Below are 288358 nucleotides of genomic sequence, written 5' to 3' on the forward strand. Positions count from 1 at the left end.
GAGGGTGAGGGAGAAGCAGGCTCCCCACTGAGCAGGGAGCCAGACATGGGACCCCAGGATCACAACCTGAGCCAAAGGCAGATGCTTAACCAACTGAGCCACCCAGGTGCCCCTGCTGACCATCTTTTTATGTGTTTAGTTTCCTCCTACAAATCCAGTCTGGTAAATTAAAATGTAAGCTATGGATGCCTGGGTATCTCAGTGCATTAAGCATCTGACCCTTGATCTAAGCTCAGTTATCAATCTCAGGATTATGAGTTCAAGCCCCACGTTAGGCTGAATGCTGGTAGTAAAGACTACTATTATTTTATTTTTTTTTAAATTTTATTTATTCATTCATGAGAGACACAGAGGCAGAGACACACAGGCAGAGGGAGAAGCAGGCTCCATGCAGGGAGCCCAACGCAGGACTTGATCCTAAGTCTCCAGGATCAGGCCCCCGGCTGAAGGCGGCGCTAAACCGCTGAGCCACCCGGGCTGCCCATTAGTAGAGCCTACTTTAAAAGTAAAATAAAATGGGGATCCCTGAGTGGCTCAGTGGTTGAGCGTCTGCCTTTGGCTCAGAACATGATCCCGGTCCGGGATTGAGTCCCGCATAGGGCTCCCTGAGGGGAGCCTGCTTCTCCCTCTGCCTGTGTCTCTGCCTCTGTGTCTCTCATGAATAAATAAATAAAATCTTTTAAAAATTTTTTAAAAAAATAATAAAATAAAATGTTAGTTCGTGAGGGCAGGAATTCTGGTCTATGCTGTTCAATGCTCTACCAGCTATACCTAAAATGCTTGTAACTTGTAATATCACCTGTAACAATGCTTCACATAAGTAGATATCTAATATTTATTAAATGAATGAACTAACATTTGTTGAGTATTTACTATGTGTCAAGTGCCATTCTTTTTTTTTTTTTTAATTTTTTATTTATTTATGATAGGCACACAATGAGAGAGAGAGAGAGGCAGAGACACAGGCAGAGGGAGAAGCAGGCTCCATGCACCGGGAGCCCGACGTGGGATTCGATCCGGGGTCTCCAGGATCAGGCCCTGGGCCAAAGGCAGGCGCCAAACCACTGCGCCACCCAGGGATCCCTCAAGTGCCATTCTAAAAACATCATAGTATTTCAGTTTTTTTGTTGTTTTTGTTGCCATTTAATTGTTTTATCAATAATTTTTTAAAATTTATTCATGAGAGACACACACAGAGAGAGAGGGGCAGAGACACAGGCAGAGGGAGAAGCAGGCTCCATGCACCGGCAGCCCGACGTGGGACTCGACCCCGGTTCCCCAGGATCGCGCCCTGGGCCAAAGGGAGGCGCTAAACCGCTGCGCCACCCAGGGATCCCCCTTTTTTTTTTTTTAAAGAGAGTGCATGCAAGCACAGGTGGGGGGGGAGGAGGAGGGGGTAGAGGGAGAGAGAGAGAGAGAGAAAGAGAATTTCAGAAAGGCTCCACACCCAGCATGTAGCCTAACGCAGGCCTCCCTCTCAAGACCCCGAGATCATGACTTGAGCTGAAATCAAGAGTCAGATGTGTGTTTTTTTTTAAGATTTTATTTATTTATTCATGAGAGACACAGAGAGAGACATAGAGGGAGAAGCAGGCTCCCTGCAGGGAGCTGGATGTGGGACACTATCCTGGGATGGGGATCAGGCCCCGAGCCAAAGGCAGATGCTCAACCGCTGAGCCACCCAGGCATCCCAAGGGTCAGATGTTTAACCAATAAAGACATCCAGGTGCCCCACATTTACTCATTTTTTAAATTTTTTTTTTGTTTTCCTATTATTGAGTTTCGAGAGTTTTGTTGAATATGTGATTTGAAAATATTTTCCCCTATTGTTTGCATGCTCCTAGTATCTTTCACAAAGTAAAGGTTTTTCATTTTCATAAAGTCCAATTTAACAATCTTTCTTTTACAGGTTGTGCTTCTGATGTCAAGTCTAAGAAGCTCTCCCTAATTCCAAGTCAAGAACATATCTACTATAATTATATTTTAAAGTTTTATAATTTTACATTTTACATCTAGGACCCATTTTGAGTTTATTTCTGCATCAAGTATGAGATTGAGGGCAGCCTCGGTGGCCTAGCAGTTTGGCGCCGCCTTCGGCAGGGGGTGTGATCCTGGAGACTGAGGATGGAGTCCCACGTCGGGGCTCCCTGCGTGGAGCCTGCTTCTCTTCCTCTCCCTCTGCCTGTGTCTCTGCCTCTTTCTCTGTCTGTCATGAATAAATAAATAAAATCTTTAAAAAAAAAAAGCATGAGATTAAGATTAAAAAAAATTTTTTTTTTTAAATTTTGGGTAAGCTCCTCACCCATCATGGGGCTCAAACTCACAATCCGGAGATCAAGTCCCATGCTCTACCCACTGAGCCAGCCAAGCTCCTGAGCTCAAGATTTTTTTAGGTTTACTTTCCGTGTATGTGTATGGGACACTTTTGCATGTGGACGTTCAGTTGTTCTAATACCATACGTTAAAAAGACTAAACCATTTTCCACTGAATTACTTTTTTTTTTAATTTATTTATTTATTCATGTGAGACATAGAGAGAGAGAGAGTCAGAGACACAGGCAGAGGGAGAAGCAGGCTCCATGAAGAGAGCCCAATGCGGGACTCCATCCTGGCCTCCAGGATCACGTCCTGGGCCCTTTGCAGGCACCAAACCATGAGCCACCCAGGTATCCCCGTTGAATTACTTTTTACTTTTGTCAACAATCCACATTTTGTCAATCACTTGCTGAACATTCTATTCTGCTCCGTTGATCTAGGCCTTTATCCCTCCACCAATACCATACATTATTAGTTACTATTGCTTTATAGTAAGTCCTAAAATCAGACTGATTCCTCCCACCCTATCATTTTTTCAAAATTATTTTGTCTAATGTACTGCATAGGGAATATAGCCTATAATATTGTAAAACCTTTTTGACAAATGCTAACTAGATGTATCGTGGGATCATGTATAAAAATATCGAATCTCTATGATGTGCACCTGAAATGAACAGGATAGTACATGTCAATTACACTTCAATAAGAATAATTGTTTTGGTTATTCTAGTCCCTTTGCCTTTCCAAAATATTTTTTTATCTTTTTTTTTTAAGATTTTATTTATTTATTCATGAGAGACACACAGAGAGAGAGAGAGAGAGAGAGAGGCAGTGACACTCCATCCCGGGTCCCCAGGATCACACCCTGGGCTGAAGGCAGTGCTAAACCACTGAGCCACCTGGGCTGCCCTCCAAAATATTTTGTTTTATTTTTTAATTTTTTTTCCTCCAAAATATTTTAGAATCAGCTTGTCTACATCCACAGAAATTCCATTGGAATATTTATTGGAATTGCATTAAATTTATAGATTTACTTGGAGAAAAATGGGTGTTTAACTAAATCGAGTCTTCCAACCCATGAACACAGTGTGTCTCTCCGTTAATTTATGCTCTTTGATTTCTTTCCTCAGTGTTTATAGTTCCAGCAAACAGATCCTCCACAAGTTTTGTTAGATTTATACCTAAGCATTTCTCTTTGAAAAATTTCAAATGATATATACTTTTTAAATTTTGCTGTCCAAATTGTTTATTTTAATGTATAGAAATATACATTTTTTTTGTGAGTTGACCTTGTATACTGTGGTTGTGCTAAAGTTGTTTATTAAGTTAGGACCTTTTTTAGTAGGTCCTTGGGATTCTCTATAAAAAAATTATGTAACCTGCATAAAGGCACAGTATTCTTTCTAATTAATATGCATTTTATTTTCTTTCTTGCCTTATTGCACTGACTAGGATTTTCAGTGCTGTATTGAATGGGAATAATGAGAAAGGAGATCTTTGTTTTGTTCCAGATCTTAGGCAAAAGCATTTAGCCTTTCACCATTAAGCATCATGTTAGCTATAGGTATTTTTTAGAAAATTCCTATTTGTTTATAGGTTGCTGAGAGATTTTATCATGAATGAATGCTGGATGTTTTCAAGCACTTTTTCTGCAATGTTTGATAGGCTTTTGTCATTTTTCCATTTTAGTTTTTTAATATAGTGAATTATACTGATTGATTTCTTAATTTGGAAACTGCCACGCATTCCCAGGATAAATCCTACTTGGTCATGGACTATTATTCTTTTGATATATTACTGGATTTGATTTCCTAGTATTTTGATGAGGCTTTTTGTGTCCTGTTCATGAAGGACATTGGCCTGTACTTTTCTTGCCCTGTCTTGGTCTAGTTTTGGTATCAAGGCAATTCTAGTATCATAAAATAAGTTGGGAACTGTTCCCTTCTCTTCCATTTTTTGGAAGAGATCGCATAAAGTTGGTGCTATTTGTATTTTTTTTAATAAATTAATTTTTATTGGTGTTCAATTTACCAACATACAGAATAACACCCAGTGCTCATCCCATCAAGTGTCCCCCTCAGTGCCCGTCACGCATTCACCCCCACCCCCCGACTATTTGTATTTTAAAAGTTTGATAGAATTCACCAGTGAAAATATCTGGGCCTGAAGGAGTCTTTGTGTTTTTTGTTTGTTTGTTTTAAGGTTTTAACACATGGGTTCAATTTCTTTAATATATACATTACCTATTTCTTCTTGGGTGAGTTTTGAAAGTTTGAGGCTTTTAAAAAAAGATTATCACTATTATTTTTAAATATTTTATTTATTTATTCATGAGAGACACGGGGGGTGGGGGGTGGGCAGAGACACAGGCAGAGGAAGAAGCAGGCTCCATGCAGGGAGCCTGACATGGGACTCTATCCTGAGTTTCCAGGATCATGCTCTGGGCTGAAGGCGGCACTAAATCGCCGAGCCACCCTGGCTGCCCAGAGTTTATCAATTTAATTCATCTTTTCATAGAACCAGCTTTTGGTATCATTGATTTTCTCTATTTTTCTGTTTTCAATGCCATTATTTCTCATCTTCTTTTTAAAAGATCTTATTTAGTTATCCGAAAGAGAGAGAGAGAATGAGAGAGAAAGAGCACGAATAGGGGGGAGAGGGGGAAGCAGGTGCCCCAACAGGCTCCATCCCATGACCCTGGGATCACAACTGGAGCCAAAGGCAGACGCTTAAATGACTAAGTGGTCCAGGTGCCCCTTGATTTCTCATCTTTATGATTTCCTTTCCTTTCATTTACATTGTGTTTATTTTGCTCTTCTTAGTTTCTTTTCTTTCTTTTCTCTCTCTCTCTCTCTTTTTTAATATGGAACACTTCATGAATTTGCCTGTCATTCTTGCACAGGGGCCATACTAATCTTCTCTGTATTGTTCCAGCTTTAGCATATGTGCTGCTGAAGTGAACCCGCTCTTCTTAGTTTCTTAAAATGGAAGAGCAGTCTGTTGATTTGAGACCTTTCTTCTTTTCTAATATAGGCATTTTAAATTTATAAGCATTATAAACATTATATACATTCCCCTTTAGGCACTGCTTTAGCCTCATCCCACAAATTTTTATGTGTTGTGTTTTCGTTTTTGTTCAATGAAAAATTTTTTTAAATACCTTTCAGGACTCTCTCTTCGACCCATGGATTATTTAAATGTATGTTAATTTCCAAGATCCTAGAGATTTACCCATTATCTTCCTGCTGATTTCTAGTTCAATTTCATTATGGTCAGAGAACATGTATTAAATGATTTCAATTCTTTAAATTTGTTGAAGTTTGTTTTATCACCCAGGAAGTGTTCCGTCTTGGTAAAGATTCCATGTGTACTTGAAAAGAATGTGTATTCTGCTCTTATTAAATGGAATACTTTACAAAGGTCTATTAATTCCAGTTGTTTGATAGTGTAATTCAGCTCTTCTATATCCCTGCTGATTTTCTGTCTAGCTCTATCATTTATTAATGAAAGAAGAGTAGTGAAATCTCCAGTTACAATTGTGGATTTGTTGTATTTTTGCTTTCTGTGTCTTGAAGCCCAGTGGTTTGCTGCATATACGTTTAAGGCTATTATGTGTTCTTGACAAATTGACCCATTTATTGTTATGTAATGTTCCTCTTTATGCTTGTTAATTTTCCTTGCTTTAAAGCCTATTTTTTCTAATGTTAATTTAGCCATTCCAGCTTTTGCTTGCTTAGCTTTTGAATGATATATATCTTTTTATATTCTCTTATGTTCCTTATGATATTATATTTAAACTTGTTTTCTTGTAGACAGCCTATCTTTAGGTTTTTTTTTTTTTTAATCAAAAAGCAATTCTGGCAGTCCCTGTCTTTTAATCAATGTGTTTAGACTATTTGCATTTTATGTAATTTTTGGTATATTAGACTTGTATTTACCATTTTACTATTTGTTTTCTGATTTTTGTTCCTCTGCTTCCCCATTCTTATTTCTTTTTGATTATCTGATAGCTGATTAAATATGTATTAGGATTTCAGGTATGCTTTCTTGAATCCCTGAGGTTCTGTTCATTTTTTTTCTTTTTTTTTCTCTGTTGTTAAAATTGGATCATTTTTATCAATTTAAGTCCATAGACTCTTTACTCCATCATCTCTATTCTTCCCACCCAGTAAATATTTATTTTAGTTATTATGTTTTTCATTTAAGATTTTTCCATTCTTGTCTTTTTTTTTTTTTTTTTTTTTTTAAGTTTCTCTACCCTCCGTGTAGGACTCAAACCTACAATCCCCAGATCAAGAGTCACAGGCTTTACTGACTGAGCCAGCCAGGTGTCCCTTATTTCTTCTTTATATCTTTTATCTTTTTGCTGAGATGGCCTTTGTACCATCTATACCTCTTTGAGCAGTGCTTTTTAAAAGTCTTTGTCTCATTATCACAACATCCATGTCTCTGTAGAGTTGGTGTCGGTTGATTGTTTTTTCCCTTACCACTTGAAATTTTCCTGGTTCTTCGTATGCTGATTAACGTTGAATTATATCTGGGATTCTTTCTTTCTTTCTTTCTTGCTTTCTTTCTTGCTTTCTTTCTTTCTTTTAGATTTTTATTTATTTGTTTGACAGGGATCCCTGGGTGGCGCAGCGGTTTGGCGCCTGCCTTTGGCCCAGGGCGCAATCCTGGAGACCCAGGATAGAATCCCACATCGGGCTCCCGGTGCATGGAGCCTGCTTCTCCCTCTGCCTATGTCTCTGCCTCTCTCTCTCTCTCTCTCTCTCTCTCTCTCTCTCTGTATGTGTGTAACTATCATAAATAAATAAAAAAAATTATTTATTTGTTTGACAGAGAGAGAGAGAGAGAGAACACAAGCAGGGGGAGCAGCAGGCAAAGGGAAAAGAAGAAGCAAGCTCCCCGCTGAGCAGGGTAGGGCTCCATCCCAGGCCCTGCAACCATGACCTGAGCAGAAGGCAGGTGCTTAATTGACTGAGGGACCCAGGCACCCCTGGGATGTTTCTAAGACTAAAAACAGAGACCTCAAAAATTAGAATTTGTTAGTACACCTTTCAGGCTTAACTGAGTTCTGTAATATCATTACAGGCCAGTGGAATATAAAAGAGGATTAGGCATACTTTAAACACACACACACACACACACACACACATACACTACATATGTATGCAAGGTTTTATGTTGAACTCTTGCTTTTTAACAAATTAGTAAAAGTATGACTCTTTTTATTTTTTATTTATTTTTATTTTTTTATTTTTAGTATTGCTCTTTTTAGAGCAATAATTATTGTACTCATGTGCAAGGTAAAATGTTTTTTAAAATATTAAACTTTTTTGATAGCTGTGGCCTCCTGGGCCTCTTTCCACTATGCCCTCATTACCTGAGCTTCTCCTTCAGGAAACCCCAAACGTACATTTTATCTAGCAATTAAAGAGTTAATAAGTCTGGCCTAGTAGGGCTTCTAGGGTTGTGGCGGAAGACTATTCTGATTAGTTGAGGGCAATGCCTACCAATCATTAAATATTTGGAATATTACTTCCGCCAGTGCCTTATATTTGTACAGCATTTTATAGTTTATGAATGTTTACATATATCATCTTAAGTTAAGCCGCATGCTAACTCTGACATCAGTAGGAATTATTATTGCCCTGAGAAAACATCCTGATGATGAAATTAACACATGATTAGCATGGAAAATGGATTATTATTGGGGAACTCTAGGCTCAGGAGGGTTCTCATTTACCCAAATCACAAGGTTATAGGAGTCGGAGTCTAAACCTCTCCCAGCTCCAAGAAGAGTACCTGTCTTAAGTGTGGGTTTCGGGGAGGGAGAGTTCCCTCTGGGTTGGATACATCTGGGAAAGCAATTGTAGGAGGAAGGCGCGGAGCTTGATACTGAGAGATTGGTGGGATCTGGTAAGCAGAGATGAAGAGCAGGATATTTTACTCAGGGAGTATGTAAGGGGGCCCAAATGTAGTCAAATATCCCATTTCCACCATCCTTTGGAGACTCCTTCTCTGGAGGTACTAGAACTGAAATTCCTCAAGGTTGGATCACAGAAAGTATCTGGACCGAGCTCTCCTTCACATTGGTTGCTTTTCTCAATCTTGGATCCCTGTGGGTTCCTTCGAATATTCATGAGCCACTGAAAACAAATTGTACTTAGAGGGTCATGCATCTCCTTCACAGTCTGGTCCCTCCAGATAGAGTTTTTGATGAGAAAGAAGGTGAGGAATTTCTTAAACAGTATTCACAGCTCCTCAGCTGCTTTGCCAAGTCCACAAAAGCTTATCAGAGACGAAAATGTTGCTCTAAGTCGAAGTGTGGCAGTCATGGCCCTAAAGTCCTTTGGGGTGCCTGTGTCCTGTCCATAGTAATGATGGGAACAGTTTGTTCCTTTTAGCTCCTTGTAACAGTAGGGTTGCATTCAGGTTTTGTAGAGCCCTGCTCTTACACAAGTTGGGGCCTCTTTAAACACACACACAATTACAAATAAAAAATTAGATGCAGGACTTTGGAAAGAACTCTGTGAAGGTCTAGAAGCATTAACTTCATTAGTTTCATGGTGCATTTGACCCTTGAACAATGCAGGGGTTAGCTGAAAATCCACTTTTTAAAAAAAAATTTTTTATTTATTTATTCATGAGAGACACAGAGACAGAGGCAGAGACACAGGCAGAGGAAGAAGCAAGCTCCCTGCAGGGAACCTGATGTGGGACTTGATCCCAGGATCCCGGGATCATGACCTGAGCCAAAGGCAGATACTCAACCACTGAGCCACCCAGGTGCCCCGAAAACCCACTTTTGATTCCCCCCCAAAACTCAGCTACTAACAGCCTCCTGTCGACAGGAAGACTTACAATAAAACTGTCAATAACCCGTATTTTGTATATTAGATGCATTATATACTGTAACCTTACAATAAAGGAAGCTAGGGAAAAGAAAGTGTTAAGAAAATCATAAGGAAGAGAAAATACGTTGACAGGACTGTACTGGTAAAAAAATGCATGTGTTATGCGCAGACCTTCACAGTTCAAACCCTCGTTGTTCGAGGATCAACTGTATGCCTATCTGTGCTGAACAGTAGTAACAAATCTTACAAAAGGAGGAAAAATTATTCAATTGAATAGCACAGAAGTATTTTTCACTGTATATTCACATCTGCTTGACAGTAATTTTTAAAATCTGCTAAAAGAAAGAGAAATTATCCAATTGAGGGCCAATTAATTAATAGGAGTTGTTAAAAAAAATTAATAGGAGTTGTTTTGTTTTGTTTTGTTTTTGGATGGTACCTGTGCTCCCAGGCTGGTTTTTTTCTCCCCAGTACTTTATTTATTTATTTATTTATTTATTTATTTATTTATTTATTTATTTATTTTTTATTTATTTAACAGAGAAAGAGAGAGCGAGAGCACAACCAGGGGGAGTGGCAGGCTGAGGGAGAGAGACAGGCAGACTCCCCACTGAGCAAGGAGCCCAGTGTGGAGCTCGATTCCAGGACCCTGGGATCATGACCTAAGCTGACAACAGATGCTTAACTGACTGAGCCACCCAGGTGCCCCATTTTTAAATAGTTTTATTTAAATCTAATAGACATACATCAAACTGCTCATATCTGAAGCATACAATCTAAGTTTTGAAATATGCATATACCTGTGATACTGAGAGATTGGTGGGATCTCAAGATAGTCAATATATCCATCACCCGCAGAAGTTTCTTTCTGTCCCATATAATTCCATCATCCAGCCCCTCCTTATATTCCCTCCTCAACTCTGCCAATATATTATATATACTTTATATCTGCTTTATCCTTTTTCTCTCTCTTTTTATTTGTTTTTATTTTTAAAAAAGATTTTATTTATTTATTCATGAGAGACACACACACACAGAGAGAGGCAGAGACACAGGCAGAGGGAGAAGCAGGCTCCATGCAGGGAGCCCGATGTGGGACTCGATCCCGGGTCTCCAGGATCACACCCTGGGCCGAAGGCGGCGCTAAACTGCTAAGCCAATGGGGCTGCTCTCTCTCTCTCTCTTTAAAGACTTTACTTATCTATTCACAAGAGACCCAGACAGGCAGAGACACAGGCAGAGGGAGAAGCAGACTCCCTGCAGGTAGCCTGATGCAAGACTCGATCCCAGGACCCCAGGATCATGACCTGAGCCGAAGGCAGAAGCTCAACCACTGAGCCACCTAAGGGCCCCTCTTTTTTCTCCTTTTTTAATTAGGTCGGCTCCAGGTCCAGAGTGGAGCCCAATATGGAGGTTGAACTCACAACCCTGAAATCAAGACCTGAGCTGAGATCAAGAGTCAGACACTTAACCAACTGAGCCACCCAGGTTCCCCAATATGCTTTCTTAGTTGTTCAAAGCAGAATAAATTTGGCCTCTGTTATTTTATCTCACCCAGAGTAAATGACTCCAGGCATTTTTTAATGCAGAGAAAAATATTAATCCAAATATGAAGAAGTGAAGAGATGTTCCTTCAGGATAAGGATGGTTTTGAACAGAGAAATCTAAAGACTAATAATCTGAGAGATTAAGAGCAAAAGTAAAGAACACACCTTACTAGTATGTCCAGTCCAAAGGGGTCTTTGTCTGTAAACTCACAGATGCACTTTGGGATGTGGTCATCAGTGCAGAATCATGTAAAAAAGGGATGCCTGGGTGGCTCATTGGTTAAGTGCCTGCCTTTGGCTCAGGGAGTGATCCTGGAATCCTTTAAGGATTTCATGGTGCATTTGACCCTTGAACAATGCAGGGGTTAGCTGAAAATCCACTTTTCCATTATGGAAATGTTTGATAATATAGACGAGCAAAAAGATTTTTAAATTACCTATAATTCTACCAACTCCAAATAACTACTATTAACCTTTTATATAGGGTGTACACCAAACAGGATGCATAGTTGCCCGTAAGGGAGCTAAAATTTTAATGGAATAAATTGAAATAAACACAACTACAAGTAAGGAGGGGTAAGTGGATGGATTTACATTTTTAAAAGTATTTTATTTATTTATTTTGAGAGAGGGGTGGCAAGGGGCAGAGGCAAAGGGAGAGAGAGAATCTCAAGCAGACTCCACGCTGAGTGTAGAGCCTGTTGCAGAACTCGATCTCACAACCCTGAGATCACGACCTGAGCCGAAATCAAGAGTCCGATGTCAACTGACTGAGCCACCCAGGGGTCCCTGGAATTACATTTTTTGAGAGGCCAGGAAGATGTGTTCCTTGTGGCCCAGGGTGTGCAGCGTAAGTATGTTTTTTACAGATTTGGCCAAGCATGCCATCAGAAAATAGTTTTCCTCCCAGTTCTTGCAATCCTTATAGTAGGGATGAAGACTGGCCTTCTAGAATAGTGTTAAATGCCTTGAGAAGTCCCAGAACTAGCAACATCAGCATCGCCTGGGAACTTGTTAGAAATGTGGATTCTCGGGCCCATCCTAGAGCTACTGAATTACAAACTCTGGGGACTGACCCAGCAGTCTATGTTTTAATAAACCCTCCAAGTGATATTCTGATACACAACAAAGTTTAAGAACCACCAACTAAAGGCTGGGATTATATCCTGTTCATTGTTGTGGCCTCTGCCTCAGCATGTGGTGTCTAGAAGGTTGAAAAGAATTTGTTAAATCAGGAATACAAATACCCCTTAGACATGAATCAATTTTAAAAATTATTTTTATTATGATACATTTGTCATAGAAATACATAAAAGATATAATGAATACTTAGTCTATCCAGCACAATTTATAGCAAACTAAATCTTAACAGTTTGTCACATTTCCTTCAGATATTTTTTTCTAGAACAAAAACATTGCAGCTACAACTGAGTGCTTTTGGTGTATCCTCTTCCCAATCTCATCCTTCTTTCTCCTTCTGTAGAAATAACCAAGATCATGCCGTTGGCATTAATCATTCTCATACATGTTTTATGCTTTTACTACATATTCATGTATCTATAAACAATATATGGAATTGTTTTGCAGGTTTTTAAACTCTTTGCATGGTGTCATACTCCACATAGCCTGCAATTAGCTTTTTTGTATTGTTTTTAAGATTTATCATGGGGCAGCCACAAAGCCATGATTCATCATTGTAATTGCTGTATAATATTCCCTTATACGAATATATGATGATATGTGAAACTGATCTTCTATTAATGACATTTAAATGTATTCAGTTGATTTAGTTTCTCATTGTTAATAGTAATGCCACCACAAATATTCACACCCTCTAGTCCAACCAAACAGTGTTTATCTAAGGTTTAGCCCTGAGAATAGACTTCCTGAGATTTAGGAAGGTGAGCATTTCCAATCATAATAGATAAAATCATTGCTCCTCAAAGAGGTTGTACCAATTTCTCCACCTTTTTTCCAATGTTTGGTGTTGTCAGACTTTAGATTCTTGCCAATTTGGTGAGTATGAAACAGCATCTCATCCTTTTTCTAAATCTTTCAGTACCTTACATCCTAGGGTTGAGCATCTCTTTATATGCTAATATGCCATTTGGATTTGAGAGATATGAAGTTAACACATATTCCCATCAGTTTAAATCCCTGATATCATCTCCATGTCTGAAAAAGAGTTTTAATAGGGAGAAAGCCTGAGAGGGAGGAAAAAACGGAAAAAGCCCTGCAGAGATAGGAGTAGATGAAGTGAGGGGAAGCTAGACATACCATTCAACTTCCTCAAGGTCATTTCCAGGGACCTGGCCAATTGTCACATCAGTTCTATTTCAGTCCCCCAGAGTGGAGTCCTAAGTCCTGGGAGAGGTTGAGGTAGAGTGGATGGTGTAGTAAAATCTTCACTGAGGAAGGCTCTTTCTGGTTCTGAGGTTTTCAGTCTTTTTTGGTTCAGGACTAGTTAACCCACTGTTAATGAAAGATGTACATCCCTACTAAGATGTGGGAAATGGAAGGGGTGATTATCACAATAATTAGGGGATTGGCATTGGTGGACTGGGACTAGGAGTGCTATAATTGCTTCCATGTATGGGACAGTCCTACTCAACAAGGAATTTCCATGACCACTCCACACAACTTTCAACGGCCCTGCTAGACATTTATCTAGGTGAAAAACCTGTCCAGAATGGTCAAGTTTAGCACTTGACTGTTTTCCGTGTCATCGCAATGTGTTTTGTCCTGGGTTTAAATTGATTGTTCTGGGAATGTAAACCACTATTTAAACTGAGATAAGATTCTTTTTTTTTTTTAAGATTGATTGATTGATTGATTTTTAAAGCACCAGCAGTACAGTGGGGAGAGGGAGAGGGAGAGAATCCCCTGAGTATGGAGCCTGATGTGGAGCTTGATCCCATGACCCCGAGAACATGATCTGAGCCGAAACTAAGAGTCAGTGCTCAACTGACTGAGCCACACAGGTGTCCCTAAACTGAGAGAAGATTCTAATTTCATTTTGTTCAGAACTTTACCAAGATTTTCCCAAAAAAGTCTTCCACCTGACAGTACTGATCATGGTATTTAAGTCACCAAGACGAGAATTAACTGGTGTCAGCCTCTGATTGAAGTTATCACCTTCATGGTGATTCTACACATAGGTGCAAACATCTGACAACTTCATTATAGCTTTCCATTATAGTTAGGCCTACACCTTTGCCATAGTTTTATGGTAAACTACTCTTCTTTTATTTCTCCTTTATATTTGAGCCTTATAATTATTTTAAAATATTGTGTGTAGAATGATCATAGTACCTGTGAATTTCATTTTGGTATTTATTTTTTTTTCATTTTGGTATTTAAAAAGGACATTACAAAATGTTTTTTGAGAACCAGTGAGTTCATAGTTCCTTAGTAAGGAAATTTAGGCTAAGAGAGTGAAAAAAATAAATAAAAACCAAACCCTCAGTTAGCTTAAGATGACACAGTGGGTAATTGAGAGAAGACAGCTGTACAACCTTTGCTGACTGGCATCAAATCTAAACTCTTTGCATTAAGCCACTCTACCTTCCAAAGCCATGGCCTCAGTGCAAGTAACAGCAATCACAAAAGCTTATAGGTACCTGATACTTGCCAGACATGGTTCTTAAAGGTTTTACATTTACTAACTCTCTGACCCTCACAACAACTTGAGGTAGGTAACCTAAGGTAGGTACTATTCCTTATTATACAGGTGAGGAAGCCAAGGCACAGAGAGGTTAAGAGATATTCCCAAAGGCACACAGCTAATGTGTAGCACAGCTAAGATGATCGATTCCTGGCTACCTGGCTTTGCATCACTTTACTGTTTCTTTCTTTCTTTCTTTCTTTCTTTCTTTCTTTCTTTCTTTCTTTCTTTCTCTTTTTTTCTTTCTTGATTTTATTCATTTATTCATGAGAGGCACAGAGAGAGAGGCAGAGACACAGGCAGAAGGAGAAGCAGGCTCCATGCAAGGAGCCCAATGTGGGACTCGATCCCGGGACTCCGGGATCAAGACCTGAGCCAAAGGCAGATGCTCAACCTCTGAGCCACCCAGGCGTCCCTCACTGTATCATTTCAAAGACAGGGTCAGGAAGCCAGGCGAACTTAACTGAGGCATTCAGGCTGTAGAAATAGAGGGAAATGGACACACCCAAGCCAAACTGTTGCTCGAGTAATAGAATGTCCCCGGATGAGCTCTGAGTTATATATATGTGGATCTCCTGACACTATATGCAAACTACGTATCTATGTGTATATATTTGCACGTTATTTTAGTGAGCAAGTTCATGGTTCCCATTTGATTCTCAAAGCAGTTCCTGACCACAGAAGTTTGAACCACTTGTTATAGAGAAGTATCAGCAGGATTTAGTGAGGAGGAGAATCTGAACCCAACACTGGTGCACAGGGCACTGAGTGCTGGGATAGAAGCTCCCTTTGCTAGAACTTCTCCACTCTTGGGCATCTCCATCTAGGAGCAACCTCTCAATTTCTGTTCCCTGCAAAAGCAAACCCTGAGAAAGTCAACACACTGCACAAATAAGATCCTTTTTTTTTTAAGATTTTATTTATTTATTCAAGGTAGAGACACAGGCAGAGGGAGAGGGAGAGAAGTAGGATCCATGCAGGCAGCCTGATGCGGGACTCGATCCCGGGTCTCCAGGATCACACCCCAGGCCGAAGGCGGTGTTAAACCACTGGGCCACTGGGGCTGCCCAAATAAGGTCCTTTCTATGTATTCAGTTACATGCAAAAGATCAGAAGCCACTGATTTGTAAAGCAAAGGAGGAGAAAGAACCATGTTCTAAGAGCACAAGTGAGGTTGAAAGGGCCATTCAAGGTGTGCCTGGGTGGCTCAGTGGGTTAAACATCTGCCTTCAGCTCAGGTCATGATCTTAGGGTCCTGCGATTGAGCCACATCCCTGCTCATCAAGGAGCTTGCTTCTCCCTCTCCCTCTGCCTGCTGCTCCCTCATTCATGCTCTCTCTCTCTCTCTCTCTCTGTCAAACAAATAAATAAAATCTTGGGGGCAGGGGGGAAAGCCATTCTATACACATGTGGCTGTAAGCTTTTTCTGCCTCAACACATCAAGAAGACTTAGAAGAGGCACAAACCACCATGGGCCATGCCAGGATCTCATGTGCGAGTAACAGCTTCTGAGGGGGAGACTGTCAACGCTCCTCAATGTTCTGTAACCCCTGATCCCGCCCAGGTGACCTCCTCCAGCTTTGGTGGGAGTCCTTATACACACCAGCAGCTTCCTATCCCAAACACTTGCTCCTTTTCTGCCTCGAAGCTGTCTCTGGACCCAGGGCCCTATTAGTTCACGCCCCCAAGGATAGTGCTGAATCAGGTAGGGAGTTAGTGAATTAATGCTTCTGCTTTCCTGCCCTTGGTGGGACAAATCTGAGGTGTGTTTTACACAGTCTCTCAGACCGTCCCCAGTGGGATTGGGCCCCAGCTGCCCACAGCAGTAGGCCACTCCTCAATGCATCCTTTACTGACTTTTCTTACCTTGTGTCTCAATTCAATTTCCCAACCCCTCTTCCTGGAGCCAACTCTAAAATAAACTGTATCCAAATCTTTGTCTTAAGGTCTGCTTTTAGGGGAACCCGAGCTAAGATAGTCTCCCTTAAAGGTCAGGCATCAGCTAAGAATCATGGCTAAGTAAGCAAGGCTCCAGCCAGACCTTGAAGCCTATCTTGCCAGATGCACCATGGGCCTGGCATTGTTGGGGATGGGGTGCTCACAAGACCCTTGTAGGATGAATCTGAAGTGCTCTAAAACCAGGGGGGGGAAGCATTTGTTCAAATCCTTAAATGAGGGGTACCTGGGTGGCTCAGTGGTTGAGCATCTGCCTTTGGCTCAGGTTGTGATCCCAGGGTCCCAGGATCAAGTCCTGCATTGGGATCCCACAGGGAGCCTGCTTCTCCCTCTGCCTATGTCTCTGCCTCTCACTCTCTCTCTGTGTCTTTCAGGAATAAACAAATAAAATCTTTAAAAAAAAAATCCTTAGATAAGAAATTCTATCATAGAGGGCCTTATCACTACAAAGCTGTATATAAGGAGGCTTGTCCCAGGACAGACTTAAGGAAGACAATTTCAGAGAGCCAACTTAAAAACAGGCCTTAAAAGAACAGTCTCATGAAACCAGGGCCTCTGCAAAAGGTTGTGCCCTGGCTGAGGGGGCAAGGGGAGTTGAATTCCAGCTGGCATTCTGATCACCAAGCTATGTGCCCATGTAAAGAGCCTACTTTTTAAAATGTGTACAGAAGGGAGAGGTTATCTACACATGGCCCTGTGTGCATCCACCACAATCTCCTGGTTCACTCTAAAAAAAAAAAAAATCAGCTAGGTTTCATCTTCAGATCCAAACTATCATTGCTAGCAATATATTCTTTATAATGATATTCCACTGATCTAGAACAAAAGCAATCTGAAAGCCCCGGGCTGTTTGTTGTAATGGAATATTCCTCATGTGAAAAAGTAGGCATTACTGTTGTATTATTAATGGAGTTTATCCTTTTTCCACCAAGTTGACAGCTTTAGTATCGTGTTGGCACGATTTATTCTGCTAAATGATTAGAATACCTCTCTGTCACATTTCCATCTTCCTTTTCTAAATTGGAAATGCTTGTATTCTTGCTGCAAAGTCCGACATTTAATGAGATTTGAACTTGTTTGCTTTGTGTTGAATGGGATTAACCCCCCTGCCAGTGCCCACTCACCAGTCTTTGTGTTGGGGAGGCCCCAGTTATGGGGGCAAATGGATGGTTATTCTCAGCAATAAAAATGAGCAAATAACGTGAAAGCACCCATACCTCAAAAAGCAGAAGAGTGACCTCTGTTTGACCTTGAGGTCTGTGTGCTAAAATGTTCCCTAACAGACAAAACAGCTTTGAGCCAGAGAGAAAGAGAAAGATTGCTTACTTTCTGATTACTTTGTTTAAACCAACCTCCTCACTAGTTTATAATCCTTTACGGGAGCATATTAAGAAGGGGCAGTCTAAGGCCTGTTTAGAGCGGAGAAGAATCATGAAATAAACAATTAATATTTAGGAAAGGGGCCCAGAACCCTTTTTGTAGGCTTTTCCCTCTCCCCATTTAATGAATAATAGCCTTGAGCTGTGGTCACAGGCATCCCGTGTATTTATTTTGACTACTGCTGTCATATATTCGGTGGTTACGATCTTTGTGCTATTTTGGACAATCCAAAATTAGGGGAATTCATTGAAGTAAATAATGCCATGATTTCTGCTGGCGCAAGTTGTCTGTAGTATATACGAGTGTCGGTTCCAGTAACAGGGAAGCAAAGTCAGCATTCAATTTTATCCTGGCAAAGTGGTTTTGGAACTTTGGCCTTGGGTGATTTTAAAAAATCAGTCAGTATTCTTTCCCTCCCAGCCAAATACTCCATTACAGGGCTTTATAGCATATGGATGATGCTGCTCCTGCCCAAGGCTGATCTGCACTGTCTGGCTTCCAGGCTTCCGCTCAGGTCACTGCCTCCCACCACCCAAAAGAGTCCTTCCCATCCTCAAAGAGTTCAAATCCTAGTTCTTTCCCAGGTAAAGCTCCCAAGGTAGCTTTCCCAGGCTACCTTGACACCTTCTCTTCCTCCTCCAAATATTGACAACCCATTGCTTGGCCCTTCTCAATATACTACTAATTGTCTTTCAAGCCTATAGGTTGTTTTTTTAAAAGATTTTGTTTATTCATGAGAGACACAGAGAGAGAGAGAGGCAGAGACATAGGCAGAGTGAGAAGCAGGCTCCCTATGGGGAGCCTGATGCAGGACTCGATCCCAGGACCCTGAGATCACATTCTGAGCCAAAGAAAGACAGATCCTCAACCACTGAGACACCCAGGTGTTCCAAACCTCTAGGTTCTTATTTATCCAGGGAGATTTTAACATCCTAAAAGCAGAAGTTGTAACATGCCACCCCAATTCTATTCCACCCCACTTTTTAGTAACACATCCCCAGTTATTCAGAGTGGCAATAAAATCACAGAGAAACTACCCTCTCTGGCCAAGCATGGTCATGTCACTAAATTCTGATCAGCAAGATACAAGGAGAAATGTTTTCTGGAACTTATAGAAAGACTGCTAAAAAAGAAAAGGCTGGACCTTTTTGTCCTTTCCTCCTTCCTGCTGCCTGAAGTGAAGAGGGGGATGGCTAGCACTAAGAAAGCCTCCTTGGACCGTGAGGGAACCATCAGGATGGATGCCATGGCCAAGCATAATGGAGTTAAAAATAGAGATGATGTCCAGTGAATTCGTGAAGCCACTATTCCATCTCTGGCTTATCACTTCTAGACTTCTTTTCTGAGAAACAACAAACCTTTTATGTTTAAGCCACTGTGGTCCCATACAGTCGAATCCACTTCTCCAGTCCAGCTTCTTTTTTTTTTTTTTTTTTTTCCAGTCCAGCTTCTTAAGGGCAGATGGGCTTTTTAGTCATTGTATCATGAGCAGTGCCTGACACACAGTACATGATAAGCTATTTGTTAAAGCTGGAAAATATTTTCCTTCTGACCCATAACAGTTCTCATTCTCATTAGTAATAGAATTACCCTCTTTAAAATCATGCCTATTGATCTTAGGCTCCAATTTCAAAAGTTGATATTGTTTCCACTGCGTAAAATGTTTATCGTTGCAGATGAAGTCATTGTTTATTTAGGAAATAGAAGAGATCAGAAGAAAAAAATAAAGAAGGCCATTATTAGGTCACAAGTGGAATGAGGTAAGTTTACTGTATGACCCAGAGGAGCCCACATGAAAGGTATCTTGGGCAGGTTTAATTTCATCTGGTTAATTTTGCTCCATTGCAGGCAGAGGAGAAACAAGGCATTTTTATACCTGTATAATTCTCTGTAGCCACATCTTCTTTCACTAACTTGACCTTCTAATGCTGACCTCCCTGAGTCAGTATCTGTGACCTGTGATAGGAATCATAGTTATCGATCAATAGAAGTGCTCCTGTAGATTTTGAACCACAAAGATTTTGAACCATAAAATATAAGAAAAGGATTGTCAAATGTACCTGGGGATGTGTAAGTTGACCTTTGACAAATCATTTAGCTTTCCTTTGCAGCCCTTGGCCGTCTATAACATTGTCACATACATGTGTGCCAGTTCTCCTACATGAATGTGGCTGGGATTAATGAGGTCACCATTTCCAAATGTGTTTAAAGGTCCTTCCATGGAAAACACTTTGCAGGCAGAAAAAATGATTATTGATCCATTATCATTGATGACTGCCAACCTTGAATAAAATCTTATTTAGAAAGAAACACTCTTCCCTATGTCTTTCTCCTGAATGTAATAATTCTTAGGAGTAAATGGTGGAAGAATTGTGTTTCAAAACTGTATAGCTTATGTGGCAGATCATATGTTTTGTCATCTTAAGGCAAAACAAGTTTAAAGTCAACTTTACAATTTTTCTTTCCATTTGCCATTTCCGTGGTCAATACCAAAATTACATACCTTGAGAGTAAAACAACATGGGAAGCTTAACTTTTGTTTGTGCTCTTAAATTTTAAAAATGTAAAAACCCAGAATTAGAAAAGGACCCCGAAAGTATCTGATAGTTATTCCTCCTTCAGGTAGACGGACAGCCAAACTATCAAAAACAAATTTCAGCCGATCCCATTCATAGAGGTCTAGGAATCAGGAAATCCTTTGTTTTCCCAGAGAGTTTTGGTCAGGATTTTAAAGTTCTCTTTCATTTCTAGTCAGAATAGCTACATCTCCAGTCCCACAAGTGCCCCAGAAAAATAGTTTCCTAGAAGAAGGTCACCAGTGCATGGAATCTTTTATTACAAGCCCTATTACATATAGCAAAATAGAGGCATCTCTGACTTGCTATCATCTTTGATTGAACATAAATGGGCACATCTACACATGAGACACATAAAGAATTGAGTTACACAAAAATCAAATCAATAGGGATGCCTGTGTGGCTTAGCAGTTGGGCGTCTGCCTTTGGCCCAGGGCATGATCCTGGAGTCCCGGGATCGAGTCTCGAATCAGGCTCCCTGCATGGAGCCTGCTTCTCTCTCTGCCTATGTCTCTGCCTCTCTCTTTCTGTGTCTCTCATGAATAAATAAATAAAATACTTTAAAAAATCAAATCAATAGCTAAATGAACAAAGAACTACTAATGTCTTAAGTAGGGAGCCTTCTCTCCCTTAGCCAGACTATGAATTCTGTCCTGGAATTTCATTTATGGAGGGGAGTGACTCTTCTATAAAGTAAGGGAACATTTTTCCTAGAAAAATATTCCCCAAAAGAGAAAAGGATTAATGAGAAATTAGGTTAAGATCCAATTTATTTGAAACCCATATATAAAATTAGGTCATTCATTCTCTTTATACCCAAATAATTATATGCAAATAATTAATTATGACTCACGCACCTAGCTGTATATTACCACATACATCCTCCAAAGTGTGAGAAACTCCTGCTCAGTCCACACCTCGTGGCTCCCCCTTTTTCTGAACACCACTCTATTCTGGTGACTGCTAACAATCTCTGGCAGAGGTTAGGTCTTCCACTTTTCCTTCTAATTCTTTGTACCAAGCCTGAACACCAGCTCTTTCCTAATTTCTCCCAGCAGCACTGAGACTGAAATGCAACACTAATAAAACCTACTGAAGGTTGAGAGTAAGACAGGTTGAGAGTAGAGGCAGGGCGCACCATTCAAAATCAAATTAAAGGGGCAACTGGGTGGCTCAATCGGGTGAGCGTCTGACTCTTTGATTTTGGCTCAGGTCATGATCTCAGGGTCATGAGATCAAGCTTGGAATCGGGCTCCGTATTGGGTGTGGAGTCTGTTTAAGATTCTGTCTCTCTTGAGGCACCTGGGTGGTTCAGTGGGTTAAGCGTCTGCCTTCCACTCAGGTCATGATCCCGGGGTCCTGGGATGGAGCCCCATGTTGGGCTTCCTACCCAGTGGGGAAGATGCTTCTCCCTCTCCTTCTGCTTACTGCTCCCCTGGTTGTGCTCTCTTGCTATCAAATAAATAAATAATATCTTTAAAAAAAAAACGTTTTAAAAAATATTTTCTCCGTCTGCCCCTACCCCCACCCACTTGCCTTTTCTCTCTTTCTCTCTAAAAACAAACAAACAAACAAACAAACCAAAAAGAAGTTATAATTACTTTCTATGCCTAGATAACTTCCTGGCCATTCTCCCAGCCTGACCCTAAGCAGCTCGCCCTCTACCACAAAAGTGCTTCAAATCTTTCCTTTCTATGAAGAATATATTCTTCATAGAATAATGTTCCCATTATCAATCATGTTGTAAATAGGTTCATTTGCAGTTAGAATATAAAAATGTAAGGAGACTCTTAAATGAGAAAGGGAAAGGAAAATTTTATTTTCCTTTTGGGGGTTAGAGATCCGTTTTTCTAGGACTTAGAAATGTGGAAAGACTTGGAATGCTAGCCACTTTGATGCCAATAAGATGAAGACAACCAATAAATAAATTCAGAGCCAAGAGAAGTCCAAGGAAACAGAGCTAGAGATACTGGGTTGGATCAATTTTAAACTTACCTTACCTCTTGAATTTAGTTATGAGAGCCAAAACATTCCCTTACAATCCAAGTAAAATTGTATTAGGGTTATTTTTGTTATTGGGAAAAAGCACCCTGGTATACGTCCATGTTCCTAACTATACTTATACTGCCATTTCATGGTTTATCATAGATAATATCTATTTAATCTGTCATATGATAAATGAAAAAGTAGACTGTTTTTTAACACCTTCTTTATCTCCTCTTTCAGCCCCTCTATTGGTTACCTTTATAACTGTAAAGATCATCCTAACAACTTTATTTTTTTTGATCCATCAACTATCTTTTAATGTTCCTTATAAAATTAAGATATTAGCCTCAACTAGTCCACTCAGTAATTCTTTTTCTTTTTTAAGATTTTATTTATTTATTCGTGAGAGACACAGAGAGAGAGGCAAAGACACAGGCAGAGGGAGAAACAGGCTCCCTGCTGGGAGCCCGATGCAGGACTCGATCCCAGGACAAGCTGACAGCAGATGCTCAACCACTGAGCCACCCATGTGTCCCTACTCAGTAATTCTACACTTCACTTTGTACCTTCTGACATCCATACTCAACTTTTGCATTATCAAGGTTGATAATGTTTACACTATAACTAAATGGTCTAAGATTTATCTATAGATTGCTTATGAACAAAAAATCAGTGAAAACTCTTTGCTATTGGTAATGAATGCACCATGATGGCAGGGAAACACTGTTCAATAGTACCATCATCCGGTGCACCTGGGGGGCTCAGTCAGTTAAGCATCTGACTCTTTAGGCTCTGGCCATGATCTTAGGATCCTGAGATCAAGCCCCCTGTTGGGCTTCACACTCACCACGGAGCCTGCTTGAGATTCTCTCTCTCCCTCTCCCCACCCAAATAAATAAATAAATAAATAAATAAACAAACAAATAAATAAATAAATAAATAATTTTAAAAGATAGTTTCATGCTCCATCTACTCTCATTTTAACTCTATGAAAGTCCCTAAAAATTTGACTTGCTGTGTAGCTGAGATACACAGAGGTAGAATGGAGACAGAGACAGAGACACGGAGACAGAGAGAGGCAAACAGACAAGGCTGATGGGATTATAAGAAGCAAGAATATATAAAAAAAAAAAAGAAAAAAAAAGAAAAAAGAAGCAAGAATATGGTCCTATTGGGAGTTACATTTAACACCATAAATGAACAAAGTTTTATCATAGCATGAATACTGGTGAGCATAAAATACTTGTATAAGTCAAAACACTTGTATACATAAAAATGCATATATACATCATTCACACATACCTGGGTAGAATGAGAGAGAGCAAAGAAAAACAAAAATAAAAACTTCTACATTATTATGACCGGAAATATTGCTCACTGCAGAACCAGTGATCATTAGAGTTACATTTCCTCTCTCATTGCTTTTTGTTTTTCCTAAAATTTTTATCTACTTTTTTTTATTCTGCACTATTTGTAAATTATATAAATAATGTAGGAAATTTTCCCACATCAATCACTGTTTATATTTTTTCCATAGTTATTTTTTCCAAAACTTTCTCTGTGCGTTTGCATATGTGTGTGCATGTGTAAAAAGTTCTATTTGCTGCTTTGTTTTACATAAATATTGTAACAATATTGTAATATTGTAAATGTTGTAACATAAATATTGTACATCTGGTTCTCTGACTTACTTTTTTCACTTACCAAATATCTTGGAGACCTTTCCACATCTAAAAAATATAGCTCAAGTTAATTATTTTCTCTTAACACTCGCCTAAGTACTGGTACGGTTGTATCATGGTTCTGTTCATTTCGGTTTTGTTTTTCTAATTATGTTAGACCCAGTTGTACAGATAGATTGACGTGATTTGATTATTCACTTATAGCCAATTTGGGGTTTTATTCCTTTGCTTCCATTCTTCTCCCTTCACCATAGACATCTACTTTCAGATGTTTAATGTGTATCTTTCTAATCCACTTGCCATATTTTTCTTACATAATATACATCATTTTTAGTGAGTGTAGGCTTTTTTATAAAAATGGTATCATGCTATATGTCTCTACAACTTGCTTTTATCATGTAAATTATATTTAAGATTCATCCATGTTGATAAATGTTTGTTTATTCCTCTGAACTGCTGTATGGCAATCTATCATATGATTAGACCACATTTTATCTATCCATTCCCCCATGGCTGTCATTTAGGTTGTTTTTGACAATTTGCTATCATGAATAGTGATTCAATGAATATTATTGTACATATCTCCTTCTGTATAGGTACAATCCATAATTATTTAATCATATCACTGATGGATATTTAGTTTGTTATAAATTTTTATTATTACAGATCTCTTTTGTCATATATGCATTTAATCCTCTAGCAAATGTTGTGTAAGCAGCATTCTTACATAGAACTGTATGCATTTTAGAATTTTGATCACTAGATTATCTTCCAAAAGATTATATCAATTTAAATCCCCAACAACTGAACATAAGACATCAATTTTCTACACATTTGCCTGCACTTGATATAATCAATATGAAATTTTTCTCTATAACACAGTTAAGAAATAGGATCTCATTGTTAAGATTTGCATGTCTCCAGGGCTCAAGTGTGGCTCAGTAGATTACGTGCCTGCCTTCAGCTCAGGTCATGATCCTGGGGTCCTGGGATCAAGCCCTGAGCTGGCCTCCCTGCACAGTGGAAAAGGTGGGGAGAGAGAGAAGCAGACTCCCTGCAGGGACTCCGATGCAGGACTCGATCCCAGGACTCCAGGATCATGAACTGAGTTGAAGGCAGACGCTCAACCATTGAACAACGCAGGTGCCCCTCCTGTAAAGCTTTTTGTTTGAGTCTTTCTTGCTTTAGGGAATTTTCCCTATTTCATGTGTTGTATTTGCTTTCATAGTCCTATGATTGTGTATGTGCTTGACTTAGAATATCCTTCCCTGTCAGTAGTTATATATATATTTGTCTGTGTTTTCATCTAAGACTCTCATTGCTTATGGGTTTTATGTTTTTAAGCTTAGCCCTTTAATCCATTTGGGATTTAATTTGGGGAATGGTATATGGCAGGGATGTAGCTTTTTTCTCCCAATTATTCTAACACAATTGAATTTAAAATAACATAATATCATATACTACTAACCTCTCACGTATAGACAAATCTACTTCTATAGTCTCCATTCTGCCCATTAATCTCCATTAATCTCTTTATGTATTTCTATGCCAAAACCACACAATTTTAATCACTTTAGTATCGTTAAATATTTTTATATTTGATATGGCAAGTCCTAATGTCTGTTTCCAGGAGTATAGTAGACCAGATACCCTGAACAGCTTCTTGCAGCAAGACAAGTAAAAATTCTGAACAGAATAGATTTCTTTTCAATTTTAAAAATAAGTTAGCAAGGAAATTGCAAGAAGTTACATAGGCCGAATGAGTGAAAGGCGAAATCCAAGTGGAATGCCAGGTGCCTTATCATCCTCTTTTATGACCTTAATCAAGTTTCCATTTTGACATCCTCCCAAGGTCTACAGCATTGAAGTTCTTCCAAAGCAAGGAAAATGGATAGAAGACCCATGCACAAAGCTAACATACAAAAAGATGTGTTAGAGGGGCACCTGGGTGGCTCAGTGTTTGAGCGTCTGCCTTTGGCTCAAGTCAATGATCTCTGGATCCTGAAATCGAGCCCTATTTTGGGTTCCTTGCTCAGCTCAGAGTCGGCTTCTCCCTCTCCCCACCCTTCCCACACACACACCCCCGCCCCCACTCATGTACTCTCTTGCTATCTCAAATAAATGAAATCTTTTTCAAAAATGCTGAAATAGGGGGATCCCTGGGTGGCGCAGCGGTTTGGCGCCTGCCTTTGGCCCAGGGCGCGATCCTGGAGACCCGGGATCGAATCCCACGTCGGGCTCCCGGTGCATGGAGCCTGCTTCTCCTTCTGCCTATGTCTCTGCCTTGTCTCTGCCTCTCTCTCTGTATGACTATCATAAATAAATAAAAAAAATTTTTTTAAAAATGCTGAAATAAGAAATGAAACTAAGTTGCCGGCTATCACCACTGTTTTTTAATATTGTCTTGAAGATAGAAACAAATATAATTAGATATGAGAAAGTGAGGAATTTTCTATTTATTTATTTATTTATTTATTTATTTATTTATTTATTTATTTTGAGAGAGAGAGAAAGCGTTTGCCCAAGTGTGTGTGGGAGTGAGCACAGCAGGCTGGGGGGTATTCAGAGGGAGACAGAAAGAATCTTAAGCAGGTTCCCTGCCCAGCACAGAGCCGCATGTGGGGCTTCATCTCACAACCCTGAGATCATGACCTGAGCTGAAACCAAGAGTCAGAGGCTTAACTGACTAAGCCACCCAGGTGCCCCAAAAGTAAGGAATTTTATTTTATTTATTTCTTTTTACATATATTTTTAATTGGAGTTCAATTTGCCAACATATAGCATAACCCAGTGCTCATCCCATCAAGTACCCCCATCAGTGCCCGTCACACAGTCACCCCCACCCCCCGCCCACCTCCCTTTCCACAGGAATTTTAAAAGAAATGGCAAAAATGTCACTATTTTCAAATGATTTGATTTTATATTTAAGAAAATCAACTGAAAAATAGGAACACAAATAATAAAAGGATCCAGTAAAAGGCAGGGTATAAAATTAATATAAAGCAATGAATACCTTTCTTATGTAAAACAATACCAGTTAAAAAATACAATGGAAAAAAAGACCACATCTGCAATGGGAAGAACAACAAATGGATACACTACTTAAGAATAGACTTCATAGGAAATATGCACTCTGTTAGGAAAATTTTCAAACACCACTGTTGAACACTAAAACAGAACTGAATAATAGAGATATATGCCCTGTCCGTTAGTAGAAAAAGCCAGCATGGCAAAAAATGTGTCCTGAGCCAATTTATAAATTTAATCTTAATAAATAAGATTACCAGTGGATTTTCCCCCCAGGAAATGGATAAATTGGTTTTAAATTCATTCAAAAGTTATATAAACAGGGATAACCAGCAGGCACCCAGGTGGCTCAGTTGGAAGTGCATGCAACTCTTGCTCTCAGGGTTGTGAGTTCGAGCCCCAGGGGGGTAGAGATTACTTACCTAAATTAAAAACTTAAAAAAAAAAAGTGACCATAAACACTCTGGAAACGAAGATATGGTGTATTTATCCAACAGATATTAAAATATACCAAGATTTCCCTCAAATTAAAACAGTGTGATAAAAAAAATAAAACAGTGTGATAATGTTACATGACTAAACAGACTAAAGGTGGAAAATATAAAATACAGAAATAGAGCAAAATATACCTAAAGACTTAATTAATATATGAAAACATGGCAATTCAAATCAGAGTGACAAGAAAGAATTTTAAATAAATATTTTAAGTAAATAACTGGGTAGCCACCTGGAAAAAATAATGTTGAATCAAGACTCTCATATACCAGGAAAAAAGCAATTACCTTTAAAATCTTTTTTTTTTTTTTTTTTTTTTTTTTTTTTTTTTTTTTAAATTTTTATTTATTTATGATCGTCACACACGCACAGAGAGAGAGAGAGAGAGACATAGGCAGAGGGAGAGGGAGAAGCAAAGCAGGCTCCATGCACCGGGAGCCCAACGTGGGATTCGAGCCCGGGTCTCCAGGATCGCGCCCTGGGCCAAAGGCAGGCGCTAAACCGCTGCGCCACCCAGGGATCCCTACCTTTAAAATCTTAATATTAAAAAGGGCACCTAGCTGGCTCAATTGGAAAAATATCCGTCTCTGGATTTGGGGATGGTGAGTTTAAGCCTCACATTGAGTGTACTCTCAACTCACGTTGAGAGATACTGAAAAAAAAAAAAAAAAACCATAAACTAAAAAAGTCGTAATATTAAAAAATGAAACACAACTATCAGAAAATGTGAGTGAATTTATTTAGGAACTAACTATGACCTAAAATACAGAAGACAAAAATAAATAAATAAATAAATAAATAAATAAATAAATAAATAAATAAATAAATAAATAAATAAAATAAAATACAGAAGACACTTACAAAAAGCTTAGTGATTCTGACTACATAACAAAGTTTTTTAAGTTCATGGGAAAATATGCCAAAAGCAATGTTGAAAGACAAAGGACAAAGTGGGAAAATATATTTGCAACCTACGTCATAGCCAAAGAGGAAATTATCCAAATATGTAAGGAATAACAGTAAATCAATATTAAAAAGACCAATAAAGATCAGTACTTTTAAGGAAAGTTAACAAAGTACATGGAACAGAAAGTTCTCAGAAAAGGATAGACAGAGCAGCCCTGGTGGTGCAGCGGTTTAGCGCCGCCTACAGCTCAGGGCGTGATCCTGGAGACCCTGGATCGAGTCCCACGTCAGGCTCTTATCCTCCCTCTGCCTCTCTCTCTCTCTCTCTCTCTCTCTCTCTCTCTCTGTCTCTATGAATAAATAAAATCTTCAAAAAGAAAGAAAGAAAGAAAAGGATAGACATATGGCCCTAACGCATATTTTTTTAAAAAGTAAGCTTTCTTTAACTCGTAAGAGAAATTCAAATTGAAACTAAACCAAGGTAATTCTTAAATTATTTTTTTAAAAGAATTTACTTATGTATTCATGAGAGACACAGAGAGAGGCAGAGACACAGGCAGAGGGAGAAGCAGGCTCCACGCAGGAGCCCGATGCGGGACTTGATCCAGGGACCTCGGATCACGCCCTGAGCCGAAGGCAGACGCTCAGCTGCTGAACTACCCAGGCGTCCCAGTAATTCTTAAATTATGAAAAACCCAAAAATTGAGCCGCAGTTTCTGTTAGCAAGGCTGTGGCACAATAGATCCTTTTAGACGTTGGCACTAGTAAAAAACGGTACAACCTTAGTGGAAAACAATTGGCAATATTTCCCAAATTTAAAAGCATTTACCCTTTGACCTGGCATTTTCACTTCTGGAGATTTTATATGTTCCCCTACTCATTGACAAAATGATGTATGTATGGAGTAATTCATCACTGCATCATCGACTGCAATAGGAAAAGATCGGAAACAAATGCCCACCAATAAGGAACTGCTTATATAAACTATACCCTGTTCCCACAATGGAACACAATACAGCTGTTAAAAAAAAAGGAAGTTTTTTGTTGTACTGCTGTGAAAGAGCTATAAGATCTACTTTAAGTAACAAAAAGAAGGTATAGAATAGTAAGTTATAATTTTCTTCCTTTTTTTTGTAAGAAAGAGGGTATATATATCATATATATATATATACACACACACACACACTCTTATTTGTTTGTATCTGCATAAAGAATATTGGAAGTATTTAAGGGAAATTGATAAAAGTGCTCAACTGCAGAAAGGAGGGAGTGGAAGGTAGCATATCAGTAGGGAAGGGAGTGACTGGATTCAATGTTAGGATAAAGATGTTGATTACCTTTAGATTTTGTTAATTCGAGTCAGGACAGGTTTGTTTTTGTATGTCTCAGTAACGAACACACCAAAATCTCAGAAGTCTAACCACCAAGATTTTCTCTTTTCTCTTTTCTTTTCTTTTCTTTTCTTTTCTTTTCTTTTCTTTTCTTTTCTTTTCTTTTCTTTCTTTTCTTTCTCTTTTCTTTTTTCTTTTTTCTTTTTCTTTTTTCTTTTTTCTTTTCTTTTCTTTTCTTTCTTTCTTTCTTTCTTTTCTTTCTTTCTTTTCCTTCTTTCTTTCTTTTCCTTCTTTAATTTGACAGAACAGAGCAAGAGCCAGAGAGCATGAAGAGGGGTGGGGGGCAGGCAGAGGAAGAAGCAGGCTCCCCGCTGAGCAGGAAGCCAGATGAGGCCTCAATCCCAGGACCCTGGGATCATGACCCTGAGCTTAAGGCAGACACTTAACCAACCAAGCCTCCTAGGTGCCCCTAACCACCAAGATTTTCTTTCTTTCTCCTGCTAAATGTCTGTCATGGGCACACTGGGAACTCTATCCCATAGTTCTGGGATGAGCATAAGACCTAGTTTGCACCAATGAGATGTGACAAAATATCCTGGAGCATTTCTGACAAACATTTCCTCACTCTTGAGAGGAGTCAAACAGGAAGACATCACTTCTCTCACAGGTTTCCACAGGATGCCTAGTGGTATGGGAGCCATGTTGTTGCCTTGGGAGGGGCAAGCTTGAGAGACTACATGTCTGACCTCCTGGATATGGTAGAGCTAAAAACAGAACCTGGGTTCAGTAAGCCACTGAATTAGCTAACTCTGGAGACTTCTTACCTCAGGATTTCTTATTACATGAGACAATAACATTTATTTTATAAGTTTCCCAAATTAGGTTTTCTGTTAGTATTTGTAGATGGAAACATACTCATTTATAGGTTTCTTACTCATTTTTCTTATTTTATTGCATTGACTAGATCTCCCAGTGTAATGTTGTATAGTAGCATGAAAGCAGGCATCCCTGTCTTATTCCTGACTTAATAGGGTTACCTCTAAAATCATCTCTATTATGATAGCTGTAGATTTTTGGTAGGTCCTTTATTAAGATAAGAAATTTCCCTTCTACAGCTAGCTGCTTACAGGTCTTTTTATTTTTTATTTTTTTTATTTTTTACAGGTCTTTTTAAATCCTTAATAGATGTTAAATGTTATCAATTATTCTTCAGCATTTATTGATGTAATTAGATGCTTTATTCTGTGAATGTAGTGAATCATATGACTTTTTTTTTGAAGATTTTATTCATTTATTCATGAGAGACACAGAAAGAGAGATGCAGAGACATAGACAGTAAGAGAATCAGGCTCCATGCAGGGAGCCCGATGGCGGGACTTGATCCCTGAATTCCAGGATCACCCCTGAGCCAAAGGCAGGCGCTCAACCACTGAATCACCCAGCGATCCCAAACATTTTTTTTAAAGTAGGCTCTACATCTACTGTGTAGCCCAATGCAAGACCTGAGCTGATATTGAGAATTGGACACAACCTACTGAGCTACTCAGGCATCCTGTGAATTAGATAAACTTTCTAAGTTAAAATTAGAATCTTTTTTTTTTATGATAGTCACAGAGAGAGAGAGAGAGAGAGAGAGAGAGAGAGAGAGAGAGGCAGAGACACAGGCCGAGGGAGAAGCAGGCTCCATGCACCGGGAGCCCGACGTGGGATTCAATCCTGGGTCTCCAGGATCGTGCCCTGGGCCAAAGGCAGGCGCCAAACCGCTGCGCCACCCAAGGATCCCTAAAATTAGAATCATGGACATCTGTAATTAACCTCCTATTGTCATGATAGATCCCTTTGATACAGTGTTGTGTTTGCTCTGCTGAAATTTAAAAAGGATATTTGCATCTATGTTCCAAGTATAGTTGATTTTATTCAGTTTCAGCATCCATGGTTTGCTGGTCTTACAAAATGAATCTGAGAGCTTCCAACACTAGAATAATGTCTATAACATAGAAGTTATATTTTTTTGGAAAGTTTTGTAGTACTCAGCCATAAAACTTCTTAGGCTTATTTTTTTAACTTTATTAAAATGCAAGAAATAATATAAACCCCCCACTTACTAACTCAGAGCCAAAAATGATTGACAAGTAGCAATTATTATTTTGAAGGAAGTCTCTGACATAACATTCCACCTAAAAATATTTCAGCACATATCTCTAAAATATGAGAAGTCTTTTTAATCCTGCCCTCACCCTACCCACACTTTTCTTATTGCCTGAGAATTTATTTGTTGAAAGAACTGAGTCAATTGTTCTGTAGAACTTCATACAGTCTAGACTTTATAGATTATATCCTGTAGTGTTCTTTAATCTCTTCACTATCTCTTATTTCTTTCTCAATGAAAGCAGCCAATAAGAATTGTTCATTTGTTTTAATTATCACATACTCATTTACTTATATTTCAACTATTTTAATCTAGTGCATGTATTATTTTTAACAGTGCAAAACTGTCACATCTTTAGCCAGGAGGAGCCTCTTTCTGTTGGTTCCGAAGTGGTTTTGACACTCTCTCTAGTCCTCAGTTTTCTTACTTCTGAGAACAACTTGTTTTAGGCTCATCTTGTACATTTCCTGCCCCTGACCTGGAATCAGCCTTTTTTCAAGTGAACCTGATTCCTTTCAGTGGGAAACAATGTTTAGAGACGACTATTGAGGTACGAGGGATGCTCACTACTACTGGATGAATCTGTTTTCTAGACCTTCCTTGAATTTTTATTTGCTTTAAACATACTCATACAAAGTTTCTTTCCATTTATTTCTTCTTTGAATATGTTTTTCCATCATTTTGTTTTCAACATTCATAGGTGGCTTTATTTTACTGGTGTCTCTTCTAATGGCTAGATTTTTAAAAATCCAATATAATAATTCTCTTTTCACCACACTGCAGCCCAATCACATGCAATATGATATTGACGCAGCTGAGATCTCATCTTATTTTGCCTTTTCTACTTATTATGGATTTTTGTTGTTTCTTTTTACCTTTTGTAAGATTTATTGAATTTTCTTTGTCCTATTTTCCCCTTAAAATTTGGAACAGGTTGGGATGCCTGGGTGGCTCAGCGGTTGAGCATCTACCTTCGGCTCAGGGTGTGATCCCGGGATCTGGGATTGAGTCCTACATGGGGCTCTCTGTGAAGAGCCTGCTTCTCCCTCTACTTATATCTCTGCCAATCTCTTTCTCTGTCTCTCATGAATAAACAAATTTTAAAAAAATTTGGAACATGTATCTGCTATTTCTTCCAGTGATTACCCTGATTTATATGGACTTTACAATAAGTTTCACTAACTTCTTTAATAAGATACTGCTTAATATGTCTCTGTGGGATTGCATTTAAATTAAAAATTTTCCTAAGTAAGTACATTGTCTATTAATTATTTGTGGATGATAAATTTTCTGGGTCCTTGACTACCTACAAATGTATTTATTTTGCATTCATACCTGAATATTCTCTGAGTATAGAATTCTAGATTTGTAACCATTATCCTCTCAAAAAAATTTTTTTCCTCTCAAAAATTTGAAGGTATATTTCTATTGTCTTTTTGTTTTCAAAATGTTCTTATTGAAAATTCTGATACCGGTGTTTGTAGAAATGCTTTTAAGAATCTTTAAAGGCGGGATCCCTGGGTGGCTCAGCAGTTTAGCACCTGCCTCCGGCCCAGGGCGTGATCCTGGAGTCCCAGGATCCAGTCCCACATTGGGCTCCCTGCATGGAGCCTGCTTCTCCTTCTGCTTCTGCCTCTGTCTCTGCCTCTCTCTCTCTCTGTATGTCTCTCATGAATAAATAAATAAAATCTTAAAAAAAAAAAGGAAGAAGAATCTTTGGATGCTATCAGGGATTCTCCTTAATAAGCCTATTGCTTTAAAATTACACTCGACAAAAAAAAAATAAAATAATAAAATAAAACTTCATTCGACATATCTAGATGTAGTTATTTCTTTCTTTCTTCCTTCCTTCCTCTCTTTTTAAAAGATGTAGTTATTTCTCTTTTTTTTAATATTTATGAGAGAGAGAGAGAGAGCACGTGCGCGCTCGCGAATGTGAGGGGAGGGGCAGAGAGAGTGAGAAAGAGAATTCCAAGCAGACTCCACATTGAGTGCAGAGCCTGATTCCGGGCTCAGTCCCAGGACCCTGAGATCACAACCTGAGCCAAAACCAGGAGCCAGAGATGCTCAACTGACTGAGCCCCCCAGGCACCCCAAAGATGTAGTCATTTATTATTCATCCTACTCCATTCTCAACCTGAAGTATTGTGTCTTTATTCAACTCTGGAGATTTTTCTTTTATTATATTTTTAATTTTTCTTCCTTTTCATTTTATCTGCCTTTAATTAATTTATTTTTTAAATTTTTTTGTATATTTTTTATTGGAGTTTGATTTGCCAACATATAGTATAACACCCAATTCTCATCCCATCAAGTGCCCCCCTCAAGGCCTGTCACCCAGTCACCCCATCCCCCCACCCAACTCCCCTTCCACTACCCCTTGTTCATTTCCCAGAGTTAGGAGTCTCTCATGTTCTATCACCCTCACAGATATTTCGCACTCATTTTCTCTCCTTTTCCCTTTAATCCCTTTCACTACTTTTTATATTCCCGAATGAATGAAACTATATAATGTTTGTCCTTCTCCAATTGACTTACTTCACTCAGCATAATACTTTTCTTCTAGAACATGCATGGTTAGGTCTGGGAGGTACTGGCTCTACTGTCCATATTTCTAAACATTTCTTTCACACTTTCTGTCCTTTCATACTCACTCTGGGAGAATCCCTTGGCTGTTGTTTCTAGCTCACTAAACAGTTCTTCATCTATATTCATTCTGCTATTTCCCCTTCTGAATACTTTTTGTTTCCAAGATCTTGATTCTTGGTCCTTAGGTCCTTGGTATTCAGTCCTTTTTCATACTTCCTTTTTGTCTCATGGTTTCAATTACATTTCTTACACCTATGAAGATTTTTATTATATTTCCCTTAAAATCACCTGTGACTTCTATTAACTGTTTCTTAGGTATCCATCATGTGTTACATTTTGTGCTTCTCATTGATGATGTATTAGTAATATGTACTTCTGTGCACATCTTTCCCTTTACGATTCTCTGTTAATCCTGCCTGTGGGAGCTGCTTATTGAAACCCACTTCCAGTAACTGTTGGGTAGGAAAGTTGGGGTGGACCTTCTGAGTGTGGAGCTGCTGTCTCTCTCTGGGTAGCAGCAGCCCCCAAAGATGCTACCTTGCCTCTTATACCCAAAGGTTTCTTCTCACTATTCATGGGCAGACACCTCTGCTCACCACTATATGATGCAAAGTGGAAAGTGGTGAGAAACATAATTATCAGTCTCCTACCTAAGTGTACTGGATTGAGTAGTGTCCATCCCTCCCCCCACAAAAAATCGATGTGCATCTAGAACCTATGAATAAGACCTTATTTGAAAACAAGGCCCAAATGCAGATGTAGTCAAGCTAAAATTAGGCCATGTTGGATTAGGGTAAATAAATCCAAGATGACTGGCATTCTTAAAAGAAGAGGAAAATTTGGATGCAAAGACACAAACACCTGGTGAAGGCCATGTGAAGGCAGACACCAAGATTAGAAGGATGTACCTATAAGCTAAGGAATGGCAAAGATTGTCATCAACTTCCAGAAACTAAAAGAGGCAAAGTCCTCCCCCCAGGGCCTTCAGAGGGAGAATGACCCCACTGACACCTTAATTTCAGACTTGTAGCCTCCAAAACTGGGAAAGGGAAAAATTTTTAAAAATCTGTTGTTTAAAACCACCCAGTTTGTGGTAATGTGTTCCAGCAGCTCCAGGAAACGAATACACCTTGTACCCCTCCAATCATCCTCAGTCCCCTCTCCAACCCATTTTGCATCTTTCTAGTCTTCAACTATGAGATGGTCAGTTTCACAATGGAAGTCCTTTTCATTTCCTTTGTAGATGACCACCATCCCCTCCCTACCCACTTTAGCCAAAAGAAATTTACCATACAAAACAAGAAATTTACCCTGCAGTTGAAACTCATGTCTTCCTAGATATCAGGTCATAAAGATTTAACTCTTCACATCATAATTTACTCATTTGGAAAATAGGAATAATAATACCTTCTACCCTACAGAGTTATTACGAAGAGTAAAAAAAATAAGGTTGATACAAAGGGCTGTAAAAGTCAGGGCATTGTATTTTCCATTATGGTAAGTGCCACATAGAGAAGATTAGCGTGATGACACATATCAAAAGTAATATGTGTTATCTTGACACTTGAACTAATAACCTTAATTCTGTTAATATACCTCAAGAAAACAACAAACTACGGAACCATCTTTATGCTTGAAAAATGTTCATCATAGTAATCCTTATTAAGACTATACTTTCAGGGATCATCATAGTAGTCCTTATTAAAGCAAGACATTGGCGGTAATCCAAGACTCTTGCCCAGTCATATAGTATCTCATAAAATTCATAGCATTTAAAAAAACTATTTTGTATTTGTATTATTTTTATTTAGCAAGCACATATAGTGCTTAATATGTGCCAGGCACTGTTCTAAGAACTTCAAAAGTATTTTAAAATGTTACACTTAGGGATGCCTTGGTGGCTCTGTGATTGAGCGCCTGCCTTGGGCTCAGGGCCTGATCCCACATCTGGGATCGAGTCCTGCATCAGGCTCCCGGCCAGGCTCTTGCTTCTCCCTCTATGTCTCTGCCTTTGTTTCTCTGTGTCTCTCATGAATAAATAAATAAAAATCTTTAAATAAATAAATAAATAAATAAATAAATAAATAAATAAATAAATAAAATGTCACGCTTAGGGGTGCCTGGCTGGCTTAGTAAGTGGAGCATGCCACTCTTAATCTAGGGGTTGTGAATTCGAGCCCCACATTGGGTGTAGATATTGTTTTAAAAAGATTCTTAGGGGATCCCTGGGTGGAGCAGCGGTTTAGCGCCTGCCTTTGGCCCAGGGCGCGATCCTGGAGACCCGGGATCGAATCCCATATCGGGCTCCCGGTGCATGGAGCCTGCTTCTCCCTCTGCCTGTGTCTCTGCCTCTCTCTCTCTCTCTCTCTCTGTGACTATCATAAAATAAAAATAAAATTAAAAAAAAATAAAGATTCTTTAAAAATTCTTAAAAAGGGGCAGCCCCGGTGGCTCAGTGGTTTAGCGCAGCCTTCAGCCCAGGGCGTGATCCTGGAGATCCGGGATCGAGTCCCACGTCGGGCTCCCTGCATGGAGCCTGCTTCTCCCTCTGCCTGTATCTCTGTCTCTCTCTCTGTGGGTCACTCATGAATAAATAAATAAATAATCTTTAAAAAATTCTTAAAAAAATTTTTATGTATGTATGTACGTATTTAGAAAGAGAGAGAGAGATACAGAGTGCACACACACATGCACGGACAGGTACAAGGGGATGGGTAGAGGGAGAGTGAATGGGAAGTAGACTCTATGCTGAGTGGAGCCCAATGTGGGGACTTGATGCCATGAGCCTGAGATCATGACCTGAGCCAAAACCTAGAGTCAGATGCTCAACCAACTGAGCTACCCAGGTGCCCCCAAAATAAAATCTTTAAATAAATAAAATAAAATGTAACATTTATAAATATTAACTCATTGACATATTTTTAAAGCTTTTTGTAAGCTATTTTATATTTAATAAAATAGTATTAAAATTATGTGATAGATTGTTTTCATACAAGTTATTAATATCTATATTAAGACAAAAATTTAACTTCCTATTAATATGTGATGCATACTTTAAATAATTACATAATTACATTTTAATTATATTAAAAAGCATAGTTTGTGGTATACGTTTTGAAATGGAATTGCTTAATATGTTTAGGGACAAAATCTATATTTTGATAGAAAGAAGCTACATGCTATGGCATTAAGATGGGTAAAAATAGTTTTCATTGCCTAATGTTTAGAATTCTTGCATTTCAGCTTAAAAAATCAACTATTTTCTCTTTATAATTTTCATATTTTGTTCCCAAATGAAGAGATGAGGGAGACTTTAGACTCTCATTTGTAAAATACTTCTCTACAAACACATTTGGAAATGGAAGTCGAGTGCAGATAATCATTTTGCCTAATAAATGAATTACTCCTTCCCACTTTTATTTTATTTTGTTTTAGATTTTTTTTTTTAAGATTTTGTTTATTTACAAGAGACACAGAAAGAGAGCAAGAGACACAGGCAGAAGGAGAAGCAGGCTCCAGGCAAGGAGCCCAATGTGGGACTCAATCCCGGGAGTTCGGGATCGGGCCCTGAGCCAAAGGCAGATGCTCAACCGCTGAGCCACCAAGAGTCCCTTAGATTTTATTTTTAAGTAATCTCTATGCCCAGTGTGGGGCTCCAACTAATGACCCCAAGATCAAGAGTCCCACGCTCCACTGACTGAGCCAGCCGAGTGCCCCCTCACTTTTTAAAAAAAATTTTTAAAAGATTTTATTTATTTATTCATGAGAGACTCAGAGACACAAGCAGAGGGAGAAGCAGGCCCCACGCAGGGAGCCCCATGTGGGACTCGATCCCAAGAGTCCAGGATCACACCCTGAGCCAAAGGCAGACGCTTAACAGCTGAGCCACCCAGGTGTACCACCTCTCTCACTTTTAAAATAGACTTTAAAGTATCAGACATGGTTTGATGTTTAAATTCATGTTATTGGAACGATGAAATAAATACAACTTGCATAGCTGATGAGAACTATTTCAGGGAAAAAATTTCAGAATTGTAATTTTTTATTTCAGCAATATACACATAACATAAAATTTGCCATTAGTGGCATTTAGTACATTCATTGTGTTGTGCAACCACCACTGCTATCTAGGTTCAGAGTATTTTCATCACCTAAAAAAGGAAACCCCATTCCCATTAAGCAGTCACCCCCTTTTCTCCTCTCTCCCAGCCTTCAAAACCACTAATCTGCTTTCTGTTTTTATGCATTTGCTTATTCTGAATATCTCATAAAACAGAATCATACAGTATGTGGCCTCTTGCACTCAGGCCTCTTTCATTTAATATATTTTCTTTTTTTTAATTTTTTTTATTTATTTATGATAGTCACAGAGAGAGAGAGAGAGAGAGAGAGAGAGAGGCAGAGACACAGGCAGAGGGAGAAGCAGGCTCCATGCACCGGGAGCCCGATGTGGGATTCGATCCCGGGTCTCCAGGATCGCGCCCTGGGCCAAAGGCAGGCGCCAAACCACTGCGCCACCCAGGGATCCCACATTTAATATATTTTCAAGAGGCACTTGTTTCCTGGTATGTATCAATACAGAATTATAATTTTTTTTAAGATTTTATTTATTTATTCATGAGAGAGAGAGAGAGAGGCAGAGACACAGGCAGAGGGAGAAGCAGGTTCCATGCAGGGAGCCTGACGTGGGACTCGATCCCGGTTCTCCAGGATCAGGCCCTGGGCTGAAGGCGGTGCTAAACTGCTGAGCCACCCGGGCTGCCCCCAGAATTATAATTTTAATGCTTCCCATTAACTTACTAAGTTTTAATATAACAGTATTCCTTATTCATTCTGTTGTTAGTCTATAATCTATTCTGTGTGTAGATTAAATAATACAATAAGAATAAAGACAATTTACAACCACCCCATAGGTTTCTTAGGTATTAGGGTCCATGGTGTTCTACTGAGCAGGATAAGGTCTGCGGGACTGCTTCAGGATCTCCACTAACCCTGTCTGGGCAGTCTCCGTCCATATACACCCAGAGGCTCTTTTTTTTTTTTTTAAGATTTTATTTATTTATCTATTTGTTTGTTTGTTTGTTTTAGAGAGAGAAAGAGAGAAAAGGAGCGGGGGAAGGGCAGAGAGAGAGAGGCAGAAGTAGACTCCCTGCTGAGCAGTGGGCCGGATTCCGGGTCCATTCCAGGACCTGAGGATCTTGAGCTGAGCAGAAGGCAGATGCTTAACCAACTGAGCCACACAGGTGCCCACACCCAGAGGTTCTCTCACTACTCAGTGTTAAAGGGCAAATGTTTTTGAAAATTAATTGAACTACTTTTCCTTTTTGAAATCCAAACAAATGCCATTGGTATCTTTGAAAGGGAAATAATGTTCTACATTCTCTGGGATTCCCTGGAATAATGTTCATTGATCTTGCAGAGGATCACAGACACTTTATGGGACCCCTGTGAGGTGGAATGTTTTGCAACCATTAAACATGATGCTCATGAAGAAAATGTATTACATGAAAAACATTTATGATATAATGTCATGAGGGAAGCAGTGTACAAGTTTGTAGGTATGCTACAGAAGTGAGAAAATGTGTAAAATGATGTAAAATCACTTCTATAGAAAAGACAGGAAATATTCAAAATAATAATAACATGACAGATGGAGAAATTATATTTCTTCTTTCCAAAATTTCCTAAAGATCTGTAATGTGCTTATACTACCTTCATAATTTAAATAATCATACAAGAAGAAAGGGACTAATGAGCTCATGATGATTGTCCTTTAGCAACTTTCTATTTAAGTAAACCTTGATTCAGGTCATCATAAAAGGACACACAGGAGCACCTGGGTGGCTCAATGGTTGAGCATCTGCCTTGGGCTCAGGTCATGATCTTGGGGTCCTAGGATCAAGTCCGGCATCAAGCTCCCTTACAGGGGGCCTGCTTCTCCTTCTGCCTATGTCTCTGCCTCTGTCTGAGTCTCTCATGAATAAATAAATAAAATCTTAATAAATAAATAAATAAAAATAAAAAGACACGCAAAACCCCACATACTCTATAGATAAAATTTCTTTCTTTCTTTTTTTTTTTTTTGAGAGAGAGAGAGAGAAAGAGAGCACTGGAGCACTAGCTAGGGGCGGAGCAGAGGGAGGGGAGACTCTCAAGCAGGATCCTCACCCAGTGTGGAGCCTGATGCGGGGCTGGAATCTCATCACCCCGACATTGTGATCTGAGCTGAAACCAAGAGTCTGATGCTCATTGGACTGAGCCCCTCCAGATGCCTCCACAAGGACTGGTCTCTACTGTTTGCTTAGGGAAGATAACTGCCATGGGCTTGCCTTTTAGAGAACAGTTCCTTTTTGTAGGCCCTTTTTGTAGAAACTTCATTAATCTCCCTTGGATGGCCTTTAACTCGACCAAACTCTGCTTACTGTATGCTTCTTAACACAAAAGCACAGAGCCTTGGCTTTTGGTACCAGGCCACTTACTGTCGTGTGCTGGGAAGGACACCTGCATAGGTGTTAAGAGGCTGAGGTCAAGGCGTAGCTGTGTGTTCTCAGGCAAACTCCGGGTCTGAACTTTATCTTTCTGATCTGCCGAGGGGGATGGGAGTCCTAACTTCTGCGGAGCTATGCTCTATAGGAGAAGGAAATTCTCGGCTAGACAAATGATCTGTCATTTCACAGAAGTAGGGACACTCAAAAAGGGGTCTGACTCCTGCTATGGTAGAAACAGCTTGAGGAGCGCCTGGGTGGCTCAGTGGTTGAGAGTCTGCCTTTGACCCAGGGCGTGATCCTGGAGACTCGGAGTCCCGCATGGGGCTCCCTGCAAGGAGCTTGCTTCTGCTTCTGCCTATGTCTCTGCCTCTCTCTGAGTGTGTCTCTCATGAATAAGTAAATACAATCTTTTTTTTTTTTAAGAAAGAAGAAAGAAAGAAAGAAAGAAAGAAAGAAAGAAAGAAAGAAGAAAGAAAGAAAGAAAGAAAGAAAGAAAGAAAGAAAGAAAGAAAGAAAGAAAGAAAGAAACAGCTGGAGAGCAGGAAGAGAAAAAAGATCAAAAGCACACATTTGAAAATCAGCTTGGAGCTGGGGAGGGCACTGGAGGGTGAATCTCAGGAGACCTGAGTTCTAGTTCTTGCTCTGCTGTTGGCTAAGGGTATGATCCTGGGTTAGTCATTTCCCTTCTGCAGGCCCAGTTTCTTCCTCTGTGAAATGAGGTGACAGATCTAAGGCCCCTAGGGTTACAAATTCTACTAATATATGGTTCTATATTATAGGACCAACCGTGCTAGTGATGGCTCAGTTGGTTCTTATAGGGCCTCATGGTTGGGGATTCAAGGGATTTAGCACAATGTTGACTTTAATCTTTTCATTCATTCTAGGGTCATCTTTGAAATAAATCAGAAGAGAAAAATCCATAAAAGCATTCCCATTTAAACCAGTTTCTTGGGATCCCTGGGTGGCGCAGCGGTTTGGCGCCTGCCTTTGGCCCAGGGCGCGATCCTGGAGACCCGGGATCGAGTCCCACGTCGGGCTCCTGGTGCATGGAGCCTGCTTCTCCCTCTGCCTATGTCTCTGCCTCTCTCTCTCTCTCTCTCTCTGTGTGACTATCATAAATAAATAAAAATTTAAAAAAAAAAGATGAACTTCAAAAAAATAAAATAAAAAAAATAAAAAAATAAACCAGTTTCTTGGGGATCCATGGGTGGCTCAATGGTTTAGCGTCTGCCTCTGGCCCAGGGAGTGATCCTGGGGTCCCGGGATCGAATCCTACATCGGGTTCCCTGCATGGAGCCTGCTTCTGCTTCTGCCTGTGTCTCTGCCTCTGTCTCTCTCAGTCTGTGTCTCTCATGAATAAATAAATAAAATCTTAAAATAAAATTTAAACCAGTTTCTTGAGGTTGATATTTTAACAAACAATAAACTGATGAATCATGAGATGGCCTTGGAAGATATTAGACACTTAAATCTGCTCAACATTTTTCAGGAAATAGGCTGTAAATGGGGGAAGAAAAAATGTAAATGTGTTCAAAATGGGGAACTGTCTTAAATAAAAATAACTACATTTTACTTTTAAATTAAAAAAACTTCTGAAAGAGTACTTGGGATGGGTACAAACATAGTGTCAGGGATTTTCCTTTACATCCCACAGCCAACTCTCAATTTGCTAAACAGCATTTTGGGAAATGTGCATCATGAATGCAGACTGAAGAGAGGAGAATGTGGCAATGGGTGACTTCTCCAGCCCTTCCTCAGCTGCTTGCTTTTCCTGATGGCCACACTCTGTGCTAAAGCCAACCCTTCATCATTAGGAGAAGCTGGGGGTAAAAATGGGAGGGGGGCACAAAATTTATCTTCTAGCTCAGTATCCGGTTCTCCTCACTCAGTGGCAAGTCCCTCTCCAAAGGTGACTTACCCATCTGGAGTCTGTCATTCACCATTCCTTCCTCCCTGCCTGCCTCCCTCTCTCCTTCCCTCCCCACCTTCCCTCCCCACCTTCTTCCCCCTTCCTTCCTTTTATTCTTTCTTTCTTCCTTTTCATTCTTTCTTTCTTCCCTTTCCTTTCCTCCTTTCTCCCTCACTTCCTTTCTCTGTCTCTCTCTTCCTCCCTTTCTTTGCTCCTTCCTTTTTTTCCTTACTTTTTCTCTCCACACTTTTTATCAGGAAACATCTTTTTTTTTTTTAGGATTTATTTATTTATTTATTCATGAGAGACACACACAGAGAGAGTCAGAGACATAGGCAGAGGGAGAAGCAGGCTCCCTGCGGGAATCCTGATTGGAGTCTCGATCCCAAGACCCTGGGATCATGCCCTAAGTCGAAGGCAGACGCTCAACCACTGAGCCATCAGGTGCCTGGAGAAATCTTCCGAATATATTGTTCTGAGCTATAAGGGATTAAGAAGATCCTACAATAGGTTGTATCTTCCCAGGTTCGGTAAGCTTTTACAGGATTCAAAGGCTCAAACAAATGGAATACTCTTTCCAACAAGAATTATGGCTGCCAGCCTTGGTGAGGGAATATGGGGGTATGAAAGGAGGGGGTATTTGTAGGGTCTATCAGCCAGGATCAAGCTGCAAATAACGGAAACCAATTTGGCTAATTTAAATAACCCTTAAATAATGGAGTTAGATGCTTACAAAATTGTCTGAAGGCTATAGGAAGAGCTTCCAGGAATGACTCCCCAGAACACGATGGTAGCAGCAGCCCACAAAGGGAGCTGTTACTGTCAATAGTAGTAAGTTCAGGAATCCGGAAGCTCTAGGTCCACGTTGCTCATGTGTTAGAAGGTGGAGGAGGGACAGTCAAGTACCCTCCAGACTGAGAAGGCACTTTGAGATGGTAAAGTGAGGCAAGCCACTCTCTACCATTTACACAGAGTTTTATTCAGGCTAACTTGAATACCCTGTGGGACAGTGCAGGGGCTGGGCAGACAGACCATCCTGGTGCCACACAACCATTCTCCAGCCCCTTTGGGACCCTAACCTACAGGTTTTGTTTTTGTTTTTTTGAGATTTTATTTATTCATGAGAGACACACAGAGAGAGGCAGAGGTAGGCTCCCTATGGGGAGCCTGATGTGGGACTCCATCCTAGGACTCCAGGATCACGACAAGAGCCAAAGGCAGACACAACCAGTGAGCCATCCAGGTGCTCCCTTAACCCACAGGTTTTATGTAGCAAGGGGATCCTTAAGGATCCTTGGTGAGGTGAAAGTTAGTTACCTAAAATAGCACCAGTTATGCACCAGAGGATCTCTACTTGTCCTCTCCAGTGGGCCTCCTGCGTGTCAGTGATCTCCACTGGTTACCTACAGTGATTCCTTTTGTGTGCCGCTTTAGGGAAGATCAGAGCAAGCCTCTTCACATTCCAGTCAGGGCATGTGTCAAGCTCCAAGGGGCCTGGAACAGATGGCCTTGAGGAAGGTCATGGTGTGGGCATGAACATGACAGAGGCCAAAGATGAAGCCAGTGTCATCAGCTACTGGCTACTGCTACATCCTGACACCCACAGAGCTAAGAACCAGACTCTGACACTTCTGCCACTTTGACAGAAGTATCCAACTCCTCTCTACTTGCATGCAAGCCAGCAGAAATGACAAAAACCAACAAAAGCATGGCCTCCACCTCTTCCTGACTTTCAAATCCCAGGTGTGTTTCCATGATGGGCTTGGAACTCCAGTTGTCAAGGACTCTAGAAAATATGTAATCTAAAAAAAAAAAAAAAAGAAAGAAAATATGTAATATTTTACTTTTTATCTGGAGCATTTAGCAAGGCATATTACAAGGGAGTTGGAATGGAGCTGAGTGAGTGTATCTGTAATATTTGACATGAAAGTAGGGAGGGAGAAGAACTTTATTTTCCCCAAGGCCCCTGGAAGTTTACTCTCCTACACCAAGGCCAGCCATGAACATCACCATGTGTATAAGAAGCCATGCAGACATACGGGGAATATAAGAAATAGTGAAAGGGATTATAGGGGAAAGGAGAGAAAATGAGTGGGAAATATCAGAGAGGGAGACAGAACATGAGAGACTCCTAACTCTGGGAAATGAACAAGGGGTAGTGGAAGGGAAGGTGGGCAGGGGAGTTGGGGTGACTGGGTGATGGGCACTTGACAGGATGAGCACTGGTAATGTACTATATGTTGGCAAACCAAACTCCAATAAAAAATATACAAAAAAAGAAATTAAATAAATATTTTAAAAAGAAGAAAAAAAGAAGCCATGTAGAGCGTAAGGCCTTCTGGTAGGGGAGGACTCAGAGTTCAGAGCATAAATCACAACTGGCTACCTAGAGCTTACACGGTCTCATCTGAAAAATAGGAAGACACACTCAGATTGGCAGGCCAATACCATATATATAAGGTTAAAGATGTGTTCAATTCAGAGCATCTATTTGTTGTGAGCCTACTAGGTACCAAGAAATACTTCCATATTTCTTTTTCATTTAATCTTCATAACCCATGAATTCAGAATTCCAGAGATATGAGACATATTACATATATTAAAAAGTTATTGAATTTCCTGGAGGGGGCAAGGTGGTGGTAGAAACAGTACATGTAGAGGCAACTCATTTATCATTACTAGAGAAATGAGAGTTGAAAGCTAGGTAAAACCATTTAGAGAAGTTGTCAGATTTCCAAAACCAGAAATGTGTACGGAAATTTAAAGGTACATCTAACCCACATGACCTTGGACTTCTGAAGTTAATCCTAACTTTAAGTTAATGGTGTCGCAAAAGAAGTGTTAGGACCTTGGAGTTTCTGCCTGGCTGGGGTGCGCATGTGTGGTGAGGTGACAGGGAAGGATTCTGCTTCAAAAGACACGGAGGAGAAAGTTTTTCTTCTGTTGAAGAAGCAGAAAACCACTAGCCCACAGGCACAAGTCATAAAACACAGAGGGATCAGGTCAGAGCTCTCATATGAAAAGGAGTACCTGCTACAACCAGCAGCCAAAGACTCAAGCCGTATCGTGGGTAGAACAACTATAGGAAGGTATTTTTCAGAACCCTCTTGAGGAAATCAAAGGCTTTTTGATGAAAAAAAAAAAAGTAAATGTTCTCTGTTCATAGACAAAATATATATCAAAACTGGACAGAGATAGATTTTTGGTTTTAGGAGGCAGGTCTTTTTTAAAAAAAAATTTTAAAGGTTTTATTTATTTATTCATGAGAGACACAGAGAGACAGAGACATAGGAAGAAGGAGGAGAAGCAGGCTCCCTTCAGGGAGCCCCATGTGGGATTCATCCTGACCCTTGAGCCACCCAGGCCTTTCATTATTGAAGTATAGTTGATAAGAGGTAGATCTTGTCACAAAAAGGCACAAACTATGTTTTTCCTTATCCTTTAAAAATTTTTAAAAATTTCCTATATTGATAGTATCAATGTGTTATCTACCAAGTTTTTTTTTTAAGATTTTATTTATTTATTAATGAGAGACTCACAGACAGAAGCGGAGACATAGGCAGGGGGAGAAGCAGGCTCCCTGTGGGGATTCCAGGACCCCAGGATCAAGACCTGAGCCAAAGGCAGATGCTCAACCACAGAGCGACCCAGGTGCCCCTCTACTGAATTCTTTATCTGTATTTTGTGTCTATTACCTCATTTATAGGTATGTCTTATCATCATTCCCTTTTATACATAGAAGATGGAGGCTTAAAGAGTTTATCAAAGTCAGGCAGCCTGGGTGGCCCAGTGGTTTTGCACCGCTTTTGGCCCAGGGCATGATCCTGGAGACCCGGAATCGAGTCCCACATCGGGCTCCCTGCATGGAGCCTGCTTCTCCCTCTGCCTCTCTCTGTGTCTCTCATGAATAAATAAACAAAAAATCTTCTAAAAGAAAAAAAAGTATACCAGAGTCAAACAAAATATAAGCATGGACTCTGGGATTTATTTATTTTTAAAAATATTTTCTTTCTTTCTTTCTTTCTTTCTTTCTTTCTTTCTTTCTTTTTCTTTCTTCTACTTTTTAAAAATTATTTATTTGTTTCTTCATGAGAGACACAGAGAGAGATAGATGCAGAGACACAAGCAGAGGGAGAAGCAGGCTCCATGCAGGGAGCCCAATGTGGGACTTGATCCTGGGACTCTGGGATCACACCTTGAGCCAAAGGCAGATGCTCAGCCACTGAGCCACTCAGGCATCCTGGACTCTTGGATTTAAAGCCAGGTGTGACTCTAGATAACTGCTGACATCCTAGCATCATTAGAGTGATCTGAGCAAATATGGATGTGTGCTCAGTTCTATTATAAATATGTAGAAGATGCTAAATAAAATATATTTGAAATATTTATGTATGTAAATAAGTTGAAAAAAATGAAGGAAAATGTCCAAATACTAGGAATGAAGAGACCCATTAAAGGCAGAGGAGCCATCAGGTGAACTAATAATGTCCCAACAGCCCACAAGGATTTGGGTGTAGAGTTCAGGCCAGGGGTTAATGCCCATAAAGAGCAAGAGGAAGGTGACAAGCCATGATTGTACTCTCTGCTCAAAATCTAAGATCTTGGGGCGCCTGGGTGGCTCAGTTAAGCTTCTGACTTTTGACTTCAGCTCATGCCTTGATTTCAGGGTTATGAGTTCAAACAGAAAAAAAATCGAAGGTTTTAAAGAACTCTTCCTTCTGACATAGGGGTAGAAAAATTGCACGTGAGCCCTATAAATTTGCCAGGAGGCTTACCACTTGTCATAGTTCTTAGATGTGGAACAAACATGTCATCCATGAGAAATCTAAGCCCTAGGCCTATACCGAGTGCAGGAGTGGAGGTCTAAATTAAACTACCTGCATGGTGCAAATTCTGAGATGAAAATTTGACATAAAAATTGGCTTAGGTGGGGATCCCTGGGTGGGACCCAATTGCTAAGCCACCTTCTCCTCATGATGGCACCTAATCCCTACGTAATCCACACTTCTCCTAATACCCACTCAGCAACACCAACCAATCCAGAATTGATACGCTCTTCCCTTGGCATCCTCAGAATCCTTCAGTGGGACCTGAACCTTACAAAAGATACCCCCCTCCTCCCTCTTGTGGAGTGACATTTTCCATAGGTCCCCTGGAGTGCCCTCCTTTGCTGTATTGAGTCACTAACTGACGTAGTTAGATGACACACTTGCTCCTGGTGGTCTGTAGCTGATTAGACTTTATCAGTAGAGAGTTTGTATATCCAAGAAATGGAAAAATAGGCCCCTTCTCAAAAGTCAAAATAATAGAAAATCTGAAAGAAACTATAAATCATAAGCATATTTTAAATGATGAAAATAGTGGTAGGGATGTCTGGGTGGCTCAGTGGTTGGGTGTCTGTCTTCGGCTCAGGGCATGATCCTGGAGCCCTGGGATCAAGTCCCACATCGGGCTCCTGCATAGAGCCTGCTTCTCCCTCTGCCTATGTCTCTGCCTCTCTCTCTCTCTGTGTCTCTCATGAATAAATAAATAAAATCTTAAAAAAGAAAAGAAAAGAAAATAGTGGTAAAGATAGTGATCACTGTTCAAAGCACTTCACAGAATGTTAATGTCTCCTGTCTTCAAGAAATCCCTGTGAAATAAATACTACTACTTTCTCCATTTTACAAATGAGATATTAGGAAATTTACTCATGGTCACACAGCTATTAGGGTGTCAGAGCTGGGATCTGAACCCAAGCAGTCTAGTGCCAGAGCACATGCTATTCATCACTACAAATGGAAAGCAACAGGACACTATTAAATAAGAACAGGGAGGGAATCCCTGGGTGGCTCAGCAGATTGGCGCCTGTTTTCCGCCTGGGGGTTAATCCTGGAGTCCCGGGATCAAGTCCCACGTTGGGCTCCCTGCCTGGAGCCTGCTTCTCCCTCTGCCTGTGTCTCTACCTCTCTCTGTGTGTCTCTCATGAATAAATAAATACAATCTTTTTAAAAATAATAATAATAAATAAATAAGTAAGTTTAAATAAGAACAGGGAGATTTTTTTTTAATTTTTTCAGCTTTCAACTAGCGTCGTTCTTTTTTTTAAAAAATTTATTTATTTTTTATTGGAGTTCAATTTGCCAACATATAGCATAACACCCAGTGCTCATCCCGCCAAGTGCCCCCCTCAGTGCCCATCACCCAGTCACCCCAACTCCCTGCCCACCTCCCCCACCACTACCCCTTGTTCATTTCCCAGAGTTAGGTGTCTCTCATGTTTTGTCACCCTCTCTGATATTTTCACTCATTTTCTCTCCTTTCTCTTTATTCCCTTTCACTAATTTTTATATCCCCCAAATGAATACGACCATATAATGTTTGTCCTTTACCGATGGACTTATTTCACTCAGCATAATACCCTCGAGGTCCATCCACGTCGAAGCAAAAGGTGGGTATTTGTCATTTCTAATGGCTGAGTGATATTCCATTGTATACATAGACCACATCTAGAACAGGGAGATTTGAAGGAATAACTGAATCAACTTTCTAGAAGTACAAAATAGGGTCATTCATTCATTTACCAAATATTTATTGAGCCCATATTATATGGCAGACATGGACTCTGGGAATATTACAGTGAACAAAATAGACAAAAAGCTTCATTCTAACAGAGCTTACATTTTAGTGATGAAGACAGATAATAAATATAGCATATGAGGTAGGGATAAGCAGAAAAAAATAAAGTAGGGGTAAAGGGGATAAAAATATCAGGAAGGAGTGGGTGAAACTTTAGATAAGGTATCAAGGAAAGCCTCATTGAGCAAATGAGTTTTATTTAAGACCTGAGGAAGTGAGAGAGCAAACCATACAGATGTGTAAGGAAGAACTTTCCAAATAGAGGAAACAACCAGAGCAAAGGCCCTGCAGCGGGAATACGCCTGGTGTTTTTAAGTAACAGCAAAGAGCCCAGTGTAGGTGAGAGTGGAAAAAAGAGAGACGGAGAAGCAGTGGGAGGTGAGGCCAGGAAGTAACGGGGTTGGATCATGTAGGGACTTGCAGATCATAGTAAGGCCTTTGGTTTTACTTTGAGTGACAAGGGAGTCCTGCTGGGTTCTTGGCAGAAGGAAGTAAGGATCTGGCTAACATTTTGGCAGGATTACTCTGGCTGCCATGTTGAAAAGAAGCTGCAGACAGACCAGTCAAGAGGTTATTGCAATAATCCAGGCAAGAAATGACAGTGACTTGGACGAACAGAGGCAACTGTGTGAATTGTTGAAAAGTGGCCAAATTCTAGGGCACCTGACTGGCTCAGTCAGTTAATCAATCATCCAACCCTTGATTTCGGCTCAGGTCATAATCTCAGGGTTGTGTGATCAAGTCCTGTGTCAGGCTCTTTGCTCACCACAGAGTCTGACTGTCCCTCTCCCTCTGCTATACACCCCCATCCCTCTCTCTCTCTCTCTCTCAAATAAATAAATAAAATCTTTTTTTTTAAGTGGCCAAATTCTGGATCTATTTTTAGATAAATCAATAGGATTTATAGTATTTACAGTGTGAGACAAAGAGAGGAGACAAAGATGATTCAAGGAGTTCACCCTGAACACCTATAATAACAATTACCATTAATTGAGATAGAAAACAAACAAACAAAACAACCCTGCAGGATTTGGGAATGAAGATCAGGAGCTTAGATTCCAAACTTTCAAGTGCCTCATAGCCAGTTAGATACGGGTCAGGAGTTTAGGGGAGATATAAATTTGGAAGTTATTAGCATATCTGTGGTATTTGAAGTCACAAGACTGATGACTTCATCTGGAAAGTGGTTTCAATTGTGAAAAAGAGAAGAGGTTCAAGAACCGAGACCCAGGGACTTCATCATTTAGAAGTAGGGACAATGAAGAGGAACCAGCAAACAAGACTGAAACAGAGCAACCAGAAATACAGGAAGAAAACCAGATGAGTATGTGTCTTCAAAGCCAACTGAAGGAAGTTATTAAGGTATACAAGTCCATAGATGGGTTCAACAGCAGTTTAGACCCACATGAAGATAAAATTAGCAAATTCAAAGAGACAGAGATAGAAAGATGAAAAAAATTTAAAAGAGTGATTATAAGAAATGCAGGATAGAATGAAGACATTCAACATGTATATAGTGAATGTACCACAAAGAAAGAATAGAGAATGCGAAGAGTGATATTTCTTTTTTTTTTTAAGATTTTATTTAGGGTGCCTGGGTAGCTCAGTGGTTGTCTGCCTTTGGCTCAGGGCGTGATCCTGGAGTCCTAGGATTGAGTCCTGCATCGGGCTCCCCACAGGGAGCCTGCTTCTCCCTCTGCCTGTGTCTCTGCCTCTCTCTCTGTGTCTCTCATGAATAAGAGATATTTCAGGAAAATATCCAAGAATTTTCTATAATTAAATTTAGAGAGACATTAGTGTTGCAGGTTGGGTTCCTAGGGAAGTAGATTGAGTCAGACATTGGTGGCTTATTATGGAATACTTTTGGGATCAATACCATTGGAAGGAATGGAAGCAGGACCAAGTAGAGTGAGAAGGTGAGCCTTCATTGCAGTCTCAATAAAGACTTCACTCAACTTCATGGGAAGAATGACCAATTGTCCTGGATTGCCTGGGATCGGGAGATTTCCCAGGAGGCAAAATGGAGGGGTTTCAGAGACACGAATCCCTGGGAAACTTGGATGAATTGATCACCTTTCCATGGGAGCCGGGAATCTCAGATGGACCTTTAGAATTGTCCCATGTTGACACAAGAGGGCTGGCTCTTTACACCCCTGCACCAACCAATCATTAGATACAGGCCACACTCAGGAAAGGATGGGACATTGCGGGTAAAGCAACCCTATTCAGCTGAGGGCAATTCCTAGAGAGGGGTTGACATTGAGCATTGTCTGCCAGAGGTATCTCCCGTTTCTAGCATCTGGAGGATTAGGATTAGGTCCTTCAGCCCTGAAGAGGGATCCACCATGAATCTTTGGGCACCTGGGTGATAGCTCAGTCACTTGAGCATCCAACTCTCGTTTCAGCTCAGGTCATGATCTCATAGGACGCCAACACTGGACAGAGCATCTGGCTCCCTCCTCAGCGGGGAGTCTGCTTGAAGATTCTCTCCCTCTGCCCCTCCCCCTGCTCATGCACTCTCACTAGTGCTCACTCACGCTCTCCCAAATAAATGAATAAAATCATTAAAAAATTACATAATTTCCAAACCCATAGAAATAAAAAGGGGATCATAAGAAAAACTTTATTTTTTTTAGATCTTATTTATTTATTCATGAGAGATACACAGAAAGAAGCAGAGACATAGGCAGAGGGAGAAGCCCGCTCCCTGTGGGGACCCCGATGTGGGACTTGATCCTAGGACCCCAGGATCACGCCCTGAGCTAAAGCCAGATGCTCAACCACTGAGCCATCCAGGCGTCCCAGAAAAACTTTATTAATACAATAAAAACAGTTTAGATAAAGAAAAAGCTTGAAAAAGGAAAAGCACAAAAACAGGACAGAGATCTAAATCCAAATAGACTGCTAGTCCCAATCAATCAATCAATTTATTTATTTATCATTTTATTTTTCTTCACCAAATTTAAACAATTAAATCCAGTGTTAAAAGGCAAAAATTCTCAGACCAGGAAATAAAATCCAACCATTATGTTCCTTTTAAAGAAACAAACCTGAGGGGTGCCTGGGTGACTCAGTCCTTTACGCTGTCTGCCTTGGGCTCAGGTCATGATCTAGCATCCTGGGTTCAAGCCTTGCATTGGGCTCCCTGCTCAGCGGGGAGTCTGCTTCTCCCTTTCCCTCTGCTCCTCCCCTTCCTTCTGCTCTTCCCCTCCCTCTGCCCCTACCACTGCTCCTGCTTGTGCATATGCACTCTCTCAAATAAATAAATAAAATCTAAAAAAAAAGAGAGAGACAAATCTGAGACATAATGATATAAGAATTTTCAAAGGAAATAAATGGCAGTATTTACACAAGGCAAATACTAGGGGAAGGATATCTGGTGTGGCAATGCCAATATCAGGCAAAAAGCATTATTGGAAATTAATTACACTTCAGCTTCCAGCAAAGCTGGAGTAACAGGACTCAGAATTACCCTCTCACCTGAGACAACTGAAGAAGTGGGCAGACTAATTGAAAAGATGGATTTTCACACTTTAGACATCAGATGGCACAGAGAGTGATCCCTGAGAAGGGAAACAAATTTGGCAAGCTGCATGATTGTTCCAGTGTAGAGCCTGGAGAGTTCCCAGGACATAGCACAGACAGGGAGAATCCAGGCCAACCCGTGGTCTCCCTGAGTTGAAGAGATAAATCTGGGAGTCTGAGGCAGGGAGGCAAAGCTGCTATAGTTTGCAGGCACAGTACTGGACAGCAGAAAATTGCACACAGAGAAAGACCGGTTCCGGAGATCCTCACAGGATCCCCTTCAAGTCTTCGGCTGAGTGCTCATCAGCACATGATGGAGAGGAAGCTATTGAAAGCCAGAGAAGAAATGACCCAAAAGGAGCAGAGGAAATAATCCAGGAGATGACAAAGGGCTAAGAATTGTTGGGTTCCCATCAGACAAAATGGAAAGCCTTGTAATTCACAGAGCACTGAGTAATTAGGATACTGCCTCAGTAGTGGGGGAATATTAGCCCTAGACTAAAGACTACTGGAGTCTCAGTAAACAAAGGTTAAAAATAAAAAATTCTGGGGCACCTGGGTGGTGCAGTCGGTTAAACATCTGACTGTTGGTTTTGGCTCAGGTCATGGGAGGAGTCTGCTTGAGATCTCTCCCTTTCCCTCTGCCTCTGCTCCTCCCCCTGCTCTCTCTCTCAAATAAATAAATAAATCTTAAAAAAAATCCTTAAAATGATCATCTGTTTACTCATAATTTAACTTATGTCCTGAAACAAAGCTCAAGAACATTTACAGAAACACAAAACATCCAGCATCTCACAAGATAGAATATACATTGTCTGGAAACTAATCAAAACTTACCCAGCATGCAAAGAAGCAGGCAGCAGGAAGCTACGACCCATAAGGAGAAAAATCAATTAATAAACATATCATCCAGAAAAAGCACCGATGACAGAATTAGTAGATAAGGACACGAAGTTATTTTAACCATATTCCATTAAGTTCAAGAAGGTAGAGGAAAGATTGCACATGTTAAGCAGAGAGATGAGAGATATAAAAAAGATCCAAATTTGCGGTGCTTGGGTGGCTCATTTGGTTAAGTGTCTGCCTTTGGTTCAGGTCATGGGGATCGAACACTGCATCAGGCTCCTTGCTTAACCGGGAATCTGCTTCTCCCTCCACCGCTCCCCAGTTCATGCTCTCTCACTCACTCTCTCTCTCAAATAAATAAATAAAATCTTAAAAAAAAAAAAAAGACCCAAATTGAACCTCTAGAGATAAAACATCCTGGGATAAATTTCACTGGATGGTTGAACAGCAGATTGGCCACTGCAGGAGATAAAAGAGAATTCATTAGAAAGTTATAAAAATAAAACTTAAAAAAAAGAAAGTTATAAAAATCCTGAACAAGCATGCACCTAACAATGGAGTCTTGAAGTATATGAAACAAAAATGGACAGATCTAAAGGAGGATTTAATGACTTCATGACCATGGTGAGTTTTTTTTTTTAAGATTTTAATTATTTATTCATGAGAGACACAGAGAGAGAGAGGCAGAGACACAGGCAGAGGAAGAAGCAGGCTCCCTGTGGGGAGCCCAACCTGGGACTCGATTCCAGGACCCCAGGACCATGACCTGAACCAAAGGCAGACAATCAACCACTGAGCCACCCAGGCGTCTCCATGGTGAGAGATTTTAACATTGTTTTATCAAAATCTGATAAGTAGAAAGTCAAGGCTTTAAACTGAAACAGTCATAAAATATAAATAAAAAATATAAATTCAAAATAAAAGCTGACATTGCAGGTCCTATATCCTCATGGATTGAGACATTTGTCATCTACTGTGAGCTTCCTAAAGAGCAAAATTCAAGACTGATCCATCAGAGCCTAGCATGGGGCCTTACATTTTGGTTTATCAACAAATAAACATTTATTATTTTTTTATTTTAATTCTCAATAAAGTAGCGAAAACATTTGTAAGGCCATAGAGCATATAAATGCACAATTAACAGGCTTGCATTAATGGATGTATATAAAACTGCACCTAACAACAAACAGAGCATACATACCTTTTTTTTTAAGGTTTGTTTATTTAGGGGCACCTGGGTAGGTCAGTGGTTGAGCGTCTGCCTTTGGCTCAGGTCGTGATCCCAGGGTCCTGGGATCGAGTTCCGCATTGGACTCCCCGCAGGGAGCCTGCTTCTCCCTCTGTCTGTGTCCCTGCCTCTCTCTGTGTCTCTTATGAATAAATAAAATCTTTGAAACAAACAGACATTGATTGATTGATTGATTTTAGAGAGGGCGAAGGGGCAGAGGGAGAGAGAGAGAAACTTTAGCAGGCTCTGTGCTATAAGCATGGAGCCGAATGCGGGGCTCCATCTCACCCCCCCCAAGATCACGCCCTGAAATGAAACCAAGAGTCAGATGCTCAACCAAGTGTGCCACCAGGCGCCCCACATACATACTTTTTTCAAAACCATGTGAAACATCTGTGAAGGTCAACCATGGAGAAACCATTAGACAATAAAAAATGTGTTATCACACTGTTGCAGGAGAGTCAAACTGTAACTTGTTTTCTTTCCTTTTTTTTTTTTTAAGATTTTATTCGTTTATTTATGAGAGACACACAGAGAGAGAAGCAGAGAACCGCTGAGCCACCCAGGCATCCCACATAACTTGTTTTCTTGCTAAGTAAATAATGAATTCAAATACTTTCGATGGTTCTTGGAAATGTAGTTGTGAACACTTTTGTTTTCTGGGAAGTTGAGAAGGAAGCAATACTTCTCTCTCCCCTTTTCTTCACCCTAACAAGCTACTAACTATCACTTCATAATCCAAATACAGCAGATACTAAGAGGAAGCTTAAACTTCATGATCAGAGAATGTAAGAATTCAGATCAAGTCTCCATACTGATCTTCACCTCACTGATAAGAGGAATATAACAATAATATTAACTGTAATATTACACTGTATTAATGTAATAAAAACTATATTAACTGTATAATAAACTGACATTCAGCTCTCATTTCATATGTTGGTCCTATAAACTCCTCTATCAAGAAGCAAATTGCAGTGTCATTATAGTTAGCTATCTGGGTTGATTTTGCCTTATCTGATGATAGACAGGAGTCTGGTGTCCAAAGTAGTAAAAAAAAAAAAAAAAAGACATTAGTCTTATAGAATATTGCCTTTAAAAAAAACACCTTTGGGGTGTCTGGCTGGCTCAGTCAGTAGAGAGTGTGACTCTTGATCTCAGAGTCATGAGTTCAAGCCCAATATTGGGTGAGAGATTACTTAAAAAAATCCTAACAAAAAAAAAGTTTTAAAACGTCTTTATTGAGATATAATTCATACCATACAGTTCACCCTTTTAAAGTGTACAATTCAATGTTTGTAGTGTATCTACAGTTTGAAATCATCAAAGCAATCAATTTTAGAATATGCTCATTAGCCCCAAAACAAATTCAGTACCTATTAACATTTGCTTTTTATTGTTCTCAGCCCAAGCCAATCCCTAATCTACTCTCTACCTCTATAGATTTGCCTATTCTGGACATTTCGTGTAAGTAGGAACATACAATATGTGGTCTTTGTGACTGGCTTCTTTCATTTAACATGTTTTTTTTTTTAATTTATTTTTACTAAAAAATTTTTAAGTCATCTCCACACCCAGTGTGGGGTTCCAACTCACAACCCAAAGATCAAGACTCGCATGATCTACATACTGTGGCAGCCCAGGTGCCCTGACATAACATTTTCAAGGTTCATTCACGTTGTAGCATGTGTCAGTACTTTATTCCTTTTCATTGCCAAATAATACTCCAGTGATTAGATAATAACAGATATTATTTATTCATTCATCACTTGATGGACATCTGGGTTGTTTCTGGTTTTCAGCTATAATGAATAATGTTGCTATGAGCAATCAATCCTGTACAAGTTTTTATGGGGATGTACGTTTTCTTTTTTTTTGGGGGGGGATGTACATTTTCATTTCTCTTGAGTATATGGTAATGGAATTGCTGGGTCACATGCTAACTCTAAGAGGATGGCCAGATTACTTTCCAAAGCAGCTGCACCATTTTGCATTCCACCAACAGTGTATAAGGGTTTCAATTTCCCCACATATCTGTCAACACTTGCTATCATCTATCTGTGTAATTGTAGCCATCACGATGGGCATAGAGTGCCATTTCACTGGGGTCTGAATGTTGCTTTACTAAGACTTATTTTTGATTGGGTATTTCACAAGATAAAGAAATGTTTTGTTTTGTTTAAGATTTTATTTATTTATTCATGAGAGACAGACAGAGAGAGAGAGGCCGAGACACAGGCAGAGGAAGAAGCAGGCTCCATGCAGGGAGCCTGATGTGGGACTTGACCCCGGGTCTCCAGGATCACACCCTGGGCCGAAGGTGGCGCCAAACCCTTGAGCCACCCAGGGATCCCCAAGAAATGTTTGTTTTTTTTTAAGATTTTATTTATTTATTCACGAGAGACACACACAGAGAGGGACTGAGGCAGAGACACAGGCAGAGGGACAAGCAGGCTCCATACAGGGAGGCCGATGTGGGACTTGATCCTGGGTCTCCAGGATCAGGCCCTGGGCTGAAGGCGGAGTTAAACTGCTGAGCCACCAGGGCTGCCCCTAAAGAAATGTTTTTAATTACTTTGCTATAGTATGCATTGTTATTGACCTTGTTTATCCATAAAAATAATCAAGTTTGATACAGGAAAATGGAGAGTGTTCGGCTATGTATTGCTATATGTCAGGGGCTTAAAATAATAACCATTTTATGACTACAGACTCATGACTACTCTCATGAGTCTGTAGGTTGACGAGGGTCAGCTGGGTGATTTTTCTGCTCTTTGTGATGTCTGCTGTCTCTACAGTCACCTGGGGCTTGACTGCACAGGAATATCCAATATAGTTCATCACCATGTCTAGCATCATCTTGGAGATGGCTGGCAGGCTGGACCTAGCTGGAATACTTGGGCAGCAGGGACTCTTTCTCTCCACTTTATCTAAGGGCCTCTATCTCTCCCCCACCCCCGGCCCCTCTCTCTGCATACCCTTTCTAGCAGAGTAGAAAGGACTTCATACATGTTAGCACAGAGCTCCCAAAAGTCCAAAGTGGAAACTTTGAGACCTCCCTAAAGTTTAGGCCTAGAAATGGCACAGCATCACTTCCACAATACTGTATTGATTGAAGAGAATCTGGGCCAGTCTAGACTCCCAGGGATGAGTCCTGTGAGGTGCAGATCCCAGGGGACCACCTTTGTAGTCTAGCTACTGCAAAAAGAATAGCTTACTCAGTTATAATAATAACAGCAAGTGTTCTAATTTGTTATAGACTTTCAGTTTTTAAGGCATTTCTGGCATCTATCATTCAGGACCTTTTAGGAAGCAGGAAAGATCTTGGTTTAGCAAGAAACAATGGATATTCTAAGAAAACATCCTCCCCACCTTCCAGATTTCTTGTTCTCTCAAGTGTAAAGGAAATATAAAAAGGATCATACTGGGATGCTGGGGTGGCTTAGTCGGTCAAGTGTCTGTCTTTGGCACAGGTCACGATCTAGGGTCCTGGGATCCAGCCTCGCATTGGGCTCCCTGCTCAGTGGGGATTCTGCTTCTCCCTCTCCCTCTCCCTCTCCCTCTGCCTCTTTCCCTGCTTGTGCTCTCTCCCTCTCTCTCAAATAAGTAAATAAAGTCTTTTTTAAATAAAAAAGGATCATTCTTACAAAAGAAGCTAGAGAAAAAAAGACCCATATGACAGCTAAGAAAAATTTTGCTGTATATGGAAATTATCAACCATTTCCATTTTCAAAGCATATCTTCTGATGCTTTTGAAAGATTGCCTTGCCCCCCATTCTACATGTTAGATTATTTCTGGATGTGCATGCTTATATTTCCCAATGCAGTCCACTTCCCCCATGTGCCCCACTTTGAAGTAGAGGCTCCATGCTGCAGAATTTCAGATCCTAGTCCTAGACAACACACCTGAAGATGTTTTGCGTTTTACATTTGAAGGCACCTTGCCAGCATCCAATCCTAAGGTAAATCAGAGTTTACTACTTTAAAAGCATTCGTGAAAAAAATAAAAATAAAAAAAATAAATAAAAGCATTCATGAAGTCCAACAATGTTGCTGACTCCTGATGAAGTAGGAAGCTCCCATCCCCAGAAGGGTTTGTACAGAACTGGGTCACCTGCCACAGATGCTGCTGTTAGGATTTGGGGAAGTTGGAAAAACCCTAACAAATTTCAGATCTTATTGTTTTAAACCTGTTCAAAGTAGACAAAGCTTTGCCCACTAATGAAATGTTCCATTTCTGAAGTCAGATAGATTTGGATTTATTACCTGGATTCACCATTCACCAGCCATATGACTCACAGATGAGTCATTTAAACTCTGTTGGTCTGTTTTTTCATCTGCACAGTGGGGATAACAATATTACCTATATTTAAGGCATGGGTCCTGCTGCTGATCCAGAAGATATGCAGCTGCTCCAGGCTTGGACCAGGAGCCTTCACTTCCAAGGTCACAGACTTCTGAGAATCTAATGAGAGCTTTGGATCCTCTATATTCCCCCAACCTGTGTGCATATAATGAAAATGTGACTACAAGTTCATGGGATTCACAGACCCCCAGTTGCTCATTCATGGTTCTTCTAGGGAGTTCCAAGCCCTGGCTCTAGTTGAAACACAACAGCAAGAAGCCTACAAAGGAAAAGCAGAGACTCCCCCTCATGAAAACTGCAGCAGCTCCAGAGGCAAATATGCCCTGTGTTTTTTGAGAATCTCAGTCTATCTTTGATGTCTGGAAGTGCAATCTTCTTTTTTTTTTAAGATTTTATTTATTGGTTGATGATGGACACACAGAGATAGGCAGAGGGAGAAGCAGGCTCCCTGTGGGGAGCCTAATGGGGAACTGGATCCTAGGGCTCCGGGATCACGACCTGAGCCAAAGGCAGACACTCAACCGCTGAGCCACCCAGGTGCTCCTGGAAGTGCAATCTTCTGAGACTGAGCCAGCTCTACAGAAATTTTCCTTTAAGAAATACCTTGGGAGAAATAAAACTGAATAAGCAACACATGACCATCTTACCTTTGCCATTTTAGTCATCTTTCTATAATCTAAATAATTTTTTGAGAAGTTCTCTGAGAAAAAAACAATTCCCCCCTCCCCCCAGAATTTCCCCTGGATCTTCACTCTGTTCTCCCACAGAGACTAGAAAGTATGAATAGATTGAGAAGCTGAACTTGGAAGCCATGTCCGTCATTAAAAAGGAGGAGGGGAACTTTGCAAATTTTCAGTTTCTCACTCAAGTCCTGGCCTGAGTATTATCTAGAGGCTTACCAACCTATGAGCATTTATTTGATGGTACAGCAGCTGGAAACTGAGTGCTCACTGCATAAGCAGACCTAGTCTTATGGCAGATAGGGAGAAGTATCAGGTAACCCATTGCAGGACTAGTCTTCTAAGTCTATCATCTCCCAGGAGATGGCCAGTAGGGCCTCTGTGTGGAGGAAGAAACATCATGATATCTTCTGAGCATATTATTGTTATTAATGACTGACTTTTCTCACAAAAGAAATGGATAACATCTCTTATGTTTGAACAGTTTTTCAGTGCCTTACTTAGTTGTACACATCTCTACTTGTGTTGTTTTAAGCTACAGCTTGATTTTTAATAATTCATTAATGAATCTTGTTTAACCTCGCTTAATCTTCTTACCTAATTCTCCTTTACATTAAAGGATTAAAGACAGAAAAGGCGTAGCCAATTGATGACTCACTCCTCTTTCAGTGCTGATCCCCAAAGGCAGATAGACAAGAACCTATGTTCGGGGAATGAATGAAACACACAAGTCTAAACTGAAAAATAAATCATCTGAGTCTCACTCTATTTATTCTAACTTCCCCTTCCTTTCATGACACAAAATTAGTCTTACGGGGTTTGCAAGGGCTATTTCACTGCTGCACCTTCCACAGAATACTCTCTGATGAAGCTGACATTAGTAACTCACTGCCACAAAGTATTTGCTTTGAGCTGTTCTCTAATAGTGGGGATGGGCCACACTGAGTCATCTACACTCTCCCCCAGGCCCTTAAGAATCCAGGAGATTATTTACTTGACAATGGGCCAGGATTAGCAATGTAGGGACTGTGGCTCTGGAGTGGAGCTGGGGGGACAGGTAGGCCATGAATCTTCGGGTCCCAAGTTGTACTAGGCTGAAGAAGCTAGGAGGAGAGGCTGAGTCTCAGACTGGTTGGTTGGAGCCTGATGAAGTCAACTTACCCTATAGAACCCAGAAATGGTGTCCTGGTCACATTGACGGGGCTCCATGTTGACCTACTTTCTATTTCTGCCCAAGCTGGTGAGGTATACCCTGATGTGGTGGGGATCCAAGGAGGGTCCCCTGCTCTGGGGCCACTGGTGTTTTGTTCCTTCTAAATTAAACCTGAAAACCTTCCCGTTTCCTACCACATTCTTATAAGCAAGCATTAGTCTCATGTGTGGAAGAATAAAGTAGGAGCTTCCTATATGCCATGATTTAGGGGTGCTAGATAAAGTCCTGTTCCCTGAGAACATTCCTACAGGACATCTCCTTCAAGGTAAGGCACTGAAAGTGGCTGCTAAAAAGCAAATGAGGTTTGGGTCATCTAACAAATAAACCTATTCTCAGCCGTTAATGCCTTTCAAATCATTGATAAGATATGCCCGTTGGGACATTTGAACTCTGAAAATAACACTTTGGCCTGGTTACTTTTACTGCAGCCTGGAGCCCAGATTTTCAGATTCATATTCCTGCATATTTTTGCCAGTCATAATTCCAGCTACCACATTGAGATTTTGTGTAGAAAGTATGGAATCATGATACTAAACATAAAACAGTCCACGCTTTGCAGCCCATATTCTTGCACTAGTTCAAAGGCTGTGTTCTTCATGTTGTAAGAAGGCAAAAGCCAAACCAAGATTGGGGAAAATGTTTATATACTCTGACCTCCCAATGATACAAACAAGGGCAGGAAAGTGAGAGAGATTATAAAGAATGCAGAGTAGATTAGCAGTAAGGAAGTTCATGTCTTTATACAGGAGTCCCCCCTTCTCTGTGGGGGATACATTCCTAGACCCCCAGTGGATTCCTGAAACTGTGGATAGTACTGAACCCTATAGATACTGGGTTTCTTTTATACATACATACTTATGATAGTTTATAGATTCGGCACAGTAAGGGTTACCTGGGTGATTCAGTCTGCCTTTGGAGCAGGTCATAATCTCAGGGTCCTGGGACTAAGCCCTGCTCAGCAGGAAGCCTGCTTCTCCGTCTCCCTCTACCCCTTCTCCCACCAGGCGCAGCACTCTCTCTCTCTCTCTCTCTCTCTCTCTCTCGCTCTCGCTCTCGCTCTCAAATGAATAAAATCTTTTTTTTAGCGGATCCCTGGGTGGTTCAGTGGTTTGGCGCCTGCCTTCGGCCCAGGGCGTGATCCTGGAGTCCCGGGATCGAGTCCCATGTCAGGCTCCCGGCATGGAGCCTGCTTCTCCCTCTGCCGTGTCTCTGCCTCTCTCTGTCTCTGTCTCTCATGAATAAATAATAAAATAAAATCTTTAAAGAAATCTTTTTTAAAAAATTAGGCACAAATATAGAGAATAGGCACAGTAAGAGATTAACAACAAATAATAAAACAGGACAATTATAGCAGTGTACTATAATAAAAGTTACATGAATGTGTTCTCTCTCTCAAAATATCTTACTGTCCTGTACTCCCCTTTCTTCTTATGATGACTTGAGATGATAAAATGCCTACATATGAGATGAAATGAAGAGAGTGACATAGGTACATAAATACTGTGATGTAGCCTTAAGCTACCAAACGTCAGAAGGAGGATTACCTGCTTCCAGACCACTGTTGACCTCAAGTAATAGAAACCACGGAAATGGATGGGTAAGGTGGACTGTTGCACTTGTTCCCCTGGCAGGCTGGCTTTCTGAATCCACTTTTGCCTGAGCCAGTGGTTGGCAACCTGCTCTACAGAGTGCAGGTATATTCTGGTCTGTTCTCCCAGCCATATGATAAGCCAAACAGGATAGCCTCCATCCCAGCAGGAATGGAAGATGACATTTTAGAAGATAAGTTCAAAATAGGAGAGTATCACCAAGCCCATTTGACTTAACAACTAGAGCACATTCTCCAACCCACTTTTGTAATGAAGCCAACATTTTAATCTCCAAAATTATTTCTTAAAAAATAAAATGTAATTAATATCTAAAAATAATCCTAAAAATTTAAATAGAAGAAGAGATGTACGCTTCTGCTGTCATCTTGCATCTACAGTGACTTTTGCTTTGGTCTACCAGTTTTCGGGAGTGTACCTCCAGGGGCTCAGGGCTTGAGGCAAGAGTTCACCAGGCTATTTCTGACTCAGCCTTTACCGACAGCCTCACCCAGGCAATGAGATTACTCATGTTTGTTTGTGCACAGGCTGAGTCCACCACTTCTCCACACTCCCAAGAAAGAGCATCCTCTACACCTCCCAGAAGAGTAAATTCATTGGATCCTGACTGGTATCTACTACACAAATGTTTCTATGTTAGATACCTGGAAGGATCCTGAGGTTACAAAATAAAAGAAAATTCACAAATTCTTTGGATGATTTCATAAACAAGACTAAAATAAAGGTACACAGGGATCCCCGGGTGGCGCAGCGGTTTGGCGCCTGCCTTTGGCCCAGGGCGTGATCCTGGAGAGCCGGGATCAAATCCCACGTCAGGCTCCCAGTGCATGGAGCCTGCTTCTCCCTCTGCCTGTGTCTCTGCCTCTCTCTCTCTGTATGACTATCATAAATAAATTTAAACAAAAATTTTTTTTAATAAATAAAATAAAGGTACACGCAAGAGGTTGTGAACACACACGGGACAGGATTTTTAACTCTAGGGAGGGAAGGGCTTCAAAGAGCATATAAATATTTTATGTCTTTGAGTAATAGAATATCCAACTATATAGTCTAAGTAGTAAAGGTGTTTATCTTCTCATGTAACAAGAAATGCAGAGACCGGGAAGTGCAGGGTTCGTCTGGATGCCATTAAGAACCATGTCCCCCCCCCCCAAAAAAAGAACCAGGTTCCCAAAAAAACCCCAAAACAAACAAACAAACAAACAAACAAACAAAAAAACACTTTCCTTTTGTCCTGACCATGGAGTAAGAAGTCTTCACTTACTTTAAATCTTCTCCATTGTGGATTTAATACGAAAGTTCCATTCTCACAGTCATCATTTCTGATCCAGTTCTGGATTTCTCCTGTGACTAAAATACATTTCGTGGTTTGTTGTTATTTTGCTTATTATTATTTTAATTTTTATTATTTTAATAACACTCAGGCCAAATCCATTTCTTTTCTTTACACTACATGCCTGAAGAAACTTTCAGTTCTGCAGAGGTGACTGAATGCCCCGCTTATCTCAAGCATTGTTAAGTGCGCCTGCAACAATCATTTTGGAGTACCAAGATCATTTATTTCCTACTCTAATAAAAATGCCAAGCTAGTTCAACTTCAGTTGTCTTGTACATGTGTTAGGGAGAAAAAGCAAGGTTGCAGTTTATTAAAACTGCATTTGTTTGATTACACAGAGTAATACATGTACATTTTAGAAGCTATAGACAAGAAAGGAGGTTGTATAAGCCAAAAACGTGAAGAGGGATAAAGACCACTCCCTGGAGTTATGCAGTGCACATCCGATGAGACTGCATATGGCAACTTATTTCTGAACACAGCACATAAAGAAAAAATTCCGCATGGGTCTACTTACCAGCAACAATATTAATATTTTTCTGAGTTTCCTTCCAGTACTTTCTCTAGGTACATTGCGTTTTTAAATTATATTTAACATACATCTGCTTTATAACCTCCTTCACTTAACAATTAATTGTGAACTTTTAAGTATTTAAATATTCTTTTTTTCTCTTTCTTTTTTCCCAGTATTTAAATATTCTTAAAAATATCATTCTCAAAAAAAAAAATTTAAAAAATATATATATCATTCTCAGGGCAGCCTGGGTGGGTCAGCGGTTTAGTGCCGCCTGCAGCCCACGGTGTGATCCTGGAGATCCGGAATCGAGTCCCACATCGGGCTCCCTGCATGGAGCCTGCCTCTCCCTCTGCCTGTGTCTCTGCCTCTCTGTCTCTGTGCTTCTCAATAATAAATAAATAAAATCTTTTAAAAAAGATATAATTCTCAATTGTATCATATTTTATTATTTCATTTAACAAAAACACAGTTGACCCTTGAACAATTTGGGGCCCAATTCCCCTGTGTAGTTGAAAATTCTCATATAACTTTTGACTCCCCAAAAACTTAACTGCTAATAGCCTACTGTTGACAGAGAACCTTACTAATAATGTAAACAACATAGATTTTGTACGTTATGTGTATTCTTACAATAAAGTAAGCTAGAGAAAGAAAATGTTATTAAGAAACTCACACAAAAGAGAATACTTTTACAGTACAGTGCAGTATTTATCAAAACAAAAAATCGGGGCACGTGGGTGGTTCAGTGGTTGAGCATCTGCCTTCTGCTCAGGTCGTGATTCCAGGGATTGAGTTCCACATTGCAGGGAGCCTGCTTTTCCCTCTGCCTGTGTCTCTGCCTCTCTCTCTCTCTCTCTCTGTCTCATGAATGAATGGATAAAATCTTTTTTTTTAAATCTGTGTATAAGTGGACCCCTGCAGTTCAAACCCATATTGTTCAAGGGTTAACTGCATAGTATTTCCTTAAAATTTTTTGAAAGAGATAGAGCACAAGCAAGGTGGGGGAGGGGCAAAAGGAGAGAGAGAGAATCTTCAGCAGAATCTGCGCTGAGTGTGGAGCCCAATTCAGGGCTCAATCCCACAACCCTGAGATCATGACCCAAGCCAAAATCAAGAGTCAGACACTTAACAACTGAGCCACGAAGTTGCCCCTTTCTAGTATTTTCTACATGCCAATCACTATCCTAAACTCATTAAAAATACTAACTCATGTAATCCTGCACAGCTATCTTTGTTTGCCTCTTCAAACACCTCTACCCTCTTCCACCCTTCTCTGTGCCCGAAGAGGTGGACCTGCATAGACTATGTCAACGACTTTCTGTCCCCTCTCATTTCCTTGGGTTTGGCCCGTAACACATTGTGGTAGATTGGATTGTCATCCCCAACTCTACTCTCTCCCTTTCTCCCTATGTTAGCATTTGCCATGTGAATGTGCCTTCTAGTAGAGTATACAGAAAAGGAATATTTCTACTCCATTTATCTTAGGCTCAGCCATGTGACATGCTTTGACCAATGGAATAGTTGTAGGCTTGCAGTGATCAGAAGCCTGAAAAGGACTTGCCTGTCTGGTTTGGCCTTTTGAGTGCTGGCCCCAAAATAAAAGGCCCTCAAAGCTAACCAGAACCCAACCAATCCAGAGCCTGAAGCAGAGCTGCCCAGTCATTCTAGGAGTGAGAAAAACAAATGTTTGCAGTTGGTAACCACTGAGATTTAGAACTGTTTGTCTATAGCACTATTGCAGCAATGTCAGGCTATTCACAGGTGTCTCAGAAAGATCCTAGAGTTAGGTCAAGGTGTTTATGCAAGCTCAGTGGGCTTTCATCAAACAGCACAGCTCCTCCTCGGATTGACGACTTTCTCCCTCTTCCTTTCTTTCCCCCTTTTTCTCTCTCTCCACATTCCAATAGCCGCCCAACTACTTCCTATTATTCCCTACTGTACTAGCTCAAATCCCGCACTATGCTTGCTAATTGCCCTACACCCTGCCCCCACCTCTGTAAAGAGTCCCTTTGTTAAATTCTCCTCAAATTATCCAGTTTCAGTGTGTCATTGGTCTCCTCTATGGACTCTTAACTGATAAACACATTCATGAGACTATCCCATGAGGTAGGTACTATTGCAATCATCACTTCACTAATGACACTGGAACTTTACAAGGCCACACAGTGAGTAAGTGGCAGAGATTTGAAGCCAAGTGGATTCATGCGGACTTCACTCTGTGACTTCAGGTCTACCTAATGGGCTTATCATAGTTTATTTAACTAGCTCCCTATTGTCAGACATTCAGATGGTGTGTATATGTTTGCTATCAGGTTTTTTGTTTGTTTTTTCTGTTGTACATACTTCTGTTGTGAGCAATCGCTGCATAAATATTTGCTCATTTTCAGGATAAAGAACATTACTTTTTAAAGATTTATTTATTTATTTGAGAGAGAGAGAGAGGAAAAAAATACACAAGGAGGAGGAGAAGAGGGAGAGAGAGTATTAAGCAGACTCCACGCTGAGCACAGAGCCAGACCTGGGCTTGATCTCATGATACTGAGATCACGACCTGAGCCAAAACCAAGAGTCAAATGCTTAACTGACTGCCCCACTCAGGTGCCCCAGGGTTAAGAACATTTTATTTATTTATTTTTTAAGAGCACTTTTAAAAGTGAAATTGTTGAATTAAAGAACATAAATGTCTCTGTTCTCCAACCCTTTCTTCGTTTTTAAAATTGTTTCTTTTTGACTATAAAAATAACCAGATTTTTTTTTTACGATTTTATTTATTCATGAAAGACACAGAGAGAGAGAGGCAGAGACATAGGCAGAAGAAGAAGCAGGCTACCCCTAGGGAGCCTGATGTGGGACCCGATCCCTGAACCCCAGGATCAGGCCCCGAGCCGAAAGCAGAGTCCAACCACTGAGCCATCCAGGCATCCAAAAATAACAGATTTGATAAGCACAATTCAAGCACTGCAGAAGTGTGTATTGTAGGACATGAACAACTCTATAATTCCATGCTCTGAGAAAACCATCGCCCCAGGATTTGTTAAGTTCTCTTTAAGAACAATTAATAATAATTATTATTGTTTCTTTTTGGAAAACCAGCAAGTGTGTACTGTGGAAATGCAGAAAAGGAAAAGGAAAAAAATCATTTGTAATTCACAATTCATGCTGTATGTGTAAACAAATATAGGACCATATTGTGAATACAACCTAGTAACATGCATTTTTCACTTTGCAATACACATTGTTATGAATATTTATCATGTCATTGAATATTCTTCTACAATATCAGCTGCGTCTTACTTCTATAACTACCTTGTATTCTACTGAATAATATAATTCACTGTCATTTGTGCAACCGGTTCCCTAAAGTAGACATTTAAGTTGTTTCCCCCTTTTGGCTACAATAAATAAAATTCCCGTGGACAAAGTTATAAAGAGATATTTGCACATAGTTCTGATTATTCCTTTAAAAATATTTCTGGCTAAAGAATTGCTGGATCCAAATGAATGCACGTTGATAAGGCCTTTGATTTATAATACAACCAGCCCTACAGAGAGGCTGCCAATTTAGTCCCCACCAACAAAGGATATTATTGTTTAAAATTTTTTTGCCAGTATGATTAGGTAAAAAAAAGGAGGAGGAGGAGATCTTTTTGGTCTTTATTTACTTTCATTTGCTAACTAAGAAGATAGAACTTTTCCTAATTTTGTTGTCATTTGTACTTCTGTGGCAAATTATGTACTTTCCCGTTTTTCTTTTAGCATGTTTATTTTTTCCTTATGATTTGTAAGAATTCTCTTAAATTGTCATATATGTAGCAAAGGTTTTTTCCGCATTGTCATTTCTATTGTACTTTTTTAAAATGGATTTTTCATGCAGTCAAATTTAATGTTTTTACTTTTATGGTGTCTGCTTTTTGTGTTATATTTAGAAAGATTTTCTTCACCCCCAAATCACATAATCATTGATTCTTCATCTAATTCTCTCATAAATTTATTTTTTTATGTTACAGTTAGTAAGCCATCTGAAGTTTATTTTGGTATTTTAGGAGAGATAGGAGCCTAGCTTAAGTTGTGTTCAAATGATCAGCTTATTCTCTCAGCATCATTTACAAAGTAAACCATCATTCCCTAATTGATCTGAACCACCTTTATCATATGCCAAATTTTTGTATATTTCCTGGACTTTTAATTTTGTTTCATTGATTGGATAATTCTGTGCCAACACCTCACTGCTTAAAATACTAAGATTTATTATTATTATATTTTAAATTTTATTTTATTTTTAAATATTTAATTAATTTATTTATTTGAGAGAGAGCGCGCAAGCATGGGGAAGGAGCAAAGAGTAAGGGAGAAGAAGGGGGAAAGAATCTCCAGCGGACTCCTCACTGAGTGTGGACCCAATGTGGAGCTCCGTCTCACAACCCTGAGATTTTGACCAAACCAAAACTGAGAGTAGGGTGCTCAACCGACTGAGTCACCAGGCACTCCCTGAAATTTTAAGTTTAAACTGCATTCAATGTATTAAGTAGTTTTGAGAAAGCTATCTTTACAATATTGAATTGTTCCATTTGGAAGACAATATTCCATGTTCCACTTATATAGACCCTTTGGGAATCAAAGTACAATTTGTATTTTCTTTTCTTTTTTTTAAAGATTTTATTTATTTATTCATAGAGACACAGAGGGAGAGAGAGAGAGAGAGGCAGAGACACAGACAGAAAGAGAAGCAGGCTCCACGCAGGGAGTCCGACGCGGGACTCGATCCGGGGTCTCTAGGATCACACCCCTGGCTGCAGGCGGCGCTAAACCGCTGAGCCACCGGGGCTGCCCTCAATTTGTATTTTCTTCACAAAAATCTTTTGCAATTATTTTAAATGCTGGAAGATATGGGAAATTGAAGCTCTACTGTGGATACTTTCAAATTCCAGGGAGCCCTGATTAGGAATCAAAAGACCTGGGACACGTGAGTGGCTCAGTGGTTAAAGCATCCGCCTTTGGCTCAGGTTGTGATCTTGGAGTCCCAGGATCAAGTCCCACATAAGGCTCCCTGCCTGGAGCCTGCTTCTCCCTCAGCCTGTGTCTCTGCCCCTCTCTCTGTGTCTCTCATGAATAAATAAATAAAATCTTAAAAAAAAAAAAAAGAATCAAAAGACCTAAAAGAGGCTGGCTCAGTTAGTAAAGTATGTGACTTTTGATCTTGGAGTTGTAAATTCAAGCCCCACATTGAGTGTAGGGATTACTTAAAGTAAAATCCTGGGCAGTCCGGGTGGTTCAGCGGTTTAGCGCCGCCTTCAGCCCAGGGCGTGATCCTGGAGACCCCGGATCAAGTCCCATGTCAGGCTCCCTGCAGGGAGCCTACTTCTCCCTCTGCCTGTGTCTCTGCCTCTCTGTGTGTGTGTGTGTGTGTGTGTGTGTCTCATGAATAAATAAATAAAATCTTAAAAAAAAAAAAAGTAAAATCCTGAGGTACTAGGTTGGCTCAGTCAATAGAACATGCGACTCTTGATCTCAGAGTTGGGAGTTCAAGCCCCACCTTGGGTGTAGAGAGTACTTTTAATTAACTAGCTAATTAATTAAATAAAACAAAATCTTAAAGAAAAAAACCTTAAAAGATAGGTTTTAGCTATTCACTTAATACTTGGAAAAATTCACAAGACTTTATTCACCCTCAGTTTCCTCAACTGGACTAATAACCTCTACCTTTTCCTACTTTCAGAGTTGGTGTGAGGATCACACAAGTACAGCAGTAGAGAGAGCCATGTTAATACAAGGGTGATGTTTGGTCAATATATATCTAACAATGGTAATGTGCATAGGAGGGATTTTACCATATAAAACAATCTAACCAGTCAATAAATAATTACCCAGTAAAGTGCTCAACTATTTCGCCAGGGCTAAGTGGTTTCTTTCTGGACATGTTACCTTCAGTGCTAAAACCAGGAAAGTCCCAGCAGACCAGGATGCATTGGTCATCTTAGCTGGCAGGCATCCCCTTAGAACTCTGAGACGCTATTATTCCAGAGACAGAACAGGCCCTTGCTCACAAAGTGTTTCCAGTCTAGTGGTAGTGGAGATCTAGTGTTTGCCTATGACATGGTGAGGAAATGTGTACATACTCAATTGCTCCATGAGGACTAGTGGAGCAATAGGGCTTTCAAAGAGGGATGACTGGTTTGGGCTGGAGACTCTACTGGAGGTGCCTGAACTAGACATATGAACCAGAGCATATGTGTAGGATGGGACTCCAGATGCGGAGTGAACACAAGGTAAGAATCAGAGTGTTATTGCATGGAAGATATGATTGAGCATTCTGCCCCCAGCCTCACACAAGGGAGGTGCTCAATGAACACAAGTTTATTCGAGTTTGATGTACCTAAATACACAGAGCTGGGATATACATGGAGTGTTTGTCTGTTTAGGGTTGCACACCCTGAAGTTCACAAGACTGAACAACTGGAAATGCAGAGCACCACCTAAAAGGCTCTCTTATAAATGAAATAATGTGAAATTTATACAACCAATATGTTTCTCTATTTCCTTTCGCAGTGAGAGTTTTGATGCTAAATTTAGCGCCCACCACAACTTTAAGAACTAGTTCCCATTTACTCCTTCCACTTCCTTTAATCAGACATTGTTCCTTCATATCATTGATATATCATAGTTTGCATTGCTTAAAATAAAAAAACATTTCTGGGACTCCTGGGTGGTTCAATGGTTGAGTGTCTGCCTTCGACTCAAGTCGCGATCCTGGGACCCTGGGATTCAGTCCTCATGGGGCTCCCAGCAGGGAGCCTGCTTCTCCCTCTGCCTATGTCTCTGCCTCTCTCTCTCTCTCTGTATCTCTCACGAATAAATAAATAAAATCTTAAAAAAAAAAAAAGATGGGATCCCTGGGTGGTGCAGCTGTTTAGTGCCTGCCTTTGACCCAGGGCGCGATCCTGGAGACCCGGGATCGAGTCCCACGTCGGGCTCCCTGTGCATGGAGCCTGCTTCTCCCTCTGCCTATGTCTCTGCCTCTCTCTCTGTGTGTGTGTGACTATCATAAATAAAAATTTAAAAAAAAGAAAAATATTTCTACGGGCGGGGTGGGGGACACCTCATTGGCTCAGTCGCTGGAGCACATGACTCTTGATCTCAGGGTTGTAAGTTTGAGCCCCATGTTGGCTATAGAGAGAGATTACATTAAAAAAAAAAAAATCGGGATCCTTGGGTGGCGCAGCGGTTTGGCGCCTGCCTTTGGCCCAGGGCGCGATCCTGGAGACCCGGGATCGAGTCCCACGTCGGGCTCCCGGTGCATGGAGCCTGCTTCTTCCTCTGCCTGTGTCTCTGCCTCTCTCTCTCTCTCATTCTGTGTGACTATCATAAATAAATAAAAAAATTAAAAAAAAAAATCTTGGGCGGCGTTGGTGGCTCAGCGGTTTAGCGCCGCCTTCAACCTGGGGTGTGATCCTAGAGTCCGGGGATCGAGTCCCACATCGGGCTCCTGGCATGGAGCCTGCTTCTCTCTCTGTCTGTGTCTCTGCCTCTCTCTCTCTCTCTCTCTCTCTCTGTGTGTGTGTGTGTCTCACGAATAAATAAATAAAATCTTTAAAAATAAAATAAAAATAAATATTTAAAAAAGTACTACCTGAAAAACATGTTATGAAAAAATTTAGAATATAGAGAAAAAGGCGAAGAAAGTTAAAATTTCTGATATTCCCTTTAAATATAGCCACTGTTAATGTTTTAATGTTCTCTCCCCACCCTACGCGCCCACCAATGTATTCTTTCTGGATATTGAACTGAATATGTTTTCTTCTTTTTGTTGTTGTTTAAGATTATTTATTTGAGAGAGAGAGAGTGCACATTAGCAGAGGGAAGGGCAGAGAGAGAAGCAGAGTCCTCGCTGAGCAGGGAGCCTGAGGCCCATATGCAGTGGGCGGGGGGCCTGGCTCAGGTCTATCCCAGGACCCTGAGATCATGACCTGAGCCAAAGGCAAACACTTAACCAACTGAGTCACTTAGGCACCCCTGAATGTTTTCTAACTTGCTTTTTAAACTTAATACTTCATCAAGGTTTTTCCATTTCAATAAATTGCTTCTGTAGCAGCACTCTTTAGCTGTTACATATCATTTCACTTCATGGTGATACACTAATTTATTTAACTAGTCTCCTACAACAATAGGACCATTGAGATTTCTCTCGGCCTAGTTTTGTTCTGCATTCTGCAGTTGTCTGGTCATTTCCTTGAATCAAGTCCTAAAACTAAAATCACTGGGCTAAAATTTAGACTAAAATCAAAGTCTAAATGTATTTTATATAATATCATTTATAGATTAAAAGGCCAGTTCTTGGGACAAATTGCCGAGGTTCAAATCCTCTATTTTCCACCTCTGTGGTCATGAGTCTTTTCTTTCATCCTTCCAACCCTTGTTTTTCATCCGAAATTAAGACCACAATTGTACCCATTGCATAGGGCTGTTGTGAGGATTTAAGTGAGATGACGTATGGGAAGCACATAGCACAGTATCCGACACAAAATGAGCACTAAATATATTCTACAATTATTTTGCTAAAGGATATCCAGAAAGATAGTAGCAATTTTTACTGATACAAAAGTCATGGCCTTTGAGGGAGCTGATAGGATTTAACTCAAACAAAAGTTAAAAAGTATCAGGATGCCTGGGTTGCTCAGAGGTTGAGCATCTGCCTTGGGCTAAGGGCATGGTCCTGGAGTCTTGGGATCGAGTTCCACATCAGGCTGCGTCGAGGAGCCTGTGTCTTCCTCTGCCTATGTCTCTGTCTCTCTGTCTCTCATGAATAAATAAATAAAATCTTTAATAAATAAATGAATAAAATAAAAGTATCAGTATGTACTGGTTCTTTGCCCACCACAATGATACTGAGCAATGTCCCCACCAACGTCAGCCTATCCTTCCAAGAGTGTTTTAATCTAGTCCCCCTAGTGGCCACGAGACTGAATATTCAAGATAACTAACCCTGTTCTTTCAAGGTTAATTCACAAAGGGAAATAAAACAACTTCGAATTTTTTAAATTTTATTTTATCTATTTATTTTTAAAGATTTTATTTATTTATTTATGAGAGACACAGAGAGAGAGAGAGGCAGAGACACAGGCAGAGGGAAAAGCAGGCGCCCTGCAGGGAGCCCGACGTGGGACTCAATCCCTGGTCTCCAGGATCACACCCTGGGTTGAAGGTGGCGCTAAACCGCTGAGCCACCAGGGCTGCCCTCCACTTTTTTATTTTTAATAGAAAATTTGTAGTGGCCCAAGTAACACCTTCAAGATCATCTCAGGTCTCTGCCTTCAGAAAGTTGCTAGCCTACTTTCCCAGATAGCTGTAGTTTGTCCCTGGTGAAGAAGAATAAATCTGGCTAAAGCAGTGGTTCTCAATCTTTGCTAAGACTCAGTATCTTTTTTTTTTCTTTTTAAGATTTTATTCATTTATTCATGAGAGACACACACAGAGAGAGAGAGAGAGAGAGAGAGAGAGAGAGAGAGAGGGAGGCAGGGACACAGGCAGAAGGAGAAGCAGGCTCCACGCAGGGAGCCCAACGTGGGACTCGATCCCGGGAGTCCAGGATCATACCACCCTGGGCCTAAGGCAGGCGCTCAACTGCTGAGCCACCCAGGGATCCCCTAAACCTCAGTAGCCTGAAAAATAGAGATTCTCCAGAGATTCTGGTTTAATCAGACAGTAGTGTGGCTGAGTATCAGAATTTTAAAAGGCTGTCTAGGAAATTCTAATGTTCAGCTGAGGCTAGAGACGGTTGGCAAGAATGACCTCAAATTCCTCTTAACCTCTTTTCCATTTATTCTTCAACCAGACGGGCTATGGAGAAGTTGCTTCCTCTCTCACCAATGCCTCTCCTCATAGGAGAATTCCAAAGAGAATAAACAACAAGCATGAATAAACTCCTCTGGGTCTTACCTCCCATTGCCTCTACCCCGTTAGAAATAAAGTGTGAGCCACATAAGTAATTTAAATTTTTCTGGTTAGCCACATTTAACAAGGGAAAAAGAAACAGGTGAAATCATTTTAATAATTTTTAAAATTTAACCCAAACATATCCAAAACAATATCATTTCTTTCAAGATTTTATTTATTTGAGAGAGAGAGAAAGAGCACAAGCAAGGGGAGGAGCAGAGAGAGAGAGAAGCAGGCTCCCCTTAGAGCAGGGAACCCAATGCAGGGCTCAATCCCAGTACCCCGGGATCATGACTTGAGTGGAAGGCAGACACTTAACCAACTGAGCCACCAAGGTGTCCCCAAACTAAAATCATTTCAGTGTGTAATTAATATGCAACATTATTAATGAGCTCTTTTACTTTTTTTTTTACAGGAGGTCTTCGAAATCTGGTGATATTTTACACTCAAAGTATATATCAACTAGACAAGCCATTTGAAGTGTTCAAGAGCCATGCGTGGCTAATGGCTGCCATATTGGACAGCACAGGGCTAGGGATTAAATGCAAATGAAATAACTTGGTAGGGCTCAGGCTCCCTTAAAATGGAGATATTTGTAGTGCTGCTCCTTGACTTTGCCACAAGGATCAATGAAATGCCTATTACAGTGCTGGTGTTAGTGAACTCTCAGCAATGTGTAGTTTCTCCTGTGCTAAGGGGAAGAGACGCACAGGGTTAGGTGGTAGATGAAATAACTCCTCTTATCTCTCTAAAACAGGATTTTTTGGGGGGATGCCTGGGTGACTCAGATGGTTGACCATCTGTCTTCTGCTCAGGTCATGATCCCGGGGTCCTGGGATTGAGCCCCCTGCCCTGGGGCTCCCTGCTCAGCGGGGAGTCTGCTTCTCCCTCTCCCTCTGCTGCTCCTGCTTGTGCACTCACTCTCTTTGTCAAATAAATAAATAAAATCTTTAAAAACAAATAAAACAGGGTTATTTTCAATATGCTTAACCCATCTTCCCTTTTGCTAACCACAAAAAGCTCATGCTTTCCTTCTCTGATATTTTTTATTTCAAAATACAATTAAAAAATTCAATATCATGACTAAAAATAGAAGAAATAGCACAAAAATTGCTTTGCTGTCACTCTCCCTCCTCCAACCTAGAGGTATGTGCCTCCCTCCCCTTCCTATTGTAAATTCTGCTCTAAAACACCTTTCTCATTTCCAGGCTGCTGTATAAACTTCAGATGAGCCTTACGTTCATGTGAGGTTTTTAAGTTTAAAGTCATTTCTTTATCATTACAAAAATGTATGTTCCTTCAGTGAAAATCAGAAAATACAGAAAAACAGCACAAATTGGAACCACCAGATCTGCACCATCCACAGGATGAGCACACTAATACCTGGGGTTGATCCTTGGAGCAGCTGTTTCCAATCCTGGCTGTTCATTGGGATCACCTGAGCATTCTAAGCTACATGATGCCCATCCCCATCCCCAGAGACTGGGATTAAATTGGACTGGGTGCCACTTGGGCACCAGGATTTGTTTTTTAATGCACCTGACTGGCTCAGTTGGTGGAGCATGCAACTCTTGATCTTGGGGTTGTAAGCTCGAGTCCTACACTGGGTATAGAGATTAGTTTGAAAAGAAGATATTTTTTTTTTTAGATTTTATTTATTTATTTGAGAGAGAGAGGGAGCACTTGAGCGGGGGGGGGGGGCAGAGGCAGCAGCTTGACCCCAATGAACCCCCTAGGTGCCAAATTTCTCTTTAAAAAAAAAGATTTTATTTATTTATTCATGAGAGACACAGAGAGAGAGGCAGAGACATAGGCAGAGGGAGAAGCAGGCTCCCTGTGGGGAGTCTGATGTGGGATTTGATGCCAGGAACCCGAGATCACCACCCGAGCCAAAGACAGATGCTCAACTACTGAGCCACCCAGGTGCCCCTAAAAATAAAATCTTAAAAAAATAAAAAATAAATAAATGCTCCCCAGGTGAATTCTAATTAGCACCCAAGGTGAGAACCAGTGTTCTAGAGCTGTAAGTCTCAGGTTTCAATGCTCATGTCAATCATGGTGACCTCATCAAAATGTAGATTCTTTCTTTTTTTTTTTTTTTAAGAGTTTGTTTATTTATTCATGAGAGAAAGAGAGAGACAGAGGGACAGAGACATAGGCAGAGGGAGAAGCAGGCTCCCTCTGGGGAACCTGATGCGGGACTTAATCCCAGGACCCCGTGATTGTGTCCTGAGCCAAAGGCAGATGCTCAACCACTGAGCCACCTAGATGCCTCAAAATGCAGATTCTGATTGAATAGGTCTGGAGTGGGGCCCCAGATTCTAATTCCTATTAAAAGTGATGCTGTAGCAGTAGGTCTACCAACCATATTTTTAATATTCCAGACTCTTAGCCATGCCTAGATATCTAGATGTGCTTTCTTTCTTTTTTAAAGATTTTATTCATTTATTTGAGAGAGAAGGGAGAGAGAGAGAATGAAAGAGACCAGGAGCAGGGGGAGGGGCAGAGAGACAAGCAGGCTCCCCGCCCCAGCCAGGGAGCCCTACATGGGGCTCTATCCCAGGACCCAAGCCAAAGACAGATGCTCAACTGACTGAGCCACCCAGGAGCCCTTGATGTACTTTTTTCTCTAAAAATTCTTACCATAGTCCTGTTTTTTTAACCTGCGTTTTAAAGTTCAGTGGTTTATTATGACCTTTGCATTAAAAAAAAATGCACTTCTGCAAGATCATTCTAATTCATTACATGAGACTTCATTTTAAGGAGATACTACTGTAGGTCACTTAGTACAGTGCTTTTGGGAGTGTGGGTTGCAGCTGGTGTATCATATAGTCTGGAAAGTTCAATCCTTGCCTCTATTCTGATGATGTAGATCAGAGATACAGCTCTACAAACAATTCTTAATATATTATCCCTCTCTCCTTTTCCCTCTTCCCAGAGACCTTAAGAACCACTGATTTAACAATTTTGTATTTTAAGGGCACTCAATTTCTGACTTTTTCAGGCAAACATAGCAAAAAAAATTTTCTGGGGAAAAAAAGATCACATCAATCTCATGAAGTAAGTGTTATTATGGTCTCCGTTTTACAAATAAGTAAAATTTTCATGTGTAAAAATTTGCCCATGAGATTCTCTCACTTCGTTGGAGAATCCTCAAAATTCTGATTTAACCCTTTTGTACTTGTGGAAAGGACAACAGTGTTTTCTAGATAAAGCCAAGCTCAGAGCACTGGGCACACTCGCAGCCCTGCCAGATTCCCATGCTGAGGAGCAAGACAGACAGAGCCACATGTCTTCCATGGCCACTGGCAAAGGACCAAGGAAGCCAATGCAAGGCCAGCCAGTAAGTGGCCAAGCCAGCAGCCTACGAGGAGCTCTGCTATAAAAACCCCTGCTCATCAGACAGGAGGCAGTACCATGAGACATAGAGGCTGTAGAGGCCCAGAACCCTCAAAAAGTGGCAGCTGGGAGAGGACAGAAGCCATGAGGCAGAAAAAAGAAGAGGAGAGGTGAACTGACAGCAACAGAAGTATCAGAAGCAGAAGCAGAAGAGGGCTGTGTCATGCTGAGAAATAGGCGCTCTCCAGCCAAGGTCGGATCAAGTCACTGTCCTCTGAGCTCTGGGTCCTGGGCTCTGAACTGTGTTCCAGTGACACTCAGCTGGAAAGCCACTCTAGGTGCCTCCAGAGCCCTGATCCCCACAATTACTCTGGGGACTCTTCTTGATAATTGTGTGCCCTCCTGCCCAATAAGGGAAGGGAATTATTTAAGGTAAATAAAAAAAGACTTCATCAAAAAAAAAAAAAAAGACTTCATCACAAGCAAAAGAGTCTAACACATGCTCCCAGTTATTACATTTTGTGACCAAATAATTTAAAATCTGATTTTAATGGGAAGAGTGAAAACAGGTGATTCAATGAAGTGGAGACTGGGGGAATCCCTGGGGAAGCAAGAGAGAGGAAAGACATTGCAAAGAGGGAGGGGGAGATGGGAACAGACCTTTTTATTAGTAGTGAGTCTAGACTATTCCCGTAATGTTCAACTGTCTGGTCAGAAAGAGGACCCAACTGGTAGCCAGAGTCAGAGGAAAGGGAAGCTGAGCAGCACAGCATTGTCCAGAAGGTGCTCAGTGGTCAGTGTGATGACCAGAGCCAGCCAGATGGTGCAGGAAGCAGGTGACTCCCCCCAAGTGGCCTTTGCTCTGTTGATGGCCAATCAGAAGTAGTAACTAGATTTGCCTACCTGGAGTCCAGTCTTTCCATCTGGAACAAGAATAAAGATAACAGTGCACTTTCAGGAGACAGAACTCAGGCATCCCAAAAGTCCCCACCATTTCCCCTAAGACAAGAGATGTAGAAGCAGGAACAGGAGAGTCAAGGATCAGCAGCTTTCTGTGAGCAGCGGGCTTACTGGTTGATACAAGTCCCCAGCTACCACCTAACTCCCAGATAAGCCTAGATTTTACACGTGTCTCCCAAATATCTGTCCCTATTTAGTGACATAAGAATAATAACAATAGCGAGTATGTGGTAAGTCCTTAATGCGGGCCAGATACCATGTCATAAGCCTCAAACCCATTATCTCATTTCATTTTTACATCAGCCTTATGAAGTGGGTGCTAAGACCGTCCCCACATTACAGATAAGCTGATGCTCAGAGAGGCTCATTAATTTGACCGATATCATAGAACTAATTAGAGTAGAAATGGGATTTCCACAGTATCTGTCTGAATCCAGAGTCTGTTCTTGGTCACTTGAGTCATACTGACTCCAATCAATTGTAATATTAAAAGGTAGTATAGGGGGGCACTTGGGTAGCTCGGTGGTTGAGCATCTGCCTTTGGCTCAGGTCATGATCCCGGGGCTCTGGGATCCCCACAGAGAGCCTGTTTCTCTCTCTACCTATGTCTCTGCCTCTTTCTCTGTGTCTCTCATGAATAAATAATTAAAATCTTAAAATGAAAATTTTATAAAGGTAGTATAGAGATGATCTAAATTTAAAACTCCATTTACCATATGAAAACATGTTCAAAATATCCCCATTTCATAGAGTTGTGGACTTGGGAAATTACAAGGGTAATCCAGGCACCCATTTGGCAACCGATGGTGAAGTCAAGCACCTAGAGGCAGCAACTTTCACTTGTAAACATTGCCAGATGTTTCTCATTTATAATGTCCTGAATTCTTTCCAGAACTTTCCACCCCAGCATTTTTCCTGATGGTAGATAAACCCTGAAAAACCATTAGGTCTTGAATTAGATGAGGCAAATCAAGCTGGTACAGTGAACTCAACACCATCTTTCATCAGAAAAAGATATCAGCAAGTCCCTAAACCAACACAGGGCTTTTCTGTTTATCAGCAAGTGGCAACTCCAGACCTCCTTCCAGTGGTGCAGAGAGGGCCTCACGTATTTCCTCTGGGGAAGTCTCTACAAAGGTGACTAGGGAGACCACAGAATTATGGGGCCAAGTCTGAGAACTATGGAGAAAGGAGTGGTAGAAATTCCTTTTATTTTATCCTATTTTATCAGGCCTGCCGAAGAGAAACATGGTCTGTTGAACTAAATTCTTATCCAAACAATACAATTAACTTCCTCCTCCTCCTTTTCCTTTTCCTTCTCCTCCTTTTCCGGCTCCCTGAAGCTTCCAGAAAGTAAATTTTACATCTTTCATTCAATATCACTTATGTGCCTGCTGAGACTAGCGTGCGTCTGCTTAGAGATAGGCCTCACCCTACCAACTATGATTGGATTTGAAAGATGGTGAAGGGCCAATCTGTCCAAGTGCTGGACACTTATTTTTCAAATATACTTGCCAGTGCTGTGAAACTATTCAAAAGCATCAGAGAAAAAGCAAGCTTTCAGATCCTTTTTTACAAAAGTAGTGTTATATTGATAGCAAAACCTGAAAAACACAGCACCCAAAAGAAAACTACAAATTTCACTCTTGAATATGGATTTTAAAAATCTGAAAGAGCCAACATTAATTTCTGATAAAATCTTTCAATAAAAAAGAGGAATATCTTCTTAACATATGTATGCAGTCACACCAGAGCCAGCATCAGACTTTTTTTTTTTTAAGATTTTATTTATTTATTCATGAGAGACTCAGGCAGAGACACAGGCAGAGGGAGAAGCAGGCTCCCTGTGGAGGGGATTCGGTCCACAGGACCACAGGACCACTATCTGAGCCAAAGGCAGATGCTCAACCACTGAGCCACCCAGGTGCCCCAAGCCAGCATCATGCTTAATCGTGAAATACTAAAAGGACATCCAGTAAATCTAAGAAAAAGACAAAGATGCCCTCACCGCCGCTATTATAAATTTCATGTTGTAGTGGAGGTATAAGCCAATACAATTACAGAAGGGAAAGAAATAAGAAGTATAAAAATTAGTAAGGGAAAGAAAATGTTCATTATTTGCAGATTTATGATTGTACACCTTGAAACCTTAAAGGTAAGAAAATGCACTACAGTGTCTAAATGCAAAATAAATATACCAAAATGGGCAGCCCTCCTATCAGTAAATGACTCAGATCCGAGAAAATAGAAGTCCAAGGTGGTAGTGGGAAAGATAAGAATCAAACCAATTTGCACTGTAGAATCCCCCACAGGCTTGGGAATTGGTGGGACCCGTTCCCTTTGGAAATGAAGGAAGTATTAAAGCAAAGAGAACTGATTGAAATACTGTTTGGGAAGCAGTTAGAGCCCTTAAATGTCCTCCCAATGCCTGCCTCGCCATAGCAGAAGACTGGAGGTTTATACTCTGGAAAGGGAAAACCGGGGAGGTCTCTAGCTTGGAGAGCATTAGGCACACTTGAGGGCAAGGGTGCCAGAGAGAAAACCAGATTAAATGTAAGTACTAGTTGCTGAAACTTCTGCTTTCTTTCACCTCTGCTCCTAGAAGATAGCAACCTGGCTTTATTCTTTCCAGAAGGTTGGAAAATACTAACCTGGGGAATCCAACCAGCTCACAAGGAAAGACATAAAGCTATAGACAAGGGTCTTCCCCAGTGAAACCATCCAGCCAGAACATGCTACAAATCCTTCCCTACACCTGCAAAGCTTCCAATCAGCTTAAATAGGAGCAGATGACCAAAGATCGCCAGGCATCTGAGGAAAACTAACATGCAGCATGGAAACCAAATGTGCAAACAGAAAAAGGAAGTCAGAGGAAATGGATTATGAAATTATGTAAGGAGAGAAACATGAAAACAAGGACAATAAAAACCATTATTAATATCCTTAGAAAATAAGAAGCTATTGTGACATTGCATCCACCAAATAAGAATAGAATGCTCTAAAAAATAGAAAAAGAAGAGCTTTGGGAATTTTTTTAAAGATTTTATTTGAGACAGAATGCATATCCGTGAGCAAGGGGTAAGGGGGACAGAGGGACAAGCAGACTTCCCACTGAGTGGGGAACCCCATGCAGGCCTGAATCCCAGGACTCCGATCCCAGAGATCATGCCCTGAGCCGAAGGCAGATGTTTAACCAACTGAGCCACCCAGGCACCCCAGAGCTTTTGGAATTTAAAGACGTGCTATCAGAGATTTGTTTTTAATTTACAGAAGCTTTGGAAGATGGTATGGAGGGCAGCCTGGGTGGCTCAGCGGTTTAGCGCTGCCTTCAGCCCAGGGTGTGATCCTGGAGACCCAGGATCAAGTCCCACATCGGGCTCCCTGCATGGAACCTGCTTCTCTCTCTGCCTCTCTGTGTCTCTCATGAATAAATAAATAAAATCTTTAAAAAAATTTTTCTAAATTAAAGAAAAAAAAGATGGTATGGAGAAAACCTCCAAGAGTGTAAAGCCCAAAGACAAAAGGAGATGGCAAATATGAGAGGAAATATAAGAAAGTCAGAACCCTCGTCCCAGAGGTCCAATACAGAACCACAGGATTCCAGAAAGAATAAACAGTGAACATAAAAGGGAGGGAATTATTGAAGAAATATTCCCAGAACTTATTGGAAAAATTTTCCAGACCTGGAGAGCATGAGTTTCCAAATTAAAAGTGTTCAACACGAAGAATTAAAATATATCTGTACTTACATATATCATTGTAAAGTTTCAGGCAATGAAGACAAACAAGCAAACAAAAAATCCTCCAAATTTCTAGTGAGGAAAACAAAAGACCCATATAAAAGATCAGGGAATAAAAATGGTTTCTGACTCCTACCACAGGAAGCTAGAAGGCAACAGAACAATGTTATCGAAATTCTAGAGTGGCTTTCAACTTAAGAGTTTTATGCTCCTAATACCATTACTCAAGTATGGAGTCAGATAGAGACATTTGTAGATGTGAAAAAATGTACCTCCAAAGCACTCTTCCTTATAAAGCAATTGAAGGATATGCTTCACCAAAACATGATAGTAAACCAAAAAAAAAAAAAAAAAAGAAAGGAAGACCTAATGTCCTCAAAACTGGAGTTCTATCACAGGAGACAGGCTGAGGGAATCCCCAGGACAAAGGACAAAAGGAAGCAAACATGCACCAGGCATACAGAACAAGTCCAGATGTTTTTCAGGAAGATAAAATTGATAAAATAGTAACTCTTGAGAAGAGATTTATAAACTAGTAAAGAATTTGAAGTGGAATTAATTATAAAAGCATTAAGAAAAACAACTAAACAAACGGGGAAAGAAACAATTTTCCAGGGAAAATGAAGACTGGAACGCCTAAGTGGCTCAGCAGTTGAGTTTCTGCCTTCGGCCCAGGGCATGATCCCGAAGTCCCAGGATCGAGTCCCACGTCGGGCTCCTTGCATGGAGCCTGCTTCTCCCTCTGCCTGTGTCTCTGCCTCTCTCTCTCTCTGTATCTTTCATGAATAAATAAATAAAATCTTTAAAAGAAGAAAAAGAGAAAATGCAGGCTGAATACTAAAACACATTGTAAGTCTACCTATTTGAAACAATTTGGGGCTGGTTCAGGAATACACAAACAATTATAATAAATTAAAGGGTTTAGGAAAAGTTCCACATACACATGATAATTTAAAATTTAACTTGGGGGGTGCCTGGATGCATCCCTCAGTTAAGTGTCTGCCTTCAGCTCAGGTCATGATCCCAGGGTCCTGGGATAAGGCATTGGGCTCCCTGCTCGGGGGGAGTCTGCTTGTCCCTTTACCTCTGTCTGTTCCTCTGTGTGTGTGTGTGTCTCATGAATAAATAAAATTTTTAAAAAATTTTTTAAAAACTTGGGCAGCCCTGGTGGCGCAGCGGTTTAGCGCCGCCTGCAGCCCAGGGCGTGATCCTGGAGACCCTGGATCGAGTCCCACATCAGGCTCCCTGCATGGAGCCTGTTTCTGCCTCTGCCGTGTCTCTGTGCCTATCTCTCTGTCTCTATGAATAAATAAATACAATCTTAAAAAAAAAAAAAAAGAAATGTATTTCCCTGATGGCAAGTGATGCAGAGCATTTTCTCATGTGCATTCCTTTAAAAAAATATAAAAAAAAAACTTGTAGGGTAAATACTGTTTGGACTAGCAATTCTACTTCTAGAAATTTATACTAAACGTATATTCTTATATGTTTACCAAATCATATATACAAGATTTGTCATGTTAGATCACTTCAGGATTGACTCCTGTGGTGTACTAGGATTCAAGATAAATTTCACAAGTGGCATAATGTGGATTAAAGAATAGACTTTAGGGATCCCTGGGTGGTGCAGCGGTTTGGCGCCTGCCTTTGGCCCAGGGCGTGATCCTAGAGACCCGGGATCGAATCCCACGTCGGGCTCCCGGTGCACGGAGCCTGCTTCTCCCTCTGCCTGTGTCTCTGCCTCTCTCTCTCTCTCTCTCTCTCTGTGACTATCATAAATAAATAAAATTTAAAAAAAAAAAGAATAGACTTTAGGGGCAGTTGGGTGGCTCAGTTGGTTGGGTGTCCAACTCTTGATTTTGACTCAGGTCATGATCTTAGAGTCATGAGATCCAGCCCTGTGTCAGGCTCCACACTCAGCAGGGAGTCTGCTGGAGATTCTCCCCCTGTCCTTCTCCATCTGCCCCTCCCCCTGCTCTCTCTCTCAAACAAAGAAACAAACAAATAATAACAAAATAGACTTTATTTATTTTTAAAGATTTTATTTATTTATTTATTCGTGAGAGACAGAGAGAGAGAGGCAGAGGGAGAAACAGGCTCCTTGCAGGGAGCCCGATGTGGGACTCCACCCCAGGTCTCCAGGATCACACCCTGGACTGAAAGTGGCGCTAAACCACTGAGCCACCTGAGCTGCCCAAGAATAGACTTTAATGAAGAAAGATTGGTGTCAACAAGAGAAGGCCCATGATCTCCATGAATCTATTTACCCCTGGAGAAATGTGCTAGGACCAGGCAGTCTACTGTATATGCGATGTGGGTTTGTGTTTCATGGGAGGGACCCCAATTCCTTGACAGAACCCCTTCTTTTAGGGCAAACATGAGAACCACCTTATCAATGAAGCACAAGCTTGAGTGTTGTGCTATCTAGATATGGTGCCAGCCAGTTTAGACACAAGGTGAGGCACATGAGGCACTTATTTCCGGCACAAAATTTCAGAAGCCACCCAAAACACAGTAATCAATATAATTTATATTTTAATGAAATTTTTAAAAATAAAAATCAATATAGAAGCCAGTATGAGTTGGCACAGCACTGTTACTGATTGTCTTTACTTAAAATATTGATATTTTGTTCATCATGGATTTTTTGCATTCATAGTGATTTTTAAAATATCACATTAAATATTATTTTTTCTTGATTACTGAGATTTGAGAGTCCTCTTAAATGTTGCATCCAAGCACTACAGTCTCAGCCCTTTTGCCATTGTTGATTGTGTTGTCTGGGAAAGCTAGCCCAGCAACCCCCTGTACCCCACACCTGGATGAGGGAGCTTCCCCAGTTCTGCTGGTGAGTTCAGGTACAGCCCTGCCCACTAGTAGTAGAGTGGAAGGAACCTCCAAGTTCTGACTGGCTCATTTTCTTTCTTTCTTTTTCTTTCTTTCTTTCTTTCTTTCTTTCTTTCTTTCTTTCTTTCTTTCTTTCTTCTTTCCTTCCTTCCTTCCTTCCTTCCTTTCTTTTTTAAGATTTTATTTATTTATTTGAGAGAATAAGAGAGCAGGAACCGGGTGAAGGGCAGAGGAAAAAGGAGAAGCAGACTCCTTACTGAGCAGGCAGCTGGAAATGGGTTTAGCACCACCTTCAGCCCAGGGTGTGATGCTGGAGACCCAGGATTGAGTCCATGTTGGGGTCCCTGCAGGGAGCCTGCTTCTCCCTATGCCTGTGTCTCTGCCTCTCTCTCTGTATCACTCATGAATAAATAAAATCTTTTTTTTTAAAGGAATTCCATTCATCTGTGAAAAAAAAGAAGCAAAACATAAAAGGTAATTAAAAGCAAGGTATAAAACAATTTATGTAGTACAGTAGTCCCCCATTAATCCTGGATTTCGCTTCCTGTAATTTCAGTTACCTGCCATAAAATCATTGTCTGGAAGAAAATAATCTTCTTTCTGACACATTGTCAGAAGGTCAATAGTAGCCTAATGCTATATCACAATGCCTACGTCACTCCCCTCACTTCCTCTCATCATGTAGGCATTTTATCATTTCATGTCATCACAGGAAGAAAAAGGTGAATATAGTACAATAAGATATTTTGAGAGAGACCACATTCACATCACTTTTATTACAATAAATTGTTATAGTTGTATAATTTTATTACTGTTGTTCATCTTTTATTGTGCCTAATTTATAAATTAAACTTTATCATAGGTATGCATGTACAGGAAAAAACAGTATATATAGGGTTTGTTGTTATTGTGGTTTTAGACATCCATTGGGAGTCATGGGACATATCCCCCATGGATAAGGGGGGACTACTGTATGTCATCAATTGAATTTCTAACACATGACATATAATATTCATAGCAATAATCACCATTATTGAAAATAGATAACCATTCAGTGCCTTATATGTGCCAGACTCATTTAATCTTCATTAACACCCTATGTAGTAGGTACTATCACTAGCCTCATTTTACATATAAGGAAACTCAGATCCAGAGAAACTAACGCTTCTAAAGTCACCCAGCTAACAATTGAAGGAATCAGATTTGGACACACACACAAATGTTTGTGTATATTCATGAACAGTTTATGGAAAGACCCAACCAAAACCCTTCATAGTGGTTATCTCCACGCAATGAGACTGAGAATCTAAGGTCTTATCGATTCTTTGAACTCTCTTTTTACAGTTAGGGTTGCCAGATAAAATACAGGACACCTACTTACTTTTAATTTCGGAGAAAGAGTAAATTGATCTTTAGTATAAGTACATCCTGTGCAAGATTTGGGACACGCTTGTACAAAAAAAGAAAATTATGGGCTGTTTCTCTGAAACTCGAATTTCACTGGATGTCCTCTGTTTGTATTTGCAAAATCTGACAACCTACTCCTAGTGAGCCTTCATTGGGCAAGATCAGAAATTTCCTTATTCCCGCCGCAGTGAAATACCAATTCTCCAACAATCTGATAACAATTCTGCCACAATCTGATAAGATAGGATTTCAACAGGTGGCATAATGCAGATATTGAAGTCACTCGTTTCAATGACAGCATAGTAATTAGGATGATTTAGAAACAACCGTGCCTGAAATTCTGTATTCCCTTGATTTTTTTTTTTTTTTTTTTTTTTTTTTACTGAAAGGGGATGAGTTGTCAACCACAAAAAACCTCAGGCGTCCTGTATGATACCGTGTGGCTCTATCTCTAACCCCAGAGGAATTCCCCCTGGAACCAGGCAGAGGCTTTTGTTCTTCCAGCGACCTGCCAATAAAAAAGACACATGTATTAATGGGAATTTGGGGCTCTAGAGAGCACATCTGGGTACAGTATCGAAATCTGTATAGGGTCTGAACCCCACAGCGCTTCGGAAGCCTTACAGACAGCTCTACGCGCCGCCCCTCCGCGGGGTGCACATCACAAGCCAGACGGGAGGTGCGTCTGCCGACCTGAGCAGGCGGGCTCCTCTCCGGGATTCCTGAGGGCGGGGGAGGACCTGGCTCCGAGCTTCCGGTCCCGAAGATGCCAAACCCCACGCTCCTTTGAATGTCTGCTACCAGCTGCTTATTGAATGTAAAACAACAAAGGGACACGCCGAGTACTTCTGGGTCCCAAGCTGTGCAACGGGAATCGGTCATGTTCAAACAAATGCAAGCTCCATTGTTCAAGAAGAGGAACCCCAGGGATAGGAAAGCCCAGCCCCGCGGAGGGTCGCGGCTCCCCCCGCGACTCCCAGCGGAGCGGCGGCGGCCAGCCCTGGGCAAGAGCGCCCCCTGCAGGCATCCCGCGTCATTGCCGAGGATGCGCGGTCGAATTCGGAACCCGGGCCGGGCGTGTGGATGCCTTGCTTCTAAAACTTCCTGGGGTCGCAGTCATCTGACTCATAGCTGGAGGGGTCGGGGAGGGGGGAGGTACTGCACTTCGAAAGGAGAATAAGGGGTCTTAGCAAATTGAGTCGTTTAAACGCAGTGCCAATGACATGACTCTGGACTCTAAAGATAAACTGCATATTCTCTCGTGTATTTAAAGCCCTGGGCTGTGGTGAATGTTGGCCATTGGGACACCGGGTGGCTCAGCGGTTGAGCACCTGCTTTCCGCTCAGGGAGTGATCCCGGAGCTTCCGGATGGGGTCCCTGCATGGAGTCTGCTTGTCCCTCTGCCTGTGTCTCTGCCTCTCTTTCTGTGTCTCTCATGAATAAATAAATAAAATCTTAAAAAAAAAAAAAAAAGAATGTTGACCATTGACTTTGCTTCATTTGACTGGCAAGTCTGAGAAAATTAAACTCTTGGTTCTTCATGTGGATGCCACCAAATCCTTGGTGAGGAATCTTTGTTCTGGCAAGATCAGGGAGGCAGGCAAGCGGACACACGAACAGAGTGATCTCAGAGAATGGACACTGCCTGGGCAAAGGCAAGGGTCCAACATATTTAATAAGCAACATGCTATTTTCAACAACCCTGTAAGGAGGTTGGTCTTCCCCTACCTACCACTGTTCCTAGAGATAACGCTCTGCCCATTGCTGAAAAGTAGATTATGTTTCACTGCTACTCAGCCTATCAAAGCCACAAGTGTGTTGTCACAACAATTGATGCTTAATTAAGTGAAATCAGCCATTATGGAATTAAGTCTTCAGGAATATGACAATCCTGATTTCCTTCCTTCTTTTCTTTCTTTCTTTGTTTCTTTCTTTTCTTTCTTTCTTTCTTTCTTTCTTTCTTTCTTTCTTTCTTTCTTTCTTTCTTTCTTTTGAGGGGGAGAAACAGAATTGGGCAGAAGTAGAGAGAGAATTCCAAGCAGGCTCCATGCCCAGCCCTGAGCCTGACTCGCGGTTCAATCTCACCACCCTGAGATCATGACCTGAGCTGAAACTAAGACTCAGACGCTTAACCGACTGAATCACCTGGGCACCCCAACAGTCCTAATTTCTTAGCATCTGATTTGGAAACACAATTTCACAACTTGTGTGATTCAAGAATGGGTTACAAGCTAAATATAAAACAACCCTTAGCATGTTCCCATCTCTCCCAAGCAGCAGGTAAGGAAAGACAAAGGAATTAATCCCTCATTTCATTGCTGAGGATATCCATTAGGTTAGGAACATGCATGAGGAGACCTCAATTCTATCATAAGCCAGTTACTCTCGTGCTAATTGTTCTCTACCATATTCTGCTTTGTTGGCAGTACCGAGGAATGACCTGATAATTACAAATAAGGTTTTTTAAAAGATTTTTTTATTTATTTGAGAGAGGGAGAGGATGAGTATGGAGAGGGGCAGAGGGAGAGGGACAAGCAGACTCCCCACTGAGTGCAGAGCCCAATGTGAGACTCCATTCCAGGACATTGAAATCATGACCTGAGCCAAAGTCAAATTCCTAACCAGTTGAGCCAACCAGGCACCCCCAAATAAGGAGTTTTAAACTTAGCTTTGATAAGGACATCTGTGTGGCTCAGTTGGTTAAGCGTCCAACTCTTGGTTTTGGCTTAGGTCCTGATCTCAGAATCATGAGATCTAGCTCCATCAAGCTCAGTGTGGAGTCTGCTTGAGATTCTCTGCCTCTTCCTTTGCCTCTCCCCCTGCTCATGCTCTCTCACTCTGTCTTCTCTCTGTCTCTCTAAAATAAATAAATAAAATTTTTCTAAAAATAAAAAATAAATAAACTTAGCTTTGATAAAGCACAAGTGAAGGATTGGGAAAAATAACAACTAAACGTATGAGTCTCAAGTAAAATTTCCTCTATCTTTTGGGTTTTACACAATGTGGGTGACCAATCACTTTACTGGGTAAAGTGGGACAGGAACTTATGATTTCACAATTCATCAGAAAGATTTTTTTAGTTTTTTAAAAGATTTTATTTATTTATTCATGACAGACATAGAGAGAAAGAGAGGCAGAGACACAGGCAGAAGGAGAAGCAGGCTCCATTCACAGGGAACCCAATGTGGGACTCCATCCCAGGTCTCCAGGATCACACCCCGGGCTGCAGGCAGCACTAAACCACTGGGCCATCGGGGCTGCCCTCATCAGAAAGATTAAAGTAAAAGTGAAAACTCCTTTCAACCAAATGGTGGGTACATTATGAACTTACTATCTTGGAATCAAACCATGAACAGGAGAAGGAGAGAAACCCAGGAAAGACTGAATATGATCATAAACACAAATTCAGCACTCTCATATCACATGAAGAGGTCTTTTTTTTTTTTTTATGATAGTCACACAGAGAGAGAGAGAGAGGCAAAGACACAGGCAGAGGGAGAAGCAGGCTCCATGCACCAGGAGCCCGATGTGGGATTCGATCCCGGGTCTCCAGGATCGCGCCCTGGGCCAAAGGCAGGCGCCAAACCGCTGCGCCACCCAGGGATCCCCACATGAAGAGGTCTTTGATTGAATTTTCCTTTTCTAGTATAGCTCCTCTGATCTTCTTATTTTCATTATGGTTCTTGTTGGTCAAAGACCAGCCCTTGATGTATGTGGGTTTATTCCTTCTACAACACAACCTCCAGCATGAGCTGGCTCCTCATCCATCAATTATGGATAAACCAAATACATAAGAATCTCCTAAGCCAGAATGGGATGTACATAGAGAACAGTTACATACTCTAATTAATAACGTTTAATTATTTGAGTGTTTGCAGATAGAAGACCATATGGGAGTAAGCTCAACTATGGAAGGATTAAACTATTGTACCCACTGGCAAAAATGAGTAATGGGTGGAAACAAAAGCCAACTGTAATTTGGTGTATATAGATCCAAGATCAGAGCATGATTTTTTTTAGTATAGTAGTACCTTTTTAACAATAAAAAATGAACACATTCATCCCTTCCAGTTTACAATGAGTTTGTTTAACTAATTTGGGAATCTGGACATTGTGTTCCTACAGTTTCTGGCAGTGGATGCCATATTGGATTACTCCATTAATAGTGGGGAAAGATAAAACCATTTTACCATCTAGGCAAAAGACTAAGTGTCTTATGTGAGAAATCAGGCTAGACTAAGGGGAAAGACCCAAAGATATTGACATCAGAGGTTCCCAGAAAAACCTCCCAGGCAGATCATCCAACAGCAAACTTCACAATTGATGCCTTACCCACATTTTCAGAGCATCTCATTAGTTGTTTAGTCTCTCACCCTTAAAAATGAGCCAATATCCATAGATTATAGCCTCTAATATCAAAAGTAGAGACCAAAACTAACAGAAAGAAAGGAACCTGGGTAAAACAAACTATATGGGAGAGAAGAAAACACCACACCACACATACCATAACTATCCTCAGAGACAATCTATTGAAATCATAAAATAAGAACAAGATGTTAAGGGTGCCTGGGTGGTTCAATTGGTTAAGTGTCTGACTCTTGATGTTGGCTCAGGTCTTGATCTCAGGGTCATGATCTCAGCATGAGATCAGGCCCCATGTCAGTCTCTGTGCTCAGTGGGAATCTTACTTCTCTCCTTCTCCCTCTCCCTCTGCCCCTAGCTCCACAAACAAACAAATAAATCTTTTTAAAAATAGTAAAATCTTCAGACCTTAAGAACATGAGTTTTCATATATTTTTTAAAGATTTTATTTAAAAAAATAAAGATTTTATTTATTTGAGAGAGAGCAAAAGAGAGCACAAGTGGGGGAGGGCAGAGGAAAAGAGAGAAACAGACTCCCCACTGAGCAGGGAGCCCAACCTCAGGACCCTGGGATCACGACCTGAGCAGAAAGCAGATGCTTAAATGACTGAGCCACCCAGGTGCCCCAAGTTTTCATATTGAAAGGGTTCACTCACTGCTCAGCACCAATGAATGGAAACTGATCCACATCAATCACTTCTTTGTGAAATTTCAGAACACCAAGCATAAAAAGATCACTTAGGCTTCCAGAGATAGAAAAACAGATCATAAATAATCAGTAATTAGAATGGCTCTAGATTTCTTCATAGAAATATTGGGAGAAAAAAAAGAAAGAAATATTGGGAGACAGAAGACAATTGGGAACAAGCATAAAAAGATCACTTAGGCTTCCAGAGATAGAAAAACAGATCATAAATAATCAGTAATTAGAATGGCTCTAGATTTCTTCATAGAAATATTGGGAGAAAAAAAAGAAAGAAATATTGGGAGACAGAAGACAATTGGGAACTGCCTTCAAAATTCTGGAGGAAAATTATTTCCAACCTAGAATTCTATACTCAGGCAAACTATGAATCAAGTGGGAGAGCAAAAGAAAAATAATTCCATAATTGCAAGCTCAGAAAAAAGCTTCTCAGGGTGCCTGGGTGGCTCAGTTGTTGAACATCTGCCTTCGGCTCAGGGTGTGGTTGCAGGGTCCTGGGATTGAGTCCCACATCAGGCTCCCTTCTCAGCAGGGAGTCTGATTCTCCCTCTCCCTTTGTTCTTCCCCCTTGCTTATGCACTCTCTCTCTCTCTCACACACAAATAAATAAAACCTTAAAAAAGAAAATAAAATATGAAATTACAAATACAAAATTAAGTATGAAAATGAATACTTATGTAGAATGAGAAAATAAATCATAATAAGCTATACATTTTTAAAAGCAGGAAAATACAGGGGCAGCCTGGGTGGCTCAGTGGTTTAGCGCTGCCTTCAGCCAGGGGCCTGATCCTGAAGACCCAGGATCGAGTCCCACATCAGGCTCCCTGCATGGAGCCTGCTTCTCTCTCTGCCTGTGCCTCTGCCTCTCTCTCTCTCTCTGTCTCTCATGAATAAATAAATTTTTAAAGATCTTTTAAAAAATAAAGCAGGAAAATACTACAAACACAAAATTCAGAAAAATAGAATATTTTTTTATGTGTTAACTGCTTGATCCATGTCTTTGTTTATCTATTTAGAGAAAGAGAGAGAGCCAGATTGAGCTAAGGAGGGTAGGTAGGGAGAGAGAGAAACATAAGCAGCCTCCACTCTCAGCTCAGAGCCCAACATGGGGCTTGATCTCACAACTCTGAGATCATGACTCATGCTGAAATCAAGAGTTGGATGCTTAAGTGACTGAACCACCCAGGTTCCGCTGATCCATGTCTTTTCTCTCCATATGTTTCAGCTGCATAATTTTCCTCCCCAAAATCTATTGTGAAAAATTTTAAACCTATAGAAAAGTACCAAGAATTTCATGATAAACACTATCTACCTACCACCCAAATTCTACACTTAACATTTTATTATACTTAATAAAACACCAGGGGTGCCTGGGTGGCTCAGTGGTTGAGTATCTGCCTTTGGCTTGGGTGGTTATCCCGGGGTTCTGGATCAAGTCTCCCATCCAGCTCCCTGCAGGGAACCTGCTTCTCCCTCTGCCTATGTCTCTGCCTCTCTCAGTGTCTTTCATGAATAAATAAATAAATCTTAAAAAAATAAAAATAGGGATCCCTGGGTGGCGCAGCGGTTTGGCGCCTGCCTTTGGCCCAGTGCGCGATCCTGGAGACCCGGGATTGAATCCCACATCGGGCTCCCGGTGCATGGAGCCTGCTTCTCCCTCTGCCTGTGTCTCTGCCTCTATCTCTCTCTCTGTGTGTGACTATCATAAATAAATAAAAATTTTAAAAAATTAAAAAAATAAATAAAAATAAAACACCAATCTGTCCATCTATCCATTCCTCAGAGTTTATATTATTATGCTGATAAAAATTAATTATAGTTGAGCCATATGTAAATTACAATGACTTTTCCTGCACAGCTTTTTGTTTCCCATGGAGTTAATACTTGTCTTGGTTTTTCATTTTTACAGTTTTCTCTGAACACATCAGAATGTTCAATTCCTAAGTCTCCACCAACTCACTAAATCTTTCCTTATAAATTTTATCTTGAAATCTCTCTTGGAGTTTTCTGACCTACTCCAAAATGAGCTGATTGCTCTGTAGGCTTAGAGCCAGCAGTGGATTGCTCGTGAAGCTAATGAAGCCTCAGCTTCAGGAGCCCTAGCCTCAGCTTCAGGAGCCCTACACACAATCATGTATTTGGTAAAATTTGCAAGGAAAGATATTTTTACTGCGATTGGTCAACTTCACTGTGTCTTTCCTATCCAACTTTCCCTTTGTCATATATGCAGTTTTGGGAACCAAGAGAAAGTAAGTTGAAGATCTATGCAATTTAGATTTAGTTGGATTTATTTATGTAGCTTACAGTCACATCTGTATAAAGTTAGCTTATTGTCAACCACTCCAGTAGGAATTGCTTCAGGAATATTCCTACCTCCTACTGTACTAACTCACCTAGGGCTATTACATGAGGGTACAGGGCCAGAGGTTCTAACAAGATGTACTATGATGCCTGGCAGCAGAAGTAGGTGAGTAGGAGCAGAGAAACAAGGTCTGAATGTAAGGAACCAGAAGCTAGTCTGTGGAAAACTTTTTCCATTAATCAGGTACAGGAAATTGCAAGTGATGGATTCAGTTCTTAGCAATTCAGTTTTCTCCTATCAGGAATACACTGCTGGATAATGCAACACATACAATTATAAATGCACCATACAGGTTTTTTGTTTTGTTTTGGTGCGAAACATTTACACAAAACTTAACAGAATTCTGCTTCAACCTATAGCAGAGCAATACTATGTGTATGGAAAGTTGTTTATTTTATACATCTCTACTATCAATAATAAAAACAAATTATGATTAACCATGCTCAAGAAAAGATTGAATTATCTCCCTATTCTCTCTAGAGAAAAATATCACAAAATCATTGTCATATAGCTATATTAGGAGGATAGAGAATAGGAAGGGTGTGTGTATGTGCTGGGGGCAGGGACTGAAGGAGAGTCAAATCCTCATCTTTCGTTACAGGAAGTGCATAAACGATACCTAAAATGGAAAAAAAAATCAAGAAGCAGTACAGGGAAGCTATTTTGAGATATGGAAGCAGCTAAAATAATTCAAAGTGATTGCCTCTGAGAAGGAGAAATGGGAGGAAAGAGACTAGGGACTGCTTTGGTTTTTTTCTTCTTCCTTTTTTTTTCCTTAACAAACTTTGTAGAACCTTTAATTCCTGAAATTTGCGCATGAGTAATTTTGAGAAAAATTAAATTTAAAAAACACTTACATCCTGTAATCGAGAAATTCCAGCTTTGAGAATGTATCTATCCCACAGATAGACTCACACATGGGCATCATGATATTTTTACAGTTATTGATTGCAGCATGGTCTGTAAGTACAAAAGATTGGAAATGATTTAAACATCATCAACAAGGGATCATTAAAATAAATAAAACATATCTATTGGAATGCTAGCTAGCCTATTTTTAAAAAGAAGGGACTCGATATACATGTGGAGAAATCTCCTAAATGAAAAGGAATAATACAGAAAATGTGCGTGTATGCTACCATTGGTATAGGAACAAGAAAATACTTGTACAGAAACTCTAGAAGGACACATCAAAAAATGGAAACAGTAGCTGTCTTCAGAAGAGAGAACCTGATAGCTAAATAGAAGGGGTAGGAGAATGATTTACTTTTCATTACAATACCCTTTCATACTTTTAAAATTGTAGGCCATGTGGTAATAGTATCTATTAAAAAATAAATTTTTAATTAGAAATTTTTTTTAATTAGAAAAATTTTAATATGAAATGGAAAAACCATATGGTTAATTAAAGGAGCCCAACAACAAAATAAATGTGCATTTGCTAATTAGTAATTGTATCAGTGAGGATTCTCCAGAGAAGTAGAACCAGTTTATAGATACAGAGAGAGAATAATTGTAAGGAATTGGCTCTCACTATCAAGAGCGCTGGCAAGTCTGGAAAATGTAGGGCAGGCCAGTAGGCTGGAAACTCAGATAAGATCTCTGTTATAGTTTGAAATAAATTCCTTCTTCTCCAGGAAACCTCAGTTTTTGTTCTTAAGGCCTTCAGTTGCCTGGATGGGGCCCACCTAGAGTATCAAGGGTAACCGTCTTTACTTAAAGTCTACTGGCTTGTTAATGTTAATCACATCTGCAAAATACCTTCACAGCCATATCCATACTAGCGTTTGACCAAACAACTGGGCACCATAGCTCAACCAAGTTAACACCTAAAATTAACCATCACAGTAACCATCGATAAAGGTCTAGTTGCAAAAAATAGAAACTGTGATGCAGGTTTTTTTTTTTTTTTTTTTTTTTAAGGAAGTAGATATTGATACAAGAAAGTAGATCCTCACAAGTTAATTAGGGTAGAGATGCAATTTTAGGATGAACATCTGGGAGAGTGATCCTGGAACTGCTAAATTTAAGAATATGCACCCGCACCCCCACCCCCACCCCAGCGGCAATCCAAGAATCTGGAAATTACTGCTACTGCCATAATAATGGCCTCATAATATTCTAGAAACTATAGACTGGATCCTGCTGCAGACAACTCAACATCTCCATGATCATGCTTGATAAGAGCCATGGAGACAGAAAGACAGCCTCCAACTCACTTTCAACTTTTTTTTTTTTTAAGATTTTATTTATTTATGAGAGACACAGAGAGAGAGAGGCAGAGACACAGGCAGAGGGAGAAGCAGGCTCCACGCAGGGAACCCAACATGGGACTCGATCCTGGGTCCCCAGGATCACATCCCGGGTGGAAGGCAGCACCAAACCACTGAGCCACCCGGGCTGCCCTCACTTTCAACTTCTAAATCTTATCGGAGCACATATAACTGATTTGTCTAAGAGCCCTGCTTGCAAAGGAAGGTGAGAAATGTAGTGTTTGGCTTACCACACTTTGCAGCACAGAAAAGCATACCCAGATGAAATTGGCTAGCAAGCCAATCCACGGCATTTGCTACAGTAACTAAACTTGTGAATGATGGGTTCTGAGAGGCCAGTAGAACAGTACCCTTCCTAGCAGCCTTACGCCTTTGTCCTTTTTGGGTTGGGTGTCACTGGTTTACTAATGTCGTTGCAAAGCCAGGCGGATACCAAACTCTTTCTTTCACTTTGCCTCATATAATAACTAAGTACAATTATTTATACACTTTAAAGAGTACATTGCACCTGTCAAGAAAAAAAATATTCATGATACTTGTTTAAAGATGGTAAAGAAGACTTAATTCAGTGGGGTTTTGTAGTTGAGGAGAAAGATCAGGCTCAGAATACAACAAGGAATAGAGATTTATAGCCAAGGAGCAGGATGGGGTCAGAGGGTGACGATCGTTAAGAGAAAACATCAAAGCTGAGAGGATTGCTAGACCAACTTAGCCAGATTCTTGCTGAAGGCAGGCTAGGGTGATAAAATATTAAGGATGAGGGATGAGGAATTTGATTAAATAGCAAAGTGATCAGACCAAAGGTGGGAGATTCTTGCCAAACTGACTCAGCATGATTCTTGCTAAACTAGAATAAGCGGGCCAAGGACAGATCCCAAGGCCCAGTTAAAAAGAGGACTCAGAAGAACCTGACTAGAGGTAGGTCAAGGACAGAGTCTTTGTCACACCCCTCCATACCCAATTAACAGAAATAATTAATTGGGTGGAATGTGCTAGCTGGACAATTCTGCCTCACGGTATGCCATGTGATAATCCTTCCCACATCTGGAAAAATGATCTTGATAAGCTGCCTTTAGGGAGCAGAAAACCACAAGTCTCCTAGTGTTCCATTCCTCAGAGATAACTTACATCAGTGACGATAGATATAGAAAAAATGAAATACTCTTCAAAACCTTAATTTGTCTATTCATATATTGTTTACTTTGTTATTGCCTGAGGACTCTACCTACCAGCTGCTTTATAACATGTTTTTAGAAACTAGAGGGGACCCACTCACAATACCACAAATGAGAAAAATAAGTTAAAATAGGCTGTCATCACTGCCAATTATCTCAGTATCAAAGAGGGAGCTGGATAACCTTGTTCCCAAGAGTGTGTGTGATCCTTCTAAGATAGAAAGATCTCAGTTCAATGTTTTGAAATATATCAAGGACAAAAGTTCTCAATATTTAACCCATGGCCTCTAAGAAGATCCAACTAATTATTTTAGGATCTGTCAAGGAAAACAGGAGACTGGATTATCTCCTATTATCTGTGAGTTTGGTTATTTGAATTATGAGAAATCTAATAAATTAATTTTCCTAGAAATGGGTACATGAGGGGGGCAAGATAGCATGGAAAGAATATGAGAGCTTTCAAGTTGGAGAGACCTAAGTTCAATTTTCAGCTCTGCTACTAATCTAAAATCAATTAGCTACTTTTGCATATAAAAACCACTTAAAAACTCAGTGGCTTAAAATAACAATCATTTGGTGCACAATTCTACAGGTCAGGAATTTAGGCCAGTTTTTCTGGTCTCCTTGGACTCCCTCACATGCTTGCAGCTACCCACAGGTCAGCAAGGTGACTCTGCTTCCAGGAGTTGGCTGGCTGTTAACCTGTGTACCTCTGTTCTCCTCCATGTGGTCTCTCATCCCAGAAGGCTAGACCAACCTTGCAGCCATGGAGAAAGCAGAGGTCCAAGAAAGAGGGTCGGAGTATGCAAGACCACCTCTAGAGATCTAGGCTTGGCATACTGGCATACTGTCATTTTCATTGCATTCTAGTTACTAAAGCAAGTCATGAGGCCAGCCCAGTTTCAAAGGATGGGAAAATAGGTGCAAAGATTGTGACAGAGTCACATTTTAGTGGAATTGGTTTTGGGGGACATTAATTAGGGCCATAACACTGCAATCAATCTGCCACAATGACTTTGAGTAAGTTATCTATATGAACCCCAGGTCCATCATGTCTTAAGTGAAAATAATAACGCATCTGAAAAGGTTTTACTAAATAGGAATAATATACCTGTTACTAATAACCACAGCATTTATTTACCTGAAAACTTTAAAAAATATATTGGGGGCGGGGCAAAGGGAGAGGGCAAGAGAGAATCCCAAGCAGGCCCCACACCCAGGGCAGAGCCCAATGCAGGGCTCGACCCCATAATCTTAAGATCATGACCTAAGCTGAAAATTAAGTCACATACCCAACCAACTGAGCCACCCAGGCGCCCCTATCTGAAAATGTTTTGCCATAAAGTCATAGCTTTTATATTATTCTTAATTCAAGTCTGTTTCAGCCTCAGGGCCTTTGCCCTTACTGCAAAGCATTCTTTGTCTAGAATGCTCTTGTCCCAGATATTATGTGACTAACTCTTCACTCAGGGCTAAACTCAATTCTTTCCCTACCTCACATATGGCTCCCTTACATGCCTATACTTATAAGAATTTGCCAATCTATATGAACAAGGAATTTATTAATTACACAAAACACCAAAAAAGCCAATGAGTCCATTAGTAAGGCTAAATACATTATGATGCATTCATATCACGGAATACTATGTAGCTATTAAAAATAACGGAGCATTATGGAATTAAGAAAATTAATGTGGAGAGGAGTCTGGGTGGCTCAGTCGGTTGAGCATCTGACTCTTGATTTTGGCTCAGGTAACCATCTCAGGATCTTGATATTGAGCCCCACATCAGGCTCTGTGCTCGGCACAAAGTCTGGTTTTCTCCTTCTCCCTCTCCCCTTGCCCCTCCCCTGCCTGCACATTTTCTCTCTATATATTAAATGAATGAATGAATGAATAAATAAATCTTTTTAAAAGATCAAAGTGGAGTTGTGGTTTACTCATTCATCTAGTAAAAATTTATTGGGCACCTACTATGTTCCAAACACTGTTCTAGGAACATGGACACATGCATAAAAACAGGGTCCCTGCTTCATTCAACTCACATTTTAGTTATCTGGAAAATATAATAAACTTTATCACCTAGGTAACCACCACTCCCAACACAAATATCTAGAAATGTTGGATAAAAATATAATAAATATGATCTTAAATGCATATTTTAAAGATTGGTGCCATTCTGATTCTGTTGTCTTTGCGTTTTTACTCTCTGGAAGTTGGTAGGATTCTCTCTGATCCTAATGTTCTAAAAGTTCTTGATGATTTGCCATGATGTTACTTTATTTATTTATTTATTTATTTATTTATTTATTTATTTATTTATTTAAAATAGTTTATTTTTGGGCAGCCCGGATGGCTCAGCGGTTTAGCGCCGCCTTCTGCCCAGGGCATGATCCTGGAGACCCAGGATGGAGTCCCACATCGGGCTCCCTGCATGAAGCTTGCTTCTCCCTCTGCCTGTGTCTCTGCCTCCCTCTCTCTCTCTGTGTTTCTTGTGAATAAATAAATAAAATATTTTTTAAAAATAGTTTATTTTCAGGGCACCTGGGTGGCTCAGTTGGTTAACCATCTGTCTTTGGCTCAGGTAATGATCCTCGGGTCCTGGCGGGTCTGCTTCTGCCTCTCCCTCTACTCTTTCTCTGCCCCATGCTTGTGCTCGCTTGCTCTCTCTTGTGTTCTCTCTTAAATAAATAAAAAAATCTTTTTAAAACTATCTTACTTTTAAGTAATCTCTACACCTGATGTGGAGTTTGAACTTACAACCCCAAGATCAAGAGTCACATGCTCTTCCAACCAAGCCAGCCAGGCACTCCAATATTGCTGTATTTAAAGCAATTGATCTAGGTAGTGGATGGGCTCCCTCAGTCTAGAATCTCATATATTTCACTTCTTGCAAGTTTTTTTAAAAAAAGATGTTATTTATTTATTTATTTATTTATTTGAGACACAGAGGGAGAGAGAGAGAGAGAGAGAGAGAGAGAGAGAGAGAGAGAGGCAGATACACAGGCAGAGGGAGAAGCAGGCTCCATGCAGGAAGCCCGATGTGGGACTCGATCACGGGTCTCCAGGATCACACCCTGGGCTGAAGGTGGTGCTAAACCACTGAGCCACCTGGGCTGCCCACTTCTTGCAAGTTTTCTTGAAAATTTTCCTTTATAATTTATACTCATCCATTTTTGTTGTCATTCTCTCTAGAACCTATTTTTCAGAGTTTTTACTCTGCATATTTTAAAGATTGGTGCCATTCTGATTCTGCTGCCTTTGTGTTTTCTCTTTCTGGAAGTTGTAGGATTCTCTCTTTGTTCCTGATGTTCTAAAAGTCTAGAACTATGAGAAAATAAATTTCCGTTTTTTAAGCCACTCAGTTGATGGTGTTCTGTTATAGCAGCCCAAGGAAACTAATACAGGGTTCCACCCCTCTGACAGATTTATTTTCTTTCTTTTCTTTCTTTCTTTCTTTCTTTCTTTCTTTCTTTCTTTCTTTCTTTCTTTCTTTCTCTTTCTTTCTTTCTTTCTTTTTTTTAAGATTTTGTTTATTTATTCATGAGAGACACAGAGAGAAGGCAAAGACACAGGCAGAGGGAGAAGCAGGCTCCTCGCAGGGAGCCCAATGTGGGACTTGATCCCAGAACTCCAGGATCACGCCCTGAGCTGAAGGCAGATTCTCAACCACTGAGCCACCCAGGCGTCCCTAGATTTTCGTTCTTTTCGGCTGGTCAGTTTCTCTGCAGAAGACTCTCTCAAACTCCTCCCCAGGAGTTACTAGCCAGCCACTGGTGTTCTCAGAGTCAAGTGTGGGGAAATGCACGGGAGTGAGCCTGTTTAGTGTATAGACTTTGAATTAACGCTCTAGTATTTAGTACTGTGTCTCTGTCCTTAGCTGTGCCTGGTGTTTCAGTCTAAAGACCTTAGATGCAGCCTGTCTAGAGGAAAAGCCTCCAGTCTTCTTCCAGGGTGGAAGATAGGGTGATCTAACTTCTTGCTCTATAGACTTTCAAACAATATTCTTGCTCTGAAGCACCATCTTCACCCACTCTCAGAGTAATATGATGCTTTAAATTTCTAAGACTTTCAGAGTTCTTTTCATAAATTCCCTTGATTCTGGGCTTCTCTGCTGCTAACTTAGGTTTCAGCATTTTCTGACTGCTAAGTTAGTTATTTCTCATCCATTTGAATCCCACCTTCCAAAATTTTGATGTTGTGATTCCCTAGTCTCTTCCCCACCCTCATGCTTCACGGTCATGAGATATTCAATATGCCCTGTTCAACTGGATGTTTTAAATACCCACATGGGAACATAAGACAACCTTGGATCCAAGAAACACAAATTGAAACTGTGATCCCTACATAAAGCCTCTCAAAGGAGAGTAACATTGGTGAAAAGATGGACTAGAAAAACATGTACTGACCTGCAGAGAGAACTGACAAGGAAACTTTTAAACTTGACTCTAAGTAGGAAAAAGTATTCTCCCTTAAAAATGGATAAACAGGGACAATGCCACACAATTGAATTTATATTATTAGGGAACCTCAAGCCAAGAAACTAACATAAAGACTGGTCCTACATATATGATACTCCCAGAGTACCTGGTCCTGACTTTACAATGCTTCTAGAATGCCTGACTTTGCAGAGGCAAATGGAAAACTGCTTTGAAGGTACATGCTCTTATCAGAGGCCTCTTAAATTTCCAACAGCTAATGTTAAATGAAGATGATCTCAAAACTCATAATTACAAAACAGAAAGGAAACATTCATTTAAATCATTAACACACACACACACACACACACAAAGATTAGATTCCCAAGATCTTCATACCTACAACAATCTAATGAACACTACTGAATATGCATTATGCATATTTAAAAGTATTAAAGATACAAAAAAGATTTAGAACCATACATAAGTAACAAGACATGAAAGAAAACAGGAATCTTTGAAATGAATTAAATATAATTTCTAGAAAGACAAAGGAAATCACTGAAAATAAAAACTCAGTAGATTTTTCATTATTAGAATTAGATCAGATTAATTAATTAATCAGATTAGACAGTTGAAGAGAGTTTGCACACTAGAAGATACGTGCAGAATATGGCACAGTTAAAAGTATAGAAGAATGAAAAAGATTAATAGAGGATAGAAAAGAAGTTTCAAACAGAAGTCCCAGAAGGAGAGAATAGAACTGATTGGTAATATTTGAAGAAATATTTGAAGGTATTATTTGGAGAAAAAATGGCTTTGAAGAATTTGTTGACCATAGTCTGCAACGTGAATGTCATTTTATACTAAACAATGTATACCATATAGACCATGTTCTCTGCCTATAATATGATACAATGAGAAAGCAATAACAAACGATAACAATGCCACACACATTTGAAAAATTTAAAATATAGTATATGGGCCAAAGAAGAAGTCATAACAAAATTACAACACATTTAGCAGTGAATGATAATGAAATCACTATATACCAAAGTTTGTGGAATGCAATCAAAGCAGTAGATAATGGAAATGTATTGCCTCAATAAATCTATGATTCTGGGGTGCATGGGTGGCTCAGTCGGTTAAGCGTCTGACCTCAGCTTGGGTCATGATCCCAAAGTCCTGGGATGGAGCCCCCACATCAGGCTCCCTGCTGAGTGGGAAGTCTGCTTCTCCCTCTCCCTGTCCCCTCCTCCCCCCACTGGTGCTCTCTCTCTGTCTCTCTTAAATAAATAAATCTTTTTTTTAAAAAATAAAATAAATCTATGATTCTAAAGTTGGTCCCCAGGCCAGCAAGATGACCCAGGAACTTGACAGAAATGTAGCTTTCTATCTCCACCCAAAATCTATTGAATTAGACATTTTGAAGTTGGGATCTAGAAATCTATATTTTATCAAGACCTCCAGGTGATTCTGATGCATGCTTAAGTTTGGAAACTGCTTAATGTTTGCTATTAAATGTATTAAATATTAATAACAAACATCTAACTCAAGAATTTAGAAAAAACATTAAAATTAATGTAAAAGTAATAGAAGGAAATAGTGTTAACAGCAGAAATTTTCTTTACAATCTGTTTTAATGGCTTTAATTCTATGTTAGGACCCTTAAAGAGGCGTTATCTTTGCTTCCGGGTTCTAACTATCCCAGTTTTCCTTCAGCTTGACTCTAACTAGGTAGGGTAACAGTACAAAGAAATTGGGCAGAGAAGAAAGTAAAACATAGAACATTTCAAGATCTCGCATTCTAGATATCTATGCAGATATATGCACACTTTTTTTCTAGATAGAATCATAAGGAAGTATTAAAAATTATTTGGGGGGAGGGGAGACTGGGGGTAAGTGGGGTAGTTTTCATTTTTCCTTTTAAAATATTTCTACATTCATGCCTGGTAGACTCTGTCAGTTGAGCATGTGACTCTTGATCTTGGAGTTGTGGGTTCAAGCTTACTTTAAAAATAAATAGATAAATGAAGAAAATATTCCTATTGGCCACCTGGGTGGCTCAATGGGTTAAGCGTCTGTCTTTGACTCAGGTCACGATCTTGGGGTCCTGAGATGGACCCCCAAGTCAGGCTCCCTGCTCAGCGAGGAACCTGCTTCTCCTTCTCCCTCTGCCCCTCCCCTCTATTACTGCACACTCTCATGCTTTCTTGTGCACACTCTCTTTCAAATAATAATAATAAAAAATCTTTTAAAAAATATGTTCCTATTAAGTTTGAATTTCTAATCCTATCTTTAAAGTGATAGCAAGCAGCCCTGGTAGCTCAGTGGTTTAGCACCACCTTCAGCCAAGGAAGGGCCTGATCCTGGGGAACCAGAATGGAGTCCCATGTCAGGCTCCCTGCATGGAGCCTGATTCTCCCTCCGCCTGTGTCTCTGCCTCTCTCTCTCTCTGTGTGTCTCTCATGAGTAAATAAATAAAATCTTTTTAAAAAAATAAAAGTGATAGCAAGACTAATTTGAACTATGAGATTATGGGTAATTTTTATTTCCTAATAAAAAAAGGAAAAACAAGACACTTAGTTAATATTATTTTTAGAACAATAGCCAAAACAAAAACACGTTCCAGGCCTGGATTGTGTCAGATCTTTTTTTTTTTTTTCCTAATTCACAATCTCCTTCTCAGAATAAATTAGCATGCTTGATAAAATGTGTAAGCAATTTTCTGATAAACTCTAAAGGAACTGAAGACTTGTTCTAAGAAACCCACTCACCCAATCGTCAATCAAGAGCCTAATTACCTCTAACCAAACATAATTTTCTTTTGTACCTTATCTATTTTTATAAAATGTCCCTGTCAAGAGTAAATCTTGACAGACTTGGCCTGGTAGGCTCCTTTTCCTTTGCAGCAACATTTATAATAAATTTTGATGAGTGGCCATAACTAAATTGCTTGGAAATGTGTTTTCTCCAACAGTATTTAGGTATGTTTTAAAACCTTAAAAAAATCTGGGTAATGGCCACCTCAGTTACAGTCCAAAAAAGGAGGGCATGATAAATGACAGGGCCATAGAACTATAGGAATAGAATGCAATTATTCTTCCATTGTTTCCTCGGTATCTGTCGGCCTACCCACAACAGGCTTTGGAAAGTACTTGATGTGTACCACGTGCCAGGCACCGTTCTAGTATCTGCGGATACAAACAGGAACAAAAGGCGCTGGGGGGAGTAAAACTACAGTTCCCACAATGTCTTGCGCTCCGGCTTCTTCCCAGGTGAGCGCTTCTTTCCGCTAGTCTCTTCCCAGGGTTCTCGCAGTACAGGAAAGCCCCGCCCGCGTATCTGCATCCGCCCTTCCCCGGTTAACTCCCACAATGCCTTCGCGGGACACCCTATAAGGGCCGCCACCGGCTTCGCGTCCGCGTCCAGGAGGACTACAGTTCCCAGGCTGCTCTGCTCCCTCCCTCGGGTGGTATCCCCCTTTCCCGGTGCCGGACGCGGTAGGCGCTACCCAAGAGTGCCAGGTCCTGGGCTCTCTGTGTCCTTCTCCGGGGCAGGGACGAGGGCAGGTCTTGACTCTCGGGCACCGGGCCCGGAGGGAGCGCCGGAGGCCGCGCTCTCCCCTGTCCGGCTTACCTCACACTCCTGTCCTCCTTGCCCACCCGCGGCCGCCTGGATAACTCCGGACTGACTGCCTGAGGCACGGGTGGCGGTCTCGGCGGCCGCGGCTGTGGCGAGGCCGCGGCCCTCGGGGCGGCGGTAGCAGCGTCAGCGCTGGGGAGGAGGAAGGAAGATGGCGTCGGAGCTGGAGCCCGAGGTGCAGGCCATCGACCGGAGTTTGCTGGAATGTTCGGCTGAGGAGACCGCGGGGGTAAGTACCAGGACCTGGGCAGGGACGTCCGGGGCTCGCAGGTCGCGCCCCCGGGGGAGGACCCGACCCCTGGAGATGTTGGAGCAGCCCGGCCCTGACGGGGTGACGACCTCCCCAGGCTCTCTGGCCTCGCCTTGCGGGAAACCCGGGGAGGCCACCGAGCGTGCCCCTCTCCTTCCGTCTTTATCTTCTAACAGTCCGCAGAGCCGCTCTGTGCGCCAGCCACCCTGGCGTTCCCTGTCGGCCTAGGAGAACCGACAGCTCTTCCATTATCCTCCCCCCCCCCCCCCCCCCCCGCACACTCACATTAAGTTCCCAGCACAAGGGCCTTTGCCCTTTTTGTCAGCTCTTGGAAGACGGGAAAGGGAGACACTACCTGGTTTGGGGGTATAATCGCCCTCCTTTTCACCTGCCTAATCCTTTTCCTCACATTAGCGGAGCATTTGCCCTCCCCACCGAAACAGGCTGCCCAGACCGGGTTCCTACTTTGTTTCTGGGCTCGACCTAAGGCACCAAAGGGTGCAAACGACGGTGTTCTTCTCCCTCTACCTATACCCCCGTTCAGTGCATTTCCCCACCGGTTTGGTCAGTCGACAGCGTTGATGAATGTGCCGAAAGTAGTGTCTGGGCATGTTTACTGAGTGTGAGAAAGCAGTAGTGGAGGCTGGGAGATTAAAACAACAACAACAACTTCTTCTAGGAGTTGGGGATAGGTGGATGGAAAGGAATTGTTAATACACTGAGCGGCTTTCAACGTACAGAGACTAATACGAGATTTGGTCACAGCAATAGTAGGAAGAGTTAAACCACAAACTTAAACCATTCAAGCCGAGTTTTGTAGTGAAAGTGTGTTATAAATATGCTCATGTAAGCAGCAGAGTTGTAAAATGATTACTTTAATAAATTCGATGGCACCTTTCCTCAAGGACACTGAACGCCATTAGAACAGATTTTCCACACACACACACACACAAAAAAAGATTGTCCAGAATGATTATGAATGGACTCAAACAACCTAGGCCTCACCTCTGAGGTCTCCTATTTAAAAACCTTAGTTTCTAGGGGGGGAGTGACCTTTGAAATCATGCCAACAATCTTAATGTTATGAACAAAATTTTAGGAGGGCCCTTTGGAGTTGTTGGTCCCTGAGGAGATTTTTGTGTGAATTGATGAGGACACTAAAGTCAGAGTGGAAGCAGTTGACAGGAGTAGACGTGAAAATTTTAATGTGTTGTTGAATGATGACTCTTGGATTTTTTTTTTTTTTTAACAAGCTTGTTTAGGTCTGTTTTCATTTACTTTCTACATAATATCGCAACAACCAGAGGATTTTCATCCCACATCTGCCTTTCATTTATCAAAGAGATTTGAAAAAAATAAAATAAATGAAAGTGTTACAAGTAGACGGTAAAATGATCAGAATGATAGCTATTCCCTGTCATTGTGTCAATATCCATATTGATATTTTAATCTGTTGTCTAACCTCAAAGCGGTGGTGTTGTTTTTACTCCCACTGAATTCTGTGTGTTGCTGTTGGGCCAGCGACACAGGCTGTGTGCTAAATTTTTCCAATTCTGAAACTACAACCTATTAAGTGATTGGAGTTTCTCCACCTTGTTGAAGTTCCTGTGGAAACTAGTTATAAACGGTGTTAGAGACCAATGCAATAATTCTTATGCAGTGAAATTCTCAGGCAGACGCAGTGGGAGAAATTAAGGGAAAAGCAATCAAAATGTACTGATTTGGGCTTAATTTGAGTTTGTGAAGATCACAATCTGAGCTATGTTTTACTTTTCTGTTTACTTTTAGATGGTTTTCTGAGAAAAGATGAAAAAACATTTAAAGACCAACAAAAGTCCTTAAAGAAGATGCAAACTAATATTAAAAATACAAGATTCTTCCAGCTATATAACCTGGCCTTGCTTGGGGGTTTATTGTCTGTATTTAGTTAAAACCACATAACACTTAAAACAATTCTTTCATCTTAGGCTATAGCACAGTGCTTTATCACAAATTAAAAAGGTTTTCTTGGTTGAAGAGTAAGTTTCAGAGTAAACAAAGCAGTTATTGTAGCCTTTAGACCTTCATTACTGGTAATTTAAAATTATTTAGTAAGCTTAGTGTCATTTTTCTCACACTTTATTTATACACTGCTTTTTAAATTTCTTTTATGAGGAGGAAGGACTTTTTGTCATCTTATGTATTCTAACAAGCATGCCTCACAAATAAAAGCATTTAAACACTCTCTTCGATAATTATAAGCTTATCAACTATCTTTAAGTGGCCCTTTTCTCTTTTTTTTGGTAGAATTGATTCCACAATATGAGTTTCGTAGCACTTCTCTGAGTCTATCTACATTTTTTGCTCCACGGATTTTATTATAATGTGTTCCAGGGGATGATTGTGATTTAAGAAGTACATATATTGTTTTTCCCCAAACATAAATACGTAGAGTTTTATGTCTATATTGGATATTTTTTGCTTTTAAATTTTGACAGTTTTATACATAATTCACATGTATAAATTCAGTTCGGTTGGTTTTTAACATATCCACATTTGGGCAAGCATCACCACAATTTTAGAACATTTTCATCACCCCAAAAAAGATCCTATACCTATCAGTAGTTACTTCCTGTTTTCCCCTAAACTCCCAAACTAAACTACTTACCTATTTTCTGTCTCCACTGATTTGCTTATTCTGGAAATTTCATATAAATGGAACCATAACAATATGTTGTCTTTTTGACTGGTTTCTTTCATTTAGCAGATGTTTCGAGGTTCATCCTTGTAGCATGTATCAATACCTCATTCCTTTTTATTGCCAAATGATTTTCCATTGTATGAATATACCATATATCATTTATCCGTTTGTCAGTTGATGGATATTTGCGTTTCCACTTTTTGGATATTACGAATCATGCTGCTGTGAACATTTGTGTCCATTTTTGTGAAGACATCTTCATTTCTCTTGGGCATATACTCAGGCATGAAATTGCTGGGTTCTGTGGTAATTTTATGTTTAATGTCTTGGGAAACTGCTAAACTGTTTTCCAGTGTGACTGCATCATTTTACATTTTCACCAACAGTATGTGAGGGTTCCAGTGAATTATTCCATATCTTTGCCAACACTATTATTGTCTTTTTTTTTCTTAAGATTTTATTTATTTATTCATGAAAGACATACAGAGAGAGGCAGAGACATAGGTAGAAGGAGAAGCAGGCTCCCCACAGGGAGCCCAATGCCGGAACTCTATCCCAGGACCCTGGAATCACGACCTGTGCCAAAGGCAGATGTTCAACCATTGAACCACCCAGGTGTCCTTGTCTTTTTGATTATAGCCATTCTATTGAGTGTGAATGGTATCTCATTGTAGTTTTTATTTGTATTTCCCTTGTGACTGTTAATACTGAATATCTTTTGTGAGTTTATTGGCTGTACATCTTTAGAAGTGTCAGTTCAGGTCTTTTGCCCATTTTTAAATTAGACTTTTATTATTGAGTTTCTATATTTTGATTTGTGAATGCTTTTACTTCATTTCTGGAACTCTTAATACGATTTGTTTAAAATTTTTCTTAATATTGTCTTAAAAACCTCCTTTCAGCACTAGTGATTATTGTTTTATAATTGACTTACACGTTGGTGATCTTTGTTTGAAAACAAAATCAAATGTGGTTAAAGGATACAATTTTAATTGAGTATAAAATAGTAATTAGATAGTGTAATAAAAGGCTAACCTCTAGGGATTCTTTCATTTTTATGTTTATTGTACTTGCTCTCTATCCCAAGGCTTAAATTTAGCATTCAAAAAAGGAAAGCTCCTGGAAACATTGTCATAACATGTTTACTTTAGTGGAATGAGTTGACAGTTTCTTTACTTCCTTATGGAGGACTTCTAATAAGATAGTGCTTATTACTTCGTTGTGCACATTGGTGTGACAGCCACAAGTGTCTGAAATAAGGACAGATTAACATGCAACCAAATTAGAAATCTCAATGGTTTTTCCTGTTGAAGAAATCATTACAGTTAGCTTATGTTACTGAGGATAGGAAAAGCCATTGCTTTTATTCTTTTGAGAAATACGTAAGCCATTTTTGTGAAAGGTAGCCAAAAAATGTTTTCCCCTTGCTCAATTTCTCTTCACAATTATTTTTTCTTTTAATCTATAGTGTTGCCAGTCACTAATTCAATATTTCTGGTATAGAGTTCTTATGTGAAGGTACTTTGCTTTGTATATTAAGTGTTTAATGAAGTTTAAATGCCTGTTGTGGATCCCAAATCTTTTGGGTGGTTTTAAATTTGAAGGAAATGTCTGCTTTTCTTGAACCAGATGTTTATATCTTCTTAATAATTTATAAAAATACATTACAAACAGTTTTTAGGATGAAATGCTTTTACTAATATGTAATATATTAGCAAATATTAGTAATATGTTATATTGTGTATAATGTTACATATAATAAATATTACAATAATAGAGTAAAATATATAGTAAACATATAAAATATGTTTAGTAAACATATAAAATATTTTATATAAGGTTGATTTTTTTTTTTTCTTAATCATAAGTTGATATTAGTTTCTGAATATTTTGGTTAAGGAATTTATGAATAGGGAGTGCCCTGCTGGCTCCTTTGATAGAGCATACAACACTTAATCTCAAGGTCGTGAGTTAAAAAAGCCCCATGTTAGACATGGAAACTTCTTTAATAAAAAAAAAAAAAAAAAGGAAAGAAAAAAATCTATGAACAGATTTGACCTATCAGTGTTGGAGCCACAAGAAGACACATAATTTCTTTTAGAAAGCATCACCTTTTATTCTCCCTGGATTAAAATCCTGCAAAAGTGGTTTTAAGAAAAATAAGAATTTAAGATATAAGAAAAACAAATATGGTTGTTAAACCTTTAAATGTTTTGTAAATTAACATTGCCTGAAGCATAACTTTCTGGGATTATAGGATTGAATTCTTTGAATATTTAAAGCTTAATATTTTTTTTAAATTTATTTATTTATGATAGTCACAGAGAGAGAGAGAGAGAGAGGCAGAGACACAGGCAGAGGGAGAAGCAGGCTCCATGCACCGGGAGCCCGATATGGGATTCGATCCCGGGTCTCCAGGACCGCGCCCTGAGCCAAAGGCAAGCGCCAAACCGCTGCGCCACCCAGGGATCCCTAAAGCTTAATATTTTTATCCAGAAATAAATTGCTTAGGATAATTTGTATCTTCATTCACATTTTGAAATAGAGTTTCTGAAAAGTGGGTGAAAAACTAAACATTTATCCTTAGATGTGCCCAAAAAGTATTTTTTTAGCTCAGAGAATTAGATTTTAGGTTGCTTTTTCGTTGATGACTCTGCCTTTATCTATTGAGTACTTTTTTTTTCTTTTTTTTTCTTTTTTTACTATTGACTACTTTTTAAAAAAATATATCCTTTTGTAATTGCAGAACTTAGTGTGTGCAATATTGATTTCAAGTCACTTCTCTAAAGAGATAATCCTTAATTCTGTGGGATTATCTCCTGCAAAGTGCTGTTGTTTTAAGAGTAATTTAGTTTCTTACTGGCATAAAGCAAACACAACTAAATTGGTAACATTTGAAAAAGATAGTTTCTCTTCACGGGTGAAAACTTTTTCATTGTGTTCCTAAGAAGCTTCAATTCTGTCCCTTAATTTACAAAGAAGATTTTTACATTTTTAGTACACATGAAAATGTGAGGTTGATTAGAAAGTTAATATATATATCACCTCAGGAATATTTAAATCTCTCTCTATATATAGTTATTTTTATTTTTTATTTTTACTTTATTATTATTTTTAAAGATTTTATTTATTTATTCATGAGAGACACAGAGAGAGGCAGAGACAGGCAGAGGGAGAAGCAGGCTCCATGCAAGGAGCCCAACGTGGGACTTGATCCTGGGCCTCCAGGATCACGCCCTGGGCCAGAGGCAGGCACCAAACCGCGGAGCCACCTAGGCGCCCCTATAGTTATTTTTAGAAGGAAGGAAGTAGGTGAAGATTGTACAAGTAAGAGTTAAAATGAAGACCTTATATGGTGTTAAATATTACTGGAACGTTAACTCTTTTAACCAGGATGTAATGTGATCTTCGGTTGTAATCCATAGGTAAACATTGAGCCTGTGAGTTAGCAGTTCCATTAACTGCATTTCTGTAGAAGTGAGTCCTTTCATGTATTCTGATTTAAAATATTTCCCTGGTTTAGAGCCAAAATAAGTTGCAATTACTCAAAGCAGTATGGTGGACAAATAAAGATACAGAATTGGCAGGGTTAAATGACAATACAGGGAAAAGGTTGAAGATAAAAGGGAAAAGGAAGGAGGTAGTTTGAAGGATGCTTTATCGAGGGCTTATTTGGTTTGGTTTTTAGAGACTGCAGGCCTGGATCTATTATCTCTCCTTTCATTAAAGCCACCTGGAGCATCTTTCTACACTATCAATGTTATATGACAGTAAGTAGTATAAATATATTTATAGTCATTTAGTTAACAGATTTTAATAAATGCCCACGAGGCTGGGTTCTGTTTTAGACCTAGAGGAAGTGGGAATGGGTGGTGGGAGTGAGGAATGGGCAGAGCGGGCATTTTAGAGAAAGTGAAACATACATGGGGTTCTGAAGAATGAGTAGAAAATAGCCCACAGAGCAGAGAGGAACACTACAGGCCACAAGGAGGAAAAATAGTATGACAGAGGCAAAGGGCCTTATCAGCCATGTCACGGGACTTGACTTGATCTTAAATACTAGGGGAAGCTGAATGACATGATCAGATTGACGTTTTGCAAGAATCACTCTGATAATGAGGTTAGAAAATGGACTGTACAAGGGCAAGACTAGCGGTGTGTGTGTGTGTGACTGATTAGGACATTTTTGCACTAATCTTGGTAAAACATAGGAGTGGGGGTTTTGGATCAGAGTAGGGGGGATGATGCCTGTGGAGATGGAGAGAAAGAAATGGATGGAGTCAACAGATTATTTAGGAAGCCTAATAGATAAGACATGACTAATTGGATGTTGGATTGAGGAAGAAGGAAGATTTTCAGGTTTTTCTGGTGTGGATACTTAGGTAGATGCTGGTATCTAAAATAGGGAAGTGGAGAGAATAGGTTTTTGAGGAGGGGTAGTGGAGATCATAAGTTCAGTTTTAGACCTATTGAACTGATGTTTAAATCAGGAGAAACTTTCTTGTATTTCTCTATACACTTAGCAATACTTGTGGCCACTGAATGTGTTTTTTTCCCATACGAAGCAATTCTCTAATCCCCTGCAGAGACACAAAGTGGGTGTCCTACAATTCAATTCTGACACTATACACCTGAAGTTGACATCAGATCCCAGATTAAGGGCTCAGTCCCATAAGACTGCCCTCCTGACTACTTCAGATGCCAGTAACAAGCAGTGATCTTCAGGTTACCTAGAACTTCTGTCTCACTTGGCTACGAATTGAGGGTTCCCATGACCCCCCTTTTGGGTTCAATAAATTGCTAGAATGGCTCACAGAACTCAGGGAAACTATTTACTAGATTATTGATTTATTGTAAGATGATACAATTCAGGCACAGCAGATGGAAGAGATGCATAGAGCAAGGTATGTGGGAAGAGATGCAGAGCTTCCATGCTGTGGGTGCACCAGTACTTCTGTGTTCAACATCCCAGTAGCTCTGTGTTCACCATCCCAGAAGTTCTTTGAACCCCAACATAGAAGTTTTTATGGAAGCTTAATTATGTAAGCATTCTTGAATAAATCATTGTCTGTTAATGATTAGCTCAACTTCCAGCCCCTCTCCCCTCCCTGAGGCTGGGGGTGGAGGCTATACCAACCTTCTTATCACATGGCTTGTTCCCCTGGCAACCAGGTCTCCATCCCTAGGGGCTTTCCAAAAGTCACCTCATTAACTTCAGCTCTAGCTCAGTTGAAAGGAGGTTAATTATCACAGGTAGTGGACATAAAAGTTTAGGACAGAAAAGTGGCTTTTGTTTGTTTTTGGGCTGGGAGAGCAGAAGGGAAAGGGCTTATAGACAGGTTGATTAGAGAAAGAAGGTGTAATTGATAGAACAAAGTATCTTGTAGACTCATATTCATAAGAGACTGGTGTATCATTAATCAATGAGAAGTCTAAGTGGCATATTGGCTGTCTGTATTCACTGCATACTCTTCCTATCAGCAAACTGACATGAGGATCCAGATCACAGTCAGTATATCATTTGAGCAAAACATTATTAGAAAGGAAGTCAGATGGGCCTAATGACTAGTGTCTTTTTTTTTTTTTTTTTTTTTTTTTTTTTTTAGATTTTATTTATTCATGAGAGAGAGAGAGAAGAAGGGACATAGGCAGAGGGAGAAGCAGGCTCCCTGTGGGGAGCCTGATGTGGCACTCCATCCCAGGACCCAGGGATTACAACCTGAGCCAAAGGCAGTGGCTCAACCACTGAGCCACCCAGGTGCCCCTGGCTAGTGTTTTATATGATGATTTGTTGTGGTCATTTTCCTATAACTCCCTACAGAAGGTTGCTTCAAGAGTCATTTTGAGGAGAGGGATCATTTTACTTGAAGTAAAGTAGAATTCTGAAATGCTTGCCATTTTAATAAAGTTCTAAATGATTTTTACCCTTTTTGGAAAGAAAACACAGTTTTGAGTGACATCAACAAAATATATGACACTTTTATCATTATATTTGTACCTAAAAGAATATATAGTAGTAGGTTTATTCAAATTAGCAGTTTAACATTGTTTAAACCTATTTTTTCTTTTTTCTTTTTTTAAAGAAATGGCTGCAAGCAACTGACCTCACTAGAGAAGTGTACCAGCATTTAGCCCACTATGTACCCAAAATCTACTGCAGGGGTCCCAACCCTTTTCCACAGAAGGAGGACATGCTGGCACAGCATGTTTTGTTGGGACCAATGGAATGGTACCTTTGTGGTGAAGATCCCGCATTTGGATTTCCAAAACTTGAACAAGCAAATAAACCTTCTCATCTTTGTGGTCGTGTTTTTAAAGTAGGAGAGCCTACATACTCTTGCAGGTAAAATATTGTCATTTTCTTTCTAAAGGGCTCTTGTTTTTACGTTTTTTCCCTAAAACCTTATGTTTTTGTTTTAAAATTAGAAAATACATCTATATTAAGAAAGTCTGCACAGTAAACACGTATGGTTTATTAAATAATCATGAAATAAATATTCATGTAATTATTTTCCAGGTCAAGAAATAGAACATCATCAGCATTCCAGAAAACCACTGTGTGCTTTCTTCCTTTCCTGTATTTAACTGCTGCCCTGACTTGTAATAGTCACTTCTTTACTTTTCTTGATAGTTTTCTAGTTATTCTTTTCAACATGGGACTTGAACTCCCGACACTGAGATCAAGACCTAAGCTTAGATCAAGAGTGGGACACTTAACCAACTGAACACCCAGATGCCCCTCTAGTTAGTGATTCTTATTAATGTCCACATTACCTTACATTTGGCCAGTGGGAGCCCTGTCACACTAGTGTCATCCTTTTTACATGCCTTCATTATTAGGGTGTTTTTTTTTTTTAATTTAATTTATTTATTCATGAGGGACAGGCAGAGGGAGAAGCAGGCTCCCCGCTGGGAGCCCTATGCAGGACTGTATCCTGGGACCCCAGGATCACACCCTGAGCAGACACTCAACCACTGAGCCACCCAGGTGTCTCACCTTCATTGGTTTTTGAGTGCTTCTTTGCTTTCTGGCACAAGATATCCATAGCTTACTTTGTACTTACTCTGAACCATAAGTAGAATCAGCCATTTCAACAAGGAGTTTTCATTTTAGGTAGGAATGATAGTTAGAAACCATTATCTGGTTGTTATATGTACTTAACTGCTATAGAATAACTTAACCTTTTTTATTTTTTTAAATGTTGAGAATTGAGTATACAAGGGCAGTAGATGGAGAGGAAACCTTTGAAACCATTTACTCCTCTATTTCACAGAACTAGTCATTGTCAACAGTTTCTTATGTATCCTTCCAGAAATTTTTTATGCATATCCAGGCCTATATATATGGCTATCTTACACATATATGCAAACATACATACAAAAGGGAGTATGTGTTACATATATTTTGGGCTAAATTTTCCTTCCTCTGTTTAACAGAATCTTGACTTCTGTCCATATCAGCTGATATAGCTAGGTAACATTCCATTGCGTGGATGTACTATTTATAGAGGCCTTATGTAACATTTCTTTTTCTTAACACTTTTTCCTATAAGATTTAAATTTATTAAGTTCAATTTTGGTTAAGGCCTATAAGTTTCTATGGTAATTTTTTTTATAAGCGTGGTTAGAATACCAGTAGAGATCTTTTTATATTTTGAAATATGGTTAGATGTAATTTTTGTCTTTATAAAAACTTCTTTGAGTTCTCTTATTGATGTTTGAAGCAACGGACAAAGAAACTGAGATCCACTTGTTCCAGTAATGTCTTTTGTAGCAAAAGTATCCATTTCCACCACATATATTTGAATATCATTTCTTTTAATCTTCAATCTGGAATATTTTCTCAGGGTTTTTGTTTTGTGTTTTTTGTGAGTTATTTATTTATTTTTTTTGCATGATCTTGATACTTTTTTAAATGTCCATTTGGGTTTGTCTGATCCACTTTATGATTGGAGTCAGGTTGCTTCTTTCACAGGAATATCACAGAAATAACATGTTCTCATTCTCATTTTACTCTATCAAGTAGCATATAATTTTTATTTGATAACTGATGATGTTAATTTAGATCATTTGATTAAGACTTCTCTACTGTGAAGTTACTCTTTTACCCTTTATAATCAGTAAGTTTTTGTGGAGAGATACTCTAAGCTCTTAATGTTTTTTTTTTTGTTGTTGTTGTTATTTATTTATGATAGTCACAGAGAGAGAAAGAGAGAGAGGCAGAGGCACAGGCATAGGGGGAAGCTCCATGCACCGGGAGCCCGATGTGGGATTCGATCCCGTGTCTCCAGGATCGCGCCCTGGGCCAAAGGCAGGCGCCAAACCGCTGCGCCACCCAGGGATCCCACTCTAAGCTCTTAAATATCCTATTTCTTATCAAACATTAATTTTATTCATTTATTTATTTCAGTATATATTCATGAAAGCCCAACATTATTCATGGAAGCCCAACATTCTTGTGTTCCAGTAGTTCTAGATTTAACTAATGGGAGGCCCTGTCTTCTTTGTTCTCATGTCCCCGTTATTCTTTGAACACTTCCTTGTTCTAACACAAGATATTTAGGGCACATCTTGGACTTTCTCCTCCCCCAGACCTGAAATCAGTCATTTCTCTAAGGAGCCTGGTTCCTTTTCAGTAGATATTAGTCTTAAGAAATAAAATACTAAGTGTTGCTATTGGTATGTCACCAATCCCCCAGGCCCTTGCAGTGGATCTGTATTTTATATATGTCTATAGCTACATACTGAAAGAAATATTGAAAACATGCATTTAGAGTAATCTCTCCAGTTCCAATTGAATGCCACAGGCTTCTCTCTTTTCTCCCTTTGCATATTTGTGATTTCCTTTCTCATGAATCTGATTCTCATTGTCCTAAAAATATTTATTTATTTGATCATTTCCTCATATACAACCATTCTTCATTGTTGCTGCCACTGCCACCCAGCTCCATGTGATTGCCCTCCTTACTCATTTGAGCTCCACACCCTATGCTGGGCGTGATAGCCTTCCCCCTCCACTTGTTAGGGCAGATCTAAGAGAAGTCTTTAAGATGTATGGTCACAGCCTTCATGTTGAATCAGCTGGGTATCTGCCTTGACCAGAACTCCAGAGACCTCTAGCACTGCTTGCTTGCTGGACTTCAGGTATCTCTGTGGCATTCTTCATTCCATAGCAGCCATTCTTTGACAAGTGTCACCCTCTGCATGTGCAGCCCAACCCTCAGCCAAGAACTCATCCATAGGTGACTACCACATAGACTGTCGTTTCGCAGTCTCCCCTGTCCTGCATATAATCCCTCTCTGGTTTCCTGCTCCAAGGCTTCTAGCTCTTTTACCTGCCCCAAATTTGATCTAGTCTCAGCTTAGTGAGACCTTCTTGCACTACTTAGATTCTAGCTCACTGTGCCACAGGTGGGAGTTTATTCCCTCGATCAGAGAGCCTTATGTATTCATCTAGTTTTATGGCTGTGTACAGTGGGAGGCTGGTTGAGTACCAGTTACTCTATTGTTTTTTTTATTTTTTTATTTTTATTTATTTATGATAGTCACAGAGAGAGAGAGAGAGAGAGGCAGAGACACAGGCAGAGGGAGAAGCAGGCTCCATGCACCGGGAGCCCGACGTGGGATTCAATCCTGGGTCTCCAGGATCGCGCCCTGGGCCAAAGGCAGGCGCCAAACCGCTGCGCCACCCAGGGATCCCCCAGTTACTCTATTGTAACCAGAAGTGGAAGCCCCAGTATTTATTTTAACAGAGAAAGTTGCTTATGTTTTTTTTTTTATCACGTTTTAGGTGTTACATTTAATGCCAAGTGCTTCATATGAAATCATATTTAATCCTTATACAAACTTCTGAGATAATATCCCCAAGGAGACTGTGGCTCAGAGTGGTTAAGTGACTTACCTGCAGCCATAAAAATTGAAACCAGGGCTCTCAGATTCTCAAATCCATGATACTTTCATTTTATCTTTATTGATCCTCATATATTGGTCTCCTATGAATTTTTCATTCAAATTCAGTAAAAAGAGAGGGAAAATAGGAAAAATGTTCTGCTTTTCTTGTGACTAAATCTGTCTAGTTCCTAAATTCTGAGAGATGTTCTTTATTGTTAAAATATTAGTGAATGAAATGAGGACAATGAACTAGATAGTTTTGCTTTTTAATGTTTTTAGAAAAAAAAAATCCACTGTCATTCCCACTGGTGCCTGAAACTCAAATCTGGGAACCATTACATGCCAGCATTCTGGGTTCCTAAGCAGAAAATCCTATTGCATTGTAATATGACTTCTGTACTACAAAGTACCTGCAAAGAATATTAGATAAAAATATTTGGACTGGAGAAAGCTTTTGGTATTGTGAACTTGGCCTGAATCCTTTTCTACCTCATTATCCCTAGTTTAGGCTAGTCTATAAGCCTTTCTTTCTTTCCTTTCTTTCTTTCATTTATTTATTCATGAGAGACACAGAGCGAGAGAGAGGCAGGCAGAGACACAGGCAGAGGGAGAAGCAGGCCCCACGCAGGGAGCCCAACGTGGGACTCGATCCCAGGTCCCCAGGATCACAACCCAGGCCAAAGGCAGCACTAAACTGCCGAGCCACCCGAGCTGCCCTATAAGCTGTTCTTTCCCTATTGCAGATGTTTGGCAATTAGGATAGCCTCATACATATTAGCTGCTCAGCAAATATTTATTGAGGAAATGTCTGTTACATTGTTCAAAGTACAGAGGACAGTTTTATTTATTTTATTTTTTAAAATATTTTATTTATTTATGATCGACAGAGAGAGAGAGGCAGAGACACAGGCAGAGGGAGAGGCAGGCTCCATGCCGGGAGCCCGACGTGGGACTCGATCCCAGGGCTCCAGGATCGCGCCCTGGGCCAAAGGCAGGCGCTAAACTGCTGAGCCACCCAGGGATCCCACAGAGGACAGTTTTAAAGATATTTTGCTGTTACTACTTTAATTGAATTCCTTGAATATTCCTATTTTTTTGCCCGTTTCCATACCTGTCTGGTGGCAACCTATTTATTGTAAGCCAGCTACTTTTGGAGATGTTATTCATGATTATGTACAGGATCCTTCTCATTCTAGATTTTTTTTTTAATTTTTTTTTTTTAAATTTATGATAGTCACAGAGAGAGAGAGGCAGAGACATAGGCAGAGGGAGAAGCAAGCTCCATGCACCAGGAGCCCGACGTGGGATTCGATCCTGGGTCTCCAGGATCGCGCCCTGGGCCAAAGGCAGGCGCCAAACCGCTGCGCCACCCAGGGATCCCTCATTCTAGATTTTACAACTTTGAATATTCACTCTTATACCTAGCCAATTAATTAATAGGACAGCTGGTACAATAGGTAGGTACACAGCACATTAATCTCTCTTAGGAATTTATTGCCACCCTATTTAATCTTTTAACTATAGGCACAGTATTCAGGAATTTTGTTAGTCCTAGAAATTCATATAGGTCTATGTGGGTCCATCCCAGAGAAGACGTTGGGTACAGGAGGTCTTGATTAAATTGACAGAGTTGTGGGATCTTCCATTACTAGAAGAAGTAAGAAGAATCTTATCTTCAAAGATGATTGTGGAATAGGCTTTTGGGAGTATGGACAAGTGGAGTGGGATGACAGGAGGTGGAATATATTTATTCCCTCAGTGAAAATGGTGCACTGAAAAGCTATTTGCCTGTATTGGAAGGTTAGGTGTGCATAAAGGATTTGTGGGTAAAACTGGGTCAGAGATGATCTTAGTAGATTTTTTTTCTGTAGTGCATGTGCTCAAGTTTGAACTTGGTATGTCAGCCCAGAGTTTCTCTGAGATATAAATTCATTTTACTACATTTTACTATGGTCCAAAGGTTTGGGTTAATCCATTGTCCCTGTTCTGGGTATTCTGTGTATTGAGAGGATGTATGTAATCAATGGAAAGGAATGCCTCTTATTGCGAGGAGGAAATTTTCACTTTGTTGACATCATCTAAAGAGAGCCACAAGGGTATATTAAGGATAGAGAACACAAAGAACAGCCTCAGGTGCCGCTTTTTAGAATTTAAAAAACTAACAGGCAAAACATGCATTTGGTTATATCTTTCAAAAGGTACAAAATTGTATGCCATGAAAAGGAACCTTCCTTCTCCATCCCTTAATTTCCCTGTTTCCTTATCCAGAAGTGACCACCATGAGTAGTTTCTGGTGTATTCTTCCAGATACCCTATGCATATCAAGCATTTCTATTTTATTCAGTAAATGGTAGCATATCACTTAAACTGTGTTTTTACCTTATTTAAAGTTTGTCCTTAAAATTGTTACATAACATTAGAGAGTATGCACCCACTTTGTCTTACTGTTTTTTTTTAAAGATTTTATTCATGAGATACACACAGAGAGGCGGAGATATAGGCAGAGGGAGAAGCAGGCTCCTTCTGGGGAACCTGATGCAGGACTCGATCCCAGAACCCCAAGATCATGACCTGAGCCAAAGGCAGATGCTCAACTCGTGAGCCGTCTGGGTGTCCCTGTCTTAGGTTTTAATGGCTGATTAGGATTCTACTGTAGGATATTCTGTCCTTTACTTACTAGCCTTCTATTAATAGACATTTAGGTTGTTTCTAATATTACAAATAATACCACACTGAATATCTTTGTGTGTCTTTGTGCACATGTAGAAGTAGATCCACAGGATACATTCCTGAAAGTAAAATTTCTGTGTCGAGTATGCATATATTTATTTCTCTGAGTGATCAGTAGTAAAAACTTATAAAAAGGAGGTGATGTGCTAGTTTGAGGAAAAGAGTCAGGGTTGGGGACAAACAACAGAAACTGCAATGAAGATGATGGGCGAGTTTTGAAAATCTTTTAGCCAGCCTTACAGAGAGAAGAACCCAGGAAGAACATGATAGTGTGTGGCAGCCAGAAAGAGGAGGCAGATTGTTCAGTTACTTGAACTGTAGAGGGAAGAAAGCAGTGTCTGGTGTCCTGCACATGAATAGCTAACTAGCCTGGGGTGAGAAAAATTTAATTTATAAAGGGTCCAGAAGGTCCTAAGTTTGGACTCCACTCCTAACAGATATTTCTTTTTTTAAAAAAATATTTTATTTTTTTATTCATGAGAGACACAGAGAAAGATATATAGGCAGAGGGAGAAGCAGGCTCCCTGCAGGAAGCCTGATGCTGGACTTGATCCCAGGACCCCAGGATCACAACCTGAGCTGAAGGCAGATGCTTAACCACTGAGCCACCCAGGCGCCTCTCCTAAGAGATATTTCTAAACTTTGCTGTTACCTGAAGTTGACCACAGTAGGTTAAAGGGTACTGTCCTTCGCAAGACTATCCAAAAATAGCTGCAAGTTTGGGGGTTCCCAGGGCTCCATCAGTTCTAATCAGCTGGCTGCAAATTTCAGGTGTAGATTACTGTATGTTACATAATTCACTAGAACAACGCCCAAAACTGAGAAAAATGCTGTATTTATGATTAAAGTTTTATCACAGCAATAGGAAACAAATTGGAATCAGCCAGAGATACATAGGAAGATTTCCAAGTGCAAAGCTTCTGTTGTCCTCAGGGACACGTTATCTTCCTGGCACATTAATGCATGACAATACACATATGGTATTGGCAACCAGGGACTCTCATCCAGGCTTTGGTGTCCAGAGTTTTTATTGAGGTTTCATTATGTAGGCATGACTAACTAAATCATTGCCTATGGGACTTAATATCCAGCTCCACTTCCTTCCCAGAGATAGGAGTAATATTACGTGGCTGAAAGCTTCAACCCTCCATGGTTTGTCTTTCTGTTATGGCCAGTCCCCACTCTGCCTCATTTATTAGCATAAACTATCATGTGAAGGGGGCAGCATGAATAACAGAGATACTCCTATCACACAGGAAATTGTAAGGATTTAGAGTTCCCTCCCAGGAACCCTGGGACAAAAGCCAGCCAGATTCTTTAATTACACAGTTGTTGAGAAAGTAAATGAGATTCTTTGTGTTTGCTTTCCACAGTTCTTAGCACATGGTAAACTCTTAGTAAATGTCCATGCTGGGGTCCTGGGGATGAATGTCTCCTGTTATTGCCATGTCTCATGTATTCCCATAAAACCCAGTGCCCTGGTAAAATGACATTGAGTCTATCATTTGGAAAGATGAAATATGGTTATTGAAATTCTAGGGGAGTTTCTAAACTAAATCCATCAAAGATTAAAGTGATTCATGTCTGTAGGATAGAGGTTTTCCTGAACTAGAAAAACTGATATTCAGGAGTCTTTTATGTGTGGTACTTAGGAAAGGAATTTGTGAAGGGAATTAAGTTAGTTTTTCCATAGACAGTTATTTGTTCATAGTTTCTAAACTTATATAGGTCACAAATTATCTTGTTAAAGCCTCTACTATGCCAGAAAAAGCTGTCCATTTTCAGGCAACAGGTTAGTATTTATATTTGTCTACATACTTATCAGGAAAAGTATAGTCAAATGTAACACTTGTTACTCCTTTCTAAATAGAGATGGTTGTTAGTAGGGGCAATAATCTTAACTTTGATCATATAACTATTTTACCATTTTATAACCGTTAAAAAAATAAAATATTAATAGGATATGAAATCATACTCTAATGTGGGATAAATTTTAACACTTCTCTTAGATGTAAAGAAATCATTCCATTGATTTCTGTGTATAGTTAAATTGAGGATTTTTTTTTAAAGATTTTATTTATTTATTCATGAGAGGCACAGAGAGAGAGGCAGAGACATAGGCAGAGGGAGAAGCGGGCTCCCTGCAGGGAGCCCCATGCAGGACTCAATCCCGGGATCATGACCTGAGCCAAAGGCAGCGGCTCAACCACTGAGCCACCCAGGCGCACCGAGAACTTTTTTTTAAGATGTGATTTATTTATTTAAAGAGAGAGAGCACAAGAAGGGGAAGCTACAGAGGGAAAGGGAAAACAGACTCCCCACTGAGCTGGGAGCCCAACGAGGGGCTCAATCCCAGGAACCTGTGATCATGACCTGAGCAGAAGGCAGATACTTAACCTACTGAGCCACCCAGGTACCCTGAGAACATTTTTTTTTTAATTAGAGTTTTATTTATTTAAGTAATTTCTACACCGAATGTAGGTGTAGCTCAAATTCATGAACCCGAGATCAAGTCACATGCTCTTCCATCCAAACCAGCCAGGCTCCCCAACAACATTTTTTTTTTAATAATTTAAAAGTTTACTGCATCAGTATTATAGATAACCAGAAGTTATGGTTGGGGAGTTATGCTATCAGGAATATTCTTAGCTTAGGTTTCCAGATAGTACTTTATGATGTTTTAGTATAAATTATTAAATGGTTTTGCTCAGGTGAAACTTTTTCTTTCTTTTTTCCTCAGGTGAAACTTTTTCTTAACTCTGATTCTGTTAGTCATGATAGATGAAGTTATGCTAAAAATAACAAACAACCCTATAGTCTTGAAGACTTTACCCAAAATATATTTATTACTCAGACCATGTGACCCATTTGGATAGGTGAGATCAGTGAGTGGAGGGTTCTACTCTGATTACTTTACACCATATTACATCTTCGCAAAATTAACAGTGCTTTTTAGGGTTCAGCACAGCAAGGGAAGAGTAGAGCTGAAAGGTCTTGCCCAACAAATAAATTGCACTAGCTCAGAATTATCAACTGTGCCCATATCCCTTTAGCCAGAACTAATCTGAAGGCCTCTGTTCAACTGCAAAACCGAGTAAGGAGGTGGGATTCTCCTGTATCTGGAAGAGATGCAAACTTACTCTCTGTGGATGAACATTAGAAGTCCCTTCAGTGATTTTTTTTTAGGGTTTTTGGGTTATTTTTCCTTCCTCACAGAGTGGTTAGGATAAAATGAGGTAATGTATAAATAAAGCACTTGGGGAAATATATATGTAAAAATTTTAAACCAAATGCTGAGAGTTTGGATGAGTTACTGAGCCATGAATAATATCTTAAGCAGAGGGGTAAACATAGTTTCATTTCTATTCTGTGTGGAAATATAAAGCTCTAATGTGGAAGAAAGAACTTATTTTCAGTAAGAATAGTTTGTTTCTTGGCTTTTAAAAATTTTTTGAAAACTTGATCTGTTTTTAGTTTATTTCTATTTTAAGACTGTCTTTTTGACATGAATTGAAATCAGTGCTGTATTAGTTTTTAAAATGTTGGTAACCTTTAATTATGTGCTACATGAATGAAATTATACTGTGTATATTGCAATTGTGACTTTTTTCCATTTAGCCATTTGTCTTAGAGATCTTTCCCTGTCAGTATATATAAATCTCATTCTTTTGCTTTATTTATTTATTTATTTATTTATTTATTTATTTATTTATTTATTTATTTATTTATTTTTAAGGATTTATTTATTTATTCATAAGAGACAGAGAGAGGCAGAGACATAGGCAGGAGGGAGAAGGCGACTTCTCCCAGGGAGCCCAATATAGGACTAAATTCCAGATCCCGGAATCACGCCCTGAGCCGAAGGCAGACACTCAACCGCTGAGCCACCCAGGTGTCTCAGTCTCATTCTTTTAACTTCTGTCTTTCCATAGTAAGTTTAGGCCATAATTTGATTGCTGTGTTAATGAACTTTGAAATGGGGAACTTCAAGGTTTTTTCCCATAATCAACTAAACACCCTGTACATGTTAGTACATGTCCTTTTACATACATCTCAACATTTTTCAAGATATATACTTCGAAGTAGAATTTCAATGCTATTTTCTGTCACTGAGCTTCAGTATGTTGGAAATTCCCTTGTCTACACTGTTCTCTTTGACCTAGGAAAATGACAGGGACTGAGCAGTTGTTATTTCCTTAGTTTGGATTCCTGTAGTTTTCTAAAATGAGTCTTGTGTTCTTGTTTTAGACATTTGTGGTCATTTTTATTTACTTTTTGCCAGTTTGTTGCAGGATTGAACATTGGAGTGCATTGGGTATAATATTAACTTTATATGTTATGCCTTTGTCTAGATGTTAGGAAAAGAACTATGACTAGATTATTATGGGCTGATCCTTTGAGGTAAGGAAACTCGGATATATAGCCAAAATTTTCCTTTTGGTGCCCAATTGAAATTTTTTAAGGGAAAATTTAAATATTTCAGAAGGCACAGATTTTAATTTTAATTTTAATTTTTGACATGGTTAAACTCCTATAAGTCACAGCCCTTCAAGATATGAACGTTTCCATCTGACTAGAAATTTCCCTCTGAGTAACTCTAGCTCCTTGGTAACTACTATTCTGATAATTTCACCTTAGATTATTTTTGCCTGTTCTAGAACTTAATAAAAATTAAATCATTCTTTTGTGTCTGCCTTCTTTTACTCAACATAATGTCTCTCATCTGTCCCTGTTGTTATGATTACTGGAAATTGGTTCCACTTTAATTGCTGAGTAGTAGGCCATTGTATGAATGTACTTAAAATTGCACTTAATCCATTGTCCTATTGATGAATATTTGAGTTGTTTCTGCTTTGAGGCTATCATGAGTAAAGTTTCTGTCATCTTTTTTTTTTTTTAAACAATTCTATCTTTTAATTGAAAATTCTCTTAAATTTAAAGGAAATAGTAATTTATTTCAAAAATCATAATCAGTTTTTTATTTTTATATTTTATTTTATTTATTTCTTTATTTTAAAAGGTTTTATTTATTCATGAGAGACACAGAGAGAGAAGCAGACATAGGCAGAGGGAGGAGAAGTAGGCTCCATGCAGGGAACCCGATGTGGGATTTGATTCTGGAACTCTGGGTCATGCCCTGAACCAAAGGCAGATACTAAACCACTGAGCCACCCGGCATCCCTATATATTATTTTATTTTTTAATTTTATTCATTTGAGAGAGAGAACACGAGCTAGAAGATAGAGACAGAGGGAGAGGGACAAGCAGGCTGAACTTAGAGTCCAACACAGCACAGGGCTCCATCCCAGGACACTGAGATCATGATCTCAGCCAAAGTCAGACACAGCTGACTGAGCCACCCAGGTACCCCTAAATCATGTTAGTTTATGCCAAAAGTATTTTAAATGCAACATAGTAAAGTACTAGGTGTTATTATTCTGTACCTAACCCTATTTCTATGTTTTTAATATACCAGATAACAAAATTTTGAACTATTAAAAATCTTCAGATTTTTATGATACATTTTAGGAATATTAAGATACCATTAAAATAGGTCTTTGATAGTAATCTAATACAGTAAGCATCTGATATAGTAGTTACTATTACCCTTTGCAGACAAGTCTTTTTCTTGACTTGTGTTTAATTTTTCATGGATAAATCCTTAGGAGTAGAATTACTGAATCAAAGGGCAGGTATATGTTGAACTTAAGAAACTACAGACTTTCTCCAAAATGGTTTTTTGTTCCCACCAGTAATGTATGAAATTTCCATTTGCTCCATATCTCACCAACATTTGATGTCAGTGTTTTTAATTTTAGCCATTCTGTGTAGTGGTATCTCATTATGCTTTTAATTCCCACTAATGATGTTGATGGAATTTTACATGTACTCATTGCTCATTTATCTAACTTCTGAAGTTTTTGTTCCAGTCTTTTGTCTATTTTTTTTTAATTTTTTATTTATTTACGATAGTCACAGAGAGACAGAGAGAGAGAGAGAGGCAGAGACACAGGCAGATGGAGAAGCAGGCTCCATGCACCGGGAGCCCGACGTGGGACTCGATCCTGGTCTCCAGGATCGAACCCCGGGCCAAAGGCAGGCGCTATAAACCGCTGCGCCACCCAGGGATCCCTATTTTTTTTTTTTTAAAGATTTTGTTTATTCATGAGAGACACACAGAGAGAGACAGAGACACAGGTAGAGGAAGAAGCAGTCTCCATGCAGGGAGCCCAACATGGGACTTGATCCAGGGTCTCCAGGATCACACCCTGGGCCGAAGGCAGGCACCAAACCGCTGAGCCACCGGGCTGCCCAACTTTTGTCTATTTTTTATTGGATTGTCTTTTTATTATTGAGTGTGGGGTTCTTTAGATATTCTGGGTACAAGTTCTTTGATAGACCTATTTTGTGAATATTTTCTCCCAGTCTGTGACTTGCCTATGTGACAAGGTTTTTTTTGTTTTGTTTTGTTTTTTAAGATTTTTATTTATTCGTGAGAGACAGACAGACAGAGAGGCAGAGACACAGGCAGAGAGAGAAGTAGGCTCCATGCAGGGAGCCCGACACGGGACTCGATCCCGGGTCTCCAGGATCAGGCCCTGGGCTGAAGGCAGCGCTAAACCGCTAAACCACCCTGGCTGCCCATGACAAGTTTTTAATTGTGGTGTCATTTTACCAGTTTTTTTCTTTTCTGAAGATTGTGTTTAAGAAATGTCTGCCTTCTCCCAGGTAGCAAAGATAGTCTCTATGTTTTCTTCTATAAACCTTGAAATGGTAGATTTTATGTGTGGGCTTATGATCTGTCTCAAACTAATTTTTTTTTTATGGCTCGAGGTGGGAGTTGACCCTTATTTATTTATTTACCTACTTAGTTATTTACAAGAGAGAGCACAAGTAGGGGTGGGGGCAGAGAGAAAGGGTCAAGCCGACTCCCTGCTCAGCAAGGAGCCCAGGACCCTAGATCATTACCTGAGCCAAGGGCAGACACCTAACCAACTGAGCCACCCAGGCATCCCGTGCTTCACTTACTTATATGTGAATATCTAGTTGTTCCAGCACCATTTTTTCCTTTCCCCATTGAATTGCTTTGGTGCCTTATCAAAAACCGTTTGACTGTATATAGGTGTGGGTCTATTTCAGAACACCCTAATCTACAGTCACCCTCTTTTATCCACAAGGGGTATCTTCCAAGACCTCCAACAGATGCCTGGAACCATGCATAGTCCCAAACTCTATATATACTATGTTTTTGGGTTTTTTTGGTTTTTTTTGCTATATATACATATCTATGATGAAGTTTAATTTATAATTAGGCACAGTAAGAGATTAACAGCAGTAACTAGTAATAAAACAGAAAAATGATAACAGTAACTGTGATAAAAGTATGTGAATGTGGTCTCTCTCTGAAAAACCTTATTGTACATATTCACCCTTTTTGTGATGATGTGAGGTGATAAAATGCCTATGTGATGAAATGAAGTGAGGTGAATGACATAAACATTGTGCTATAGCATTAGGCTATTGATCTTCTGACCAAATGTCAGAAAGATGATCATCTACTACCAGACTTCAGTTTACAACAGGTGACTGAAACTGCTGAAAGCGAAACCGTAGATAAGGGGGGACTACTGTATTCCATTCATTGAGATGGCTATTTAAGGCAATAACTACATTATCTTGCTTACTTGCTTTATAGTTAGTCTTGAACTGGTCAGAATATATCTTAAATTTTTGTTCCTTTAAATTTTCTTTTTTTTTAATTAATTAATTAATTAATTAATTAATTTATTTATTTATTTTTTATAAATTAATTTTTATTGGTGTTCAATTTACCAACATACAGAATAACACCCAGTGCTCATCCCGTCAAGTGTCCCCCTCAGTGCCCGTCACCCATTCACCCCCACCCCCCACCCTCCTCCCCCTCCACCACCCCTAGTTCATTTCCCAGAGTTAGAAGTCTTTATGTTCTGTCTCCCTTTCTGATATTTCTCACACATTTCTTCTCCCTTCCCTTATATTCCCTTTCGCTATTATTCATATTCCCCAAATGAATGAGAACATACACTGTTTGTCCTTCTCCGGTTACTGTGGCCAAGTTCAAAAAGGGTGTTGCCTGAGTTCTTCTCTGGGATTTTGATGGAATCTTGTCTCACATTTAGATCTTTCATCTATTTTGAGTTTATCTTTGTGTATGGTGCAAGAGAGTGGTCCAGTTTCATTCTTCTGCATGTGTATGTCCAATTTTCCCAGCACCATTTATTGAAGAGACTGTCTTTCTTCTAGTGGATCGTCTTTCCTCCTTTATCGTATATTAGTTGAGCATAAAGTTCAGGGTCCACTTCTGGGTTCTCTGTTCTGTTCCATTGATCTATATGTCTGTTTTTGTGCCAGTACCACACTGTCTTGATGAACACAGCTTTGTAGTACAACCTGAAATCTGGCATTGTGATGCCCCCAGATATGGTTTTCTTTTTTTAAAATTCCCCTGGCTGTTTGGGGTCTTTTCTGATTCCACACAAATCTTAAAATAATTTGTTCTAAGTCTCTGAAGAAAGTCCATGGTATTTTGATAGGGATTGCATTATACGTGTAAATTGCCCTGGGTAACATTGACATTTTCACAATATTAATTCTGCCAATCCATGAGCATGGAATATTTTTCCATCTCTTTGTGTCTTCCTCAATTTCTTTCAGAAGTGTTCTGTAGTTTTTAGGGTATATTTTGAGAACCATTTGAATGATAAATGGTTCTCCAACCTTTTATTTTCAGGTTGTAGGTGTCCTTCTGTCTAAAATGAGTCTCTTGTAGACAGCAAATAGATGGGTCCTGTTTTTTTATCCAGTCTGAAACTCTGCGCCTTTTGATGGGGTCATTAAGCCCATTCACGTTCAGAGTTACTTGAACTTCTTCTTAAAGGGGAGTTTTAAGAGTCCCCCTTAAAATTTCTTGCAGAGCTGGTTTGGAGGTCACATATTCTTTCAGTTCCTGCCTGTCTTGGAAGCTCTTTATCTCTCCTTCCATTTTGAATGAGAGCCTTGCTGGATAAAGTATTCTTGGTTGCATGTTCTTCTCATTTAGGACCCTGAATATATCCTGCCAGCCCTTTCTGGCCTGCCAGGTCTCTGTGGAGAGGTCTGCTGTTACCCTAATATTCCTCCCCATGAAAGTCAGGGACTTCTTGTCTCTTGCTGCTTTAAGGATCTTCTCTTTATCTTTGGAATTTGCAAGCTTCACTATTAGATGTCGAGGTGTTGAACGGTTTTTATTGATTTTAGGGGGGATCTCTCTATTTCCTGGATCTGAATGCCTGTTTCCCTTCCCAGATTGGGAAAGTTTTCAGCTAGGATTTGTTCAAATACATATTCTGGCCCTCTGTCCCTTTCGGCGCCCTCGGGAACCCCAATTAAACGTAGGTTTTTCTTCCTTAGAGTGTCATTAATTTCCCTTAATCTGTCTTCATGGTTCTTTAATTGTTTATCTCTTTTTTCCTCAGTTTCCCTCTTTGCCATTAACTTGTCTTCTATGTCACTCACTCGTTCTTCCACCTCTTAACCCTCGTCGTTAGGACTTCTAGTTTGGATTGCATCTCATTCAATTGATTTTTAATTTCTGCCTGATTGGATCTAAATTCTGCAGTCATGAAGTCTCGTGAGGCCTTAATGCTTTTTTCTAGAGCCACCAGTAGCTGTAGAATAGTGCTTCTGAATTGGCTTTCTGACATTGAAGTGTAATCCAGATTTTGTAACTCTGTGGGAGAGAGGGCTGTTTCTGATTCTTTCTTTTGAAGTGAGGTTTTCCTTCTAGTCATTTTGCTCAGTGCAGAGTGGCCAAAAACAAGTTGTATTGGAACACGGGGGAGTATCACTGGTCCGTCTAGCTGGTCTTCTGGGGGAGGGGCCTGCTGTGCTGATTTTCAGGTGTTAGCACTTGGGGGAGCTGCTCTGCCCCTGCCTGCTGCAGGGCTCAGCGGGGGTTGTTTACCCCCTCAGGCCCCAGGAGGAACAGCAGCAGTTGCTATGGCAACTCTGGAAGCCTGGATTCAGCCTCCGCAGGAACTACGGGGCTCGGGGCTCTCTGCTCTCCGTCCGCAGGGCCTGGAGGCTCCGGGGCGGGGCCGCTGATCTGCTCAGCTCGGGGCAGGAGCGTCCTCGCTGTCCTGGGCCCTCCCGGCCTCTGCCTGTCCCGGGGGAGGCCGGATCCTGGGCTGTGTCCCGGCGCCCTGTGCTCCGGGGCCTGCGCTGTTGGATTCGCGCTCCCGCCACGCAGCCCCCTCCCTGGAGCCGCTCCCGAGCCCCTCCGAGCTGCTCCGGTCGGTCCCGTCCCTCCGTGCGCGCTGCAGCCCTTAGGGAGCTCGGGGCACTCTCCTGCGCTCGCAGGTGCCTGTTAGTGTCCCCGGGAGCCCGAGGGCATCCCCGCCCTCCTGGGTCCTGCTCCAACTCCCTGCGAGCCCCTTTCCGCCCGCCCGGGAAGGTTGGTGCAGCTCCTGCTCCTCCGGGACGGGGCTCTCCTGTCCTGGGGACCCTCGCCCCGGCCTCAGCCCGGCTCCTCGCGGGGCCCCTCCCCCTCGGAGGACTTTGGTTTCTTTATTTCTTTTTTCCCGTCTTCCTACCTTGATAGAAGCGCGGACTCTTCTCACTGTAGCATTCCAGCTGGTCTCTCTTTACATCTCAGGCCGAATTCGTAAATTTTCAGGATGGTTTGAAGGTTATCTAGGTAATTTGGTGGGGACAGGTGATTTGGGGACCCTGCTCTTCCGCCATCTTGCCCCCCACCAATTTTCTTTTTTTTTTTTTTTTTTTTAAGATTTTATTTATTTATTCATGAGAATACACAGAGAGGAGAGAGAGAGGCAGAGACACAGGCAGAGGGAGAAGCAGGCTCCATGCAGGGAGCCGGACGTGGGACTCGATCCCAGGTCTCCAGGATCATGCCCTGGGCTGAAGGCGGCGCTAAACCCCTGAGCCACCCAGGCTGCCCTCCTTTAAATTTTCTTTGGTCTAGTTCAAGTCAGTTGCATTTTATGAATTTCAGAATTATAGAATGTCACTTGTTTTAAGAAATACTGCTGAGATTATGATTAGGATTATATTTTTGTTTTTTTTTAAGATTTTTATTTGAGCGAGGGAGAGGGAGAGGGAGAGAAACTGAGGCAGACTCTGTCCTGAGTGCAGAGCCTGATGCGGGGCTCAGTCCGATGACTGCAAGATCATGGCCTGAGCTGAAGCCAAGAGTTGAATGCTTTAACAACTGAGCCATCCAGGTACCCCTAGGATTGTGTTTAATCCGTAGATCAGTTGGGGAGAATTGATATTTTAATGATACTGGGTTTTCCAATCCATGAACATCATAATACTTTTCTAAGATCTTCTTTAATCTCTTTAGTGATGTCTAAAGGTTTTATGTAGGAATTGTGCATACCTTTGATTATGTTTATTCATAAGTATTTTATATTTTTTTCTTAGCTTTAGTTTTCATTTTTTTCTGTGAGTATAAAGAAATACAGTTGGTTTCTGATCTTGCATTTATGTCTTGTGACCTTGCTAAATTGGCTTAGTAGTTTTTGTTTTGTTTTTTTGTTATTTAGGATTTTTACATAATCAGGTCATTTCTGAATGGGGACAGTTTTACTTCTTCCTTTCCAACTTTTCATTTCTTTTTTGTATGTTACCGCGCTGGTGAAAATGGGACATCCTTGTCTTGTTCCCAGTCTTAGGGGAAAGTATCCAGTCTTAAACTATTAAGGTATAGTTCTCTCTTACATATCCTTGATCTCATTGAGGAAGTTCCCTTCTATTTCTAGTTTGCAGAATTTTAAAAAACATTATAAATGACTGTTGAATGTTGTCAACTGCTTTTATATTGCAGCTTTTGGGATTGTCATGGTTTTCCTTTTTTATTCCATTAGTGATTGCATTGATTGATTTTTCAAATGTTTTTCATTACTGAAATAAACCCAACTTGATTTATCATGTATTATAACTTTTACATATTACTGGATACAGTTTGCTAATATGTATTAAAGACTTGATTGTGTTCCATGCAATGTACCAGTATGTCATTTTCTTACAATATCTTTGGTTTTGATATCAGAGTTAGTGCTGGCCTTAAAAATGAATTAGGAAGTATTTTTTCTATATTTTCTGAAGAATCTATGCAAAATTGATAGGATTTCAATGTTTGATAGAATTTGGCAGTAAAACAAACTGTCAAGACATGGTGTTTTCTTTGAAGGAAGGTTTTGATAAATTTCTTTTTTAAAAAAAGATTTATTTGAAAGAGAGAGCGAGCAAGCGAGCATGAGCAGGGAAAAGGGGCAAAGGGAGAAGCAGACTCCCCGCTGAGTGGGGAGCCCAACATGGGGCTTGATCCCAGGACCCTTAGATCATGATCTGAGCGGAACACAACCATTTAATCCACGAGCTACCCAGTTGCCCCAACAAATTTTTCTCTTTCTTTCTTTCTTTCTTTCTTTCTTTCTTTCTTTCTTTCTTTCTTTCTTTCTTTCTTTCAGAGATTTTATTTATTTATTCTTGAGAGAGAGAGAGAGAGAGAGAGGCAGAGACACAGGCAGAGAGAGAAGCAGGCTCCATGCAGGGAGCCCGATGTGGGACTCGATCCCAGGACTCCAGGATCACGCCCTGGGCTGAAGGCAGATGCTCAACCACTGAGCCACCCAGGCATCCCCAAATTTCTTATTATAGTTATTCAGAACTGTATTTCATCTTGTTAAGAAATATGTTTCATTATAATAATGTCAAATTTGTTGATATAGAGTTGTGCATAATGTTTCTGTATGTTGTTGGTATCTGTGGTATCTATAGTGAGGTCCCCTCTTCCATTCCTGATATTAGTAATTTGTGTTTTCTGTCATTAATCAGTTTTATAAATCTTTCCAAAGAATCCATATTTGGCTTTGTTCATGTACTCTTTTATCTGTTTTGTTTCACTGATTTCTGCTTTTTTTTTTTTTAAAGATTTTATTTATTTATTCATGAGAGACACAGAGAGAGAGAGGCCAAGACATAGGCAAAGGGAGAGAAGAAGCAGGCTCCATGCAGGAAGCCCGATGTGGGACTCGATCCTGGGACTCTGGAATCATGCCCTGAGCCAAAGGCAGACGCTCAACTGCTGAGCCACCCAGGTGTCCCTGATTTCTGCTCTTATCATTATTCTTTCTGCTTACTTTAGATTTAATGTGCTTATATTTTATTCTATAATCTATCAGTTATCCAGGAGTATGCTGTTTAATTTCCAAATACTTGAGGCTTTCCTAGATATTGTATCTTATTTCTAACACAAATATTTTATAATATTTCAGTCTTGAAATTTATTAAGACTTGTTTTAGGGGCACCTGGGTGGCTCAGTGGTTGAGCCTCTGCCTTCAGCTCAGCTCGTGGATCGATTTCTTCTAGTTCTATCAGTTTACGTTTCAGTTATCTATAAGCTCTTTTATTAGCCACATATATAGATGTTTATAATCTCTATGACCTCCTGGTGTATTGACCCTTTTATTATTGTGAATTGTCAATGTCCTTTATTAATTCTGATAATATTCCTTGTCTCAGGTCTATTTTATCAGATGTTAATATTAAGCCATTCCTACCTATCATAACATATCCGTTATATGTATATTTTTTTACTTCATTCTGTGGCCCTAGAATTTGCAGTATGTGTTTTTTTTTTTAAAAGATTTTATTTATTTATTCATGATAGACTGAGAGAGAGAGAGAGGCAGGCTCCATGCAGGGATCCTGATGTGGGACTCAATCCTAGGACCCCGGGGTCACGCCCTGGGCCAAAGGCAGGCGCTTAAACCGCTGAGCCACCCAGGCTGCCCGCAGTATATGTTTACAATTAATCCAAGTTTACTTTGAGAAAGTTTTTCTTTCTCCTTCATTTTTGAAAGATCATTTTGTAGATAGAAAACTCTAAGTTGCCGGGTGGGGGGGTTGTTTGTTTGTTAGTTTGTGGGGTTTTTCCTTCAACATTTAAAGTATGCTACTCTGCTCTTCCTCTTGTTTGCATGGCTTCTGAGGAGAAATCCAGATATAATTCTTATCTTTGTTATTCTTGTAGGTAAGGTGTTTTTCTCTGGCTTCTTTATCTTTCATTTTCTGTAACCTGAAAATAATATGCCTAGGAATAGTCTTTTTGGCATTTATCTTACTTGATGTTCCCTGAGCTTTCGGGATCTGTAGTTTGGTGTCTGACATTAATTTAGGGAAATTCTCTGGTTGCCTGAGTGACTCAGTCAGTTAAGCATCTGCCTTCTACTCAGGTCATGATCCCGGGGTTTGGGGATTGAGCCCCATGTCAGGCTCTCTGCTCAATGGGAAGCCTGCTTCTCCCTCTCCCTCTGCCTATCAACCACTGTTTGTGCTCTCTCTGTGTGTCAAATAAATAAAATCTTAAAAAAACAACTAGGGAAATTATCAGTCTGTTCATTTCTCTCTTTTTTTCTGTTCTCTGGCATTCCTGTTACATATACATTATATCTTTTGTAGTTGTCTTACATTTCATGGATATTTTGTTCTGTTTTTCTTTCAGTCTTTTTTCTATTTGCTTTTCACATTGTTGAGATATCCTCAAGCTCAAGGATTCTTTGTTCAGCTATGTCCAGTCTGCTAATAAGCCCATCAAAGGCATTCTTCATTCTGTTACAATGTTTTGATCTCTAGCATTTCTTTTTGGTTCTTTCTTAAGATTTCCATCTCTGCTTACATTGCCCTTCTGTTCTTGCATGCTGTCTGCTATATCCATAAGGGACCCTAACATTAATCATGGTGGTTTTAAATTTCAGGTCTGATAATTCCATCATTTCTGACATACCTGCGTCTGATTGATGCTTGCTTTATTTCTTCAAACTGTATTTTTTGCCTTTAATATGTCTTACAGTTGTGTGTGGTTTTTTTGTTTTGTTTTTGGTAGCCAGGCATATAATATATCAGTTAGAAGGAACTCCATAGACTTTTAGTGATGTGATAGTAAGGTGTGGGAAAGGGGAAGCATTCTGTAGTCCTTTGATTTGATCTCAGTCTCCTAGTGAGCCTATGCCTCTGGACTCTGAACTTATGTGCTTTTCATTGACACCACTCTACCATCATCACCTGTCTTTATGTGGGACAAGATGGCTAGAGTGGGCTGGAAGTGGATATTTCTCTTTTCCAGGTCAGTTAGACTCTGATAAAATCCAGCAGGTTAAAAAAAATAGAAACAAAACAAAACAATCAGCAGGTTAGGCTCTGACTATAGTTTCTTCTGAGGGCAGACTTTTTAAGAACAGAATGCCCTTGCATATTTCAGAATGGTTCCTTTTTTTTTTTTCCCCACCCCTGGAAACATGAGAGGACTTTTCTCTGATGTTCATTGTAAGAACTTAGTAGAACTCCAGGAAAAAAAACTCACCAAAATGTTAGGTCCCTCTCTGTTTCCCCATGACTGGAGTTTTAATCTCTCAAACATTCACACTGAGCCTCCAGCAATTTGTCAGGTGTAATTCAGGTTTCTAACCTCAGCATGACTAGCTGTTTTATCCATTATGACTAGCTGTTTTATCAATTACTGAGAAAAGGGTATGAAAATATTCAGATGTAATTTTGGATTGATTTATTCTAGTTCTATCAGTTTATGTTTCAGTTATTATTAGCCACGTATATAGATGTTTATAATCTCTATGACCTCCTGGTGTATTGACCCTTTTATCATTGTGAATGTCACAAGGACATTGTCAATGTCCTTTATTAATTCTGATAATTAATTTATTAATTTTGGTTCCTGTAGAGGTTTGTGTTTGTGGGTTTCTGCTCTCTCAAGTTGTGTTTCTCTGTATTCATTTATTGGTCTCTATAATTTCGGGGATAGCAGTTTGTCCTGTGACCTTACTTCTTTTGTACATCTAAGATGGGTTAATGGTTTTTCAGTTTGTTTAACTTTTTATTTGTTAGGACAGTGTAGCAACCTCCAACCTTCTTACATGCTCACTGGAAACTGGAAGCTTTCCCTCATTTTTTAGGGGTGTTTTCCTGAATATAGAATTCTGGGTTGATACTTTCAAATGCTGAAAAGGGGAAAAAAAAGGAAAGAAAGATTTTGTTTCATTATCTTCTGACATTTGTTGTTTCTGATGATGTCTGCTTTTATTAGCATACCTATGTTGCTTTGTAACACAAGTGCTTCGTTTTCTCTAGCTGCCTTCAAGATTTTCACTTTATTGTTGGATTTCAGTAATGTGACTATGATATACCTAGTTGTATGTTCTTTGTTTTTATCCTTATGGGGTTCCTTGAGTTTGTTGAATTTTAAGTTGATGTCTTTAACGAAATTTGGGAAGTTTAGGTTCTTTTTTTTTTTTTAAAGATTTAATTTACTTATTCATGAGAGACAGAGAGAGAGAGAGGCAGAGAGAAAAGCAGGCTCCATGCAAGGAACCCAACATGGGACTTGATCCTGGATCCCCAGGATCAGGCCCTGGGCTGAAGGCGGCACTAAACCGCTGAGCTACCCGGGCTGCCCAGGTTATTACTTTTTAAAATATACTTTCTGCCTCATTTTTCCTACTCCTGGAACTCCAGTTACACAGTAGTATAATTGAGGGACTAGTTAGTCTCATATAGTAGTAGCACATAAATACAACTTATAAGTAAAATTATGAATATGTGTGTGTAATACAAATATATTTACATAGTGCATGCTCTAAACATTTTAATAAGGGATGTATGATCCACGAGAGTTTGGAGATGACTGCTTTCACTAAAGCTCTAAAATCTGAGGGATCTGTGTGTGCTTTCACCAAACCAGCATACTTTAATATGGCAGTTAAGTATTGGTCCTGTAACTGTACACATTTGTTTTTTCTGTTAAATGATGGGTTCTTAGAGAACAAGGATCTGGCTTTACTTTTCTTTATGATTATGTAAAGACTGGCTCTTAGGTTGATTTTTAGAAATCCAAAAATACTGTCTATGAGAGGCAAAGTAAAACTGAAAATCACTAAAAATAGGAATAGAACAGTGGAGAAAAAAATACCAGCCAAAAGTATGATACAAAAGAAAGCTGGTATAGCAGTTTTCATCTCTGGGAAATGGAATTTATCTAGAAAACAATAAGGGACACAAAAAGATAACCAAATTTAAAAATGGACAAAGGATTTGAATAGACATTCCCCAAACATTTTGGTTGATTATGTTTGTGCAGCCTTATAATAGTACAAACTGCCAAGTTTGGACACTTTTTTTTTTTACATTTTTTTTTTTAATTAATAAGCCATTGTATTTATTTATTTATTTATTTTTAACATAAGCCCAACACCCAATATGGGGCTTGAGCTCATGTCCTTGAGATCAAGAATCACAAGCTCTACTAACTGAGCCAGCCAGGTGCCCCTAGGGTGGACACTTTTAAAAAGATTAATTTTTATGTGTGAATTATATCTAAGTTTTTAAAAAGCAATCTGTATATTCGACATTAAAGGAAACCAGTTAATTCTTGAGACTCAGAGCCATACAGATGTTCTCCCACTATATTTAATAAAATAAGAAACAAGAAAAGGTAAGTTAAATAAATTTTATGTTTGGAAACTACCATTGCTAATGTTAAGTAAAAGAATATTACTGAAATCACTAAGGAAGTTTGTTTATTTATTTATTTATTTATTTTTAAGATTTATTTATTTATGATAGAGAAAGAGAGAGGCAGAGACACAGGAAGAGGGAGAAGCAGGCTCCATGCCGGGAGCCTGATGTGGGACTCGATCCTGGGTCTCCAGGAAGTTTAGAAACAGAATGAAATGATAAAATCATTGTGTGTTGAAATTTTGGGGACATCGCTAAAGGAATATTTAATAGGAAGTCTATACTTTTAAAACATCTGCCACGAAAAAAAAGAAAGGTTAAAAATAATTTCTGTGGTGGAAACAAATGAAAATAAATTAGTTCAAAATCTTTGGGGTGTAGAAAAGTGGTTATAAGAGGAAGTTTATAGCAATACAGGCCTACCTCATGAAGCAAGAAAAATCTCAAACAACCTAACTTTACATCTAAAGGAGCTGGAAAAAGAAGAAAAGAAAGTTGCCAAACCTAGCAAAAGGAGGAAAATAGCAAAAAGAGCAGAAATAAATGATATAGAAACGAAAAAAAAAAAAAAAAACAAAAACAAAAACAAAAAAAAACAAAAACAGAAAAGATCAATGAAAGGTTCTTTGAAAATATTAAAGATCAAAGGACATGGTTTTTTGAAAATATTTTTTAAAAATTGATAAATTTGTAGCAAGACTCATTTAAAAAGAGAGAGGAAAGCCCCAAATAAAGAAAATCACTAGTAAAAGAAATAACTACACAGAAATACAAACAGTTGTTACAGAATATATATTTTTAAAGATTTTATTTATTTATTCACAAGAGATACAGGGAGAGAGACACAGAGACACAAGGCAGAGGGAGAAGCAGGCTCCATGCAGGGAGCCTGATGTGGGACTCGATCCCAGGTCTCCAGGATCACGCTCTGGGCTGAAGGCAGTGCTAAACCGCTAAGCCACTGGGGCTGCCCAGTTGTTACAGAATATTATGAAAACCTTTATGCCAACAAATTGGACGACTTAGAAGGAATGGATAAATTCCTAGAAACATACAACCTACCAAAACTAAAACAGGAAGAAATAGAAAATCTGAACAGATTACCAGCAATGAAATTGAATCAGTGATTTAAAAACTCCCAACAAACAAAAGTCCAGGACCAGAAGGTTTCACAGGTGAATTCTACCACACATTTAAGGAAGAGTTAATGCCTGTTTTTCTCAAACTATTCCAAAAAATACAAGAGAAAGGAAAACTTCCAAATTCATTCTGTAAGGCTAGTTACCAAAACCAGATAAAGATACCACAAAACAAACAAACAAACAAACTACAGGCTATATATCTCAGGAATATATATGCAGAAATCCATGACAAAATATCAGCAAACCGAATCCAGCAATACATTTTAAAAAATCATACACCACTCTCAAGTGGGATTTATTCCCAGGATGCAAGGATGGTTTGATTGTCACAAAACAATCAAGATAATACGTCACATCAATAAAAGAAAGGATAAAAACCATATAATCATTTCTGTAGATGTAGCAAAAGCATTTGACAAAGTACAGCATCATTCATGATAAAGATCATCTACAGAGTGGGCCTAAAGGGAACGTATCACAGCATAGTAAAGGACTTATACAAAAAACACATAGCCAATGTCATACATCTGATGAAAAATTGAGAACTTTTCCCCTGAGGTCAGGACAAGACAAGGATGTCTACTCTTGGCACTTTAATTCAACATAGTACTGGAAATCCTAGCCATGGCAATTAGAAAACATAAATAAAGGCATCCAAACTAGTAAAATTCTCAGTTTGTAGGTGATCTAATACTATATATAGACAGCCCTAAAGACATCACCAAAAAGCTACTAGAATTGATGGAACAGATTCAGTATGGTCATAGGTTACAAAATCAATGAACAGAAATCTGTTGCATTCCTAATACTAATAATGAAACAGCAGAAAGTGGATTAAGAAAGCTATCCCATTTATAGTTGTACCAAAAAGAATAAAATACCTAGGAATAAACTTAACCAAAGATGTAAAAGACCTATACTCTGAAAACTTATACAACATTGATGAAAGAAATTCAAGACAATGGAAAGATAGTCCATGGAATGTGCATGGGTTGTAAGAATAAGTATTGTTAAATTATCTGTAGTATCCAAAGCATCTATAGTCTTAATGCAATTCCTACCAAATACAAACTGCATTTTTCACAGAACTAAAACAGTCCTAAAACCTGTATGGAACCACAAAAGACCTTGAATAGCCATAACAGTCTTGAAAAAGGAAAACCAAAAATGGAAATAGCAGCATTCCAGGTTACAAGTTATATTACAAAGTGGTGGTATTTTTTTTAATTTATTTATTTGAGAGAGGGAGAGATAACGTGTGCATGCATGAGCAGAAGGAGAGAAATCCTCAAGTAGACTACCCATTGAGTGTAGAACCCAGTGCAAGTCTTGATCCCAAGATTCTGAGATCAAGATCTGAGCTAAAAATCAAGAGTTGGACATTCAACTGACTCAGCCATCCAGGGGTCCCAAAGAGGTAGTAAATAAAACAGTATGGTACTAACATAGAAAGAGACACACAGATTAATGGAACAGAATAGAAAACCCAGAAATAAACCGACAATTTTATGGTCAATTAATCTTCAACAAAAGAGGAATGAATATACATGGGAAAAAGACAGTCTTTTCAACAAATGGTATCGGAAAAATCAGACAGCCACATGTGAAAGAATGAAAATAGACCACTTTCTTTCATCACACACAAAAATAAATTGAAAATAGATTAAACACCTACATTTGAGACCTGAAACCACAAAAATTCCTGAAGAGAGCACAGGCAGTAATCTCTGACATCAGCTGTGGCAGTATTTTTCTAGGTATGTCTCCTAAGGCAAGAGAAATAAAAGCAAAAATAAACTATTGGAATTTCATCAAAATAAGCTTCTGCACAACGAAGGAAACAATCCACAAAACTAAAAGGCAACCTACTGGTTGGGAGAACCTATTTGCAAATGACATATCTGATAAAGAGTTAGTATCCGAAATATATAAAGAACTCATGTAACTCAATACCCAAAAAATAAGTAATACAGCTTAAAAATGAGTAGAAGTCATGAACAGACTTTTCTCCAAAGAAGACATGTAGATGGCTGACAGAAGGATGCTCAACATCATTCATCAGGAAATTACAAATCAAAACTATAATAAGATACCATCTCACACCTGTGAGAATGGCTAAAATCAAAACAAGAAACAATCAAGTGTTGACAAGGATGTGGAGAAAAAGCAACTCTCATGGGCTGTTGGTAGGAATGCAAATTGGTGCAGCCACTATGGAAAACCGTATGGAGTTCCTCAAAACCTTAAGTAGAACTCCCCAATGATTCAGTAAATACACTATTGGGTATTTACTCCCCAAATAACAAAAACTCAAAGGATACATACACCCCTGAGTTTACTGCAGCATTATTCACAATAGCCAAATTATGGAAGCACCCCAGGTATTCATCAATAGATGAATGGGTAAAGAAGATGTGGTTTATTATACAGTGGAATATTCTGCCATAAAAATGAAATCCTGCTATTTGCAACAATGTGATTAAAGCTAGAGAGTATAATGCTACGACCAATAAGTCAGTCAAAGACAGATACCAGTGACACCTGGGTGGCTCAGTCAGTTAAGCATCTGCTTTCAGCTTAGGTCATCAAGTCCCACATCAGGCTCTGTGCTCAGTGGGGAGTCTGCTTCTCCCTCTGCCCCTCACCTCACTCATTGTGTCTCACTTTCTCTCTCTCAATAAAAAAAAAAAAAGATGCCTTATGATATACTCATGTAGAATTTAAGAAACAAAGCAAATGAGCAAGGAGAAAAGAGACAAGAAACAGACTCAACTATAGAGGAAAAATTATGGTTACCAGAGGGGAGGTTGGTGGGAGATGGGGGAAATAGGTAAGGATTAAAGAATACATTTATCACAATGAAAAAAATATTTTAAAATAGCTGTACATACATACATTTCCTGGTTTTGTCTGCTGAAAGGACCTAGAAACTGCAACTCCTGTAGCAGAGAGCACACCTAGTACCTAGATACTGGTTTCTAAATACCAGTGTCCAATAAAAGGAATCAGAACTTCATGGTGAAATGACTGACTGATTCCAGGGCTGGGACTGGAAAGCCCTGGACTACAAAGTAAGTTTCAAACATCTTGTGTTGCTCCCTTTCCCCAAGAAAAGGAAAGGGCATGTTGAAAGGGCACAGGAGCCAACTTGAAAGAGCTTCCAGTGGCCACAGTTGAAACAGTTTGAACAATAAAATAATGATTGGATTAAATTCTAACCCACAAAATAAAATAAATGTTCATGAGTCCACACTGATGTAAGTATTTGAATAAATGAGAGAGAAGGGATGCTTTCAGTAGTTTTCCCAACTGAAAAATTCCACTTAATAAATCAGACAGGAGGGGCAGCCCTGGTGGCTCAGTGGTTTAGCGCCACCTTTAGCCCAGGGCGTGATCCTGGAGACCCAGGATCAAGTCCCATGTCAAGCTCCCTGCATGGAGCCTGCTTCTCCCTCTGCCTGTGTCTCTGCCTCTCTATGTGTGTGTCTCATGAATAAATAAATAAAATCTTTAAAAATAAAAAATAAAATAAGTCAGACAGGAATGCAGGATATGGAAAGTTACCATTAGGCAAATAACACAGTGGTAACTGTAAACAAGATCCATCGGTAGATGCTAAAACTAGTAGATGACTGAGAAATAGGATATTTGAATAGTCTCAAATATTTCCCCGAATATATTTAATTATAAAAGGTACAAGAGCATATTTATAGTGTAGGAGTCTGGTAGAAACCATCTTAACAAAGTAAAATTATTGTCACCAGTACTCTGGCATATCTGATCAGCATCATGTTCCCTCTGTTATGATGTACTGAGGGCAGAGCATCACTTCTGTAGTATTCTTTCTTACCAAAAATGTATAACTCAGTCTAATCATGAACATGTCAAAAAAAAAAAAAACCAAATTGTGGGACCTCTACAAAATGAGTAACCAGTACTCTTCAAAAAGTTGTGGTCACAAAATTTAAGAAAAGACTGAGGAACTGTTAGAATTTGGAGGAGACTTTGGAGACGTGACGTCTAATGTAATCTGGGATCTTGCATACTGAAAGAGAAAAAGGAACCATAGTGGGAAAATTGACGACTTTTGAATAAGGGCTGTGGTTAATAAATTGTGCTGATATTAATTTCCTTGTATTATTGTTAACATGAAGAAAAGTTTGGTTAGGGTATAAAGGAACTCTACTATTTTTGCCCCTTTCCTAGGAGTAAAATTATTTCAAAGATAAAAAAATAAACAGGGTAAACATTCAGCCCAGTAGGTTAAATGAAGAACACTTGAGCACACTCAAAGGAGAAAGAAATTAAAAGATCAGAAAATAAAAGTAAAAAGCTGAGATATACTGACTCTCTGGAATTTTTTTGTAAGACTGAATAAGGAAAAGAACATGCAGATACATAAAATTCAAAATGAAAATTGAGAAACACACTGCATTCCTTTTGATGATACCATGTCTTGCAAAGCTAGGTCATCAGCATTGTTGTGATTGAAAAGTAGATATTTTGTGGAATAGGCAGTGAAGGTAGCAGTATCCAATTTGATTCTAAGTGTTAAAAAATGGTTAGGTGTTCAAAGGTCCTAAGTTGTTTGAGTCTATCTAATAAACAGAATAATTGTTTCTTTTAGTCTAGAGGTACCCTAAAAAAAAAAAAAAACAACTATGGAGATGCTAAAACTTTGGCAGCCTTTGAAATACGAGAATTATGAACAACTAAATGCTAAAAAAATTCACAAACTTAAGTGAAATGGATAAATTTATAGAAAAGTGCTAGGTAGCTTGAATACAGTATGGAAAACAGTACAGTACTGGAATGGTAATTAAAGATCTTCCCTTCCACAAATCCCATACCTGGATGACTATAGGTGAGTTCAACCAAATTTCAAAGGAAAATTAATTCCTCTTTTACACAATTTACTATAGAAAATGGAAAAAATTGGGATGCCTGGATGACTCAGTGATTGAGCATCTGCCTTTGGTTCAGATCGTGATCCCGGGGTCCTGGGATCGAGTCCTGCATCGGACTCCCCTTAGGGACCCTGATTCTCCCTCTGCCTCGGTCTCTGCCTCTCTCTGTGTGTCTCATGAATAAATAAAATCTTTAAAAAAAAAAAGAAACTGCTATAACTCTTTATGAGGCTAATATCTTTTTTTTTTTTTAAGATTTTATTTATTTATTCATAGAGACACAGAGAGACAGAGAGGTAGAGACACAGGTAGAGGGAGAAGCAGGCTCCATGCAGGGAGCCCAACCTGGGACACGATCCAGGGTCTCCAGGATCACGCTCCGGGCTGCAGGTGGCGCTAAACTGCTGCGCCACTGGGGCTGCCCTAATCTTGTTTTTAATCCCTGATAAATTTAAGAGATTCTAGAGCCATTTCTTTTATTAATAATAGGTGAAAGAATCCTAAATAAAATATTAGCTATCTGAATCCAAGGATATACTAAAAGTGATGCATCATAATCAAATGGAATTTAGTTGAGGAATCTAAATAGTTCATCTTTAAAACAATTATTAAAAATAAATAAATAGGATCCCCCTGGGTGGCACAGCGGTTTGGCTCCTGCCTTTGGCCCAGGGTGTGATCCTGGAGACCCGGGATCGAGTCCCACGTCAGGCTCCTGGTGCATGGAGCCTGCTTCTCCCTCTGCCTGTGTCTCTGCCTCTCTCTCTCTCTCTCTGTGACTATCATAAATAAAAAAAATAAAATTAAATAAATAAATAAAACAATTATTAATGTAATTCACCATTTTAATAGAGAAGAAAACTATGTTTTTCTGAGTTGATTCTGGAAAGCATTTTATAAATTTCAACAATTGTTTATGATATAAATTCTTAGCAGACTACTGAATATTTGGGTGTTAGATTTTTAAAAACTTTCTTATGGACATCTTCAAACATTAAAAATAGGGTGAAGGGTATAATAGATCTGACATGTACTCATTGTTCAGCTTCAGCAATTAGCAATATATAGCAACGCTTTTTTTAAGTTTTTTTAAAATATATATTTCTTAAGATTTTATTTATTTATTCATGAGAGACACACAGAGAGAGGCAGAGACACAGGCAGAGGGAGAGCAGGCTCCATGCAGGGAGCCTGACATGGGACTGGATCCTGGGACTCCAGGATCAGGCCCTGGGCCTAAGGCAGCCCTAAACCACTGAGCCATCCAGGCTGCCCTATGGCATTTCTTTTTATGTATACTCATACACATACACACTTTTTTTCTTGCCCTGCCAGATTACTTTTCTTAAGAGCGATAGCTGGGGGTGACAGAGGGGGAGAAGAGAAAATCTTAAGCAGGCTCCCTGCCCTCTACAGGTCCTAACACAAAGGGTCGGGGGCTCAATCTCATGATCCTGAGATCATGACCTCAACCAAAATCAAGAGTCTGATGCTTAGCCAAGTGAGCCACCCAAGTGCCCATCAGGTTATTTTAAAGCAAATTCCAGGGATCTCTGGGTGGCTCAGCAGTTTCGCGCCTGCCTTTGGCCCAGGGCGCGATCCTGGAGTCCCGGGATCGAGTCCTGCGTCGGGCTCCCGGCATGGAGTTGGCTTCTCCCTCTGCCTGTGTCTCTGCCTCTCTCTGTGTGTGTGTGTCTATCACAAATAAATAAAAATAAATCTTTAAAAAAAAATAAAGCAAATTCTAGGCAGTATGCCTTTTTACTCATAATACATCTTTTTTCCCCCTCTACAACCATTAACATCCTAAAAAAGTAACACTGATTCCTTAACATTATCTAATATCTAGCCTGAATGGAATTGTTCTGATTGACTCATACATGTGAATTCAAAGTCCACACATTGCATTTGGCTGTTATTCCTCATTCTTTTAATCTATAATCGCTCCTCTCCCTCTTTTTTTTTCTTTTCTTCTTTTTTCCATTTATATTGCTAAGAAACCAGATCATTTGTCCTGTGGAATTTTCCACAGTCTGGATTTGTTTACTGTGTCCCCATGGTGTTGCTTAACATGTTTCTCCCTGTGTTTCTTCTAAACAGGTAGTTAGGTATAATTGAATTATTACGTTTATACTTTATAAATATTGATGTGTAACTTCTTAATTCTTCATGTCAGGAAGCCCATGATGCTTCTCTGTTTTTTTTGTTTGTTAAGATGATCAGTGGGTTTAGGTACCATGCAGATGCAACCATTAAAAAAGGTCTTCATTAACCTTTTTATCCAGTGTTTTAGCAGTCACCGATGCTTGTTGATCATTATTTTATTAGGAGGTAGCAAAATATTCTAACCGATCATTTCTTTCTTTATTAGCTTGTCTTTTATAAAAGAAATACAGTCCCTCCTCAGTCCTTTGATTAGCTTGAGGTGCAGTTTATATAGGAAAGGCACGATATTATGCTTAATTTTTTTCTAGAAAAGCACTTTATCAGTAAACCTTTGAATATAATACTAATGGAGAACTTTTAGATATGTTTTTCTTTAATATCTAAAACAAGGTGGGGATGCCTACTCTTACTGCTGCTGTTTAATATATCTCTGGAGGTCCTTGTCAACAGTATAAGAAAGAAAAATAAAAAGGTGTAAATATGGTAAGGAAAGAGATAAAATTGTCATTACATGCAGACTATGTATTCATTTACCTGGGAAGAAAAATAATTCAACAAACTATTAGAACTGCTTTGGTTAATCAAAGATACTAAAAATCGGTGTTGTTTCTTTTCATCATCCTTAGGCAACTAGATAAGGATTTTTTTTAAATATGTATCATTTAAAATAAAATCTAGGGAGTACATCTTTATTAATCTAATCAAGAATATAAAGGATTCATATGAAGAAGACTTTATAACTTCAGTAGAAGACTTAAGGAATAATTATGGACATGATAATTTACTCTTATGACAATGTTCTTACTCCTGAAATTTATCAATAAATTCTAAGTAATCTCTGTCAAAATTTCAGCTGGATATTTTTTAGAGACTCTGTACACTTATCCTAAGTGATGTGTGGACGAATAAAGAAGAGTTTGTGAATAGCTAAGTCAACATTTTTTAAAAAGAGAATAAAAGGGAACTTAACCTGCCAGATATTAAGATATACTACAAAGCCATAGTAACATAGTGTGGTATGGTGTAAGAACAAATAGATCACTCACACATATTAGACAGCTTAGACCAGGGAGATTAAAGACCCATCTTTAATATTTTATAAAGATGATACCACAACCAATAGATAAAAGGTAGATCATTTAGTAGATGGTGTTGGAAAAAAATAGTTCAGTGTATGTTTGAGAAACAAAACTATATTCTACAATATTCTACATCATATACAACTATATTCTACTCCACCTAAATGTGGAAGATAAAACCAGAAGATTAATAGAAGAAAGTAAAGAATATTTTTGTGACCTGATTTTGGGGAAAGAACTTCTTAAAACCTTAAAATACAAACCAATTGCGTGTGTGTGTGTGTGTGTGTGAATTTAATTGCATCAAAATAGGCAGTTCTATTTAACAAAGGACCCCAAACACAAAATTAATATACAGGTGACAAATGGGAGACAATATTTGCAATGTTTAATATTGCAAAGTGATTATATCCGCTAGATTAAGATTGTGCAAATAAGATAAAGCAATCCTAGCAGGAAAATGGGCAATATATAGAAGAGGAAACCCAAAAGCAATAAGCATATGAAGAGTTGAATAAACATATTAGCAATCAGAGACATGCAAATTAAAATAATAAGATATCATTTCAAATATGTTAGCCTTGCACATATTAGAAAACTAGATAGGGGCGCCTGGGTGGCTCAGTGGTTGAGCATCTGCCTTAGCCTCAGGTTGTGATCCTGGGGTCCTGGCATTGAGTCCTGCATCAGGCTCCCTGTGGGAGTCTGCTTCTCCTTCTGCCTATATCTCTGACTCTCTGTCTCTCTCATGAATAAAAAAATAAAATCTTAAAAAAAAAATAGGTAAAACCAAATGCAATGAAAATGCTGAGCTATACAAACCCTCATAAACTGGTGGGTGATATGTAGCCACTCTGGACAGTAGCATGGCATTCAGATTGAGAAGTTGACATGTATATGACCCAACAATTCTGCTCTTCAGTTTATATGTCAAAGAAAGTCTCAGACACATCTGTAAGAGAACATTTACACAGTGTGTATTACAGCATTATATAGGTAGAAAGGCATTGGAGATAATTCAGGTGTCCAGTGCAGGGAGAAGAGAGAAAATATTTTGGATACATGCCATAGCATATTACATAGCGATTAGAAGCAAATCAGATGTATACATACAAAATGAATGGATTATGTTACAGAAGTGAAAAAGTAACAAAATGAAATATGTGACACAGTAAGATTTACATACATTAAAAATACATGCACTCAAAAACATTTTGTAAGAACATACCTAGATGGCATGCAGGAATAAGCACAGAAGAATAGTTGCTTATGAGGTTACAGTAACTAAGATAAGTGGAAATTTAAAGATTTTTGTAACTCACCGTTTCATTTCATGGAAGTATAGGAATTCTCTTGTTTAAGATATGATCTGTAAACGTATCTAATTGGCGTTATGATGAAAGTAAATGAAACAACTGAAATGAAAATGTGATTTCCGCAAATCTAGTATTAGATATACACATCCAGTGGTATGGGAAGCAGGTTCTTAAGCTGACTTCATTGCTCAAAGATCTGACAGATATTTGGGAATATTATTTCCTTTCTTCTCACACCAAGGCAGTTCACTGTTCTGGCTCTTCTTGGGTGTATTCCGAGTGAAATATTATGTTGTGAAATACACAGTTATTTTCTGACACTCTGATTTTTTTTTCTTTAACTTTACAGAGACTGTGCAGTTGATCCAACTTGTGTTTTGTGCATGGAGTGCTTTTTGGGAAGTATTCACAGAGACCATCGATATAGGGTTAGTAATGTCCAGATAATAACCATACCCACTATTAAATTTTATGTTAGATATATTTTCTGCCTTTTTTAAATTCCAGGATTTAACACTAAAATGGAGGATAGTGGTTTAAGAAATGTGTTATTTAAACACTTAAACATATGATACCAGCAGGGTAGGAATGAATCGTGAATCCAGACTTCTTGAACACATGGTTTAGGAAAGACCTCACAGATACCAGTTCCTGCATGTTGGTTTTCAACTAGTTTGTTACTTCCTTATGTTTATTATTTCAATAATTCTAGGTTTATGCAGAAGGTTATCAAAAATTAGAGGAAAAGGTGAGAGGTAAAACTGGGAGGGAGGTTCTGAAGGGAAGGACGTGGAAAAAAAGAGTAAGGAAAAGTGTCAGAATTATACATTTAAGAAATAACTCAGTTGGTCATCTTCTACAGAAGATTTGTCATTTCTTAATATTAAAGAAACATCTACATAGTTGGAGAGGGGTCAACCCCAGAATATGAGACCCACCAATTTTATTATTTTTCTACTGCTATAATGCAGTCAGTACTTTTCCAAGAATCAGGTATATTTACTTTTAAATCAAGGATACAAAGGTGGATTATTGCTAAGCCTGTCCTGGTTGGTTCCTCTACTGGAAATTGAAGATAAAGCCTTGAACATTCAAAAGTTAGGGAAATGTTAGTACCTGGAACTTTGCACCCTAATCTCAAATGAAATCATAGGGAAATTTCAATCTTATTAATTTAGGAGGCCTGTTGGCTCAGGACTTTCCTCCTGTTTGTTTTTCTTCATTCTACTAGAGTATTGATAATAATGAACTAAAACAGCTACAAAATTGGACCCCTTTGATTTTTGTATGTTCCCTTTATTTTCATAAATCAGTAAAAGAATCCCGGTTTCCTTTAAGCTGCTCTACCTGTCTTAGGTAACCATAAGAAGCACAAAAGTTGTAGGGTTATCATTTTCCAAATGGCTGCCTGCCCATGTTTGTTGACCTATATCCTTGCAGCCCTTGGGAATAACTGTCATTTGTAGGTTTACATTAGTTATATTTTGATATCTAACATACAAATAACTTTTGGGGAGCAGAGTATATAGGGTTCATTCTAAAATTTGCATCAAATACACACTGCTAAACACTCTTTCACAGTATTTTTTTTAAAGCAGAATTTCCAATAATTAAATAAGTTCTGTCTTGCCAGCTTCCTTGAGTCATTGCCATATCTTAATGTCTGAATAATTCATGAATCCTGCAGGTGGTGAAAACTTTTTCTTACCTGACAGTCTTACATTTATATTTCCTGAGCTTCTTTCCTTGTCAAAGAATGCTATTTAGGTGATGTTAGAAAAGAAAAACTATTTCTGTAGTTTCTGTGGTCACTTTCTCTAATGTAGATGTAGCACTCTCATTAGACTCTCCTGGGGGAAAGCAGCTATAGGAATCTTTATAACAAATCTGTTATATTACATTAGAGTGCTATAACCTGGTAGCATTGATATCAACATTATACCAAAACTCAGCAGGGAAACCCTAATGATTTTCCTAATAAGGAAGTCATATGTCATATAAGTGGACACATTTTACCTCTTTAAAATAACTGTAGTTTATTAGACATTACAAAGTAGCTTATTTCAAAATTGTTTAAATTAGCTTAGGCTTATTTAAGCTTTGAAACATTGAGAGGTTTGGCATTTATATAAGTTTACTCCTCCAAAGAAATTAAACACTTTAACAATGTTATTTCCTGAGCACTTGATATTCTTATTTATAATCTTATAGCCCTCAGTAAATACTTATTGACAAGATACTTTACAATTTTTTTTCAAGATGACAACATCAGGAGGTGGAGGTTTCTGTGACTGTGGTGATACTGAAGCTTGGAAAGAGGGTCCTTACTGTCAAAAACATGAACTTAACACTTCTGAAATTGAGGAAGAAGAGGTAAAGACATTTTCACAAAGTTGTTTTTAAGGAAATACTATTTTAACCATGAGTTTGAAATACTTTCAGATATAGGAATTAGGTTATGAGAAATGGATAAGCAAAATATTTGTCACTATTACCAGTGACCAAATCTGCTTTGAAAGCTTTTTTTGCATTTTATAGATGCCATACCATTGTTGGTAGTACTCACTTGAAATTCTGCAGGTTTAATTTAATTTGGATTTATTATTTGAAGTTTTAGTCCTCATTTATCTTTGAAGGGTTATTTTTACTATTTGTAGCAATTAGTTAACTTGGTTGGCTTTTGTGTATTTGTGTTGTGACTAAGATTTTGTGAGCTAGATACTTCTCTGAAAGTATACGGTAGCCAATCCTGATCACCATCTGGCATAGCAGTGTCATTGATATGTGATAGGACCAAGTATAAAGACAGTACAAATTCTAGTCACTCCAGCTGTAACTATGTGCTTTTTAAAATTGTTGATTTTGCATTTCTCTAAATGATATTTAAATGATGTAGTAGACTCAATAAATATGTAAATCTCTGCTACTATTTCTGACAGTTTGATGTTTAAGATCCTTATTTCAGATTTTATTTTTAAATGACAGAGAGGTAGGGGCATTCAAAGTACTTATGCATTGTTAGTAGGTCTAATATAGATTTGGGACAAGTGAACATTAATAGTACTTCCTGGTACACATAACCTTGCAGGTCTCAGATATTTGACCAAGACTTTATGGTATAGGACAGTTCTTTTAGACTGTGTTCCACTGTGTTTAGGACAGTTTAAAATTTTTGTGAAATGATTGAGTGCTATGGAAAACATATCTTGTGTTTCATTTGCTTTGTGTAAGTATTTTAGGATTTGCAGCAGATAAATGCCCAATAATTAGGGTTTCAGTTTTCTCCACTTCTATTGGAGGAGCTCTGTTCTTATCTCTTTTATATATTGTATTGGAGTTCCATTTGTAAAAATACAAAATAAGACAAGGATATACTTGACAAAAAGAGCTGTGTTTCTCTCTCTCTCTCTCTCACTCTCTCTCTCTAATAAATAAATTTTTAAGATCTTTAAAAAAAAAAAAAGGGCAGCCTGGGTAGCTCAACAGTTTAACACCGCCTTCAGCCCAGGGCCTGATCCTGGAGATCTGGGATCGAGTCCCACATCGGGCTCCCCGCATGGAGCCTGCTTCTCCCTCTGCCTGTGTCTCTGCCGCTCTCTCTCGCTCATTAATAAATAAATAAAAATCTTAAAAAAAAAAAAAAAGAGCTGTGTTTTTTAAAAAATTAAAAACTGGTGTAAAATGGTGGAAGAAAACATTTGCAAATCACATACGGTAGTACCACCTTATCCATGGAAGATATGTTCCAAGACCCCCTGTTGTTGCCTGAAATCATGGATGGTACCCAAGATTACTACATATACTGTTGTTTTTTTGTTTTTTTTTTACATGCATACTTATAAAATTTAATTTATAAATTAGACACAGCAAGAAATGAACAATAACTGGTAATAAAATAGGACAATTCTAACAACATATTATAATAAAATTTAGGTGAATGTGCACTCACTTATTTGTTCTCATATTGTACTGAGATGATAAAATACCTACTTTGATGAGATGAAGTGAGGTGAATGCCATAGGCATTGTGACATAATGTTAGGCTACTGTTGATCTTCTGACCATACATCAGAAGAAGGACTGTCAGCTTCCAGTCTGCAATTGCCCTGGATGTGACTGAAGCAGTGGATAAGGGGGGACTTAACCTAGGATCCAGAATATGTGTCTTACAACTCAACAACAATGCCACAAACAACGCTATTAAAAATGGTCAGAGGACTTGAATAGACATATCTCCAAAGAAGATATAATACAAAGACCAACAAACACATGAAAACATGTTCAGCAATATTGAAACAACTTTACACCCACTAAAATGGCTATAATCAGAAAGAAGGAATGTGTGTGTTGATGAGGATATAGAAAAATTGGAGCCCTTGTACATTGCTAAATGAGATGCAAAATGATTCAGTGCTATGGAACAATTTGACTATATCAACAAAAATTAAACGTAGAATTGCCATATGAGCCTGTATTTTCACTCTTAGGTATATACCCAAAAGATCTGAAAACAAGTAATCAAATAAGTATCAGCCATAATGGCTATCAGTGGATGAATAGATAAATGAATTGTGGTATATAGATACAATATAGTGTTACTCAGACATAAAAAGTAATGAAATACTGATACTTGGAACAACTTGGATGGACCTATAAATCATGCTAAGTAAAAGAAGCCAGACATAAAAAGATCACATTTTGTATAATTCCATTTATATAAAATACCCAGAATAGGTAAATCTGTAGGCAGAGCACATACTAGTGATTGCTAAGGGCGGGGGGAAGGGAGAATGGGGAGAAACTGCTTAATAGTTAAGGGGTTTTACTTTGAAATAATTGAAATGTTTTGGAATTGTATAGAGGTAATAGTGATACAACATTATGAATGTACCAGATACCACCAAGTAGTTTACTTTAAAATGGTTTAGTTTATGTTCTGTGAATTTCACCTCAATAAATTATTTGAAAAGAAAAACCTTAGGACTTTTGTTATCTTTTTATCTTTGTTTTAGAGTAGACTTAAGTAATTTTCTAAGAAAATTTGCTTGTAGTGATTCTGTTGACTTTATTCTTGTCCATTAGTGGGGTAGCTATCAAAGAGAGCGTGCTTGAGTTAATTTCCTGAATTTTAGAAAGAGGTTAGCAAGATCACCTGCCTGAGTGAAATTATATGGTCCTACCTGGAGAATGCATACTGCAACAGCTTGACAGAAAACAAAACCTCCAGACTGCCATATAATTTCCGTTTAAGAACTCAGTTAAGGGGGATCCCTGGGTGGCGCAGCGGTTTGGCGCCTGCCTTTGGCCCACGGCGCGATCCTGGAAACCCGGGATCGAATCCCACATCGGGCTCCCGGTGCATGGAGCCTGCTTCTCCCTCTGCCTGTGTCTCTGCCTCTCTCTCTCTCTCTCTCTCTGTGTGTGACTATCATAAATAAATAAAAATTAAAAAAAAAAAACTCAGTTAAGAGAAATGAAGTCCTCAAGGATAAGAATGTAAGAGAAGCTATTTTTAAAATAGCATTATGTTTAGCCTTCCCGGCCCCTACTCACTAAATTTGTACATATACCTAGGTTTTTTATATTTTATGCTTGAAATGGAAGAAAGTTGTATAATATTTGCAATGTCCTTTTTTTTAGAATTATTTTTATTGAATGTAATTTTTTTATTATACATCTGTCCTGCATCTTAAGAAAAAGTTGAGAAAAACTTCATAATGTAATTCTGTAGGGATAATGCTTAGCAGTTCCATAGGTCTTCTCAACTCTTGGCATTTAGGATGGGACTTTTTTTTTTTATTGTATAGGCCAGGAATCAGCAAACTATGGCCCCCTAGGGGCCAACTTGTTACTGGCACCACCATAAGCTAAAAATGGTTTTTATATTTTTAAATACTTGGAAAAAAATCAATAGGATGGTATCTATGGCATGTGAAAATGAAAGGAAATTCAAATTTTGGTGTCTATAAACAAAATTTTATTGTAACACAGCTATGCTTAGTTTTGTTACTGTCCAAAATTGCTTTTCCACTACAACAGCAAAATTGAATAGCTACAACAAAGCCCTATATAGTCTACAAAAACTAAAAGACTTAGTATCTGACTCTTCACAGAAAGAGTTGGATGACCCCAGGTATTTACTCTCAGAAGCATTGTGTTTATTATACCTACTTCCCACTCACTAAATGGTAATAGCATCTCCCATCATTGTGACAACAGTAAGTACCCAGCCAGTGTTTCCAAATAGGCCCTTTGGGCTGGAGTGTCCTCTTTCATAACCTTCCTAGGAACTCTAAGAAATTTTCTCTTAGGTCTCTGCGTTAGGAAATGTTACGTTTCTCTTGGTATGAGTCTGGTAACAAATTGTGTTTCCTTTTGTTGGAGCTTCTGGAAAACAGAGTCAAATGTTTAGAAACAGTGCCTGTCTTTAAAATAAACAGATATTATCTTGATTTCACTTTATTTTCCTACCTTTATTCTGGTTTTGCCCACTTTGTACATCTATTTTTAATACTCATTATATTGGATATATTCTTAAGTTGCTGTAAATCCATTTTGGAATGAAATTTAATTTAGTAACAAATGCACTGAATGAACAACCTCAGTGAAGGCTTTCTTTTAATCTGAAATTTTCATTTAATGCTGTTTTCATCTCGAATGCAGATTTTTGATCATTGATAGCTAAGTATTATGCTAAGTACTATATTTTGTTTACTTCATTTAATTCTCAGAACAGCCTTATAAGGTAAATACTGCTATTATGAATATTTTGTAGCTGCAGAAGCTTGAGTTTTAGAGAGATTAAAAAACTTCCCAAAGTGTCCTCTTTGCCCATAGTGTCTTAATGGTCCAGTAATGGAACTCTTTAACAGTACATTGCACTAATTTTATTTTTTTCTCCAAATTTTTATCTAACATACAGTGTAATATTAGCTTCAGGTGTAGATTTTAGTGATTCATCACTTACATACAACACCCATTACTCATCACAAAAAGTTCACCCCTTAATCCCTGTCACCTACTTATCCCATCCCCTCACCCACTTCCCCTCCAGTAACCCATCAGTTCTCCACTTAAGAGTCCATATCTTGGTTTGCCACTTTTCCCCCCTGTATTTCTTTGTTTCTTAAATGCTACAGATGAAGGCAGCCTGTGTGGCTCAGCAGTTTAGCACCACATTTGGCCCAGGACATGATCCTGGAGTCTTGGGATCAAATCCCATGTCGGGCTCCCTGCATGGAGCCTGCTTTTCCCTCTGCCTGTGTCTCTACCCTCTCTCTCTTTCTCTTCCCTCTCTTTCTCTGTTTCTCATGAATAAATAAAATCTTTTAAAAAAATTCCACAGATGAGTGAAATCATGTGGTATTTGTCTTTCTCTAACTTATTTCGCTTAGCATAATACTCTAGCTCCATTCACATTGTTGGAAACTGCAAGATTTCATTCTTTTTTATGGCTGAATAATATTCCATGGTGTGTGTGTGTGTATATACACATACATACACATCACATCTTCATCCATTCATCAGTCAGCAGTCAGTAGACATTTGGGCTTTTTACATAATTTGGCCATTGTTGATGATGCTACTACATTGCACTGATTTTTAAAATAATTTTCAGCAGTGGAATTTTTTTAAATAAAATTACAATTTTAAAACCCCAGTAATAAAACAGATAAAAGTGGTATTTTTAAATCCCAGCATAATTAGCATACAGTGTTATATTAGATTCAAGTGTGCGATAAACCATTTCAATCCTCACTCACTGCTCATCAGGATAAGTATACTCTTAATCCACTTCACCTGTTTCAACCATCCCCCCCCACCTCCCCTCTGGTGAACATCAGTTTGATTTCCTATATTTAAGTGTCTTTTTTTATCTTTTTCTTTGTTCATTTGTTTCTTAAATTCCACATGAGTAAAATCATATGGTATTTACTTTCTCTGACTTATTTCACATAACAGTATACCCTGTAGATTCATACATGTTGTTGCAAATTGCAAGATTTATTCTTTTTTATGGCTGAGTTTTATTTCATTGTGTATATATGCCACAGCTTCTTTATACATCTGTCAATGGACACTACAAGTGGCATTAATAAATTTATCTTTTATAAGTGGAAATGTGTATTAGTTACTTGCTAGACAGTCAACGTATAAGTGAGGTTTTGATGTCATTAGTTTCTAGTAATAAACTAGTTGGGCAGTATGGAGAAAGTCCTTATTTGCATATGACAATGATTAAATAGTGTAATACAATATATGCTTACATAAAAAAATTCAAACAAGTGTATCACATAAAAAACTAGTTATCCATAATTCCTACTGCCTTCTAACATAAACACACATAACTTTTTAGTAATATGCCATATAATATTCTAATTTGAAAGAAGAGTAACACACAGTTGACTGACAAAGGTTTGCAGTCTATAAATGTAATCAAAACTACAATTATTAATCATAATTGATAATACAATATAGGATGAGATGATCATTTATTTGCAAATTCTAACTGACGCTATCATAAGAGCACTTTGAGAAGTCTTTCTTAGCATTTAATTTACCATTGTACATATGAGTCGACTTGCACAGCCTAGCATCCTTTCACTGCAGAAATAATTTTTTAAAAGATTTTATTTATTTATCCATGAGAGAGAGAGAAATAGAGAAGAAATAATTTTTTTAAAGAGAGTACACATGTGAGCCAGTGAGGGGAGCACAGGGAAGAGAGTGAGAATCTTAAGCAGACTCCACAATGAGCATGAAGCCTGATGGGTGGGGAGGATGCAATCTCATGACCCTGAGATCATGACCTGAGCTGAAATCAAGAGTCAGATACTTAACTGACTATGCCACCCAGGGGTCCCCAGAAATAATTATTTCTAGTCAGTGACCATTTTTCAAGAAGTTAATATGTGTACAAAGACAGCAGAAGAATCTGTATTCCTAGCCCTGCCCCAAGCTAGGCCAATGTAGGCCAATAGCAAAATTACTAGTTGGTGATCCCCCAATATGTAATATTACACATTTTGGGGTGTATTTTTACATTACCATTTTAAAATAGATAATTTTATATTTTTAAACTGATGTGTAATTCAAACAGGAATTTTATAGAACAGAGTTTGAACACTACTGGCTTGAATTCTTAAGAATTGGCAGTTGTTTCTGTTTCAGGACCTGTTTCATTCTTAGAAGTTCTGCTTATTGTAATTCTGTCATTTTCTAAATGTCTTGTATTATGGGACGTAATTGTGAAAAGTGAATGTATAGCTAGATAATATCACCAAGGAAACTGAGTTTTGATTCTGATTTCTGTTTTGTAGCATGAGGTTCATATTAGATTCTTGTTTGAGAAATGAGTGTAATACTATCTAGCCATTAAGCTAAATAGTATGTTTAGATTTAAGATAAAGCATTAAGGTTAAAATTGTATAATACATTTTGTTTAAAAGGTGTAATAAACTTTGTGTGTGTGTATATATATATTTGTTTAAGATTTTATTTATTTATTCATGAGAGACAGAGAGAGAGAGAGGCAGAGACACAGGCAGAGGGAGAAGCAGGTTCCATGCAGGGAGCCCGATGTGGGACTAGATCCCGGAACTCCAGAATCACACCCTGAGATGAAGGCGGCGCTCAACTGCTGAGCCACCCAGGCATCCCAACTTAGTGTATATTTATAGTAATACTTTTTCACGTTAACCTAGATTTTTTGTGACTTACTCCCTGTTAAGTGTAAGGTACAAAGTTCCCTATTCCAAACATATACGACATGCCCTGAGTGATTCTTATGGCATCAAGGGGCAGTTTTCTGACCTTGCTGGTTTCTCCTTTTTAAAGTCCTGTAAATCAGGCTCTCCTTTATACCTATAAAACTAAATATTGCTTGTTTGTCCTTAGATAACATTCCTTTGTTTATTCTGGAAATTGGGGATTAGTAGGCTAGGAAGCCATAAAAATGGTTTGATGTTAGGTGTTAATGATCTTGGAATGCCAGTCTAAAATTTTAGATTTATGGGATGCCTGGGTGGCTCAGCGGTTTGGCGCCTGCCTTTGGCCCAGGGCTTGATCCTGGAGACCCGGGATCAGGTCCCGCATTGAGCTTCCTGCATGGAGTCTGCTTCTCTCTCTGCCTGTGTCTTTGCCTCTCTCTCTCTCTGTATCTCTCATGAATAAATGAATAAAATCTTTTTAAAAATTTAAAAATAAATAAAAATTTTAAATTTATTCATTAGGCATTGGGGTGCCATTGAATCTTTTCAGTTGATTCACTAATTGGGATCATTTTGAACAAAATGTTTTAGGAATCTTGATTTGGTAGGATATAATGTACAGGATCAAAATAAAGACAAGCCAAAGCTGGAAGATCAGTAAGCTGTTTACAGTAGTATCTTGAGGGGTAGAGGCAGAATAAGAAAGAGAATTCATGTGCATTTAAGATGGTTGCAATTTCTTTTTCTGTTCTTTCAGGATCCTCTTGTCCATTTATCAGAGGATGTGATAGCGAGAACCTACAACATTTTTGCTATTATGTTTCGATATGCAGTGGAGATACTAACCTGGGAAAAAGAAAGTGAATTGCCAGCAGATTTAGAGATAGTGTAAGTACAATCCATTTATTACACAAATCCTTGTGCTCGTATTTGCTCAAACTCTGTTTTAACCATTTTGGTCCTAATTCTTCAAATTAAGTTTAATACAGCTAGGATAGGACTTACCTTTTCTATCTTTTTAAATAGTTTTCAAGAATACTTATTTTATAGTTTTTAAATATGTGTGATAAACTTAGTACAGGTTTCTCTCTATTCATTGGTTAGTTTATTTAAGCCCTGTCCTTTAGGCACAGGCAGTTTTCTGTTCTTTGTGTGATAAACTTGGTAACTCATATTTTTACTATTTGCATTGAGATTATTGAGGACATGGCAAACTTGTAACCAAAGAACTGGATTCCGCCTTAACTGTGTTAAGGGCTCACTTTTCCATGTCATGTGCTTGCCTCAAGCAACCTTCTCTTTTACTTTTAAGTCTAACCAAGTTTGTTGGAATCCTGTTCATACTTAAAGTTGATTACACGTATTACACGTTGAAGTGAGGGTCTGAGGAAAATCAGTGGTTTCTTTTTTGCTTTTTCATGAGTACTCTAGATAATTAGGCATGGGTAAATGTTTTTTAATAAAGTGAGGTATTAACTATACTCTTTTGGAAATGTTGAAATAGTGCCTTATAAATTTATCTGCACGTACAGGCGTACATTGTAGGTATTGCAGGTTGGTTTCTAGACAACTGTAGAGTTAAAGCAAGTCAAATGAATTTTTTGGTTTCCCAGTACACACAAACGTTATGTTTACAACCACGCTGTAGCCTAATAACATTGTATATAAAAAACAAAGTACATACCTTAACTTAAAAATATTTTATTGCGGGATGCCTGGGTGGCTCAGTGGTTAAGTGCCCTCCTTTGGCCCAGGGCGTGATCCTGGAGTCCCAGGATCGAGTCCCACATCAGGCTCCCTGCATGGAGCCTGCTTCTCCCTCTGCCTGGGTCTCTGCCTCTCTCTCTCTGTATCTCTCATGAATAAGTAAATAAAATCTTTAAAATATATATATATATATATATATATATATATATATATATATATATATATATATATATATTATTGCTAGAAGATGCTAACCATCACCTGATATTTCAGTGAGTCATTATCTTTTTGCTGGTGGAGGGTCCTGCCTGGATGTTGTTGGCTGCTGATTGATCAGGGTGGTAGTGGCTGAGGATTGGGGTGGCTATGGCAGTTTCTTAAAATAAGACAACAGTAAAGTTTGCCACATCAGTTGATTCTTCCTTTCACTTGAACACTTAGAGGCCACTATAGAGTTATTAATTGGCCTACTTTCAGTATTGTGTCTCAGGGAATTTGGAGGCCCAGGGAAAGGGAGAGAGACAGGAAACAGTTGGTCAGTGGAGCAGTCAGAACATATACAACATTTACACCTAAATTTGCAATCTTAAATGGATGTGGTTCCTGGTGTTCCAAAACAATTACGAGAATAACATCAAAAGATCGTTGATCACGGATCATCAAATATAATTATGAAAAAGAAGTATTGCAAGAATTACCAAAATGTGATGCAGAGACATGACATGAGCAAATGCTGTTGGAAAGATGGCATTGAAGAGGCTTCCTTAACTCAGGGTAGCCACAACCTTCAATTTGTAAAAAAAAAAAAAAAAAAAAAAAAAAAACACAGTATTTATAAAGTGCCTATAGATGTGCCTATACTTCAAGTTGGGAACCATTGATCAAAAATCCAAATTTAGACCCTAGAGAATAGAAGAGTTTTATTTTTATCTTTTTGTTCCGTTCCACTATAGGTTCAAGGCCACCATTATAGAAGGGAAAGGAATGTAACTTGCTTCTCTTGTACTCTTTTCCTGTCTAGTAAATGGCATTCCATCTACCCAGAAACTTAAATCATTTATACTCATTTAGATTTCAAGTCCACGTGGTTCTCCATCAAATTATTCTACTTCAGTTCCTCTCCATTACTGTTATCCTAGTCCAAATTAATTGATTTCATCATTGACAATCTGGCCTCCCTAACTAAATTGCCGTATCTACTCTTGCCCCTTACAATTCATTCTCCACACCATAGCAAACTGAATTTTAAGGCAAATCTGATTGTATCTCCTATTTTAAATCATTGAATGCCCGTAGGATGGTAAAATCAAAAGTCTTTAAGATGTCTGCCTCTCTCTAGACCTTTTTCCCTGCGTACCAGTTCCTAGTTACTTAGCTTTGCCACCTCAGGGACTTCCTCTAGCCCAGGGTTGATCAGCTATTGGGTCCAGACTAATTCCTTGTTATAGGGACTGTCCAGTAGGTTGTACAATATTGTTTGTTTGTATTTATTTATATTTTAGTAATCTCTAATGTAAAAGCCAATGTGAGACTCGAGCACATGACCCCAAGATCAAGAGTCATGTGCTTTTCCAAATGAGCTAGCCCCAGCGGATTGTAGAATATTTAGCAGCATCCCTGGCACTTACCAGTGGCACTCCCACCAAAAAATGTTTCTAGACATTGCCAAATGGTCATCTATGGGAGACAGAGGAGAATTGCCTCCAGTTGAGAACCATTGATAGCCAATTCTGACTTTGAGTCTCAGATTACTTCTCTGGCAGTTCTTCTCTGAAGTCCCAGACCTGTTTTACCCTGCTGCGGCATTGTATTCTTCTTGATACAAGCCAGTTCATTTAGAATTATATGTCTAATATATATCTTCCCCATCAGATGGTAGTGTTATAGAGCATGGAGATCACAGATATATGCCCAATACCTAGCACATTCCCTAGAACTAGAAGCAAGTATGCTCTTAATCAGCCTGGAGCTAGAGAATATGCAATTAGATAATACATAATTAATGTTTTATCCTACAGAGAGAAGAGTGATACCTACTATTGCATGCTGTTTAATGATGAGGTGCATACTTATGAACAAGTTATTTATACCCTTCAGAAAGCTGTTAACTGTACACAAAAAGAAGCCATTGGCTTTGCAACTACAGTAGATCGAGATGTAAGTGATTTCATTATATTGATGTCACATAATAAATTTGAACCTTTTATTACAGATAAGTTATTCTGGGAAAATTGAATAGGCTTTTTTTTTTCCACTTGCATATTGACCCAAATACATTTTGGAATGTAATGTAAGCTGTTGTCAGATAGAAAGTTTAGCAGGAAATGTAGATACAGTTGCTCTCATTCTACTCAGTGATTAGAAATATTCAGTTATGAAGGTAGAAATTATAGCAACCTAGAAGAATAAATGTTATTTGTCTAAGGAAATATACTTATTAATGGCTTAAAAATGTTAGGATGATTTTGAAGGAAAATATTTTATTTTTTATCATTGAATAGAATGAATGTTTTAAATATTAAAATTGACCAGAGTTGTTATATGCTCAGATGTTTATTTGTTTACTGGGTGAAAAGTTATTAATACTGAATTTAATATTTTTACATGTTAATTTAAAATATCTTCATTTACCAGGGACGTAGGTCTGTTCGATATGGAGATTTCCAGTATTGTGAACAAGCAAAATCAGTAATTGTGGTAAGTAATTTAAAAACAAGCCTAAATTATTATTTTTTTATTAGTTTGAAACTAGTTGCATATTTTGGCATTTATGAACAGATTTTTTCTGCCTTCATGAATGTAAAGCCAGTATCAACAAAAATCATGTTTAATAATACGTTTCTTAAATATTATATTATTGCTCTATTTAGTTTGTTCAAGCTGTGTAAGATTAATATAGAAAATGAATGTTTCCATGAGATACAGATTTTCTGCTTTCCTGTTTCTCTATCAGAGACATCTTAGAAAATGTTTAATTTTTGTTTTGTTTTTGATAGGGTATCATGTTACTTTTTAGGAATTAAACTGGCCTTTGGCACCACAATTAGAATTCAAGGGAAGTTATTTCTTGGTAACTTATAGCAAGGTATGCTGCATATACTAATAGTATTTAGTGTATTATTTCTCTAAAAGAAAACTATCCCTCACATTTATATTTATTTTACAAAGTAAGAATTAATATAAATTATCCTATGTAAATGCACTTTATGTAAATGTGCTTTTTGTTAAATATTTTAAATATGCAGATAAAAATAGAGATAACAGCAAATGCCCATATGTTCACATTATATGTTTTCTTCATACTTCTTTTACATAACAAAATAGTATAGAAGAGACTGTATTATCCCTTCTTTATCCTATTCTCTTTTCTCCTATCCTAGAGATAACTACTTTTACTAATTCTTTTGTTCATTCTTGTGTGTGCCTTTATGTTTCCATTTATTAAATCTGTCAACATTATTTATATGGATTTGGAGGCCTCTAAACCTTAACAAGATCCATACTGGATATATTATACTGCAACTTTTCATTTCACTGTTGGTACCAGGTTTATGTGTGTTGATGTATATACCTGTGAAGTATTCCATTGATAACTTTACCATAATTTTTCCATTCTCCTGCTGATGGACAATTAGGATAATAATTTTTTTTTTTTGTCCTGCTGTGGACATTGTTTTGTCTCCTTGTTGCATAGATGCAAAAGTTTCTTTAGGGTATATACCAAGAAATGGAATTTATGAGTTGTCAGGATATGAGCATTTTCATCTTTACTAGATTTTGCTGAGTTAGTCTCCAAAATGGTGCCATTAACGTATACATGCCCACTAGTGGTGTATAGAGTTCCCATTCGTCAAAACTGTATGTTTTCAGATTTTTAAATTTTTGCCTGTTTCATGTGTTTAAATGGCATCTCATCAATTAAATTTGCATTGTCTTAATTTTGAGTATCTTTTTCATATTTGTTTATGTTTTCTGTGAATTTCCTATTCATACCCTTTACCGATTTTGGGGGGTTTTCTTTTTCTTACTCTTGTTAGCGGTTCTTTATGTAACCTGAATTGTAGTCTTTTGTTGCAAATATTGTTTCCCATAATATTTTTTTTTATGATTTGTATATTTTATGTCTTTTTTTATGTCTTATTTAAAAAAATATTTCTTTATATCTGGACATACTCAACTTAATAATGTACCAGAAACTATACTGTGGTTGAGTAAAAGAATATTTCCAATTTTAGGAAATGCAGACTGAAGTATTAAGGAATTAGGAGGAATGATGCATGGTGCATATAACTTACCCTCAGTGCTATTTTTTTTTAAGTGCATGTATATGTATCTGTGTGGAGAGAGAAAAATAAGTTGGAATGATAAAGCAGTTGGGATAAAAGGTTTGCAATAGATGAATCTGAGTAAAGGAGTATTTTTTTTCTTATATGGTTGCTTTATAACTTCTTATGTTTAGTATCATTTCAATTTTTCATTTTTTTTAAAAAGTAGTAATTTATAATCTTTTGTGGCATTTATGTATTCATAAAATAGAAAAGGAAGTCCAGAAATAGAAACAAGTTAGAAGGAAAATCTAGGAAATTATAGGTATATTCTAAGGGAGGAGGAGAGCTTCTTAACCAATACTAGAACCCAGGAGTTAAAAAAGAAATGTATTTTTTGGCTACATAAAAAGTTAGCATAGCAAAATATTTCATAAACAAAGCCAAGAGACAAATAGTAGATTTAGCAAAATTATTTCTAAAATAGAAATGGACATTTAATACTTATGATAAACAGAATCCTCATAGATTATCAAGTAGGGAACAAACAACTAAATAGAAAAATGGACATAGGATATGGAAAGGCAATCATCAGGAAAAAACTTAGGAATCAGGAAAAATCTACATGGTCAGTGTACATAAAGACTCACTCATTAGTAATCGGTAAAATGATAGGGAGATTTCATACTCATCAGGATGGAGAAATTAAAGTGATGAAATACCTTACTGGCAGTGATGCAGAAAATAGGAATACTTGTATAAAACTAAATTGCTACAGCATTTGGGGAAATAATTTAGTAGCATCTATTATTAAAGTTATACCTTTCCTAAGAATATATCCCATAGAAATGTAAGCACTAGCAAGCGTGTATACAAAGATGTTCAGTGCTGCTTTTTTTGTAGTCACAGAAGACGAAAACAAAGGGAATATGAGTGCCCTTCTCTAGAGGATGTTTGAATAAATCCACACCACAGAATATTATGAGTCATTAACCCAAAAAAATCGGTTAACGCAAAGATGCACAAGAGTATGTATAGTATCCCATTTTTGTAAATGAAATAAAAATCTTTATAAATGTATACATATATAATATATAGATAGAGAAAATATGCAAAGATGTACTGTGTTAATGTGGGTTATGGGAATGGGATGAAGTTGGGGGTAAAAAGATGATCCAAACAAAAAATGAGAAGGGGGAATAAAAATTAAAAATTGTGAAAGACTTAAGTAGACATTTCTTCAAAGAAGGTATATAAATTACCAATAAGCACATGAAAACATGTTCAATGTTACTAATTATTAGGAAAATGCAAATAAAAACCATGATGAGATACCACCTGATACCCACTTGGATGGCTATTATAAACAAAGGAAAACCATAACAGCATCACAAGTGTTGGCAAGGATATGGAGAAATTGCAACCCTTGTGCATACTGCTGGTGGGAATGTAAAATTATATAGCTACTATGGAAAACTGTAATGTAGTTCCTCTAAAAATTAAGAAGAATTACCATATGATCCAACAGTTTTTCTTGTGGCTATATAAATGCACAAAAGAATTGAAAACGGTCTCAGATATTTGTATACCTATATTCATAGCAGCATTATTATTCATAATAGACAAAGGACAGGAGCAACTCAAATGTTTATTGATGGGTGAATGGATAAATAAAATATATGTATATACAATAGAATATCATTCAGCCTTAAAAAGGAAGAAAATTTTAATGCATGCTACAGCGTAGATGAACCTTGAGGACATATGCTAAGAGAAATAAGCCAGTTACCAAAAAAAAAAAAAAAAAAAGATAAATACTACCTGATTCCATTTATATGATATCTATGGTGTTTAATGGGTATAGAGTTTGAGTTTTATGAGATGAAAAGAGTTCTGGAGATTGGTCACACTACAGTGTGGATGTACTTAACACTCCTGAACTGTACACTTAAAAATGGTTACATTGAAAATTATAGTTTATTATACAAAGGGTTTTTTTTTTTAGTATTGATAACATTTCTGTGCAGTGAAGCAAATTACTTAAATAAATGTTTGATTGCACTTAAAAAGTTAAAGACCTAAAACAAATGCAAGCATTTAAATAATTTCTAGTTGGTAGGGCAGATTTTCAAATATAGGACCAAAGATTCAAGTTACTCGTAAGCTATACCTTACTTTTTTTGTAAGATTCTTTCTAGCAAATTAGGATCTGAGTAAGGCAAGCCAAGTGGTATTTTTCTTATACATGAAAAAAAATTATCCTGTAATGATGAGAGTGTAGTTACATTAAGTAAAAATATTAGCTTTTTTATATAAGATAGCCTTTTTAAGATTGTTTTTTCATTCTGCCATTTCTTTTTAAGAGAAATACCAGTAGACAGACAAAGCCACTCAAAGTTCAAGTTATGCATTCGTCTATTGTCGCACATCAGAATTTTGGTTTGAAACTTTTATCTTGGCTGGGAAATGTTATTGGATATTCAGGTAGGTCCAAAAACTATTTTGGAAACAATATCAGGTGAAATAATTTCTTACTTTAATTTCACATTTTAAAATACCATCTCACAATATCTTTATTGTACAAACCCATGTTTCTAAAATTTTGATCCACAGGATTATTTTTTTAAAGATTTTATTTATTTATTCATGAAAGAGGCAGAGACGTAGGCAGAGGGAGAGGCAGGCTCCCCACGAGGAGCCTGGGATCGCAACCTGAGCCAAAGTGACTGAGCTACCCAGGTGCCCTGATCCACAAGATTTTTTATATGCATACAAAGGATTCTGTGTTCAAATAAATGCAGGAAATATTAGATTGAACAATGGCAAATGACTTTAATATGCTAGTGAAATATAAATATCACAGACTTAAATGTTTTTTTTAAAAAAAACAGCATTCTGGGGGCCCTGGGTGGCTCATTGGTTAAGCGTCTGCCTTTGGCTCAGGTCATGATCCCGGGTCCTGGAATCAAGCCCTGCATCAGGTTCCCTCCTCAGTGGAGAGCCTGCTTCTCCCTTTCCCTTGCCCTCCACCACTCATGCTTGCTCTGTCTCTCTAGTGCTCTCTTTTCTTTTTTCTGAAATGAATAAAATCTTTAAAAAAATAAAATGAAAATAAAACAGCATTCCATGGAACTCTGTTCCACTGAGCAAGCTGGAAAATACTACTGTAAATTAAACCTAAATGATTAGCAGTTTAAAAGGTACAACACTAATGTTGATACCTTTGTTTTGACTCCTCCAACTTTTGGTTACCAATAATTTGTAACTCTAAACTTGCAAATTTGAAGTTCTGGATTTGTATTTGGTATTTATGTTTTTCCATATTCCACAAATTAGATAATCTTTTTAATGTGGTAACGGAACAAAGAATCACATGGCTAATGCCAGAAATACAAGTGTGGTGTATAAAATATAACACTAAAGAGAAAATTAGGAATAGATTAAGCTATCTGTCATACTTTCTTTAGAAAGCAAGAGAGGTGGCTTGGATAAATGACATTCTGGTGTTTATTATAAAGAGAACTTCTGGGATCCCTGGGTGGCGCAGCGGTTTGGCGCCTGCCTTTGGCCCAGGGCGTGATCCTGGAGACCCTGGATCGAATCCCACATCAGGCTCCCGGTGCATGGAGCCTGCTTCTCCCTCCGCCTGTGTCTCTGCCTCTCTCTCTCTCTCTGTGACTATCATAAAAAAAAAAAAAAAAGAGAGAGAGAGAACTTCTAAAATATTTGTATTAAGAGAGCATTGCCACATTGTGAACGGACAATTGAAAAAAATGTGGAGTTTTGGAAATTTAGGAGACTGTGTTTGCTTGCTTTTTAAATGTCTCTCCAATTATTTTTCTTACCCTCCTATCTTTTTAGTTTTAGTGTTTTCCATTGGATATATCTTGTGCACCAAGTTCTCTTCTACAGTAGTAATGAATAGTATCCTGGAAGCAATTTTCTGCCAAAAATATTTTTGAGATATTTATCACTAATTATTTAAAGACCTTGTCTTGGGACGCCTGGGTGGCTTAGCAGTTGAGCGTCTGCCTTTGGCTCATGGTATGATCCCGGAGTCCCGGGATTGAGTCCCGCACCGGGCTCTTTGCATGGAGCCTGCTTCTCCTTCCTCTTCCTATGTCTCTGCCTCTCTCTCTGTGTCTCTCATTAATGAATAAATAAAATTAAAAAAAAAAAAACCTTGTCTCTTAATTAATACTTATATAAGTATTTCTCTTTAGCCTTGTAAACAATTCCTGTTTGGTGGCTTTTGTAGTTTTAAAATTGCTCTATTTTTGTCTGATTATTTTGCCTGCTTATAAAAGACTAAAAAGAGTGATTTTAGTTTTAACATATGAAATAAAAAGGTATTAAAGTTTTGGTTATGCTAATGCTTTTGTTAATATTTGAAGAACATTTTTTATGTTCAGCATTTAGAAGATGTAGGAATTTGTCTTCCAGGACATTTCACATAGTAGCCACACAGAGGTTTACAGGGAACGTTTGCTAAATGAGTGGGAACATTTTGCATAACACTGATAAATGGACTGGTCTGTATTATAGTATAGAGGCCATGCGTTCTTTTTTTTAAATGGTAGCACAGTTATTATGCCTGCCTTCAGTTATCATGGGATGTAACAATTTTATTATAATGTGGTTTATTTAGCATATGTACTTAAATTCTTTATAACATAAGAGGTCATTGCCTTTCTGATAGGCTTATATTTTGGTATTCTAGAATAAGTGTTAGTATATAATGCAAGATTTAGAATTTTTCTTTTTTGTGAAAATGTTAATAAAATAGTTAATATGTTTACTTTTTCTGAGTAAATTTGACCATTAGTAAACATGTAAAACTATAGATTTGTTGGAACATTTCTCTTAAAATGTCATTTTATTTTAATACTTGAAGTTCCTATTTCATGACTACTTTTCTTCCTGTTTTAAGATGGGCTTCGCCGAATTTTATGTCAAGTTGGTTTACAAGAAGGGCCAGATGGCGAAAACTCGTCTCTAGTGGATAGATTGATGCTTAATGATTCCAAATTGTGGAAAGGTAATCTTTTAACCACTTTTAGGTAATTGGAAAAGGCATTTTTCCCCCCATTTGGAGAGGTATTTAATAAATATAGTTTTTACAATTAGCTCATTAGTCTTATTCTTTGGAAAAAAAACAGATTTTAGAGTCCGTAACCCAAATTAAATAAGCTTCTTTTTTTTGTTGTTAGAAAACTTTTTTTAGAAAAACTAAATTTTTAAGGAGCAGATTGCAATTGTAGAGTTTTGCTCTTGAGACTTAAAATACAATTGAGAGTATAAAAACTTTGAAAATGTAATTTTTGGCTTGTTGATACATCCTTATTTTACATCTGCTCTGTTTGTAAAAGGTGCTAGGAGTGTGTATCATCAGTTGTTTATGAGCAGTCTACTTATGGATTTGAAATATAAGAAGTTGTTTGCTATTCGATTTGCAAAGGTAGGTAGTCTCTCAGTTTTATATTTTTTAACAAAATTTATATTTTTTAACAAAATAGGCTATATTCAGAATAAATATAATCCATTATTATATCCAGGCTTTATAATATTAGCAACTAATAGTTTTATGTCACTGTATTGATTTTAAATTCTAAGAAACTTCAATAGATGATCTTTTTATCTTTTATCAATAAAGTAAAATTCCAGCAGTAAGACTTTTCTTTTCGTCACCTGCCATAATAATACAGATATCCAGCTGTGAAATCTATATAATATGAAATGATAAATGAAGAATTTAAACCTGTGCCATTGTGAATTATGGTATTATTCCCATTAAAATTTGTATAAGGAAAAGATAGTCTTAGCTGAAGTGACATGTATATATGGATGTGATTTAAAAATCTTGGAATCTTGGTTATTGATATTGTTAAATTATGTTCTTCTCCCTTCTTGTAATATGTGTTTATTTTTTTTATTCACCTGAACTAGAAGTTCTTAATTAGGAAGCATATAAGGATCATATGGGGGGCTCTTTCAAAAACAAAAACAAAATATATATATATATATATATATATATTTTGTGTGTGTGTGTGTGTGTGTGTGTGTGTGTGTGTCCTGTTCTCAATGAAGCAGATGCACCAAGCATGTGCACCTTGAAAAAAACATCAAGTGATTCTGATATAAATAAAATAAATAAATAAATATTTCTGATAGAAATAAAAGTCCGGTTTCATCAGAGACCATGTAAAGCTGCTGTGGTTTAGCCCTATAAGAACATCCCAGGATTTTAGAAGCTGTTACTCCTATTTGAGCTCATAAATTGCCATGGTGCTCAAGAAAGTTGTATAGGAAATCAATATTCATACAAAATTTAATTGGTAGAAGTCATTTCAGTTACCATTCTCATAGCAGTGTTATGTTGTTGACTCCTCCAGCACTGACTTTTCATTATGATCCTTAAAACATTTGGTCATTATGGATTAGAGGTGAATCTCCCCCTTGTTGTTTAGAATTACCAGCAGTTGCAGAGAGATTTTATGGAGGATGATCACGAGCGAGCAGTGTCCGTGACTGCTCTGTCTGTCCAGTTCTTCACCGCACCTACTCTGGTGAGTAGTGCTTGCCTTTTCTTTGTAACTGATAGCTGGCACTCCTTGCCTTTTTTTGCCTTCTTAATAGAACTATGAGCGTTTGCAGAGTGATTATGTGACAGATGACCACGACAGAGAGTTTTCAATCGCAGACCTCTCGGTTCAGATATTCACGGTCCCTTCACTTGTAAGTACTAAAAGACTTAGAAGAACTTTCTTGTTTGTCATTGACAAAAATTAAAGTCTTAAAATAATAGAAAATGAAGATCTATATATTCCTGAATAGAATAATATTTTATTAACGGGTGTTGGGACTTGAGACACTTTTGACCATGCTAGAACATAGCCTTCAGTATGTAATCTAGAGACAAAAAAGTCATTTAAACTTAATCTGTATGTTCTAATACTACTTCCCTGAGGTTTTGAACTGGTGAGTTAAAAATTAAGCTGATTGGTTTAACAAATTTATCCATTAGAAACAGCATATTATATAGAATCTCACATTTTAGGAAGCTCCCCGCCCCACCACCCACCCAATAAGGGAAAGGGTAGCTAAGGCAATAGAATCACAATGATTATGGCTCATCTTGTACTAAGTTTTACTAGTTCCTCAGGGAGACATCACTATATTTTTGTGCTATTCAGTAATTAAAATGCATATTTAATTTATTATTTAACAAAAATGTATTGAGCATCTGTGATTTATTGGGCACAATTCTAAGCTTTGGGAATACAATGGTGAACAAAAACAAAAAAAAGATGCAGTCCTTGCCCTCATGGAACTTAAAATAATGAGAAAGACTCATAGAACTGGTTCATTAAAATTATAATGAAAACAATAATTTGGTTGTTTTGAGAGAGAATAGAGAGATCTGATCTTTTCCCAAAGTGCAGATAGAAATTCTGTGGGGGAAGGCACCTTTATGTGGGCATATGAAGGAAAGTTCATTTAAAGGGACCAGCACTTGAGAAGTGCTGAAATAAAGTTCTTATCCAGGAAACAAAGCTAGCACAGTTGAAGATCCTTGAACATGGAATAAAATGAGATCAGAAATGAAGGCAGGTGCCAAATTGTACAAATTTAAGAGTATTCTGAGGTTATTTTCCTACAAGGTACATTTTCCAGTTTTTTTGTTCATTTGTTTTTAACGAGTATTTTTCCCCAGGTTACCTTTATGTTCAAAGATATATTCTAGTACAGTTGAAGCTGTTTTTATCCACACTGAGGTATTATAGGCCTAGTGAAGGATTTTGATTTTTATCTGAAGAGGATGGGAAAACATTGAGTTTTAAGCGTCACTTACATCATCATGTTTGTGATTTTTAAAAGATCATGCTTTTTTTTTTTTTTAAAGACTTTATGTATTCATTCATGAGAGACACAGAGAGAGGCAGAGACACAGGCAGAGGTAGAAGCAGGCTCCACTCAGGGAGCCCAATGTGGGACTCCATCCTGGGACTCCAGGATTACTCCCTGGGCCGAAGGCAAGCACTAAACTGCTGAGCTACCCAGGCATCCCAAGATCATGCTGTTTGTAATTTGGAGAACAAATTGACAGGGGGCAAAAATGAGTGTGAAGAACCTAATTAGCTGATGCAACGATCCCTACAAGACATAAATTTTTTCAGAAAAGAAAGAAAGAGACTATACTGGCCAATTTAATTGAGTTCTCTGTTACTTCATACCAAAACCCAATAAAGCAATTTACAAAAAAATTACCATCTGATCTTTCTCACAGGTGAGCTTGCACAAATCAAATCAAGTAATATAGAAAAAGGGTAATCGGGGATCCCTGGGTGGCTCAGCAGTCTAGTGCCTGCCTTCGGCCCAGGGCGTAATCCTGGAGCCGCGGGATCAAGTCCCATATCAGGCTCCCTGCGTGGAGCCTGCTTCTCCCTCTGTCTGTGTCTCTGCCTCTCTCTCTCTGTGTGTCTCTCATGAAAAAATAAATAAATCTTAAAAAAGAAAAAAAAAAGAAAAAGGGTAGTACATCATAACCAAGTTATGAATAGTATAACATTTGAGGGGAAAAATCAGTTGGCATAACTTACCTTACTAATAGAAAAAAATTATATCAAATGCTTTTTCTGAATTAATGAATATTAGACACTCATTCATAATTTAAAACAAAAAAATACGTCATACCTGGGAATGAAAAAGAACTTTAATGTAATAGAGTACCTAAGAACAAAACAAAAAATAAAAATCTAAAGCAAACATTGTACTTAATACTGACCATTAAGAGCTTTTCCCCTGAGATCAGGAATGAGAAAGATTCCTGCTTTTATTCACCACATGATGACTGCCATACTTTCTGTAGTTTCTTGAGATAGATGTTTAAATTGTTGGCTTTCAGCCTTTTTTTCTGGTAAGTGCATTTAAGGTCTAATTTTCCAATTTTCCATCTAAGCATAATATTAGCTACACCTCACAATTTTACTATATCCTATTTTTATTATATAGTTCAAAAATGTACTGAGTTCCTTCATGATCTTTTCCTTGATCCATTTGTTCTTTTTTGTGATTACACTTCTTAGAAATATATTGCTAAATTTCAAAACACTTAGACATTTTCTAATTATTTTGTTATGTATTCTAGCTCAATTTCACTGGGGTCAGAGAAAATGCTGATATCAGTTCTTTGTTGAGTCTAGCTTCATGGCCCAGAATGTTTTCAGTTTGGTAAATGTCCCATGTGGACTTGAAAATAATATATGTTCTCTTACTATTGGGTGCAGTGTTTCTATATGTCCCTTAGGTCAAGTTTGTTTATTTTCTTTGTATAAGTCTTATGTACTTAACTAATTTCCTGTCTACTTGTTCCGTCAACTATTAAAGAATCTTAAGAGTCTCCCAATGTGATTGTTGGATTTGTCTTTCCCCTTTTAGTTCTGTTTTTATCTATCTGCTTTATATATCTTTATGTGATTAAGTACATACAAATATAGAATTATATTTCCTAGATTAATTAACCCTTTTATCATTTTAAGTTATCTTTTTTCATCTCAGATAATGCTTCTGACTTGAAGTAATAATTTATCTGATATTACAGCAACAACTCCTTTCTTTTGGTTAGTGTTTGCATAGTATTGTCTTTTCCATTGTTAACATTTTTTACTTTTTTTTTTTTTAAAGAGAGAGTGGGGAGTGGAGGGAGGGTTAGAGGGAGGAGTAGAGAATCTCAAGCAGACTCCACACTGAGCACAGAGCCCAACATGGGGCTCGATCTCACAATCCTGAGATCATGGCTTGAGCTGAAATCAACAGTTGGACACGTAACCAACTCCCAAGCCGGGAGCCACCCAAACACTCCACATTTTTACTTTTTTGTACAGTTATATTAAACTTATGTCACTTTTTTAAAGCATGTATTTACGTTTTGTTTACCCAATCTGATACTCCTGATGATGTAACCAAATTATTGCTCATTTAATATAATCACTAATATATTTGGCTTTATATTTGCCACATTATGATTTTTTTCTGTTTGAACCATCTATTTTGTTTCTTTTTCTCTTCCTTCTTACCTTCTCTTGGATTAAATAGTAATTCCTCCCTCCCCCTTACTAACTTGTTTATTTTATTTTATTTTTTAAGATTTTATTTATTTATTTATGAGCGACGAGGGGGTGGGGGGTGTGCGGCAGAGACACAGGCAGAGGGAGAAGCAGGCTCCATGCAGGGAGCACAACGTGGGACTAAACCACTGTGCCACCGGGGCTGCCCACTTGTTTATTTTATATTCACTTAATACTCTTGTAAAGGTGACTCTAAAGCATTTTACTCAAAGTGTCAGTAGTGACAGGATAAACAATATGTACTGCACTGAACCAACACATTGTTGCTCTCAGCAAAGCTCTTGCTATGAGGAAAAAATGTCAGCTTAATTAAACTGTTAAGAATTAATTGATTTATCTTTTTGTCACAACTAACAACAAGCTGTTTGCAGGCTGGCGTGCATCCGTGACATTGTAAGCAAACACCATGTTTCAGCCTCTGAAGAGTGGAAGTCTAGGCTTCCCCACTCAGCCTTTGCTGGTGTAGTTACTGTCTGAAAATTTCTGTCCTACTGGGTTACTTCTTTCCTGTGGCTGACAAAGCAGGCTTTTATTGGGACTTTTTTTTAAATTTTTTTTTTTTTTAAATTTATGATAGTCACATAGAGAGAGAGAGAGAGAGAGGCAGAGACACAGGCAGAGGGAGAAGTACGCTCCATGCACCGGGAGCCCGACGTGGGATTCGATCCCGGATCTCTAGGATCGCGCCCTGGGCCAAAGGCAGGCGCCAAACCGCTGTGCCACCCAGGGATCCCTTTATTGGGACTTTTTAAAAAATATGTGCTCGTTGGCATTTTTGGGTTACTAGCTTCTTAGAACTCTTGTCTTCTTGTGTTCTTTGTGGTCCGTAGCCAGTCTGCCTTCTTCTGGCCACCTTTCTGAATCTTTCGGTGTTGTTTTGCTTATAATGTCCAGAATTGTTAGGTGTACTTACTAGGAAAACTACACCTACTTTCACTTGATTTCTGAAGCAAAAATCCATTCTTTTTTAAGATGCCAGTTTTCTGGTGAAATTCTCCATTTTTCCTCAATTTTCTGAAAATGTAAATCTTAACTTTTTTAAAAAAAAAATTTTTTTATTTATTCACGAGAGACAGAGACATAGGCAGAGGGAGAAGCTGGCTCCCCACAGGAGGCCAATGCAGGACTCTGTCTCAGGATCACGACCTGAGGCAAAGGCAGAAGCTCAACCGCCTGAGCTACACAGGCGTCCCTCTTAACTATTTTAAAGTCATGGTCTTGGGGCACTTGGGTGGCTCAGTTGGTTGAGCTTCGGATTCTTGATTTCAACTCAAGTCATGATCTCAGTGTCGTGGGATAAGTCCCACCTCAGGCTCTGTGCTCAATGTGAAGTCTGCTTAGGATTCTCTCCCTCTGCCCTTCCCCGTCCCCCCGTTCATGCATGTGCTACCCCCTACCAAAACAGATATATAAATAAAATCTTAAGTAAAGTTATAGTCTGATAATGTCATTATCTAGATCATTTGTAGTTCTATTCCTATTTGATTTTTTATATATATATTTTGCCCTATGTAACTTTTAGTCATTTGAAATGCTTAACTTTTTTTTGACATTTGTCTTCAGTTTCAGCAATGTTGCTGTGATTTATGCAGGTTTGCCTTCCTTTATATTTATGCATAATGGAGTTGGGTAACGCCTGGGTGGCTCAGTGGTTGAGTGTCTGCTTTTGGCTCAGTGCGTGATCCCAGAGTCCTGAGATCAAGTCCCATATCAGGCTTCGTGCATGAAGCCTGCTTCTCTCCCTGCCTGTGTCTCTGCATCTCTCTGTGTGTCTCTCATGAATAAATAAATAAAATATTTTTTAAAAAAGATATTGGTGTTGGTAGATACTGTATCCCTAGGCTGATGGCTTTCTCAGTTTTGGAAGTTTTGGAGTCATTCTCTCCTCAAATATGGTTTCTGCCCTATTTCTTTTTTCTCATTGCCTTCTGATAGGATTTTTTTTTTATTAAAAATCTTAGACGCTGCATGATATCTTTCTCCTAAGAAAATTCTCCTTCATGTTAGGTAGCTGGAGTGAGGCCAGTCACCTTAGTCCAGTTAGAAATTGACATGACTTCAGGTTATTGGTTTTTGGGTTGTTGGGTTTTTTTTAGGTTTTATTTATTCATGAGAGACGCAGAGAGAAAGGCAGAGGAAGACACAGGCTCCCTTGTGGGGAGCCTGGTGCGGGACTCTATCCCAGGACTCCAGGATCATGACCTGAGCCAAAGACAGATGTTCAACCACTGAGCCACCCAGGTTGCCCCTGTTTTGTTTTTGTTTTTTGTTTGTTTTTTTCTTTTTTTTGTTTTGTTTTTTTGTTAGTTTTGTTTTTGTTTGTTTTTTTCTTAAGATTTATTTATTCATGAGAGACACACAGGGAGAGGGGCAAAGACATAGGCAGAGGGAGAACCAGGCTCCCCACAAGGAGCCCGATGGGGGACTTGATCCTGGATCTTGGGATCACACCCTGAGCCAAAGGCAGATGCTCAACCTCTGAGCCATCCAGGCATCCCAAGGTGCCCCTATTTTGGCAAGACTTTGTCTTCCGCGTCATCCTCACCCCTGTGACATTCCCAGTCAAGAGTCTAGGATGTTCACTAGAGTTCCTTTCCTCTCTAGGTTCCTGAACTTGTTTTGTTTCCTCTGTTTGCTGAAACTGCCACATCACTCCTTTGCTCTTCTAGTCTGTCTGCTCTTAGACTTCTGGCCTGCACAGCTTCAGAATTTTGTAGGTGTGTTATGGGAAAACTAGAAGAAATTTGGGCTCCATCTCCACCCTTCTGTTCTCAGTAGAATCCTGGCTGCCCCACTTCCCACACCAGCTAAAATCTCAGATTTCTCTCCCTATTAGCATCTTTTTCAGACTCCTTCCTGGGATCTTCAATCCGGTTTCTCCCTACTCCCAAAAATGTCAGATGCTGAAGGAAAAGTAGCTGCAGGATGTTGGCTTAGTGCCGTCTGCCATTCCCCTTCTCTATGCTTTTATCCCCTTGAATCCTTGTTGCCTCAGCAGCTCTCTAATGATTTCAAACTTTTTTTTCCTAATTGATCTTTTCTGGTTGTTCTTAGGGTAAATGTTGGTCAGTCTCAAGCTTAATCCATCATGACTGGAAGGAAGAGTACATGTATAGTTTCTTTGAAAAAGCAGCATTATTCATTAATCTGCCTAACCCTGCTTACCAGTCAATTGCCTGGATATTAGTTAAGTGTTCTTATCAGTGATAAAATCTCATATAATGGTCTTTTGGGTTAACTGAAAATCCAGTCTTCACTTACAAATAGCCTGATCAAGAACCAATACTAATAATTCAAGTGATTACAATATCTTGTTCTAATTTGTTTTTATTAAATGTGCCCTAATTTATAGTCAGCACTACCCTGTATGCCATCATGTTTAGTTTAACCTAAAGTATATGCACAGGCCATTATTTTTCAATAAAGTTTTTCAGAGAGGTGCTTGGGTGACTCAGTCAATTGGGCATCGAACTCTTGGTTTCTGCTCAGGTCCTGATCTCAGGATGGTGAGATGGAGCCCCATGTCAGGCTCTGTGCTCAGAGTGGAGTCTGCTTGGGATTCTCTCTCCCTCTGCCCCTGCCCCTCCTGCTGCTTGCTCGCTCACTCTCTCAAAATAAGTAAATAAAATCTTTATAAAAAATAAAGTTTTTCAGATTCTTGAGGGGGGGCCTATGGCCCATTTTGAATATATTGTTAGATATGTAATGAGCCTTGCAACACAAAATTGAATACAAATTACATAAGACAAATACAATTGTAATTAAGGTAAGTAGCAATAGTATATTTTAAAGCAAAGTGAATTATAGGCATTTAAAAGTCAAGCAGGGGCAGCCCGGGTGGCTCAGTGGTTTAAGCGCCGCCTTCAGCCCAGGGCATGATCCTGGAGTCCTGGGATCGGGTCCCACATCAGGCTCCCTGCATGGAGCTGCTTCTCCCTGAGCCTGTGTCTCTGCCTCTCTCTCTCTTTCTTTGTGTGTCTCTCATGAATGAATAAATAAAATCTTTTTAATAAATAAATAAATAAATGTCAAGCAGTTTTTTAGGATGAAAAGAAGTACTAGAACTGTATAATAATATTAGATACTTAGTGTTGAAGATTACCTTAATAGGTAGGTAACAATCTAGGCATAAGGTGATAAAGCCAAGCACTTAGAGTTTTTTGTCCTTCTTTTCTATTGTAACCTTGGAAAATATGCTTTCTTTAGTTTTCTTTTTAGAAGTAAAAATTCCTGAAAAACACCCCTGTTTTAATGAGACAGTACTAATGGATGTCTAATTGTTGTTGTTTTTTAAGTTGGCACCCATGACAATTAGAATCCAATCCAAAATTATATAGTGGATTTAACATTCATCTGAAACTGAAAATGCTAAATAAATGCCTTAGTTGGTGAGATTTACATTCCACCAATATTAAATTGTCTCTACCAAACTTCCTTCAACTATTGGTTATAAGTCTTGTAAAGCAGGCTCTACAGAACATTTTCCTTGGGTCAAATTGCGTTATACTCATTTAAGTTTCTCAAAATCAACAAATATGCAAACAAAAAGGAATATCCTCTTATCTTAACCTATCAATATCTCTTCCTCAAACTTATCCTTAGTCTTCACTGTGTAGGAGAATGAACAGAAGTTAATCCTGTTGACTTTGGGGATTCCTAGGGCCTATGTCCTGGCAATGTGATGATGACATTTGAGTTTTCAAAGGAATATTTAACTATGTAGATTTTCTCCTTATCCTATGACCTCAGAACTTAACTTTTACAATAGAACACAACTTTACTATATTGTTAGACTTCTGTCTTCTGAGCTTTTTTGCCCACCATTTCCCCCCCACACACACACACCTTTTTAAAAGATAGATGTATGTATGTATTTGAGAGAGAGAGTACATGTGAGCACTGGAAGCTGGTGTGAGGCAGAGAGAGGAAGAGAAGTATGGAGCCTGACATGGGGCTGGATCCCATGACCCTGATACAGTGACCTGAGCCAAAATGAAGAAGTTGGCTGCTCAACCGACTCACCCACCCAGGCACCCCTGTCCTACTTTTTGATGCAACTTTCTATACTGCTAGTTAATAAGAGACCTAGTTAAATAGTCCCCCAACACCAATAATACCCTTGAACCTAGCTGGCTAGGAAAAAAAAAAAAAAAAAAGAACCTAGCTGTCTAGAAAAGTAGGGGAAATACATGATCTTTTATAGCAGAGTGATAATGAAGTATTCAAATAATATTAGACCTTCTGACTATTATGGAGCAGAAAAGGAAATGCAAATTGGTATAAAATAATGTCCAACTTCATTCAAAGTATGATGCAAGTTAAAACCATCAGAATGGCAAAGATCAAAATGTTTAAAGTTGCATTGTGTTATTGAAAGCATGATGGGAAAGGCACATGCAGTAGATGGATATAGAAATTGGTAAGCTTCTTTGTGGAGACAATTTAATGATATTAGTAAAATTTATAATATGCGAACACTTTTACCTAGTAATTCCACTTCTAGAAAATTATTCTATAAATATCCTTGCAATCATACACAGCTAATATTTGTTGCAATATCTTTTGTAATAAATAGCATAAGACTGGAGAAAACTCAAATGTCACAACATATCACCAGTAAGGAAGTGCCTGCTAACTAAATAAAGTATGATAGAAAAACATACCTGGTGAATTATGAAGAATTGAGGAAATTTACATGAACCGATAATGGGATAATCTCCAAAATACATAAAGTGAAAACAACAGTGTAAATAATGTTTATAATATACTATCCTTTGAGGGCAAGAAATGGATATAATTAAATATATACATACTTTTATCTACTTAGTAACACTTAACCCATATATTATAATCGTATATACATGTGTATATATATATGTATGTGTTATACACACACATGCTATCTCTGGAAAAATATGCAAGAAAACTGCTAACAGAGATTGCCTTTGCAAGGGGGACTTTGGGAGCTAGAAGACTTTTTATGTGTGTTCTTTTTTTGCATCATTTATATGTATTTGCTTATTTAAAAATATATATCTATATGTAAAAACAAAAAAATAAATTTTAAAAGGAGATTAAGAGGAAATACAGTTTCATACTAAGTTCTACAGAATGAATCTATGATAGGAACCTCTGGATCCTAGAATAATTATACCATACCATTATATAGGTGTCTAAATGTCTCAGTTAAGAAAAATTTACAGCCTGGTTCAGACCCCCACCCTGAATTGTCTTTGAATAAATGAGTCTTGGATCTGTCTCCTAATATTCTGGCATCTTTCTCCCTGATATAATTGTTGCTTCATACACTTGGCAGTTGGAGTAAGTAATTGTTGTTTAAAAATACACAGTAATGGGATCCCTGGGTGGCGCAGCGGTTTGGCGCCTGCCTTTGGCCCAGGGCGCGATCCTGGAGACCTGGGATCGAATCTCACGTCAGGCTCCCGGTGCATGGAGCCTGCTTCTCCCTCTGCCTGTGTCTCTGCCTCTCTCTCTCTCTCTCTGTAACTATCATAAAAATAAAAAAAAAAAAAACCTGAAAAAAAAATACACAGTAATGCATTTATAATACTATATAGTTACATTGAAAAGGGTTTAAACTTCAAAGAGCTAACCAGTGTTGGTGACTTTTTTTTTTTTTTTAGCTTTCTAGTAAGTAGGTTTTGATTACCAATGTACTCTGATACACTTTGTTCTAGGCTCGGATGCTTATCACAGAAGAAAACCTGATGACCATCATCATTAAGACTTTTATGGATCATTTGAGACATCGAGATGCCCAGGGCAGATTTCAGTTTGAACGATATACTGCTTTACAAGCCTTCAAGTTTAGGAGAGTTCAGAGCCTTATTTTTGATCTCAAGTAAGCTTTTTTTTAATTGTCTCAGCCACTTGCATCTTGTAATATGTCAGTGTTTACCCATATGTTCATTGCTATTTTTATCTTGTTAGGTATGTGTTAATTAGCAAACCAACTGAATGGTCAGATGATCTGAGGCAGAAGTTCCTAGAAGGATTTGATGCCTTTTTGGAATTACTCAAATGTATGCAGGTATGTATAAATGGAACATTTTAATGAGGAGCACTTCCCTTTTATTTTTTTCTTCATTCATTAAACTTAACATCTTTCTATCTAGGTGTTTTTTTCATTTGGGGCACATTTCCAAAAGAATAATTTGGATGACTACAATTTGGAGCAAGAAGCTTGTCTTTAATTGGAAACTCTTAGATGTAGAACAATGACATCCAAGCAAAAGTTTTGGCGTCTATTGTTCTTTTGTATTTGGTTATTCTTTTGGTTACTAGTAACATTCTTTCTTTGAGGATTGCAAGTTTACTATATTTTAATATACTATATTTTAATATGCTTAAGTAAAAGTATTAATTTAATTATTAAGTGAAAAAGATATGGTAATAAAAGAAAAAATAATAATTATTAAGTGAAAGTATTATTAACTATGTTTAATTTTTATTTTTAATGTTTCCATAATTCTCTCCTTGATATAATATTTATATAATACAGTATAGAACTTGCTCCCCTCTGTTTAATTCTCTTTTTTGGAAACACCTAATACAGAAGAGAATCTAGAAACAGAAGCCAACTGGTAAAAAAAAAAAAAAAAAAAAAAAAAGCCAACTCGTATATTTAACCAGTTTAACTGTAAGAAGGTAGATGTCATCCCCAAATTTCTGAACTGTTCCATTGTAATTCTTGTAGTAGCTATCTGGCTTTCTTAAGCAAGAAATAAGCAAAAATCTACTTAATCATTTTTGGAAAATATTGTAGTTTCTATGTTGGGTGGTGGTTCATGGATATTTAATTTATTATAATACTTGTATGTTTTTCTATCTGTAGAAACTTTGGTCATTTTAAGTACTTGAGGTGTCCTCTATTTTCTGTAATCTAATCAGCTCTGACACACCAAGAGGGTAACTAGGCTGGCTTCTAAAACATAGTCTTATTTAAAATTATTTCAAGGGGAACCTGGGTGGCTCAGTGGTTGAGCGTCTGCCTTTGGCTCTGGTTGTGATCCCACAGTCCTAGTTTTGAGTTCCACTTTGGGCTCCCCATGGGGGGCCTGCTTCTTCCTCTGCCCATGTCTCTGTCTCTCTTAAAATCTTAAAAATAAATGAATAAATAAAATTATTTCAAAAATGTATATTCTTATAAAACCATTTTATTTTTTTGTTTTGCTTTTTTTCTGGTATTTTTTGTAGGGTTTTTTTTTTTTTGGTTCTTTTGCTTTCATTTAGTCTGTGAGAACTTTTAGTTGCAGATTAGGAATTAATACGAAAACTTTATTCCAGTAACATTTTAAAAGCCTAATTTCTTTTTTTTTTTTTTATTTACGATAACACACACTCACACACACACACACAGAGAGAGAGAGAGTCAGAGACACAGGCAGAGGGAGAAGCAGGCTCCATGCCAGGAGCCCGATGTGGGACTCGATCCCAGGCCTCCAGGATAGCTCCCTGGGCCAAAGGCAGGCCCCAAACCTCTGAGCCACCCAGGGATCCCCTAAAAGCCTAATTTCTTATAACAGTTTAGTCTGTAGATGATAGAGCTAAAAAATAATTAGAAGGATTGTTGCAGTGAAGTATACAAGATTGTTTAAAACATATACAAGATTGGGGAGGAGGGCGGGGGGTGGGGGTGAATGGGTGACGGGCACTGAGGGGGACACTTGACGGGATGAGCACTGGATGTTATTCTGTATGTTGGTAAATTGAGCACCAATAAAAATTAATTTATTAAAAAAACATATATAAGATTGCCTCAAAAATAATTCAAGATTATTGAATTCAAAATTAATTTAAGATTTTATGTGGTCACTTGAGAGAGAGTGTGTGAGCAGGGGGAGAGGCAAAGGGAGAGGAAGAAGCAGACTTCCCGCTGAGCCCAACACAGGGCTCAGTCCCAGGACCCTGGGATCATAACCTGAGCTAAAGGCAGACGCTTAACCGACTGAGCTACCCAGGTGCCCCTCCTTATTTATATTTTAGAGAATGTTAATATAAAAATGTAATTTAGAGAATTGGACTGCTTAGACTACTTGAAGCTGTTTGTTAAAAACTTTGTTTTTATAATCAATATTTTTTTTCTGTATTATTTCTTAAAATTCTATGTAAGAGGACAAATACAATTTTAATCCATTTAAAATCTTTTCTCTTCCTTTAAGGGAATGGATCCAATTACACGTCAAGTAGGACAGCATATTGAAATGGAACCAGAGTGGGAGGCAGCCTTCACACTACAAATGAAATTAACACATGTCATTTCAATGATGCAGGACTGGTGTGCTTTAGATGTGAGTTTCTTCTAGGGGTGGGGGTAGGAGATAAATGGATGAGGGGGAGTATTCTGAGGAGATTTGTAGAGGATAGTGGTGATACTTACCTTACGAAACAACGGATTTTCCTCTCTTACCTATAAATTCCATAAAAGTTAAAATTCTGAGGGCTTAAAAATTGGATAATAGAGGAAGAAGTAATCCACTCTCTTTCTTCTCTTATATTGCTATCTTCATTTTTTCCACAATCTCATCTAGATTTTGAGCATATAAAAAGAGTTTAGAAATTTATCCAAAAGTAAAAAAAGAAAGAAATTTATCCAGAAATAAAGCTTTACTATTATTTCATTTGTTCTCTGTCTTTATAAAGTCTAGATGAGAGCCTGTGTAAGTTAAGAGAAGACTTCTATGAGATATAAACTATAGATCAGTTAACTGATCAAAGAGTAGAGAATATTCCTGACTGAGAGACAACTACATCATGCTCTGTGATGAAAAAGAGCAGTGAGAAGGCTCAGGTTGGAGTACAGAGGTTGAAGGTAGAAAGGCAGACTGACTTTGCAGGACCTTGGAGGTCATGGAAAGAAGTTTGGGTTTTATTCTGATTTGGGATGCCACTAGCAGCTACCAAGCAGAAAAGGTGACATGATCCAGTTTACATATTTTTTTAAATTACTCTGTGTAAGAATAGATGGAGGAGAGCAAGGGTAGAAACAAGGGATTTAATAGGTGGTTGGCTTTCCTTTGAGTTACTGAAGATGATCAGTGGCCAGGTTTGAGAGAAATTTAGAAGATGAAATTGCCAGCTTGGTTATTGATTGGACAGTGGGAAATGAGAGAAAGGCGAGTATTGGAATAACTTCTAGACTTCCACAGCTATATGGAGATGTTCTTCCCTAAGACAGGGCACTGGAAGAGGGACCAAGTTGAGGGAAGGAAGATTGAGTTTGGTTTTGCCTATATTGATGTCTGAGGTACTTACTCATCGTTGAATTTGAGGTGCTTATTCAATATTGTAGAAATCCAAACTTTTGAGTAACTTACAGAAAATCCTCTTTTTTAGGAAAAAGTGTTAATTGAAGCTTACAAGAAATGCCTTGCTGTATTGATGCAGTGTCATGGTGGTTTCACCGATGGTGAACAACCAATCACATTAAGCATTTGTGGACATTCAGTGGAAACTATCAGATACTGTGTTTCCCAAGAAAAAGTTAGCATTCACCTCCCAGTTTCTCGCTTACTTGCAGGTAAAGCATTTCTCCCCAGAAAAGAACCCTGAAATTATTTTTTAAATTGTTGTTTGTGATTAATATTTCTTGAATACTTACTATACATTATACTGAGAGTTTTATAAGCATTAACTTCTTTAATTACCATATCAGCCTATAAGGTAGGTATTATTATTACATTTGCTTCCCAGATGGGAAGACTAAGATACAGAGGCGACTTCCTTAATGTCATGCAGTAAGAAAAAGTCAAAGTCTGCGTTGTTACGGTTCAAATCACCTTATCACTTAACTGATTGCTTATAAATTGAAACCATTCTAAATTTTTTTTCTCTCCCCTCTAAGCTGTTTTTTATTCATTTATTGATAACCTTTTTAAGCAGCAGGTCAAGAGTGAGTCCCAAATTGGAATGATCGTTTTTTAGTCATAAGTAGTTGATTTATAAGCCCTTTATATACATGGTAGAGTATTTGAAGCTGCCACCTTGCAGGAGCTAAAAACTTTGAATATGCACTTGTCCATCTCTATCTACAGATTCATTTCAGTGTAGCTTCCTTCTATATTTCTTGATTGCAGGAATTCTTACCCTGCTCACATACTACTGTTCCCTGTAGTTCCATTTTTAACTTTGAGAGTAGAACAGAGTTCTAAAGATAGTTATTTTTACTTATTGCAGAATTTGTAATTTATCTTAGGTATGTGGTTCAATAATGTGATGTGAAAGTGGTTGTGTACATATGTGTGTTAGAGATTGTGGAGAATTGATATCATTTCTTCTTTAAATGTTTGGTAAAATTCATCAGTGAAACCATATGGACTTGATCCTTTTTTTTTTTCCTGGAGGGTTAATTAATTATTGAATCAGTTTCTTTAATGGATATAGGTTAGTTCTAATTATCTGTTTCTCCTTGTAGGAGTTTTAGTAGTTCATGTTTTTTAAGAAATTGTTATATTTCATCTAAGTTATCAAATTTATGAACATAGAACTGTTCCTAGTATTCCTTTATTATTCTTTTATAATGTCCATGGGATAAGGACTTATAATCCCTTTCTTTTCTGAATGCATTTTTTTTTTCATTTTCCTGAGCATTGTCACATTTTTTTGGTGCTAGGGCCTAGCATTCCAACAGTCTTCTGGCAGTCATGGAGATTTAAGATAATTTAGACATCTAAATATTACTAATGCAACAAATAGGACAACAAAGAAGTACTTAAGTATGCAATTGTGATTGTGGGAAGAAATTCCTTATTTCTGTAACTTGTTCCGGCCCTGTTTTGTTTCTGTAAGTGCTGTGAGCACTGAACCTGTTGATACTTGATATGAGCAGGTGGCAAGCATGGTGTTGTGGGAAAGTATTCATCTGGAATGTAGGAATGTTGGTCCTGTTTACAACTCAGCTACTAATCTTTGCTGCCTTCAGAAATCTGGTTGTATGATGGAAGCCAATGCTGAAAGTTATCCACAAGGAAAACAGTCAGTACTCTGAGAATGTACTCATTTCTGCCTAAATCTGTATCACTCTCAGATCTTCTCAGTAGACATTTTTGAGCATTCTACTGACTATATTTGATAAAGCTTGACCTAAATGCTTATAATCTAATAGAAGAGCTTACTAAAGTAAACATACACAAAACAGTTCAAGAACAACTTGGAGTGTGTACTAATGGAGGTTAAGTGGCAGGTGTTGAGTGCAGGTCATTAGAATGAGACTCATGATGCGGGTCTTCGTGAGTATGAAAGCCGCAAGCCAGACTCGACCATATGGCCACATCTATTGACAAGATTGTAAAAAACATTCTCTGTGTAGACAACAACATAAATAGGACAATTAATTCTTAGTTAACTGAATTAACCAAGGTTGAGCTATTCAAGAGCCCTTTGCAGTTGGGAACTAGAGAGGCTTTGATTTTATGCTGGAAGTTCTGGGGAACTTAAATCTGAGGTCAGGATCAGCACAGACCACAAGTCTCTCTTCTTGCCAGAAGGATCTCTCCTACTATACTGTAAATGAGAACAAACTCCACAACCCAGTGAAATATGACCCGAAAGTGGGCATAGCATAAATTGCTTTGATAATTATATAACTGCTTTTGCTGTATTTGTATGTCTAACATTTACTTCTATAAAATGTCATCTATGTCTATTAGTACCTATAATTAGGATTCTAGCTCTAAGTGTACCTTTGATACAGAGGTTCATGAGAATCTCATTTTAAAAAGCTTCATTTATGATGCAATTTATTTTTTAATCTTAATTTGTAATGGGATAGGTTCCCAAAGAGAAAGAGTAGTTAGATACAAAGTTGAGTGAACACTTAGGACTTTTTTCTAAATGATCTGCAGTTGTAGAAATACTTTTTTGTTTGTTCTCCCATGCAGGTTTACATGTATTATTAAGCAAAAGTGAAGTGGCATATAAATTTCCAGAGCTCCTACCTCTAGTAAGTAATACTAACATTTAAAAGTAAATACCGGGATCCCTGGGTGGTGCAGCGGTTTGGCGCCTGCCTTTGGCCCAGGGCGCGATCCTGGAGACCCGTGATCGAATCCCACGTCGGGCTCCCGGTGCATGGAGCCTGCTTCTCCCTCTGCCTGTGTCTCTGCCTCTCTCTCTCTCTCTCTCTCTCTCTCTCTCTCTCTGTATGACTATCGTAAATAAAAAAATAAAAATTTAAAAAATAAAAATAAAAAAATAAAAGTAAATACCTATCTATTATGTTTCATAAACTTGAAATCACTTGAAAACAAACTTGATTAATCAGGATGCTCCAGCAAAACAGAACCAATTGAAGATTGTGTGCCCATGCATGTGCACATGGGTATGTAAATATGGAGAGAGAAAAAGAAAAAAACAAGATTTATTGTAAGGAATTGGCTTGTGCAGTTATGGGACCTAGCAAGTCTGAAATATACCTGCGTGGTAGTCTGACAGACTAACGACCTAAGGAAGAGTTAATGTTGTAGCCTGAGGTCCAAAGACCTTCTGGAAACAGAATTTCTTCATCCTTGCGGGGGACCTCAGTATTTCTTATAAGGCCTTGAACTAATTGGATGAAGTCCAACCACATTACAGAGGGTAATCTGCTTGACTTAGAGTCTACTAATTTAAATGCTAATCAGTCACTTCTACAAAATACTCGCACCAACATCTAGACTGGCATTAATCAAAAACTAGGTACCATGGCCTAGCCAAGTTGACGCATAAAATTAACCATCACGCAAACATACTTTAAGTAATTTTAACTATTGTTTTATACAAAGTTTCCATCCCTATCACCCTATCTTATTTATAATAAGAGTTGAGATTTTTGTGGATTTTTAAATTTATTATTATTATTTTTTTAATATATACAGAGTGAACTTAGCCCACCCATGTTGATAGAACACCCTCTTAGATGTCTTGTTTTATGTGCCCAAGTACATGCAGGAATGTGGAGGAGAAATGGCTTCTCTCTAGTAAACCAGGTAAGTATTTTTTAGTTTATGAAGAGTTTTCAATCCATCTATTCCTTTGGCATCTGTGAAGGTTGTACATAAGTCATTGAAAGTTGAGTGTATGTATATTAAAATTGTTTGAGAAGATAACTGTAATGTTAAACCAAAAAGTTTATTAGAACTTTTATTCATACTTTGCTAAGAAACAATAGAAATGAACGCAATTTTCTTGATTTTTAACTTCAGAGCATTTTTAGAACAGTTTTAGAACAACAAAACATAAGAAAAATCCAGATTTCATCTATTTAAATAAAATTGTGGTAAAAGATGAAAGTTCGTTAGAAACTGATGGTTACCAGAGGGGAAGAAGTCAGGGGGTGAGTAAGAAGGGTAAAGCAGAGTGAAAGGTACAAATTTCCAATTATGGAATAAATAAGTCACAAAGATAAAAGGCACAGCACAGGGAATATAGTCAATGGTATTGTGATAAAATTATATGGTAACAAATGGTGGCTACACTTGTGGTGAGCATAGCATAACATACAGACTTGCCCAATTACTATGTTGTACATCTGAAATTAATGTAACATTGTGTGTCAACTATACTTCAAAGAAAAGTTCTATTACTACAGCTCTGAAATTTTGGTTTTATTATCAAGGCTTGGTGCAGGGGTTTTTTTCCATTTTTCATAGCCATAAACCTTACAGGAAAGTAACTTTGTTAGGAAACACAGAAAGTTGGCTGCAAAATGTGAACCATAGAATGAACATTGAAATCTGGAAATTTCTAATTAATTAATCTCTTCTAAGACAGTATTAACTGTTAAGGAAACCACATTGTGTGTGTGTGTATGTACATGTGCATGCCCATGTGCACTTGCATTAAACTCATGTGCTCTTGGGGATTGGGGAGAGGAGAGAGCTGCACAAATAAAAACCTATTACCCAATATAATTTTTTTTTTAGATTTATTACTACCATAATGTGAAATGCAGACGTGAAATGTTTGACAAGGATATAGTAATGCTTCAGGTAATGAATTAAAAGCATTAAACTTACAGGTTGTAAGGAATGTTTTTTTTCTTGTCATTTCCACAGAACCCAGTCACTTATGATTACTCCCAAATCTGTAACACCAGCCTAGCCCTGTCTCCTGAGCTCCAATCATAAGACTAACAGGCTATAGAACATTTCCATATCAATTTCCTGGACAAATGTCAGATTTAACATACTCAAACTAACTCCTCTTATTTCCGCCATACCTTCCTCCTCCTATCTTGGATTTCCTACCTTGGTATATTGTTCAACAATCTTTAAAGTTGTTAGAGTCAGAAACCTGAAAGCCATCCTTTTTTAATTGTCCTTTGGTTAAAGATCCAAACCTCTTAAACTGATTTCCAAGGCTTATGAAACGTAACTATGTTAAAATTCCCTGAGATTCTTGTGTTCTTTCTTAAGTCTTAAATTCTGTACATTTATTTGTTTTGCTCCCTAGTTTGCCTACACTACCCCCTTCCTTTTCTGTTCACCTTGTAACTTGTTTTCCTGTATATCTTAGTATTTAGTGTCACTTTCTCTAGAAAGCCTTCCCCAACACACAAAAATGTAGCTAAGTATTCCATTTGGGAACACCCATAGCATGGAGCTCATCCCGATTACCATGGCATTCATAGCTCTGGATCACAGTTGCCTATTTACTTTTTATCCTCTCCGTTAAACCTTGGCAATTATATCTTAGTCCCTTTTTGTCTACTATGCATAGCACAAAGTCTTATCACATAGTAATTTTTCCATGTTATTGCTGAGTGGATTTAAAAATCATAGAAAAGGGGACACCTCAGTGGCTCAGTGCTTGAGCATCTACCTTTGGCTCGGGGTATGATCCTGGGGTCCTGGCATGGAGTACCATTTGGGGAGCCTACTTTCCATTTACTTGTGTCTCTGCCTCTCTCTGTGTGTCTCTCATGAATAAGTACATAAAATCTTTTAAATTAATTTATTTATTAAAATAAAAATCATAGAAAAGGTTATGAAATGTGAATTTCAAAAATGATTGGCTCAGGTCGTCTGGGTGGGTCAGTTGGTTAAGCGGCTTAGACTCAGGTCATGATCCCAGGGTCCTGGGAACAAGCCCCGCATCAGGCTCCCTGCTCAATGGGCAGCCTGCTTCTCCCTCTTTCTCTACCCCTCCTCCCAGCTTGTGTTCTCTTCCACAGTCTCTCTTTCAGAGTCCTTAAAAAATGATTGACCCAAAATAAACTTAAATCCAAGTTGATTTAGAATTTATACAAATGGAATTAAAGGAGAATTAAAACTAAACTAACATTTTAAAGCTGTTGTTTCAGTTAGTATAATCACCAAAAATTAGTTTGAGAGTTCTAGAGTTTAATATTATGTAAATAAAAAGAACTAGAAGCTTAATTGCCATAGTGCATTTCTTTTTTTTTTTCTTTTTTTTTTTTTTTGGCCATAGTGCATTTCTTTCAGAGTCCATACACTACTAGATAGTGACGAGAGCCTTGAGATAAAACTTCAGAACTGAATTCATGGGTTGCAGTTAATTCAGAGCATTAAAAAGAAAAAGAACATATAGTCCATGTTATTCTGATGCGTTAGGTTTAAAGGGTTTTTTGTTTTGTCTGTGTTTTGTTTTACCAGCATAGATTTTTGTTTACATTTATAGCTTCCACAGGTAGGCAATTGGCTAAGTGGGTTTTCATCTGTTATGGGGATTGGTGAATAAGTAAGCTATTTTCACTTATGCTCCCCAAAATGTCTTTCACTAATTGTTTAGTAGCCCCTTTGACCTCCCTCTTTTCCTTTATCTCAAACTTAAAAAAAAAAAAAAAAGACAGGTGTCTCCATGATGGATCCAAATCATTTCCTGATGATAATGCTCAGCCGCTTTGAACTTTATCAGATTTTCAGTACTCCAGACTATGGAAAAAGATTTAGCTCTGAGATTACCCATAAGGTAAGAGCATGTTTTATAAGACCACAATACATCATTGAAGAAATATCTTTCATTCTTTTTGGGTATGTTAATTATCTGAGATAATACAGTTTTTATATTTTTATCTCTGAACTTTCTCTCCCCAACCCCCCAACTTGTTACAGGATGTAGTTCAGCAAAACAATACTCTAATAGAAGAAATGCTATACCTCATTATAATGATTGTTGGTAAGTTTCGATTGTTTGCAACATTTATCAACTATATTGGCTTTTGTGATAACAAATAGTTCCGAATTTCTAAGCTATGTTTCTTTTGTTTGAGCAGTTCTTCAGTTTCAGGAAGATTAGAGCATTCATCCATCTCTTTCTCACTCCTGGTTACTGTAGCACTGAAAGTGATAGTGTTGTGGTGCTTTGGAACAAGAGAGCACAAATAACTGAAGCAGAATAATCTGAAAGACTCTTTGGGGAGAAAAAAGTAGGACAGAAGAGGTTAGCAAGTAAGAATAGGATATTTAGGAGCTATTTACTGTTACTTTGTATCTTAGGTATGTTTCTTTCTATAGTTTTGTGTTATAGAACTGTCATTTTGGCTTTAGATATGATAATAAGTTAATAGAGACTTGTGGCTAATAGATGCAGATTTCTTTTCTTATTGCCTATATCTTCAGTCCTGTCACCTCCATCTTTCCTATTCTTTTATCCTTACCTTCTCTACTTCCTCTGCTATTTTAGACTCTGTAGTCCATAGAACAGAGAATCCTGGCTACTCTCAGAAGGTGATACTAACAAAGGTCTCAGAAGGTGAGATCTTATTTAGCACTAGGTAGAAGGACAAAGGAAGGTTCTCCCTCCCTGCTACCATGTGGCAGATGGCTTAAAAGCAGTCTCCCAGTCTACTGGTACAGCCATTCACTATATCCAATCCCTTCCTGCCTCTGATCCCATTCTTTCAAAATAGGAACCGGAGTTCTCTCTCTGCTGCCCAAAGCCTGCTTTCACCCTAGCTTGTTATCAAACTAATTATTACTTTTCTGCTGCACAGAAAGAAAAATATATTGTGTTGAATGAATTAAAAGTATATGCTGCTTAAGTATTATGATTATGTTAAATGTATGTATATGTACTTCTGCCTCAATAGGAGAGAGATTTAGTCCTGGAGTTGGACAGGTAAATGCTACAGATGAAATTAAGCGAGAGATTATCCATCAATTAAGCATCAAACCTATGGCTCATAGTGAATTGGTGAAGTCTTTACCTGAAGATGTAAGTACTTGGATCTTACAAAAGATTTTATGGAAATTCCTCCCTACCTGTTAGGCTGTTATGTTTAGATTTACTTCTGTATACCTTTTCCACAGTGGTAAAGACTATAATTCTAGGACACATATAATTCCTAGTCACTCTTACTAGAAGTAATTAGAGGGGCACCTGGCTGGCTCAGTCAGTAGAGCATGTAACTCTTGATCTTGGCATCATGGGTTCGAGCTCCATGTTTGGCACAGAGGTTACTTTACTTTTTTTTTTTTTTTTAATACTAGGGGGAAAAAAAAAGAGAGTATTAGTGACCGGGAATAGTAGGCAGCATAGAAGTAGAATCTTTTACAATGAATTCTTAGAAGAGATAAGGATGCTGAATAAAGTAAACCTGATCTTAAGAACTGAAGTTATGTATCCAATAGACAGGGCTTGTTATAGAGTCCTTACTACAAAGTTACCACGGGTGAAGATAATACTTTATGACTTAATATATTGGAGAAGTAAGAAATACCTGCTCAGCTATGTTGAGGATACTAAAGTTTTTCAGAGCTTTTTCCTTCTGAAGCATCCCAAAACTCTGCTTAGGAAGCCATCTCTTTCATTTTAGTGAAAGTAAAATAATGTTCACATGAGCATTCAGAGGCTAATTGTAACTATTTCTTGTCCCAGGATCTCAGGTTCTTTGGCCAACTATTTTTCAGCAATGGGGCTTTCAGATAGATACCCAATACTTGTAGTTAGGAGAGATCTTATTTCCTTGGGCTTTTTAAAATGTTTTCCCAAATTTGAAACAAAGATTAAAACTTTCTTTTTTTTTTTTTTTAAGATTTTATTTATTTATTCATGAGAGACACACAGAGAGAGACAGGCAGAGAGACAGGCAGAGGGAGAAGCAGGCTCCATGCAGGGAGCCCGACACGGGACTCGATCCTGCGTCTCAAGGATCACGCCCTGGGCTAAAGGCAGCGCCAAACTGCTGAACCACCCGGGCTGCCCAAGATTAAAACTTTCAACCTTAATATTCATTCTTCTGGGATTTAAACCTCTATTTGTTGCATAGTAATACTTCCTTTAAGCTTTATGTTATGAAAAGTTTCAAATATCTATAGAAATAGAAAGCATAGTGTAACAGAATCTATCACCAGTTTCAGCCAGTCTTGTTTTATTTATACCCCAATCATAAATCCCTACGCCCCCACTGGGTTATTTTGTTAAGAATACTAGGTTTAGGGGACAGTTGGGATGGCTCAATGATTGAGCCATCTGCCTTTGGCTCAGGGCGTGATCCTAGAGTCCCCACATTGAGTTCCACATCAGGCTTTCTGCATGGAACCTGCTTCTCCTCCCTCTTCCTAAGTGTCTGCCTCTCTCTCCCTGTCTCTCATGAATAAATAAATAAAATCTTTAAAAAAACAAAAAAAGAATATCAGGTTTAGGGGCATCTGAGTGGCTTAGTTGGTTAAATGTCTGCCTATGGGTCAGGTCATGATCCCAGAGTTCTGGGATCAATCCCTGTGTCAGGCTCCCTGCCTAGCAGAGAGCCTGCCTCTCCCTCTCCCACCACTGCCCCCACCTCTCTCTCTCTGTCAAATAAATAAATAAAATCTTTAAAAAATATATATCCGGTTTACCGGCATATGATACATGGTCTTTATAACCCAACCAAAACCACAAAATAAGTTTACCATAGGGGAGGAAAAAAGAATCAAAACTTCCAAGGCCCTGCTTTTTTTTCTTAAAAGTACCTTAAAGGAAAATTTGTATTCTTTATTTACATTTTATTTTTTTTGTGCATATTGCTAGGGATGAGCCATTTTTAATGATCCTCAGATGACCAAACCAGACTTCAGAGCATTCTCTGTTCCTGCTTCTGACTTTACTCGCAATGTGACCATGTTCATTATAATTTCAAAGGAGAAAAAAGAAATCTTGTAAAAACAAAAACAGCAACAAAAAAAGGTCTTATTCCAAGCATTCCAGTAGTTTTTTTTTTTTGCATGTACTTAGCTATAATTTAAGTAGTTTTATGAGATAGTTTAAAAAGTCCAAGAAAAAGTTTCTTTTCTTTTCCTTTTTTGTATTTGAAGTTGCTAGGGGGCGGGGAGTTTGCCTGTTTGATGTATATGTGAAACAATGTTGTGCAACAATTAACTGGAATTTTATTTTGCTGAGTTGTTCTAACCAAAAAACAAAAAACCAGAATAACAGGCTTAGCATTTCATCTATAAATGGAATTGTATATGTATTAAAACAGTGGTTCTCAACCAGAGACAATTTTGCCTCCTAGGATATATTTGGCAGTGTCATAACTCAGGGCAGGGTTGTGTGGTGCTACTGGCATTGAGTGAGCAAAGGCCAGAGATACAGCTAAATATCCTGTAATACAATGCACAGGACAGATCCCCTACAACAAAGAATTATCTGATCCAGATGTCAGTAGTGCCAAGGTTGAGAAACTGGTCTTAAAAGGACTTTTAGAAAAACCTGCCTACCTATATGCCATGATAAAAGAACAATAATTAATAATTTCTTAATATCACTAAATATCTAGTCAGGATAAAAATTACTTAAAACTTTATAACACAGGAAATAAATCCTGAGCTGTTGATGAGGAAGCAATTACAGTTTTCTTGGACTTTATAGAATAAAGAGAGGGAGAGAGACTCTGAAGCAGGCTCCATGTCCAGCACAGAGCTCAACCCAGGTGCTCAGTCTCATAACCCTGAGATCAAGTCCTGAGCTGAAATCAAGAGTCAAATGCTTAACTGACTGAGCCACCCAGGCACCCCAAGAAGAATATAATTTAAAACAGCATTTTAAAGTATACCTTGTACAAAGTGATGGCAACTATATTTACCAAATATTTTTGACCAGAGAATTCTTTAATCAGCATTCCTATTAATATATTTTTATGAATGGGATATGATTTAGAAAATGCTGTTTTACTAAAAATATATAAGGAATCAGTGTAATTTTCATGAAATAGTATAAATATCTTATATAAATTTTGTTTAAACGTTATGTGTACTTTGTGTTGTTTTTAACTTAATTCCTTTTGAAAGCTGTCACTTTGAATCCATATGGTAGTAACTTGTTTCTAATTATAGAATCTGGGTGTTAGTTTACAAAATAATTTCCTTGGTTATATATTAATGATTATGTTTACTATGGAATTCTCACCTATAAAAATTGGGATAATAGTATACCTGCTTCATGGGTTGCTATCTAAGGCCTAAGGAGAGAAAAGTACAATGTTCAACGTGCTAGCAGACACTGTTAACATGAAATGCACTTACTTGTTTCTCATGCTGTTAGGAGAACAAGGAGACTGGCATGGAGAGCGTAATTGAAGCAGTTGCCCATTTCAAGTGAGTTTACTTCCTGTTCTTTCCTGTTCAATTTTTTTATATATATTAATTTTTCTTACTGTTTCCTTTAATGGAACTGAGAATGAAATTGTTACTTTCAGAGAGTGACAGACATTTTCAGATGCATAGTTCTGAACTACATTTCTCACTGTCGTTTCACTCTTCTGATCTAGCTCTGCACTCATCAACCTGAATTGGTTTATGAGAATTTTCATCGTGCTCAGAACTGGTGTTCCTAGCTGATAGTTTCAAATAATTGACATTAAACTGAGCAGATGGGGACGCCTGGGTGGCTCAGCGGTTGAGCGTCTGTCTTCGTCCCAGAGCGTGATCCTGGAGTCCCGGGATTGAGTCACACGTCGGGCTCCCTACATGGAGCCTGCTTCTCCCTCTTCCTGTGTCTCTGCCTCTCTCTGTGTGTCTCTCATGAATAAATAAATAAAATCTTTAAAAAATAAAAAATAAATAAACTGAGCAGGTGAAGGATGCCCAGGTGGCTCAGCAGTTGAGCACCTATCTTCGGCCCAGAGTGTGATCCTGGCGTCCCTGGGTTGAGTGCTGCAACAGGCTCGCTGCGTGGAATCTGCTTCTCACTCTGCCTGTGTCTCTGCCTCTCACTCGCTGTGTCTCTCATGAATAAATAAATAAAATATTTTTAAAAATAAAAATAAACTGAGCATATGACATAAGTCAATGCATTGAGCTTTCTTAAAACTGCTTTCTTTGTTTCCATCTGAATGTGCCTCCTAAATTATAAGGTGGCCTCTGAATAGTGCCTTCACTCTCTAGTGGTCAATAGGTAAACTAGTTTATCCCCTTGAGATTGTTGAGGCAATTCCTCAATCCTGCTTTTTCCTGCTCCCACTCCAACAGTAATGTCCTTATTTTGTTAATTATGAAGATACAAAGTGGATGTGTCAGATAAGATGATGCATGTAGAGCTTTGGATGTAGATTACCGAATTAACCCAGAAAATAGTACCACTTTACATTCATCAGCAGTGAGAGCTCTGCTTTTTTATTCTGTTATCTAAGACTGTCTCATAAATTAGGGTGTGATTTTAGTAATAATATTTTAAGGACTTTTTTTCCATAGAAAACCTGGATTAACAGGACGAGGCATGTATGAACTGAAAGCAGAGTGTGCCAAAGAGTTCAATTTGTATTTCTATCACTTTTCAAGGGCAGAGCAGTCCAAGGTAAATGGGAAAATTAAAAGTGTACTGGGGAAGAGCTGTGTGTGTTTGTTGATTTGTTTTTTTCCTAAACAACTTTTACTGCTTTTCAGATATTGAAAAAGAATACAATAAAAATATTGTAGGAAATTTGAAAAAAATATAAAAAGGTACAATGAAGAAAGCATAGATTACCTAAAATATTACCACCTAACATTTTGGGCCATCCCCTGCTGTTGCCATGTATGCTAAATACATATATAAGATCTGTATAATTATGTACATAACCGCACATATGATTGTATTTTATTGGCTTTTGAAGACAAATTGTCAACCTGTATAATAATCAGTTAAGCTCTTTTATGTTCATTTCAGAATTGCTACTACTTAACATTATGCTTTTCCATAGTAATTTAGGGAATTTTCCTCATAATTGTTAGGTAAATTTTGTCTTTTAGGAGTCCTTTTTTTTTTTTTTTTTAAGATTTACTTATTTATAATTTGAGAAAGAGGTAAATTGTACATGCATGTGGGAGGGCCAGAGGGAGAGAATCTCCAACAGACTCCCACTGAGCACAGAGCCTGACATGGGGGTTCAGTCTTATGATCCCTGAGGTCATGACCTGAGCTGAAATCAAGAGTCAGACACTTAACCCACTGAGCCCTCCCAGGCACCCCAGCAGTCTACTCTTAAAATATGTTTTCGTAAAGGATGTTAATTAAACTTAAACATGAAGCTTTGCTTAGTTTTAGATGTGTGCCATAGAGCTTAACCCTAGATAACATTTTGGTTTTGGTTTATACATGTTTCCCCTGCATATTAAGATAAGAAAGAACTTCTTTGGGGCTTGGTGGGGGTGGGTAGTGTGTAGGAAAGGAAAATAATCTTGATATGTCATTTGGGGCTTGGGGGGGCCAAGAAATAAGGGTAAATATCTTCTAAAATCAGAAAATTGTATGACAAAAATTAACTTAGTAGTTGTAGATATTAGGTTGTTGTGTATTACTAATTGCCTCTCCAATTTTATTAGGCAGAGGAAGCTCAACGGAAATTGAAAAGACAAAACAGGGAAGATACAGGTATTTTTAATCTTTCTAAAAATCTTTTGTCTTTTCTACTTGTTAAATGTTGTTTTCTATTGACTATAATGATTACCCTTGGTGAATTGGAAGATTTAAATGTATGCTTTCCGAGTGAACATTCAAAAGACTAATAAATATGCAAATACAGAAATAGACTGTACTGAGTCACCTCTGGCTTAGTGGTTTTTATCTCATATCCTAGGACATTTTTAGGGAAAAGAAAGGCTTTCCTCTGCACTGCACTACTATTTATGTAGTCTTTATGCATTTGACCTTGTGAAGGTAAAATATAGCTTTAAGATCCATGTTAATGATTATTCTTTGAGTGAAGACTATCAAAAGATGGGTTTTTAAAAACATGTTCTACAGAAGAAGCCAAATAATAACTTTATTTTCAGCACTTCCACCTCCAGTTTTGCCTCCTTTCTGCCCTCTATTTGCAAGTCTGGTAAACATTTTGCAGTCAGATGTGATGTTGTGCATCATGAGGACAGTACTGCAGTGGGCTGTAGAACATAACGGATATGCCTGGTCTGAGTCCATGCTCCAAAGGGTAGGTTTGAAAACATTTATTATTTATATTTTAGTGCTTTTTTAGTAAAAGCCAAAATATTCTTGTCAATAGCTATACAGAGACAAATTAGCACAAAACATAGTGTTATTTTAATTTGAAATATAGTAATATTGTTACTGCTTTTGTGTCTGACAATGAAAATGAGAGCCAGGCAGGTATTTTTTAATTATACCACTTAGTTGTGATTACCTTGGTCTTGTTGGCCACTCTTCTCTCATTGATTATTTGTGATATCTGTTTATGCAGTACTCTGATAATTGTGTAATGTGTTATCTTTAACATGTTTTTATTTAACCTCCTCAAAAAACCTGTGGGTTCATCAGTATCTATATTTTACAATTGAAGAAATTAAAACTCCAAAATTTATGGTCATGTAGCTAATAAGTGATAGAACCTTGTTTGTATTTTATTTTACAGCTTTGATGTAAGTCATTGTTGAATTGTTTACTTCATTGAACCCAACACCCATTTGGGTAGATACAACTTTTCCATTACATAGATGAAGAAGTCAAATTTCAGTAAGATTCAGTTAACTTGTTGGTGTTACTCAACTACTAAGTAACATAATAGTAATTATTCAGTTAATAGAATTTGCCTACTCTGTACCTGTTTCTGTGGTAGGTACTTTTGCATACAATATTTGCAATTCTTAAAACTCTACAGGGAAGGTGTTTTTTTTCCCCCATTTTAAAGATGATGAAATTAGGCTTATACAGATTCCCTGAAGGCACGTTAGGTTGAAAGCTATGAAGCCAGGATATAAATGAAAGCAAGCATTATTTCAGATCCATCCTCCAAAGCTATTTTTCTTTCCATTATTTCAGCAGACTCAATTGTCTCATTGGCTAGGATATGTGTATACTCACACACACCCCTCCCGTTTATAAACATATACTTAAAATGTAAAAGCATGGAGTTATATACTACTAGAGACCATCAGTATTATATGAGCAATAGATTTATGGGAAATGATGGAGAAGAAAGGAGTGAACAGCATTACCTTTTATGTACATTTATTTTATGTCCTTCAAGCTAACCTAGTTCATCCAAGTCTCTGACAGCCACAGTAGCTCTTTGTGTGGGGAAACATATAGACAACACATACATATCTCCTTCCAAAATTGGGGAGCAGGATAAGAGCAGTAAAGATGCAAATAAAATCGATGTAACTTTATATTTTCCTAGAAGTCTGGTAAGGGATTTTTTGTGAGATTTAAGAACTATAAAAATCTTCATAAATTATGTGGTATTAGAAATAAAAGTATGGGGATGCCTGGGTGGCTCAGCGGTTGAGCGCCTGCCTTTGGCTCAGGGCATCATCCCAGTCCAGTATCGAGTCCTGCATCGGGCTCCATGTGAGGAGCGCCTTCTCCCTCTGCCTATGTCTCTGCCTCTCTCTCCTTGTGTCTCTCATGAATAAATAAATAAAATCTTAAAAAAAAAAAAGAATGAAAGAAAGAAAGAAAGGAAGAATCTGAGATGATTAAGATTTTTAGTTCTTAGAGAAACTAGAGAATATTATAGACTAGATCATTACATGATGGATGCTTTCAGCTCTAATTATTTGGTCACTGATTCTTAGAAGATTTTTTTTAAAGACTGTAGTGTAGGGATGTCATAAAACTGAGAAGGACGTATTACATGAACTTACTCTAAGAATTTGCAGTTGAATTTTCTTCCTAGGTGACATGGAAATTTTTGTTTCCTTAATGAGAATTTTTTATTAGAAAACAAAATTTAGAGTTTGAATTTAATAAAAATTAGTACTTCAAATTATTTTATTGCATTTAGTCTTTAGTAGTTTGCTTTATCTTTTTTCAGTGGTGAATCCTTTTTTATTACCGCTTATAAAAATAGGTGCTTGGGCAGCCAGGGTTGCTCTATGGTTTAGCGCTACCTTCAGCCCAGGGCCTGATCCTGGAGACCCGGGATTGAGTCCCATGTCAGGCTTCCTGCATGGAGCCTACTTCTCCTTCTGCCTGTGTCTCTGCCTCTCATTCTCTCTGTGTCTCTCATGAATAAATAAGCAAAATCTTTTTTTACAAAAAGTGCTTGATTTTTGATTTACTAAAAGTTACAAAACATTTTATTCAAGGTGTTACATTTAATTGGAATGGCACTACAAGAAGAAAAACAGCATTTAGACAATGTCACAGAAGAGCATGTAGTAACATTTACCTTCACTCAGAAGATATCAAGTATGTATATACTTTTTACTAAACTAATTGAAGATACTACTGATTTTAAATATGTAATATAACCTCTTATTGCTCATATAGATTCTAAATAGATTATAGTAAATCCAGACTTCTGAGGTTATATGTACTCATCTGTGTGTTAAAGGTACTATATCATATCCTGATCCTGATGTATTTTCATAAAAATACTTAGGGACTGCACATACTTAAAATACATAAATTTTAATTCATAAACTGAAAGCATTAATGAGGAGTCCTTAGCTTGAAATCAGTATAGCACATCTATAGTTTACTATCAGGGTTTCATTTTTAAATTCTTGCTGTTATAAAGACATATTATTAAAAATAAGAAAATTAGCAATAGAGGATTAGATTATCATTTTATATATAAAGTAATGTGATTTTTTATTAGAAGGCCAGGAGACTTTTCTTTTAGCTTTTTATTAAAAATTTTAAACACAGGGATCCCTGGGTGGCGCAGTGGTTTAGCGCCTGCCTTTGGCCCAGGGCGCGATCCTGGAGACCCGGGATCGAATCCCACATCAGGCTCCTGGTGCATGGAGCCTGCTTCTCCCTCTGCCTATGTCTCTGCCTCTCTCTGTCTCTCTCTATCATAAATAAATAAAAATTAAAAAAAATTTAAAAAAAAAAATTTTAAACACAGGCAAATGTTGGTACAGGAAACATCCATACACCTACCACCTAGACTTAGTAGTTAGTATTTTGCTATATTTTCTTTAATAATTGCACACTTTTTTAAAGCATTTGTTTCACCCATCATATTTCATCTCTAAAGAAAAGCCTTTCCTCTCTTGATTTTCAGAATAAGCATTTGGTCTAATAGTTGCCTTCAGGGGTTACAACTATGAGGCTTCTTTGTTCACTTAGGATTGTTGTGCTTTGCTTTTTAGTATTACTCTTGGGTTTTCATTTACTCTATTTTTTATAGTCACATATGACCAAGGTTCCTTTAAAAAAAAAAAAAGATTCTTTTTGATACTCAAATTGCCAGTTTTGGTCAGTGGGAATCTGTTCAGTTGGCTTCCCTGCCCTTTTGACCCTAGCCCGTCAGTATTTGAGCACACCTTACTTTCTGGCACAAAAGATGCCCCAGACTCATCTTATACTTTCCCTGCCCCAGACCTGCAATCCACCATTTGCTCAGATATTTAAATGAATTTATACTAGGAGTTTCAGCAGGTGGTGTAATCGATAGTAATACCCATTATAGGTATTAAACTATAATTTCATCCACTCATCACTCTACAACATCAGATTCTCTTTCTCTTTGTCTCTTTCTTTCAACAATCATTTTCTCTAGCCATTCCTCATATTTCTCTTTAAACATTTTATATAATTAAAACCCTGTTTAGAGTCAAGTCCCTAAAATTAGCCACAGAACTTTAGATCTGAAAGAATATTAAAGATCACATAGTTCAATCTCTTGCCCTCTTAGGAATATTTTGCCCAAATGGCAGCACTTAAACCAAGAAAGTCAATAACTGGACATTTTTTACTATAAAACTAAATTAGCTAACATTTAGATTAAGTGTACTCTTGATGTGGACTTATATGTCTTTTCCTCAAATAAAGAAATAACTTACAGAAAAAGAAATGCATTTTATTTTAAATCTAGGTTTTATTAAAAGGCCAAAACAAGGGGCACCTGGGTGGCTCAGTTGGTTAAGCATCTGCCTTCAGCTCAGATCACGATCCCAGGGCCCTGAGATCTAGCCCCACGTGGAGCTCTCTGCTCAGCTGGGAGTCTGCTTCTCCCTCTCCCTCTGCCTGCTGCTCCCCCTGCTTGTGTTTGCTCTCTCTGTCAAATAAATTAATTAAAACCTTAAAAAAAAAAAAAAAAAAAGGCCAGGGTAGCCCGGGTGGTGCAGCCATTTAGTGCCGCCTGCAGCCCAGGGTGTGATCCTGGAGACCCCGGATCGAGTCCCACATCAAGCTCCCTGCATAGAGCCTGCTTCTCCCTCTGCCTGTATCTCTGCCTCTCTCTCTCTGCCTCATGAATAAATAAATAAAATCTTAAAAAAAAAAAAAAGGCCAAAATAAGTTGATGTATTTTTACACACACACCCTTGTAATCTAGTTCATTTCTTACACTTTTTAAAATCTCAGGTAGACCTTTTAGCTGGGTTTTTATTTAATTGCCAAAGGCTATGTTAAAATAATCACTTGGTGTAAGATGTCCATTTTGAATGATTAAAGCATTCTAGTTGTTAACTTGTTTTTAAGTACAGATACATCACATTCTTAAGAAGTATTGAAAATCTCTAAGAAGTAGAGCTGTAAATAAATGATGGGCAGATGATGTTATAAGCAACCTTATCTTCTTGTGCATAGTAATAAGCACTGTGAAATATTAGTTGTTATTGTGCCTTTTATTTTTTTTCTGCCTTAGAACCTGGTGAAGCACCAAACAACTCCCCTAGCATATTAGCTATGCTGGAAACACTACAGAATGCTCCCTACCTAGATGTCCACAAAGATATGATTAGATGGATATTAAAGGTACAATTTCTGGCATCACTTTGCTTTTCATGAGAAACATTCAGTGTTTGTTATCTTTAAATTTTGATAATATGTCATAGCTTCCAAATAACTGATACTTTTTGTCATAGACTTTTAATGCTATTAAGAAGATAAGAGAGAGTTCATCCACTAGTCCTGTGGCAGAGACTGAAGGAACCATAATGGAAGAGGTATAAAAAGCAAATGAGGTCCTACTGAAGGATTGTAGCAAGTTCACTATAAACAACTAAACTTATCTGTAATAAGTTGGTAGTTGATGTTATTTGCAAAAAAAAATGTGAATTCCAAACAATGTGCCACTTTTTATTGTAGCAATTTTTTTTTCCTGTGTCTATTCTTTTTTTTAAAACAGGCTAAAAAAATCTTTTCTCTTGTTTAGATAAGTAAGATTATTAAATAGTTTTTAAGTAGTAGTTACAATCAAGACAGTTCTGCTTTGGGGCAAAAATGTTAATTTGGCATCTAATGGTCTAATTAAATGAAGCATACTTTCAGAGTTCAAGAGACAAAGACAAAGCTGAGAGGAAGAGAAAAGCTGAGATTGCCAGACTGCGCAGAGAAAAGATCATGGCCCAGATGTCTGAGATGCAGCGGCACTTTATTGATGAGAACAAAGAACTCTTTCAGCAGACATTAGAACTAGATGCCTCTACTTCTGCTGTTCTTGATAATAGGTAAAAAAATAATTAACATTTTTTTATCTCTTGACCATTGATTCTCAAATGGGAAAGATGTTGGGTTTTATTCCTTCTAAGTCACTTTTAGTCTGAAAGTAATTTAGAAGGATTGGTAGGCGAATAGGAATTACCCATAGAATTTTAGTTTTTAGTATACGTTTATGAGTATATCTCCAACTATAGATAAGATACCATGTGTATGCTCAAAATGATGTGTCACACAGAACACCCTTGACATTCAAAGAATGAGTGCACAGGGGCGCCTGGGTGGCTCAGTTCGTTGAGCATCCAACTCTTTTTTTTTTTTTTTTTTTAAGATTTTATTTATTTATTCATGAGAGACACAGAGAGAGAGAGGCAAAGACACAGGCAGAGGGAGAAGCAGGCTCCACGCAGGGAGCCCGACACAGGACTTGATCCTGGGTCTCCAGGATCAGGCCCTGGGCTGAAGGCGGCACTAAACTGCTGAGCCACCGGGCTGCCCAGAGCATCCAACTCTTGATTTTGGCTCAGGTTATGATCTCAGGGTCGTGAGATCGAGCCCTGCGTCAGGAATCTCCTTGAGATTCTCTCCCTCTGTACCTCGCACACTCTCTCTCTCTCTCAAATAAATAAATCTTAAGAAAAAAAAAAGAATGAGTGTACTAGGCTCAGTTAACTGAGTGGCTTCTGTGTTGCATTTTGGATTGCTGTGAGGGTTATAGGAGATGGTTTCATATATATGAGTGACTTCTACCAGTTCAAATCATCAAAACCACACATGTTGAATATGTACATACCTAAAGTCTACTGCTTTATGATTAAATTGAAACTTCTTAGGCTCATTCATGAAACTTGTATTCTTTTATTGCAGCCCTATGGTTTCAAATATGACACTTAGAGCTTTGGGGCCAGCACAAACTCAGGTCCCTGAACAGAGACAGTTTGTTACCTGTATATTGTGTCAAGAGGAGCAAGAGGTGAAGGTGGAGAGCAAGGCAATGGTTCTGGCGGCATTTGTTCAAAGATCAACTGTATTATCAAAAAACAGGAGTAAATTCATTCAGGATCCAGGTAAGTCATAGCTAGATCCTCTCCTCCCTCTCAGTGACTGCCGCTCAGTGTGGCAAAGAAATTTTATTAAGCTAATAATAACTCCATAGGTGTGGTGGCATCTTAGGCAAAAATTTTCCAGTTGACAGATGTGGAAACACTCCAGAAGTTAAGTATCAGCCATGAATTACATAGCTGGTAAATAACAGATTTTCAAAAGATAGCTTTTCTTTGTGATACAGTGTTAGCATACTTGGTACTTAGCAGTCTTTCCCATTTTTCAGTACACTTGTAAAGTCCTAATAATTAGTTGCCACACTAAAACAATAATTTTGTCTACTGGATAAATCCAAAGTGGAATCTCTTGGGAACCGATCTTGGGAATCTCACTGGCAACCGAGTTGCCTATGAAAAACGGTCCTTGAACCAGATTCTGATGCAAAGTAGTGATAGTATCACTGATAGGGTTCCCCAGAAAGCAGACTCTTGAAGTAGAGATGCAGGACATTTATTTGGGAAAGCCTTGGAATCAACATCTGTGGAATGGAGAGGAAGGAAGCAGGTTTAGGCAAAGGGAGAAGTTGAGCTTTAATGCAATTCCTCAAAGGCTTCATCCCACCCCACTGGAACTCTGGGGCCAGATGGCCCTTCAAAGGTGTCCTTATTTGGAGCAAGGGGAATTGCGTCTTTAAATCCCAACACTGGGATCCCTGGGTGGCGCAGCGGTTTGGCGCCTGCCTTTGGCCCAGGGCGCGATCCTGGAGACCCGGGATCGAGTCCCACATCAGGCTCCCCGTGCATGGAGCCTGTTTCTCCCTCTGCCTATGTCTCTGCCTCTCTCTCTCTGTGTGACTATCATAAAAAAAAAAAAAAAAAAATCCCAACACTGATCAGTGACTGGTTGTTGGCCACCTCTGGAAAGAGGTGTGACTTTGAGCGAAGCAGGTGCCCCTTAAAGAGGAAGAACAGTTAAGTGGCCTTTTCCAACTGCTAAGGAGGGAATAAGTCATTCATTCCTCCAGGAGCATCTAAGCTGCAGACACTTTTATATCTCTACTCTTAGACTTGTTTATATGTCATATGCCTCAACAATTCCAGTAAACTTCTTGAGAGTGAGAACTGTGTCTTAGGAATTTCCAAAGCACTTATTTAGCAAGTGCCTTTTACATTGTAGAATTGAAAACCTGCTGGTAGGATAGCTTTTTCTTTGTAAGGAAAGTCTTCTTACAGTGTAGCTAGCACTCAAAAGATTGATCTGCTTCATCTTAAAAAATAATCATTTGAACTAAGCAATTTATAAATTTCATTGCACGCCAGAGATAAAGTTATCAATTTTATTTAATTAGTTATTTTGTGAAGAAAAAGCTTTTGCTCTAAGGTTTTCCAAATGCTTTCACAATTTATATCGGGAAAGATCTTTTTTTATCCTATGACATTTGTACTGTTCTAGTATATAAAGCAAATTAAAACTTGAATAATTCTTTATAGAATGTTATGGAATTTCTAAGACTGATTTATATAATTTATATAGAGAATTCCAAGAAGAAGCCAGGCACCCATCTTAAGTTTGTCTTCATGTTATCATTTCCTTTGAATATAAAAATTAGCATCAGAACAGAAGACTGTTTAAGTTACTCTTTTTCCCCATCTGGGCTGCTAGTCCTGGGCATTTGGCTTTGGCTCTGGTACAGTAGATTGTGACTATTCTTTGCATGAGTGTCTTAAGCAGAATCTCCTCTAGGGGGCGCCCCATTAATGCCAAAACAACTTTTTTGTTGCAGATCTTATGACCCAGCTATCCTAAAGTATTAAAGGCAGCCTCGGGGAAGAATCTCCCACTTAATAAGCTCAGGAATTTTGGAAGGAATGGTGCCCTCAAAGCGTGGAGGAGTAGAGATGTATAATACAGAATTCTAGTTTCAGTTAACAAATCAGGGATGTTTAATTTGCTCAGGGTGTTGAAAATTAGAGAGTCTTGCTTTCTCAGTAATCCAGGGTCTTGCATAAATTACTGGTATCTCAAAGGAATAAACTAGCATTTCATTTCAAGTTTACAAACACTATCAAGGATTTCACAATTTAAAGTTGTACCTTTATTATAGGAAGATTAAATGCTTGGTTTTTTGTTTTGTTTTGTTTTTTGTTTGTTTGTTTTGTAATGCAGAAAAATATGATCCATTATTCATGCACCCTGATCTGTCTTGCGGAACACACACTGGTAGCTGTGGGCACATTATGCATGCCCATTGTTGGCAAAGGTAATTTATATTCTTAATATTAGTCAAGAGAAGCTTTTCCGAAGGCTCAAAATTAACTTTTTAAGTAAAAGACATTTCATTCCAAAAAAAGAGAACTAGAGATGCTGAAGAAAAAAAACTGCATATCACTACCTAATAACAACTAAAATTGAGTTGCTTTGTCATACATGTGAAAGGAGTATCTTAGAAACTTCATAGTATGTCAGATATATCTTTAAATGTGGGGATCTGTATTAGCTAACAAACTGGATTAAGAAAAAGATTTTTTCGGTGGCATAAACCCTAGATGAGTAATGTCTTTCCAGGGTGTTCCTCTTGATTTGAAAGGTGTTAGTACTTGCCTTATTACTTCCTGAGATTGTCCTGGCTCCCCAACCTAAGATGGGATAACATCTAATTTGTTCTACTTTGGTGCTTTCTATTCTGCAAAACCAACGAATCAATGCTATTATCTTAGCACTGTGCTCATTCAGTGATCATGCACTTGCGCTAGGAAGTCGCCACCAGCCCTAGGGAAGTGACAAGGCAGCACTGAGACCAAGAAATGTGAAGATTTTAATTCTTGTGGAAACAAATTAGTTAAAACGTTGAAGCTTGTGGCTCTCATTGAGAAAAATTACCATTGTTTTTGATACCTCATGTTCTCTAATTGTAAAGGTATTTTGATTCCGTTCAAGCTAAAGAACAGCGAAGGCAACAGAGATTGCGCTTACATACCAGCTATGATGTGGAAAACGGAGAATTCCTTTGTCCCCTCTGTGAGTGCTTGAGTAATACTGTAATTCCTCTGCTGCTTCCTCCACGAAATATTTTTAACAGGTAAATTTGGGCTCATAAACCTTTGTATTTAAGCAGTAGTTTTCCTTTGAAAATAATGAAATGATAAACGAGAGGGGAGAGAATCACACTAGGTAACCGCATAATGTTTTCCAGATTCTTTTTTTTTGTAGTCATTTCTTTTGGTATTCCTGTGAAATATGACTTTAGTTTTTAGAAAGGAACGGGCCAAATTTAATAGTTTCTTGGTCACCCATAATATATTATAGAGGGTGTAAAATTCTCATGTATTTATGAAAACTATATCCTTTATTTCTAGGACTCTAAATCTCTTCCTCATACTTTGCAAGATATGCTTAGGAAATTGATGGGGGATGGAGGAGCTGTTTAAACTGAATTTATTGAATATTCTAACAAATGTAATTTTTTACACTCTACTGGTTGATAATACCTCAGAAGTTGGGCCAAAATATGAAAATCTGTTGACATTTTCAAAATGGAAAATTTTTACTTCATAATTTCTAGGATGTTTCTGGTTAATAGAAGTATTGCACATTCTCAGTTCAATATGAATTTGATACTCTCTTCTATTCAAAACTGGGTTTTATATCTCAGTTTAGAATTACACTGTCTACCTTACCTGCACAAATACTAATTTAAGTTTTGCGCATATTAAACATTATTAATTTCTGTGCTATTTGGATCCAACTCAAAGCAAAGTTCTTTTCAATTTTAGGAATTCAAACTATGATGTCTTAGTTTATGCTACCACAAAATCTTCTTAAAACATTAGTAGATTTGAGTATAAGCTCACACTTTTTAATCATAACAGAAAATCATGACTTACGTCTGCATTTGAATTGATAAATGAATCATTGTTAGATTAAGGGTTCCCTGCATATCAGAAGAAAATTATATTTGTTGTATTTCACGCATCACTTTAGTTGTTTTTTTTCCCCCCCGTGAAGGTCAATTACAACATAGTTCATGAAGAATACAGGCTTTTTTGGAGTCTGATATACCTGGGTTTGAATGCTAGATCTGTCCTTGATGGGGTTGTAATCAAGTTACATAGCTCTAAACCTCAGTTTCCTCATCTGTAAAATGGGGAAAATAATGTAACCTATTTCATAAGAGTATTTTGAAGATTAAACCTAATACTATAAAATGCTTTTACTAAGTGTCACATAATAAACACTCAGTAAATACTAGCAAATTCCAGTACTGTGAAAAAATGAAATTTTTGACAAATAATATTATTAGCATTATAGTGACAATATCTTTTCATTTCTATTGGCAAATATCTATTCTTATTTTTTTAAGGCACCGAATTTTCCCCTAGCTTTTTTTTTTTCTTTTTTTTTTTGGAGGTGTGTTTAAACTATTATGCCCATGAGCATAATAAAGCGCATAATTATAGAGTCTTTTTGTATCTTAAACTAAGCAACAGAATACTAAACAGTCTCTATAATCTTCTCTAGCAGGTTAAATATTTCAGACCAACCAAAACTGACTCAGTGGATTAGAACAATCTCTCAGCAAATAAAAGCATTACAGGTTCTTAGGAAAGAAGAAAGTACTCCTAGTAAGTTCTGATAAGTTCATTTTTCCCCTAAAATCTGAGATTGTTGGAAAATGTAGCTCCAGAAGAAATTAAGAATATTTTAATTTAAAAGTGAAACCTCTCATTTTAAAATTTGACTTATTCTAATTTTCTTTGTCTTAATGAACTAGTTTTGACTTACCACATTATTCCTTATTTCTTGAAAAACACACAAGCTCATGTGAAGTTTATAATAAATACTTCTCACTTATTCCCCCATTTTATTGAAGAGCTTCTGGGGGTGGGGGAATGTAACTGAGTGTTTCAGAGCCAGCTTTAGTTCTTGATGGGCTGACTTGCTTTATTGTTGGCATTACCAAAGACTTACCAAGTTTCATAAATATGTACTACATTTAACGACCTTGTGGGAAAGCAGTCTGAGTAAATTTTGTATCACTGGTTTTTATAAAAACAAAATAGCATACCTTCCTTACTTCCCCTAGCTGTGTTCTAGTGGCTATACTATTAGGAAAAGCATAGTTGACTGCAGAAGGTGCCTCGGTCAATCAGCAGTAGTATTTCTCATGCTTTGAATGTACCTTAGGCCACTTTTTATTAATGGTAATCTTTCCTGTCATTTTTTAATTTCTTTGACCTATATTTAGAATGAAATTTATGACTGAAATTTATAGAAATACTATAGACTGATGAATAATAATATAAAATGGTTATCTCTGTAGATACTGCTTCTTCAAAGAATTTAGAGAATATGGATGAATTGCAGTTCCCTGAAGGGTTTAGGCCTGATTTTCATCCTAAGTGAGTATATTATTTTATTTCTTTCGAATTTGTTCCACTTGAAAAATTTAGTGGTTAGAATATTATTTGTCAAACTAGGGAGCAAAACATTATGGTACATTGATCTTGAAATCTGAGGTTTAAGGATTAAATGTTGATACTTACTGCAGGTATATTGATAAAAACTGAAGAACCATGTGACATGCTTTCCTCTCACCAACCTCTCCTAGTCTACATTGCTGACTTCCTGCTCTACCCTTCATCTGGCTCTCCTCAGCAACAAATCAGTACATCTAAATCCAAACTGCTCAGCTCCCCCCAAGTCCTGTACTTTCCTTCTGACTTTCATATTTCTAGTGATGGCCCCACCAATGTCATAGTAACCCAGGATCAAAGCCAGAATATTTTCAGCCCTGTTTTATTATAAAGTACAGTATAGGTTCTATAGACAAACTACAACTGCTTGATTCAGTTCCCAGCAGCACTAGTTGCTAGCTATGTGATGCTTTTCAAATTGCTTGACCTCTCTGTACCTCAGTTTCCTCATCTGTAAAGTGAGTACTAATATCTACCTTACGTTGTGAAGATAAAGTGACATAATGCATGTAAAGCTACCAACTAGAAAAAACATCAGTCTTTTGCCTCCCACATTGCCTACCTCCATCCCCATCCCTAGTCCTATGATACTGTTTGTTCTGCCATTTACTTCTATATATCGAATTCAAATGCTTAGGTGACTGTCTTTTGATTTATTGTTTTTACACCATTACATTATCTTTCTGTTGACTATTTAAAATTCAACCCTTACCTCTATCTACCCTATCCACTGCTCTTCACGACTATCCAAGTAGAGTTATTTCACAATTTTTAATTAAACTGGTTAGCAATTTTTACATTTTAATGGTCTTTACTAATAGAAGCTATGTGTTATGATTTTATTTCCTTTCTTATATAACATTATCTTTCTGGTGGTTGATAATCACCTTATTTCTTTCGTGTACTTGGTTTTTATATGTATATATTACTTTTCTGTGCACACACCCGTGGTGTAATAGCTCTCTCAGATGTCTAGCAGTAACTTTTCTCAGTGCTCAGATACATCAGATGATCTTCTGTTCTGGAACCTGTGTCCTCCTGCCCTGATCAGGACAAGGTACCCTAAGACTTCCAAGCCTGGCCATGCCCTTCATATTTCCCTGCATCTCAAATCATGCTCTTTTCTTAATTTATTCCCTTGTTTTGCACAGGTGACCCTTCAGATTCCTAAGAAAGGATGCCTGGGTGTTAACTTTTCATGTCTGAAAATATAATTATTTATCCATATGCTTGGTTGATGGCTTGGGTATAGAATGGTAGGCTAGAAGTAATTTTTCACCTAGATTTTCAAAGTATTGTTCTCCAAATTCTAGCATCTATTGAGAAATTAATCCTATTCTGATTCCTGTTCCTTTATGACTATTACTTCCCTTTAATTCCCAGTGTTCTAAAATTTCTCTGTGATGTTCCTTGGTATATGAATCTTTTCCGCATCCATTTTACTACGTTTTCAGTTGACTTTTTGAAGATTCATATCCTTTAGTTAGGAGAATTGTTTTGTTTCTTAGACAGTCTTCTTTTGGTTTTTCTGTTCTTTGAGACGGTCCTACTGTTAGTTAGCTCACTGTTGGCCCTCTTAGGCTGATCCTCTAAATTTCTTGCAGGTTTGCTGGCTTCTGTACTGTTTTCCCTGTATTTTTTGTTTCTGCCTATTTGTTTAGGTTTATCTCTCTGATGTTTGATTCTTTCTTTAAATGTGTACTGGTCCTCAGGTGGCTGTTCCACAGTAAGTCATGAAAAAGCTCATTGATGCCTGGTAGGCAGGCTGGAGTTTGCTGACCTGTGAACTGATCAGGCACCTACTGCTCTTACTTGGGATCCCCAGATGCCTGTTTGTAAAATGGCTCCCCCCAAGGCTTCTTTGCTGGAGAGACTAACATCTTTGGCAGTGGGTATACATTGCCGGTGTTCTTAAAATGGAGATAGAGGTCAAGGATTGTTTTTAAGGTTCAGTATGTAGGCTTCCACCAAATACCTTATTTTCAGTCCTGGGTCTCACCCCTACCCACCAAAATAAAGTATAACTCCTCTTATTCAGGGACAGTTTGCATGTCTTTAATTCCCGCTTTGCACACTCTGTTTTTTAAATAGCGTAAGTAGTTCAATTCCAACATAGCAAATGGCTGTTAAGAAACTAAACCATTAGGGATGCCTGAGTGGCTCAGTGGTTGAGCATCTGCCTTCAGCTCAGGTCATGATCCTGGGGTCTTGGGATCAAGTCCCGCATCGGGCTCCCCATAGGGAGCCTTCTTCTCCCTCTGCCTGTGTGTCTCTGCCACTCTCTCTGTATGTCTTTCATGAATAAATAAATAAAAATCTTAAAAAAAAAAAAACTAAACCATTTAATTAACATGAACACATTGTTTTAAGCTAATTCCATACATGTTTACTTCAGGAACCCTTATTCTGAGAGCATAAAAGAAATGCTAACAACATTTGGAACTGCTACTTACAAGGTGGGACTAAAGGTTCATCCCAATGAGGAGGATCCCCGTGTGCCCATAATGTGTTGGGGTAGTTGTGCATACACCATCCAAAGCATAGGTAAGAGATTTATAGTTGTGTCTCTCGCTAAGTCACAAGCATGTGCTAACATGAATTATGTGTAGAAGCCTGTACTTAAATGAGATGTGTAAAGTGGCAAAAGTATAAAGAAATCAAGACTTTGAAGTAAGAAGTAAATATAGACACAATATTAGATTGATAGTTTACAAATAAAGCACAGCAAGAGAATTCATTTTGGTGGTGCTTATAACTTCTTGTTTCTTAAGAGGATGTGTTTTTAATTTTACTTTTCATCCACAGTTAATTCTTGTGAAATGACTTAAAAGATTTCAGAACCTGACAGTATTGTGCTTTCAAATGTACATAACATCAAACTCATCATCTTAACCATTTTTAATCTGCAGAAAGAATTTTAAGTGATGAAGATAAACCATTATTTGGTCCTTTGCCTTGCAGACTGGTAAGTTGTCAGTTTACTCAGTTCACAGAATGGTGAAATGGAAATTTAGTGGTTCTACTTTTTTTAATCTTAAAAACCTGAAATAGTTATTTAAGCATAGGTTCACTCCTTTCATAGTAAAGCCCATTTTCTGTAACAATAGTGAAGAAGTAATGTTTGTGGTTTAATTTTCCATGATTTTTTTTTAAATAGACTTCAGCTCTTTTCATCCAGAGATCTTGGTTAAACATGCAAAAAATGGAAAACTAAAAACCGTTCTCGTTCTTGAATTTTTAATGCTATAATTGGAAATATAAAAAGAACATACCTGGGGATCCCTGAGTGGCTCAGCGGCTTGGCGCTTGCCTTTGGCCCAGGGCATGATCCTGGGTGGGGTCCCAGGATCGGGTCCCACATCGGGCTCCCTGCATGGAGCCTGCTTCTCCCTCTGCTTATGTCTCTGCCTCTCTCTCTCTCTCTATTTCTCCTGAATAAATAAAATCTTAAAAAAAAAAATAGAAATACCTAAACCACTTTGGACTTGCTATATCTGGAAGTAGACTTGATATTAAAACTGTCCTGGGGATCCCTGGGTGGCCCAGCAGCTTAGCGCCTGCCTTCAGCCCAGGGCGTGATCCTGGAGTTCCCGGATCAAGTCCCACATCGGGCTCCCTGCGTGGAGCCTGCTTCTCCCTCTGCCTGTGTCTCTGCCTCTCTCTCTCTCTCTCTCTCTCTCTCTCTCTCTCTCTCTCTTTCTCTCATAAATAAATAAAATCTTTTAAAAAATAAATAAATAAAATAAAAAACTGTCCTGAATTGTATCTTTATAGTAAATCAGCAGAATGATAGTTCTTAACTATGAAGTATATGATATAATGTTATGACATATCAGCGTTGACTGTGATATTTTCTGCTACAATAAGTAAGAGTTGGTAATATGTTGATTATTAAAAAGGTAATCTAGTTATCCATCTAGTTGGTCAGCAGAGTTTGTTGAATTCCTCTCCTATATATTTGTCCTATCCTTTTCATTCATACTCCTACTTGTCTGGTTCAGCCTCACATCATTTCTTGACTAGAGTATTATAGCAGTCTCTATTCTGAATCTTTTTTCCTAATACAATATCAAAGAGTTCCTCCAAAAAGTAACAGTGACTATATCTCTTAAACTTTTTTTAAAGTTTGTTTGTTTGTTTGTTTGTTATTTATGTAAGTAATCTCTATACTCAGTGTGGAGCTTGAACTCACAACTCCAAGATCAAGAGTTGCATGCTCTTCTGAGCCAGCCAGGTGCCCCATCTCTTAAACTTCTTAACCTGTTTCTCCATTATCACCTCCTGCCAATCCCTGCATCCATGGTCTACGCTGGCAGAATCATTGCCAGTCCTCCCAGGCCTTCACCTCTGCTAAAGTGGCCCAAGCAGACTCTTCCTCTTTATGATGACTCTTCAAGCTTTGCTTTCCCGGAAAACCTCTGAGTCCTGTGAGTGGAATCCCTCTTGTGAGCTCCTTGAGTACAGGAAAAGTGGGGTTAGTTTTTATTTTAAGATCTTCAAAACCAAAGCTAACATATATTAGTCCTCAATATTTGGTGAACCAAATAGCATTACAGAAAATTTGGAAAATAGGGGATCCCTGGGTGGCTCAGCGGTTTAGCGCCTGCCTTTGGCCCAGGGTGTGATCCTGGAGACCCGGGATCAAGTCCCACATCAGACTCCTGCATGGAGCCTGCTTCTCCCTCTGCCTGTGTCTCTGCCTCTCTCTCTCTCTCTCTCTCATGAATGAATAAATAATATCTTTAAAAAAAAAAAAAAAGAAAATTTGTAAAATAGAGAATTAAGCAGGAAGAAAAAAAACTCTTGTTCGCCACCTGTTTTTTCCATTAGCGTGTTTAAACTTGATTACAGTTGGTATTTACATGTAGTTTTGTTCCTGTTATATTCTTCAGTTTACATCAAGATTTTTCTCATTGTTGTTACATAGTCCCCATAACGATTTTTGATGGCTGCAGACACCCTGATTTGTTACATTCATCTTCTTGCCCATAGTTTCCCCAATATTTGGAAGATTTCCCACATTTTAGAGTATCTCTTTAGAATAAAAATAAAGAAATACTGCATCACCTTAGTTGTTTATAATCTGTCTCAATGCATATATCCTTTTCCATAGAGAACCAGCAGCTTGGTTTCAAGGAGATGCCTTTGGTTTATTCTGCATACAATTAGATATTATTCATTCCGTGTTAGAGACATGTCATTACAGATGTGACAGATTCAGTTACATACCCCCTAGAAAGATCCTAGAGAGATCTCACGTGCATCCAGCTTTGCTTTGACTAGCTGTGCTTTGAACTAGGATTCCTAAAAGAAGAGAACAACAGTTGACCCTTGAACAACATACATGAATTTGAACTGAACAGGTTCACTTATACATGGTTTTTAATTTGTGTGTGTGTGTATAGTACCATAAATGTACTTTCTCTTCTTCATGATTTTGTTAGTATTTCCTTTTCTCCAGCTTCTTTTATTGTAAGAATACAATATATATAATACATGTAACATAAAAAAATGTGTTAGTCAACTATGTCATCAGTAACGCTTCTCATCAGCAATTAAGTTTTGGTGGGGGTGAAAGGTTATATTCAGATTTCCAACTGAATGTGACGGGAAGGGGCACAGCTCCCCCACCCCCTACATTGTTCAAGAATTAAATGTATAAAAAAAAAAAGAATTAAATGTACCTTATATGCTGACTTCTTTGTTCATTGCATCAATCTCTTTATTTCAGGATGACTGTCTTAGGTCATTAACAAGATTTGCTGCAGCACATTGGACAGTGGCATCACTTTCAGTGGTGCAAGGACACTTTTGTAAACTTTTTGCATGTGAGTATGAACACCTCTGTACCATATATGTTATGGTAATTTCTCATCTTCTGTAATTTTTTTTTAGTGGTGCAACTACTCTCCATTATGAAAAATATTTTGGTAATACTGTTTATGTACAGGTTCTAGCTTATAAATTCATATACATGTTATAAAAAGATAAATTTAAACTAGGTTATATGCATTTTAAAAATAATTTCATATTTATGTTTGCATATGAAATATGCTAATGTAATCTTTTAAACTATTTAGCATTGGTGCCAGATGACAACCATGGAGACCTTCCATGCATATTAGATATCGACATGTTTCATTTATTGGTGAGTATCTTGTGATTTGTGTTGTTTTTTAAGATTTTATTCATTTATTCATGAGAGACAGAGAAAGGCAGAGGGAGAAGCAGGCTCCCTGATGATCAGGGAAGCTGATACAGGGCTTGATCCCAGGACCCCAAGACCACGAGCTGAGCTGAAGGCAGACACTTAACCAACTGAGCCACCCAGGTGCCCCTATGCTGTGATTGGGGTTTAAAATCTTTTTATTTTATGACAACTGTATCTTAGACTTGGTGACCAGTGTAAAGGCAGACAGGAGGAGTTGTCATCCATTATTCTTACTACTTCTGAGTATAATTCTTTTCCCAGAAACCTCAAAAAAGAAAATGTTAAGGAATAAGTTGAGAGGCTTGACCTCTCTTATTTTGCTTTGTGACTGATGACTAAGATCAGTAATTTACCTGTTTGTTTTTTACCCATAAAGAAGTAGAAGTAACACTAGTAATATAAGGGCTGCTGTTGACTCAGAGTGCTCTGGGACAGGTAAACCCTATGGTCACATTACTTAGCAACAGACAGCCCTTTTCTGTGAATTAAGAAAAGGAATGTATTCTGAGCAGGTGCATCGGACAGGCAGGTGAGTCTTAGTGCCCAGACACAGCACTGGCTAAGCAGTGGGTGGCTGATTTTCAAACCCACCTTAGCTAGGTCACCTTTACACAGGACACTGAGTATACCACCACACATAGCAACCCCATTTGCTGTCCCCATAATCTTTGGGCATTGGATTCTGAACCTTTAAATTGGTTAGTCCCTGTCTCAAATGATTGTGTCAGAACTCAGTGGAAAAAGCAGTGTAAAGCGCTTAGAGCACTGCGTCCCCAGTAACTGTTAGCTATTATTACTGTTTCTATGACTGCTATAAAGATTGTGCCACCACTGGCACCATTGGACAGGCAGCAGGTGGCTCACAAGCAAGCTACCATTTATTGTGCACCTGACTGCTTTCACTTTCTTTATTAGTTAGCCCTTACATCCTTGCTACTGAGATATTAAAAACATATATATATTATGCTAGCTTACCAGCAGGAAAACTGAGGCTCAAAGGTGTGAACTTGTCTAAAAAGCTCATAAGAGGAGTGAAATTCAGGACACCTGGGTGGCTCAGCAGTTGAGTGTCTGCCTTCGAGTCAGGGTGTGATCCCGGGTTCCGGGATTGAGTCCCACATCTGGCTCCTGTAGAGAGCCTGTGTCTCTGCCTCTGTCTGTGTCTCTCATGAATAAATAAATAAAATCTTTAAAAAAAAAAATGAGCTAGAATTCATGTATTTTAACTAACAGTAAGGTATGTATTAGAAATCACTGGGCATATGAAAAAGTGCTTATGAAGACTCCATTAGTCCATAAGTCATTTCATGTAGCCAGTCCCAGTGGAATTTCTACATGTGCCTTGTAACAATATAGATTTCTGAAGGGGATGGGCTGAGCTCAGAAGGGGATCATGTTAAGAAATTGGAAATATCTTCAAGTTTGGAAGGAAAGGTGACCTGTCTGACCCTTGGCATTTGGTATCTAGGTGGGCTTGGTGCTTGCTTTCCCTGCATTGCAGTGTCAGGATTTTTCTGGGATCAGCCTTGGCACTGGAGATCTTCACATTTTCCATCTGGTTACTATGGCACACATCGTACAGATCTTACTTACCTCGTGTACAGGTAACTCTTTTTTCAGCTTCATGAAGGACAAAGTACTTGAGTTTTCTGTTTAAAAGAAAAGTAAAAGGAAGAGGTGCCTAGATGAGAAATGCGTAAATTATGATTAGGCTACTTCTTTTTTCTGTCGATCCTTATGTAGAAAGTTTTGAAACAAATTCCGTTCTATTAAAATCCCCTAGTGGGACACCTGGCTTGCTCAACAGTTGAGCGTCCACCTTCAGCTCAGGGTGTGATCCTGCAGTCCCAGGATCAAGTCCCACCTCAGGCTCCCTGCGTGGAGCCTGCTTCTCTGCCACTACCTCTGTGTGTGTGTGTGTCTCATGAATAAATAAAATCATAAATAAATAAATAAACAATAGCCTAGCTATGTGAATGTTTTTCCTTTTATTTTTATTTTGTAAGTTCAGTAATAGTCTAGTACCATAGAATGTATATTTAGCTGATTTTTTTTTTTTTTTTTTTTTTTTTTAGCTAATTTTATTCACAGGCTGCTTCCTGGCCTGCTGAAGCACATTTGCTTCCTCTCCTAAAGCCTCCTGGCTCCTTGTTAAGATGTAGATTGATACTATCTGAGCACTTGAGAGATTAAAGTTCTTTGTATTTTGTAGGAGTATTTTCAGATAATGTGCAAATATAGGAGTCCATTTGAGCACTTAAATGATATGGTTCTTAATCTACTTCATAGGCAAATGTGAAGTACTAATATTTCCATATCTTTCAGAAGAGAATGGCATGGATCAAGAAAATCCTGCTGGTGAAGAAGAATTAGCAGTTCTTGCTTTGTATAAAACACTTCACCAGTGTACAGGAAGGTAGGATCATGATCTTTACATCATCACAGTTCCCAAATATCAGTAAGTGATAGCATGAAAAAGGAATTCATTTGTTGAAAAAGGGAAATTGCTGCCTGTTGACATGTTTAAAAGAGATGAGGAAGTGATCCACAGAACTCCAGACATTTTAATATAATAACATGATTGGAAATCTCTGAGAAAGGAGTAATTTATAGAGCTTCCCACATGTATTTGGCCATGGAATCTTTCTTTTGCTCAGAGCATTTGGCAGTGACTAGTGGAAGTATAGAACTTACTTTGAAAAGTACCATTCTAAAATATATGTTGTCTCACGAGGAATTTTAAAATGCAAATTAAGTCAGCGTAATATATTTTTAAGGTAATATCCAGGACTAGCCAGAGTGCAGGGAAATTACTAGAATTCCACATATTGTTGGAGCCATTTGGATTTGGTACAGCAGTTTGTTTCACTTAGCTTTTTAACAGTGTATGTCAAGAACCATATTTATTCTTTGAGTCACTCATTTCTGAGAGTGCACACTGAAAAAATAATTAGACATACAAAAAAACCTATAGGCATAAAAAAGATGCACACTGTGATATTGTTTGTATTAGCAAAGAATTTAAAGCAATCACAGTGTTTGCTTACAAGGGAATAATTTGCTGAATATTATGATTGATGTATTCCAGAATATTATAGTTCTGATAAGAATTATGTTTTATGATGTTTTGAAAAACAAGTTAATTTTATATTTCATATGTTACAACTATAGCTATGTAAGACCTAAATGAGTGTGCAAATAGAAATAGCCAGAATAACAATGCTGATAAAAGTTTCTAGAATAGTGGATAGTGTTTTATTTTCCAAATTTTCTCTTTATATAGCTATATTACTTTTATAAATTTTAGTAAGAGCATTGGCAGCTATAGCACTATTTATACTTGACGTCCTGTAATGGGGCTGCCCGCTCCTTATATGCCTCTGTGCCACTGATTCCAAATAGCAGTTGTCCCTGTTTTCACACTGTGCTATAACTAGAATGACCTTTCCTCATTAGATTTCCCAATTATCATTTTTCTCTTTATAGTGCCTTGAAAGAAATACCATCTGGCTGGCATCTATGGAGGAATGTCAGAAATGGAATCATGCCTTTCCTTAAGTGTTGCGCTTTGTTTTTTCATTACTTAAATGGCGTTCCTTCTCCACCTGAACTTCAAGGTAATTTCTAGTTTTCTTCAAAATGTGGGAAATGTAGGTAGTCTTTCACTCCAGCAGTTTATAATTAAGGTAACTTACAAAAATAAAAATTTAAGGGGCACCTGGATGGCTCAGTCAGTTAAGCATCCAACTTTTGATTTCAACTCCGGTCATGACCTCAGTGTCATGAGATTGAACCCCAAGTCAGGATTCATGCTGGACGTGGAGCCTGTTTAAGATTCTCTCTCTTCCTCTCTGCCCCTCCCCACCCCACTCACGTATACTCTCTCAAAATAAAAACGAAAGAAAGAAAACTTACAAGGACACCTGGGTGGCTCAGTGGCTGAACGTCTACCTTAGGCTCAAGTCCCTGGGATCAAGTCCCTCATCAGGCTCCCTGCAGGGAGCCTGCTTCTCCCTCTGCCTATGTCTCTGCCTCCCTCTGTGTGTCTGTCATTATTAAATAAAATATTTTAAAAAAAAGAAATAGAATAAAAAAATAGAATATAGCTGATTGTGGTGATGTACACAATTATAGAATAAAAATGCATATTTATATATATGTGTGATTTTATTTGCGTCTCAGTAAGTGTACTATTTTTATTTACAAAAATCTAGTTTTGCTTTCAGAGTTAAAATATTCAATTATATGTTATCCATAAACTGGGTTCTTCAGATAATAAAAGAGGATAACTCACAATGTCAAGTGTTTTTTTTTTTTTTTTAATTTTTATTTATTTATGATAGTCACACACAGAGAGAGAGAGGCAGAGACACAGGCAGAAGGAGAAGCAGGCTCCATGCACCGGGAGCCTGACGTGGGATTCGATCCTGGGTCTCCAGGATCACGCCCCAGGCCAAAGGCAGGCGCCAAACCGCTGCGCCACCCAGGGATCCCTGTCAAGTGTTTTCTAACTTGAAATGTGTGACATTAATGTTCAGAATACCCATAATTGCACATATATGATTTTAATGAAGGAATTCATTTTGTGTTTTACAGTTCTCTGTGTTCTGTTTTGATTCATTTCATTAAAGTGTAGTATCAGTGGGGATCCCTGGGTGGCTCAGGGGTTTAACACCTGCCTTTGGCCCAGGACATAACACATAACACATAACACATAACCCCAGTGAAGTAGATCGGGTAAGTACATCATTTTGCAAATGGTCACACGGAGACACCAAGAAATTGTAACCAATTTGTTGTGGGAATTGCCTGGCTCTGCTCTCAATTGTACCATTTTCTGTGGTCCCCTTCCACATGTCCTTTTGTGAACTTGTAAATTCAGATTCTTTCATTATGCTTTTAAGCTCTGCTATTGCTTACTCTCCTGCAGGACCTACTCTTAGTTGTTATATGCATCACTCTTCTCTTCTCCATTTGCAGTTTCTGGAACAAGCCATTTTGAACATTTGTGTAACTACCTTTCCCTGCCAAACAACCTCATTTGCCTTTTTCAAGAAAATAATGAGATAACAAAATTACTGATTGAAAGGTAATGATTATACATTTTTCTTCCATTATATTGAATAGTTCTATGGAAACAAACTTAGATTTATCACATATTATGAAATTCTCAGATAGTGAGCCTAGCAGAATTCAATCTGTGTAACTCATCTCATAAGGATTAGGCCTTTTTAGTTAAGAGTTTACCTTTGTGGCATGGTTTTTGCCAAGCTAGTGAATAGCATAAGTAGATTTGCTTATAAGGAGAGTAGTGGTAGGAATGTTTATTTCCTCATATTAACTTACGTATTAAGGACTCTATTCCGTAAATTTTTGGAACTGAAAAACCTTGAGGGTCATCTAGTCTAATACCCTCACTTTATGTTTGAGAAAAGTGAAGTCTAGGGAAGGTTATTTGTCATTCATATCAAGTTAGTTAAGATTAAAACTTAGCTGTTCTACCCACAGAATGGGGGGAAATATTTACAAATCATGCATCTGATAAGGGATTAATATTCAGAATGTATGACCGTGTGAATATATGGCCAGAATTCTTACATCTCAACAAAAAAGCAACTACCCATTTAAAAAGGAGCAAAGGGGAAAAAAAATTTTAAAAATAAATAAATAAATAAATAAATAAATAAATAAATAAAATAAAATAAAAAATAAAAAGGAGCAAAGGACTTCTCCAAAGAAGATATACAATGGCCAATAAGCACATGAAAATGTGCTCAACATCACTAGTCAGTTATTAAGAAAATGCAAATAAGAACCACGGTGAGGTGCTACTTCACACCTATTAAGATAGCTGTAGTCAAAAAACAGACAATTGTGCTCGCTTCAGCAGCACGTATACAAAAGACAGACAATAATAACACGTTAGGATGTCAAGAAATTGAAATCTTGTTCATTGCTGGTAGGAATACAAAATAGGGCAGTTGCACTGGAAAATAGTATGGCAGTCCCTCAAAAAGTTAAACATAGAATTAATTATATGATCCAGCAATTCAACTTCTAGGTATATATTACAAAAAGAATTGAAATCAGGGGGCACCTCGGTGGCTCTGCGGGTGAGCATCTGCCTTCAGCTCAGGTCCTGACCCCAGGGTCCTGGGATTGAGTCCCACATCGGGCTCTCCATAGGGAGCCTGCTTCTCCTCTGCCTAGGTTTCTGCTTCTCTCTGTGTTTCTCTCATGAATAAATAAATAAAATCTTTAAAAAAAAAAAAACTGGAAGTAGGGACTTAAACTGATACTTGTACAGTCATGCATAGCATTATTCATAATAGCCAAAAGGTGGAGAAACAATACTTAGTATATACATAGAGTGACATACTATTCAACCTCAAAAAGGAAGAAAACTCTGACCCCTGCTACAACACGGATGAAGCAATTATTGTATGTTTCCGTTTACATGATGTATCTAGAGTAGTCAAATTCATAGAGACAGAAAATAAAATGGTGGTTGCCAGAGGCTGGGTCAGGGGAGGAATGAGTTAGTGTTTAACGAGTGCAGAATTTCATTTGGGAAAGTTGAAAAAGTTCTTGAAATGGATGATAGGGATGGTTGCCCAATAATGTGAATGTACTTAATGCCACAGAACCGTACACTTAAAAATGGCTAAAATGGTAAGCTTTACATTACGTATATTTTGCCGCAATAAAAAAAAATGTTTTTTTCATGAGTATTCTAGCTCCAAATAGTAAGAATTTGTCATTAATTTATACTGGTTTTTCTAGAGTGTCCAATTGAGTGGGATAATAGTGTATGCTTTTAGAAAACCACAGCTCATATTCTTCTGATTTAAAAGTTGTAGCAAAATATGTCTTCCTTCTTCTTTCTTTTGATGTAGTAAATAAGCCAAGAAGATTTGTTTTTCTCTTACTGAATAGAGAAATAGAGAGGAAAAAATTCTATTATAACCCTTCAAAAGTAAAGTTTTGATTTTGTTTCTCTTCCCCACCCGCCACCCCCATTACATTGAAGTTGGTGTCATAACATTGAAGTTAAAAGATATCTTGAAGGTGAAAGAGATGCTATAAGGTAAGTTAAAGATTATAAAGATTTGTTTGGGCAGGAGATAGAGAGGAAGCAGGATGTAAGTGTGCCATTCCTTTAAAAATGACCTTGCAGGGATCCCTGGGTGGCGCAGCGGTTTGGCGCCTGCCTTTGGCCCAGGGCGCGATCCTGGAGACCCGGGATCGAATCCCACGTCGGGCTCCCGGTGCATGGAGCCTGCTTCTCCCTCTGCCTATGTCTCTGCCTCTCTCTCTCTCTCTCTCTCTCTGTGTGTGACTATCATAAATAAATAAAAATTAAAAAAAAAAGATTTAAAAAATAAATAAAATAAGATAAAATAAAATAAAATAAAAATGACCTTGCAAATCTTCAGTGATTCCAAGAGGTAGAACATCTTGCCTTCATACTACTTTTTTCTCAGTCTAACGAGAGTTTCTAAAGAATAAGAATTATGAATATAAATACGGTGCATTATTCTTGGCAGAAGAAACAAATAACAAAAGTATTGTATTTTGGAATGTTTGCTTTTTTAAAAATTTGAATCCTTTTCCAGGTTTTTCTTAGCTCTGTTTTTTCCCTTTTATTATGGAAAATTTTAAACTATCCAAAAGTATAAAGAATCGTATAAGACTTGACATTCCTGTCACTCAACTTCAGTGATTATCAAATCATGGCTTTTTTTTCTTCATTCTTTTTGAGATTAGCTCTATTCTGATTTCTGTAGTAAACTGTGCTATCCTAGGTGATAACAGATGTATTTCATCTGTAAATCTCTCCTTGGTTCTACTGAATACATCATCCATAAAAATCAGAAGGTTAGAGGAGATTATCTGTTTCTTTGATTTTTGTATGCATCCTGTCCCAAATCTAGAAATGATAGCACTCTAATCTTATTAGGTTGAATATAACCAATTTCATATGGTTCAACTCTGCAGTTGGAAAACTCATGTGGAACAGTAGTTCTCTACCTGAGGTATACATCAGAATAATTTTGGAAACCTTTAAAAAATACTCAGGCATAGGGGTGCCTGACTGGCTTAGTCAGTAGAACATTGACCCTTAATGCTGGGGTCATGAGTTTGGGCCCCTCACTGGGTGTAGAGATTACTTAAAAACTAAAAAAAACTGAAAAAAAAAAAAAACCCTGTCCTTACCTACCAAATCTAATTTCTCTATCATTGGCATGTGTGTCTCCCCAAAATTCCCCTCAGGTGGACCTGGCTGGCTCAGTCAGTTAAGCATCCTACTCTTGATTTTGGCTCAGGTCATGATCTCAGGGTTGTGAGATCAAACATCTGTGTTGGACTCCCATGGGGTATGGAGCCTGCTTAGGGTTTTTTCTCTCCCACTCCCTATTTAGAAAAAAAAAAAAATCTGTCTCAGTCACTTCCCCTTGGCTGCCTGTCCCTGCCTCAGGGACAGGCCACATCCCACAGTCTATGCTGCGCATGTGTGAGCACTAGAACAGATCCTCACATACCAGATGAATTTGGATCTACATTTCTATATGAATTAACTTGTCACAGAATCAATATGGCCTGGTATCTCTAATTTAAAGAAAATCTGTCTGTTCTTCTACTGCCCTCTCTCTTCCCAAGTCATTTCTGCCTTAAAATCACCCTTAATAAAGCATATCTTTTTCTTTTTTTTTTTTTAACCATGACCCAAAAGGGGTTTTATTGCACAATTGGAAAACCCGTTTCATATCTTTTCTGTCTTATCCTGAGTTGTGTGGTTGGGCTCTCCATTACTCTGTTTTCCATAGAAGCCCAGGGAGGAATCTCCCCTTCTGCCCAGAGCTACCAGATTTTCCCTTAAATGGGAAAGATACTAAGTACTGTCTACTGTCTTGATAATGTATTCTGAGCTCTTCAAGTAAACATGTAAGCCCAAGGGCCCTCTGTTTTTTAAGAGTGCCTTGTTGGGGTGCCTATAGGACTCAGGGGGAGAGCATGGGACTCTTGATCTTGGGGTTGTGAGTTAAAGCCCCATTTTGGGCATAGAGCTTACCTTTAAAAATTAAAAAATAAGCATGCCTGGGTGGCTCAGTGGTTGAGCGCCTGCCTTCAGCCCGGGGCGTAATCTTGGAGTCCTGGGATCGAGTCTCTCGTTGGGCTCCCTGCATAAAGCCTGCTTCTCTCTCTCTGCCTATGTCTCTGCCTCTCTCTTGTGTCTCTCATGAATAAATAAAATCTTTTTTAAAAAATTAAAAAACAATAAGGAAATTCCATCCAAAAAAAAAGAGTGCTTTTTTAAATTTCTTTTGTGGCTTCTCGTAGCACTATGGTAATACCTAGTCACTCAGATTCAGTCCTCCTTTATTTGTTTAAACTAACAGTTACTTGTCATTGTTATGATTTCTAACTGGTTTTTATGTTTGATTGTTATGTGTTTTGTTTTAGCTATCCAAGAGAATCCAACAAATTAATAGACCTTCCAGAGGATTATAGCAGCCTCATTAATCAAGCATCTAATTTCTCGTAAGTTTTGATATTCAAGTGTTAAGCATTTCTTATCACTGGAAGCACTCACTGCTTTATACAGATTTTAAGGGATTTTATTATCATTCCATTTGGGGGGGGGGGCAGGGAATTATGATGTCAGTAGTGTTTTATACTGCCTGTCTTGTAATGACACCATTCCAGCATGCTTCAGCATAAGGTATGGGAAACGGGGTGATGGGTGACAAAGTTGATTCATTACAGGTTATCTAAATAGCACTTTAATAAGAACCCTTTAGTAATATTTGTATATGTTTGACATAGAAACAGCATAAGCAATAATCAGTAGTGTAAAAACTGAACATTTCCTTGGCAATTGAAGCTGCCTTGTGTACCTGCCTCTACTCTGGTGTGTCCTCTTCTTCCCTTGCAGAGACCCACTGTTCAACACAGAATATCAAGCTTCCTATGCATTTATAGGCTAGCAACAAATGCTTATATTACCAAGCAGCATATATTATTATTTTGTATGTTTTAAACTTAAAAATGGCATTCTCTACTATACGTATTCTACAGTTTCTTACATTCAGTACTATTTGTAAGATTTTTTTATGCATCCGATATACATAACCGTTAATTCATCAGTTTTCACTTTGTGTAGTATTTCATCATGAGAGCAGAATTTACATTTTTTTATCTTACTGATTTTATTTACCTCTTTTCCAAATGTTGATTAAATATTTCCAGTACATGTTGTTTGTGTGAGATGTTCCCAGTTTTAGAACCAAATTTGGCCCATAGGACACAGGAATCTTCAGCTCTGCTTGATATTACAGAACTTTTTCCAGGGTGGCTTTACCACTGTCAGCTCTTTAGCCATTCCTTTTTAGAGCAATGACTTGAGCTTTTTTTTTGTCCCATGGAGATGCCCCAAATCAGGTGGTGATAAGAGCAGAGCCCCCACTCTGTGCCTTGTGTGTGGAACTCTGCTGTGCTCCCAGAGCTACTGCTGTCAGACTGAACTGGAAGGGGAAGACGTGGGAGCCTGCACAGCTCACACCTACTCCTGTGGTTCTGGGGTGGGCATCTTCCTCAGGTAAGGCTCTGACGAGAGCTTTTTTCTTTGCATCTGCCGCTTTGCACCTGCTGTGGTAAATACATGTTGAGGGATGGCACAAGAAGCTACTATGTTACAAAGAATTTTGAGACTGCTGTTCTGTGTTTGTTCATTCAAGGAACATGGAAGCCTTGTCTCTTCATATCTCATATTTGGATCCTACTGTCTCTTTGCCTCTTCCATTGTCATTCTTCCCACCTCCATGACAGTTCAATTCTCCTTTCTTTGTGCCTCATCCTAATGTGAAACTTCCACTTGTCCTTGATTTTCTGCCCAAACCCAGTCAAAATTACTTCTTTTGCCATATCCTTATGGTTTGGGATCCATACATATCACTGCCTGATGTATATAACCTTGACACTTGAACAACATGAGTTGGAACTACATGCAAGTCCACTCATACACAGATTTTTTTCAATAAATACAGTTTAGTACTGCAAATGTATTTTCCTTTTGAGTTTCTTAATAACACTTTCTTTTCTCTAGCTTGCTTTATTGTAAATACAGTACATAATACATACAACATACGAAATGTGTGTTAATTGTCTATGTTACCAAGTAGAGCTTCCAGTCAACAGTGAGCTGTTAATAGTTGAGTTTTGAGGGAGTCCAAAGTTATATGCAGGTATTCAACTGCACAGGTAGGGGGGAGGGGTCCTCATGCCTAACTGCCTTGTTGTTCTAAGGTCAACTATGGTTGTATATATTGGACAACATACAGCAAATACTTAGTGACTACTGTGTACTGGGCTTTGAGAATGTAGTAGTCAACAAAACAGACAAAAATCTCTGCCTTTGTGGAACTCATTTTCTAGCATGGGAGATAAAAAATAATAAGGCTGATAATTTAGAAAGTGATACACTTGGAGGAGAAAAAATAAAGCAGGAAGAAGAATATGAAATGGCAGATGGGGAGTTGGATTTTAGTTAGGGAACCAAGAAGGTGCCTTTGAATAAACACTGAAAGAAGTAGGGAGAACACTCTAGGCAGGAAACAGCAATTATAAAATTGTTGGGGAATGTGCTTGCCGTGTTCAGGAAACAGTAATGAGTCTTGTGTTGCTGGAGTGGTGTATACAGGAGAGTCCTAGGGCCTGCTGTGTCCTGGTGACATTTCTGAGTGAGATGGAACTCAGTTCAGGGTTTGAAGGAGGGAGGTGACATGAATTTCAGCTCCCTTGAGGCATAAATTAGATCTGTATCTTAGGTAACTTAGTCCCCTGGTGCCTGACAATATCTTGTATATGACAGATTCTCTATAAATGTTGAGTTGAGCTGGATTATTAATACCCAAAAAAGGCCAGGCAAACCTCTCAAAGGGATCGGGAGACGTGTTTTTTAATAACCCTTTAAAGAAATAAAAATGTCTCTTGTCTGGCATATTTCAAAATTCTTTCAGTCATGTACAGTATTGCTTTGTGTTTCAAATCAACCTAATTCAGAATGTTTTTGTACATTCTTTTTAAATGAGTGGTTCGCACATAATAGTGGTTAAAGTATCAGTATCTATGTTTAAAAGTTAACTATCTCTCTTACACTTAATAGTTTTTTAAATGCCAGTATTACATGAGCCACTGATTCCTAGTCTAAAATATTCCTCTTCCTCACTATATTGATTTACAATGCAATCACTATTGGGTATAATACAATCATTTTAGTTATTTTTAAAATTTGGGCAGATGTGTTGATATTTCAAGTATCTCTGCTATAAAGGCTGTTTCTTCTAACACTGGGGTTGTTTATTTTTTATAAGACTTCAGTCCATTAGGAACTGAATCCAAACATTGGTTACTAATCTGTAATGTATAAATGGTCTCTCTACAGAGTGCGGGAATGTCAGGTGCTATTTTTAGCTGGCAAAACCAAAGGCTGTTTTTATTCTCCTCCTTACCTTGATGACTATGGGGAAACTGACCAGGGACTCAGGTAAGAGCCCATCCTAGGGCACTGGGTTGGCTGATCCTGGGCCTCCAGAGCCTTCAGTACACTGATCAGTCCTAGTGATCAGGGAGTCTGCTTGTCCCTCTGCCCCTCCCCCACTTGTACTCTCTCTCTTTTTCTTTTTCTCTCTAAAATAAATAAATAAGAATGTCATGAGGGCAATCAGGACAGATAAGGGAAATAATAAGAGAAAAGCAAGTTTTTTCCCATTTGTCACTCCAGAGAACCATTGAAGTAGCCTGTTGTGACTTATATGACTTTGTAAGAGTAGACCCAGTGTTGTTCAGAGGTTATAAAAGAGCAAATATTAATTGATAAGAGATGTGTTTGGGGCATCTGGCTGGCTCAGTCAGTAGAGCATAAAACTTTTGATCTCAGGGCATGCGTTTAAGCCCCACATTGAGCATAAAGCCTACTTGAAAAAAAGAGAGATGTGCTTATTTTATTATCAGAATCTGAGGGCAGCCCAGGTGGCTCAGCAGTTTAGCGCCACCTTCAGTCCAGGGCGTGATCCTGGAGACGTGGGGTCAAGTCCCATGTTGGGCTCCCTGCATGGAGCCTGCTTCTCCCTCTGCCTGTGTCTCTGACTCTCTCCCTCTCTCTCTGTGTCTCTCATGAATAAATAAATTAAATCTTAAAAAAAAAAATCTGAGGACAAAGATGTAGAACATACAGAGCAATACCACAGTATTTGAGGCTTAATCACTTCTACTCTGGTTGCTTCTATTATATCATGAGAAAAATGCTAACAACAGTTCCCTCAAGCACTATTAACTTCTTCTAGACCATCTCTTTGCCCAGAGGAGGTGAAAGTCTTAACCTAGGTAAAACCATCCAGCCTTGGGAAGCAGAAAATGAAGAACTGGAAACCAAGGCAAGATAAGTAGAAGGCTGCCCCAGGGGCTTGGCTACAAGGTTATGCACGTAATGCCACCTGGTGATGGTTCTTCCATTGCCCTGAGGAATGTGGGCTCTTAGGAGGAAGAGCCCTGGTTAGAGAGTAAGAGGATTGTGTGTGCTCTGAATCAGGAGCAAAGGCCACCAGCGTGAACTCATCAAAACTTCTTTGGTTAAATTAGACCCGGATGTTATTCACAATTGCCTGCTTTGCTTACTAGACTTTATGGCTAAAAAACAGCACCATGGGAAACATTTTTACCTCTGTAGTTCTCTTTCCATCTCCCCTGCCTCCTTCAGTCTTATATTTTACCAACAAAGTGAATAATGAATAGGTAGTTGTAGTCTCTCCACCCAGACCCGCCTGCTCAACCCTAGCCTCTCTTCCCTCACCGTAATCTGAGTAAGTGTAGCTCCTATACATTTTCCTCTTCTTTTCAGTACTTATTCCCTTCAGCTGCTCCTAGCCAGCCTTCAGAGCTAATGTGTTAATAGCCACAGTCTCATACCAAACAGGAATTTTGCAGAAGATCTTAAACCAGTAACTTGTAACTGTTCCTAAAAGTTGGGGTATAATAGATGAATAAAAAGAATGCATCCTGAATGACATGCGTCTTCCTTCTAGACGGGGAAATCCTTTACATTTGTGCAAAGAGCGATTTAAGAAGATTCAGAAGCTTTGGCACCAGCACAGTATCACGGAGGAAATTGGACATGCACAGGAAGCAAATCAGACACTGGTTGGCATCGACTGGCAACATTTATAGTTACTTCACTACCAAAAACATAAACTTGGATTTTTGTAACCCAGTTGGCTTTTCAGGAAAGAATAGGAAATAAATTCTACTGAATTTGGAAATAAATTCTATATTTAAGCTTTTCTTCCCAGTTTTGTTTTCATAGTTTCTGGCTCCAGGGACTGATGAAAATCATCTTCCATCAGTGGATTTTCTTGCACCGTTTGCTGTGTCCCTCAATATAACTGCTTGAGTTTTAGAATTCAGCAAGGAACTTCTCTTCCCAGGCTGGGCACAGCCCCTTTGTGGGCATCTAACCGCTTTGACTATTCCCAGTAGGCTGAGCCATGTTATGTTACTGATCACAAGGCACTCCAGGCCTGAAGCTGATTTGACAGCAGCAGGAAACAGTCTCTGTGGTCTATTGGGGTCACATTTCCTGGTCCCTTTCAGTGACTCTCAACACTGGGACTAGGTCGCTGTCCCCTCTGCTAACAGGACCCTACCTCTAAGAGCAAAGCAGTGGATTTTGAAAGTGGCTATCCCTGTCTCCATTGGCTATGAGCAGGTTGGGGCACATGTGCAGGAGGAGCCTGTGGGATGGATATCAAGCTTGCTTCATATGCTGGGTGGTTTTCAGGGCTATAAAAGTTGGATTTGTAGGGGAGGGGGGCAAGACTTTTGGCTTTGAGAGAAAAACTCACTTTAAAGGGCTTTTTGAAAACTTAGACTATCCTAATTTTTCAGACAATATATTCCCATTTCTAAGACTAAACCAAGAGATTGTATGCATCTAGAATCAAACTAGAAGAAAAAATGAGAATTCAGTGTTTTGAGGTTCCCCTACCCTTTCTAGCATTTCCTGGAATAGACGAATTACTGTTTACCTGCTGGCTCACTTAGTACATTCCTGGGACAGCTTTTGTGCCCAGGGTTTTTATTATTTTTAAGCATTATTGTTCTTACTAAGAGGTGCCTTCCTAGAATGATAGCCGCTTAGTAGAATAGCTTTTAACTGTTACATACCACATAGCCACTCTCATTTGATGTATGTGTGCTGAGAGCTTGAATACAGAGAGTACTTGCAGATTTAGTGGAGGAATAAATTCTGAGCCTCTCTAAGGTAGGGCTAAGGGACAAATGAATAATAAGAGACTCTTGGATTTTTTTAGCCAATGCAAGTAAACCTTTCACTCAATTTTCTTGAACTGCATCTGTAAGTTCTGTTCCATTCAGCTTTGTATACACTGCAGTAAACCCAGGAGGAAGGTCAGAAATCCAGACTTCAGGCTAAAATAAAGAGGGATACAGAAGCCACATCCACTGCTTCCTCTCTAAGGTAGTGTGTGACAGGACCCCCTCTTCTGAAACCCTTCTTGCTTGGGACTGGCTCACCATCTGAGAGGAGGACCAACAGGAAGAAAATCCAAATTAGAACACAGCATTCTTCCCCCTTTATCTGGCCTTTCTTCCATTCATAAGAACTGGGGCTGTGGATGGCATAATGATTTTAATGTTTATTTTGGTCTTTGTCGCATCCCCGTTCCTTTAGCATTTAAGCCCAGCTTCTTTTGGCTTTTCTCCATATGTTCCCCCAAGCTTGAATTTAAAATAGGACCAGGTTTCTCCCTCTGTAAATGAATTATAAACATTTCCACCAAATCATAACAATACTGTGGCTTTCAGGAATGACTTTACAGAAGTCCATTGTTAGCAGAGGGTGTCCCTGGATTTCATTCTCTGAAAATGACAGAGAGTCTGAGAGAAGATGAACTTACATGAAATAGCAACACACGCACCCTTTTATCTTCTAGTGTGTGCATAATTAAGCTAATTGTCATCCTTGCCAATGATTTATGATTTGTTCCGCATGTATTATCTTTATTGTAGAAATGTTTATATAACATGCTTTCCATATCAGGGAAAATCATATCTGTTTAATAAATTGGCTATAACTTTAATATCTGTGGACAACTTGTAAAATTTGGAATGTATCATATGTAAAAAGTTTAAAGCTATCCAAATAAATGCTTTAGGTGTTGACATTACTTTGGATCTGCCTACATTGTTTAAAATGCCATAAAAATGTCCCCCATGTCACCTTGCTACAAATAAAGTAGGACATCTGTATTAGCTTAAAAATTAAGATGCTTATATTATTAGTGTCAATTATGGCCATTAGCGAAACCATCCTGACCTTCCCAGAGAAAGCTGGATCATCATTTCATCTGATTAAGCTTCATATTCATTGGCTATGACAGCTCATGACCTTTCTGAACCATTTTGGACCTCAAATCACTGGGGAAAACAGCACTCGGAGTCTCTCCTAGCAACAAGACCTGTCTCCAAGTTTATAGTCTTCTTGATTGTTCTTCCCTGGTAATCTCCAGATCCTTGTTCTTACACACTCCCCAGATATTCTCTGCTTATGGGAGATGTGTAGGAAGGAAACTCTATCCTTTATTTGCAGGAGAGTCATTGCCTATAAGAGCTCTGCTGTGCTTTTCAAAAATCTTCTTAAAATGGAAGATGTAAGCTAAGAAAGCAAGGTTTCCATATGCTTTCCCTGTTTCCTGGCCTTTAATGCTGCTCCCACTTATTCCCTTCCCTGGTCCAAATGTCAGCAGTTCTAAGATTCATTAAGCCTTCTGACACTCTTTGTTCTGTCCTTACTCTTGCTTTTTATTTTTTTTTTACTTTTTTTTTTTTTTTTTTTACTCTTGCTTTTTAAAGTCAGGTTTATTAAGGGTTTATTTTTTCACATAGTAAGATTCACCCTTTTTAGTGGACAATTTTATGCATGTTAACAAATGCATAGAGTTGGTTCACAACCACTACAATCAAATAGAACAGTTCTATATCCCCACAAAGCTGCCTCATGCCCATTTGTGGTCATCATATTCCCCCATCCTGACCCCGGGGAACCATTAACCTTTCTGTCCCTTTGTTTTGACTCTTCCAGAATGTTATATAAATATATATCACATGTAGCCTTTTGAGCCTGGCTTCTCTCACTAAGAAGACTAATGCATTGGAGAGTCACCTGTGTTCTTTTTGGTTGCTGAGCCGCGTTCTATTGTGCAGGTGTTTATACAGTTATCAGGTGTGAAGGACACTTGGAAGGCTTTTGGTGATTATGATAAAAGTTAAAACATTAATGCACAGATTTTTGTGTGGACCTGTTTCTATTCCCCTTGGGTAAATAGCTAGGAGCTGTCCCTTTATCTTAACCGACTGTATACCATCTTTGTACAACATTCTCTAACTTTGCTGTTTATACTCTTCCTCTATTTGAGAGGACAAAGCATACCATCAGGAATCAAGGACTGGTGTTTCTTCTCTGCAGGCCAGTCTCCTGTCCACTGAAGACCAGGAAGGCCCTCTCTCCCTGATTTACATACTGCCACCCCCCACTGCCACATTCCTATTCCTAACACACTATGCTGCTGGCTGGCTGCACTGTCATCAGGAGCCATGTTCTTAATGTAGTAGCGGGTCAGAGGCCCTAATTGTCTTCTCCCTACCACCCCCCACCCCCACCCAGCTCCTGGCTAAGCTGCAAACCTGCTGGCCTAGCACTACAGGTGCCCGGACTAGGAGGGGCAGGGAAGCATGCGGGAGCAAGCACCTAATCCTATTAACCTGTATTGAGGTTACTTGGGGTTTATTTGCTGATGGCTCAGTCCTAGGCTTGAAAGTGTTGCAAAGCTATGGGTCCTTAAACTGAAACCACAGATTCTCGCATATTTGTCTTCAAAAATGTTCAAAATAAGCAGCTAGGACCTACTTCTTCAATGTGGAATGTTTTAAAAGTGTAAAAGGCCTAAGGTACTGCCTTTACCTCTTACCATACTCCAGGGCTAGGCCTGCCGGACTTGAAAACCTGGCTGAGTCCCTTGGGAGAAATGAATTTACACCGGTCCCAGGAAAGACTGAGGTTGGACACAAGGAAGACCTGGCACAGAGTCTTGCTGACAGCCACCTGAGAAGCCCTAATAAATGCAGCTCACCCTAAGTCTGCTCTGAACCAACCAGGGATATTCATTGTAGGATCAGTTTGCCCTTGGTCCTCCCAATAGCTCTCAGATTTACATCTGCCCTATAACCTGGCCCCATAGAGACTCCATTTCCCCATTTGGGAAAATATGTTTTGACTAGAACAGAAAAAAAAAGTTTGGAAGTTTTGCTTAAATCACTAAGATTCAACATATTAAAGTATTAAATGAGTTCAGCTCTGATCTAAACTAGCAAATGTTGAGATTATTTGGATGACCTCATAATCAGTGTTGCAGACGAGGTGGTGAGAGAGAGAGAGAGTGGTGACATCCATGCTGTTCAAACAGCTACCCTTACCAGTAGCCATGCTTCCTTTAAGGGTCGGGTTCAATTTGATTTTGATAAATACTTGCTAAAGTTGGGGATCCTGTAATAACATACTGTCGAATAGGCTAAGATAGGCACTTAACACAAGTAATTTTCACACAATATAATTTTTAATGTCTATGATACAGCTGTTAACAGCATAGTTACACGTGGCCTAGAGCAGCACTTTGATGATGGTTCTCAGTACTCCTGAGGGGAGAGAGTTACAGGACCCTCAGAGGTGGCTGACTCCCTCAGCATGTTCAATGTGGACCACTCTTTGGTCTCAAGAAGATTCAGAAGTCTAATTAAACCTGGGACCAGCGTTTGATAGTATCCAAATATCTTTGATCTGATCCTAACGCCTGGGAGAACTAGAGCCCCAGAACATGCCCCAGGCAGCACCGGAAATCTTAAATTTTCTCCCCACTGAACACATTAGAACAGCAATGAAGTCCTTCTCTCCTTCCCATAAAAGCTTCCCGTTTTTCGCTTTTCTGAGAGAAATTAAAAACTTCTCTTACTGTCACTAGCGCAGAAAGATGGACTGTCTCAAGGAATCTTCTTTAAATATGGAGGCATTCCAGAAATACTGCTTTGCAGGATGGGTAGCTAGGGAAAGAAACAGGAAGAAGCTCGCAGAGAATGTTTTGCCCTCCACTGTAGACAATTCATGTTGTCCGTGGGGGCTGTCATGGCCACCTGTATGGGTGTTCCTGGGCCCTCCAAGAGGTGAGGCCTAGTCTCCAAAGAGTGGACTCTTGTCTAATTGTTGCTCCTCTTCCAGTAAAAGGCAACCATCTAACCCAGTGCTTCCACAGATAAGCCAAGGGAGGTTACGTGGCACGTTAGGGGTGGGATGTTGCCAGAATATGCTAACAACCTGACTTCCTCAGCCCATAGCTCACTCCAGGCTAAGTGAGGGCATAAGAATGTGACACAGAAATAGCCTTTAACTATGTATTTGGTGAGGAAAATAATCCTGTCTTTAAGTTCCTTTGCCCCATCGTTGAAGAATTCCTCTTGTGAGCCCCCAGTGCTTTGGAGAATGCATTACTCTTAGAAAAGTATAACATCCCCCACCTTCCACAATTATACAAATAAAATGGCTGACCTGTCAATATTGGCATTTAAGAAAAACACGACAGCATGGCCAGTAAATTTTTTTAGACTTCTGTGCTTACGCAACAAGTGATGCTTTGAATATAGAATGAAGCAACTTGGAGCTTGTAATGGCAGACTCCTAAAAGGGGAACTGCCCTCAGGTGTGTCCAGTAGTAGGTGTAGTCCAGTCCCGGGTGGAACTGAATTCATGTGCTTTTAAGAGTGATCCACTAAGAGGCCCCCTGAGTCCACCATGAGGTGGGCCTGAATAGAGGCTCATTCATTTTTAAGTCAATCATTTAACAAATGTTTGCCAAATGCTTTTAGGAATCCTAAACTTTAAATCCCACCATCAAGAAGAGTTTGTAAGACGGCCGCCCTCCTTGGGAGATTCAGATTGGATGAGGGGGGTATCCACTTTCCTGGAGTCCACTACTTTTCAGTGTCCAGGAGGGGAGGGGGCCCTGGGGCCATCAGCCAGCCTCTGGGGCCTGGCCTGCGTCTGCACCCTCAGCTTCCACCTGGTTACTCTTGCCCAACTTTTTCAAGCTCTCCAGAAAGGCCTTCCAAGTCTCCGACACGCTCTTTTCCAGAAGCCAGCCCTCACTTTCACATTCAGGGTCTTCAGGGTTGGACACACCTTCCAGTGCTGTGTGTAGGTAGCGCAGGCCAATCGTGATGGTCACCTGGTGGGAAGAAGAGACTTAGAGCTGGTCTGGGAGAAGTAGCTGGAGGCTGGAGCTATTAGGAAGTAATAGTTGTAAGCCACCAGCCTCTTCATCCCTGGGGCCCTTCAAGTGTGGCAGGATCTGTTGAGTCTGGGTTGGTGAGGGCCTGCCTGGTGGCTTGGTGCTCAAGATAGCTGCCTCATCTCCAGCCCCATTCTCCTCTCTTTCTGGCCACCCTAAGCTTCTTTGGGTCCCATTCAGACTTTCTTCCCTCTAGTCTTTACCATTTCCTGTTTGCCTAGAATATGTTCCTCTCCACATTTACCTGTTAATTCAGCTTCAGCCTTCTTTGAGTGCTCCCTGCTGCTCATTCTCCCTCCCCTTCCTCTCAGATCTCGCTGTTCTGGGGGCATTAGTCCTACTCTCCTCTTCCTTGGGTCCCTGCCCCATTCCTAGCACAATCCTTAGCACATATTGGGTGTTGGGTAACCATTTGCTAGACAGAATTAAAGTCACCCCCTCCCTTCTCAACAAGCAATATCATCGTTTGTGGTTCCCTTCTACTTCTGTTGTTTTGATTAGTGTGGGGATGAGTGGGTGATTTGTTTGGATTTGTTCACCAGCAGTCACTGCATCAGGCTACGGTGCCAGAATGCCTGGGTTCAAACACCAGCCCTGGCACTTGGCCAGCCATGTGACTAAGAAACCTAAGTTTACTCATCTGGTTTACAAATTTTCAGATGGAGTGTCTCCTGCCTCATGTGCATGCTGTGACATGTCAGTATGTGTAGAGTGCAGTAAGGTGTACAGTAAGGATGAATAGATATGTCAACTGTAACTGGTTATTAGTGTGGTAAGTACTGTTTTCACTTTTCTAATGTATTGTGTTACTCACTTGTTTCTACACAGATTCATTGTTTACTCTCTCTTATACTTCTCCTTTGATAGTACAGCAAACTCCATGAGGTGGTGAGGCCTGCTAATGGAGAATGTCCACCCCCTGATCCATCTTGTTCACTCTGTCTCCCAGCCCCTAGAACAGCACCCAGTGATGATGGGACCTCAGTAAACATCTATTGAATCAATGCTCAAGGAGCATTTTATAATTATGGTTGCAGATGACATTAGTAACTAATAGTTTTAGGTTTTAGTTACTGTCTTTTGAAAGCTTAATAAAATTTTTTTAAGATTTTATTTCTTGGGATGCCTGGGTGGCTCAGTGGTTGGGCATCTGTCTTTGGCTCAGGGTGTGATTCCAGAGTTCCAGGATCAAGTCCCGCATCGGGATCCATGCATGGAGCTTGCTCATCCCTCTGCCTGTGTCTCTGCTTCTCTATCTGTGTGTCTCTCATGAATAAATAAAATCTTTTTTAAAAAAAACGGGGTGCATTTAAATCTTTAAAAAATAAGATTTTATTTATTTATTCATGAGAGACACAGAGAGGCAGAGACACAGGCAGATGGAGAAGCAAGCTCCTCAAGGGAGCCCTATACAGGACTTGACTCAATCCCAGAACCCCGGGATCATGCCCTGAGCCAAAGACAGATGCTCAACTGCTGAGCCACCCAAGCATTCCAATAAAATATTTTTATAGTGGAAAACCCCTTTTCTCCTCCAGGGACTCCTCATGGTATGCATGCTCCCACTCTGATCTTCTCCTTTCCTGAAGGCCTATTGATACATTATGAATTTTGCACTTGGTAATGTTCCTCCCCTTGGTTCTTGAGTTAGGTGTCACTTCCTAACTGGATTGTGGGGCCCAGGAGGGCAAGGCTCAGGCCAGGATCCTATCGTTAGTTCAGTTACCTTCATGCCCATCGCAGAGCTCTGCCAACCAAAGTCCTCAGCTAAAAACCAGGGGTATTTACTCCCTGTTCTCAGTGAGCCAGTCCTCATCTCATGCAGTCACTAGCTTCCTGAAGAGGTGAGCAAACTGAGATGTAGCCAGTGGAACCCCATTTTCCCACTGACTTCTGTCACCCTTTAGTCTTCTCTTCATGGGTTTTCACAACCTTCTGACTTTCTAGCAGTAAGCTTCTTGTCTGGCTCTCTACCCACTCATTCCCAAACCTCAAGGAGTCAATGACCAATAAGATGTCATTCATTTGCCTTGACATGAAAAGAAGCCCTCTCCCCCCAACCTGGCACCCCTACCCCCTGACTGTACATACAGTACCCCTAGTGTGATGTATTAGAAGTACTCATCTCAGCTGAGGGTACAGCTATGTGTGAACTTCCATAGCACTAAGAGAGCAACTTACTTAAAGGTCACTTTCAGTGAATCTTCTCTAATGGACAAACTTTCCCCACCCAATGTTTCTGGCTTTGTACTTCCCTTGCTCTTGTTCAGCACCCAGGACAGCGCCTAGCACTCCTTAGGTGACTAAGAACTAACTCTTCAATAAAGGAGTGAATGGCTACATCCCAAGCTCTGTACAGAGAGGAATTAAGGCTTAGAGGTAAGGTCACATGAACCCACAAATAATTAGAATAACAGATAAATTGCTACCAGAGTCTCCAAAGAAGCACAAATCCAAATAGCTCCCATTTCCTAAACACAATGTACATATTATCTCCTTTTGCCTCCTCTCCCAGGAATCCCAAAGCTAAGTGCTGTCAGCCCCATATAATAGGTTAAATAACTTCCCAATACCTCAGACTGAAAAAACAAAGGCACAGGGTGAACCTCTAAAACATGCAAAGTGAAAGAACCCAGACAGAAAAAGTCACATATTATAATGGCATTTATATAAAATGTCCAGAATTGGGATCCCTGGGTGGCGCAGTGGTTTGGCGCCTGCCTTTGGCCCAGGGCGCGATCCTGGAGACCAGGGATCGAATCCCACGTCGGGCTCCCGGTGCATGGAGCCTGCTTCTCCCTCTGCCTGTGTCTCTGCCTCTCTCTCTGTGACTATCATAAATAAACTAAAAAAAAAAAAATTAAAAAAATAAAAAAAAATAAAAAAATAAAAAATAAAATGTCCAGAATAGATAAATCCACAAGGACAGAGCACAGATTAATAGTTGCCAGGGACTGGGAAGAAAGAAGTCGGGAGTATGCTGCTTAACGGGTATGAGTTTCTCTTTGGGAGTGATAGAAATCTTTTAGAACTATGTAGATGTGGTGGTTGCACAATATTGTGAATATACTAACTGCCAATGAATTGCTCACCTTAAAATGGTTAGTTTTATGTTCTATGAATTTCACCTCGATAAATTATTTTTTGAGTGACAGGAACGAAATAAAAAATAGTGGAGGTGCTAGGGTTCAAACTTAGGCCTGTCTGACCCACAACTAAGCTGAGGACTGGTTTGGAGGAGAGAGACAGCACTCTCTTGTGCTTGTCTCAAGTCCCACCCATTCATTAAATCTAAAAGGGGGGGATCCCTGGGTGGCGCAGCGGTTTGGCGCCTGCCTTTGGCCCAGGGCACGATCCTGGAGACCCGGGATCGAATCCCACGTCGGGCTCCCGGTGCATGGAGCCTGCTTCTCCCTCTGCCTGTGTCTCTGCCTCTCTCTCTGTGTGTGTGTGTGTGTGACTATCATAAATAAATTTAAAAAAATTTAAAAAAAACGGTAAGAGATAATGTTTAAAAAAAAATCTAAAAGGGGCAGGTGAATCCCTCTTCCCTCCCCCCCACCTGGCCCAACCTACCTCAAAGAGCCAGACAAGTAGTGTGACAGCACCCATGGAGTTCATGAGGCTGCTGTAGTAGCTCAGCAGGGCAGCCCTGCAGCCATTCACCCACAAGTTGAGCTCCTCTGTCTGGTGGTCATAGCTGTAGTGCGCCGAATTGTTGGTGAGCTGGTACTGAATGCAGGGCCGTGGAGAACTGGGGTTGCAGCAGCTGAAGGGAACACCATCCACCAGGTATCGCCCATCCACATTGCTCTTGATGCGACTAAAGGAGAAAGATGGCTTGAGAGGGGCTCCTTGGATTCCTCACCAGGGGCCAGTTCCCCTCAACCCTTGCCTCTGAAAAGTGATAATATTCGTATATTCATTCATTCATTCATTCTTGGTAAATATTTGTTGTGCATTTACTATGTGCCAGCCACTGTTGTAGGAGCTGAAGATGGAGAAATGACCCTAGAGAACCAATGTCCCTGCCTTCCTAGAGCTTATATCCTTGTGGGCTGAGACAGATGATAAACCAAGAAGCAAGTCAGTAAGGAATATAGAAATTCATCCGGCCACCCTGTGTACTGCCAGGCCCTGGCATGCAATGATTTCTTGGAACCATGTCAGGCTGGTAGGAAAAGGAACAAGACAGGTGGTGACTGGGACAAGACTACCTAGCATTCATGACCAACAGCCTTTAACCCCCGGCCCCCTCTCCAACCTTCTGTCTCCCAATAATAAGTCACTAGAGATCAAAGCCCCCTCTGGCCAGACCAGTTCTATTCAGTAGATGTTTCCAGAAGTCCTGTTCTGGCCCAGGGCCTGTGTGGGGGCAGGGAATGAGACTGGAAACAGTTACCATCCTTGTCCTTAGCTTGCTGGCTGACCACAGTGAACTCTGCCCCTCGCCCGCTGGGATCTCCTTACTCACCTGAAGGATGCAGCCCACATTATTTTTGCACTTCCATATTTACTGACATATTTGGTTAGGGCACACCATACATTTATATGGGTTGAGAATTCAAAAGGGACAGACATCTTTACAGTGAAAGCTCTCCCCATCCTTATCAGGCATCTGGATATGTCCTACCTGACCTGAGTGAGGTTACCCCAGTGTCTTTATGTGCCAGAATTCATCAAGCTGCACACTTAAGTTTTGTGCACCTGAGTATATGCATGTTATCTTGAGTAAAAAGTTTTTTTAAGTTGCACATGAACAATGAATTACATCATAGCAGCATACTTTTACAATAGAAGAATGGAAAGCATGTAATTATTTAAAATATAAATTAGGGATCCCTGGGTGGCGCAGCGGTTTGGCGCCTGCCTTTGACCCAGGGCGCGATCCTGGAGACCCGGGATCGAATCCCACGTCGGGCTCCCGGTGCATGGAGCCTGCTTCTCCCTCTGCCTGTGTCTCTGCCTCTCTCTCTCTCTCTCTCTCTCTCTCTCTCTCTCTCTATCATAAATAAATAAAAAAAATTAAAAAAAAATAAATAAAATATAAATTATAATTCCACCTCTGGGTATTCAAAGAAAATGAGAACATTAACTCAAAGGGCACCTGGCTGGCTCAGTAAGTGAAGCATGCGACTCTTGATCTAGGGTTGTGAGTTCAAGCCCCTCATTGAGTGTAGAAATTATTTAAAAATAAAATCTTGGGGATCCCTGGGTGGCGCAGCGGTTTAGCGCCTGCCTTTGGCCCAGGGTGCGATCCTGGAGACCCGGGATCGAATCCCACGTCGGGCTCCCGGTGCATGGAGCCTGCTTCTCCCTCTGCCTATGTCTCTGCCTCTCTCTCTCTCTGTGTGTGTGTGACTATCGTAAATTAAAAAAATAAAAATAAAAATAAAATAAAATAAAATATTGAAAGAAGAAAACATTAAGTTGAAAAGATAAATACATCCCTGTGTTCTTTGCAGCATTATTTTTAAAAGCCAAAACATGGAAATAACTAAGTGTCCATCAGTGGGTGAATGGGTAAAGAAACTTTGATACACACACACAATGGAATATTTTTCAGCTATTAAAAAAAAAGAAATCTTATAATCTTTAAAAGAAATCTATATAAAAAAAGAAATCTTGCTATTTACAACAACATGGATGGACCTTGAGAACATTATTCTAAGTGAAATAATAAAGATAAAAACCATAGGATCTCACTTATATGTTGAATCTAAAAACAAGCCAAAAACCAGGTTTATAGGTACAGAGAAAGTTTGGTGGTTGCCAGAGGCAGGTATGAGAGGTGGACAAAAAAGGTGAAGGTGACCAAAGTACAAGTTCCCAGTTATAAATAAGTTCTGGGGATGTAATATACAGCATGGTGACTACCGTGAATAATGCTGTGTTGCCTATTCGAAAGCTGCCAAGAGAGTAAATCTTAAAGTTTCTTATGGCAAGAAAAAAAATTCTGTAACTATCAAGGTGATGGATGCTAACTAGATTTATTGTGGTGATCATTTTCCATTTTATGCAAATAGAAAATAACTTGTTGTATCCTGAAACTAATACAATGTTGCATGTCAACTATACCTCAATAACAAACAAATAACAGAAATTGTTTTCAACAATGTTGATTGAAATGGAATTTCAGGGATCCCTGGGTGGCACAGCGGTTTAGCGCCTGCCTTTGGCCCAGGGCGCGATCCTGGAGACCCGGGATCGAATCCCACGTCAGGCTCCCGGTGCATGGAGCCTGCTTCTCCCTCTGCCTATGTCTCTGCCTCTCTCTCTCTCTCTCTCTCTCTCTCTCTCTCTGTGTGTGTGTGTGTGTGTGTGACTATCATAAATAAATAAAAATTTAAAAAAAATAAAAAAATAAATGGAATTTCAGTGTTTCACTTCTAAATGTCCATGTTTAGTCTCCTACTCATTCTTGTCCCTTGGCCTCCAGGTCCCCCCAACTCTAGCCAACTGTCTATCGTTCTAAGCAACACATGACAAGCAAACAGAATCTGCAAACGTTCTTATTTTTTCTGTTTTTTATCCAATGGTAATGTACTGTCTTGAACCCTTCTTTTTTCCCTTAGCAATATCTTAGAGATTTTTTTTTTATGTCTACTAGTGAAAAGTGTTTTCCAGGGTTTTAATGAGCTGCATGGTATCACCATTGTATAGATGGTCAATGGGGTACTAGTCAGTTCCCTACTGATGGATATTTAGGGTTTTCCCAGTCTCCTAGGTATTGTGAATATATCTAGAAGGTCAATTCCTAGAGGAGGCATTTTAATTTCCATTTTTCTCATTATGAATGAAGTTGAGTATTTCTGATATGTCGAAGGGTCATTTGTGGTTCCTTTTCTGTGAACTGTCTGTTGATGAGTATGATTAAGACTTTAGGAATGTTCTGCACGATGTGGCCTCCTTAGTTCCAGAACAATCCTAGCCTGGGTTATGGTGACCATATTTCCATACGCCCTGCAGTCCCTGATCTCTACTTCCTGGGCAGGACCCTTGCCCAGAGAATGGGTGGTCTGGGTGTACAAGGGATTCAGGAGAGTGATAAGAGCAGAACCACCTGAACTTACTCCCAGTCCATTCCTCTGAACAAATTCCTTACCCTCTCTGGCCCTCAGCTTCCTCATCTGTAAAATGGAGTTGACATGAAGATCATATGAAGGGATGTGTGTAAAAAGTTGTAGAAGAGTGGCTGGTACCAGAAAGTGTGCAATAAGTGTGGATTCATGGCCAAGCCTGGATGGGGTGGCAGAGCAAGAGCCTTCACATGTGCTCTGTGTGCTCTCAGGGAACGGCTGTGACAATGGAACAGACCACTCAGCCCCACTGGGGAACAGTGACTGTGAGCAGGTGGCAGGATTTCTGCCAACTGTGAAGAAGAGGCTGTGAGAGCCTTCAGTTAGAACAGCAACCATGTCCGTGAGGGCAGAGCTCACCACTGGCCTGAGGCAGGCTCTATTAGACATTTGTCACTGACTGAAGTGGTTGCTAATGAAATTCTTGCTTGGGAACGCCTGGGTGGCTCAGCGGTTGAGCATCTGTCTACCTTCGGCCCAGGGCGTGATCCTGGAGTCCCAGGATCGAGTCCCATATCGGGCTCCCTGCATGGAGCCTGCTTCTCCTTCTGCCTGTGTCTCTGCCTCTCTCTGTGTGTCTCTCATGAATAAATAAAATCTTTTTTAAAAAATGCTTGCTTGAGCCAAACTGAGTGCACTGAGCACAGTGGGAACAGAAACCACTCTGCTCTCCCCCTGCAGCCCCTAACTCAGCACCCACTCAGCACCTGGGTGGTCCAAGACAAGAGGCTTGAAGCAGAAGGGCCATCAGTTTGGGGTTCCTGTCCCTCTCTTGAGAGGCCAGCAGTCCCTGCACAACTGAACAGACAATAGTCTCCAACTCCCATGACCAACCCTAGCATGCCTCATGAGGCTGGGGGTCTCTGAGTTCAAATACTGTCTGTCCCCTTCCTGACCTGCAGGCTGTCCCTTGAGCCCGCTCCTATTAGCACAACATCCCAGGTGGGCCATTAGCGATGTCCCATAAGAAGAGTGGGTATAGTAGAGGGAGCTAGCCTCTGAGACCCAAATCTGCATTTCTGATCTGTGGACCTTCATCCTCTGAGCCTGTGTGAGGTGGGGATTACCACCTCCCCATCTTGGGAGCTGTGGGAGCTGTAAATGAAGCAAGGTGCAGAATGCACCACCTAGGCAGAACCTTGCAATCCACCAGATTGTTCTACAGAGGAAGAAGTGTTGCCCAAGCAGGGCAGGGCCTCACCCAAAGCCAAACAGGAAGTGGAGAACCAGGCCAAGAGCAGTTGCCCACTCCTGCCCTCAGAGCTTCTTCAGAGTCTCTCAGGTCCTTCCTGTCTGTTGGCTTTTCTTCTTAAGTTTCCTGGGAAAGCATGCTCTCCTCCCTTGTTCCCTGTCCCAGAAACCCTTTCCTGTCCACCATTCTGTCTTCGTATGCACTCTCCAGGTGTCTTAAGCTGGGGTAAAGCCTACAGACCTGCCTCATACATAATACATGTGTATCTGAAGGGAAGGTGAGGCCTACAGTTGTGTGGGCTGTGGCCAGTATAGGCTCTGAGCTACCCTCACTCTGCAGGCTGGCCTTCTCGAGAGCCCTTATCTTCCCACCCCAGCTAGCTCACTCCTGCAAGTGGAGAAGTCACCTTTTGCTAGCCTCCTTAAGGCAAAGCTGTGTCTCCCCTCAGACTGGGGCTCCCTGAGGCAGGGCTGTGTCTCCCCTCAGACTGGGGCTCCCTGAGGCAGGGCTGTGTCTCCCCTCAGACTGGGGCTCCCTGAGGCAGGGCTGTGTCTCCCCTCAGACTGGGACTCCCTGAGGGCAGGGCTGTGTCTCCCCTCAGACTGGGGCTCCCTGAGGTCAGAGCTGTTTCTCCCTATTTGCCTTCCCTCACCACCTGCAGTACTTTATGTCCAATAACTACTCAAAAAAGAAGTCTTCGAGGACATACTAGTACTGCACTGCTATATACCAAGTGCTCTATGTGTATTAATTCCGTTTACTCTCCCACACCCCTATCATGTCATTTCTCAGATGAGAAAACGGAGTCTGACAGAGGTCAAGTGAATTGCCAAGGTTCCGCAAGTGTCACTCAGCTACCATTCCAGTTGGTGATTGACGACTCATTATCAGTTACACTCCTGCCTCTCCCATTCCCCTCCACTGTTCATTTCCATATGGCTCTCCTTGTTGATTTATTGATTTATCTCCTAAACTATGTTGGTTTTTTCAGAAAAACTCTGACAGGATGATTTTCCCAAGTCACATATGACTTGGCTATGAAAGAGTATGCTAGAAAACAGATCTTACCTTAATCAAGACCCTTACAAGCCCTGGTGAGCCCTGAGCAGAGCAAGATTTGTAGCCTGGGAAATACTCTGATATAAATAGCCAGCTCACCACCTAAGGAGCTCTCCTCGCCTGGCTTTGTCTTAAGAGGGTGAGTGGGGCCTTAATCTGTGGTTGGAACTAAGATAAGCACTAAGTAAACAAGGTGATGCTTCTAGAGGAGAGGGGGAGCTATTTCCAGAGGTATAGGACCCCAACAGACCCCAGGCTGGGGGCCCAGGGAAGTCCTAGCTTCCATCAAGCCTGGCCTGCCTCCCCCATGCTGTCCTGGGCCTTGTCCTCAGGAAGCTCCAGTCTCAGGAGGAGAAACCACACAGCCTTTAAGAAGCCCCAGTCTGAGTGGGGAGAGACTTCAGGGAGCCCCAGTCTGAGGGGAGAGACACAGCACTGCCTCAGGGAGCCCCAGACTGAGTGGGGAGATATAGGCCTGCCCTCAGGGAGCTCGTAGCCAAGATCTAGTCTTCTTGAGATATCTGTAAATTGTTCAGAAAGAATGAACAGAAGCATGTAGGTTCCCTGTGGGTTCCCTGCGTGGGATGGGAAGTGAGAGAGCTTGGTGCTAGCCTCTCTTTCAGGCTGAAGGCTCCAGGCCAAGCACTCCTGGCTAACAGTTCCTGGCGCCAAGGTGTCTCACAAGACACTAAAGTTCTGGTCATCATGAAAGCAGAGGGAAGCTTTAAAGGAATTGTTATAAGTTGGCTGAAGACTTCATGTCCTTCCTCATGTGATACATTAAGATACACACAGGGCACCCTAGGAGTGTTCTTGCCAAAACTAAACCCAAATCCAAGCACACTTCAGCCCTAACTACTGGCTTATGGGAAAATACAGGGGACAGAAAAACAAGTTAGATGACACCACTTGGCTGCAATTGCCCAATTGAGAATGTGAGGAATTCTTCAGGACAAATGACCCAGTTCCTTCAATACACACATGGCATGACAGTAACTGTTACAAAGTAAAAGAGACAAAAGCGATCAAAGAACCAAATGCAAAGTGTGGGCTTGGTTTGGATCCTGATTTGAACAAACTAACTGTAAAAGATAGTTTGAGACAATCCGAGAAAATTAAACAAACTAGATATTAGATGATTTTGTTGCTAGTTTTGTTGGGTATGATTACTATTGTGTTTATGTCAAACAAAAGGAAAAAGGCAAAAAACAAATCCTATGTACCTGTTAGAAATGCCTCCTAAAGAGACACCTGTGTGGCTCAGTGGTTGAGCATCTGCCTCTCACTCAGGTCATGATCCTGGGGTCCTAGGATTGAGTCCTACATCAGCCTCCCTGCAGGGAGCCTACCTCTCCCTCTGCCTATGTCTCTGCTTCTCTCTGTGTGTCTCTCATGAATAAATAAATAAAAATATTTTTTAAAAAAGAGAAAAAAGAAATGCCTCCTAAAGTATTTACAGGTAAAAGAAAATGATGCCTGGGATTTGCTTTAAGATACTCAGAGAGGATAATGTGTGTTTGGGAGGGTGGTATAGATGAAACAAGAGAGTGAAAATGTGGATATTTGTTGAAGCTAAGAGAGGTATACATGGAAAGTCATTATAACCTCTCTACTTATGTGAATACTTGAAATTTTCCATAACAAAAGTTGGAACTGCAATAGAATAAAAGAAGCACTGGTTGATGGGGCAGCCCAAGTGGCACAGCGGTTTAGTGCCACCTGCAGCCCAGGGTGTGATCCTGGAGACCCGGGATCGAGTCCCACGTCGGGCTCCCTGAGTGGAGCCTGCTTCTCCCTCTGCCTGTGTTTCTGCGCCTCTCTCTGTGTCTCTCATGAATGAATAAATAAAATCTTAAAAAAAAAACCACACTGGTTGAGAACTACAAATCTATGTCCCAATAACTTGCTCTGAAGAGTGTCACTGAAGGAGGCAGCATGTGTAGCCTCTGCTCCTCCCTCTGAAGGCCTCGTCCAGTTATAATGGAGCATGTTGGGCAGCCCGGGTGGCTCATTGGTTTAGTGCCACCCTCAGCCCAGGGCCTGATCCTGGAGACCCAGGATCCAGTCCTGCACTGGGCTTCCTGCATGGAGCCTGCTTCTCCCTCTGCCTGTGTCTCTGCCTCTGTGTGTGTGTGTGTGTGTGTGTGTGTGTCGTGAATAAATAAATAAAATACTTTTTAAAAAATGGAGCATGTCTCCTTGCCCCAGGAGCACCAGGCCAGAGCCAGTGAGAAGGTAAACACAGAAGGTAGAGCAGAGCCCAGCCTTGTTTGCCACAGGCTCAGGGAGCCTAGATGGCGCCTCTGGTGTCTGTGAGGCCACCTCTCAATTTTCTGAAGAACTGGAATCCAGTCATAATCCACAGAAGTTTCTCAAGCGTAGGTCATCTCTGCCCACACCTGCCAGGTGTGGATAACATGGCAGACAAGACGGAGAAAGACAAGATGAGAGAGGACAATGAGTTGCCACCCTCAAAGGGACCTGGATGATTCAAAGTTTCAGTCAGGGCAAGAATTCATTTACCACTGAAGCTGTACAAGGGGACTTTCACATCACTGGAAAGCTGGGCAGGAGAGTGGAAGGAGCACAATTACAACGAGACTCCATACAATGGGATATAATCTGTCCATGAAAAGGAAGGACATTATAACAAATGTGGCAACGTGCTTGAACTTGGAAAACATTATGCTAAGTCAAGGAAGCCAGGTCCCAAAGGACCAATATTATATGATTTCATCAAAATGAGATGTCCAGAAGAGGGAGGAATATAGAGACAGAGAGGAGACTCGTGGTTCCTTAGAGCCAGGCCATGGAGGCTAGGGAGTGAAAGCCAGAGAGTACAGGGTGTCCCTGACTCATGATGAAAATGTTCTAAAGTGGGCTATGGTATTGCCTGGGTAGCACACTCTGTGAACATGCCAAAAACCACTGAACTGTCCACTTTAAATGGGTGAGTTATAAGAAATGTGAGTTCTCTCAATAAGTCTGTTTCTTTAAAAGTTGACCCCCACTTCTTGCTAACCTGAAGCTCAGATCTCTCATCTATAAAATAGCAATAACAACACCTAAAAAAAATCACAACCCCCCAGGGAGGGATTTTGTGCAGAATAAATGTGGGACCTGGCAACACAGTGATGGGCTAGACTAGGGGAGGGGTGTGGCCAGCAGGCTGTGTGCTTGGGATGGCTGGGGTAGGGCGAGCAAGGAGATTCTAAGCTCTTATAAAAATCTTCAATTGATGGGGCTCCTGGGTAGCTCAGTCACCTAGCTTAGTCAGTTAGGTGTCTGCTTTTGGCTCTGTCTCATGAATAAATAAATAAAATCTTTTAAAAAATTGATTGATTAATTGATTTATGAGAAACATAAGAAAGGCAGAGACACAGGAAGAGGGAGAAGCAGGCTCCCTGTGGGGAGCCAATGTGGGACTCGATCCCAGGACCCTGGGATCACAAATTGAGAGGAAGGCAGATGCTCAACCACTGTGCCGCCCAGGTGTCCCGATAAGCGTAAAAAAAAAAAAAATTTCCATACTCCAACCAGCTCACTGCTCCTGGGATCACTCCCAGAGTCGTCACGGTCAAGGAGAACACTGAGACCCACTCCAGACTTTTGCTGGCTCCTGCGAACTTGGTGGTGAGGAAAAAGAGAAAAAGGTGAAGAATTCCTTTAAAAAAAATCTTGTTGGAAGATGATGCTGCTCCCTGGCCCTGCCCTCCTGCCCAGCCCCATCTGCTTCTTTCTGCTTCTGCTGCCTCTAGATCCTCGCCTTGAGGGTGCTACTGAGAAAAGCCCCAAAAAGTTAAATGCTTACCACTTCTCAGTACCTGGCCTCTCAAAAAAATAAATACACTTTAGACTGTTGAGAGGAGGATTTGCAGGGGCCAGCTTTGTCAGGTAAACTTAACAATCCTCCTAAGTAAAGCAGTCACAATAAGAAAAAATTTGAGCATCCGGAATGGGAGAAAGTGCCAGCCCACATTCTCGCATTCATCTCTCTGTTCCTTCTTTCCACCAGCAGATGAGGGCAAATCCAGCCCCACACTGAGAAACCTCCCCTCTCTCACAGGCGTTGTCCACTGGTCATTAACGTGAGAACGTGTGGGAAGCAGTGACACAGTGACAGTGACCCTATCAGGCTGTACCCTCGCCGGCACAGGAGTGTGACCTCACAGGAGGTTTGGGAAAGGAGAAAGGCATTTCAGTTCCACCACTGTGACTCGAGACCAGCTTTGCGGAAAGTTACAGCCAACAGATACATTGTCTACCTGGAAACTTAGCCTAAGAGAAGTAAGAGAGAGACAGAGATATAGAACAACTTGGAGAATTTCTCTATTCTGGGACAAAAGGAGATTTGGGAATAATTACAGAGAGATTTTGTAATTCCCTCCAGTGACCAACTCTGTGCAGAAGGCAATCAAGGAAAATGACAGGAAAAAGTGAAAGCCCTTTCTTATTTGCTCACAAAAGCTGTTTCAGCTTCTCCTCCTCTCCCACCCCTATCCCCAGGAATTCTGCTTGTCCCTCCTGCGGGCAACTTGTGTAAGTCATGCCACCTGTGCTGTCCCTGAAAGACCCGTCACCTAGGAAGGGCAAAGCGGTTTACTAGCCTCTCCTTGACTAGGGATTTGTAGCAGTAATCCCCACCCACAGAGAAAATAGAATCCCAAGCAGTGACCTTCAATCTGACTTCTCTTCCATCTGAGGTGCAGCTAAGCTAGCCATCTGGGGTTCATGGGTGTTGTCTGGGCTTCAGCCAGGCCCAGCTGCCAGCATGCCCAACACCCGCGTGCAAGTCCCCTTGGACTCACCAGCCTTACTCAGGACAACCCTGGGTGAACATCTGACTCCTGGATGAATAGCTGACCCCTTGCCTCAGCCAGGAAGTGGGTTGGAGAGGATGGAAAGAAGTGAGGATGAGCCACCGGCTCAGGAAAAGCTGTCCTTTCTCTGGAAAATGACCTGAAACCCACAATAGAGGGTCTTTTGAGAAGAGCAGCGTGCTGGAGTCAGCCACTGTTACCTCTACCTCTCGCTCACCAGTACCTCCCTACGTTGCACCTCAGGATTTTATTTTTCTTTCTTTTGTTTTTTTTTAAAGATTATTTATTTATTAAAGACAGAGAGGCAGAGACACAGGCAGAAGGAGAAGCAGGCTCCCTGCAGGGAGCCCAATGCGGGACTGGATCCCAGGTCTCCAGGATCACGCCCTGGGCTGAAGGCAGGTGCTCAACTGCTGGGCCACCCAGGGATCCCCCAGGATTTTATTTTTCTACAAACTGCAAATCCTTTAGAAACTTTATGGTGTCACACTATCTTGATTCAAGGAGAAAACACCAACAGGCATCTTAATGGGCACCTGCTGTATGCCAGGCTCTAGACAGAGCTAGGAGTGACCCCCAAGATTACCTATTCCAGTGCCTTCATTTAAAAGATGGGCAAGCAAGAGACCAGAGTGGCAAGTGACTTACCCGAGGTTACAAGCTGATATCCAACACAGCCAAAACTATAGCCTAGACCTCCTGACTGCCCTGTCCTCTGCTCTTTCCACCACCCCCAAGGACATACACCTTGAGAACGGTTGTTCGATGTCAGAAGGCTGGAAAACAAGGGAACTAACCAGGAAATTTAAGCTTCTGGGACCAAATGCAGAAACCTGGAGTGAATGAGACAAATAGCCAAATAACGTCTCAGTACTTGTGATCTCTGAATGGCCCATCCCTACCATATGAAGCAGGCACACCTTCCTTCCTGGGTCTTCCTCCTTGGAGACTCCTAACCAAGCAACTTATATAACTTGATACCTTCCTCCCAGACATTCCTTAGCCAGACATTAGGTGGAGCATATGATATCGCCATCTCTACAGGTCAAGAATATTAGCATATTAGCAATTAATTTTATATGGACCAGCTGAATCCAGCCACACACACACAGTATTAAGTTGTGGGCCTCTGACCCCAGGGCTGGAGACCACTCACTCTTTGACTTCTTTGGAGGAAAAGTCCAGGTAGCGATTGCTGATCCACTGAATCTCAAACCAATCTCGAAAGCCATTGTTACCACAGCATTTGAACTCAATCTGCAGCATGTCGATGGTCTTCTTCATGAAACACCTGCCCGGGGTATCTGTGTCTCGGTAGTACTTCATGCCGTTCTTGAGCCCGTGGGCCAGGGTGCTCTCCAGTGAGCCCCGCATCAGGAAGCAGCAGAGGGTCACCAGGAAGAGGGCAATGTTGAAGAGGACACAGACAGCCAGGTACGGCTTCAGCCAGGGCTTCCACTTGGCGTACTTGGCAGGGTCCAGGGCATCGTAGCAGATCTTGCCAGCCAGAGAGTTGAAGACACAGGACAGCACCCCCATCACTATCAAGGAGTTGGGCACAAAATGGCTCTCTGAATTATTCATCACATCGCTCCTCTTCCGCAGTTCGATCTTAAGGAATAGCCCTAGGCTGAAGATGATGATGCCAGCCAACACGGAGAGCCAGTTCATGAGCCAGAGCCCTTGGGCCAACTTCACCCGCTTCTTCTGGTCAAATGTGACTTTGAGCAGCGCCATTCTCGCCGAGCGCAGTGCAGGCAGCTTCCAGCACAGCTCCCACTCCTGACTGCAGTGAGCCCGGGGGCCTGAAAACTCAGGGCTCTGGGCACGGAGCAGATGGCCCACGCTGCAGGGAGCTGCCCTGGGAGCTGCCCATGTTGGGCCCCTTAGCCTGGGACCCCCGTTAACCTTGTAGCGGGAGCAGGGGCCTCAGAGTCGCAGCTCATGAAGGGGCCAGGTCTCTGCGATGTTTCTGCAGCTTCCTTCCCAGCCGAGCAGGCAGAGCCTGAACGCAGCAGATTAAAAGTGGGGTCCACAGGGCATCTCGCTAATCTCTTTAGCCAGGTTCATCCCATTAGAGAAAGCTGTGCCAGTTTCAGAACATGGCCAAGAGAAGCCTAAATGGACACACTGCAGCAGAGAGCTCTGGGTTCAGCTGGAAAAATGAGAGACAAAACGCAAGACTGACCAGGAGAATGGGCTCTGCCTAAGGTCTGGCTCAGGTCACATGTCTCCCCAGAGGCCCGTTTCCAGGCCAAACTCCTTCAAATTTAAAAATTTCTATGGGACAAAAAAAAAAACATTATTATCCAAGCTGAAAAAAGAAATGACAAATTGTGGGAAAACATTAACAACATGTAAAAAAAAGAAAAAAGAATCAGAAAGCATTTTTGAAAGCTCCCACAACCCCACAATCAAAAAGAAAGATCAACAATTGACTAGAAAAACAGTAAAAGGACAGCCCTGGTGGCCCAGTGGTTTAGTGCCTTCACCCTGGGGTGTGATCCTGGAGACCCGGGATCGAGTGAGTCCCATGTCGGGCTCCCTGCATGGAGCCTGCTTCTCCCTCTGCCTGTGTCTCTGCCTCTCTCTCTCTCTCTCTCTCTCTCTGTCTCTCATGAATAAAAAAATAAAATCTTAAAAAAAAAAAGAAAAAGAAAAACAGTAAAAGACAGGAACAGGTGATTTATAATAGGCAAACTTGGAAAGTCCAATCTGGAAAAGATGTTCAATCTCAGTAGAACACAGGGAAAGACAATTAAGATAATAATAAAAGATCAAATTGGATCCATCAGATTAAACATCTGTCAAAATTCTGTCACCAAACAGCATAAACAAAGATAGTAGATAAGGACTCTGTAAATTTTTTACATTTAAAATTAACAGATTTTTTTCTTTTTTTCTCTTAAGATTTATTTATTCATGAGAGACACAGAGACAGAGAGGCAGAGACAAAGGCAGAGGGAGAAGCAGGCTCCTACAGGGAGCCTGGTGCAGGACTTGATCCCAGGACCCCAGGGTCACGACCTGAGCCAGAAGCAGATGCTCAACTACTGAGCCACCCACGCGTCCCAGCAGATTTTATTTCTTAAAGCAGTTCTAGGTTTACAAAAAAAAAAAAAAAAAAAAAAGAGCAGAAAGTACAGTTTCCATATACTCCTTTCTCACAACCAGTTTTCCTCACAATTACCATCTTGTGTCTGTTGTGGCACATTTGTTACAACTGATGAACAAATATTGGTGGTATTATTATTATTATTATTATTTATTATAAACTAAAGCCCATAGTTTACATTAGAGTTCACTTGTGTTGTACCTTCTGTGGGCTTTGCCAAATGCACAATGTCATGCATTCACTATTATCAGGTCATACAGAATCATACAGGATACTTTCACTGCTCTTAACAATCCCTACGTTTCACCTATTGATTCCTCCTTCCCTCCCTGCCCAACCCCGGGGCAACCAAGCTCTACAGCTTTACCTTTTCCAGAATGTCATGTAATTGGAATCATAGTCTTTTCAGACTGGTTTATTTCCCTTAGGAATGTGCACTTGGTATTTCTCCACACCTTTTTGTGACTTGTAGCTCATTTCTATTTATTGCTAAATAATAATTCCATTAATATGGATGTACCATGGTTTATTTATCAATTCACTAATTAAATGGCATCGTGGTTGCTTCCAGTTTTTGGCAATTATAAATAAAGCTGCTATAAACACTTGTATGCAGGTTTTTGTGTGGATATAAGTTTTAAAATCATTTGGGTAAATATCTAGGAGCACAATTACTGAGTCATATGGTAAGACTATGTTTAGCTTTGTAAGAACTGCCAAATTATCTTCCTAAGTGGCTGTACCATTTTACATCCCCACAAGCAATGGAGGAGTTCCTGTTGCTCCACATACTCACCAGCACTTGGTTGTTAGCATTCTGGATTTTAGGCATCTTACTCTTGCTTTAATGTGCATTTCCTTGATGATGTATGATGTGGAGCATCTTTTCATATGTTTAAATGCCTTCTTTGGTGAGGTATCTGTCCAGTACTTTTGCCCACTTTTTAATTGGGTTTTTTGGGAGTTTTTAGACTGTAAATTTTGGGAAAGTAATTTATCTCCATTAACATTTAAAATGCACATTCCCAAGTGCCTGGGTGGCTCAGTCAGTTAAGCATCTGCCTTCGGCTCAGGTCATGACCCCAGGGTCCTGGGATAGAGTCTTGCATCAGGCTGCCTGCTGAGCAGGGAGTCTGCTTCTCCCTCTCCTTTTCCCTCTCCTCCTCCCCCTGCTTGTGCTCTCTCTCATGCTCTCTCTCTCTCAAGTAAATAAATAAAATCTTTAAAAATAAATAAAAAATAAAGTAAAATAAAATGCATATTCCCAATGATTCAGCAATGCCACTTCTCAAACAACCTGTGCATATAAGCACAAAGGGTTTAAGGAACAAACCAACTTTGTCCTCAAATTCATGTCCACCAAATACCAAAGAAGGCTTCATGCTGCCTGTGAGTTCAAGGCAGTCAGTGGGTCAGGTCTCCAACCTGGAACCTCGTTTCTTCCCTTATGCGCATTGGATCCACTAGATCCACCACTTGCATGTTCCTCTTTAAGATCTCCAAATCACTAAGTAGAATCAAAGGAGTATTTCTCCAGATAGAGGAGGTATGGAAACAAAGCAATGAGTTTTTTTCCCCCTAATGCAGTCACCTTAGAACAAAATACCTATTTCCTTGCTCCACCCAAGGTTGGACTCCAATTTGGGAGTGACCGAGGCCCAGTTCTAAGACATATAGGAAAAGCAACCTTCTTATTTTATTGTCACACCACATTTTTGGGTCAAAAACAACATTATCCAGAATAATCACTCTTTTAATAGCCAAGACTTGGCTTCTAAGCAGCTTTGGATCTTCAAAGGATTTCCACTCTTCACCATCAGAAGAAACATTGAAAAGAATGTGCTGCAGTTTCTGGAGTTTGGTTTAGTTTTCGTTTTTTCCCAAGAGAGAATGTTCAGACAACCGGAAGTGTGACCAGACTCAGACCTCATATGCCCAAAATCTGAAGACCAACCACCCTGAGATACAATGGGTGTGGATGAGAGTGAAGTTATCTCAGAGAACCTCTTTGGAACATGCAAGAGAAAATCAGAACGAAGGAGAGGACGAAAAAATTGATGTTGAAACCGGAAACAAAAATTTAAAAATAGCCCTACCAGAATAACCCAATTAGCCAAGGACTTCTTTCTCCTCAATTGACCAGTTGTACAGCGTGAGGAGGGGCAGCATTGAGTCCCGGGCAGGTCGGTGGATGCCCCCTGGTGGCCAGAAATGGAATGGCTTCAAGTGTTTGGAAAAGGGTAGATTTCCCCTCTCAGGATAGAATGGGCCATTGTCTAGAAAGGAAAAAGAGAAAGAACAGACATCAGGAATGTCCCTGGCCATACCTTTCAGGTAAGAAGTGAGGCAAAATATGGTGAGGATCAAGCAGAGAAGAGTAGACTGCAGAGGACAGAATAATGAATCTCTGCTGGAGGATGGGGGAAAGCTGGCTCCCTCCCCCATTAAACCAATGAAGGTGAGTCTAGATGCTATCAATCTAGGATAAAGATAATAAAATAGGAGACGCCTGGGTGACTCAGCAGTTGAGCATCTGCCTTTGGCTGGGGGTGTGATCCCCAAGTCTTGGGTTTGAGTCCCACACTGGGCTTCCTGCATGGATCCGGCTTCTTCCTCTGCCTGTGTCTCTGCCTCTCTCTCTGTGTCTATCATGAATAAATAAATAAAATCTTTTAAAAGACAGATAATAAAACAAGTTAATGGAATTAAGGGTGATTCATTTTTCTTCTTTAGAATACCTTTATTTTTTTTTAAGATTTTATTTATTTATTCATGAGAAGCACAGAGAGAGAAGCAGAGACACAGGCAGAGGGAGAAGTAGGCTCCATGCAGGGAGCCCGATGTGGGACTTGATCCCAGGACACTGGGATCATGATCTAAGCCAAAGGCGGACGTTCAACCACTGAGCCCACCCAGGTGCCCCTTTAGAATTCCTTTAATGCTATTGTAATAATGAGATGAAAATAACAAAAGTCTGCAATTTAAAAAATAAGAGATCATCTCTTGACCTCCCAACCAAGGAAGAATGAAGCACAGGTTAGTTCTTTGAATAATTAACTGACTTCTGTTTTCTTAACATCTCTCCTTTGATCGTCATCCTGACTTCCGTTTACCCTCTACTCTTTCTTTCTCCCTTTCTGCCTTCTTTCTTTCCTTCCTTTCACTTTCCTGTTAAATATATCATACATAGAGCAAAAGATAATATTTAAATGAACATCTATATCCTCTCCCCCACATAAGAAACAGAATGTCACCAATACCTGTGAAGCAACTTGGGTGCCCTTCCTTTATTCACAGAGGTAATCTGAATTTGGTATTTACCCTTCTCTTAATTTTCTTTAGTGTTACCACTTATACATGTATGGTTAAACAATATATCATTTAGTTTTGCTTGAACTTGACGTATAAGTATTCTTTTTTTTTTTTTGCCTTTGCTTTTTTCACCCCAACATTGCATTTAAAATTTCATACCTCCCGGGTGCCTGAGTGGTTCAGTTAGGTAAGTGTCTAACTCTTGGTTTCAGCTTAGGTCATAATCTCAGGGTCATGAGTTCAAGCCCTGCGTCAGGCACCACACTCTTTGGGCAGCTGCTTAAAGATTCTCTCCCTCTGCCCTTCCCCCCAGTCTTGCATGCACACTCTCTCTGAAGTAAATAAATAAATCTATAAAAAAATTTTCATACCTCCAGAAAGCCCACTTATCATAAATGTACAGCTTGATCAATCAGCATTAAATTTTTCATTTGAATGTCATAGACATTAATATACAGCTCTAAATTCGTTATTTTTTTATCTTTAAATATAATGTTTTTAAAGATTTTTTTCATTTAAGAGAGAAAGAGCATGAGCAAGGGTAGGAGCAGAGGCAAAGGGAGAAGCAAGTGGACTCCCAGCTGAGCAGTGAGCCCCACTTGGTGCTTGATCGCAGGACTCTGGGATCATGACTCATGCACATGTAACTGACAGCCACCCAGGCACCTCTAAATATAACTTTTAATACTTTATTTTTAAGTAATCTCTACACTCAACATGGGGCTCAAACCCACAACTCTGAGATCAAGAGTTTCAGGCTCCACTGACTGAGCCAGTCAGGTGCCCCTAAATATAATCTCTGATACAAAGACTACATATAGGGGATCCCTGGGTGGCACAGCGGTTTGGCGCCTGCCTTTGGCCCAGGGCGCGATCCTGGAGACCCGGTATCGAATCCCACATCGGGCTCCCGGTGCATGGAGCCTGCTTCTCCCTCTGCCTGTGTCTCTGCCTCTCTCTCTCTCTCTCTATCATAAATAAATAAATAAATTTTAAAAACAAAGACTACATATAGGATATACAAATTGTAATGATAAATTAAATACTCATCACCCAACTCAAATATCACAAGTAACTTGCATCTACATATAGGATTATTTTTCATGACATTCCCCTCTGCTATAGATTGATTTTGTCCCCTCAAAATTTGTATGTGGAAGCCCTAACTCCCAAAATGACTGTATGTGTTACCTATAGGGAGATAATTGGGTTAAATGCAGTAATTTTTTTAAAGATTTTTATTTATTCATTTGACAGAGAGAGAGAGAGCACAAGCAAGGGGAGGGAGAGGGAGAAGCAGGTTCCCTATGGAGCAGGGAACCAAATGAGGGGCTCCATCCCAGGGCCCTGGGATCATGACCTGAGCCGTAGACAGATGCTTAATCGATTAAGCAACCCAGGCACCCCAAGTCTTTTAAGATTTATGTATTAATTTGAGAGAGAAAAGAGCAGGAGGAGAGGGAAAGAGAATCCTCAAGGCAACTCCCATCAGATCATGGAGCAAGAGCCGGACACAGAGCCCAATCCCAGGACCCTGAGATCATGACCTGAGCCAAGATCAGGACCTGAGCCAAAAAATCAAGAGCCAGATGCTTAACCAACTGGGATCCCTCTTTTGATCTTGATCTTAACTTCTAAATGACTGACCATTAAGTATCATGGCTACTATTAGTTTTAGCAGACACCCTTAAAAAAAAAAGATTACTTATTTGAGAGAGAGAGAGAGAGAAAGTGTGGGGAGGGGCAAGGAGAGAGAGAATCCCAAGCAGACTCCCTGCTGAGCTCAGAGCCTGGGATTTGGGGCTTGATCACAAGACCCTGAGATCACAACCTGAGCTGAAATCATGAGTCAGATACTTAACTGACCAAGCCACCCAGGCACACCTGGTTTTAGCAGATAGCCTTAACAAGAAGTTCTCTTCCATTTCTACTTTGCCAAAAGTGTATTCTCATGAATAGATGCTGAATTTTGTAGAAGGCTGTTCTACCTCTTAGATAATCATATGAATTTTTCCCTTAAGCTCTTAATGTGATAATTTAATCAGTCCTTTTTCTAAAGTCAGTCTAGCCTTGCCCTCCTAGAATAAGCCCTAGTATATTATCATCTTATATACTTTTGGATTTTGTCTACTGGTATAATTTTATGATCTTCACAAATATATTTGAGTTAGATTAGCCTATCATTTTCCTTTCTCATAAAGTCCACGTCTGATTTGGGTATCAAGGTTATGCAGCCTCATACCGTGGAATGGGGCTAAATTCCTTTTTTCTCCATATTCCAGAAGAGTTTGTGCAAGAACAATATTATTTCTTCCTTACGTGTTTGGTAGAATTTTCTGTTAAAACCATTTGGGGGGGATCCCAGGGTGGCGCAGCGGTTTGGCGCCTGCCTTTGGCCCAGGGCGCGATCCTGGAGGCCCAGGATCGAATCCCACGTCGGGCTCCCAGTGCATGGAGCCTGCTTCTCCCTCTGCCTGTGTCTCTGCCTCTCTCTCTCTCTCTCTGTGACTATCATAAATAAAAAAAAAGAAAAAAAAAACCATTTGGGGCTGAACTTCTATTTGTGGGAAAGATTCAACTATGACTTCAATTATTTAATAGCTATGAAACTGTCTGGTTTTTCTGTTTCTTCTGTGGCAAACTGTATTTTTTTAGAAATGTATTCATTTCATCTATGTATTCAAATTTATTGGCAGTGAAGTCTTCACAATATCCCATTATTATCTTTCTAATATCTGCAGCATCAACAGTAAGGTCCCCTTTATTTCTTCCTTAGTTTATACTTGCCTTCTCTCTTCTTTTCTTGACAAATAAATCAGAGGTTGGTTTGTTTCATTAATCTTTTCAAAGAATCAGCTGGTGGGTTATTTTTTTCTTCAATCTCTATTGGGTTTATGTTGCCTTTGGCTTTTCTCTGTATTTCCTTTCTTCTCTTTCTGCTATTCTTTTTGTAACTTTCCTTAAAAGATTGATTGATTGATTGATTGATTGATTTGAGAGACAGAGAGAGCACAAGCAGGGTGGGGTGCAGAGGGAGAGGGACAAGCAGGCTCCTCACTGAGCAGGGAGCCTGATAAGGGACTCCATCCTCTGAGATCATGACCTAAGCCAAAATTGGATGCTTAACCCAGTGAGCACCCAAACACACCTCTTCTTTTTAACCTCTTAAGCTAGATGCTTAGTTCATTCGTATTTAGACTTTCTTCTTATATAAGCAATTCAAGGGCAAAAAAAAATGTTACTTTTATAGATAAAGCACAGAGACATAATAAATGATAAAGCACAGCACAGAAATAAATCTACAGTATATCTGTGGTCTTAAAATTATATGGACAGGGGATTATATATAGGTGATTGGAGGGGGGAAATGGCTAAAAAGTTTCCTTAAGGGGATGATGATAAAAGAAAAGTTGAGAAACACCACCCTAAGACAAGAATCTGAGAGAATATAGTTAATATGGAACTTCAAGTGACATCAATGAGGAGGGGAAGATTGTTAAAAAAAAAAATGAGGAGGGGAAGAAGTGATACATGAGAGAAGGCAGCCAATCGGGGGTATGCTCTCAGGCCAACTTCTACTGGGGAAATCAGAAGGGAAACACCTTCAGGTTATCCCGTCTGCACTGAGGGGGCCCAAGTATTTATTCACTAACTCCTGGCCATCTTTTATAGAGGGCTGCTCCCAGGGAGTAATGAACAGTCTTGGGATCCAGAACCCTCAAGCACCAACTATTAGCAATATCCTGCAATAGTCCATGGGGGCACAATAAAAAGTCCAAGAAATATGGATAATCAATGGTGCCCTGTTACACTATTGTTACTTAAAATATTAGAAAGTGCTATTAGGAGAAAAAAATTTTTTTTAAAGATTTTATTTATTTATTTATTTGCAAGAGACACAGAGAGAGAGAGGCAGAGACACAGGCAAAGGGAGGAGAAGCAGGCTCCGTGCAGGGAGCCCGGTGTGGGACTCAATCATGCCCTGAGTTGAAAGGCTGTCACTCAACCACTGAGCCACCCAGGCGTCCCAGGAGTAAATTTCTGATATGAATAATCACAAGCAGCTTTTTTTTTATAAAGCCCCCAGGGGGACATATCTGTCATGTAGGTGCTGCTGGACTGAACAAGTTAGTGTTCCTTGTTATCAGCTACAAGTCATCAGGCTGCCTTAAGTCTAACCCATCTTTCCCAGAGATGCAATGTTATAAATTGTGGGGTTTTTTAAAGATTTTATTTTAAGTAATCTCTGCACTCAATGTGGGATTCAAACTCATAACCTTGAGTTCATGAGTCACAGGCTCTACCGACTGAGCCAGCCAGGTGCCCCGTAAATTGTTTCTCCAAAACAGGAAACACATTTAATACCATAAAAACACCAAAATTGGAGATGAAGAGAAATGAAAACCAAGTAGGCTGCAAATACATAATAAACATAAACTAAATATGTATGTGGCCAAAAAGCTAAATTGTTACTGTTCTTGTGGGGGAAATTTTGTGCACAAGCTGGATTTGCTAAGGATTTTTTTTTTTTTATTTATGATAGTCACAGAGAGAGAGAGAGAGGCAGAGAGAGAAGCAGACTCCATGTACCGGAAGCCCGACGTGGGATTCGATCCCGGGTCTCCAGGATCGCACCCTGGGCCAAAGGCAGGCGCCAAACCGCTGCGCCACCCAGGAATCCCTGCTAAGGATTCTTAAACTACAGCTTCAATGGAATGTTCTTGGTAAATGTCCATTGCTCAACAATCTTAATGACTATTCAACATTCCTATCGTCTTTCTCAGACAATTCCATTATTGATGAGATGTACATGAATGCCCCCACCCCCGTTCATTTCCTCCTCAAAGATTACAGCTGACTTTTGTGGAAGTCTTTGGTACTTTTATATTAGCACTGAAGCTTCTCCTGTTCTTTTCATTTCTTTCCTTTTTTCTTTTTGTAAGAAAAAAGCCCCAATATGGGGCTTTAACTTACGACCCCAGAGATCAAGAGCCACATGCTCCACTAACTGAGCCAGCCAGGCACCCCACCCTGTTCTTTTCTTGTAGAGGTCATTCTGTGGTCTTTCTGAGAAGTGCTTCCTTTGATGCTTCATCTTTTCTTGAACATTTCCGAAGAGACAATGACTTTGTGGAAATAATTTCTTGACTTGGCGCCATACTGGATTCTCCATATCTAATTATGCTGACATGCATTCTGAAGTTGAATCACATGATGTTGGCTGAATTGGCCTACACTTCCCACTTTCTTCAAATTTTTCTTTCCCTCAAAACCCGTGCCTACCAGAGAATACAACTTGACCTCTGGGAGACTGGCTCATTCACTTTTCTTTTTTGCCCTATTATGTTAAAATATCATGCTTCCTTTTTCAAAGAAACTGAGGGAAATCCCAGGAGACTTCCCAAAGGAGATGATATTTGACTTGTATAAAATGTTGGCAAGTGTACGTGGACTCAAGTGTGGGCACTGCTTGAGAAAAGGCCAGAAAGTATGGCAGGTGTTTGTACTCAGTATCTTTCATTCATTCCTCCAAATCTATTCTTCATTTTTCTCCACCCTGCTCTGTGTCCTGGAAGATGATCGTTATAGACTGCACCAACAGATTTCCTCGCCCTGCAGTTTTCAGTTGGGCTCAGCTAATGGAAGGCACCAACAGAGGAAAGTGGCATCTTCTCATTCCCATAGTGGCCTCATCCCTTCACCAAAGGTCACAGCTCCTGTCAGGTAGCATCGTCTCTTTCTGGGTTCAGGTAACAGTTTTGTCCCTTCAGCTCTAGGCGTGCTAACAGGTATTGCACCATCTTTTACTGCTTTTCTTAAACTCTGCCCACAGCTTTGAAATAGTTCCTGTATTAAGCTCTCCACAAATTATCCATTTTGAGTGTGCCATCTGTTTCCTGCCAGGTGCCTGATTGATACAGTGTGTTTGATTAATGGGTATTAGTTCAGATGAGTTGGAGCATGAAGCGTGTGTGATGAAACAGCAAAACTTCATGTAGGAGCAGTAGGCTGAGAGTAGATGGTGAAGGGCCTCGTCTTCCAGGCCAGGGAGTGCAGCAGGCAAATGGGAACCTCAGAGGGGTTTAGGCCAGAGGTGACATGCTTTAAGAAAACTAATTTGGCAGCTGCATGCAGAAGGGTTTAGCAATCAGAGATGGGGAGACAAGTTAGGAGATGATTACAACTGCTGTTACAGGAAGATAACACTTTGTAATTATCAGATTGGCAAAATGCCAAAGATTTGAGAGCGCAGCACAGTGATAAGGATGTGGAGAAATGGCACTCTCAGACATTTCTAGTGAGGGCATAAATTGATAAACCTCTTTGGAAGGCAATTTGATAGTATCTATCAACATTGTAAATGAGCATAAGCTATTGACTCAGCCGTTAGATGCTCATCTGGGTACTTACCCTACAGATAATATTGCACATATGCTAAATAATTTATGTGTAAGACTATCCATTGTAGCATTTTTCTAATGGCTCAGTATTGATAACCGAAATGTCCATCAGAGACCAGTAAACAAGTATAGCACAGTCCATGGAATGGAATACTATGCAGCAGGTAAAGAGAATTAAATGACTATATGTACTCACATGGGAAGATCTCCATGGATGATGTTCATGAGAAAGGTAAGGTGCCTAGTAATTTACATAATATGCTTCTATTTGAGTGGGAAGATAAAAGGATATTTTGCTTGTGAGTTTGTAAATGCAAAAACCAGAAGAATAAAGGAAACAGGTTACAGGATAGTTGCTCCCTGAAAAGAACTGAATGGCTGAGATCAAAGGGAAAGGGAGATTTACTTTTTTTAAAAGATTTTATTCATTTAGGGCAGCCCTGGTGGCTCAGTGGTTTGACGCCGCCTTCAGCCCAGGGCCTGATCCTGGAGACCTGGGATCGAGTCCCATGTCGGGCTCCCTGCATGGAGCCTGCTCCTCCCTCTGCCTGTGTCTCTGCCTCTCTGTGTCTCTGATGAATAAATAAATAAAATATTAAAAAAAGATTTTATTCATTTATTCATGAGAGACACAGAGAGAGGCAGAGACATAAGCAGAGGGAGAAGCAGGCTCCATGCAGGGAGTCTGATGTGGGCCTCGATCCCGGAACCGCGGGATCAGCCCTGAGGTGAAGGCAGATGCTCAAACACTGAGTCACCCAGGTGTCCCTGAGATTTACTTTTTATTCTAATTTTTTGTACCTGTGCATAAATTATCTACGCTTAAAAAAAATCCATTGCACTGCCATCTTAGACTCAAACCTCTACCTTGATATCAATTCTTTTTTTAAAAAAAGATTTTATTTATTTATTCATGAGACACACAGAGAGGCAAAGACACAGGCAGAGGGAGAAGCAGGCTCCCCTCAGGGAGCCCGATGTGGGACTTGATCCCTGAACTCCAGGATCAGGCCCTAGCTGAAAGCAGAGCTCAACCGCTGAGCCATCCAGGCATCCCCTTGATATCAGTTCTAAAAATCAGACTATGTATAGCTTTCTTGGTGACATAACACAACTAAAAGGTATTCAACTAAAAAAAAAAATCTTCATATGCCATTTGAATTCCTGAACGGATTGTTGAGCTTGTTTGCTAGGTAAGTAAATGGCCTTGAATTGTCTTGCTTGGTCTTGTCGGTTTTTTTTTTTTTAAGGTTTTATTAATTTGTTCATGAGAGACACAGAGAGACGCAAAGACATAAGCAGAGAGACATAGGTTCCCATGGGTAGCCTGCTGCTGGATTCAATCCCAGGACCCCGGGATCACAACTCAAGCCAAAGGCAGGTACTCAACCACTGAGCCACTCAGGTGCCCTAGTCTTGTCGATTCTTTTTTTTTTTTTTTTTTTAAAGTTTTTTTTTTTATTTTTATTTATTTATGATAGGCACACAGTGAGAGAGAGAGAGGCAGAGACACAGGCAGAGGGAGAAGCAGGCTCCATGCACCGGGAGCCCGACGTGGGATTCGATCCCGGGTCTCCAGGATTGCGCCCCGGGCCAAAGGCAGGCGCCAAACCGCTGCGCCACCCAGGGATCCCAGTCTTGTCGATTCTTAAAGTTCAAAGTACAGTATCTGAAAAATTGAGAGGCAGGCTTTTGAATAGTAACTGCATTCCTTTGCGACTGTTGCTAATCCAAGTAGGCAGTGGGCAGAGATGTCATTCAAGGGATTCAACTCCTGGATGGGTGATGGATGCCTTGAGTTCTTTACTAAGCTGGAAAGGTTATAAGTCATCGCCATTTAGAGCTCTCAGAATTTCTCTATCGGGATTGTTCATCTTCATCTAGACTGTACCCTCCATAAAGGAAGCCAACATGCTTGTTTCCCATTGCATTCTTAGTGCCCAGCACTGCACAGGGGCTTAGTCTATGCTCAAATATTTGTTCAGTTGAAGTGATTATGACTTTCTGTGTCATATTGTCCCTGCACTTCCTGAAACTTAAAGTTGAGTAAATAATTGACCCTTTATCTCCCTGCATCTTAATCACAATGGCCAACTTATTTTCTTCGTAAGAGAAGAACAAGAGTCAAATAGTGTGACTAAGTTTTTTGATTGGTGATTAGACTTTAGAATTCAATGCAATTGTGCTTGCTTCCACAGCACATATACTGAATTCAATGCAATTTAGTTGTCTAATTTCTGTGATACCGGAGTAATTGCATGATGTTTCTAAAACATTGTATTACCTTGCAATATTACCCATAAAAAGCTGAATCTTTTTTTATTAAATATTCTATTTATTTATTCATGAGAGACAGAGAGAGAGAGAGAGAGGCAGAGACACAGGCAGAGGGAGAAGCAGGCTCCATGCAGGGAGCCCAACATGGGACTCGATCCCGGGTCCCCAGGATCACGCCCTGGGCCGAAGGCAGGCCCTAAACCACTGAGCCATCCAGGGATCCCTGAAAGTTGAATCTTTATGTCTTGCTGATTTAGTTCAATTCCTGGTTAATACAATTAAGATTTTTTTGGCAATAACTCTTGCATTGCAATCAGAACTTCAAGATTAGAACTTATACATAAATTGGCCATTTCTCTTATCTTTGTGGGGTTGAAATTCTGGAGTGATACTTTGCAATTATGTAATACTGTACTGAATTGTGTCTAACACAACCAGTCATAAATGGAAATTTAATAAGCTCTGCTTGAGTGTATAATTTTATTGCTTCCTAGCATTGATTTTATTTAATAATTTTTTAAAGGATCTATTTATTTTTGGGATTCCCAGGTGGTTCAGTAGTTGAGCGTCTGCCTTTGCCTCAGGGCATAATCCAGGGGTCCTGGGATTGAGTCCGCATGGGACTCCTCGCAGGAAGCCTGCTTCTCCCTTTAGGTCTCTGCCTCCCTGTGTCTCTCATGAATAAATAAATAAATCTTAAAAAAAAAAAAAAAGACTTACTTATTTTTGAGATAGAGGTGGGAGGGGAGAGGGAAAGAGAATCCCAACCTGACTCCCCACTGAGTGAGGTGAAAGCTCACCTCCCTCTCAAGACCCTGAGATCATGACCTTAGTGGAAATGGAGTCCAATGGTTAAGGGACTGATCCACCCAACATCCCCTAGAGTTGATTTTTTATGAAGATATATGGTCATTACACTTATTGGTGCAATATGCTCTCATTTTAATGACCATTATTAGATTTGCTTAATAAAAACTTACTAAAATAACTCTAATCATGCCTTTTTTTTTTTTTTTTTTTTTTAGTTATTTCTATGCCCAGCATGCAGCTTAAACTCATGACCTGAGATCAAGAGTGGAATGTTTTGCTGACTGAGCCAGCCAGGCACCCCCCCTAGTCAATGCTTTTAATTCAGGGGTGATTTTTTTTTTTTTTTTTTTTTTGTCAAAAGAAAAACCCATCAGTTTAAGGAAAACATAATAATGTCTAACTTTTTGAGATGGCAGAAAGACCTGAGAGGACAGGATGAATGTGGGCAAGATCTGGTGAGGGGAGAACTGTCGTGATTTGGAAGTTTGATATTACAAACTGGCCAGCTCAGGGACCAGATGCAGACCAAAAAAAAAAAAAAGTTTTGTTTGGTTTTTACAATGTTTTTAAATGCTTAAATTTTTCTGCCAAATCACCTGGTCCTCTACTCCCAATTGACTTTCTTTCAGCTTTACTCATGGACTTTACCTGTTTGGCCTTAGTAAGCATTGAATGCCTGGAGAAGAGTGCCATCATTGAAAGAAATCTGGAACTTGGGAGGAAAAAATGGAGATTTTTTTTTTTAAAGATAAGGATTTTAAAGATTTTTTTAAAAATTTTATGTATTTATTCATGAGAGACACAAACACACACACACACACAGAGAGAGAGAGAGAGAGAGAGGCAGAGACACAGGCAGAGGGAGAAGCAGGCTCTATGCAGGGAGCCCGACATGGGACCGGATCCCAGGTCTCCAGGATCACGCCCTGGGCTGAAGGCGGCGCTAAACCGCTGAGCCACCCGGGCTGCCCGAAAATGGAGATTTTTAAGAATATATGAATTTGAAAGGCAAGTGAGCCCATTAACTAGAACTGTACACATAGGTTGAGAGTTGTGGCTCAGGAGAACATGCATATGAAGACAAAACCTTGGGCATCACTCACACTTAAGGGCTGTGAATCATCAGAATCATAATGAATGGGGAAAAGCTGTCATAAGAGAAACAGATATAGAGCAATGCTATAGAGGTCAGAAAGAGAGAACTTCAAGAAGATAGGGGATTAGCAAGCACCAACTATAGTTCAAACTGCCCTGATTGTGTGATTTGATCTATTATAAACTGCAGGGATTTTTTTGGATGCAGCTAAACTCTCCTGTGAAATTTCAGTCCACAAATAGAACTGCAAGCCCATTGATGTCATGAGCATGGTTTTTCCTGAAGGGGACTTGGCATTAAACTGTCAGTCTCTAGGAGCATAATCTTACAATACTAGTCCTAGTTTCTTATGTGAACATGTGGTTGAGAATTTCATTACATGTGGTCTTTATTACTAGAATTAATTCTCCTAAACAATAGATTTTTTTTTTTTTTACCCCTCTTCTTTGCAGATGTTGCAATTTGTGAAATGATTAGGATTGTCTCAAGTCAGCCAACAGTTGAGGGGGAAAAAAATCCAGATTCACCTCCAGCTAAGGAATAGAGGTTGGTAGGCCCCATTTTTTTTACTGGCCTCATTTATGCCTGGGTGACTCTACCCTTCTTCCTCCTTCTCATTTGTTATTTCGTTACATTTCACATATCCTAAAAGCCACCTTAAATTCTTTTTTGGAACAAGATAGAACATATAAACACTTAAGGTACTAAAAGCACTTTAACACTTGTGGCCATTATTAAAATCATGTCTACAGTTACAAGGCCACTAGACCCAAAAAAGCTTTTTGTAACTTAGAACTTCCCATTTAATAATAATGGGTGATGGGGTACCTGGGTGGCTTGGTGGCTGGGCGCATCTGCTCTGGTTGTGATCCTGGGGTCCCGGGATGGAGTCCCGCATTGGGCTCCTTGCAGGGAGCCTGCCTCTCCTCTGCCAGTGTCTCTGCCTCTGTCTCTCATGAATAAATAAAATAAAATCTTAAAAAAAAGGGGGGGGGGATTCCTGGGTGGCTCAGCGGTTTAGTGCCTGCCTTTGGCCCAGGGTGTGATCCTGGAGGCCGGGGATCGAGTCCCACGTCGGGCTCCCTGCATGGAGCCTGCTTCTCTCTCTCTGTCTCTCATGAATAAAAAAAAAAAAAATCTTAAAAAAAAATAATGGGTGATAACATAGAGCAGAAGGCCAAATCAGCAATAGAAAATTATAGAAAAATGAGTGGAAAAAATTAAGACCCAGCTAGATGTTTTTGTGTGAGGATATGTAGCATATTTATTCCTGAGAAATTAAGAAAAACAATTTGTCCTCTTTAATGACGTTGGAAGATCTATTTCCAACTCAATGAACACTATTCAAAATCAGTTTATAGTGGTTGCGAAGGTGGGCTCTGGAGCCAGACTATCTGGTTTCAAATCCCAGTCCACTTGAGCTGTGTGACTCCAGTGACTCAACTACTTCACTTGATAAACGGTGTTAACAGAACCTACCTCATAAGATTTTCTGGACTTAGTCATGTTGACATGAGTATGGTGCTTAGAACAGTGTCTATGACCTTTTAAGGGCACCAAAAAAAAAAAAAAAACCTGGTAGCTATAATTATTTTGGCTTTACAGTTGGTAAGACTCATGAGCCTCCTGGGGTTAAGTAGCTGGATTCCAGAAACCCAGGCTAATGTGTACCTGAAGACGAGTTTTCCACCACCCTACTGAGTAATACCTACAGAAGTCAAACCTTCAATTCAAGAGCTCTCAATCACTAGTTTTGCACAGGTTTGATGCCATACTTTACATTAACTGACTCCTACTAACACCCTATCAAATTCACTTATTAAATATTTATTGAAGACCTACTTTATCATGCAGTACGTATTAAACACCACAGATCATTAATAACCAACACACAGCCACACTTTTCCTCTTACTGCTTCAAACTACCATAATCAAATAAAAGCTATTACACATTACCGAAATAGCAAAAATGTTTCAAAGTGTTAAACCTGTCGTGAATTTAATGGAAAGCGCAAGTAGGAGCCTATACACAATCTCAGGCTTTAAAATACTGAACATATACAAAGTATGAAAACAGTAAGTAAACTCTGAAGTCCCATTAGCAGGAGCCGATCCCACATGGGAAGTATTTGGTATGAGTGAAGAACGCAGTGACAAGGGCTTAGTCCCACTGGACCGTTCGCTCTTCTTCAGGAAGGATACTCCAGTTTGGGGAGGCCGTATCCCGGGCCAGCCAGTTGAAGTCGTCAACGTCGTTCCAGTTATTTTTGCTCCTATCTAAGCCAGAGCCCTCGAAGTCCTTGTCGATCCCCGGGTAGCTCCAGGTATAAGGGGCGAACTGGATCCCGCTGCAGTCCTCCACGATGGCTCTGCTGGTCACCTGCAAGAAGATGCGGGTGTCTCTCGTAGTGTGTACGCGGAGCTGTTGGCAGGCCACGGCCAGCACGCAATCACTGCAGTCCTCCAGGAACACAGAAGTGGACACCGGGCCGCAGAGCAGCGTGCAGCCTCGGGCTTTGGCTAGTCGCAAGGTGTTGGGATTACCATACAGTCTGACTGTGCATTTGCTCAGTTCGGTCAAAAGGACGTCGCGCTGGTGCAGCTCCTCCGCCCGCTTCTCCAAGACTTGGGACTCCACTTTGGAGAAGCCGAAGACAAAGCCGGAGCCGATGCCTCCTCCCTCCTCCTTCAATGGCGGCGGGAAGGCCAGGATGCCTTCGGCCGCCGCGGGGCCGGGAGCTGCGTCTACTGTGGTGGCCGAAACAGCGTCCTTCCTCCGGGTCTTGAAAGCAAAACGCTTCTTGGGCTGCAGCTCCTGGCGCCGCTCGGCCAGGGTCGCCTGCAGCCGCGTCAGCGCCTCCTGTCCCTGCCGCAGGTCGTAGGCGGCCAGGAACAAAACCGCGTCGTTGACAAGTTTCTGCAGGCCCTGGAGCCGAGCGGCCGCCTCGTCCAGCTGCTCCATGGATTCCCCGCTCTCCAGAAGCTCTTCCACGGCCGCTCGCTCCCGAGCGAAGGCGGCGGCGAAAAAGTCGCTCTTCTCCTCCTCCACCTCCTGGTTCTGCCGCTTTTGCTTCCGCCTTTCCACCTCCAGCTGCCGCTCTTGTTCCCGTCTCTGCAGCCGCTCGGGCACCAGGCTCCGGTCCCGCGAGCCCACGGCCCCGTTTGCCGCGGCGGCGGAGCAACCAGCAGCCTCCATCTTGACTTCGAGCTTCCCTGCAGCTGCCTTGCTTCCTCCGGGCGCGCCCTCCGTGAGGCCTCCCACCAACGCGCCCTGTGATTGGCCGGACTCGCTTACGTCAGTCCCGGCCTTATTTTCTTTGCCCATTGGTTCCCCGGCGTCGGAGGGGGCGGGGCCACGAGGCGGGGCCGACAGACAAGGGGGGTGGGGAGACAAAGGTCCTTGTGGATGGGTGGGGTGGGAGACAGGAGGGGGAAGCTTTTTTTCCTCTTAAAGGGGCAGGACTTATATCCGGGATTGTGGGGTGAGTTGCAGCAGCGGCAGCTGCACATGTGGGTTTGTTTATAAGAACAAGGTTAGAAACTCGCAGGCCTCCCCCTCCCCCCAGCTCCTCCCTACTACCCCCTTACAGGCCGGAGATCCGCTACTGGTGGGGGGAATGTGTGCGCAGGGTGGGTGGGGGGACAGGTAGTGGTGAGAAAGATGGAGGGGGGGGAATATTGCACCGCCCGGCCCGCGCCGGAGGAAGCGGCAGCTGGAACAGCTGGCTAGGGAGCCGCTTGCATGCCTCTGGTTTTTTCTTTTCCCTTCCACCACCCCCTCCCCCAACCCATTCCTGCCGCCCCCAAATCCTCATTCTACCCGCCTTCTCCCCTCAGCCGCTGCAGTTCGGCGTGGCCTGGGGTCTCCTGGATCCCCGCAGGCACCTACAGGGGCGGGAATAGGCGAGGGGCACCGGGATGGGAGACTGAGTTTCTCACTGCAACCGGGTTCCGGGGGCCCAGGGGCAGTCTAAAAACGGATTACTATTTTTTTGGCCAATTGCTGCAGTTGGAGGGGTGGGGGCGGGGGAGGGTGAGATTCCACACCCCCTTCCTCTTCCTCCCGCGCCCTCCCTACCCCCCACTTGGCGGGCGCTCCCTCCGCAGCTGCGCGCCGCTGGCGGCGCGGGGGTGAGACCCCGGCCCGGGGCTCGGCGGCTCTCCGTGGGGCCGTCGGTCTTTCGCAGAGCGTTGGGGGAAATGTTACATTATTTCTAGAGGCGGTGGGAGGGATTTGTCACCGGAAGTGAATGCGCCCAGCCTAGAGTCGGGACCAGCCCGAGGTGTGAGTGGGCAGCCGAGTCCGCGCAGTCGCCAGCCGGACGCCGAGCGCCGGGGCCGGCGGAGTCGCGGCGGCGCGGGCTGCGGGCGCGCAGCAACCTCGCGTGCTCCGTGCAGCCGCCGAGCGCGGGGCGCGTCCTTGACCCCGGCTGCCCTGCCAGGCTTCGGGGTCACCCGACCTCCCCCCCATTCCCAGCCTCCACCGTTCCAGCGGGGGCTTCTGCCCAAGAAACTGTTACTTGAAATTTCACTGATCCATCTGCATGTTGATGCAGAGAAAGATGGGAGGAAACGAGAGAATTAAGACTCGTTTCCAGTTTTTCACGCCCCACTCTCCTTCCGTTCCCATTTAAAACAAACAAACAAACAAAAAACCCCGCAACAGATAAATTCCTGTATTTCTCCGCGGAAAGCAAACACAGGTCACACGGCTTGGCAAATCGCGAGTGGAGGTGGCGTCGGGGGTTCCGTGTGTACGTGTGTGCAGCGGGTGGGAACCGGGTGCTGAAATTTTTCTGTGCTTGTGCTTGTAGTGTATATTTTTCGTTTTCCTTTGCTTTGTTTCAAATGCAAGCTTGAGGCTTTTTGCTTTTTGTGAGGTTTGGTTCTGGGGCTGGTTATCTTGTGTAAATTATACGGAGGAATGCAATAGCTGCTTTATTTTATAAAGAGTTGATTTAAAGAAGGAAGGTTTAAAGATTTATTTTGCTAGGGAGAAAACCAAAACCAAGAACCTTACCTGCCTCCCTTAAGTTTTTCAGGGATGGAACCTCTCCCACTCAAGGAAGCTTGTAGCCAAGCGAGGTTTACTGGAGCTGTGGCTGGGGTGAGGCAACATTTCTGGATTAGGCATAGTGAATCTATGGGTGCTTGTTAGTGTCTGTATCAGAAGTAGACTTGAGTACCATTAATCCTTCCCAAGAACGTCATTTCTGCCCCAAAACAGGTTTTGGCATAGAGGCCAGTAGACTTTGGAAGTTTCTGAATATTTTTTTAAGTTTTTATTTATTAATTCATGAGAGACACAGAAAGGGAGAGGCAGAGACATAGGGAGGGAGAAGCAGGCTCCATGCAGGGAACCTGATGCGGGACTCCATCGTGGTACTCCAGGATCAGGCCCTGAAACAAAGGCAGATGCGCTTCACCGCTGAGCCACCCAGGCGTCCCAGTTTCTGAATATTTTACATTGGGTAGTTCAAACTTTTATGAGAAAGAAGAGGTAAAGGACAAAACCAGGTAGGTCACCCTGTTGACCTCATGTGTTGAAGGCAGTTTCAAAGACTGATGTGAATGAAGCATGAGTGGGAATGGACAGGGGTCAGTGATGTGGGCATCATAAGCATTGACTTGACAGTTCTTTACAGCCCCCAGCACAACTGCAAGCCAACGTAGCTGGTCAAGACATGAACGTAAACTACATTTCTGTGTTCAAAAGCAATGGGAAGGCTATAAAACTTCCAGCAGTGCCAGACTGTATTTGTGTCTTTTTTCTGACATCTGAGGGCAGTGGATTCAGTATGCATCCTTGAAATGGATGGCTCCTGGGAGGTAAGTGCCTGTTCCAATGAAAGGAGAGAGGGTGATTCATTATAACAATGTAACATGTGGTAAAAGACAAGCAGCCTGAGAGCTCTGAATCCTCCTTTGAAAGAGCCTGTGAATCAAGTACTGCTCTATTTTAGACATCCTGAAAATTCTAAGGCGTTACAGACTTTAAAAATTATTCAACAGAAATTTACGTTTTATGGTTTAACTTGTCAGATTTACTTTTTTAACATCTTGAAAATTTCAAACATAGTAAAGAAGACAGTAAAGGGGATGTGTACTCATCACCCAAGTTTCAACAATTACTAACTGACACTCTGATTTCTTCTGAAACTCTGGCCTCTTACAAACTCCATCACCCTGATTATTTCACAGTGAATCCCAGACATTGTATTATGTCATATTTTACAATCTATACATATTTCAATATGTCACAAAGATGAGGACTACCTTTTGAAAACAACCACATACCATCAACACATTCCAAAAAAGTAGTGATACTTCCTTATTATTGTTAGAGTTCCAGTCTACATTCATATTTCTTTGATTATCCTATAATTTCCCCCTTTTTATTTATTGAATAAGGATCCAAAAAAGTTTCACACATTGTGTCTAGTTGATATGTTCCTTAAATCACTTTAATCACTTTTAAATCCACCCACCCCTACCTCTGGTGATTGTTTTTTTTTTTTTTTGTTTTTGTTTTGTTTTGTTTTTTTAAAAAAAAAAACCTGATTGTCTTGTTCAGTAGCATATCCCAGTCTTCATTTTGCTGGTCTTATCTCCATACTGATGTTAAATATTTGTTGTATTCATTTCATCTTCTAATGTCATAGTGATGTGTATTAGTATACTTTAGGAAATGAAACCATTTCAGCACAGCAGTCTTTGGATATGGCTAGACAGCCAGGAATAAGGCCTTTTGCCATTCTGTGGAGTTTATCAGAGACCCTGTGTGGATGGGATACACCAGACAAATGAACAGATCCAGGCCCTGTTTTCTAGTAGCTCCATTCCAAGAGGAGGTGTCATCTTTCAGCAAGCGGCTGAGGATATAGTGGATATAAAGCATTCATTAAAAGGCTCTGCTTGTCAAGTATCTAACCTTAGGCACATTTTCTAACTTAGTTGCTGACTTTTCTGACCATGAAGATGACCCCGTGAAGGCACGTGCTGTCCATGCAAAGGCTCCAGTTGGGTCTGGGAAGCAGAACAGGAGCAGCCCCTATCTTCCATCTTTCTTCCTGGCTCCTCTTCCCTTCAACCCCTTCACTTTCTGGAATGATTTTCATCATTGCACCCCTAATGCTGGTTATGAATCCAATGTCAATTTATGAAGCACTTGCTGTGCCCTGCACTGAGCCAGCGACGCCCTCAGGCTGCCAAGATGAATAGACAGCATCCCTTTTCTCCTCCTCCCAAGGGCTCATCTGAACCAGTACTGGCACAAACATGCAAGATTGTAACAGTGACAACAGACAACTGTTACAGGGGAAAGAGGAACAGAGAGTGAGGGGAGGGGAGGTTGCTCTTATGGGAGAGGTCAGTGAAGACTTCCGTGGGGGGTGAGCAGAGGCTGAGAGGGTAAGAAACAATGAGAAGTAAGTAAACCCTGCAAAGTCCCTGCTGACCTGGAGAGATGCCATAGGAGTGTTGGGGGGCAGGGGGCAAGAGGCAACCAGCTGGGGTGTGAGGAAGACCAGTTTGGAGTGGGATAGTGGAGCTAGGGACAAACAGGTAACTTTTTGGAGAAGCTTGACTGTGAAGGGGAAAGGGACAGTACCTGGGGGAGAGGAGGAGGCCAGTGAGAGGTGTTCAGTTTTTTTAGTTTAGTTTTTTGTTGTTGTTGTTTTGTGTTTTTTTGTTTTTGTTTTTGTTTAACAAAGAAAACCCGAGGTTCCTAATATAAGGGTCCTGGAAAGCCTGGGGGGAGTGGATTCCAGAGCTCAGGTGCAAGGATCAGCCCTATACAGACCAGGGACAGATTCTCTATTGAGGTGTTGTTGTTTCAACTTTTTATTATGCATGTTTTCCATCAACAGAAACTTTTTGACCTCAACACACAGTAACAGATGCAGGAAACAGTAAATACTCTTACGATGTGCACTGGATACTATTTTCTGTTCTACTTACTGCATTTCAGAAATACTGGTCAAGACCCCCTAAATTAAACTGTTGTTTAAAAATGCCCTATCAGCAGGAGAGGGTGCAGCTATAGGTAAATTTGTATGTTTGGTCACTGACAGATGAGTCTGATGGTTTCTGTGAAAGTAGGTGGTGAGGTCCTCTGCTGGGTATGGGAGGGAAGGGATGGTGGTCTAAAAGCATGGGGAAGGTCTGAAAGCTCTGTGGAAGAGGATCAGTATGTTGTCCAGAGAAGTGGCATGGGGTGGTGTGGATGTTCAGCAAGTGCTTGGAGAATGAATGAGGGAATGAATGAGAATGTGCCAGAGACCAGCTCAGGACAGGGACATGGGGTTTGGGGCAGGCCTCTCATTTTCCTAGGACCTCTCGCCACACTCATCCTCTCTTCCTTCACGATCTTTCCTCTGTCTTCTTCAGCATCTCCTCCCAGCAAGTAGGTTCCCTCAATTTAAAACAAGTTTCCTTTTGTCTCATCAGCCACCCAAGTGGATGCTCTAACTTTCTCCCTTCTCTTAACAGACTTTGTATACTATTATATTTTTTACTGTTTTTGTTTGGGAGTGCACTTGTGCCTGTGCAAGGTGGAGGGAGGGGGCAGAGGGAGAGGGAGAGAGAGAGAATCTTGAGCAGACTCCACACCCAGCTCAGCCTGATGCAGGGCTGGATCTCATGACCCTGAGATCATGACCTGAACTGAAATCAGGAGTTGGATGCTTAACCAACTGAGCCACCCAGGCACCCCTACACTATTCTATTTTTAAAAAAACAGTTTTGAGAATATTTGAGGTACTTAGGTTTATCCCCCCCCCAGCTTTATTGACATTTAATTTGATATATAACATTGAGTTTACAATATACAACATAATGGTTTGATATACATGTATATGTATTGCAAAGTGACTACCACAAGAGTTAGTTAATATATCCATCACCTCACACAGTTACTTTCTGTGTGTGTGTGTCTGGTGAGAACTTTTAAGATCTACTCTTATAGTTACTTTCAATATACAATACAATATGGTTAACTATAGTCATCATGCAGTATATAGTATCTTTAGAACTTATTCATCTTTTTTTTTTTTTTTGAAAATTTTATTATTTGACAGTGAGAGAGAGCACAAGCAGGGGGAGCAGCAGGCATAGAGGGAGAAGCAGGCTCCCCACTGAGCAGGGAGCCCTATGTGGGGCTGGATCCCAGGACTCTGGGCTCATGACCTGAGCCGAAAGCGTATGCTTAACTGACTGAGCCATCCAGGTGCCCCTAGAACTTATTACTGAAAGTGTGTACCCTTTGATCATCACTCATCACTCCACCCCCATGCCCCTGGCAGCCACCAGTCTACTCCCTGTTTCTATGAGTTTGGTTTTAACCACAGATTTTAATTTTTTTTATTTTTTTCATTTTTATAAGATTTTATCTATTTATTCACGAGAGATGCAGAGAGAGAGGGGCAGAGACACAGGCAGAGGGAAAAGCAGGCTCCATGCAGGCAGCTCGATGTAGAATTCGATCCCAGGACTCCAGGATCACGCCCTGAGCTGAAGGCAGACCCGCAACCATTGAGCCACCCAGGCGTCCCTTAATCACAGACTTTTTTTTTATTTTTTTTTTTCAAATTTATTTATGATAGTCACACACACAGAGAGAGAGGCAGAGACATAGGCAGAGGGAGAGGCAGGCTCCATGCACCAGGAGCCCGATGTGGGATTCGATCCCGGGTCTCCAGGATCACGCCCTGGGCCAAAGGCAGGCGCCAAACTGCTGCGCCACCCAGGGATCCCTTTTTTTTTTTTTTTAAAGAGTTATTTATTTATTCATTCATGAGAGACACAGAGAGAGAAGCAGACGCACAGGCAGAGGGAGGAGAAGCAGGCTCAAGGCAGGGAGCCTGATGCGGGAATCGATCCTGGGACTCCAGGATCACGCCTTGGGCCAAAGGCAGGCGCTAAATGGCTGAGCCACCCAGGAATCCCCCTTTTTTTTTTTAATATTTTATTTATTTATTCATGAGAAACACGGATTGAGAGAGGCAGAGACACAGGCAGAGGGAGAAACAGGCTCCATGCAGGGAGCCCGGATGTGGGACTGGATCCCAGGTCTCCAGGGTCACACCCTGGGCTGAAGGTGGCGTTAAACCTCTGAGCCACCCAGTGGGCTCAGAAAAGTCTGGGCTGCCCAACCACAGACTTTTAAAACCATAATCTATATTTGCTATGTCTGGCTTCTCAATTATCATCCCTCCTTAGCCCCTTCTCAAGGCGACTTCTGCCTCTGCCACTTTGTTTGAAAGTGCCATGCCAAAACTTATTGACTTAAAATAACAATTTATCATTTCTCACAATTCTGTGGGCTCAGCTTGGGCTGGAAGCCTCCAAGGCAGCCTCACTCACAAGTCTGGGGCCTTAATGCTGGCTCTCACCAGATGCAACTCACACTTGATCTCTTAGCAAGCAGTGGTGAACTCAAGCTTTGCATGGTAACTGGCTTCCAAAGAGGTGTAAGCAGATACCACCAGGCCTCTTAAGGCTTGGACCAGAATCGGTACAGTGTTAAAACTTCTAGTGCGTTCATTTGGTCAAAGCAAATCACAAAGAAACAGACTCCACCTCTTTTTTTTTTTTTTAAGATTTTCTTTATTTATTCATGAGAGACACACAGAGAGGCAGAGACAGGCAGAGGGAGAAGCAGGCTCCATGCAGGAAGCCTAATGTGGGACCCTGGGATCACGCCCTGCAGACTCCAGCTCTTGATGTGTGGGGTAGCAGGCATTTGGAGAGGTGGAAGGAATTAGCAGCCATCTTTGTGGATAATCCACCATGCTGTATATATAGAAAGAGTTTGGCCAACTCTTAGATGGCACTCCTGTGTGCCAGGCAAAGGGTGAACATTTACATGTATTACCTCATTCAGTCTTAACATTCCTGTGAGTAGGAGCTACTACTATCCCCTTTTAACAGATGAATAACTGAAGAGGTGACAGTGACTTCCTTAGGACCAAAAGCTAGTAAGTTGGCAGAGCTGAGATTTGAATCGAGCCAGCCCGGTTGCTGAGTCCAAGCTTCTAACACTACCTGTCTGATTGTGGTATTACCCCGATTGTGCCCCTGACATTGCATCAGTAGGCTCCCAAGGAGAACGAGGCCTCAAGTACTCTTCTTCCTCTCTCAGTTCTGGTTCCTCTCTTCATGCCTTGGCCCCCTCATCTTCTTTTCCTTGGGCTGTTGTTCTAGTTTCCCATCTGGTTCCCTGTCCCATGCCTCCACGCCCCAGCCGGTGATTGCCCTAAAATTCAACTGGTGCTGTCACTTCACTTAAAGCTTCTGCTGGCTCCCTGTTGCCTCATACTGTTCTAGTTCCTTAGTGCTGATACCAGGCCCTTCACAGCCTCTTCTAAGTGTACCTCCCCAGCCTCATCTCCCACCATTGCCTTTATTCCAGCCACACCATGCTCACTCACTTCCACTTACTTATGCCACACTTAGCACCGACCGTATGCTAGGCACTCTACCAGGTGCTGAGCACACAGATGGGCCCCCTCTGAACTAATAGCCTAAGTGAGGGATGCAGACAATGTGGTGTGATATATCCTAGAATGGGGGGGAATCTTGGGTGCTAAGATCACCTGCCTAAACTAACAAGACCAGGGGAATGTGGTATTGGGGGAGGGGGTTTTTGTAGAAAATTCAAGCTGGGGATGCCTGGGTTGCTCAGCGGTTGAGCATCTGCCTTTGGTTCAGGGCGTCATTCCCGGGGTCTCAGGATCGAGTCCCACATCAGGCTCCCTGCAGGACCTGCTTCTCCTTCTGCCTGTGTCTCTTTCTCTCTCTCTCTCTCTCTCTCGAATAAAAAATAAAATCTTTAATTAAAAAAAGAAAATCCAAGCTGGATCCTAAAAAATGAGTGAGATCTAACCCAGAGAAGGGAGAGAGCAGTCACTCATCATTTCTTTCTATGAATATTCAAGGAGCACCAACTATGATCTGGGCACCGTCCTATAGAAATATAGCAATGAAAAAGATAGGCAGAAAGAAAGTCCCTGGCTTGATGGCCAGGAAGCTAGGAGAGCTCCAGTGCCTCTAGCAACAGGGCATATGAAACAAACCTGGACAGGAGAAAAAGATGTGTTTGACTAGAGCAACCCTGGCCGCACCTCAGGACTCATAGGGGGCTTTATAACCTTCTGATGCACAGGGCCTTTCCCTGAGTAGTTCAGTCAGAATCCCTAGGAGTAGGACCTTGGTGTGTGGTGGGGTTTTTTGTTTTGTTTTTAAGATTTTATTTATTTATTCGTGAGAGACACAGAGAGAGAGGCAGAGACACAGGCAGAGGGAGAAGCAGGCTCTGTGCAGGGAGCCCGATGTGGGACTCCATCCCCTAACTGGGATCACGCCCTGAGCCAAAGGTAGACGCCAAACCGCTGAGCCACCCAGGCGTCCCAGCACTGGTGTTTTTGTTTTTTTTGGTTTTTTAGCACTGGTGTTTTTTAAAGGTCCAGGGGGGCAGTCAGGGATGTAAGCCACCATGTTAGAGAACCTGTAGCATACTGAAGCAGGAAGTGGTAATCAGAGTTGAGGTTAGAGTAGTGAGCAGAGGCCAGACCACCAAGGGTCTTATAAATCCCATCAGGCAGTTTGGGCTTAATCTTGAAGGCACTTAGGACCTGGGGAAGGATTTTGGCAGGATAATAACAGAATCAGATTAGTTTTCCTTTCTCCCCCGCTACCACCCCCCCACCCCCACCCCCACCCCGTCCCCTCTTAACAAAGGATCAGGCTGGATGCTCTGTAGAATGGATTCTCTTGGAGCAAAAGTAACCTGATACCAGTTTGGAGGCTGTTGGGGGAACCAAGAAGTGGAGGTACCAGGCCATAATGACGAGTGAAGATAGAGAAGGAAGGGGTGATGTGTGTGAGAGATTTAGGAGACTACACAGGACTCTCGTTAGAAGTGAGGGATAAAGGAAGGCAGAGACTTGTGGAAGGTTCTGGCTTGAGGAGCTGGGTCCATAGTGATCCTGGTGTGAGAGAGACCGTGAACCAGAAGAGCATGTTTGGAGAGAGAGAGCTGGTGGCTCCTTTGGGACCTGCTTCCTTGTCCTGCTGCCTGTGAGCTTCTGCTTAATCTTCTCTACTTGACAGCCCTTGACACCTACCAGACCTATTTTACGCACCTCTTCCAGGAAGCCTAACTGGATTCTCCCTTCCACTGGCTCTGGGTGAACATCTATCAGTTTGTGAGGTCGGTACCTATTTACAGATATTGATTCTGCTGCTTGGGCTTCTCCAGGCACAATGTGTTTTAGTCCCTGCTCTCTGCCTAGCACAGTGCCTCCTACACAGGAAGCACATGATAAAGACATGTTAAATAGACAAGTTAATGGCTGAAGAGCTGGGCCAGAAGCAAGAGCTCTCCTAGGACTGTGATTAGAAGTGGGTCAGGGGCTTCTTGTTCTCATTTCTAGGGTAAGGGACAGACCCAGTCCAGGGGCAGAGGAGAGTGTTTGCTGAGCTGATCAGGAAAGAGGCTGAGTGAGAAGCACTGAAGCTGTTGACTTGTATAGAGTGGCATATAGTCAGCTATACAGATTGTCCTTTGAATATAGTTTCAAATTCCTTTTGTGGCAAGGACATATACATCTCTTAAAGTTTTCCTGCATCTGTCCTTTCTCTTCCATCTCTTCCTGACAGTGAAGTGGGGTGATGGTGAGAAGTGGACAGATCTGAGTTTAAATTCTGATTACTAGCTGTGTGATATTGAGCATGATATGTAACCTCTCTGAGCTCAGTTTCCTCCAACTGTAAAGTGAGGATAAAGAAAGATATATTTCTCCCAGAATTGTTGTGATGTTAAATTAAGTAATGTGTGGGAAAAGTACCAACTATTGGGCCAGAACTGTAGTAGAACCTCACCAATTGCCAGGTTCCTTTCCGCCTGCCAGTTGCTGGACCTTTGTCTCTTAACACTTCCTAGCCTTCAAAGAGAGTTGGGGGAAGCAGAATGTGCTATGTTCATTATGACCTTCTCAGAAAGGGCCCTTTAATGTCCAGCCTTGGGATCCCTGGGTGGCACAGCGGTTTGGCGCCTGCCTTTGGCCCAGGGTGCGATCCTGGAGACCCAGGATCAAATCCCACATCAGGCTCCCGGTGCATGGAGCCTGCCTCTCCCTCTGCCTATGTCTCTGCCTCTCTCTCTGTGTGACTATCATGAATAAATAAAAAATAAAAAAAAATAATGTCCAGCCTTTTGGGATGCCTGAGTAGCTCAGTGGTTGAGCGTCTGCCTTCAGCTCAGGGAATGATCCTGGAGTTCCAGAATTGAGTCCTGCATCAGGCTTCCCATGAGGAGCCTGCTTCTCCCTCTGCCTCTGTCTCTGTCTTTCTCTCTGTGTCTCTCATGAATAAATAAATAAAATCTTTTAAATTTTTTTAAAAAATGTCCAGCCTTTCTGCAATTCTGGGGAATATTTGAGCAGATTCTACATGTAAATAGTGCTGCAAAAGAAAACCAGAGAATCCTAAGAAGAGAGAGCTGGGCAAGCTCTGATGGATCCTTTAATACCAGACAAAAACTGGCTTATAGTTTAAGGAAAAAATAAGGACATGTGGTGATTTTTTAAATAACAGTTCAATTTAAAGAACTATATTGAGAGATCATATTAATTTTCTTTCTTTTTTCTTAGGTTTTTTTTTTTTTTTTTACGATTTTATTTATTTATTCATGAGAGACACAGAGAGAATGGCAGAGACACAGGCAGAGGGAGAAGCAGGCTCCATGCAGGGAGCTCGACATGGGACTTGATCCTGGGTCTCCAGGATCAGGCCCTGGGCTGAAGGTGGCGCTAAACCACTGAGCCACCCGGGCTGCCCCTCTAAGTATTTCTTTTATGACAGCCTTTCTATCTGTGAAATCTTTACTTTGGGGAACCACTGATGTAATCTTACCCTCACTTTACAGATAAGGGAGTGTAAAACAGTGGTATGTTATGCAATATTAATGGAATGTGCATTTTTTTTCTCAAACACTAAACTCTTTGTAGACACCATAAGGGCTGTGGTTGTGTCTACTATTTTTTGGACCCTAGAATCCCCAGAATATGGCATCATGCCTGGCATGGGAGGCTCACAATACTTATCCGTTGAAGGAATAAATGAATTGTTCATCCCAGGCACTCTAGAATTCTAGATCTGTTTTTTTTCCCCCCAAGTTCCAAAAACCAATTCATTTTTTAATCGTATATGTATATAAAGTTACTATTTAAATACTTGTTAGTTAGCATACAGTGTAATATTAGTTTTAGGTATACAATATAGTGATTCAACACTTCCATACATCATCCGATACCCAGTGCTCATCATAGCAAGTGCCCTCCTTAATCCTCATCACTTATTTCACCCATCCTCCCACCTCCCCTCTGGTAACCATCAGTTTGTTGTCTATAGTTAAGAGTCTGTTTCTTGGTTTGCGCCTCTCTCTTTTTTGTCCCTTTGCTCATTCATTTTGTTTCTTAAATTCCACATATGAGTGAAGTCTTATGGTATTTATCTTCCTCTCACTGACTTATTTCACTTAGCATAACACTCTAGCTTTATCTATGTTGCCAAAAATGGCAAGATTACATTCTCTTTTATTTCTTTTGGCTGAGTAGTATTCCATTGTATATACGCCACGTCTTCTTCATCCATTCATCAGTTGATGTACATTTGAGCTGTTTCCATACTTTGGCTATTATAGATAATGGGGCTATAAACGTCAGGGGCATGTATCTCTTTGAATTAGTATTTCTGTATTCTTTGGGTAAATACCTAGTAGTGCAATTGTTGGATCATAAGGTAATTCTATTTTTAACTTTTATAAAAAGTATTTATTTATTTAAGAGAGAGAGTGTGTGCACATGAATGGGAGTGGCAGAGGGAGAAAGAGAGAGAGAGAGAGAGAGAGAAAATCTGAAGCAGACTCTGCTGAGCACGGAGACCAACTCAGTGTTCTGTCCCAGGATCCTGAGATCATGATTTGAGCCAAAATCAAGAAGCTTAACCACTGGGCCACCCATGTGCCCCTCTATTTTTTCCTTTTTGAGAAACCTCCATCCTGTTTTCCTATGCACCAGTTTGCATAGAATCCTAGTTGTTAATTGTATTTATTTTTATTGATGGAGCCAGTAAACTCCTTGAGGGACTCTGTTCTCTATTGCCCAGCAGGGCAGGTGCCCAGTGAGTGATTGAGCCCAGTGGCCATGCAGAGTCAGACATATCCAAGAAAAGATAACCCAAGAACCTGAATGATAACGGGAGCCATCACATACTTTCCCTTGTATTACCTCACTTAATCTCCATGGTAACCTTACCAGGATCAGTTTGTGCTGCATGTAATAATTTGCAGCAACAACAATTTTAAGATTCTTTAACGGATATTGATGAATTTTAATTCCTGAACAGATGTGACTTTTTAATACAGACTAAGGGGGGGAAGTGGTGGAGGTAACTTTTCTGGTTCAGTTTCTTTCTCCTTCAGTGTAATGTGATCCACAGGGTTTTGAGATAGTTTAGAGGCTTAAGATCAAATGCTTTTAAAGTGTCCTGGCAAGTGAAAGTTAAATAGGAAGCAAAAAGTTTATTCCTTTTCAACTAGAATGTTCAAGGTCCTCTTCTTTTAGGTAGGATTTCATTATTTGCTTTAAAATGCCACTTTTCTGTGAAATACTATAAACTATCATTTTCAGACCATAAGTTCTAATGCAGTAAGCTTATGAAATCCATTTAGTAGATGGCAGTCTTTTAAAAATGGCAGAAGAGGGGTGCCTGGCTGGCTTAGTCAGTAGACCTTGCAACTCTTGATCTTGGGGTTGTCAGTCAGAGCCCCACGTAGGATGTAGAAATTACTAAAAAGTAAAATATTTTTAAAAATGGCAAAGAGAAGATGTCAAAATACATGTGTTGCATAAATGGGTTTATATTATATATATTTGTTTTATGTATATATGCACATGACTCGCAAGATAAAATGTATTTCTTTTTATAGGTTACAGTCAAAAATGTTTGAAAAAGTGGTTTTGTTGGGGTACTGCCAGGCCCAGTCGGTAGACCCTGTGATTCTTGATCTTGTGGTCATGCATTCCAGCCCCATGTTTGGTATGGAGCCTTAAAAAAAAAAAAGGAAATATTTTTAAAAAGTAGTTTTGTGAGTGATGCCTTGACACCATGATATTCAAAAGTATATATCAGCATGGATAAAAGGACATTTTTTATGTCATTATGAAGAGACAGCAGTAAGGAAATATGGATGTTGAGCTAATTCCCATGAAACGTCTCATCAGATGGGAACCTGTTTGTGCTGCACGTACTGTCTACTCCTTTAGTTTGTAAAAATACTAAAAGGCTCGCTTATGAGAAGTGAAAGATTTGGAGGAGGGAACATGGCACATAAAGTTTAGGAATGTGAATGTGAAACAGGCTACAGTGTGAGGCATTTGTGGCTTAAACAGTTGTGAGTTCTACTCTCTGGAAGGGACCCCAGTGGTCCCTGCATGTAGTAACTTGAAATGTGCTGAGACACAAATCTGAGTACATCCTAGTTGGCCTGTGGGTAGGGAGATAGTCTTTTGGCTGGTGAATGAGCAAGATGTTGTAGTTGATCCTGGGGTGAGAGGGGTTATAAAAATGAGCAAAGCATAGGCCTCACCTCCTTGAGGCTCATGATCCAGGGATGAAAATGAAGATGACTAATTGTAAGTCAAGCCAGCTGCAGTGTGTGTTATAAAGGAGGGAGGAGGAAGTTCTTTGGAAGTGTAAAAGGAAGAGGGAAGGGGCCAAAGAGAGGGCTGAGGAGTGAGGGGAGGTACCCAGAAGAAAGGAATGCCAGGGCCATGCCAAGAACATGAGCAGAGCTGGGGAGGCACCAGTAGTATTTGAGGAACTTGGAATATAACACCATGTGGGAAGAGTGGAGAGTAGTCAGAAGGAAGAGAAAGGGATGTGGTGGACAATGGGCTGGAACCCGCCATCATCATTCCAAAGGCACTGAGGCCCCATTAGACACTTTGAGCAGGAAGGGAGGCATCAGATTTGTGTTTTAGGAAGTGAATGGAATGGAGCAGGGAAGGTTGCCTTCAAGAGGCCACTGCAATGGTTCATTGGCTAAGTGACAAGGCTTGACCCAGACCAGTGGAAATGAATTGGTGGTTACTCAAGAATGATTTGTACCTGAAAGCCAATCCATGAATTTATAATGGGCATGAACCTACCCAACCACTGGAGTGATTAGGTCAGCTGGCCAGAACACAACTTTTAAAATTGAAGTACATTAATAATCAAAGGATTACTTGGTGAAAATGGAGCTAAGGCAAAAGGCGTTGGATGGTCTGAAAGGACTTTTACTCGATCTGTAGCAGTTATTATATAGCAGTAATAATAAAACTTAGTCTCTGGTGGTTTGTTACTATTCTCTTGAGAGATACTTGGCATGCCACAGCTGGAGGAACTATTCCCCTGACCAGCATTATAGAGAGGCTGGCAGGCAGCATATTCAAGGATATTTTGGCTGCAACAGAGGAAACTCACTCATAGGAGAGAAAGTAAAATGGGGAATAACTGTAAGGAAGGAGAGTGTAACAATCCAAATGCTAGAAAGGTAGCCAGGCCCCATGGGGCTTAGAATATCATCAGGCACTTCCTCCACCCCTCTTCCCTCCCTCCTCACCCAGTGAGAATCTATTCTTCCCAACACACTGGCCTTCTGTTCCCATCCACTTGCATGGGCCCCATTATAACTGCTCCAACATGGTGGCCTTGACCCTTAGACTTTCCAGCCATATATAGTTT

General features: G+C 39.6%; 3 protein-coding genes, 1 long non-coding RNA gene and 1 other non-coding gene across 11 annotated transcripts; 1 reads left to right on the forward strand and 4 right to left on the reverse strand.

Moving 5' to 3' along the window:
* Nucleotides 1–5173: 5173 nt before the first annotated feature.
* On the reverse strand, nucleotides 5174–5278 carry LOC129513251 (U6 spliceosomal RNA). The gene has a single exon (XR_008665212.1). It is a non-coding gene; the product is annotated as a U6 spliceosomal RNA (small nuclear RNA).
* Nucleotides 5279–86454: 81176 nt separating this feature from the next.
* Nucleotides 86455–106046, reverse strand: LOC129513162 (uncharacterized). The gene is made up of 3 exons (XR_008665151.1): nucleotides 105949–106046; nucleotides 95302–95404; nucleotides 86455–87525 (listed from the first exon to the last, which is right to left on the reverse strand). It is a non-coding gene; the product is annotated as an uncharacterized LOC129513162 (long non-coding RNA).
* On the forward strand, nucleotides 105700–234241 carry UBR2 (ubiquitin protein ligase E3 component n-recognin 2). 7 transcript variants are annotated; one of them, XM_055330928.1, is made up of 47 exons: nucleotides 105704–106183; nucleotides 114968–115227; nucleotides 150040–150118; nucleotides 151950–152063; nucleotides 160158–160288; nucleotides 163126–163264; nucleotides 163742–163804; nucleotides 167736–167856; nucleotides 170303–170410; nucleotides 170742–170830; nucleotides 171840–171938; nucleotides 182198–182361; nucleotides 182451–182550; nucleotides 184682–184810; nucleotides 185856–186039; nucleotides 188399–188460; nucleotides 189374–189484; nucleotides 190421–190486; nucleotides 192306–192428; nucleotides 192572–192635; nucleotides 193549–193673; nucleotides 196983–197035; nucleotides 198131–198233; nucleotides 199241–199289; nucleotides 199691–199845; nucleotides 201962–202064; nucleotides 204475–204584; nucleotides 204695–204775; nucleotides 205101–205279; nucleotides 206136–206335; nucleotides 208479–208572; nucleotides 209230–209391; nucleotides 210831–210934; nucleotides 211633–211711; nucleotides 214182–214330; nucleotides 214696–214751; nucleotides 217518–217614; nucleotides 217867–217934; nucleotides 219466–219601; nucleotides 220323–220413; nucleotides 221484–221614; nucleotides 222978–223086; nucleotides 225028–225084; nucleotides 227463–227540; nucleotides 228427–228597; nucleotides 230443–230544; nucleotides 232082–234241. In XM_055330928.1, the coding sequence occupies exons 1-47, from the start codon at nucleotides 106106–106108 to the stop codon at nucleotides 232221–232223; spliced, it is 5268 nt and encodes a 1755-aa protein (XP_055186903.1). In that variant the 5' UTR covers nucleotides 105704–106105; the 3' UTR covers nucleotides 232224–234241. The 7 variants fall into 7 exon arrangements, 6 of the variants coding, with proteins under 6 accessions (XP_055186906.1, XP_055186907.1, XP_055186903.1 ...); XM_055330927.1 differs by lacking the exon at nucleotides 171840–171938 and adding an exon at nucleotides 172009–172107; XM_055330929.1 differs by lacking the exon at nucleotides 171840–171938 and adding an exon at nucleotides 172009–172107 and having other exon boundaries at nucleotides 210834–210934.
* A 3891-nt stretch (nucleotides 234242–238132) lies between these two features.
* On the reverse strand, nucleotides 238133–254295 carry PRPH2 (peripherin 2). The gene is made up of 3 exons (XM_055330883.1): nucleotides 253715–254295; nucleotides 241985–242231; nucleotides 238133–238345 (listed from the first exon to the last, which is right to left on the reverse strand). Exons 1-3 carry the CDS (start codon nucleotides 254293–254295, stop codon nucleotides 238133–238135), a joined length of 1041 nt encoding a protein of 346 aa, XP_055186858.1.
* Nucleotides 254296–271551: 17256 nt separating this feature from the next.
* Nucleotides 271552–272882, reverse strand: TBCC (tubulin folding cofactor C). Its single transcript, XM_055330262.1, has one exon. The coding sequence runs from the start codon at nucleotides 272763–272765 to the stop codon at nucleotides 271731–271733; it is 1035 nt and encodes a 344-aa protein (XP_055186237.1). The 5' UTR covers nucleotides 272766–272882; the 3' UTR covers nucleotides 271552–271730.
* Nucleotides 272883–288358: the final 15476 nt, after the last annotated feature.

The sequence above is a fragment of the Nyctereutes procyonoides genome, unplaced genomic scaffold (assembly GCF_905146905.1).
Source record: "Nyctereutes procyonoides isolate TBG_1078 unplaced genomic scaffold, NYPRO_anot_genome, whole genome shotgun sequence".
Classification (NCBI taxonomy): domain Eukaryota; kingdom Metazoa; phylum Chordata; class Mammalia; order Carnivora; family Canidae; genus Nyctereutes; species Nyctereutes procyonoides.

Excerpts from the sequence above, each read along its gene's own strand:
- UBR2 (XM_055330928.1), top strand. The coding sequence starts at position 106,106 with ATGGCGTCGGAGCTGGAGCCCGAGGTGCAGGCCATCGACCGGAGTTTG. Across the intron at positions 208,573-209,229 it reads CATGCCCATTGTTGGCAAAG|GTATTTTGATTCCGTTCAAG; the intron begins GTAATTTATATT and ends CTAATTGTAAAG. Across the intron at positions 219,602-220,322 it reads CTTACTTACCTCGTGTACAG|AAGAGAATGGCATGGATCAA; the intron begins GTAACTCTTTTT and ends CATATCTTTCAG.
- PRPH2 (XM_055330883.1), bottom strand. The coding sequence starts at position 254,295 with ATGGCGCTGCTCAAAGTCACATTTGACCAGAAGAAGCGGGTGAAGTTG. Across the intron at positions 242,232-253,714 it reads TCCTCCAAAGAAGTCAAAGA|TCGCATCAAGAGCAATGTGG; the intron begins GTGAGTGGTCTC and ends TTTCTCCTTTAG. Across the intron at positions 238,346-241,984 it reads TACTTGTCTGGCTCTTTGAG|GTGACCATCACGATTGGCCT; the intron begins GTAGGTTGGGCC and ends TCTTCCCACCAG.
- TBCC (XM_055330262.1), bottom strand. The coding sequence starts at position 272,765 with ATGGAGGCTGCTGGTTGCTCCGCCGCCGCGGCAAACGGGGCCGTGGGC.